The 207731-nt window shown below is 39.3% G+C and overlaps 11 protein-coding genes across 30 annotated transcripts; 6 read left to right on the plus strand and 5 right to left on the minus strand.

The window, feature by feature from the left end:
- Positions 1-7705: 7705 nt before the first annotated feature.
- Positions 7706-16131, plus strand: jam3a (junctional adhesion molecule 3a). The gene is made up of 9 exons (XM_034113225.1): positions 7706-7883; positions 12637-12708; positions 12786-12899; positions 13090-13242; positions 13607-13809; positions 14362-14461; positions 14654-14780; positions 14892-14943; positions 15022-16131. The coding sequence occupies exons 1-9, from the start codon at positions 7820-7822 to the stop codon at positions 15055-15057; spliced, it is 921 nt and encodes a 306-aa protein (XP_033969116.1). The 5' UTR covers positions 7706-7819; the 3' UTR covers positions 15058-16131.
- Positions 16132-16983: 852 nt separating this feature from the next.
- vps26b (VPS26, retromer complex component B) lies at positions 16984-22000 on the plus strand. 2 transcript variants are annotated; one of them, XM_034113046.1, is made up of 6 exons: positions 16984-17647; positions 18662-18818; positions 18987-19151; positions 19644-19822; positions 19911-20053; positions 20985-22000. In XM_034113046.1, the coding sequence occupies exons 1-6, from the start codon at positions 17425-17427 to the stop codon at positions 21120-21122; spliced, it is 1005 nt and encodes a 334-aa protein (XP_033968937.1). In that variant the 5' UTR covers positions 16984-17424; the 3' UTR covers positions 21123-22000. The 2 variants fall into 2 exon arrangements, with proteins under 2 accessions (XP_033968937.1, XP_033968938.1); XM_034113047.1 differs by having other exon boundaries at positions 19647-19822.
- Positions 22001-22016: 16 nt separating this feature from the next.
- On the minus strand, positions 22017-25174 carry thyn1 (thymocyte nuclear protein 1). The gene is made up of 8 exons (XM_034113049.1): positions 24874-25174; positions 23552-23610; positions 23308-23471; positions 23155-23223; positions 22931-23023; positions 22747-22842; positions 22511-22661; positions 22017-22442 (listed from the first exon to the last, which is right to left on the minus strand). Exons 2-8 carry the CDS (start codon positions 23598-23600, stop codon positions 22396-22398), a joined length of 669 nt encoding a protein of 222 aa, XP_033968940.1. The 5' UTR covers positions 23601-23610; positions 24874-25174; the 3' UTR covers positions 22017-22395.
- Positions 25175-25261: 87 nt separating this feature from the next.
- On the plus strand, positions 25262-30157 carry acad8 (acyl-CoA dehydrogenase family, member 8). Of its 2 annotated transcripts, XR_004554516.1 has the most exons (12): positions 25262-25417; positions 25884-25984; positions 26358-26527; positions 26826-26935; positions 27032-27108; positions 27217-27354; positions 27467-27602; positions 27955-28052; positions 28159-28311; positions 28380-28482; positions 28616-29008; positions 29042-30157. XR_004554516.1 is itself a non-coding variant. In XM_034113045.1 (11 exons), exons 1-11 carry the CDS (start codon positions 25300-25302, stop codon positions 28669-28671), a joined length of 1260 nt encoding a protein of 419 aa, XP_033968936.1. In that variant the 5' UTR covers positions 25262-25299; the 3' UTR covers positions 28672-30157. The 2 variants fall into 2 exon arrangements, 1 of the variants encoding a protein (XP_033968936.1); XM_034113045.1 differs by having other exon boundaries at positions 28616-30157.
- Positions 30158-30275: 118 nt separating this feature from the next.
- On the minus strand, positions 30276-70271 carry esamb (endothelial cell adhesion molecule b). 2 transcript variants are annotated; one of them, XM_034113043.1, is made up of 7 exons: positions 69914-70271; positions 39305-39450; positions 37945-38146; positions 37390-37545; positions 33204-33326; positions 32992-33121; positions 30276-31649 (listed from the first exon to the last, which is right to left on the minus strand). In XM_034113043.1, exons 1-7 carry the CDS (start codon positions 69966-69968, stop codon positions 31187-31189), a joined length of 1275 nt encoding a protein of 424 aa, XP_033968934.1. In that variant the 5' UTR covers positions 69969-70271; the 3' UTR covers positions 30276-31186. The 2 variants fall into 2 exon arrangements, with proteins under 2 accessions (XP_033968934.1, XP_033968935.1); XM_034113044.1 differs by lacking the exon at positions 69914-70271 and adding an exon at positions 41010-41220.
- A 10231-nt stretch (positions 70272-80502) lies between these two features.
- zgc:77784 (uncharacterized protein LOC402947 homolog) lies at positions 80503-129276 on the plus strand. The gene is given in 27 exon segments (XM_034113160.1): positions 80503-80787; positions 90142-90468; positions 99830-99987; positions 102069-102189; positions 102855-102940; positions 102942-102994; positions 104297-104424; positions 107520-107644; positions 109564-109735; positions 110161-110366; positions 112706-112787; positions 113011-113179; positions 115513-115679; positions 115995-116116; positions 116326-116542; positions 117091-117209; positions 119119-119296; positions 120285-120503; positions 121290-121329; positions 121412-121545; positions 121641-121931; positions 124067-124205; positions 125571-125896; positions 126096-126212; positions 126979-127158; positions 127483-127604; positions 128720-129276. Coding segments are annotated over 27 exon segments (4065 nt in total). The 5' UTR covers positions 80503-80732; the 3' UTR covers positions 128732-129276.
- A 9286-nt stretch (positions 129277-138562) lies between these two features.
- lim2.3 (lens intrinsic membrane protein 2.3) lies at positions 138563-139744 on the plus strand. The gene is made up of 4 exons (XM_034113337.1): positions 138563-138737; positions 139216-139365; positions 139456-139590; positions 139683-139744. Exons 1-4 carry the CDS (start codon positions 138563-138565, stop codon positions 139742-139744), a joined length of 522 nt encoding a protein of 173 aa, XP_033969228.1.
- Positions 139745-140578: 834 nt separating this feature from the next.
- hspa8b (heat shock protein family A (Hsp70) member 8b) lies at positions 140579-145648 on the minus strand. The gene is made up of 9 exons (XM_034113026.1): positions 145539-145648; positions 143411-143620; positions 143118-143323; positions 142824-142976; positions 142059-142614; positions 141755-141957; positions 141453-141651; positions 141129-141361; positions 140579-141033 (listed from the first exon to the last, which is right to left on the minus strand). Exons 2-9 carry the CDS (start codon positions 143613-143615, stop codon positions 140824-140826), a joined length of 1965 nt encoding a protein of 654 aa, XP_033968917.1. The 5' UTR covers positions 143616-143620; positions 145539-145648; the 3' UTR covers positions 140579-140823.
- Positions 145649-154997: 9349 nt separating this feature from the next.
- LOC117468956 (zona pellucida-like domain-containing protein 1) lies at positions 154998-157948 on the plus strand. Its single transcript, XM_034113343.1, has 10 exons — positions 154998-155108; positions 155210-155436; positions 155584-155768; positions 155861-155933; positions 156027-156124; positions 156207-156287; positions 156410-156581; positions 156698-156794; positions 157357-157386; positions 157508-157948. The coding sequence occupies exons 1-10, from the start codon at positions 155009-155011 to the stop codon at positions 157642-157644; spliced, it is 1200 nt and encodes a 399-aa protein (XP_033969234.1). The 5' UTR covers positions 154998-155008; the 3' UTR covers positions 157645-157948.
- A 1536-nt stretch (positions 157949-159484) lies between these two features.
- Positions 159485-176302, minus strand: sytl2b (synaptotagmin-like 2b). Of its 5 annotated transcripts, XM_034113149.1 has the most exons (21): positions 176154-176302; positions 173329-173360; positions 173062-173246; positions 171573-171730; positions 170961-171072; positions 169895-169943; positions 169295-169412; positions 168786-169188; positions 168487-168698; positions 165131-167461; positions 163913-164026; positions 163775-163825; positions 163588-163682; positions 163399-163515; positions 162379-162542; positions 162068-162170; positions 161782-161943; positions 161559-161643; positions 161338-161440; positions 160629-160834; positions 159485-159765 (listed from the first exon to the last, which is right to left on the minus strand). In XM_034113149.1, the coding sequence occupies exons 3-21, from the start codon at positions 173160-173162 to the stop codon at positions 159617-159619; spliced, it is 4833 nt and encodes a 1610-aa protein (XP_033969040.1). In that variant the 5' UTR covers positions 173163-173246; positions 173329-173360; positions 176154-176302; the 3' UTR covers positions 159485-159616. The 5 variants fall into 5 exon arrangements, with proteins under 5 accessions (XP_033969040.1, XP_033969042.1, XP_033969041.1 ...); XM_034113151.1 differs by lacking the exon at positions 173329-173360 and having other exon boundaries at positions 169295-169397; XM_034113150.1 differs by lacking the exon at positions 173329-173360 and having other exon boundaries at positions 161338-161434.
- Positions 176303-177343: 1041 nt separating this feature from the next.
- Positions 177344-194067, minus strand: picalmb (phosphatidylinositol binding clathrin assembly protein b). 13 transcript variants are annotated; one of them, XM_034113080.1, is made up of 23 exons: positions 193193-194067; positions 188660-188802; positions 188483-188558; positions 188277-188379; positions 187777-187870; positions 187503-187614; positions 187312-187418; positions 187134-187175; positions 185941-186026; positions 185512-185635; positions 185288-185421; positions 184523-184620; positions 184200-184352; positions 183768-183851; positions 183093-183182; positions 182491-182601; positions 181920-182036; positions 181783-181813; positions 181511-181610; positions 181318-181377; positions 180419-180571; positions 179969-180074; positions 177344-178740 (listed from the first exon to the last, which is right to left on the minus strand). In XM_034113080.1, the coding sequence occupies exons 1-22, from the start codon at positions 193320-193322 to the stop codon at positions 179982-179984; spliced, it is 2241 nt and encodes a 746-aa protein (XP_033968971.1). In that variant the 5' UTR covers positions 193323-194067; the 3' UTR covers positions 177344-178740; positions 179969-179981. The 13 variants fall into 13 exon arrangements, with proteins under 13 accessions (XP_033968971.1, XP_033968960.1, XP_033968961.1 ...); XM_034113069.1 differs by lacking the exon at positions 183768-183851 and having other exon boundaries at positions 193193-194066; XM_034113070.1 differs by lacking the exon at positions 183768-183851 and having other exon boundaries at positions 185288-185415; positions 193193-194065.
- Between the last annotated feature and the right edge of the window lie 13664 nt (positions 194068-207731).

The raw sequence follows: 207731 nt of genomic DNA on the forward strand, positions 1-207731 counted from the left end.
TGTCACTCAGGTTAAGAGTGTAGTTCAGGGGATAGGGATGTGTGAAAGTAAAGTTGTAAAGTTCTGTTTTTCCAGTCCAGAGTGTAGTGTGTGGGTGTAGAGTGCAAGAGGAGGGGAAATGATATTGGTGTAGTGAGAATAACTTATCTGAGGGTGACAGGCCAGAGTAGATAACCGGATTGCAGGTTTTAACTGGGAAGGGGAAAGTTAAATGTTTCCCCAACAGCTCCTGGGTTCAGTGGCAAAACTCCCAAAAATAGCCTGATTTCTCTGATGAAGTCCATAAGAATCCACTTTCTTCCTTGTTAGATCTGACTTCCTCTTGGTTCTTTCTCTTCTCTTTTTGAATGACATGCTGTCCTCCTTTTAACAGCAAAGGTGTTTACTGTCATTAGTAGAACTGCAATCATGTGTTGATTAAAGGCCATGGTTTGAAAGGAAATTCATATTTTTCCAAACAAAAATGATTTTCATTTTGTGGTTCCAATTTCTCAAATAAAAAGATGACATGCTGGCTGTTTTGTCATTTACTGTGTGAAAACAAACTTAATATTGTCAAGATTTAGATTTTTCTTTTTGACTATATGACATTTTAAAACCTTTTTGGTACATTTTCTGACATTTAATAATTAATAATTGATAATAGTTAACCGTAGCTCATTATGCAAGCTAAAAACAACTAAGATAGTAAATACTTCTTTGATGTGGGAATTGTAAATTGCCTGTATTGTGAGAATCCAGTATGCTGTCTGCTGAAACTTATAATTAATAGATAACAGTATCCAATTTGGCTGATTTTAAAAGACTTGAGATAGGAACTTACAACTGAGGGCAGTATAAAGGACCGGTGAAGAATAAAGAGAAAAAAGTCTACACTGAATTATGCAGTTTGTTATTCAACACCTTCTTTAATGTGCAGTGTTTGGTTATAAGAAAAATGTGATTTGAATTGAAGTATCAGGACTGAAACAACTCAACTGCTCTGCTTTTACAGTTTATTTTTGTCTCTATAAGTCTATGGAGCAGCCCATGTGAATGACACATGCGTTGTGTTGCGTTGGCAGCAGGGTTTAGGGCCTCAAAGTCACTTTCATTCTCTGCACTGCTCCTCACATCAGAATCACTTGTCATGTTCAGTGTGGAGTCTGTGAACAGCCCACTTAAATGGGGGATCTGTGAGTAAAATACGGGAGGAGTGAAGCGCCACCGTTCGTCTTGTTAGGTGTACTGAACCCCGTCAGTAGCTGCTGTTTCACTGCAGAAAATGAAATAATGCAATGATATGTTTTCTAAGGTCCAAGTTACATTCTGGCAAATTTTACATTTTTTTCCTGCACTACCATTCAAAGACACTTAACTGTGATTGTCACGATTAAACATCATGTTGTTGAACCTTATTCAGATGGAGGTAACCTGTATGGTTGCCATGGTTTCTTATCACTCTCTACAGTTGAACTGCCAGGAATAGAGCTACGTATTGGTTAGTCTAATTAAAATACAATCAGTTAATTTATATTCCAAACAAAATGTCAGTGTTAAAGAAAGGTGAACATCTTATTTAAAGCTGCCAGCCAACACTCATCACACTGAAATCTTTAAGTTTCTAAACTTTTTTTCCCCCAAGTGCATCTTTCAGCACACTTGTGAAAGCTATTTTTACCACAGTGATAATTGAGCTGTAGATGCAGTGTTGATCATTTCTGATTCTTGTTCTGTATAGCATCACAGCGCCATTTAGCCTCTCTCAATGTGATGAAATGTGCGAAACTCTTTTGACCGCATCCCTTTAGCAAGAACGAACAAGCATTTCAATTACTGTGGCCGAGGGGAGAATCGGTTTGTGATTGAAAAAGAAAGAGGGCATAATAATCCCATTGCGACCAATCTAAAAAACGTTCTAAGTGCTTGGCAACACAAACTGATTCAGCTTGCTAGTAAATCAGTATAGTCTCTTCCCAAATGATTAATATAACTATAGCTATTGAAGTTTGACTGTTCTTTAGAGAGAGCTGAAATAAAACTACCAACAATTACATGCTGACATTTGTAATCAGTGATTACATTTATTAATTTAGTCAAAAATAGATACGCTATCATAATCACATTTAAATGTATTTCAGTAAACACAAATGATGGCCAATGTGAACTATGGGCCGATGCAAAAAGTGACATTTAAATATCAGTGATATTCTCTTTTTTTGACCAACTGTTGAGACTTTACACAATGCACCTTTAATAATCCACAAACGTATGACTACATTTATTCAATGCACATTATCATTCCTACAGGATTGTCGAGGTTAGTATCTGTAGCGTTAATGATTTAGCAAACGGAAAGCAAAAGGCGTACTACTACCGCCGTATGGCTTACATGACAGATGTAGTATAGTGAGCAAATGATATTTGAACAATGTTTTGAGGAAGAGTCCAGCTATAATCCAAATTACGTAATTATGACTAAGATTTCACCTAAACCATTATAAAATCTAATAAACTTTTGTCCAACACTAGATAGAGAACTTTACATTTTTCATATTGACCACGTAGTTAAACATACAAATGGATTCATCAATCATGATCCAATATAATATAACACATACAGGTTCCATTCTGCATAACCAGTACTTTTACTTTGATACTTGAGTACAAGTTGTTGCCAATAATTCAGTACTTTTAGGTGTACTTTTGAATGAATTACTTGTAATGGCGTATCTTAGTGCCAAATTGTTATAATGTAGTAGTATTTGATTTGAATAATTCTTCCACAACTGAATGCAGGTCATGACATTATAACTTAGGTAATAATTTAGCTCTCCTGTTCTCTGAAATATTGATACTGCTTCATACTGAGCATAATACAACACAGAGTTAAGTTGAACACAGGCCGCATCTTATAAATAAATAAAATGAACGAGACGGTTTCAGTAGATATTTAATTATCGTGGTGTGTCTGGGAACTTGGCTCTTGCCAAAGCTTGACCTATTCATTTAAAAAAAGACAAGACAGCATTTAAAATGAGGTTATTGCAGGGTGAGCTTTTTCTTAGGGGACACTTGCAATGGATGTGCCAACCAGAAGGCAATAATCTCTGTAGAATACTTAATACAAAAATTGCGTTAATGGAAATAGTCCGGTCCTATACTAAAAGGTAAAAATAGAACAATTAAAAAAAATACTCTGTTGCAACTTGCAAGTAAAATCCCACATTTAAATATAGGACAGCTTTTATGATTATTTTTAGGGATCATCGGTTTTCTTTGTATGGAAAATATTACAAATGTGTTTTTAGTGGAAATATTTGTATGGGATAATTGGAAAATAATACCTCAAATGCAAAATGAGTCATGCATTAAATGTATAGAAACTGTAAGCACCAGTAAAGAAGAAACCCCCAGAATCCAACATTTAAAAGTCACTCCTGCCCCCTTCACTCAGCCACCATGATGTGAGACCTTGTCCTCTCCTGCTCTGTTCGAGCCTTTCCCTTCTGATTGTCATTTCTGGCAGATTTAAACCGCCTTCCTATCTGAACCTCGAGCTGCCTTTTAGAAGTCCCACTCCTGCTTCAGGGAGACACTTTCTGGCTGGAGCTTTTTAATGAAAGCTTTAGCCGAATGTGTGTCAGATGCAATCTTCGATATGGAAAATCCAACTGAAAAGAGCAGAGACCAAAAATAGCACTCACATATCCCAGGGATTCTTAACAGTTTGCCGACTACAGATTAAAGAGTTATTAAATTAGAGAGTTAGTGTAACAAAAACAATAAGCAGCAGAAATATCAGCAGGATAGGAAATGTCTTGCTTTACATGCACAGTAATAACGGTAGCAAGAATGGGGTTGGGAGCTCTATGGTAACCTTCAAAGAGCAGGGATTTGACACTCACAGGAGGTTACTTAGAGATAGGAATATCCATCAAGGAAATGGACACTAATGACCAGTATACAGCCATATGTAGTATACATTAGCGTTTCTTTGAATCACTTAAGACTAGGAGTTCCATTATCAATGCCACCAGTCATTGACTCATTTATCTTAAAGCATAGGGAACATGTACTACAATGAAACACATTAACATGCCCCAATATGAGCCTATACTATTGCTTTTTTTGTAGCACTTTACCTTTGAACAGAGATTAAAAATGTCAAGAAAAGTTAACATTTGGCTGTCTTTTAAGTGTTAGCATTAGGCTGTAGTTTTGGAATTTGCGGTTCTTTTATTCTCTGAATGGGTTTCTAATTGATCAGTTTAGCACTATACTTTTATGTCTTACAGGTCTAACATATGTCCTAATGTTTTAATTGAGTTACACTTTAAATACTTTGTGGTGGTGCATTTCAGAACCCCGCAATAAAACAAACAAAAGTACTTTTTCCAATAACCTCAATTTTGCACAACAAAAGTTAGTGTCGGCATCAGAGCATGACTGAGGCCTGGGCTAAGCATAAGAGGCCTGTCGTTTAACTTGATTGTTTTCACAACATTAAACATTTAAGAAATATATTTAACAACTTTTCAAAGGAAGCAAATTTAAAAGCATTTACAATCAGGGGGGCGGTTGTGCGGCAAGTCCAAGCAGAGGTGACTCAGAGTCAGAGGAGAGAGAGACGGAATGACGCAGGAGCAGGTTGCAGCTACAGGCCAAGACAGAGGCTGCATGCTACATACAAGCTACAGAGGGTTATAAGGTACAGGCTACATACAGAAGGCTACAAACTACAGGCTAAAGGCTGAACTTATTATTAAAGGGTTACAAGGTAGGCTACCCAGGGGGGCTACCCAGGGTATGGCCTATAAAAGCAAAAGAGACAATCTGGTATATATATGCTGAGTAATTGAGATATGAGACACAGGTGAGCAGGATGATGTGGGAGTCAAGTGACCAGGATGAGGAAGCTGTGAGGGCATCTAGTGGACATGGTGGAGAATGAAAAAGCCCAATAGGGGTTTGGGGAAGTGGGAATGTGGCTGGAAGGAGGGACACAGAGGCAGAATGGGCAAAATTAAACAAAATTGAGAAAGTTGTTGTGGCATTTACGTCTTGAAATTCAAAATGTAAAACAGACAGGCATTGGTATATGTAAAATATAAAGATCTATGAAAATCGGAAGTGTTGAATACTGTAACGCAGTGGCAATTGTTATATTGTGTTCCTTAGTATGTAGTACATGTCAATGCTTATTGGAAAGAATGTAAAATATAAACGTATTTTATTCATACAGCACCTGAGTGTTATAAAATGTGCAGGTTCATTTCACAGTAGATTTTTGCATAATAATGCAGGCTGATATGCTTTCATATTGTGTACTTATTTCAACACAGTGCACACCTTAAATAGCTTGGTTAGTGTTAGACCTGTCTGTGAAGCTTAAATAAACAGGGCTCACAGGTTTGAGAACGGATAGAAAAGTGAAAATTAAATCCCAAACAAACAGGGTTGCATTATCATTAAAGATATCTGCAGTGCTAAATGCGACACTGAAGTACAACAAAAAGCATACTGCAGGAAACTAAGGAATCTATAAGCAACAACTGCAATATTGTTTTTTAGTTGGCTGAGAATGAGATTCACCTTAATTTACTAAAGTACACACAAGTCGAACATTACCATTTCCTCCTCAGAATTTCCCCAGTTTGATACAAATGTTACATTGAAATTACAGTATAATTAAGGCCCTTGAGTCTGTTCTATGAGATGCAATAAAGGGCAGCCAGTAGGGGCAACGGAGGATGGATTGCTTAGCAACATACATTACCAACACTGCACAGTGGACGGTGGACACCAGGATGGTTTGGAGGTGCAGGAAGATTCAAATGGTGCAGCAAGATTTGTTTTATATTGTTTTAGTAGGAGGACTAGAGTTGGTTTCAAAGGGAACAAATATCTTGTTTACTGTAACTTGTTTTATTATTTTGGCTTGTGTTTTTAATAAGAAAGAATAGCCATTTATTATATTTCCTTTAACATAACAGTTTTTTTAAAGAACCATATAATGAAAAAAATGAATATGAATGTTTTTATTGTTCAAATGCTCAAATAAGGTGCAATTAAGTGAATTTGACTGAAGTACAGTGCTGACAGCTGCAATAATGTCTGGTTTTACACTGCCACCTGCTGTTTGCAGGTATCTAAGCAGCTGCTTTGTCTAAAGGCAATAGAAATACATATATTTACATTATTTGAATATTAAATGATCAACAGTATATAATTACTAACAGGGGATAGGCTACTTCTAGATCAGGGGTGTCAAACTCAATTGAATCGCGGGCCACATCAGCATTATGGCTGCACTCAAAGGGCCGGTTGTAACTTATATATAAATATATATATAAAATAATGTATTATATTACATTATTAACTCTGCATTGGATTATTATCTGATAGGGTAATAACTTCATAATTAACAACGTCTGAAAGCAGAAGTTTGGGGCAAATAATTGCAAGTCTCTTCAGTGAGAATGTCCCAAAATGATTTAAAAAGAAAAGCTGGAAAAAAAGTCAAAATCAAAAAACAGAAGTGACATTAAAAAAAAAAGGAAGTGACATTTAAAAAAAAGGAAGTGACATTTAAAAAAAAGAGTCAAATTCTGAGAAAAGGGCACATTCTAAGAAAAAAGGCATATTTAGAAGAAAAAAAGTCAAATTCTGAGAAAAAATGTCTAATTTGAGATGCATTGTGGGACATGTAGTTTATGGGCAACGTGCTTCTGTAAATCATCATGTAACCGTATAATAAACATATTATATTCTTTGCAAGCTCTTGTGGGGCCACAGAAAATGAAGTCACGGGCCGGATTTGGCCCCCGGGCCTTGAGTTTGACACCCCTGTTCTAGATGCTTATGAACATTCTGCTATCACAACACTATTCTGCTCATCTTTCAAATTACATTTAATATTTTGCATAAACACTGATTTTGGTCGTATTTGTTTTGTTTAATGATTGCACATGAGTACTGGTCGAAATGAGTAAATGGTGTTGACTCTAGAGATCAGTGCCTGGCACTTTCTGTCTGCGAACCCTCCATCTTCCGCCCTGATGCCCTTGTACTGAGTGTTATTGCTGTTGAACCCCTCAATATAGTCTTACAGGCAACAACACTTTGACACTGATAGATAGTGCTTTGTACATGTACTTGACTACTTTCAGGAAATTGTATTTAAGTCATTGAATCTCTTATTCCTCGTATACTTCTACTCCACAACATTTCAGAGGAAAAATACTGTATTTTCAACTCCACTTGAGTTGAAAATACAATATTTACAAATACTCCTTTGTTTTGTCAGTTGTTGTTACTAACCCCAGAAACCAAGATGTTTTTGAACACACACTATCAGCAAATCTAACAATAGAGCTAAGGCTGACATGATTAGTCGATCATCACCAACTGTTTGATAATCATTTAACCATTTTTCCTGGGAAATATTTTACGGTGCAAGCTTCTCAAATTTGATAACTTGCTCTTTTGCCCAAAGTGAGACCTTTTCAATGCTCTGTTTTGTCCAAACAAATGACCAAACCTCAACATTATACAATTTTTTTTAATACATGAATAATAATTATTATCATAAAGGTTGAAGCATTGACTGATAGAGAAATGTGTCATTTATCTATATTTAACTTTAACAGAAAAGAGGAGAGTACATTTTTGGCTCCACCTACCGCCTGTAAGGCATCGTTGAGGGCTCTTTCCCCTCTACGCTTGTAGCTATGGAAACTCGTCGATGGCAACATCCACCAGTCTGTTCTGCCCCCCATCCTCATAACGTGAACATCACCTCTCAGAGGTGCTGACTGTGTGCTACTGTCACCGACAAATGAGACTCTGCAAGATGGCGATTCCGCGACTCATCGCTTGTTTTGTTGTTTACACCAGCTTAGGTAAGTTATTCTTCTTTCCCCACAATGCTATCATGATAACGTTGTTGCGCTGTACGAGGTGCGGCGACGCTGTAACGGAGTTGTCAATGCTAACGATCCGACACATACGTTAGCTTGACAAAAACATATTGCATTGTAAGGAAGATGTATCGGTATGCATTGCTTTCTTTTACGTTTACATATTCATTGGGGTATTTTTCCGTTTACGGTATCGGTACGTTGTTGTAATGCAAGTGAAACGGAAAAAATACGTAGTTGTAAGAGCATCTGTCATGTTTTAACGGTTGAATTTATGTGACTGTTGGCTGACCAGAGCCGTTGGAAAGCAGCGTTGTAGGAGCGAGTTATTCTCAGGACATTTCCAGGACAAAAAAGGAAAGCAAAACGTTAACTTACGGTCGGAAAAAATAAAAATAAAAATACATGGTGACATACAGTATAAGGAGACCTGTCGTGTCAGCCCCTAGGCTAACATAAATCACATCATCTGCAAGAGCGTTTCAAATAAAATACATCTACTGTACTCTGTGCATTGTGCACAGACAGTGCTTAATAACAGACAATCACATGTATGCAAGTTCATATTGTTAAATCCACTTGTCCAAGGCCATCTCTCTATCCAGATTGAATCCCACCCCAGAGTGTGTGTATGACCTTTAGTGGTCACTGGTCACATGCTGATTGATGATGGTGAGTGTGGTGTTATTAGTGTGCTGAAAATGAAGAATCAGACATGTAGGAGGTTGGAGAGTATGACATGCCTCCTCATCATCATCCCTGCCCAACAACAACAGCTGGAGCTGTGGAGCTGATCAATGCAGCTGATGCTGGCCTGGGTGATGTGTTGCATCTACCCCTGGTGTTTGCTGCTGGTGCGAGGTCACCCAGCTGCAGGGTAAAAATTGGGCCATTTCGTCAGTTAGTGGTGAACCTTTGACCCAGCTCCTCTGCATGCGTAAATCAAATGACAACGCAGGTGACAAGGCAAGGCTTCATTTATTATGTTCTTGTCAGTATGTTTTGGTTCTGGAACTGAGTCTGCAAATGTAGCTCACTGAATCTTTTATACTGCTGCTACGGTGGTGACTCTCTACAAAATAATTAAAGTATTTAGATTAATGTTAACAGTCTAAAATTCTGCCCTCCAGTTTTAGACTGCCCTTAGGTTTAGATAATTAATTAATATATATTTTTTAAATGTATGCTTCATTTAACTTGCACACATTGGTGCATAGTTTAAACTTTTTAGAGAAAGATATGTTAATCTTTTCACATCCAGTTGATTTTAACTCTAATCCTGGATAAATCATTCCACCTTAACAAATTACTATTGTTGTGATTTTGTCCAAAAAAAATGTGAAAAGTGCAAGGAATCTCTATATCTATTTTTTTAGATACCAAACCCCAAATATTTTCAGGTTACATAACCTTAAATTAATTAATTAGCAAAATAGTGTTAATTTCCTTTCATTAAAATGTGTTCTTGATGGAAACAGCAGTCCATCAAATGAAAAAAATCTAACGGTAAATTAACATCTCCCACTAATTCATCCTTAAAAATGTGGTATCTTGTAAAATGTGGGATCTGCACTGGATGTAGTATTAAGATTAGTTAATGAAGCGTGGCACATACAATGCTAAGATGAAACCTACTGGAGCAGTCCTCTGGGTTAGTGTCAGTACTTATTCCTAATCAGTGTCATCTATGTTGCCTACAATGTATTCAGATGACAAAACAACAGTTTTCAAGTCCCTCTTACATTTTCCTCATGTTCTTAGGACAACATGGATGCCTCATAGTTTTCTAATGGAGTGATTAGTTTTTTTGAAACAGTCCCTCCAATAATTTGTGCATCCCAATGGTCCTTGGCCCCTACACCTCTCCGTGCTGCTTGCAGCTATCTCCGCCCTCAGCATACTTGCAGTGATTTCACTGGAATGTCTTGGGGAAAAGCTTTTTATAGATGCATGGTTCAACTATTTTTGTCTTGTTTCAGTAATAGGCATGTTGTTTTCATCTATAGTGCATAAGAGGATTTCCGAATGTGGCCATTTAATAGCGCATTTCTCTCAGAACAGACTGCAGACCTACTTTGTCTATTCATTACAAAAAAACAGGGATTAAAATTGAGCCTGTGTTTGCTTTCCAGCAAGCGCTGAGATTATTTTCGTAATTCAAAAATATTGTTTTCTCTTAAACCTACATTGTGTCACTGGGGGACCAACCATTGTTGTGCGAATGCTTTTATTCTAAGCTCGTATTAGTAATTAGCTCGCCATTGTCATGTTAATTAACGGTGGTTATACTTTCCCACGGCCTACTTTTTTAAGAAAAAGAATTATGTCTACAACGTGCCTGATTGTGCAGTTGGTGCACACATTTAGTTTTGTAACTCTAGTTTGCATGCACCATACTCCAACTTCTCAGTATCAGTTATTTTGGACTGTAAAAATGAAGGATTTCTATGGAACATTTTGTTGTTAGTTTTGGTAATGTTTGGCCAAAGAGAGAAGAGATTACGATGACATTCAACAAACCTCTAAGGAGGTTTTGTTACACAGTGCTTCAGCAGAACAGCATTATTAAAAACGAATTTCCTGTGAACTTAGAATAACACATTACACACCTCAATGTTGTAATCATTGAAATGATCACTGTTTGTTGTTTTAATGTAATGATTCTGCAGTGTGCTCGTAGCAGCTTCTATCAAACGATTGAGTTTACAAAAGCGCTGAGGTTTTGTTTTCGTCTCCTTTTTTTTGGTCATGTAAACTTGCAGTATGAGGACAGCTTCTGTCGCCATTGTAGATTCAGCCCACAACTCTTCTGTCTGTCTCACATATGCCAAGGGAGCATTTGTTGGACGAGCTCTCCGTGTCTCCCGGGATGTCCAGTCACAGCTGGGCTAAATATAGCTTCTTGATGTACAGGGTGGGAAAGTCAGCAACAGAGACGGAAGCTGAGACCTGGGAGTCACATCTCCTCAGTCAGTGTCCGCAGCTGTGCTATATGAGCGGATGCTTTGGCAGGACACACATTTTCATCAATTTCATCGTCTAACATGCTAACTATACATCACAGGATCACTGGTGCGGTAATGGGGCTGATCTGAATAAATAGATAGTTAGTCAGAATGTACAGTGCCTTGGGCAAACAGGAGGGGATGTCTGTACAAGGCCTGCATGGATAATTATTGTTATCTAATTCCAGCCATCGTTTAAAACCCCTTACTCCACTGGGAGCCATAATGCTTTCATTACTCAGCATGGTTGCTGTTAGTCGCATGTGTACCCAGTAATTATTGCTTTAGGAAGTGGCATCGACACACTAGGTTGAGTATGGGGTACCAGTTGAATGCGGAAACCTGCTTTTTTATCATCAGCATTTAAAATCAGACACGTGGAATTATGTGTACACTATAAATTGTAATTTTCACATTTTCTTAATTCGTTGTTGCACACTCTTTGATCCGCTCTCGTTCATTTTCCCCTTAAATCGGCATTCGGCTGGCCCATGTTTGACACAACTTGTGAATAATGCCCCTTGCCATTAAACTGGCATTTAGAAAATAACACTGATTGCTCAAAGCAGTGCACTCAAGCATTGACCTTAAAATAAGTATATCTCATGTGTTGTTTGTGCCGGGGGGAAACACGACGGTTGATTAAATATGCTTCCAATTTAAGCACTTTCCCGCTGACAAGTTATGTTCATGCTCCTGATTTGTTTTGTTCAGGGATTTTGATACATTATTTATCCTGTAAACCTCAGTGTAAATGAGTGTCACCATTTAGGGAAGAAGTGCTTTCACTAAACCTGAAATTAAATTAAATAAAACCAATATCTTTCAATGTTTCACAATGTTCTAATCTAATGAGTGGCTCATCATTGACCAATTACAGCTATTCCTCAGAGGCACATAGTCATCCAAATACTAGTGATATTGAACTAGCATTGCACATGCTCATACGCTTCAATTCAGATTTGAATCAGACAACCATATCCACTTAGTTTCTGAGAGAAATGTCTCTATTTTACTTCAATTGACTAATACGCAGATCCATTTTGAGACTTGACTTGTGTTTTCAGGAGCTTTTTGCCTTTGATATTCAGTCATTGAAACAAATGCTCAGTTAGACTGGGTCAGATGATTTACTTCAGCATTTAAAAACTCTTGGTTTGACTTCTGAATGATGGTGCTTATTCTCCTGCTGCATTGTTCCCAAACTGTAGAGACTGTGTCTAACATTCCTCCCACACTAGCTCTCCAGAGTGCGTCAAAGAGCGTAAAAGCTGAGAGTCAGCACTTTGACTTTAGCCATGGTTTCATTCAATATGAATTGCATAAGAGTAAAGCAAAAAAAGAAGAAAAAACAACAACATATTTGTATTGCGTTGATTTATCAGGTAAAACTTGCTCTCTGCTTCCAGGTTTCATCACCAGCCAAATTGTTATCCAATTTAGCCCTATAAAAGGGCCGAAATAAATAAATCTGAGTCAGTTTATGCCTTAAATCTTAATTTTTTTTTAAATCTTAGTCATTTTGGCCCCAGGTGTTTTTCTTGTTAACCAGAAATACGAAGTGATTATTAAGAAATGTTTACTCCAGCTCTCTGAGAGGTTCTATATTTATCACTCTAATCCACTGGTTATTAGGCAACATGCCCAGTTGATAATGTCTGCTAATGAAAACTCATGTGTGTGCCATCAGGGTTACTCAGCATTAAGTGTCTTCTTTTTTTATTTTGCAGGTCTCATCCCATCATCACTCGGGGTAATCCTCCGAACCATGGACAAGATTGTGTGGGCGAATGAGTTTGAGCGTGAGTTGCTAAAAAAACACTAACCTATTTAGCGAAAATAGCTTTTCTTTTCCTGATGCATTCTGTTTTCCCCACAGCAATCGAGCTGACCTGTTTAATAGAGTCCATCTCAACAAACAACCCGAGGATTGAATGGAAAAAGATTAAGAACGGTGTCCCCAGCTACGTATACTTTCAAAACAGGATAGCAGGTAAACCGCTTGAAAGAAAACCCATCCACCATTCGACCGCAGCATTTCAAAGTAATGTCTCAGGACTCAAGCTAAGCTGAATGAATGGCACCTTGAAAGAACTTGGCATTGAATTCTGTTTTCCCAACTGTGAAGTCAGGCTGTGTATATGAATGAGCAATTGTAAAGTGTTTTTTCCCTCTTTTAAAAGGGGACTTGGACCAGAGAGCTCAGCTCAGAGAGCCGGCCAACATCCTGATCTTCAACGCCACCCGCTCTGACACTGCAGAGTACCGCTGCGAGGTGGCCGCCATCGAAGATCAGAGAGACTTTGATGAGATACTGATTAGTCTCGCAGTGAGAGGTATTGGGAGCGGGAACCATACATCACTGAAAGGGCTATGATTGACTTACAATACATCTAAATGTACCTTGTTGCACGTTAATACATTTACAGAAAATTATAATTGCATTTCAGTGTTTATATTAAAACCGTATCATCTCATTTTATGGTTTTTTAAAGGAACAGTTTGACCGATTATTTGCTTCCTTGTCAACTGTAGATGAAAACTTGTAAATATGAAACTTCAGCCAGCAGTTCCACTAATTCAGTCGATCAGTGCTTGTGCTTTATCAGTAAGGATTATTCGACATACTTAATGCTTCAAGTGATTGTTTTAATACATGTGTGTGTGTGTGTGTGCGTGTGCGTGTGCGTGTGCGTGCAGTGAAACCTGTTGTTCCGCGCTGCAGCGTGCCTGAGGCGGTCACAGTTGGAACATCCACCGAGCTGCGATGCCTGGAGAACGAGGGCTTCCCCGCTCCTCTGTACCGCTGGTTCCACAACAACGAGGAGCTCGCTCAGGACCCCAAAAACACCCCCAAGCCGGTCAACACTTCCTACAGCATCAACCCTGACACTGGAGGCCTGGTGAGAAACACAGGGATTAGGATTAGCAATATTTAACATTACGTTCACTACAATATTTGAAATGAACTATCTCTAATAGCATCTATGTCAATTAAATGTTGAACAAGTAGTTTCAATTTTTATATTCTATTTGTGGATGGGACTCTTTAGTATCAGGGATAAATTAAATCTTATCTAATGTAAATGTGAAAAGCTTAATCTGAATAAAACCTTACCCATCGTATGACTAATAGCAGGATTACTCCATGCATGAAAAGAAAGCCAGAGAGGAAGCTAAACCTAAAACTGGCAAATGAAAGAAAGATAATATTGCATCCCAAGCTGCGGTTATGTGTTTACTTCAAAGACATCATAAAATAACAAGCATGTAACTGAACATCATAAAATGTACAAACATGTATAAAAATGTAATGTAAGAACCCGATATATAAGACTAGCAAGTGTTTACAAAATGTCATAAAAATGTATCCTCAGCCAAATGAACAGTAGAAATGTGTTGACAATGCAGCTGTCTGTCATTGCGCTGAAAAAATGCTGAAATTGTCTTTTTAGAAATTTCGAATAGTGAAAAAGGAGGACGCAGGGGAGTACTACTGCCAGGCGAAGAATGATGCCGGATATGCACAGTGTCCCTCACAAATGATGGAAGTCTGTGAGTGTCTAAACGTCACTATTTTCAATCCAACACAAGATATCAGAGTTTATTTTAAGTTTTTCTAGGGATCAGCAGCAAAGGTCTGATAGCTTTCAGCACCATGTTAAATACATGTAAACAACATTTACAGGAACACAGATCATAATAGTTGACACATCTTCGGCAACTTAACTCTGTGTCCTCTTTCAGATGACGTCGACATCCTGGGGATTTTCCTCAAGTCCTTTGGTGGAGTGGTTGTTTTCTTCGGTTTGGCTGGCACCATTTGTCATTCCCTTAAGCGTGGATGCTTCTCTAAAAAAGGGCATAACGAAAAGTGAGTGTAAACTTTGAAGAAGGAAAGAGGCAATATGTTATTCTGTCTTTAATGCCACAATACGTTAAGGATGTGCTATTTTATTATGTGTTTTTATCCTCTTTATTTTAGCTACAACTGGCCAGCACAGAATGAGGGTGTTGAATATGGCAATGCAGATGAGGTAAACAGAACAAACACAGCAAATGATACTCTCAGGATCAGTTGTGCATACTCAATTTATAATTACTGTTCTTCACAGGGCCATTTTCGCCACAAGTCTTCATTCATAATTTGACGGCTGAGACGGAGGACAACATGGAAGCAGGACTTAATTACAACTGTCGAGGTTAACTTGCTACAATGATGCTCCAGATGGTGAAGTTTGAGGTGTGAAATGGCACATTATTCTCTAATGCACATCAAATCCAAGTCAACTGATTGCCAAAGTATTATAATATCATTTTGTTGCCCTACTTCTTGTTTTTTATAACTGGGTAGCATTTTTTATTTTCGTCTCTGTCTGATTTAAAAGCTTAGTTTTTTACTAGTTTCGTTTATTTTGACACATTTGCAACTTTGTGGAGTTTGATAATTGGCCCACGGTGTCATCGCAGAAGATGCTGGGAGCTACATTCCTTCACAGTTTTTGGAACAAATCCTATTTTATAATTCTTAAACTTTTTACTGAGGACATAGAAATTGTTTTACAATAAACACAATGAACTCCTTTACATTATCTTTGTTCTTAAGATAAATCTGTTGCGTTTGTTTCACGTTGGGAAGAGTTGAAACCTTTTTTGTATATACTGTCGTTATACAGGCAATAGGCAGCAGACTGTAAAAGGCTCATAAGCTCAAATTCAGAAGGCACAATTTATCAGCCTTTCTTATATTCACAGATGATAACAAGTTAAACAAGTACATAGTAACCCGTGAGTTTGAATACCATATATCCCAGTATGCTGCAAAGTCAATATGTACTATAAAGGTGGTGAAGTATGATTTATGGAGTGCTGTTTCTGTGTATAAGTGACCTTCTGTGCTTTACTAATTATTTGGTTGAGTATTGGACATATTGTCCAGTTTTGACTCAGTATTTAATGTAAATAAATGCATACATTTTCTTTTGATTTTAATACATTGCACTCCATACCTTATTGTAAATACTGCATCAAAACTGTTTGTTGGAAATACATTTACAGTATTTACTGTTCAGTGTGTTAACAGTGTTGAGCCTGTCATTTCAAACATTAGTGTCAATGATTTGTGTAACAACTCAGGAAATGTTGTATAATGTCCACTGTTTTTTGTTGTTATTAATGCTTTATTTTCATGTTATTTTGGTACTATTAAATACGTTTGAACCATACATGTTGTGAAGACTCAAATGTTTCATGCATATTGTCAAATTGATTTTGAGAAAGCTAAGAAACATTCATACATTGGCGGGTGTCAAGAAAAACATAGGGGAACATATTAACAACATCCAACTATTTGAAAAAGGCTAATGAAAGAATAAAGTAGTTTGTCAACTGTAAAGAGATAGAAATATGTTTGTTGCCAAGCAGGTTTCTGTTTTATTCACATAAAAATAATTTGCTTTGCTGTGTTAGTGCATGATTTAAACATAGAATGAGAAAATGAAATACAAAATGAAGCAATCACAATAATCAAGAAACATAGAAGAAAATTGCGGCACTATAAAAATATATACAATATATCTGAATTAAAATGAAAGAGCTATGCAGTTTTTTGAGTTGCAATTGGCAGAGAAATGTACACATTGTCCAAGGATAGTGTTAAGGTAAACAGTATGGCTTAAACAAATATGCAATGTAATAGATGAGAAGATATTAATGTAACATGTAATGTTCATGGTAGAGGATATAGGTCCATGGCTTTATATACATAGTCTCCATATAGCAATTTGAAAACATGTATTCACAATAAATGAATGCACAGAAACGTTGTTATTACAGTGTGTCTTATTAGAGGTAAACATATGTACTCAAAAAAGTTAAAGTTAAACAATATGAATTTATGACTGTGATTTCAGTGTGGGACTGCTACTTGTATTAACAAAAACGGGGCTGAATACTTATTTTTTCACCACTAACAATACATTTTTAATAAATATAATAATATAAAGAAGGCCTTATTTCCGGTTTCAGAAACCATCATTAGGTTTTATTTTGAAAAACATCCACCCGGAAGTAGTTAACCTAATGCAGGTGGCGTACATCCTGATCATTTGACAACATTCAACGTCTTTTCTTACAGAAAACAAACATGTAATATAACATTCACACAGCGAAACTTGCCATCACTACGGAGCAGACTAGTGTGTGGCCTGTGTGGACCGTTCAAGATATTCAGGTCAACAGAAGAAAAAGGGAAGCTGCTAATTTGCTGATGGACGTGTTATTGTGCGTTTTCCTTGTGCCGTCGTATTGCTATTTTGCTTCGTCGGTATGGACATGTAGCTAATGTTGAGTTTTCTGTCAAATATCGTCGACTTTTTCCATGTTGAATAGTGTGTGTTGTGCTCCGATAGGGAACTGAGGTCGCACACAGGCCTTATTGTGTGTTTGGTGTTTTTCTAGTTCAAAACATTGCAAGGGTTTTTGTATTAGTTTGCTAACAAGGCGTTACGATAAGCAAGATGAGTTTCTTTAGTTTTGGGCAAAGTGCAGAAATAGATGTTGTCCTGAATGACGCTGAAACGCGGAAGAAAGCTGAACACAAAAGTGAAGATGGAAAGAAAGATAAATACTTTCTTTTCTATGATGGCGAGACTGTCAGTGGAAAGGTGAATGTGACACTGAAGAACCCCGGAAAGAGGCTGGAGCACCAGGGCATCAAAATTGAATTTGTTGGCCAAATAGGTAGGTTAAAAAAAACTAAGATATTTGTATACATATTTTTACCAATGATTTCATACAGTTCATGTAAACAACACAGTCAATCCTGTGGCAACACCCATGTTATGGAATATAAATATAAAAAGCATTTAGATTAGGAAGTAGGGAGAGTACACATTGTTATGGGGAGTGGAAACTGAACAGCATTTAAAATAAATATGAATACACATTGCTTATCTCTTTATGCATATGTAGTTATAAAAATGAACTGTTTCTGTGTAATAGGGTTAGCTAACTTTAAGATGTTGTTAAGAGGTGTGTTTATCAAGTTGTCAATCATCATAACATTAGAGTCACAGAGCTTAGCATCCGAATCTCCCCCAAAAAGATAAAGGCTAACACAAAGTTAAAACATGGGGAACGTATTTTAATTACAACTACCACTTTACTGAAAATATTTCCAGAAGACTGTTCTAACCACATTTTTTTGTTAAACGCAAGCCATATGTATATGCTACCAACTTGTGTAAACTCTTATTGTATTGTTCAGATAACAGAATAGCTAGAAAAATCAATGGGTTATGTTTAAAAACCGTGTTACAAATGTTGCACGCGTATTCTTAAGACTGGAGACTGGTATGAGAGGCAGAAGCTGGGGCCAGGCCCTCTCTGGCATCATCAATATATTATCCTTGGACCTTTGCCATGACTGTGACAGAAATATAGCAACACCCTCCCAACAATATCTCCAAGCAATAGAACATTATAGATAGGGGCCAATAAATAACTTAAAGTGCAACAAAAAATGAAGGTGATATTGAAGTTTAATCTCAAACTGTTGATGGATGCAAGGATCACAGCAAACATAACATTAAGATAGAAAGACAAAATGGCCCATTATATTATATTATATCATATCTGCCCAAAACTCTTATTACAACATCTGAGCCTTTTGAAAGTTTCCAATGTAAGGGGTAAATGAATCTTAAAGTTTGTTTATCTTATATTGTGTTTGTTGATAACTTCTTTCTGTTCTAGAGCTGTATTACGACAGAGGAAACCATCATGAGTTTGTTTCCCTGGTGAAAGATCTTGCAAGACCGGGTGAAATAACTCAATCGCAAACCTTCGACTTTGAGTTCACTCATGTGGAAAAACCGTACGAGTCCTACACAGGCCAGAACGTCAAACTAAGGTGTGTTTGATGATTGACTCTGGTTTATAGGCTGTGTAATAGATTATTGTAAGTGTCACTCTCTAACCTTTCATATGCAAACAGAGCATTTTAACTAACACCTGGTGTTAAATGATTGGTTATATGTGGAACAGTATTGTTTAAAGGCTCTGTGTTTTCCATTTTCAGATATTTTCTTCGTGCCACGGTGACCAGACGACTAAATGACATCAGTAAAGAGATGGACATTGTGGTCCACACACTGAGCACCTACCCTGAACTCAACTCCTCCATTAAAATGGAAGTTGGCATTGAGGACTGTCTGCACATTGAGTTTGAGTACAACAAATCCAAGTAAGAATTATAGGGATGAAACACACCATTACTGAATAATCTGTTGCCATTTATTTACATGAACCGACTTTTAAGTTTTAACATTTTTGTTTATGTTAAGTGTCTTTTCTAGAAAGAACATTTTTAAACCCAAAGTTTGAAATCATTGCAAATTCAGTTCAGAAAATAATCCCACACTCGGAAGACAAAATAAACACAGTGTTCCTAAATGGCTTTCAGCAAACACAAGTGTAAGAGTGTACAATAGTGGTTTAGTGTGTTTCAGAGAGTGTATAACCACATCAGTCATGGAGTTTAGGGCTGCAACTAACTATTATTTTCATTATTCCTAATATATTTAATTAACTATTCGCTTTGTCTATAAACTTTTAGCAGATTGCAAGTTCCAGAGGCCAAGTGTTTAAAGCAAACATTAGTACGCAGTTACTAAACAACTTGTTATTAAGCGCCCTCATTTTAATTTCTGCTTGTGTCTTCTTTTGACCCCTACTGTAGGTACCATCTGAAAGATGTAATTGTGGGGAAGATCTATTTCCTGCTGGTGAGGATTAAGATTAAGCACATGGAGATTGACATCATCAAGCGTGAGACAACAGGCACTGGCCCCAGTGTGTACCACGAGAACGACACCATCGCCAAATACGAGATCATGGACGGTGCTCCGGTCAGGGGTAAACGGCAGTTATTAGTAATTTGAGTTATTTTACTAAAGTGAATATTCATATTATCCAACCTCTAACAATGTATTTCATATTTCAGGAGAGTCCATTCCCATCCGGTTATTTCTGGCTGGTTATGATCTGACTCCCACGATGCGAGACATCAACAAGAAGTTCTCTGTGCGCTACTACCTGAACCTGGTGCTGATCGACGAGGAGGAGAGACGCTACTTCAAACAGCAGGTAGGTTTCTGATGTTTCATAATAATCTCACTAATGCCTATACTTCTAAAGAATATAAAAAACATTCTTGGAAAATACTAGCTGTGTCCCAATTATACTGCTGTACATACTACTTGTAAGAAGCTGAGTATGTAGTCTGAGTATTAGGTTGTTTGGAAAAACATTTAGGATTAGATCTCAGCTACATAAAGAGGACACATTGAATCTTGAGAACAGCTTCTCTTTATGAAGTTTGATTAATGTCTGTCAGCACATTAAATGTATCACGTTCTGTCTGCATAAAATAGCACAACAGGTAGATGTTTGTATACTTACTGCAAAAACAGTAATAGTTGCGAAAACCGTAAATTGATTGTCAAACATGTGTCATTTGGGTTGTTTGTCAAGCCAAAGAGAAACATTTCTAGTTCCTGCTGCTGTTCTGTTTTATTTTGTTTTAAATGAAATATGTTAGTTTTGGTCTGTTGCTTGGAGTAAAGTAGCAATTTTAAAGAATTCATTTTAGCTGTGAAGAAGTGCTACTTATTTGTTTTGCTTTAAAATTGTTATCTTATTTTTTGTTTACACACAATCGTAGTCAGTATAGCATTTCATTTAGCTATACATTAAATGTATTATTTATTTCATGTATTTGTATAGCAAATCACAAAAAGTTTAATAGATCAATTAAATTGTTTTAAATATACAACACTGACTAGACAACAGATAACAGTAATCCACTCTAGTTAATAATGGCATGTGTGTTGACAGTAGATAGACAAATATAAATAATATGATGATAAAATAAAGTGACATCACTGATGAGAGCAACACGAAGATTACTGACATGGTTTTTACCTTTCTATGGATAAGGAGTCAGTAAACATTGAAATAAATTAATATTAACTGAAAAACATCTCTCTCTCCCCCCCCCCCTCCCTTACCTATGCAGGAAATCACACTGTGGAGGAAGGGTGACGTGGTGAGGAAGAGCATGTCCCATCAGGCAGCCATCGCCTCTCAGAGGTTCGAGGGCTCGGCCGCCTCGGAGAGCGCTCTGGAGCAGGCTGCGAGGGAGGAGAGCGGGTAGGTGGCCGCAGACCTCCAGTCTTCGTCCACTAGACTCGGAGGTTACCGTCAACTATACTACACCTGGTGAAGCAGCCGTTTTATTAGTAGCCGCTGCTGGTGAAGGGAGGAAGAAGGGAGACCGACATGCAGTAATACATGCAGTATGTGAACAATGAAACAGTTTGCATGAGGCATTTGAAGCAGCTTCAGGCTGCTGGTCTTGTCCTTCAATAATGCATTTTCTTTTCTTTAATGGGAATCAAACTAATCATCTGTTGCAATATCCACTGTGTTAAAACCTTTCACGTGATATTATGGAATTTTTAAGCTGTCCGTTTCTTTAAATAATGCTTTTTTGGAGTAAACTAATTTCTAATCTCTTAATCAATGCAACTGAATTTTTCATGCATTTTCTGAAATGTATCTCCAACATTCCACCTTTAATAAATGCATTCCTAACACTGTTATAAGGTCAAGAAATCTGAGATAACTTTGCACTGCTTTATCTTGCTGAACACATTTGTCTTGTTTTGATTTGTAAATATGACTAGCTAAAACCTTTTATCCTGTTCCAGCTTGTGTACTTTGATTATACATTACAGGATGCCACAGAGTGACCATTCATGTTCATGTGCTTTGCATCAGCATTCCAGTGGTGTTAGGAAAGAGTGTTTGTATTAAGGTCTGATAGTATGAAATCCTCTGTAACATCTTCATTAGACTTGAAAGTTGTGCCTAAGTGTACCAAGCAAATGAAATCCTCCTGCCTCTTTAACATACGTTTAGTCTTTTAACCAGAGAAAGAGTTACAGTAGAACTATCTATCTTTTGCTAAATGCTAATCAAGTATTCCTTGTCCCTGAAGTGAAATAAACTGATGCCAAATGGAAGAAAAAACAGATCTCAGACTTTGTTGTTTTCCAGGAATTTAAGTGTTGGCGACATGATAAACCTTAACAGACAGGGTGCAAAATGATGGACCATAGTGCAGACTGTGAAATAAAACGTTGCTTCTATACACAAATTGAATAATGGCAATAAAAGAAGGCTCGGACCCCTTCTGTGAGCAAAGGGCAACCCTAAAAAACATTACAAGCTTATATACTGCAGTTGTTTTCTATCAATTCTAAGGCTTTGTATGCTGTGTCTAAGCAAGTATCACCCAGAGGTATAGGTACAATCTGGATAATAGCCATCATTTGACAACACATTTATTACTTCAGAACAAAAGAGATGTATGTTTATGCTGCTTCATGATTTCACTGCATCCTCACATCATCTGGTTCAAATCCTCACAAAGGCTCCTTATCCTCCAAAGTCAGGATAAACTCAAACTCCTCTGCAGAGAAAAAGCAGAATGAGGGTTCATAAGCAGCCCAATGCACACTGAAAGATGCGTTCACTTACCAGTGGTTAGGGGCTGCACAGAGAGCCTGGCTCTGGTGAAAAGTCCCATGTCCTTCAGAGGCCCACCTTTGGCTCGGTGCTGCAGGTGGTACTTCTTCAGCTCAGACAGAGGAATATAACGCTTTACCATTCTTTGATATTGGACGTCTACCTAAAAGAGAAGAAAACAAGGTTAACCTTTATGTTCAATTATTTTATGAATGTATATATTTTTTTCTTCTTAAATGGGGGTTTACCATGCTCCATTTGGGGTTGTCTGCTTTACTGTTAGCATCAAAATGGATATCTTTCTTGTCAAACTGAGTGTGGTCCACATAAGCTTCCTTTACAATCTAGAAAAAATAAATCCAGCTAAATATCATGTTTGTAGGTTTGATTAAATCATTATAATATAATCAGCAGGGGGAGAGAGTGACTTACTTTCATGATTCCTGCTATCCCCGGCTCCTTGCAGTTGCTGTGATAAAAGAAAGCCAACTGCCCGTCTTTCATCTGCCTCATAAAGTTGCGTGCCTGCAGATGACGGAAAAGTCCATGAACAGAGAGAAGAATATATAAAAAAAAAAATCAAAAATACTTTATAGATTGGTGTGTTATTTCAGGTAAACAGCTTTTCATAGCAGTAGCCAGTTGTGTGGATTTACCTGATAATTGCGCACTCCGTCCCAGCAGCCAGTCTGATCAGGCAAAGCCTTCAGTTCCTCGATCCCAAACTGAAGGATGAAACAACAAGCATCAAACGAGTGCAGCCCACTCACATTTTTAGGAAAACAGGCTGTGCTGATGAGGCTCTGTACCTTCAGGTCAATCTCCTTCTCAAAGCGGCTCTCGGGCTCAGATTTCATCAGCCAGCGACAGTACTGCGGAGGTTCTGAGCTCTCTTTAGTTTTTAACGGCTCAACAGAAGCTGCAGCTTTCTTCTTGCCTCCAACCATTTCGTCAGCGTCATCATTGACTTTGCCTATTGTTGCAGCAATAATTGTCAATCATTAGAAAAGAATGTACCAGAAAATACGTTTTACTCCCATTTCCTTTGCTTACCTGAATCTGCTGTTCTTTTACTCACTCTGGACCTCGTCTTTGGTGGCATCTCTCAATGTCTATAAAGACACATGTTTCAAACATAGAGCAGCGTCCATAACAGGGTTGATATGACAATATACAATATGCCTTAACAATAACATCACGTTTTCTAACATTCTTACAATTTGTATACCATAGCTGTGCATAGCGTTTTGTATGAATGTAAGGAATCTGTGGTAAAGTTTGATTGAGTTTGGATATTTAAAGACAGTTATAAAAAATACTCTGATCTTTGTATTCAGTTTCACAGTGACAGCATTCAAAGTATGGTTGGCTCACAACTAAACCCCTTGCTTAGGGATGATGAATAAAATACCATTAGAATTACACAAAACCAATATTTTTTTTCTGTTCCTCCATGATAACTTGCCCATATTAGTTACATTATATTTTCCAATACCTTTGGACACAACTCTTTTTTTTTTTTTTTTTTAATATATTGGATTTTGGTCCCTTTTGTATTTAATAGGAACATTGTTGAAATAAATTACATTTTTACAGTCTTATAAAACAACTGCTAAGTTTTTGAACCACTAATTATTTAAAGTAGAAAACACACAACGATCCTGTAAACAGAGGTTGATCCTAATCTTCAAGTGTTGTTCAATCTTCAATTTAGTCAATCACATGATATCGAAGCTGATATCCAAGAGTTTTCCATTTAAAAAACTTCGGATATGATAAAAGATGCACTAAAACCTAATAAAAAGAGGTTTGTATTACTTGTGCACTGCATTTGCATAAGCATGCATTGGTCTGGAGTCGCACTACATGGAAAGTATTGAAAACAAACTCTCCTAAAAAAAATAAACTTATATAATATAATAGAAGAAGCATTAAGTTCAACGTTTTCTGTCCAATGTGGTAATAATATGTGGGTTTCATGGAAGCTATTGGTAGGTAATGGAAAAACGGTGTGCCATATTAGACACATTTACTATATTTGTATTACCATAATGTTCACTAATATAAGCAAGTTGGAACGGAAGCATTGAACATAATATTGGTTTTGTGTCATTGAAACTGTACTTTAATGGTGGACTGGACCCTAATATAAGGGAATACCTGCAGTAAACAAAGAGGGCTCGGAATGTAGAATACATAGTGAATTCCAATGTAAAACTAACTTCACCCGTACATGGATGGCAGATACTAGCTAGCTTCAAGAACTCTTGGCAACACGTGTAAACTAAACGCGCCAGGCATTTGAAAGTAATACAGATTATAATGCAGCTCTGTCAGTAGTGCAACATCTCTGATTAAACACTGATAAATCATACCTGTAGCTGAGCAATGTTCCAGGTAAGCAGTCAACCATCAAAACCCGCGGTGAAAGCAGCAGCACGTGACGTCAACAAACGTATTGGTGCACTTGATTTATTGCCAGCTTCTCCCGTTTGTGTTGTAAGAGATAGATGTCCTTTGGAGTCCTTACCCTCCAAAGTTCCTCAAAGGGAGCAACTAATGACCACTTTCACGAGCGACAGGAAACTATATTTCTCAGCAGATGTGAGCATCAGTATAATTGCATGTGATTTTATCAGAGAAAAACAGGAATAATATGTTAAATGAATATGTTACCCGCACCACAAAGATGGCGGTATTGCGCTTTATACGCTGAATGCCTTCCGCCTTTAAAGCCCCAGAAGAAGAAGCGGCAGCGGCAGAGTGACATAACGAACACATCCCACATTGTGGAGGTAAACATGGCGACCGTCGGACCTCTAGCAAGGATTGCCAGACTGGGCTCCAGCATCTGCAGGAACCATCGTTTATATTTTAACAGAAGCACACAGAGACGAGGAATAGCTTCTTGTGTCGACCGTAAGTCCCAGACAAGTAAAACTTTGAGCATTAGTTTAACGTCATAGGACAGCTGTGTGTTATTGTGAAAGAAAGCCTGAATGGCACTGAACTTTGTTAGCTACCAGACCGGTGTTGGTGTTTATTATTGACTGTGAATAAAACACAATAAAGTAAAATCACACATCCCATTCAGGGCTTTAATGTTACAGTTACCGGTACCTAGCTGTCATTGGTTAGTTTTACACCGCCCCACTCCTAGACAGGTCTTGTCAGGGAATTTGCTAGTTTCCAATGCTTACTTATTGCTGCATCCTATGCTGCTTGAAGATATACACGACAGTTGAAGTGTAAAATACACATGTTACCTTTATCATGTAATACAAAAAGCCCACACATAATACTCCCGTATCTGTGCATGATGGAATATTTTCCCTTCCATATTGACCACCATGGTATATATATGCTCTCTGCTCTTTGTTGACAGCTTCTCATGGACTCACAGATGAACAGAAGGAATTTCAAAAAATGGCCTTTGACTTTGCGGCCAATGAAATGGCTCCACACATGTCAGAGTGGGACCAAAAGGTATGTTTGAGAAAGCCATACAGTCTATTATATATATACTATACAGTCAGCTGATGTCAAGGCATAACACTTCACCATCCCACAGGAAACTCTTGGTGAAATGTCCCATATTGAGCACCTGTAAACTATCTGGTTTATATATGGAGACAAAATTGAGCTCTCATTACTGTCTTTCTGGAATTTTTCACCTGTTAAAAGTTACTTCAGCTCATACCTGACTGTGGAGAACCTGCATGTCTCAGCAGCTTTTCTTTTACTGCCAACAATAGTTTAATCCGATGCAAATACATGATGTAACAGATAATTATTTTTCCAATGTGCACAGTTATAATTTAACATAAACATTTATGGGTGTTATTTTTTTTCCCCCCAGGAAATCTTTCCAGTAGAGACGATGCGAAAGGCAGCCCAGTTGGGGTTTGGTGGGATCTACGTCCAGCCGGAAGTCGGAGGATCGGGTCTCTCTCGGCTGGACACATCGATCATCTTTGAGGCCTTGTCCACAGGATGTGTCAGCACTACAGCTTACATCAGCATCCACAAGTAAAAACCCCCTCTTATGTCATAAATTACTTGGACCTGTAATTAAGAAAACGTTGACTTATTTGTCTGTGTATAATGTAAGGAGGACAAAGGTTGACTTGAGGCTGGTTGTGTTGGGTCCAAATAACCAAATGTACTGACTCAATAGAAAGTTTTGTAATTTAAAGGACACTTTTGTTTGGCAAATTATCAGAACTGAGAATCATTACATAATCTCAAAACAAATCAATTAGACTTTTTTCCCAGATTAATTTCATGTATTTGCCTCCCAATTCAATCTAAGCTGTTTTCTTTGCAGCATGTGTGCTTGGATGATAGACACTTTTGGCAATAATGAGCAGAGGGAGAGGTTCTGTCCTGATCTCTGTTTGATGGACAAGTTTGCTTCGTATTGTCTCACTGAACCAGGTCAGTCCATTGTATATGTAAAAAAACAAAGTATAACATAGTTATTTAGAAACGTGTCAGTCATCATCACAATAAACCTGTGATCTTTGACTTCAGGCAGCGGCAGTGATGCTGCTTCACTTCTGACCACTGCTCAGCTGAAAGGGGACCATTACATCGTCAATGGTTCGAAGGTAATTCCACACCTGCCTATTCCCTATCTGGTGTTTGGGCCTTCATAATGGTTACATGTTTTCTAAAAAAAAAAATCAGTAAGCTAGAAACATGTCTGTGACTTTCAGGCCTTCATCAGTGGTGGGGGAGACACAGACGTCTATATTGTGATGTGCAGAACAGGAGGTAAAGGACCTAAAGGCATCTCTTGTCTGGTGGTAGAGAAAGGAACCCCAGGCCTCAGTTTTGGCAAAAAGGAAAAAAAGGTAAAGTCCTTTGATTGCTGACTTTAATGATTTTGCTCTGGAGCTAGTGTTTGCTGGTAGCCACTAGAGGGCAGGAGTAAGTCACAGTAACCGTTCTACTCTCTGCTCTCAGGTGGGTTGGAACTCCCAGCCGACCCGGGCGGTGATATTTGAGGATTGTGCCGTTCCAGTTATCAATCGGCTGGGTGAAGAAGGACAAGGATTCAACATGGCCATGAGAGGCCTGAATGGAGGAAGAATTAATATTGGTGAGGAGGAGAACACTATCAAAGTACAGTAGTAGTTACCAGTGTGTAGTGATGCCCAAATATGTAATTTATACCCATAGCTAGATAACATGACATCATCTTGATATTTGAAATGCAAAGGTCCAAAAACAAATGTTCTGCATAAGGTTTAAAAAAAAAGTGGAGATTCTAGGTGGTTGGCTTTAATTCAAGATTATTACACTTTAACAAGAGGAAATAACACCGTATTCCTTTAAAAAAAAAAATCAATAGTCAAATGGAAGCAAACTCTAAAAACGTTTTTTTTCTGTTATCTTAACATGACCATCAGCAGCTTCTTAATCTACAGTTTCTATATAAACTCTTCCAACAGCCTCCTGTTCTCTTGGGGCGGCACATGCCTCGGTTCAGCTCGCGAGGGATCATCTGTTAGTACGCAAGCAGTTTGGAGAGACACTCTCCAACAACCAGGTTAGAAGATCCCTCATCCACAATTAGGTCACATTTCCTGCCAGTGATAACACGTTTTTCTTGAATTTGCCACTGTGTTTCACCCTGTGTTTGTTCATTTGTGCAGTATCTTCAATTCAAACTGGCAGAAATGGCCACCAAGCTGGTTGCGTCCCGCCTCATGGTGCGTGAAGCTGCCACAGCGCTGCAGGAGAACCGGTCTGATGCCGTTTCTCTCTGCTCTATGGCCAAACTCTTCGCCACAGACGAGTGCTTTAATGTAAGTAACACTCAGTAATACTAGAGGAATTGTTCAATAAAAAACTCATTTTTTAATTCATTTCACAGATCTGCAACGATGCTCTCCAAATGCACGGTGGGTACGGTTACCTGAAAGACTACGCAGTGCAGCAGTTTGTCCGAGACATCAGAGTGCATCAGATCCTCGAGGGTGAGCCTTTTTAAGAGTCGCCTTAGTCTGGTTTTTCATGTGTATCAGATTATAATCTCACAGATTTCCTCTTATAGTTGATGTGCTTGTTTTGTTTGTGTGACTCATACCCTTTGTTTTTTTTCTCCTAAAGGCACAAATGAAGTGATGAGGATGATCATTTCCCGTAATCTGCTGGCAGAATCATGATAAACCTTTTCCCTGGATATTTGTGTGAATTGAACAGTGACCATATTGTTATGGTCTTTCTTCCTGTTGCTGTGTGACTGGTTTCCTAAAGTGTAAAAGGTCATTTAAGGACGTGTGGTAAGCCAGTCAGTAAGGCATAGGTTTTTCTAGTATGATATTAGTTATTATCTTCAAATGTTTAACTACTCTGTTGCAGCAAGGCTCAAGGGATGACCATTTAACAATGTACACAGATTTCCAATAACAGCTGTCATTCAAAGAGGACGAATCCCAATGACATTGGCAATCCCTAGCTTACTTTACATGTAGTGCCACCTGCAGGTCAACATTTCCTCAGGTCAACATTTCCTCAGGTCCAACACTTCCTCAGGTCCAACACTTCCTCTAAAAGCAATAAATAAATTACAGGCTATCATTTTAAAGAAATGCTTATACTGTACAGCATATACAAAATGCTGAATAATGGCACATTACACTAACATACAAACCTTAGCATTCAACTCAAAACAAAGCTGAAGTTATGTACAATTTAAAAAGACAAAGCATATTTTATTTAAGTACAGACCGCAACTAATGAACAATAACAATGTTTGACAGAAAGAACACCAAGGATGTGCAGCCATGCTAGCTCTGCAGTGATGCTGATGTTTTGCAGGTTTGTAGTTTACCCCGTTCACCATCTTAGCTTAGCCTGTTAGCATGCTAACATGTGTTACTTATAGGAATCCCACACGAACTGCAAGTATTTGGTCCTAGAAAAAAGTAAAAACTTGACCTGATGGTGGTGCTGGGTGAAAATGTAAGGGATCACAAGTTGTTTCAGACCTGAAGGGACCATGACATACTTTACCAAACATTTCAACCTGATGGCAGTGCTAGAGAAATCATTGGATCACCAAATTCAGTAGCATTAATCCTGTTTGCGTCATGTATAAAATATCCTGTGAATCCCTTTAATAGTTGGTGGATTGATATTGGAATCACCTTGCTGCCAACGTGCTGGTAACTACACCACATGGTCACAGACACCACCTCTAATAGATGTAATGTTCTAAGAATAGTTAAAAAAATTGTTTTGTTTTGATTTTTAACCGAAATATGTTCTGCAAAGCTGCTAGTGTGGATATATTGTAATCTTGTTTTTCTTTAATAAAAAAAAAGAAAGCTGCTCCTTACTACAGATTCACACAATTTGTGACAAGTTTGGATTTTTTTCCTATTTTTAAAAGGATTTAACAAACAGTGATAAAATTGTGTTTTTTTGCACTGGATATCACAGATGTATATTACTTGCAGTCTCAGCATCTCTGTGCCTTAAGTGGCCTTTTAGATCTCCTTTATAGTCAAGGTTACTGAATTGTTACCCATCCATGACGTTTGAAATGCCACAGTGGGTTGGGTATTATGGGCTATGTATTGTCATATTTCAAATTATGTCTGCTGATTACACTCCAAATAAAATAATCTCAGTTTACAGAAAAAGGAATCAGCCTTTTTATTGGCAAACTTAACTAGGTATTATTTACATTTCATGTCATTAAACGTGATTTATTTTGCATTAGTAAAAGTATATTTATAGGTAAAGTGATTATGGTGAGTCATACTAAAATCAAACACTCCAGAACACTTTATTGAAAAAAATGACCAACAATCAAAACTGCAGTAAAAGTGCTACATGTAACCCTCAGCATAGCTTAGTGCCACATCTTTTTTCAGAGCTACATTATACTTACAAGAAAACAAACAAGACCAACAGCCGGAAGTTTGGTCATATTATCTCACTGACTGGTGGCCTTGTGTGTTTACAGTAATTATATCAAGTTAAAACAAGCACCTTTGAACAGAATAGTAAGAAACCATCAACTTCAACATGTTGTACTCACTATTTTGGTTACATTCCAACTACCATAACAGGCAAATAATGAAAAATGTCCTCCCAGCAGACATCAGTGTCATTGAACCATACTGATATTGCAGTAGGTTAAATAAAACGACACTTACGTGAACACATAACACGTACATGTGGTTCAAAGAAAGCAAGAATGATACATTTGAAATACCTGAATTGTGATTTTGACATAGTGCCTTTAGCCTGAGAGAAGGGACTGAAAATGCATCTTTACACAGCTGTAGAAATGAAATCATACACTTGTATGGCTACAGTTATTACACAAATTTGGCCAGCATATATTTAGCAAGAACTGCAAAACTCTAAGCAAACTGCCAAATGAACTGAAACATGGTTTACAGTATCCATAAACTGTAGTAAGTCAACAACTCTCTTGAAAACATTGGCCTTTTATGTACACTGCCTACAAATCCTAATGCTACTGGGTATCATTAAAGATCTCTTAAGAGTAAATAAAAAATATATTTCTTACAAAAAGAAATGAACAACCAAAGGGACCTGCGGGACGTTTTCTTCTCTCACATCCTTATAAGTCTTCACAGAGAAAGTGCTTTTGAGTTTCAAGGCATACTTTCTCTCCCCCCTAACCCCTGTCCTCCGGCCGGCCTACACCAGCGACCCGGCCTGGCTCTGCGCGGGCACCATGATGGCTACAGAGCCCAGGCGTGTCAGAGTGGAGCAGCTCATTTGTGGGGACACAGCGAGGGGAGGGGGCACCTGAGGCTGAGCCCCCTCAGTCCTGTTGGCGACCGCAGGGCTCCTCAGAAGCTGCGCAGGGTCCCCATTTGTGCTGCGGGGTCTCTTATGTTTGCGTGGGGTTCCTCCGCTGTTGTACCCCGGGAGACCCTGCAGTGTGTTGGCTTCTCCAGGTCGCAGCTGGTAGGCGTGGATAACTGAGCCGGTGTCTGATGTGGACGCCGGGGAGTATGGGTAGTTGTAGTTAGGATGGCGGGGGTCTCGGGGTCGAGGACTGGTGGCTATGGAGGACAGCGTGCCGTTCTTGGATATGATGTCAGAGCCGGTGTTACTCTTCGCCCATGATACTCTCTTTGGTGCCTGAGCATCCTCCCTGTAACAGGAAGAAAGAAGAGAGGTTGAGAGGAACGCAGAGAAAGCAAAAACTCATAATTATTAGAATTACTAATATAAAAAATTACAGGTAGGAAATAGGGCAACACACATTCAGCTTCACTGTTTTCTGAGTACTGGCAAAACTGTGTGTATTGCGAAAATATAGATGACCTATATCTTCTGAGACAGCATGTATTGCAAATACAAACATTGTGTGAAATTTCACTTTTAATAATATTAAAGTAACAAAATGTACATTTAATTGTAAATGCATTGATATCAAAATGAGCTATTAGAAGCAAAGTACTTATTAGGAGGCTTTAGTGTAATAATATTATAAACCTATATAGTGTAAAAATTATTAACATGGTATTTTATGTTTAGCTGGTCATGGTGGAGCAACTTATACAAGCACTTTTTGTACATTAAATCTTATTTGATGATATAGGACTATAGCTTCCAGATTAGAATAGACGTGTAAAACATTTGATCATATCCTTTTGAAACACAGTGCAATAGAAATTCAAGTGGCATTGAATCCAGAATAAAGTATTGCATTGCATTTACTCGCACTAACTCAATGTCATAATTATTAAATGCAGAGGCATAGACTGTTGCTTTTGGAAAAATGCAAGGAAAAACTGAGTGAGTGCTCGCCCTACTTAATTATTTAGTGGTTATATGTTAAAGGGGACCTATCATGAAAAATGCACTTTTGTACGTCTTTTATACATGAATATGTGTCCCCGGTGTTCCAGGGAACTCACCAAGTGTCAGAAAACACAACCCTCTCTCTTTTCCTCCATACCCAAATCTCTAAAAACGGGGCTGCAACGGATCTGATACAGACTGATACAGATTTGAACATTTCTCTGACGTCAGGACGGAGGAGCTCCGCCTATATGGCCAACTCTCCACCTATCAGGGGAATGAGAGGTTGCCGTGGCATGGTAACAGCATGGTAACATGACGCTCGTAACTCGGCCCCTCCTTTGCAGGGGGGCGTGGTCAGCTGCAGCGCATGCAAAGACAGGGGTGGAGGAGAGCAAAATAGAGCGAAATGAGGCATGGCTAAAATGTATGATCTGTTTGGTATTTTGAAAAAGAAAACTGATAAATATACCTTATATAGGTATGGCCCTACAATATATTATTCAAATATAGCATGATAGGTCCACTTTAAATGAATAAAAAGATTGAATATGAGTACAGCCTCTTCCTTCCTTATTGCATGTAAAAAAGTATAGTACAAAGCATATACACTTTCTGTATGTGGAATGTATAAAGGGGGTGTTGTAATGGATAGCTTCAGCTTGTACATGCTGTATTAAATGTCTCACTTGATCTCGTTGGCCATCTCCTCCTCAGTGTCCTTTCTCCTTTTCAGTATGAATATGAGGAAGAGCACCATGGCCACCAGTCCCACTATGGACCCCAGTGTAGCAGCTGCAATCATTCCTGCATTGGAAGCTGGGAAACAGATGACAGATCAGTGTTCAGACACACAGTGCCTGGTGTGTGGTGTAGTAGGCATACTGTGTTCTGTACGTACAGGTGATAACCTCCAGGTTAATGGAGCAGCTGTCGGAGCCCGCCGTGTTGATGGCTCTGCAGATGTATTTCCCTGACATGCTTTTAGTGAGGTTGCTCAGCCTGAGGGTGCCGTGTCTCTCATCTGCAAAGAAAACCACAGGGTTACATACACGTAGCGATCATATATTTATGTGATCCGTGCAAGTAGGCTTGGTACAACTAGAAAACGATACAGGTCGACATGAAATTGTTATACCACAGTATCACACACTAGGGAACTACAATTATAGAGTAACAAACACAACTTTACTGCGAGAACGAACTGTATAGGGACATGTCCTTATTAAAATATATCATAGATCATGTACATAAGGGACATAAACCTTCCATCATTGACCATAAATATGGATAAATGGATAACGTGATATAAATGTGGCTGTGAACTGTGTTTTACAATGCATGAAATACATACACTGATTCCGGATTCACTTATTGAAAAAGTGTTATATTTTCCTCTTCATTTACGACCGAATGATGTATTGTTTAACACAGAGATATGCTGACAATGTGTGATACCCTCTCTGTGCAACAACATATCAAGGTGGTGTTGAATCATTATTTACTGATTTCATTCACAACGCAAAATGTAATCCACTATTGGCCCACTTCCAGTCCCTACAGCATATGGTTTATTTATGTTGTATCCCTCAGCAGAGAGCTCTGCAGAGGATAATACAGTGTTGCTACATAATGATGTTTTCTTCAGCAGATTTTTAGTTCTAGTAGGTTCTCACACTGAGGTTATCACACAGCTGTAAGCGTGTGTGTATCCCTCTCAGTGCTTTCATAACTGGGTATTTCCTTTCAACACAATCTGTTCTTCTTCACACATCTGGCTTAAAGCGCCGTGTTGTAGCAAACATGGACTGTAAGAAAATAAACACGCTTTATGGAGGGACTTATCACATAAAATCCTCTGAAATCCAATCTTATACGTCACATTGCAGCATGTCTTTATCTGATGCTTTTTTGCTTTCGTGTGGAACGTGAGGAAATGACAGTGGGTGTTAGTCCTAAAGTGTTGTTCCGGTGGGTGTTTTATAAGTGTTCCGGTGCGCCTGTCAATCCCCACAGAGAGAAAGCAATGCAACACAGGGACTCATCCAAATCATCCCGGGCTGAACGTCAAGGTTCCGCATTATGCCAGCAAGCAGCATTTTAATGTGAGAGACCAGAAAATCCTTAATTTTCAGTCGTCGTCATCAATCTAAACAGCTGCCTTCCTCCCAAAGTTTGGGTGTCCTGAATGAGCTTTGTGTTATTTTTGCACCATCTGCCACTGCACCACCAGGAGGTGAATGCAGGCAGGTGCACACAAACCACTGCCAACAGTAGAAGCACAGAAAATCCCTCCCCAAGTGTAACTGAATGAAAAAGACAGACATTTTGTACCATCATTTGCTGCTGCTTGTAAGTAGTTTGCTGAATTGTGAGTTCCCTGAAATCACACAACATAGCTTTATTGGTAACTTTATTAAGTGTGATATGCACTTATCCCTCTCTGATTATTGAATCCGCTGGCTTGGAAACCAGCTGCGGAGAACCAGACCCAATTATGACAGATAAGCAGGACACCAGCTGACCTGGAGCTTGGATCGAGTTCAAGCCTGCAGCGTGATCACATCCCAGCGGCAGATCTGAGAGGTGCTGCCTCATATCAAGACAGGGGCATTACTCATATTACACAGCCGTCACTGCAAGGTCACCGGGCCGCATTTGTCAAAGCCCCGACACATGACAAGTGATTAATGTATAATGAGGCTCATCATGGTACAGTACAGCCGGCCACTACACATGACAAGCTGCAGAGGATTAGTTCACAATTGATGTGAGAGACCATACACAAAAATCTAAATAAATCATAAAGCTAATGCACAACCAATTATTGTAATGTACTCTCTGCTATTTATTAAGCTAGCTGCATATTTACTGTACAAACATGACGTGATATTCTCAACCCAGTTCACCCTCAGCAAGAAATTATCCTATTTTTCAAAATGTCATACCACTCCTTGAAAATCTTATTATTTTCCTCCTTCTTTGGACTCAGGGATATGTTCATAAAACATGGTAAAGAATCTCAATGAATGCAACAGGATGACAGCTAAATCTTAAACATCATACACGCTGCAAAGATTTAAAGAACAAATTCAACCCTTATTTTACAAATAAGTAAATAGATAACAATGGAAATATATGCAAAAAGTCTCATGAAAACCCTCATCATGGATATATTCAGGAACATATTCCAATATGAAACAGCTGCTTATATCACAACAAGCGTATTCACTGACATCCAAATATTTAGATGATTTAATCATGAATGTTTAGGGAAAATTCGATTTCTTAAAGGTTAAGTGGGATTATTACTGGCTAGACACCTACATGAATGCTAAGCCTTTTCCTTTTTGATGGTTTCCATTTACTACAATTAATCATATAAGCATTTATACAAACTGGGTTGATTTGTTTGACTTTAAAGCTTCTCCTACAGCTTAAGGGCTGGGATTTGAGGAGAGACATGTTGACACGGTTTGCAGGTGAGGAGGTGGGATGGGAGCTCGGGAAATAAATGGAAAATGTATGAGTGATAACCCTTACCAATGAACCCAAGGACAAATATGGGCTGGGGACAGGCTCTCCATTCTGTTTTTTGTGTGTTTTTTTTTGTTTTTTTGCAGAAAGAAAGATGGCAGAAAGAGAGAGTGAGCAATGAGAGGTCGGGAGGGAACGGTACAAACTGATGGGGAGGGAACGGGAGTGCAGTCCCAAATCCAACTTATGCCTCTTAGAGGGGTGGATCAAGTAATGACATGGGGCTTGTTAGATTAGGCACCAAGGTTAACAGGAAATGAGGAGGATCAGCAGAGAGAGAAAACACAGACAGAGAGAGAGAGAAAGAGATTGCTGAAAGAGATAAGCAGTGATAGCAGAGTTCAAGAGTCATGGAGAGTCATAGAGAGAGCATACATCAGCGCAGATACAAAGATGGGTTTCTGTGTTGATGTAAGAGGGTGCGGACACACATGTGATGCCGGCACACAGATCTACAAAACCATTAGTCTATGCACAATCAGACCGAGTAGTTTTTCATTTTTCCAGTCTGAGGACCTTTGTTCTATAAAGAGATGAGGGCTGAAGATCAAAGCAGTTAAGTCAATACTCAATCAATCAGTCTAAGTCAGAAACAGATGGTGCTCTTTCTGTAGCATCATCGGGAAACACATCTACAAATGCATTTTTCTTTCATCCTTGCATGGACAGAGCTGCGAGAGGAATATGTTTATATCTGTTAAGAGGATTCATGCTGCATGTTATTGTGCGATTGAAAGATCTTAGTTACATCTTTAGCACCTACGCGTTATCCTGCAATCTGCACCTGGACTTATGATGCTGTGACCTGCTGCATGTAAGGTGCTAGGGGCAGCAGGAGGGGGATTCAGATTTGTACTTCAATGATTCCTTTACCATTTTTGCATCTGTGTGACACAAGCACATAAATTATATATATATATATATATATATATATATATATATATATATATATATGGAGGGAATATTTTGTATTCCCTCCAAAATAACAGGTACTGTACAGGTGGGTTTTTTACAAGGATGTCTGTATATGACGTGATAAGCGAGTGTAAGATTTGTCTCAGTTGTGTGAAAGCTTTTCTTTAACCAAAAAATAAATGATAAAAATGTGTATCTTCATACTTTTTCTTGTTAGACATCAGATATGTTATCATTGCTTAATGCTCAACTCTAGCATTTTCCAAATAAAATCTAAATGAAATATTAGCTTAAATGAACTGAGTTCCTGTTCCTGTGTTCTTCAACTAAATATAACCCCAAATCCTTCACCGAAAAGAAAAGGTAGCCTCTTCTTTTTACTCGTTTAGCTTAATTGCTGTTGAAGTCTGGTAATATTGCGATTGAGGCGAGACATTTTTGTGTTTCTATCATAGAACCCATAAGAAAGTTGTTCAATTACCTTTTTCAAAGCTGCAATCAGCACAAAATAAAACTATCTGTCAAAAGATACTACATGAGGTACAGTACAGTTTGTAAATGTGTTTTCTTTCAAATGAACTGACAGTTAAAGTATAGTCATTAAAATCCTTGTTATGCGCTGAGAGAATACTCACTCTGCATGGGGGAGAAAAACACCTCAGACGTGGGTGCAGCTTTGGTCCATTTGTACTGAGGGACAGGTTTTCCCTGACTGGACTGACAGCTCAGAGTCACGTTGCCCTTCATCACTGGGTTCCCCGTCAGGGTGCACAGCGGGGGGGAAGGAGGGACTGCAGACAGACACACAGATGTAGTGCAAGAGGTTAAGCTAGGAATACGTTAACAATGACCTTTTATTGAACTTGTACGTTAGGCTTTAATCCACAGCCAACAAAGTGGAGATTTCACAGGGAGTAGCATTATTGCATACATGAAGTAAATGTTTTAATCCCTGTTGTTTCAATCTGCTGCTGGAGGATGACATCATGACCTCAGAGGCAAGTGGCAGATGATTTCCATTTGGACAGTGCTTTCACATAAATATAGGACTTATTAGACACCAGTCAGATCTGAAATCCTTCAAAACGTGTTCAGCATTTGATTTCCAAATCCGAGGAAATGTGTGAGCTGTGTGGCAGAGCGATTAAATCTAACCTTTGATATTCTCCTGTGATGCTGCGGTTCATTACCTTTGACATTAAGGCGCACCTTTCCCAAAATGACAGCACTTCCAGGGATGATGACAGTGCAGGCGTAGGACCCGGAGTCAGTCTCCTGGGTGTTGTTGATGTAGATGGAGAGGTTGGCGGAGGGCATGGGCGCACTGAAGCCCACTCTCTTGGTGAACTCGTTCTGACCGTGCCCTATCTCGCCTGAGCTAAAGGTTATTACCTTAACCGGAAGAAAAACAAAGCAACACTGAACACTGCAGCATAGCACTATTGCACTGTTATTAATAATCATTGTACATTCTTAGAATACATTTCTGAGTCTGCTACTTTTTCCTGAAATGCAATCCTTTTTTGAAAATGAGTTACTATGGTCACTTTTATATCTGGTCATCGGGGTGAAACTTTATAATTGTATTGGCTCTGGCCATATATATATATATATATATATGTGTGCAGATTAACTATATAACACAAATCAACGTCCTTCATAAAGATAATCCTGACATGTACAGATGGTTGGTGTCAAATTTTAGGGAGATTTTCTGTTAAGAGATAAGCTTGCAGGCACCGGACACTGTTTAGATTATATTAATCATGCAAAGATCGTGCACACTGACACATACACACAGAGGACGTGCAGCTATGAGCAGTTTGAAATGCGGTTCGTGCCATATATAGGAGGTGCAGCAAAAAAGTATAGATAAAATGTCATTAGTGGCATCCTTTCGTAATAACGGCCATCTTTCCTTCCACTACACATCCGCAGTGGTGTTGGCAATAATCCTAATCTCTATAGATCATATTACATATTACTGGATGGATTTCCCAACATATAATATAAATGTCATGCAGTACAAAACAGGCAATTTTCCTCTCACATAATATTCTGAAGTGACAGAAGCCAAGTACTGACAATGCCAGATATTCATTTTGTATTTGTATAATAATAACATGAACAAAAAACGTAATTACATTTGACGTCTTCATGTTTTATCTAAACTGTTAATATTTCAAAAATAAATGTATAGGAAACATGTCTAGCTATTGATAACATATACAGCTGCTAGCATAATAGTAAAATAAGAAGGCGTAGAAAAAATCTGAAATTTCACAAATTGGAAAATCTGGAACCAGAGAGCTAATGCAATTTGCTGGAATAAAAAAAGAAATAAAATATCTACAGATTGTTGGAATATTTTAAACTCAACATTTTGGTTTGTAGATATATCAATTGAGTAGTAGTAGTAGTGAGCTAGTTGTAAGAGGAGGAGCATCGGCAATCACACTGAATTTAATTGAATCCCTTTTAAGAAGTTCTACTTTGTATACACAAGGAGAGGTCGTCAGATCATTGCGGATTGCATTTTGACCTTCTCACCGGCTTTGATTCTTTCCCCTCTAAGAGCCACACGACAGAGTTTTTGTTGATGTCTGAGAGGGGGCTGTACCAGGCCTCTAACATCACCATCTGGCCCCTGACCACCTCCAGGTCTCTTCTGGGGATCTCCACATCCTTGGTGTCACCTGGAACAACAACACAGGAAACACTTTGTCACTTGTGACATTTAGCAGAGGCTCAGCAGATGATGTTGTTTTTATGATTTGGGGCAGCTAGCAAATCTGAAATAGGTGTTAATATCTTAGTATTTTCATCTTGTTTCATGCTTCAATTCCATGAATAAAAAGGCTTCTTTGTGTTATGTGATATTTATAGTTTGTTTTATTTCATCCTTTTTGTTTCCTGTCTTTGCATGCCTAGCGTTACAGTATTTGGATTATTAAATAATCTGATGATATTTTTCTCAGTGTAAAATCCCTGAAAATATCAAGATAGAAAAGGCCTATAACAATTTCCTAAGCCTGATTTGATGTTTTCAAACATCTGGTTTTGTCCAAAAAATACATTAAGTTTGAAATGATATAAAACAGAGAAAGGCAACAAATTCTCACGGTTGAGAAATTAGAACGACAGGATGTTTTCGGTTATTTTGCTGGGAAAACAATGAATTCAATTAGATTTTTCACATTACAAATTGCATAATACATTTTGATAACCTTGCAGATATTTATTCACTTAGCCAGCTAACTTTGCTGCTGGGATTTAACAATTAAAAAAAAAAAGTGTTTCTGAAAAACAATAAAATAATTAGTCATCAAATTGAATTTCATAACTGTGACCTCAGCAGATATAATCTTTTAGGCTCCTTTATAATCAGCAACAACCTTGGGTTCACTCAATCCCAAACTTGCTTTTACATCTTGGTGTGTGTGTGTGTGTGTGTGTGTGTGTGTGTGTGTGTGTGTGTGTGTGTGTGTGTGTGTGTGTGTGTGTGTGTGTGTGTGTGTGTGTGTGAGAGAGAGTGTGTCTGTGTGTGTGTGCTTTCCTTGTAGATTCTGTACATCAAGCTACCTGAACTAAGACAAGGCAAACTTATCACATATGGAATCAGACAAAAGCAGAGTGAAGACATTTTCTTCAGAATTAAAGGTAAATATTATCATATTATATGATTCTCCTCCTGATCCCCCAGTTTAAAAAACAGCACTATTTCCAGCTGTATGCCCATGCATTAGAAGTTTAAGTTTCTTAACTGCATCCTTCTGAGAAGTTGAAATTCACCAATAAGGAGATAAAGTACTTATTAGCAGGTTTCATCAGGCATCATTGCACATGTTGTACTGTATCTTATAATACTCCTATGATGACTTTATACAAAGTTCAACCACTAAAAATTACAATATTGCTTTTCCATAATACATTACCGGTCTGCATTAAACATGGATTAAATTATGTTTCTCCAGACACAAGTTCAGCACAAGGCATCCATTTTCATTTTCTGAATCCATTTGAGGAAGGGGAATTCAAAATCTAAAGCCAAAATCCAAATGTAAAGTAAGAGCAGTTTAGGTGCATGGATTATCAGAATGATAACAACAATTATATGTGATTTAAAGAATCCTGCGCACACAAGTACAACAAAACTAATAATACAACAATTGTTTTCACATAGACTAGATGGGCAAAAAGAGAGGGTTGATAAAATAACATATTAAAGAAAACAAAATGATGATGTCCAACTCACAGGGTGCCCAGTCACCCGAACCCGACAGCTGAAGCTGGATCACCTGATCCCAGCAGTCGGTGTCTACTTGTGTCTCCAGTTTGAAGCTTGGTTTAAAAAAAACTCATAAGAAAAAAAGAAAATTCTTTCCAATAAAATCCTCCTATGGTAGAGAAAACCATGAAAAGTGTCCCTCATGTGCTCCAATGATACACAGAGTGGATGTTTGGATAGAGGGGAATACACCGAGAGAGGGAGAGTTGTGATCCATAAACAGGCAGCTGAAATCTCCACATCTGCTCCGCCAGACACGCCTTCCTTCTTTTCCTGACTGAAAGCGTGCAGAGGCAGCAGAATTAAGTGATTTGCTGTGCCGGTGGGGCAGGCGAACAGATGAAGAGAAAAGTGCATGTGTAGGAGATATTAAGCCAGAGAGATGAACATACACTTCTTTTTTTACTTTTAGAATTGCTGCAGTGTTTTCTTATTTCTTCTTGGAACTAAATGACCCTGCAGCTGTGAGACTCCTGTCCCTTAGATTCTGAATCTCTAAATCTAAGTCCTGCTGACTAATCCCCGTACAATCCCAGGCTCAATCCTCTCACCTCACGTGAGCAAAAAAGCTCAGCTGGACATGGATATGATCTAACACATGGTCACTACCCCAACCACGGCTTCTGGTGATACCATCATCATCATGGTAACAGCATTTACATTCTCTGAATTTCAATTAGCAAATCACTTTGCTTGATATTTAATCATTTGTGTCATGCGACGTCTGTGGGGTCCACATGTTGTGAGGCATCCAGCATGTGAGCAAAACATCCGGCCAGGAACATTTGTATGGCTCAAAAGTAACCAACAGTTACATTTACAAATTCTACAGAAGATACAGAATGATAGACTTGAGTTCTATTAATATTAAAAGTTTATTGCAGTTAATCTTTCCGCAAAATATACTCCATCACAAGCGAAAGTGATGTTACAGTTTAACTGTGTGTAATAACGACACGTTCACAGAGCCTAAAAACACTGTATTTGTAGTCTATTTCTGTTATATTGCACAAATCAAGGTGATGACAAACCAAGTAGGCTACCAAACATTTACATAGCACAACAGAAACAAGACACACATTTTTGAATTGCTACAGTAAGTTGTTAGTCTCCGAATATGCATGAATAAATATATAAGTAATGATTATTCACACAGAGTGCTCATGCTACTCTTAAAGGTGGGGTATGTACATTTGGAGAAACCAGCTCGAGTGCGCTAGCATTTGAAAGTACACAACCGGAAAACATCTGCCTCTTCCTTCAGACTTCCTTATAGAGCCCCTCCTCCAACACACACGAACGTGCACATGACCAATGAGGGCACAAGATAAGTTTGTGCACAGATGGAAGGCTGACAGGCAGGTAGGCCATCCAGTTATTTTAGCCGGGCCGGCTAAAATAATTGGTCGTGCTTTTTACAGTACTACGGCTTCCACAGATGAACATTTTTTAATGGATTTATTGTCAAAGCATTTAATATATTCATTGCTATCGGGATGTTGAGAGCATTCCATGGAATATAACAAAAAGTGTTTCTGAAATAAATGACATACCCCACCTTTAAGTGTTTAATAAATAGCAAATGTTTACATATCAGTCTTTACTTACGCCTTCTTATTTTACTATTATGCTAGCAGCTGTATATGTTATCAATAGCTAGACATGCTAATATGACATATTTCTGGATGGCGATGGACCGTCATTGATAATTATAGAGTAGGACATCCACCCACAGAAGAATCCAGGGCATAGCTTTAATCAGCAACACATACAAGATGTGTGTATTGTGCGACATACATGCACAAATCTCTAATCATAAAGCATGTCAGCATATCCAGCATTACCTCATGTCAGTGTCGAGCAGTAAAGCCATCTATTGGACATGCATGCAGTAGATTAATATCTTTATCATCACCATCGTTCCTACAGACGTCAACCTATCAGCCTGTTTTTGATCAGAATGTATAGCAGCCCCATCTCTTATTTTTACCCCCACAAATTCTGTTGCCCTGATTTCATTTTCAGCAGCCATTGTGTTAGCTGTGACCGACATGTGTGCCCTGTAACAATATTGTAAGAACACTGAGAAAAAGGCCGTGTCTGAGTTAAATCCGAGATCGAAATGAAATCTCTCTCTCCTGTATAATACCGTGAAGTGCGTTTACACGTAGATTAATATATATATATATGGTGGGCTGGAGACACAATCAGAAGGGATCAGGTTCTCTGTTGTTAGATGAGACTCCTTCATGTTTATCCTCAAAACTGTGTCATTCAATTGTTTATTAAATGAAGGAAAATCTTCCCTAATCCAAGGCTGTCTCCATCTGGGATGTGTGTGCGTTTGGCTGCAGAAACATACAGATAGAGGGGGTTAAGATGAGGATATGGGTATGATGTCAATCTAAGTCCTAAAAGAAAAAAAATGAAAAGCTGCCAATAAAGGGGATAAAATAATGATACTATGAAGTCTCTGTAAACTTTGTCCTAATTACATTTGGCTAAGGGCAATCGCTCAGCCTAGCCACGCTTTATATCTGCTAATTGGATTCTTTCTTTTAGAATAAACTGTGTTTTTTTGTTTTTGTTTTCTTACTCTGCAGGGCATTTTGGCTATGAGACATTGGCGGAGTCAACAGCAATTAAAAAGGCAGGGACGCCTGAATGCAAACCTGCAGATACTAATCAAAGAAGAGTCCGCCCCGTCATGCATGTCTGAGCAGGGGCACAATTAACAGATTAAATGTGACTATGTTGTGGGACCATGACTCATCCATAGAGGGCAGCACACGCACAGTATAAAAGAGATCCTCTGATTGTAGAAAAAACCACAGAGGAAATCTTGATTTCACTAAAATCTCTGAATGTTAGACTCAACAAATACATAAATGACAAGTAATCATAAGCAATATAGGTAAACTGTGTGTACGTATGGATGAACAGGTGTTCAGTTTGTTACTGAAATACATGGGATTTGCATGTCTAACAAGGCAACCTAATTCTGCTGTGATGTTGTGATCAAATGAAGGATAAAAAGTCAGTTCCTCTCCCAAAGCCCTCAGGGTGCCACGGAGAGGCCTGTGTGAAGATTAACTGATCCTCTTTAACCAGCCCCACTCTATCTCCCCCAGTAATCTCTGCTTCCACCCATGTCTTTCTCCCATGTGAGTCCCTCTCCACTGCTAAAGCTTTAGCTCAGGCTCAGATTTACCCTCCATCTACACCTCTAGACATCGATTGAACGGGGTGGCCCTTCCGCCTTAAAAATATGTCCTGATAATCTGAAGCAGCAACATGGTTTGAAGGTCAAAGGTCCTGGACATGATTTTTCAGATTTTCAAGTGGTGCTGTAAACAACGTTGAAGTAACAGAAAATGTTTCAAGTTTTTAATACCTCTTTATACATTTATTTCAGATTTGTTTTGATTAACATGTCAGTCACCCATCAGCTCGGCACAGCAGGGAGTCTTCTCCACTACGGAGAGGTCGACTCGGAGCCTTCTGCTGGATGCTCGGGGGGGCTTTTTAAAATACTATTTGGACAGAATCAGCAGCAGCTACACACGTGCCAGTATCAGCATAGCTTTCAGGTGAGCTGTGTAGCAACAGGCATGCAGCAGGTGTGCACACAGTACTGAAGGCCCAAGTAAATTGTCATGATTAAAAAAGTGTGTTGCATATATGCTGCAGTGAGTGGAGTTCTCCATGGGGGTGGAGTAGCTGCCTTGAGTTGACTGCCTTCACTAGATCGCTTAACCTCTTTTTCACAACTGATCTCCTTTATTTGGAAGGAAAGTAAAGAGAAAGACATAACTAGAAACAAACGTGTAACTGTTAAGACTTTTAATTGCCGAACAATGCCTCATCCTTTACCCTATGCTACATTAAAGGTGAAGTGTGTGAGTCTATAATGTGATGAAGCCTTGCCAGACCACAAAATGATGTTTTGTGAACACATGAATTGGTACTGTGACTGGACTTAAAGAAGCCCTATTATGTTTTTGGGGTTTTCCCTTTCCTGGAGTGTGTTATATATTGGTGTATGTAAATGTTCTAAAAAGTCTAAAATCCCAAAGTTCACGCCAGAGGGAGTTTCTCTCCCACACACTCCCCCCTGCCTGAAACGCCTCCATTTCTCTTCTTTGTTTACTTCCATAACATAGAGACATCAATATATAACTCTTGTGCTTCGATCGGTTATCGCTCCAACACATTGTACTTGACAGTCTAAGTGGCGGTTGACGGATCACAACAGAGCCGGCCAGCTAACCAATCAGAGCAGACTGGGCTCTGGTTTAAGACAGAGGGGGAAAATAGGTGCTGCAGCACAGGATGTATGAGACAAATACATAACTTTTTAAACATAAAAGCATGGAAACATGTCACAGTAGAGGCACAAAATATAAATATAAACCTGAAAGTTCATCAGGATTAATAAGTGTTATAAAAAACATAATGTAAATTGTACTCAATTAACATAAGGACACAACCATTAAAAAAAGGAAAATTATAGTCAATTATTTCCATTAGTCAATAGAAATAATTGTTAATATCAGCATGCAACATCTCTGTAAATCCAATACTGGCATTAAGCAGTTCTGTGCAATGACTCACTTGCTGCAACTTGAACCAGAAATATTTTTCGAAAGATGTACCTTGTTATCAACAGGGTAGAAATGACGGAACAATGTCTTTATTCTCATGGAATAAATTGCGGTTTAGTCCAACTTTGTGCTACATTATTAATTGAGGGTTGTTTTTTTTTATCTCTACAGCATGTTTTGTCTGTGCTGAGCGGAAATCTGTGTCAGAGCAGTGATAACAAAGTCTTAAAATGAACCCTTAAACGCCTAGCCATGCAAGAACAGACAACATAATAATACATTATGTAAGCGTCAGATTTTTTCCCCTCATTATAATCGTTCATTATTCTTGACGAAATCTGGATGACCTTCAGTTTTACTTTTATAAAGGCATTTGACAAGTGAGGAACAGAATTGCACATTGTTAAAGATTAGTTGATGGCAAATGAGGACAAACATGAACAAAGATTAGGACTGAGCCAAAAAAAAAAGGGGGTTATTCCCTGACTTATTGACAGACAGCAAAGAGAGGAATGTAGGACAACAAAATAGCTTTGTTGGTGTAAAACCGCCTTTTGTACTGACCCTACAGGCTTTGAACAGATGGTGCTTTAATAATAAATATTAGGAAAGGCTCCTTTAAATTGGATTACATTAGTGTAATCTCTGCAGCTATTTTAAACCATTTTGAGTGTGCTATCTCATCAAAGTAGCTTTAATCCCTTTTAACTTTTGATTGTGTTTAAATTGATTCTCCCCGCGCACATGGTTCCAAACTCCCACAACATCCCTCTGGTTCTCACTGCCACCTCAGTCCCTTTAACTCTTACACGCACACTTAATATTAAGGCACATATTGTTGTTTACAATATCTCCACTTCCAGCACTCGGCAGATGTACAAGCCCACTCACGACAAAATTGAAATTATTTCACTGAACTGAGTGGAAGAATTACCATGCTTTGTGTTTGGGGTTAATTTGTCATCCGTCAGTCTTTCCCCAATTTTTTTAAAGGTTAAAAACAGACAAAAGACTTCCCTTGCCCTTTCCTTTGTTAACAAATATTGTTTTATTACTGCCAATGGGTTACTATAAGTGTTTAATATGCATCATTGTATCTTTATGTACAGTATGTTATGTATTGTTGCGTTATTCGTGTGGTCTTGCAGTCCAGCACCAAAGAAATACTTAATTTTAATGCAAATCGAAAGGGCAATCTGAGTATAAAAATAACATTGTGAGTGAAAGAAAGAGATTGTCATATAATGCATGGTTCAGCAGCCCTCTGTTTAAACACAGCCACATACTCAGAGAATGTCTTCATTGCCAGCAGCACAGAACAAAAAACAGTGCATTGAAAAAACAAAAGCGTTAACAATCTATAATATTTATTTTACTGTCAACAAACATAGTGTTGATATATTCTTTATATTACACTTGACATTTTATCAATATTATTGCTTGATGACATCGACAAAGTTGGTGATTATTGACATTGGTGTTATAATCGTGTTGTCTTAGTCATGGAAAAAAAAATATATTTAGTCAAAGTGTTCATTAAAGAAATAGCACAGTAACACACACTTGTAAAATAAGAGAAATGGGACCTATCAAAGCTCTTGCAGCCTTCAATTTACTTGACATATGAGCCCAAATACCACCAACAAAATAATGCCATCGTACTTCAGATGGCTTCCGAGTTGCTGCCCCTAATCCACATTTTGAAAGGAGGTTATTAACATAACTAATCATAGCCACTTAAAAATAAAGCCTTATTACACTGCCTACATAAAAGACCTGAGCAGACCCTTGGGTAAAAGCAAATATAAATGAAAGAAATCCACGCAAACCAAACCATGGAAAACAATTAAATAAAATCCAAAAAGATTATTAATTTCCTCACAGCCAGACACTTAGATCTTGTCTGCCAACACTAAAGTGGAAGGATGAGACTCCGGAGAACTATAAAGGATTGAGGCATTTCTCATTGCAGAAACTATTAATAACCTTAATTTCCTGAACATTAAATCATCCAAATACGATTACTACCGTGCCAAGCTCGAATAATAATAGGACATTTACTGATCACTTAATCACTGAAAAACAAAGCACATGTATTCACTGCATAATTGTGTGTATGCATGTCATTTTTTGCTTTCCCTCTGGTCTTACGAGCCAACTAAATTTCCATGACCTTTTGAACCTTTTCACACACTTGCCGTTTGTTCTCACGTTACAATGTTTTCCTTCGTGCATGATTATGTAGTAAAAGTGTCAGAGCATGCATGCTTGTGTTTATGCCGAATGCCTTACATGTCTTCTTAGAGCTCTGACATCCAACACATTTAACCGCAATGCCCTCTGAGCTACCAGAGAAACAGGAAATGGAGAAACAGCTTTATAAAGTCAGCCAAGGAAGGAGGGCGCGGGGGGGCTTTGATCACATCCAAATACCACACGTACACACGGGGTATACAGAAGGTGTTTATGGGAGAACTAAGGCTCTTATTGTGGAGCAATGTTGTGGATCACGTACATTACATTACATGTTACTTGTTAGACGCTTTTATCCAAAGCGACTTACATACTCAATGCTGTGGGCAATCCCCACAGGAGCAATTTGGGGTGAAGTGTCTTGCCCAGGGACACAACGACATGCTGACTGCAGTGGGGTTTGAACCTGTGCTCCCCAGATCCGGACACCAACGTACTAGTCCACTACGCCACAACCTCCGTACGTTGGGTGAAAGGTTTACATCTGTAAATGTAGCCTCACCACACGTAGCCGATAGAGTTGTGTTGGTCAGTCTGACTCAAACTGCTGGATGCTAGTGGCCTTTTCATCCCAGCTGTCCATCACGAGTCCCACAATGCCCCTTCCTTACACCCTCCCCTCCTTTTCCAACCCGCTCTTGGGTCCTGGTGGCAGGGAATGAAAGGCAAACTGAGAGCTTAAATGGGTCTGCAATGTTGCGCCATAACAGAGCCCATAACAACCCTGCCACCCCTCACTTGGGTCTTTGAAGAAGATATTTATAAACCATTAGTGTGGCAGCGGGGGCGAGTGTTGGCTGTTTTATCTCCCAGATCTGTCATGTGTTACCATGCACGAGGCGAGCTGTGCTGACAGAGTGACAGAGTGAGGGCCGATATGGCCGCCGCGGCACGTGTCCAGGGTCAAGCTTGGCGGCTGAGGGCCCGACTGCATCGCCACTTCACCGCCGGTGGGAGCCAGGGAGGGCTCAATGCAGAGAGACTGTAATTAAGAAGCCGAGTGATCTGATTTCAGATTTCCACTGAGCTCTCATCAGAGAGGAGGCTTATAATCTGTATACAATATCAGATACTCAAATGCTTCTCAAGTTCATCATGGGAGAAGTGTAGGGGACGGTGGTTTAGCATCATCATCAACATCTGGAGAGTGAAACAGTTCCCTCTCTTATGAAACTGGAAACAGGGGGAAATACCTAGAACTGGACTTTAAAACGACAGTACCAAGAAAGATATTTGGAAATGTAGAAAGTATTATATTCATAGATGTCTTGTCACTTGTCTCTGCTCTTTGTTGGAGTCACTATAAAACCCTTTCTAACTAACCTTAAATATAATACATGATCTTAAAACACAAAAAAGAAATGGCCCAGCATACAGTATGACCCAATATATATATGTCGTTTTTAACCTTTGGTTTTGTCATATAAATCAAACCATACACAACATATAAGTTGGGGGTGTTTTTAGGCAGATTTAGTTACTTTTTGATGGAGCTAGGCTAGCTGTTTTAATAAGTCTTAATGCTAAGCTATGCTAACCATCTATGGCTGTAGCATTCTATTCACCATACATAGAGTATATGATACTGGTTTCAATCTGCTCATCCAACAGAACACAAATAAACGTATTTCCAATATCGTTAAACTTTTAATTGAATGAAGTCTGAATTTAGCTTTCACCAGACACTCAAAGGTTAAGTCTTGGTCCATGTGCCCCCCCATGTAAAAATCAAAGCAGAGAATATCATCGGTTTCCACAGGCAGAGCTACTCCCACAGCCAAGGTATAGATTTTATAAAGTGAAATCCAATCCATATAACTGACTTTGAGGTAGCTAGTCAATATGTTCATCAGGGGTCTTTTTAATTGATTGAGCTTTTGTTTTGCTGGGAAAAACATTTTGCTGTATGATGTCCTTTTGTTGTTCTGTTGTTTATGTTTTTATGTCTTCATGTGGAACCTACTGCTGCAGGTCTCCCTTGAAAAAAAGATCAATGATCTCAATGGGATTTCATCTGGATAAATAAAGGTTTTTAATTTAATTGAATTGATTTAGCTAAACCTACATGGGCTATTTTACTGTTTCAGAAAATGTTCCCAAACATTTTTTAACTTAAATTAGATTTTCTGATTGTGCAGCTGAAAACGGCTGATGAGAGCGGTGGGTATGAACTAGGGCTGCTCAATTAATCGTATTTTAAATCGCAATTACGATTTTGGCTTGCAACGATTATGAAAACAACATAATCAAAATAAAACGATTATTATTATTTATTTTTAATTTTTTTTCTCTTATTTTTATTTTATTGGTTTTTCAGTTGAATTATACTTAAAGTTCAGGGTAATCAACTGTTAAAAACATACTGTTCACATTTTTTTTTTTCAATAAATGGATGTTTTCAAAGTAAATGGATAATCACCACATTTTTTGTAATAAATGCCCTTTAGAAGTTCACTGCGATGCCTCAGATGGTGTTTAAATTTAAATTAAAGTGAGCGACATACTCACCGGAACCTACATCTTTACTTTAAGCACAGAAATGAGGTGATTAATATTTCACATCACCTGGTGCAGGAACCATTACATAGGCAAAATCAATATTTAAAAAAAATCCTAATTATAGCATGCCATTTAAACATTTAGAACATGGTAGCCAGCAGATATCCAAATAGCTCAGAAAAAAGGAGCCTTCAGGGTATGTTACATCGTTATAGAGACAAAAGCCTAAAACCTTTTGAAAGTAAAAAAATGCTATGATTTATCGCTCTCAAATGGTTAATGGTGATAGTGTTGCCTTCTTTTGTACTGGAAAGTCGGTAGAACCTCACGAACCCTGCACCAAAAATCCTGACACACAGGAGAGTCAGGGCCCAGATGGTCAGTAGAGACCGGCTGGCCCCCATCTCCCCTGAATATAATATCTCCACATCTGAAACACATCTGATGAACCAGCATGTCCACCTACAGTGCAGCTGGCCAAAGGTGAGAGCTGTAGCTCAGAGCCAATAAAAGGAGCAGAAGAAAAACTTAGCCGATGTAGCTCCACCTGAGCCCAGATCACATCCTGCTGCTCGTTCTCCTCCAACGTGTTAAAAGGGGTCAGTGCACCCAAATCCGTCGGTGAGAAAATGAAATATAATCCAGGAAGTCTATTTTGACTGAGAGATTCATGACACTAAATTACATAATAGTATGATACTGGATACTGCTCTGGAAATTTAAATTATTTTATGTTTTGACTGAATCAGTCTAAGGTAGTAAAGTAGCCTTTACCCTAATGCAGTGTTTCTCAAACTTTTTCATACCAAGGACCAGTTAACCAATAAAAAAACACTCGTGGACCACCTAACTCCACAAATATCCAAAATCACATCGTTTTTCTAGAACAGATTACAAATCGCCTGAAAATGGTACAAACAAGTGGCAACATGTGTGATGAAGGTGTTGCGCTGGGCTATATCATGCAATCGAAAGTGAAACTTAAGCTCGCTCCATTGCGGAGATATTCCCGCGAGAGTGCGGAACACTTACATTTATTTATTTATTTAAAATGTGACATTTTACCAATATACTCACGGACCACTAGGGGGCGCTCACGGACCACCAGGTCCGCGGACCACACTTTGAGAAGCACTGCCCTAATGATATCCAGCAATAGTTTGCGTTTACCTCACAAAACATCTGCTGTAAAATGTGCCATTGATACAATGCAGGTGTATCAATGGCACATTTTACAGCAGATGTTTTGTGAAAAATGACTGCAGATCTACTTCACCACAATAAGCTACACACTGTACAGTATTGAAAACTGCAGCTGCATGCTTACATATTGAAGATGTGACATGAACAGATATTATTAGTTTATCCCTGAAATGTTTAGTCTTGGCTGTCACAAACATCTCATTCTGCAGCTGAAGATGTCGTAGGAGGCTCTAAGAGCGATGGTTTGTTTAAACTAACATTAAGTGTATGTATTACAACATATGTATAAAATGAGTTGGTCCATCAGCCCTGCAGGTCCAAGCAGCAGTTACTACTGTACAGTGCAGCAGTTCTGTAGCACCCAGCAGTGTTCATGTGACATTTTACCGCTGAGCCAAGTAGCTTGAAGTCTTCCGTTTGGCACACTCGCAAATCACAGACATGATTAATGTGGCGCAGTGATTTGTACAGGTAATTTCGCTCTTGCTCTACTTCCCTGCTGTGCATTACCGTGCTAATGTGACACTTTATTGATCCCTGTGGGGAAATTTTCTTTTCACAGCAAGGTCTAAGTGCAGGGTCAGTTACAGGAGAACAACCCTCAGCTGGTAAAGATTCAGTGTCCTGTTGAAGGATGTTTGCAGACATGGTGGCTTAAACTGGAGGCTTGTGGTTGAAGGACGGTCCGTAAATTCAATGAGTGGCCAAACGCTGCCTGAGGTCTATTGTTTCCATTTCAGCATGTTTAAAGTAAGAGCATGTTGCTATTTTGACTGCTGGATTTATGCCTTTGCCCATCATTCTTGTTAGTTATGATCATATTTTATTTACCACCTTAGTTGTTAAAGTAAAAGTACAATTGTGAAAAAGGTCTACATGGCTACAAGCAGCCCTTTTTGATTTTGCAAACAGATTCCTGATTTAGGTAAAGGTTAGGCTTCAATTACAAGGAGGTGCCTTAGATCAGGGGATTCGAAACCAAAAAGTGTGTATATTATGTTAATCAAATGTCATCTTCCCTTGCATCTCCTGAATGAACTCTCAAACTGTCTTTCTGACAGGTTAACTATAGCAAGCTATACCTAATCGAGCAAACACGACTTAAAGTGGATGAAAATGGACCTTTCCTATTAATTACTTTCTTGTCATGCGTAAAGATACTGTATAGCACTGACAGATTGCACCTCATCTTAAGGTAAAACTGCGAGCTGGATATCCTGTGCAGACAAACAATTCAGTGTTCTCACAGCTCATGGCTCACGGATTATATCTAAAGCAAAGAAAATAAGAGTAAAGATGTAAAAAAAACAACATTTCCTTTAAATTGACAGCAGACTGAAGAGCAGATTGCTCTGACAGAGAGATTAGCAGAGAGTGAGAAAGAGGCCGATTGCGTGATTAACTTGATTTTTCTTTTACAACCACTGACAGATTCCCAATAAACACCAAATGGATTCCTAAACACACAATCGAGATGAATTGCTGCAACGTGATGGTCCCTATAATTTGTTTGTATAGACTTTAATCTTTCTCACATTCTTTTTCCAAGAAGTTAAATATAAATGATCCCTGATATACATATGTACACACAGTTAAAGAGAAATAGACATGACACACAACAGAGAAAACAAGTTAATTTGCAGTCAACACATTAAGCAGCTGTAACTCAGGAGAGGTGAGAGGATTGTAGTCAACATGGATTATATCAAAGTGTAAAAAGGATTTGTTGTCTTCCCCCCCCCCCCCTCCAACCGACATGATGGATTAAGCAGGAGAGGTTATTAAGGCCTCTCGAGGGTCTGCCTGCGAACGCATTATAAACCGTGCGTTTGTAAAAGTGCTCCCTTCAGTGTTTAGAGGGAGAACAGTTGCTCCCCTGAGACTTAAGAAAGAGATTTATTTTGTGCAATCCTCTTGAGCTACTTTACTTTTCTCCACATTAAGAAAAAAAGCTGGTGTCTTAATGACCTTAGGTTTATGCTCAAGATTTAAATCGGAGAAATGCAGGAAATTAGTGTACTTCAGTTTGATTATCGTTAATGAAAGGGAAAATCTGATGTAGCATTTACCATACAGATGCGAATCAAACCTTTAACGTGTAAGTACCACAGAGTATGAAATACTGGTGGAAAGTAATGATCTTAAACTAATGATCATTTCCATATCAATTCATTGGCTAATTATTTTCTCCTTCAATTAATTTATTATTATGTCTTTTAAAAAAGTCTCCTATTTTCTTGAGCCCTGATGATGTTGAAATTGGTCTTTTTTATTTTGTCCAAACTTCTATGATATTCAGTTTACAAACAAAAAGAAAACCATCACATTAACCAAAAGCATGAACTAGGGACCTCTGGCAAGGCCCAATTAATGCTAACAAAAACAAAAAAATAACTAATGTATCTGCCACTTGATTTGTAATTTAATTAGCTCTTTCTTGACAACCTTAAACCAAATCTTCGGAGAATCGGGCCAGTAGTTATTCCATAATCCTGCTCACAAACAAACCGGACCGAAGACATAACATAATGAAGTGCAGCAACATCTTGGGGCTATTTTGGGTATTATCTTATCTTATTAATCCTGATATGTTATTAAAAAAAAATGGAAAACTCATGAATCAGATAAGCTTTTTATGAAACATGACAGAGTCATAGTCTAAACCCCAGAGGCTCAATGATCCCAGTGTTTTAATGCTGCCGAGTGTGGCTGATGCACCACAAAACACGTTGAATCTCGGTTTCTGTCAAGATCCGTGCGGACAGTTGGTAATAAGGGGTTAAGCCTATAAGTCGGCCACAGTTCAACAGAGCATTGATTAGCTTGGATGGATGAGTCCACTGATGGCTGTGAAAGTTGGGTTTGTGGTAGAGGAGGTGATTATGGATGGACAGGTAAACAAATGCTTTTTGTGTGAAAAAACACTTTGTGCATCTTATGTTATGTGCATTTGTGTGCTGTGATGATTAATATCATCATGAGTGTTTTCTGTAGAGGCAATTAGAGCGAGGCACACAGGGAATTTACAGGCACATTTGTGCTGAGACTAAATGGCGCCTGCCGCCCTTTCACCTCAGCAGCCTCACACCCACTCTTCGCTCTGAAACTCGTTTCCTCTGTCATGTCGTTCTGCAGCAGCCTCGCAGATAACCGAACACTGTTTCTTAGGTCAGGTGGCTGAGCTGCCTCTCTGCACTCTAATCTCATTATCAGCCCAAGCTGGCTTTGGCAGGAAGGAAGACAGAATATAAAGAAGTCGCACACAACAACACATCATGACCACTGTCCTTTGAGTCCGGAGACTTTCGCATTATAGAACAGAGACAAACCTGGTAGTAATAAGAGTGGTGAGTCTGTGACTAAAGAAGAGGAAAACAATCTGTACTGTATTAAATCACAGCGTTCCCCTGTATAATTATTGCTCTGCAAACACAAATCAATACATTTCTGTATAAATCGATTGTTTTTCTTTCAAATTGACAGTTTTATATTTTTTACATAAAGGTTGTAGGTGTGGCTTTATTTCCATTGGAATACATTTGCTACATAATGTATAATTTATTTCTGCTTTTTACATTTTCCAAATTACAAAAAAAATAATAAGTTATTGAAATGAGTGTGAAGAATATAAGAATTCATGAGATTGTTTTATTGTATAACTATTCTTTTAGATTTCCATTTCAGTTGAGTTTAGGTTACGTATCTTTATCTGTACACAAAAGCATGATGAGCATAAATGGTAAGAAACTTTTGGAACGACTCTAGTATATAAAGTTGCTAATGGTTAATTTGAAGAGGAATCAAAAAGTACAAAGAAACTACATCTCCCAGTAAAAAAACCAAAATGATTTCAGTCCCTGCATGCAAACAGCTAACAACCCATTAATTCTCAAGTCAATTATGTTTTACTGACAACCAACACGTCCCTTTAAGGCCCTGACACACCAAACTGACACCAAAGAACACGTCCCGACGGACCCGATTGTTGTGTCGCCTCACGTCTCCTGCGTCTTGGCCAAACAGTCGCACTGGAACACACCGCAAAGACTTCAGCCGACGGCCAAGCAGCATGTACGCACTGCGCATGCGTGAGTGGCAATAACTCTCCTTACCAGCAAGCGGCGGTAGTGTGTATTCGTCATTCAAAAGAGGCAACCGGAAGACAGACTGCGTGATAACCGAGAGAAGAAGAACAGACCGCGTGATATAAACAAACAACAAATAGTGTGTGCGTTCCATTTTCACTCTACAACGAGAAGCTCATGGGGCTTTCCCGAACCTGTGTCGAGAGCTGGAGTTAAATTAAATCTCAGATTTGCCTTCTTAATAGTTTGTTTGGGTCCCTCACTTCCGTTTCGCTTATCATGCACTGATTCGCTAGCTGAACAGCCAACCAGAGTGATTTATTTTGCCGACTGCCTTTGGCCGACTGCCCGAAAAGGCGTCGGCCCGGCTGAAAAGACCCGACGGTGCGGGACACACCAATCTGAGTAGGGCGTGTTGACGCTCATCGTCGGCCTGACGCCCACCGACGACGATAATCGGCCTGGTGTGTCCGTGCCTTAAGATGTGAAACATAAAGCGGCCACCCGACTCTGGCTTTGTGCCAGAAAACACTAACCTGGTGGAAATTGCCCATCTAACCTTTGTTTTAAAGCCATTTCAAAGAAAACAGTCTTCTGGGAAGAGAGGCAGGATCCTGAGGGCACAAACCATTGTCTTGGCCTTCAGCTAAACCAATTAAGCCTGAGTGTTGTTAAACTGCTGCTGTTCCAAAATCACAACCGACTCCCTCAGGAAACACATGCCTGAAACTGGGTAGAAGCATTAATTGTTATGTATACATTTTAAAACGTATGTGTAAAGTACAAATATTAATATTATTTCTTAATATTATTTTTAAATGGACAGTCTTCTATTCAGATTATACAACAACTGCATCAGGTTTCTTACTCTAAATGAACAAAACCATACACTGCTCTCTATAAGATAAACGTGTTTTCTTGTGGTTGAAGGAACGTCACCATGCGTTTGCCATGTTAGTAAGAACATGCTTTACCATTGCAGATTCATACTGTCTGTGACTCAGCAGTTACAGTAATTATCTCATTTGAAATCAGTGAAGAAATATGAATTATCTGATTAGCAGATATTAATGCACAACAGTCATCTCCACTCAAGGATTTCACAGAAATCTCCAGCACAATATATGTCCAGACTTTGAAACCAACTAATTACACAAAAAGAAGGACAGTTAGGAGAACAGGAATAATGAGGTGCGGTCTTAAATGCTACGTTTTGGGCTGAATCAATAATTAATCATCAACTGACTTGCTACATAAAAATGAAGCATTGGTAAATTTAAGGGCATAAAGAGCTATGTTTTGCCTTAGCGATGAATAATAATATATCTCAGTAGTTATTTGTAGCAACTTTATTCTTTAAAAGCACTTTAAAAGCAGCGTTTAACCTCTGCTTTGTTGTAGGTCAATATTTTAGATGTGACACTCATTTTTAAACAGAGGGTGTGAAAAATGTTTCACTCTTATCTTCTCTCGTCTGCAGGCCTTTTTATATTAACTGTTAGAACGACAAGCATGCAATCTATATTTACAACAATATTGAGGCTTATATCTATAGTTCCATATTTCACACCGTACCATCAGAAATCACTATATTATGAGCTAATCATACAATAAACAGGATACCACTCACAACAACTAAGGTCTAACAAAAAAAACAATAGACTGTGAAAACAGGGGTACATAATCAGATTGAACAAAACATCACTTTTAATCAATTACATTGAAAGCAGGGCTTAGAACATTTCTGAAATATCTAATTTGCCACCTTTTATGTGGATGTCTAATCAGTGTGGATGGTAAATGTACTCGATTGAAGTAATACAATTCTCAGTGTGTGCCATTGACCCAGAAAGCAATGCAAATAGAAAAGCAATCATTCTGCTGCATTTCAGCGTGGGCAGTTTTTGCTCACAGAAGTCTGCTAGAGACCGACTTAGGGGTCCACAAGATGAACTGTAAGAGACAACCAAGACCAGCAAGGATGAGAGGGCTGTTGAACACAAGAGAAGGTTATTGTCATGCTCCGTGAAACCATGTATGGCCGACAAAGTAAACGCCACAGCTTGGGTGGCTATACACGGCGATGTTGGACTAGTGGTATTGTACTCATTGAATGGCAACCTTTTCTTAACTATACATTCTATTTTCGAAGTCACACTTAAATTTGAATGATACTGGCCAAAAGTGACCACCCTGACGTTATTTGTTGTGTTCACTGACGTACGACTATGAGTGGGACTGCACTTAGACTATACAAGCTTGATTTGATTTCCTGTTCCTTGGAGCAGCAAACCTCACGTGTGTGAGTTGAACCATATTCCTGTATGTGAGTTAACTCTGCTCCTTCTTGCAAAAATTAGTACCCGACTATTGATTCTCAAACCGGTGTCGAGTGACATTTTTCTAACAAAATAAAACATTGGTAGTTTTCATGACACTGATGCAATTCCCCCGTCTCTCACAGAGTTTAACCAATAGTAGCAGCGACAGGAAGCTGATTGGTCAGGTCTCTGGTTGTCCCGACGCAAACGCATCACTTGAGCACCAATGTATCCTGGCCTGGCTCTGCGAGAGGAGAATGAAGGAAATAAAGCAGCTTGCGGAATTGATGACTGAAGTTCCCATCAATACTAGGGCTGAACGATTAATCGATTTTAAATCGAAATCGCGATTTTAAATGATGCAATTATCAAATCGCAAAGCCTGCGATTTATTTTTATTTTTTTCTTCTTTTGTGTCAGTCATCCACACCAATCAGAAGTGCTGTGCTCCACATGTACCAGTCATTATTAACCAATCAGAAGTGGCCCATGATAGTAGGTGATAGACAGATTGATCCAATCACCTGCCAAGAATTTTTTAAATACTTTTCCAAATGGCTTCCAATGGAGCTTTCCTAGATGGTTTGGTGAAACAAACCATCTGAGTCAGATTAGTAATGCTCCATCACATGTTTTACATCTATTACAGGGTGAATCTTAAAGGGCCCATGTCATGCTTTTCCGGTTATTACCCGTCCCCTTGTGTGTTATGAAGGTTTTTATGCATGTAAACGGTCTGCAGAGTCAAAAACCCTCAAAGTACACCCTGTAGGGAGTAAAACTCTAACACAGAAAAGACCTCCCCAAAACGCCTCGTTGGAGATTTCTCTTTTTCTTCCTGGGTACTCTGACGTTTTACCCAGAGGCCACACCCTCTGCCAGCCTTTCACGAAACAAAGCTTCCCAAACCTTTCGGCGATTCATGCCGGATATGTACAGCGTAGGGCACTGAAGAACGATGCTGTTCCTACTTTGTTTGGACCAGCGGGAGATTCGGTTACACAACCTGTAAGTATTCATTGTTGTTTGTGTATTTATGATGTTTAAAACAAACAAGGTATCTACCACGACTGTTTAAATGGGTAAACGTTTTTCGGGCTACTAAGTTGGGATCGCGGAGAAATGCTCTCCGCAGACCCATTCTCACAGCGTTATAAACCTTTTTCTTACTCAATATCAAGCCACACTTATTGTTTTTACTTCGGCTGTGAGTGTTTGTGTGTGCTCAGGATGAATTTCGCTTGTTCTCGCTGTATTGCTGTGAGGCTTGTTGCTGCGATCTGCTGCGCTCCTCGCAGCAACGAGCCTCTCAACGTCCCGGCCAATCAGAGCACACTGGGCTCACAGGGAGGGGGGGGCAGGAGCTCCAACAAGCCGTTTAGGACAGAGAGTGAATACCGGTGAATACACATACTTTACAGAGATGCTGTATGAGAAACCAATGTGAGTTTGGAAAATTGCACAGTATAAATCTATTTTAGTATACCTCAACAATGGAATTATGATCAGTAGAAATGGCCATGACATGGGACCTTTAAACTGAAGCTTGACTTTAAAGCAACCCAACGGAAGTTTCATGTAAGTTTAGTTCAGGAGAGACGTTGATGTATGAAATACATATTTATTACCGGGACACATAATATGAATGTAATAATGATTGCCACAATTATAACAGGAGAATGGAATGGTGTTTAGGCCCCAGTTTGCAGGATAATCATTCAGGAGGGGGAAGAACCGCTCCGATGAAACCCGCCGGGGTCTAGACACTGGTGGTGGTGATAAGTAGGTGGGAACGGACTGAAGGGAGAAGGTTTAGCTTGGTACTGTAGGAGACGGGAGGCGAAAGGAGTGGAGGAGGGTTGCGTTTTGTCACCTGAAATGACAGCTGACAAGAGGGAAGAGCAGATATAAAAAGGGATTAGCGGGTGCTATGATAGGCTTGTGAGAATGGAGAGAGGAGAGATTGGTTAGCTGGGGAGTGACGCCCCCGATCACTTAATGAGGGAGGAGAGTGTAATGAAGTGACGTGTAATCTGAATGAAGAGCTTGGTCTTCCTGATTGAACTTGCGCTAAGCTTCATTTCTTTCACTCGTAGCTCGGGCTGCGGGGGTGCTAGAGACGGGAGCACGTTGATACGACCTTCCTAGCCGGAGATATGGCCGCATTTTACAATAAACTTCCGTTGGGTCGCTTAAAAACAAATATCACAAATCAAATCTCAATCGCAATATCTGTCGCAATTAGATTATTTCCCCAAATCGTGCAGCCCTAATCAATACTGATCTGACATCCAGATCAAAAGGTGCAAAATTAGATTCTGATCTTGTTGAGTTACATCTTATACAAACGTTACATGCATAGCGTTTGCAGGTTCATTTCAAGCCATCAAAGTCTGTGGTTTTCCACAAGAATCAAACATTTGTTGGAGTAGATTTTATCAAGAATGGCTGAGGGCGCTTAGCAAACATCTAGTACATGGTCAGAATATAACTTGGTACACATAATGAGTAAACCATCTAGGTCTATTTCACCTTGAAAACCTCAGTAGCTCTGCCATGTAATAAAGTCTGTGAGAGAACTTGTTTTTTAAAGTTTGTTTTAGAGACTTTCTCATTCACCTCATTCACTCATCACCTGAAAATATCCTTACATGGAGTGTACTTTACCTTTATAATTTGAAACAGGAAAGACGTTGTGGAGACGGACACTTTGCCTAGTAATGCTTATTTTCCCTTTTAACTGTAAGGTAATGTCTATACATATATATATATATATATTCAGAGTAAAGAAAGGCTGAATTAAATATATTATGTTCATGCCGTTTTCAGGGCTGAATCAGTTCTCATACTATATTCTGCAGACTTGATGCAAGAGAAACTTTATGACTTCCACCTGAAATGAAGCATATTTGATGTCTAAGCCATGCAGGTAAAGGTGCCATGGTTACTGGGCTTATCAGGGGTGAGCAGGTTTCTTAGAAGCAGCTGTGTTCGCCAGATCAATTTAGAGGACCAACCAACCTCTGGGCTTGAAATAGAAATAGCAAATTCCCCTCCTGAAAAAAACTATGTGAAGGTAATTCTCGCTCTATAGATCGTAATTTGACCAAATGCATGACTGGCTGCTGGCATGTAGCTGACAGAGATACAGGAGAGTGCTTCAAAAGCAGTTGATGTTTTTTGGCTAATTACATTTCAGGATATCTATATGTGTTTCTTAAAAAGCAATTTGTCAGCACTCGCGTGGTTTATAAAATGACAGCTTTGCCATCCAGTGACTGTGTAAGAAAATCTGTCTGTTAATACACTTTCTTTACATTATTCTTTACTTTCAAATGATTCTTTGTGAGTTTAAAATGGAGCCGTGCTTGTTAAACCTAAATATTGATGTTCTTATACACAATGGTACAGATCTTTATGTAAGACTAGACATTATGAAATACAAAAAGACTTTAGAAAAAGCATTGTCAAACAACAATATCTATAGTATTTATGCTGATTGTAGATATATTAGCCTGCATATATGTTAAACTATTTGAATAAATCTCATTAATGGTTAATCAAGTCAATGACTTGAAAAAAAACATTTCTCTCTAACAGTTGTTGCAGAAAGTAGGAAAGCTGCTGGACTCATCTTTGTAAATGCCACACCACAAACAACTAAGAAATAACAGATAATTTCAGCAGAAATAAATACTGTCCTTAAGAGGAGCCTGCTTTGAACAAAGCAGTTCTTGAGCTGAATATTATGGTTTATGTTAAAATTACAAGAAACATGTTTTACCAAACCTGTAATTACTAATCCTATTAAAATGTTTGCATCTTGACCTATGCATTTCTGGGCAATTACTAAATGGAAGTAAGCCCCAGACTGAGTAATATTTCAGAGTCCGTGTCAATATGAGTAACAGTTGCAGGATAATAATGAAATATATTTCATTGAACTTCTACATAATCTGTAAACTGGAGTTTCATTTAGAAAAACTGCAAATCCTCTTTTATTTGATCTAAATAGTTCTCATTTCAACTCTTGGAGAGCAGCCTCTTTTTTGATTTGTGTGTTTTGATCTAATTTCTGCTTGAAAATATTCGTGTGTGGTATAGTTCTGTTCCTCACCAACTGGGGAATCATTATACAGTAAATGTATGGGGAGGTTGTTGGTTTGCAGAGTCAAAATAATAATAAGAATCTCAAGACTAAAGTCATTGCTCGAAGGCTAACATTGGGGGGGGATGCTGAGGAGCAATTCCTCTTAACAAACCCTGCATGGCCGTACTAATGACATCTAAAGAGGCTTACCGACACCTCAAGTGAGTAAGGTCATTACTCTGCCCGGCTTCAATTCAGTCATCCCAAAGAGCCAATTATTACAGGATTTGACAGATCACTGAGATTATAAAATACTGTTGGGCCATATATTCTGCTTGGTATGTTGTTTCTATTTTGAGCGTCAACACTCCCAGAGGTATTAGTTCTAATGGCCATTGCCTTACCACCAGCAGGGCCAAACAGCGTTAGAATTTGATCCACAAAGTAAATTGATGTTACAGCTGCAATAAACACTTGAGGGCTGGAGAATGAAGTAAGGGGATTTAGGGAAACCACAAAGGGCTCTGGAGCTTTTACAGTAACATACATGGTGAGCAGAAAGATAGAGCAGAGACAATTGTGACCTTAAATTATAATCTGACCGTTTATATCTTAAATTAAAAAGAGCAATAATTGTTTAGACAGTAATATATGCCAACACCCTTTGCACTCTGCAACATTACTACAAATCTTATTGTTTATTTTCCATATGTTTAATTCTGTGTATGTACATTGTTTGTCTGAACCAATTAACTAATGGACATTGCCATAGATACCAATGTTTAGTATATAGATATTTTGTACTAAGGATGTACTCTATGCAATCCACTAAAAAAGAACTATCCTATGAAAGATGTGTTAACCTTAATATCTCAAAAACCTCTCATTGATACAGCCTTATAGTAACAATGTCAAGAATCAATTAGTTATGTTTTTAGCTAAAGTCAATTAAAAGCCAAGATTTGTATTAATAGTGCAATAAATAAGAGGGAGTAACATTCCAGAGCTACAGTGAAACACAGTTTAATCTGTAGTGATGAATCACTGCAGCCTGTGTGGGTGAGTTACCACCATAGGATTGACCTGAGGGACCTTCTTTAGCTTCGCATACCCAGGCCTGAAGATTGTAAGGCTAGGTTACACCTCAAACCAGATGACAGGATTAATCTGGCCTCAGCAACCCTCCCCTCCATCTGGCGCGACAGTCGAGCAACAGCAGAAAGGAGCAAGGATGCCTCTCACTCCTCAATGAATACTAATCTCTCATTCCAACCCATTTCTGTCCTTTTACACGTTAAAATAAAAATAATAATAATCACCTGTATCCCAGGGCTATCACCTACCATTTTAGAACTAACCTATCACCAATAAGGCATGGAAGAAAACCCATCCAACTGGATGACATTACAGAGAAAAAGCCATCTTCTCCTATTGCTTCACCATAACAGGACCATAATCTTCTAGCGTCTTAGTGCAAAACTCATCTGCCGCCACCAGACAGCTCGGTTTCTACCTGCACTCAAAAAAAAAAAACATACATTTTATACAGACTAGCAGTTTTCACACATTTTAGACTGAAAATCAATCTTCTTTTTTGGATAAAAGCAAACATTTTAAAATGCCAATGAAACAGTGTTTTGCATTCATAGTGCTTTAAAAAAATAAAAATAAAAAGCCTCCGTAAGAGTAGCATCCTCTTGCAATTACATTTTTAATGCCGAAGAACAGCACAAATGTCTGAAATATATTCAAGCATTAATAGCATTTATTTGTCTCAAACCTTAAGATAAATTCCTCGTAAATCGTTTGTTGCTGGAGACAATAGTATGCCCATTGCAGAGCGTGTGAGTGTGAGCGTGTGTGTGTGTGCCTTGTCTCTGAAGTTCACACACTGGTTTCTACCCACAGCTATGGTCTCATTTAAAGAGCGAATGTACCTCATTACCGTGTGCCATTTCCCTGGGTGCACCTGGTCTAAATCATCAAGACCCTCGCCCACGCCTGGGGTGTCAATGACACATTGCTCGTGGATGCCTCGTTTACATACCACAATCAACGGGGATATCTGCCTACGGGTAGTACAAACGTAAACACATTTGATTTTAATGCTTTTTCCTTTCTTATTTTTCAGACACAGCTAAAATGAGGCTAAACTGCAACATGACAATCTAATTGGGCGAGTGGGAAGATTTTTTTAATGTGTCTGGATATTCTCATCTCCCCAGTGAACAAACCGGACTGGTCACCAGTAGCCACATCATTAGCTACATGAAGATGGAACGTAGGTGGAGAGGTGAAAATGGGTCACAAGGTGTCACAAAGTCTGCTTGATATTCATACATGCATACCACCAATGAAGTACATTGTGGTTGCAGCTTTAGGTTTACTAATCAGTATTTCCCCTAGGTTTACTGCTTCGGGGGGGTGCTGCCTGAGCGGGGGGGGGGGGCATTGGGATATCTTTTTTTTTAAATCCTCTGGAGCAGAGAGAGGAGCTGTGGATTATTGTTATTGATTAATGCATCAGTGTTAATAAAAGAGCACATGTTCAATGTGAAAAGTGACAGTAGATATAGATTAGTTGCAATTTGGTGCTATATATATATATATATATATATATATCTATATATATATATCTATATATATATATATATATATATATATATATATATATATATATATATAATAGATATATATATATATATATATATATATATATATATATATATATATATATATATATATATATTTTAAAAAAAAATTATAAAAAAAAAGAAAATTATTATTATTTTTTTTTTTTTAACACCTTGAATTTCAGGGGGGGCGCGGGGCTCCATTGGCGGGGTGCAGCGCCCCTCCAAGACAATGGTAGGGGAAACACTGCTAATGATTCATGTTGAGATTATCTGTCTCTTGTGTTTCTGTGAATATATTTTCATAATAATCAATAATAACACTTCTAATATAAACTACATACACTGTACGTCTGATCAACTTGCATGTCTCAACACAGTATTTCAAAAAGGTGTTTGTTTTGGCAAACAATATATTTTTTACAACCTGTCAAGATCTTCATACATTTGAAGAGACATGGCAATCTTCATGTTACAGCTGAATAAAGACAGGGAAATTCATCCTCTAAGTGTATACGTATTATCAAGACTGTACGTTTTCTTTAATTGGAGTAGAGGTGATTGGAATTTTTTCTTCTGCTAATAGAAATAATACAAGAAAAGGTCAGTTCTAAACATCACTATACTGCTCAAAGACAGAAATATAACTGCTACTATAGAACATTTCTGTAGTTTTCTGTGGGGTTTGAAATTGTTCTCCTTGTCCCCGCGTTGGTTTCCTCTAGTTATCTCCCACAAAGACACAAAGGATAGGTTAATAGGTGCCTCTAAATTGCCTGTAGGTGTGAATAATTGTCGAAGTGTTTGGTCAGCCCTATAATTGACTGGCAACCTGTCCAGGGTGTACTCCGCTGATTGCCCAATGTCAGCTGATATTGGCTCCATCCCCCACTATGACCCCCTGAGGCAGGGGTATCTAACACCATGCCCTCGATCACCTGGTCACCCGCAGGGAGGCAATGAGTCGCCCGCAGGGCACGTTCTAAAAATAGCACTAGTCACACTTAAACTTCTCTCCTGAGGCCAACATCTTTTGTGCAATTGGAGTGCGTCACTGTTACGTGCCGTAGTGTGTGTGTGGGTGTGTGTGTGTCTTTCTCTCTCTCCCTCTGATTCTCCAGGTGCAGCCTGATTGTCTCCAGGTGCAGCCTCTCTCCCAGGTGCTCCCAATCCCCAATCAGGGCCTCCATATAGGACCTGAGGAAGGCTGCAGTCGCTCTCCCTTTCTCCTCTGGCTGCATGGGTGCAGCACGTCGTCTTGGGTCTCTGTGTGGGACCTGGTTGTCCATTATTGTTGGATTAAATCTCATGTGTGAACAAAGAGATCAGTTTCCTCTCTTTTTTCTCGCGCTGGTCGTTCTGTGTTTTGTTACTCCCCTTCGTACCCCTAGATTTTGGAGGGAACGTAACAGTCACATATTGTTAAGTGAGGGGCTGAGTTCGGCACATCTGGCTATTTATCTGGCTGCTGAAAGATGTTTAGGTAACACACTGTCCTCATCATTGTCTCTTATTTCCTTTCACTTTATAAAGATGAAAAAGGACACTAGACATTCATGGTGAAGGCCTATTCTTTTGAATGTGCATCATGCTCATAGTCAGAATTGTAGTTAATGCTGTAAAGTTTCCTTACTGAAAAAGCATGAGGATGAGTGTTGCTGCACTGTGTGCTGCAGAAAGCAAATCACTAATGCAGTACAGAGGCAAACATCAAAGAGAGCAATTCAGAAAGCAAAATGCTGATGAGTTGTGTGAACACAACGGTTAACATTGTGTGCCATAGTTTTCTGTTTGATGTGAGCGGAACATGGACGGTTATTTTAATGTGCATCAGCTAAAACGTGCAAAATAATATTACCTGCATAAGAGCAAAGAAAACACAATCTGCTGACTGTAACAAGACCAAGGGAAAACAATGATAGCACACATTATATAAACTCATAATTGTGTTCACTGCTAGAATTGTGATGGGAAATGTAGGCAAAATACTTTCCCCTCCATTGCTGCTTAATACTGTAAACTCTTAGGAGTTTATATAACTGACAGTAAAAATATGTACCGTGTCAGTACTGATATGATTGCAGTCACACATCTATCAAAGTTGGCACATTCAGATTGTTTTGATCACCTGCCTTAGAGTCACATTAGCTCAATGAGCCGGCACCCAAAGCTCCGATCAACACCTGACAACCTCAACTACTCTGTCACTGGTTATTGAGTTAAACATGCAGCAGCAGTTGTGTGTGGAAACACAAATATCTGAGCACCGCCGCCCTCATTATTGTATGGCGAGCATGAGCCAATTAAATTGACCCACTTTTACATGAGAGAACCCTTTAGGTAGCACGGTTCTTTCTGCCTCTGTACCCTCTGCAGGGGTCTTTCTGCGTGTTTGTGGCAAACAGAGTGGACCGGATCAATTAGGCTCCCACACATTATAGGTATCCGTCAGCCTAACAAATTAAACCGTTCAGAAAACTGGGGGCAATTCACCAGTTTGAGTCAGAGAAGATACATTCAGGCTCAGAAGATGAACAGCGCTGGGAGGTTTCTCAGCACCAGAGTTCTGGTGACGCGGAAGAACGACGGCTAACATTTTTACTTTGAATATTATGTAGCCTTTTTTAGCCTGCAGGAGGAAATAAAACGTTGTCACTTATAAATCAATAAAAATGTGGATTATAACTTTCTTTACAACTGTGTGTGAAAACAGCCTTTTTTTAGTTCTCCGAGTGTCATTCAGTTGATGACAACCTATTTTTCTAAAAACAAATAAAAAAACAATATAAGAAAAGCTCCTTCAAAACAACTCTATTAACACACAACTTTGCTATTGAGAAATACGTCAAAGGCACTGGATTGATGGTTTAAGTCTTTGACTTTGACTTGTGCTCTTCCAGATATCTCACAGATCTCTAGATGGCGGAGACTCTTTAGCATCTGCTGAATCTTTGCACTAATAGTTAATTCTCATGCAGCTCTCTGCCTTAAATGCTGTTTGCTCCAAAGCTGGACGACGACAAGCAATTTCTTGTTATGTTAATCGGGCGGCACATAATCAGAATTACACTAAGCTCTGTGAGTTATTCTGTGAAAAGGGATACAGCTGACTCACAAACATCAGCTTACACCAGAGTCAAGTGGCCTCCGTCTCATTACAAACCAGCCGTCACTGAACACTATCAGCTGAGGACATGGCAATATTTTAATAGCCTAGCCAAAGAGAAAGGCATGCCAACAAGAGGGGAATGCAGTCGGTGCTAACCAACATCTGACTGCAGGGAGTCAAGTCACCTTGTTGCTCAGTGTCCTCAGGCCAGTTTGAGCTATCTGATGAGCAGCGGTAATGCCTTTTCAACTAAAATGTGATTTATTGCTTTCAGTGGTTATAAATTGTACATCTGTGTCAGTGTTATCAATATTTAAGAGATTCTGCACAGTGTTAAGTATTAACAGATCTATTTTAGCGTTCAGCAGCAAATAAGACACAGATCTTCACATGTAAAGCCAATGAGCTGATGTGCTTTATTAATACCAGATGGGTTTACTTTGCACATGTGGAGTCGAACAGACTAGCGATACGGTTTTGTGCTGCAGTTTCTTTATAGTCACTTATAATGACATTTCTGACGGGTAGGATTGTTGTTGTTTTTTAACAGGCTTAGCTGCTGTCAGAAATGTGAAAATCTATCAAGTTGCTCGTCAGTGAGATGCAAACTGAATTCCTTCATTTGTTTCATTCCATTAAGCAGTGGCATCCAATCAAAGGACGGCAGATGTAATCTCACAGCAGAGTGGTTTCTGTCCAGAAGTCTATGAAAACAGCACCTATTTTAAGGCAGATGTCCTCTGCATTGTTCAAGGACAGCATACATCCTTTCTAAGTAATTTCAGCACTCAAAAGTAAGTTGGAGTTGGATATAAAATCCCATTTCCTGTCTTCTCCAATGTTGTTCCTTAGCGAAACCTCAGTTTGAACCAAACAAATCCTGACATAAAATACACAAGCTGTACCAATCTCTGGTTTCCACAATGGATGAAAGCCAACATCTGGTAAGAAATGATGCAGAAGCACAGTTGACAGAAACAAGGTAGGCTAAGTCAGAAAATACCTTAAGGGCTTCTTTCACTTCTAAATAAAGATTAGTGATGTTAAAAAGGAGGAAAACTTAATGAATCTTGTAAATATGTATATGTTTTGGGGATTATGTAAAGTAATAGCCTCTGGCTGGCTCTAATTTTGGCTCCAAATAAAATGTTTACACTTTACACAAAAAAAACCCTGTCTTATTATCCAACAACTGTCACTTGATGAGCCATTATTTGATTTGTTTTTGGTTGACCAATGCATTAATTGCCATTGAGAGGCACATACAAGCTATACAAGTAAATGACCAACAATGGGTGAAGATGTTGAAACCATATGAGCCATAAGTGACCCTAAATGTGACAGCAGAGATGTCTCCTCCAGAATTGTTTTAAATGACATCCTTCTGCTTCAGGTTGACTGATGCTTTAATGTTATTTCCAACCTCACAAGGGACAATTGCCATCAAATAAGCAAAAGCACTTCCTTAAAATTTATTTCAGAGCATTCAACCATGCAACAACAACAGTATTCCCTTTTAAGATGAGGAGTACTCGGTTGTGTGCTCAAAGGGGACCTCTGGTAAAACAGCAAGTCACAACAATAAAAATTACATATTTCATGAGTTGTCCGCATGCTTGTTCCTGCACTTGAATATAAAATTTGACTGCAGAAATAATGGAGAAGGAGAAAGTGAAGCTTTTATTAGCCATTTCAGATGCCAATGTGTCAATCTGAAAAGGCTAATACATTTTCACTTTCCAATTTAAATCTGGTGTCAATGTGTTAAAGGTCATACCGCTACAGTACACAGTACTTTGTCTTGTATTGTAATGCTGACTTAATTGATAACAATTATCCCTAAAAATGACAGCCAGTGAAATAAGCTTCAATTTTAGACTTGATGATGTTTTTTGACTTACTAATTGGTTCAAAAGTTTGATAACAGGAAAAAGCTTAAAATAGGTAAAAAAACGCTTTGTCATTTGAAATATACCTGTTTCACTTTATGTGAAAGGCTACTTACTGTCACTCACAGGCAGCCACTTTAAGCAGCACGTGGCTTAATATCCTTCGAGAGAATTAATTAGCTTACCTTGAAATATCCATATTAACATCAGCGTAGCTCGAAGTCTTGTCTTTATCTCCATGGCACAACATCCACCGGCTGCTCCAGCACACAGGAGCTTCTTCAAAGTTGGTACCAAACACTGCTTTCGCTCTGAAACTGCTGCTTAATTTCTGTTCAGGTTACAATTAAGCGCCCGCTGCAAGAACCAGCGAGGTAACGTGTGCAAGTGAAGCTTCGTCTCCTTACAATCCCGCCTGCAAACTGCGTCTGACATCGCGGGGGGAACCGGTGGCCCCTGTCGCCTTCACTTTACAAACCACTGGAACATTTTAGAGGTTTCTTTCTCTTTCCCTGTTGAATCCAACCTGCCCCACTTTCTCAGATTGAGAGCGTTTCGCTTGTGCCGCTCACTCAGTAAACTGTAGGGGCTTATCCACCTGCCAGTCTCCAGCCGCTCGGTGACGCCCCCTGGTAAAAAAAACTCAACTGCAGCTCATCAATGGACAAATGTGTGTCCTTTGGGAAAGAGTTAACATGTTGAATTGTTTTTTTTTTTTACTAGACAGAGTTAAACAATTATAGCAGTTAACATTGGCAGTGTGAGTGTTTGTGCTAAGAAACTTTCTGCAAAGTGCATTGGGCTTAGAGTACACTATTAATGACAAATATATGAAGAATAATGCATAGTTTTTCACATCAGTCAAACAGTCACATCAGTCAAATAGGAAAAGTTTAACATTGAAAAGCTGCTCTCATTCTGACCATGTTGTTTTGTATGTTTTTATTGTCTTGGCAATAATCCAGTTTGCTCTTGCCTTATAGCTGTGTGCTAAACACTCATATGGTACTTTTCCTGAAGCTGAGAGTGCTTTAGTATAACTGAAATTATATAATTTATAGTGGAAAACGCAGAAAACCCACCATAAAGGGATATACAAAAAAAAAAATACACTGTTGAGTTGCATCTTTTAACAAATTGATTTACATATTTAAAGTAAGCTTTACAATGTAAAACACTTTTAACTTAAACTAAACACATTTACTGAAATAAATCACTTGATTTATTGGTGAATACAAAAATATACCCAATCGACCAATCAAATGACTCCAAAGGGCTTTAATTTGATGTCTTACACCAGCTCTGCTAGAGAAGTGGAGCAATATCCTTCATATTATTTGAGTCAGCAACAGCTCAATATGTGTAATTGGATAAGATTTATTAGAGTATTTAACGGGCAAATGTTGCATTCTATTTTATCTGCAAACATTAATACAATACAAACTCCCTTTAAAATGTGCCTATACTTAGGTCCAGATGTAATGTCAACTCAATTATCCTGCATTGCCTGATCTAAGTCTAATTTAGAGCATAATGAAGAGTCAGGTATAAGTCTCCCAGGAACACTCCGTGCAGCCACTTAAACAAGAGCTGCCATGGGATTTTAAATTGTAATGTAAGGCTGAGGTCCCTGCCAGGCTCACAATAAATGGGATGTCAGGTGAAATATTAATGCAGGTGGGTTGATGTGTTGTATTTTTAATGGAATATAATGGATTTATTATGCGATATTAAAGCTTAACATGTTTCTAAAAAGCACAGGCTGCACCTCTGCGTGCATTGGAGTTTGCAACTAAACACGTATGAAGCCACAAACCTTCATTCAAACACACAAGAGAAGATCCTGTGTTGTTCTTTGTAACTGTTAGTCTTTGACAGGAAGTTATACTCATAACTTATGTATGTTGCTCTCATATTATGGAACCTGCCGTCTTCTTCTATTGTCTACTGTATGATTTGAAACTGTGTACATTGTTTAAATCAAATATGACAGTATTTCTCAGTCTAATGACCAGTTTAACCTTGTATAAACTATACTGCACCAGAAAGCTGTAAACATACTTGTAATGTGAAGTCAAACATTGCTTTGGTGACTTTAGAAACAGCAAATTAGATTGTCATTATTTAGCAAATAGGGATATTCATAACATGTACTGGGTTTCTATACTTTAACAAGGAATTACATTGTGCTATACGTTTTTTAAACGTTTTTGATTACCTATTTAACAGTTATGGAGTGAATTAATATTACATCTGGCAACCAAGATGGGGAAAGTAGGGAAAAGGACATCTCCAGTGTTGATGTTGAAATTACATTTTCTAACAGTATTCTGTCATTTTGAATTAGTAAGTGTTTTAAAAAACAATCCTTTGGGATATTACAATTTAAAAAGCTTACATTCATGTTGTGTGACGTTGTTATTTGCAGTCATATGCATGGAAATAATATTGAAAATTAAGACCTGTATACTATTGTATGTCTGGTGGAAGTACTTCCAAGCTGTGAGTAAAACTATATCATTCTTTAGTCCCTTTATCTTGAATGTTTTTAGAGCAGTATTTGTGTGTAGTAAAAAAACTAAAACATATGTTACCGTCAAAAGCTTAAGGTGTTTTTCTGTGAAGAGGTTTAGATCTTGGACACTTGTACATAAAAAAATGTGATGTCACTGCTACAGTATGTGTGAATAATTGATTGCTTAAGTGTAAAGGAAGCAGGGTTATGAAACTGCAAAGCTTGCATGTTCTGGCTTTTCCAACCATATTTCACATTCAATAAACTACAGTTTCAGTAGGTCAGAGATTGCAAAAGGAATTCAGCAAAAAGGTTATAGACTCCTTCACCGTCTGTCCTTTCATGCAATTGTGCCCATGATTCAACACTGGACAAAGAGATGAGAAATGACTCTGTGGTCAATTTCTTCAGTATCTCTCCTATTTGTGTCACTTTCAGGTGCTATCTTTATGAGGAGAAACACTCCCAGAAGTCTTCCTGAATACATTCATTGTTAAAGTTGGCGGAGATGCTGTTATCTCGCTGCCAGCCGGAAGATGAGCTTAGCCTTGACAGTCTACTCTATGTTACATGACTGGACGTCTTTGTAGAGACCATTTCTCCCTCATTGCACTTTGCTCCACTATATTTGCCAGTGTCTGAAGACAACACAATAACAGATTACCGGAATTCAAATGCTAAGATTTATTAAACTCTTTTGTGCCATCTAGTGGTGCACAAGTGAAGCACTGGTTCCCTACCTGCTTTTTGATTTGTAGTTGTTGTTGGGCTGCAGGTAAGAAGACTATAAACAGGTCAGCAGTCCCTCGCAGGGCTGATTCAGATTGACAGGCACTCATTCACACTCATGCTTGTGAACCTGATGGCAGCGCTTCAGTCTTCATGTTTGACCTGCGTGGGTCTGGACAGACAGAGGAAACATCCAGAGGAAATCCATGTTAGAACATAGGAACATGATGTCCTCTTAGCAGGGAATCAAACCTGTGTCACTGCTGTTAATTGATTTACAGCATTTTACCAGGGGGTATTAATTTTTTCAAAATGAAAGGTTTGTATGGTCTAAATCACAAAAAATGATCCTAAAATGTAAACACATGTAAATGTTATTCTACTACTAATGATCTCTCTAAATAAACCCTGTCTTGTGTTTTCAAAGAAAGCACAGTTTAATGTCACCTACAGTATAGATGTATTTTCTGTAAACATCTGTTGTTTCTGTAAGGCATTATATTCTGTTCTTCATCTTCTGTTATTCTTTATTTACTTGCATATCATGTCCTTGCCAAATAAAATGATGGCAACACTTGTATTTTAAGATGTTTTTTTCAAGATGAAAGAATGAGAAGATGCATTTTCCTTGTACATTTTTGTGAAAAAGCATTAGGTATATGCAGATTTGAAAATAGTTTTTCATTAATACGTGTTTTCTAACCAAAGCCCCCTTCATCACACTTTCACTGGAACTGTAGAAGCATGAACAAAGGTAATGATGACATTACTTTTTCTTGAAGAATGTGAAATGCTGTGAAGGTTGAAATTAGCATGAATGACATTTAAAATCCTCTCCAAGTCTGAGTAAACGTAGATCGTAGTTACTTCAGTGACCACCTTAGTAAATCATGTCTCGAGGTGAATACAGCAGCCAGGCCTGACATTTGTCCTCCACGTGAGACATTTGATGAGTGCTCACATTTCACTTGCTTGGACCCCAGCCGTCTTCAATGCCTTCATTTCGATCTCAACTACACCTTAGGTTTTTGCACCAGTGGCATGAGAGTAACACTTACATTATTCACAAAGTTACGAACTATCAGAACACTTTAGTTCAGATTTTGAAATGCAATAAATATTAAAGCATACATCATTTATTTCCTCAGTAAATGACATTGGAATTAAATCCCAATGGTATCTTTTCTTACAAATAATGTGCTGGGAATATTAATGTGTAAAGGTGTCAACATTTTTGAAGTGTTCTCACTGGGAATCGGAACTATTAGTCTGCTGTGGACATTTACTGCTTCCTTCCTACGTTTCCATTACAAATGGAGTCACACTGACATGCTCATATTGGAACCGGAAAACTTGCAGCAGAGCGCTGTGACAGCCGGTCTGGTAAATAATCCGAGAGGCTGCTTGTGTGAGAGGCTGGATGTCTGCCACGGGTTCAATATGAGCCCTATGTGAGATGGCCTTTTTGTCATTCATCATCTGTCATTACACAGGAAATTAGATTTGGATAAGCATAATGAATGTGAAGACGACCTTGCCGTTTTTATTTTTCAAGAAAAGATAATACAATTCTGGATGTGCAGCATAATAACAGTGATTCTAAAGTACTCTCCATGAGTTTGAATCTGCATTTTGGATGTTATTTTTAGCTGGAAGTGCTGTGACTCAGCAAGATCATCAGTTGTAACCATCTTTAACCCTGTGTCTTTGAGAGGAATAACTCTGATTGAATTGTTAATTGCCAATTTGCTTCACGCCAGCATTGCATCTGTTTTGTGCACTCCACATGGTTCTGCAGACAAACACTGTTTTATGGCTCAGCACAACAGACAGCCTTAAACAGAGCAGCTGTTTTCTGAGAAGTTTTATTTTCATACATCTGAGTCTCACCTTCCCAAAACTGAACCGAGATCTCTGTGCGAACAAAATGTTTTCTTCTGCAGACAGTCAACCTGGATTAGGATTCACAGACAACAAAACGAGCATGAAAAGAGGTTCAAAATATGAGAAATCACAGCTGAGCATCATCTCAGACGACACTCTTTTTTTAAATAACAAACCTGGAGACCTACCCTCTCCTCATGAACTTCATTCAAAAGAAGGTGACAGCAAGCTGAGAGAGATAATGAAAAAAAATCGTATACATATGGACAAAAGGATGTTTGCTGTTTATGATGATATAAATCCTGGATGATATGACACAATGATGCAACACACTGCTCCAGCAACAGGAGAGCACACCCATGAAGACTTTTTGTTTAGTGAAAATACAGCAGAGATCCTTTTCTAAAGATGTATCTATTCAATCGTTACACTATCTGATAGTGTAGAGATACATGGAAGAGGAAATACTGAGTAATACATCTCCTTATCACCAGTACTTGCCACTTCTATTTCATTGTACTATCATTTTCTGATGTCTCCCAGGAAAGATGTGCAGTTATGACTGCAAACCAGCAGAGGACTCCCCTGAGCCTCGAATGCAATCTGCCGCTGCTCTGAAAACTGAGTTCAATCTAAAAAGGGTATATTTTCCTCATTAGTCATTCACTCTTTTCAACACTCCTTTTAAAAGCATTGTTAGATAATGTCATTGCAATAGTCCACACATGAAACCAGCAGAAAACACAATAAACGTACAAAACATGAGGACAGAGTGTATCTTGCAGCCACATAACCTCAGCACATGACCTCTGGTTAAACTTAATTTTAATGCAAATCATGTCCTATTTTTTCCTGATAGGATCATGGAGGAGATGCCTGTAAGGTTTCATGCTGCAGGAGAGATAAATGGGCTCTCAAGCTCAAGTGGCAATTATATGAGAGATCTATTTGTACTGAGCACTCAGTGGCTGAAGATGTGGAAACACAAGGGTTTTTTCTACATTTCTACAAGGTATGATCTGTTGGGATTAATATTGTTGCTGCTGCTAGCTGGATTAAAAAGGGAAACATTTAAAAAAAAAAGCTTGACATTAAGTATGGAAGTTATCCTATTTTCTTTCATTATAGTCATTGGAAAACACAATTATGAATTGGTGTCAGAATTGTAAGGCAAGAAGTCAAACATTTTACCTATCACAAAACTTAATTTCAACGACAAGTATATTCTTTTGGTTGAACAGGATTTTATGTTCAACAAATATTGATTATGATAAACTACAACATTTTACTTTTCATGGACTTTTTACGAGTAGAAATGATAGAAGAAAAACTTTAAACCAAAGCAGCACCTGATACTTATTTCCTTCTACAGTAAAAACTGTCTTCAGAACATGAAAAGGAAAAGAAAGTGAAATGAGTTGAGAGGAACTGTAATATTTATCACCCAGCGTGCTGAGCTGTAAGCAGGCTCATTATATTGGTTTATCAGATGCGGCAGCAGGATCCTCCAGGGCTCTTCCAGCTCTCTGCTCAGCTCAGTACAAACTACTCTCAGACAATGTGACACCGCCATTTAAGAGAATGACAAAAAGGGAGCAGTGATGCCCTGTCTGTGCTCCCTCTGATGGCAAGGGTCCCAAAAGATAAATAAGCTGAGCCTTTCCGCCAAATGTTGCAGCTTTAGTTGCTGCTTACCTTGGCACTCTGGTGCATTGGATGTAAATGACTTGCTGCTGTTAGCCCTGCACCGCTGTGACTAGGCCTATAAATAAACTCCATGGTCCTCCTGGCTATCTGAAGGTCCTTTGCACATGCTCACCCACACGTACATATGCACACACACCCAAGGGAAACAAAAGCCATGCTCCTGGCTGTGACTAATGAAATGTGCTGACAAGGTATGTTAGCAGGTCAACAGCGAAGACCCTCGACCATGTAAAGAGAGATAACAGGACCTCAATTAGTGACAGCAGACAAGTAAAAGCTGTAATCACTGCTACGAGTGCCTTTTTGGAGAAAATTGGGAGTTTTTTGTTTCGTAATTGTCATGGCTGGTACTGTGAGAGTGTAGCAATGTGGAGTTTGTCGTACTGAGATGGAGCCAGACGGCGATCAGAGACACATAAGGTCAGAGCCGGGGGGCGAGAGGCCGGCAGCTGAATCTCACATTCTTCACCGCAGCCAGACAGACTGCCACATCCCACCATCTGTACCTCCCTGTACTGCTGTCAACACACACACACACACACGCACGCACACACACACACACACACACACACACACACACACACATGCGCGCACACACACACACACACACACACACACACACACACACACACACACACACACACACACACACACACACACACACACACACACACACACACACACACACACACACACACACACACACACACACACCTTCCTACAAATAGGAGATAGCAAGTCTCACCTTGACAAATCTGCTCCAATGAATAGTTTGGCTTTTTGGAGAATATTTGCTTATTGTCAGTTGACTCCAGAAAGTCACGGCACCCGACCAAGAAACAGCCTTGCCCCTTATCCTAATGTAACTATTGTCAATGTTACAACTTGTTCTTTTTACAAATGTACACTCAAGCTGTAATGTCTATACATTCATATGTGTTTTGCTGGTAGATGCATTCTTTACCACTGGATAAAGCCAGGCAAGCTGATTCCATCCCTTTCCAGTCAAGCTAAGCTAAGTGTTCCCTGGCAGATATTCACTCTTATCATCTAGGTCTTTGAAAGAAAGTCAATTCAGAGACCGTCCTCCTGAGAAGAACAAAAGCCTCAGCAGTTTGAAGTGGCCTGAAACAACATCTGTTATGAACATTGTTTGAATACGTTTCACAAAATGTCAAACTAATCCTATAACATAAAATGTTTGCTGCATGAATAAAGAGACTGGAGCCTTCTTTGCATAATAGGCACAACAGTATCGATTCTGATTGACCGACAACATCTGCTCCTTTAATTCCAGTGTTGCAAACTCTCAATTGTGGAGATTTATTGATTTTGTATTCAGTTGTGATGCATGGACTTTAGTTTCAGTTAATACAGTATAACACTGCAACATCTTCTTTTTAAAGTTTAGACAAATAGGAAACTGGAGCTCTCAAAAACAATGCTGATGCCTTCGTTAAAAGGCATAAAAGAACAAAGATGCACCTGAATCTTCCTACATCACAACAGAGAAGCTGAGCTACATAAAGCGATACCAGCACATCTACTGATGACTTCTCTGAAGCTATTTTAGTTGACAAAGAGACCACCAATCCCATCTGACACCTCGAAGACTCCAGGCACTCTTCTGTTAAGATGTCCAGCTATTTTATGCTCGTTTAGCTTTTGTGGCCCTTAATAAGCTACACACTTCCACCAAAGCTGAGATTGAAGCCATTGAGGGGCCCCTCTTTGTGTCACGCCTTGCAACAGACATCTGGACTCCTCTTCTGTTCCCTAATTTCCAGTCCCATTCAGGGGGGACAAAGGAGAGCAGGCGCCTGGCCGTCCAAAAGTCACTCTCCATCATGTTGGGCGCTCGCAGCCTGACATGGACACAATGAGGTGGAGAGAGAAGAAGAAATGGCACAGAGGAACCGGTCTGGTGTGTGCTGGACGAGGGGGAGACATTGAAACAGAGATCTCACCCCCATGGGAGCCATGTTTGTCCAAAGGAGGAGGACAGAGGCCGGGCACCAGAGGCTCCACAGGGGCCCGATTGTGGTGGGTGTGAAACAACAGCTGTTTAGTCAATCAGAGAGGGGATGCTAAACAGCAGCACTGCAACGATCTGAAGTGCATGCATGCTCTCCATCGTCATCATCATCATCATCATCATCATCATCATCATCATCAACACCAACAGAAGATGTTGAAACTGATAAGGCCTGATGATGGCATTTTTCTGTATATTAAATGCTATATATTTCTTCAGCTTATTTGCCTTACAGCATACATTTTAATATGGGTAACTGTTTCCAATGCATGATGTATAAACCTTTGTCATGTATATTTTCATTATTTTTGTGTTAAATGTTATTGGCCCTGACGAAGACCTACAAGGGTTGACACTATTGGAGTTTTTATGATTTAGCTACTATAATAAATTCTTTTTTTTAAATATTTGTTTTTTCCTGTGGTTACTAGTTCTAACTTTTGACTCTAAGAAGTGCCTGGATTACATTCCTGTTCATTGAAATTACGGTTGTGTAGAGGTGTTGATTATTGATAAACAATGGTTCCCGTCAAAATGTTAGAGTGTCAAATCAAGTTTATTTATAGAGATTGAAAATACGGCGATCTCACAGGAAAGTGGGTGGAATAATCATCCTGTAATTTATTGCTAATTCTACAGTCTAAATGTTCTGTAACGCGACACTCATGCTTAAAAAGCAAGAACACAGATTACACTAAAGTACTGTGGAAGTGACAGGGAAAAGGGAACATTTTTGGATTGTGTGTGAGCACTGTGGCTAGGAAATAAACACTGTCTTGTGCTATAAAGATACAAACTTATACAACATAAGTAACTATATATGATTGAAGCAGATACCAAGAAAGCAATCACGTGGAAATATCTTGATATAAATACATATGCCATGTATAGAAGCTATAGCTGCCATTAGTGTAAGTGCTTTGGATAAAAGAAATGCCTACATTAGTGCAGTCCATTTACTGTGATGGCTGTACATTCAGGTGTTCCAGGACTATACAATACCCTTTTTTTTATCTTTGAATGTTGTGTGTGTGTTTCCTTAAAAATGAAGATGTTAGACTTGAAACCCTGACTATACTTTTGTAATTTATTTAATTCTAAATAACCTAACCCAAAAATGATAGCCTTTTTTTAATGTGTTGGCTTGTGGCCAGTTAAAATGAACTATGGAAGAACCATGGCTCAAAGGCAAACAAGCTATCATAATTTAACCTATTTCTGTAAAGTTGAAGGAAAAAATATTGGAAATTCTTAATAAAATATATTTGTGATAATCATTTTATGACCACCACCTCCTAAACCCAAGGTCAGTGTAGCATATGACTTAAACAATAACACCGTTTTAAATGTCTATCTTGTAAAATATTTGACTTTTTTGGGGGGATTTTATGCTCTTATCCAATATCCCAACCCTTAATTTAAGAATATGTTTAAATTCTGACCTAAAAATGACGCTTTAATCCAAAACCAAAGGATCATTTTAACTGAAACTTGAAACCCTAACCCAGAAATAACTCTTCTTTTATTAGTCTGATGTCATCCCACCATGTAGAGTGGACTGTTTGGTCCTCATATAGTTAAACACACACCCTCTGGGCACAGATGTGGTCTCTGTCTCTTTAAAACCCTGGCTCCTGGAGGAGAGGATTTGTTGAGGAGTGTGTGCAGCGCTTTATTTTCGCTCAAACTGACGCTGCAACCTGCCACTGAGCAGACACACACACGGAGGGAATAATTGTTTTATGACCGGGATAAACATTGTTAAACCTGATAATGTTCTGCTTTCAGTAGCGGCAGGACATGTTGGAAAGAAGAAGTGTGTGTGACCATGCGGGGATGAAGAAGTGCTGCTGCTGACTTTTGTTATTGGGTTTCTCGGGGCGCTGCTGCTAATACTGCTGCTGCTGCTGTCATGGCTTTGTGGGAGTGACGCGAAAGTTTTTTTTTTCTTGGGGAGGTTTTTACTCGCTTGAAATAGTCCAGCTGAGGCTCAGACTCCTTAGACGGTTCAGTTGCATCTAGATTTAGTATGAGAAAAAAAACCCATGTGATTTCCCTGCTGGAGGTTTGATTTAATTGATCATTTGAGTGGACTGTCGAGAGACTGCAGACTCGGGAGAGTCAGAGTGTGGAGATGAACTTTGGAAATCTACTTCTTGTGACTGTCTCATTCATCACCACCGCATCAGGTATGATATTATATATTCAAAGCACAAATTAAATATGCCCACCCCTCTCCCTCTGTCTCCTCTCACGCACTCTCCTACTAAGCCCATATGGCGTGACAGCCTCACGGTGTACTCGTCTTATCTTGTTTTCTGTCCCTTCAGATGGATGTAAATGTTGTGTTTAGCTGGAACACGTTCACAGACGGCTGTGGCATGACCCTCCTAACAAACAAATAATTAGAAGAGGCACATGCATTGATTTGTACTATTTGAATACCACTAGGTGAAAAGCCAGGAAGATGCACATTTTCCCCAGAGGCCCCCCCCCCCCCCCCCATCACTGAGGTGGTCACACAGGGAGTCCATTAGGCAGCAGGAGAGGTCAGAACTCACTATGGACAAAGTGAAACCATTTAGTGTCCCTTTTACTTCAGCTATGAGCACATAAACTCAGTGGCCTATCAAGCCTCCATCTGCCCCAACTCTGTTTTAGAGGATGCAGACATAATTATTATAAAATGCTTTTAAAAGCTCATTTTGATTACCTTTGAGAAAGGGATTATATTTGTTTAACCCTTGCTTTAATAACAGATTATATTTTTGAGCCCTAATCCAAACTCCCCCAAAAAGCATGGCCCAGAAAAATAATTCATGAGAGTGCAGATGTTTTTTTTATTTCATTTGATTGTGAATGTAAAGATTGAATGGCGTGTTTCAGTTTTAAACTCTTATTAATCAAACGCAGCTTTAGCTAGTGGATATGAAAGTAAAGTTAAACATATTCACTGCTATCATTTAATTCCCACTCATGCTGTGTTTTTTAAAACAAAAACATAAAACCTAAACTTAAAAATCTGAAAACAAAATATCAGCAGCTATTTACACAAACTCATGCACAACATTTTAGATTGGGTTTTATTTTACCACTAGAAGTGCTATTGAGCAATTGTTTTGTGGGTCCCTGTTTTGTTGTGAATTTGAACAAGTAAGCTACATGGTGTCACTGTTTACATCCTGCCAATGGTTTAATTCATTGCTGATTGGGATTTGGTAGCCATAACAGGCCAAAAACAGTTAAGAAGAAGGTTTGAAAATCAGCACGTTTGTTAGGCCTCAAAAAATACCTAAAATGGGATCTTGTGAGAAACACTGAATGTCAAACATATTATTTTTGTTTACAATAAAACTGCACATATATTTTCAAACCTAACTGAATTGATATTAACAGGGGAAAACAAATCACTGACATTATGAACTGTTAGCATTGCTACTATCTACAGATATATTAGCAACATTAGCATTCATTTGGAGTTGTGTTTCTCACCAGGTGGCATTTGTAAGTCCAATATTCATTTTCTTTGGGCTCTGTTTTTGGTGTACAGCAATTCATGACTAAGATATCTAGCTCTCTCGCTGCTCCATTATGTTCACCAGCTGGTGGCTTACATTGTTTGTCTGCTATTTGGTGCAGCAAATATAGCATGAAACAAGATGAAGTTGAGAGTTTATTCATGGAAACATCTGCAAAGTAGCATTGTAAAAGCAAGCACTGATAAAAGCAGGTTCTGTAAACCCAAAACAGAATTAGGACATAAAGCCAAAGGTTTTCGTAGAGCTGAGAGAATCTGCAAAGCTGGGCGATAAATATTTGTTTCCATATGCGTCCCTTACACATGTATGAAGTCATGTGATCCATTACTTGTGAAGAAGAAATAAGGCTGCACCTACAAATTGTCATTACTATTTTCTACATTATTTGTTTGGTCCACAAAATGTTAAAAAATGTGTGACAAAATTGAAAATCCAGTTTCTTAAAGTCTGAGGTTATGTCTTAAAGGTCCCATGTCATGGCCATTTCTACTGATCATATTTCCATTGTTGAGGTATACTAGAATAGATTTATATTGTGCAATTTTCCAAAATCACATTGGTTTCTCATACAGCATCTCTGTATAGTATGTGTATTCACCAGGTATTCACTCTCTGTCCTAAACGGCTTGTTGGAGCTCCTGCCCCCCCCTCCCTGTGAGCCCAGTGTGCTCTGATTGGTCGGGACGTTGCGAGGAGGCTCGCTGCTGCTCGCTACTGCGAGGAGCGGACAGGTTTCCGGGTCGGCGATACAGAGAGACACAGCGAAACTCATCCTGAGCACACACAAACACTCACAGCCGAAGTAAAAACAATAAGTGTGGCTTGATATTGAGTAAGAAAAAGGTTTATAACGCTGTGAGAATGGGTCTGCGGAGAGCATTTCTCCGTGATCCCAACTCGTCTATTACCAGCGTTCAGGGAGCTCTATGCAAGTCAATGGGGACTCCCTGTTAGTTAGCCAAGGGATCCTGGTGTGTGAGGTGCTCCGTGGATTGGTCCATTTGGGTGTTCACACGTCACAGAACCCAGGAAGAAAACAATGGAAAATGAGAAATCTCCAACGAGGCGTTCTGGGGCAGCATAGACAGGTCTTTGCTGTGTTAGAGTTTTACTCGCTACAGGGTGTACTTTGAGGGTTTTTGACTCTGCAGACCCTTTACATGCAGAAAAACCTTCATAACACACAAGGGGACGGGTAACAACCGGAAAAGCATGACATGGGCCCTTTAAATGTCTTCAGACTAAAGCCGAGCAGAGTCAGGTGTGTAATATACAGTATATACATACAGTATATATTGTGTACAATTTGTGGTGTTTGTTTATGTAACCTCCAAACACAGACCTCTATGTGCATCTATAGGCCTCTGCTTTTTTTCAGTACTGCAATGTATTGTCATTCATTGGCTGACATAAACAATAATACCAATATCTGAAATGAGATAATAACAGCTGATAAATCAACGTGGCCAAAAATGTATCAGTCAGTTCAATTTAACGTCTTCTTCACTGATGACTATAATCTGACTATAAATCCTGAGCTCTGTGACTCCTCTTGCCACTCGCTCTGCTTCATTATAATAAACTGATGCCACCTCTCAACATTAAAGGCACTTTTCAACACCCACAACATCTGCCTACGTCCATTGTGGAGTGTATATCTCCTCTCATTCCCGCCTCTATTATACTGCACGTACCCTTAGGGTGATGTGTGTTTTAATAAAAATACGGAAGAGTATTCAAACAGGCATCATGACCTCTGCAGGAGCTGCTTTTTAAACAAATAGCCTATTTGTCGTCTTTATTCAAAAGAAAAAAAGAATGTTAAAATGATAGCGGGGTATGTTTTCTTTGTGTCTTTGTGTCCCGCCTGTTTTTCTCTGTTTGTCTGAAGATGCATGGTGGGGTTTAGTATATGTTTTCTAAATCCGCTGTGTGATTGTGAGCTAAAACAACAGCCTCCTTCACAAACTGAGCTTGATTCCCAGCAGCTCTTTCTCTTACACAAACACTGATCCTTAATTAAGACGGCATCAGTGTCTGTCAGCCCTAATGCATCTCATTGAAATGTCCGTTATCTTGAGTTGTATTCAGACTCAGCTTGTTGACATGCTCGACGTGGAACTAATCGATGCTAAACAAGCCTTAGCTGGTGATTTGTGTCCACTCTGTCCTCCTGCTCATTACTTGGTGACAAATATGGCTGAAGGCTGACTAAAGCCTCTCACAGTCCCTCTTGATGAAACAGTCATGGATTATGAAACCACTATGTGCCTCATGCTTGAGTCATGTTGCCGGATGTTGATGATGCCCCACTTCTGGTACAGTCGCTGATGACATCATGTAGAGATTAGATTACGGCAAAAGACAACAGTTAACAAACAAAGGCTCAAAAAGAAAAGACTGATAGAAGATAATAAAACCTGACTGCTTTGAAATTGAGTTTTCTGTGAGACCTTATCGCCCTCCTTCAGAGATTACCTGGCAATGCTAGCACAACTCCTTGAATGTTTTTGCCTTTTCAAGTATGTAAATGAATTGAAATTGGAAAAGACAAGTAAATCTCAGCAGACAGCCACCAACCCCACAGACGAGCTGCCAGCCTTCTGCTCCTGTCTCACTTTAACTTAGAAAGTTGGCCTGTGAGCAGTCTGCCTCAGCCTGTAGACACTTGTGTTTTTGACCAGATTTCAAGCACTGAGGCAGATCTAGCTGCTTGTATGTGTTTCGCTCCAACCCCAGGTGTCGTTTAAAGGCACTAAGAACCAAATGAAAACACACATGCCCTGCGCTTCGTTGTTTTCAATCATTAGGGTGACAGCAGTACACTTCTTTCTCTTGGGAGAATGAAAGGTTAATATTTTGAAATACCAATTTTATGAAAGCGCCTCTTGTTATGTAATTCCAAAGCCCTGAATCAACAAGGTTTTCAAGACGTGATCTTGATCAGCCTCCAAGCACATTAACAATGTGTGTTAGATGAGGCAGAAATGTAGGAGACGCCGTGAGCAAACATGTGGGCGTGTGTCTGCGTTTGCAATTAGTACAAATGCTATAGCTTGTCTATCAGAGCCTCATGCGGCACTAATGGGCATCATTTGACTGTGGTTGCCTGCTTATTCTGGACTTTTATTTGTTTTTGAATGAATAAATTACCACAGATCAAAAGCAATCATGTCAATTAGGACATCTAACCATCCTTACTCACAGATCACAGAGATAGGTCATATAGATGAATGTAGACAAACAGCACCATACATACAGTTCTGTATATAGGCTATACTGTAGGCTCTCCCAGAGTGAAATGGCTGCCAGTCGGTGAAAGCCAGATTCCTGAACATTGTACACAAAGCCATCTTCTACTCCAAGGTCGATACCTTCAGAGAGAGATGAGGCTGAGCCTCGCCTATTAAATAAAGGCCATTTATCAGTACTATTTATTTTGTTTCCAGGAAACAGGAAAATATATCAGTTTGGTGTCCAACAAGTATCAAATGAGAAGAGCTGTTCAATCCGATGTTCTGCCTTTCTTTCTGAAAAAGCCTCATGGCCTTGAGAGCGCAAAAAGGAGCGATTACCTTGCATGAGACCCTGCACACTGTCATTCACAAAGCCCCCTTCATACTTGACGACAGCTGAAGGTTGAATGCTTTTTACTCCTACTGTATGGATTATCTTGATTGTCTTTTGCAGCTCTCGCTGAATGTGTAAGAGGTTCATAGTTAAGATGTGTTTTAGAGGGTTTAATTGATTTGTCCTCTCCGATAGAGCTCTAGCACAAAGATGGTGCTTGTCTTACAGGGAATTAGTTTTGACTTATAATATTCAATACAAGCCTGTTGAATTAATGTTGAATAGGGCATGTTTTTGTACCTTCTGTTAAGGCAAGCCTGTTGTTGAGCTGATATCTCCTATTGTTAAGGAGAACAACACTAAGCTTTGATTATTAAACCACTGCTTTTTATTTTATTTACTGCTGAGAAACCACGTAAAGCAGTCAGAACTAAATCCAATCTTTAATTCTAAAGTCTCCAAAAAATACTGATGAATCTTAATGTACAGTAAATGGAAAATAATATCTTGTTGTTGTTCGATCAAAGCTGTGAGTTTCACCAAATGTAGCCTAAATTAACTGAAGCAGCCGTTTATTTTCAGTGGTAATCTAATTTTTTGTGAAATTCTACAACATCAGAAGCCAATATCCTTCCACTTCTTGTTTGTTCCCTGTAAATCATTTCACGCCAGAACGCTCCAGATTAATATTTTCAGACAAATCCAGTCTCACTCCTACTTCCCATAGTGTCTTTGGCCCCACTGCCGGCTCTAATGGGCTATGTTTATGATCTGACTAAAACATACCTTCACAGAGATCCCCATTAGCGCCCGTAACGTTATATTATTTTGTGTCACAAACAGGGCTGACAGAGTTTCCTTTTGCTGAAATGTGCTTTCAACCACTGCACTGCAATCTTCCTGTCATAAAGAAAAGGCAACTGTGAAAATATTCTTTCTTCCAAAGAAAATGTTTTGCTGTCGTATCAAGGTGGTGTAGACTTTTCACTGATTACACACTTGTCACAGGCACAAGTTGTTGCTTGTCAACCTGAAGCTGTTTGCTATTATTTGTTGCCACTTTGTCCATAATAATTGGTGTTGCATTGATACAGTTGACTGATAGCTGTAGCTATTTGTCTGTACCCAATAACCCTCAATAATAATCCCCACTCCTAAAATACTGAAAAACGTTCTGATACACTTTTCATTCTTAACTGGACTGTGTCTGCATAGTTAAGCTTGTTAAAATGTGTGTCTACATTTTCTGCAGGCGTTTCAAGCCCTATTAAAATATAAACCCAGCAAATCAAATGAATACACAAGGATTTGTCATGGTGCCATGTGTGCCTTTCAAACAACTAAAGCAACTACAAATTCCGGTATGTGCTGATACACGCAGCACAAGGACAGTTGGATCTCAGTAAGCAGGAACGAAAACATCCCAAAACAGAAAGTCTCGACTACAGTCAGTACAGGTGGCAATATTGTCACCTGCCTGCGCTCATCTCTGAAACCAGACCATGTACACAGGCTGGTGTTTCTCGCAAAAAAAATTTAAGAGATGACATGAGCAGCCCTACCAGCATTTGCCATGATGGCCAAAACATTTTTATTTGGTCTTAAATTGTAGTTCAACATTTATTTCCTGTTACTTCTGGACCATGACGGTAGGCCAGCCTTTAATGTTTAACTGAGTGGAATATGTTGAATATGTTTTACCAAAATGTTGGCTATATGGTAAGGAGTTTTCAGGTTGTGACAGTGCACTGCAACATGTTTGTTGATCTTGTTTATTGGTATTTATTATTTTGATATTATTTATTTAAATGTAGACATGAATGTATAATTTATTTTATTTTATTTTGTATTGGTTTTTCAGTTGATTACCCTGAACGTATAATTCAACAGTTAAAAAGTTCAAATTATTATTTGTATTTGTTTTTAAAGTACAATAAATGGATGTTTTTAAAGTCAATGAATAATCACATTTAATAATTGATCTACAGTATGACTAAAGAAGACAAATAACTATTTAAAACAATGAAGATTATGGGTTAAATTATTTTCAGTTAAAACGAAAGCAGTCGTTTTAAGAGAGAGCAAATTTGAGTGTTTTAAATGATTATACAGTGAAACGTAAATATAAAAGATCCTAAAACAAAGGGGTGAACACTACATTAGGTTACTAATTCAACTTTAATTATTCAGGAAATATCACTGAGCTCAAACACACTAATTAAAACAAATATTCTTTCAAATAAGAGCTAACACATTAAAGTCCCCCTGAGAAATGAGTGTTCCCTTTTACATTCAATTAAAGATTCACTGATCATTTCTTCAGGTAAACAATGGATGTGCCGTCAAAGGGGACGGTCGCTCATAGTGACAGATCCACAGAGGGTGTTCTCTCTGCAGGACCTTCAATTCACTCAGATTCTCAGAGATTTATATTTTGTGTCAGCTTATTGTTTTTGGTTTAGACCATACAGTATAACTACTAACTTTTAAATATTGGTTTTACAGTTTTGTTTATCTACTTCCAAACTGCATACAAAACAGCTTCAAAAGGAAGATCTGTCTTTATATTGAAAAGTCATGTACAAAAAAATCCTGTTTAAGATCAGCAATAATTTGTTAGCCGACCAGCTTAAAGTTAAAGGGTCATTCCAATAATTTGACACATGCACATCAATGTACCTGCTGTGAGAAAGGCTATTCAGCCTGACAACAGCTGTAAACTGTCAAGGCTTGTGTGGCATTCAACAGACAGTAATATAAACGAAGCTATGAAGTTGCATTATCGGAAGTTTAGGATGCAGGGTTTGTTCTTCAACATCATTGCCCTTTTCAGTGTCAGAAAAATCATTTCTGCTGGAAGTAATCTTTTCAACTCTTTCGCAGTATTTCTGTTCTAGTTCTGATTGAGAGTAAGAGTTCAGAGTGATGTAACTGTAGTATATGAGCTGGGATTTGAACTACCTTTGCGTGCTTTAAAAACACGGTTCAACGCCAGGACATCACTCAGCCGGAGAGACGCTTCTTCAAAACACATTTTCTGTGGACAAACACAGTCAGATGTGGCAATATGTCCAGGTCACAGATATCATGCAGATGTGCAACATAATCTAAAGTAAAGTGCATTATAATATCTTAAAGGATTAGCTTACAGGCCATGAAATGCTTCACACTTGTTCTCTTTTTATAAACAAAGTGTGTGTTTTTGTTGGGACTGACTGGAGGTGCCATGGCACATTTTAATGGTGCGATTAGTATTCATCCACATCCTGCATTAGTGTTTTGAGCTGTCCTGCTTTGTGACCTCGGGGTGTTTTCGCTGAGAGAGCTCACATCGCTCTTTAGATGTTTACTTCAGGTTTATGCCATGATGGCAACTCCTGCCCCGCGTGGATCAAATCATTTCATGAAAAGACGTAAATCTGCTTCCAGCTGAAAAGTGAGGGCTTATCTTGATACCTCAGATTTAAATATAATGTAGCAGATGCATGTGCGACAACATGTGTGTCATTAGGTTATTCCTGACTGCTCCTCTTCAATGATGGATGAAGATTTGTATGCAGTTCAGATTATGTGCTGAAAATAATGCCTCAGCCCGAGCGGCACAATTACTAGTGGCACAGTGACCATTTCATTTTCTTTCTTTTTTTCTTTTTCCAGAGTGAGAGACCATCTGTTCGTAAAAGCAGTAGCATTTTGAATTATTCATCTCTCTAACTGTAACACACTGTTGGAGACGTTTGGTCTTCCTCTAAAAGCTTACCTTAGGATTTTAAGCAGTGTGCCTCACAGTCAAGGAAAGATAGTAATGGATCCCTAGAGAGAAGAATATGGGATTTATCTATATCTCTCTGACTTGCTCTTTTTTTCAACACTTTCAATTCTTAAATGCATAGATCTGCTTGTCCTGCTCCCAGCTTTCCACCAACCATTCCTACCTCTGCAACAGTCCTGATTGACAGAGAGATCATTACCATATCACATGGACGATTGAATCCTTTGCACAGGAGTTGTCTTCTGTGAAAATACTCCCTATACATACTGTATGTATATACTCTGTATGCTCTCTTACAGCGATATGGGGCTTCTGTGTTCTTCTATTTACAGAATATTGCAGAAACAAATAGTATCAATTTTAGTGACGTGAAAGGCACAGGTTGTTGGTGGAAAGCGTGATTCAAACGGTTAAAATGTCAAAACGTCTTCCCTTGAATGAGAGTTGACCTTCAAAGAGAGATTACCCATGATTTGCTTCTTCGCTACACACATATTTATCCAACACACAACCACTGTCTCTGTCGAACAACCTCCAAAGGAGAATATTGTTGTTTTTCAAATGCCTCTGCTGCTGTCTGTCCTGTTACTTACAGATGAGTGTTTTCATTAATGGTAGTATAGTCAGATAGATAACCTCTGCCCTGATCTCCTCCTCCACAGGGTCCCGGGCTCGGTTTGAAGACAGCGCACCTCGGATTGTGGAGGACCCCTCGGATTTGATCGTGTCCAAGGGGGAGCCTGCCACCCTCAACTGCAAGGCAGAGGGCAGACCCCCTCCCAGCATAGAATGGTATAAGGATGGCGAGCGTGTGGAAACGGACAAAGATGACCCCCGATCTCACCGCATGCTCCTGCCCAGCGGCTCCCTCTTCTTCCTGCGCATTGTGCACGGACGCCGGAGCAAACCAGACGAGGGCGTCTACACCTGTGTGGCCCGCAACTACCTGGGAGAAGCCATTAGTCACAATGCTTCGCTAGACGTTGCCAGTAAGGGTCTACATAATTGATCACAGTCCTACAAATGTGTGTGTGTGTGTGTGTGTGTGTGTGTGCACGTTTCTAGCGTGTGGGCTCTGCAGATGCTTTGTGCAGTTGTGTCCCAGATCTTTTTGCAGCCGTCTGGCAGCTTTATGGAGGTCCACTGGAGGGTTTGCCGTGCCTAAGAAAAATGATATGAAACTACCAGACTGCAGGAAGAAACACCGTAAACATGCTGGTGTGTTTGGAGATACATTTTGTGATGAGTTATAGTCTGTTGGTCTGTTCCTTATTTAATGTTACTGCTACATTGTACTTTTTATTTAGCCCTAAGGTGTGTATATCTGGCTCGAGAGGGGTCAGCACAGTGAATTTAAACATGTTTTATTGTGTTTAACTAGCATGCCTATTGGAGAGAGTGAACCTCAGCCTAGGGCCATGGTGTATCGGAAAGTCGTTTGGTTCCACCTTTGCTGTGTTCATGTGAAATGTTTAAAACAAATCGTTATAATTATTGTGACACCACATGAATGCAGCAAAAAAAGTCCAAGGACGCAATGCTACAAAAATGCTACAAAAACTAGAAAATGATTTGCTTTATGTTTTAGATCTGCTCCTACATGTAGTGGGTTCTTCCACTGCCGATGCTATGCTTTGTCTGACAAACAAACAAACAAACAAACAAACAAACAAACAAACAAACAAACAAACAAACAAAGTAATCCTTTCCAAATGACCTTGTTGGCAAGGTAACTACTAATCTAGCAAATCATTAACATGTATAGGCAATACTATGACAGCTTTAGTTTATTGAGATTTTGTCTGACTTTGATTATATTCTGGTTTTAGAATATATACCGTTGTTGTAAATTACACTATATAAGTGAGGTTTTACTTTACACTTTAAAGGAAATGTCACATCATGTTTTGTCATTGTGTCCATAATAAGAATTGAACATGATGACATTTACCTTAGGAACCAATGAGAAACACTGGATAGGAATGGATGTGATACTGTTTCTTCTACCAGTAGTAGTCAGGAAAGGACTACTAATTGTCTAGGTATTGATGTTTGAATCAATGATTGATTAACCACTGAATTAATTTGCCACCTCTGGCTCTAACTCTGGCAAGATCAACATTAGTCAGTTACAAGTGGGAGTTTATATAAAAACTAAGAACACTTCAGGTTATCAGAAAAAACATTACCTGAAAACGCTTGTCTTTATGTCATCTGTTATGCAGCTCGCTCCAACAGCTGCGGGGGACCTTTTTTCTGAGTTTTCTGTCGCTCCGTCACAATGACAAGTGTTTCAGATGATTCTATTAAACTCAAGTATTTTGGAAAGCTGTAGGAGGCTTGTTTTCTGGCTGATTCTGATCAGCATATTTCTTGTCAGAGTCTGAGTTCTCCAAATATTCACAATAACAACATGTTAGAGGATAACACCTGAGTAATATCCAATGTTCCCCTTAAATTGTTCCTATCTGTCCAGGCTACATTTTGCATGTCTGGGTAATATATTTATGTATCCTAGTTAACTCTACAAATAAATAAATAAATTGCTTTGCCATATTTCTATAAAATACAATTATAAAAATAATATTAAATGTTTAAAAAAATGTAATAGGTAGTGCCTTCAAATGTCTTATTTTGTCTGATCAACAGTGCAAAACCCAGGGCTGGTCAATAAACTGTCCTGTATGTCAAATAACAGCAGCAAATCATCACATTTGGGGAATTTGTGTTGTTTTTGCTTTACTGTGTCTACAGAAAATAAACAGTCAGTTTTAAGAGAAATGTAACACAACTGTTGTTGCTGACACGTGGCGACCTTTTCTAAGGCAAGCTAGATTATAATCACATCACCTGCAAGCCCTCTCTGTGGGCACCAACAACATCATGTGTGTGAGCATGCATTTAAAGCTGGGTTTTCTTTGTGTTGTCTGCTGCTGCTGAGTACAGCAGGGGAGTGTGAGCTTTCTCCTATCTTGCTGAAAGTGCACTGAAGTGAAGTGCTCTCTGTGTCTATTATTTTCCCTCCTCGGTTGAGGACACGTGCTATTGTCTTCCCTCCTAATTGTGCCAGTGTGGCTGGGCCCTGGGCTGAACTGCAGCTTCTCTTTGGCATGAGGAAATGGATTAGTCACCGGGTTGATTAGTGGATGGAGCCTTACAGATTAGCAAGGTCGTACTGTCCTCGTTAAAAAAAAAAAAAAACAGCAATTTGAGCACAGTCTTATCTTCCCTCTTATTTAGGCTTCCTTACTAGTGTGTGTGTAAGAGCTCATGGCTGGCTGACCTCATCTGTAGCTCGCATCCAAAAATAGTATATATACTACTATATATTTGGATTGATGAGCAGCTGCATCTAATGCAAATATCAAAGCTGGAATAATATGTGATGCATGTATCATATTATCGTTGATAATGAAATGAGGCGTGTGCAGCTGGAGATAACGGCACAGTCATATTGGTAAAGGGCCGATTCACCTGCAGGCACTAAGTGACTAACAGTATTAACAAGTGCCTGCTTTTGCTCCTAATTTTGCAGCCTCCAGGCTAGAGAGGGCATATGCCAAAACAGCATGGTGGTGGTCTCAGACTCCCCCTCCCCTCTGTGTGAAGTTGTGCTGACTGTGGGGTAAATAGTGACCCAATTAGCTTTGGCAGGGAGGCGGGGGGAGTGCACAGTGGTAATTAGAGGCCATATTTTAGGCTGGTGGTCTTGCAGAAATGTGTGTGTTGGTGCTGGCTGTGTGTGGGGCAGCAGTCTGAGGGACAACAGGTGGGAGGGAGATAGCTTGAATCTCCCACTGAGCAGTAATTATTACCGATGCATCTGTCCGGTAGTCTGAGTGTGGAGCAGGATCACTGACACTAACCTGGTTTTAACCACATTAATTACACATTAATTGTCATTGAATGATACATAATGCATTGTGCCACATGACTAAGACTTTCTCTGCACTGCTCTCCTCTCGCTCCAGCCATTTAGGTCTTAGCCCCAGGATAACTTTTCTCTGAGCTGGCGTCTGCGAGTGTTGGCTGGAATTGCTTCCACAGAGATACATGGCTTTGCAAAGCTATGCAGAAAAGGGTGTTATGGGTAATCTCCCAAATCTCAACAACGCATAATGTGGGCTTGCATTTCAAGCAAGCTTCGAGATTGGGTGATCCGACGTCAGGTTGAGATTTTTTTATTTACTTATTCTTGCAGGGTTTGAGCACATGTTTTAGCATAGCACTCACACAAATAATATTGTGGCAGAGCAAAGACAACTAAATTCCTTTTTAAGTAACTTGATATCATTGTCCATCTTGTCATCACCTTACTGATGCTGTGTTTTTTTTTACACTATAGCTTTGGTACATTTGATTCCCTGATTTCTTCTATATTCTCTTTACATTGTGGTTTACTTAACATGACTCTGCTACTCAGCACACAATACTGCTCAACAACCTGTCCAAACGTGTGTATTTGCTCACATGCAGACTCGAGAAGCATAATTCCAGCTTTAGCTGTTTGCTGCAGGTATATTTATTTTTCATATAATTTAAAAACAAATACAAACTGTACCCCCTTAATTGTAATAATGATCATTGGCTCTGTTGCTGCAGACAGTGAATTAAAGAACAATGTGAAAAACTCTGAAGCTGTACCTCCAAACGCTTTGTGTTGAAGGAGGTCAAACTCAACCTTGTTTAACTTACAATGGTTTATTGGTTTAGTTGCTGACAAAAACAACACATTTAAAAAAAAATGTAACCTCTCTTTTTGATCAACTCCACATAAATAAACCTTGGTCACACAGATGCTGAAAGTTCATAAAACAGCTACAGTGCTGTAACTTACCTTTTAGAAGACCACAGTGTAGCTTCACTTGATTGTTGGTGAGGCTGAGAACTTGGAAACTCATCCCTGGGCTCTGTAACAGCATTTTTGCTCACTCAAGTTCATGCTCCTGTCCCTCTGTATTAGAAAGCAGTTATATGATCCTATTACCTATTCAAGGTGTGAGACGTTTAGTTCACAGAATCATTTATTTGCCACAAATTCTGAGAAAAGGGGAACACCGTATAATGCTAACTCTCGCACCCACCATTTTGGTAAAATAAATAATTAGAAGGTGGAATAATAGATTTGCATATCATTGAATGAAAAAGCTGAGACAAACGCTGACTTCAAAACATTAAAAGGATTCAAAAACGAGAACGGATGTATTTGTTCTGTACAGTCAGTCCCTTTTTCTTCACAGTTGAGTTGATGCTTTTTATGCTCAAATGCACTTGCGCACCCAGAGGTCCACAAGTGATGTTTTTTGTATATCTGCTGTTGCTCCCTTTTTAGAGTACCTTGTAGCGAGGAGTTCGCTTAACTCTGAAATGCCAGCAGCCGTCAGTATTCTCTTTTTTTCTTCCATGTTAAGAGTGAGTTTACAGTGCTCGGCTGACTTGCATGGCTGTTTTGAAAAAAGCCAGAATAACTAAGCAGTGGGAAGGAGCGAAATCCAGTCCTTCATTCTCCACAACTGTGTTTTTTGGCTTTAAAATTAAACTAGAAGGCGGTAAAAACACTATGGTGTCTATTTCTAAATCATGCATTTGAATGTCTGCGTGTTTCAGCAAGTAGACAGTCACATGGTGCGGCAGGATTAGAACAAAGTAGGACAAATACAAAATAAAACTTGCTTAAAAGGCTTTAGAGCCAGATGTTCCTGCTACTCTTGATGAGGGATTATGAACGAATCAAAGTTGTGGTTGCAGCTTGTTTCTTGGCTTCTCCGGCTCTTCGTTCTCTTTTCACTGGGGATATATATCAGATACATATCATCCCTTATGGATATGGTTTATGTGTGTAGCTTAGAATTAATTTGTACTTCCATACAAGAAACATTTTCACATCACCTTTGCTTTGGTTTATAGGAGCGACACAACGCTTCACAATCAATGCAAAGAGGAAGAATTGATAGCCTTGAGTTTCATAAAGATTATTTTCCGAGGAGTCTCTTTTCATCCTCCATCAACACAGTGAGACAATGGATGGATTAAAGCAATCTCTCTTCTCTGTAGGCAAAGCCTCCATTAGCTGTGACAGGGCAGTATCATGGCAATGGGATTAGTCCACCTCCCTAACGGGTTTATTGCTCTCTGAAATAAAAGAACAATAGGAGCCAGGCAGCGGGTCCTCTCAGGTTGTCGGTAATCTGTACCTCCGCTGTCCTTTAACCTCCCTGTCCACCCTCCTACCTGTCAGCCGTGAAAACACAGAGCTCTGGAGCCGCTCTTCTCTCCGGCCCACGCCTGCTGCCATGCCTGCGACTCACACTCACTGTCACCTCGTGTTTAGTACAAAAGCATTTTTTCCCCCTTGTCCTGTCCGTCACACTCATCCATCATGTGTCTCTTGCTTGGTACGTAAATGTTTTCTGAACTTTTAAGTCATTTGCTCGTTGCTGCTTGATTTGAACTGAAATGCAATAATATACAGTACATTAATAAGTGGATGCAATACAAATCACAACTGACATACATCATTTTTTATTGTGATTAATCTATCTTTATCCTTTGTTCATTTTTCCAAAACAACTAGCAGATGGCCTTTCTGCAGTCCGACAGCTCCTCTCTGCTGAACCCTACATTATACGGATCACTATAGATATAGATGACACTTAAAATCAAGCGATGAATATTCTCGTGCAGATTAAATCTCCTAATCTGTATATCCCTGAAATATTAAAGTTATGAAAATGGATAGGCACTCTCGTAATAGCGCCTGGAGAAATAATGATGAAATCGCTGGGAGTCAGTTAGTCCTGCTTTGCCTTTATTAAAGCTCAGGGGACGTGCTGTGTGGAGTGAGGATTTGCCTCTGAAGGGTCAACCCTCAGCTGCCCTGCAGTATCCGACTGAGCCCAGCGTGGACCGAGGGAAGCGAGAACGCAGGGCCTAGTTTAGGAGATTATTCGGAAGACCTATTCGTATTATGTCCGATAGAGTTAAGTTAGGGACAGTAGCCCCTCAGGAGCTGGAGGGAGGGTTCATCTTTGTGTTTCTGTGATGATCATCATCACACAAACATCCGTGAGGAAATGTTTGCCGTGGCAGGCTTTTAAGATGAAGCAAGGAAGGATCACATTAACTTGAACACAGCTTCAAAGAACATTTTGGAGCACAGTGTTTGGGGGGGCGTGTGATGTTAGGAATATATTCTGGTCTCTGGCATGTGTTTCAAACCGTCAAAAGTCCCACTTTCTCATGTCGGTTCCCGCAGACTCTGGGTTTCAAATTCTAAAGATGTGTGCGAGCATCTGCGTTCCTGTCTGTGAGTGTGCAGTTCAGGGATTAGCTCCCTACCCACAACTTTTTCACTTCAGTCACCATGGCAGTGAAACAAAGGTCTCTGTGCACACATTTCACCAGACCTTACAGACGGAGGTCTAAAAATAATGCAGTGCTTTCAATTAGCCCCTCAGCTCTGCACAGCATTTGAAACAGGCAGCCAAGTGAACAGGGTCATGCTTATTTGGTGAAAAGACATATGGGAGGAGAGTCAGTGACTTTACTGGTTTTAGTGCACCCATGCTTTTGTTATAACTCTGCAAAGGCTCCACCGTCCATGTTTGTGAGGGTCTTTTGGGTGTGTTACTTCTCCCTGCAGATGTCCATGATAGTATCCCTGTTGAGATAAAGTGTCTCTTCTGTCGTCACCTGCATAGCGCTGTACTTGTACCAGTGTTTGACTATGAATAATAATTAACACATCACTGCAGTGTGATAAGACATTTAATATAAGAGGTTAGAAGTTCACAGCTAGTTTTTCTTTTGTGAAGACTTCTCACTGTCCTTATCCTAAATGTCATGGCATTAAAAGTCCCACTTGGTGAAGAAAGTAAACTTTCACTAATTTCCATAAAGTTCAGTTTAAGAAGGCAGGTACGTGTAATTGATTAATTCATGCCACGTATCAAGTTGAAGAAAAGGGCATATAGTGTAGCTATGGGTTGACTTATGCCCACTAAATACCTGACAGAAAACTGTCAGACGCTTCACTTAGTTTTGAGAAGTCATAGAAGTTTATTCCTAACAATTAAGGTCGTCAAACAATAGAGGGAGGAATGATTTCCTCTCTTTGAACAGCTGTGAGTCCTTTTAAATTAGATATCCTTCAAACGCAGTGCATCTGAATATTGATGCTATGTTAAAAGCCATGGCTGCCATGTTGACACAGACCTGTCGGGCGTACTGATGGATAATTAATGTGGCATGGATTTAATGATGTACTTAGAATGATCTAAGTGCTTGGTTTAGGTGATTTAGAGGAGATTACAGTTATGTCACTAAAAATCCTCCTGACTAAAGACTGAGATTACACCAATGTATTGTTCACTAGTTCCAGTTGATAAGCCTGTTTTTGTTCTGACATGGCTGACACGGCATGCGTGTATATATAAAATATGTACATGGTTATTGTGTACATAATTTAATGCTAGAAATGTGCCGCGGTCTCAAGTCCCACTGGATTTTGTTGGCTCTTGGGTTTAAAGGTAGGGTATGTAATTTATTTCAGAAACACTTTTTGTTACAGTATATTCCATGGAATGCTCTTAACATCCCGATAACAATGAATATCTTAAATGCTTTGACAATAAATACATTAAAAAAATTCATCTGTGGAAGCCGTAGCGCTGTAAAAAGCACGACCAATCATTTTAACCGGCCCGGCTAAAATAACTGGATGGCCTACCTGCCTGTCAGCCTTCCATCTGTGCACAAACTTATCTCGTGCCCTCATTGGTCATGTGCGCGTTTGTGTGTGTTGGAGGAGGGGCTCTGTAAGGTAGTGGCAGATTTTTTCCGGTTGTGTATTTTCAAATTCTAGCACACTCAAGCTGGTTTCTCCAAAATTACCTACCCCATCTTTAATCTCTGGATTTTATTAATGTATGTGAAGAAAAGTGTAAGAGTTTTTTTTAAACAGTTGGTTTATTTAAGATATCTTTTTTTTCAAATCTTCCCTCTCCATGCCAAACGCCCTCAACATGTCTTCTGACTCCTAACTTCATGCACATCCCAACAGCATCACAATGGTCAGATTTATGCATTAGTGTCTACTTCAGTGACACAAGAGAAAATATTTTGGGGAAAAATAATATTAGATGCGTTTAACAAACATATGTCAAGTTTGGCTAATATTAACTTCTCCAAACCAAATGCAGACCCACTATCATTACTTTAAACTGTGACATTGTAGCACCCTAGTTACCTTGTCTTTTGTAGATAATGCCATGTTTAGGTAGTGAACTATCTTTGCAGTGTGTGAAGGTTACACACTTGTTACCACCCCACAAACTCCTGACTTGACAGGCTGATGCCTGATTACTGTTGGTGAGCTATGATTGGTTAATTGCTTTCTGGGGTGGGGTTTTAGTGATCGATGAATAGAAGATCAATGGGTTGTAGATTGACAGAAGAGCAGATATCTTTCATCTTTGAATCTGTGAAGGGTTGCTAAAATATTCATGAAGGTGTAAAAGGAGATTGCATTGATTGATTATGCAGGAATAATACTCTTTGGTTAGGAAAAAGCCTATAGGCTGTAGATACAGGATGTGGTCCAACGTGAAGAGTGTGTGTGTTTGAAATATGTGAGCCTGTCAGCATTCGAGTATGAGTCTCCATTGTACTGGAGGTCTCATGAGAAGGATCCAGTTCACAGTTCACTCTGAGGCTTTCATCTGTCAGTCACCGCAGAAGATTAGAAGATATCAAAGGTTGCCGTGTCAAAGTCTTCTCATCCTGTCATTATCCACGGCGGTGGCAAGAGAGCAAAGTTGAGGGGTGACGTGAGGATAGATTTACAGTTCAGGGCTGAGTGTTTCAGATTTGTAAGATAGTGTTTGGAATCAGAGACACAATCCCTTCATTAATGCAGAGGCCATTTTTTTCTCCCTCACACATGGGCTAAATTATGAATGCACTGTTATTTGTTTACTCCATGTTGGACTGAGAGATGTGCATTATTCATCTGCTCTGACAGGGGAGACAGCAGAGTAGGACACAGAAAACATTAAAACAGCGCAGCCTAACAAGGACGTTGACAGGGATTTGAGCAGTCATGCAAATGCCAACACAATAATTGACTTTCCCTCAATAAGCTTCTTTTCACCCTCTGCAAGAATATGGTTCACTCAGGAGAACAAGTAGAAAAGATTTCCAAGCCGAAATGGTGTTTCTTTTGAGGATAGTGGTCCTGTGTCTGTGCTGCAGCTCACCGACCTGTGGGTTTGATTTACAGTCTTTGTTTTCAGTACATCAGAGGACCAGGGCTTCAGAAGCTAATTAGATTTCTTTGTGTTTTCTTCTCAGTCCTGAGAGATGATTTCCGGCAGGCCCCGAGCGATGTGGTGGTGGCTGCTGGAGAGCCTGCAGTGTTGGAGTGTGTGCCTCCACGTGGTCACCCCGAGCCCACTGTGGCTTGGAAACGCAACAACGTCCGAGTCAGCCCCAAGGATGACCGCATCTCGGTGAGTTTAACATATACAATGAGGAAAGGAAAAGCTCCCATTTCAAAATACACAGTGTTAACTCCCCATGTTGTTCAGCCAAGCATCAGTCACATTTCAATACAAACATTGCACACATTTTAACCATATTTCCAGAATACCTGAAACAGAGTCTCACTAGAGAAAATGTGTATAAATCCACAGCTGAAAATTAATGATGAACTGATTTACAGTGCTGTAAAGTAACTAAGAACCTTTACTCAAGCACTGTACTTAAGTACAATTTTGAGATACATGTACTGTACTTTACTTGAGTATTTCAATTGTTTCTTCTACTCCACTACAATTCAGTGGTAAATCATGTGATTTTACTCCACTACATTTATTTCACATCTTTAGATGTATATAATCAAATAAGACTCACAAGCTACCCTTCAGTAACTAGCTGCACCTTTACCAGCTTTGATAACACTTTAAAGGTGGGGTAGGTAAGTTTGAGAAACCGGCTCGAGATACACTTTTTGTTATATTCCATGGAATGCTCTTAACATCCCGATAGCAATGAATATCTTAAGTGCTTTGACAAAAAATCCATTAAAAAATGTCATCTGTGAAAGCCGTAGTACTGTAAAAAGCACGACCAATCATTTTAGCCGGCCCGGCTAAAATAACTGGATGGCCTACCTGCCTGTCAGCCTTCCATCTGTGCACAAACTTATCTCGTGCCCTCATTGGTCATGTGCGCGTTCGTGTGTGTTGGAGGAGGGGCTCTGTAAGGAAGTAGCAGATTTCTTCCGGCTGTGTATTTTCAAATTCTAGCGCACTCGAGCTGGTTTCTCCAAAATTACCTACCCCACCTTTACTGCATCAATAATTATAATACATTTAATATTCTGAAATAGACCGATCTGCATAATACTTTTGTACCTTTACTTGAGTAACATTTTGAATGCAGAACTTTTACTTGTAAGTATTCCTGCTCTCTGGTAGGCTACTTCTACTTTTACTTAAGTACAAGATATGAGTACTTCTCCCACCCCTGCCGATTTACTTTTTAATTCTGTTAAAGTAAACTTCTTCACATGCACGTGTTAGATTTACCTTTCAACGTGTCTAGGAGCTAATGGCCTTGACATAGACACAATAGACCAGATTATTTGGTTCTTATGTAATAGGAAACCTATAGAATATCACTATCCTTATCTTTAGGGGGGGGGTCAGGAGTGTACATGGCCATACATAGATAGGAGCATAAAGATGCAGCAAATGAAAGGCGTTGCCCAGCGCTTCTTTACAAACCCACCATCATTCTGCATTCATGGAGAAAGGCAGAGATACTCATTTACACTGACTTGAATACTTTCTATAGAACATTATGCAATGCAGACACCTTGGTTTTCTATTCACTGGAAAGTATCTCGGGTTTTGTTGTCACTTTTGTTCTCTCTCCTCATGTGTGGAATCAACAGCTGGACACCATCTCCTGGGGATTTGAAAGGCTTTTATAATGTCTTGATGAAGCTGATGAAGGACAGTGCTTGCTTTAGTAAAAGAATGGTGTTTTATTCGGGCTCTTCACTTTAGTAAAAGTCACAATACTGCACCACAATATAGAATGTCTTAATTAAAAGCAAAAGTCCAGCATCGAAAATGTCATTCAAGAGAAAGTATGTATGTCTTACATCAATGTGTTGTTAAAGAATCAAAAGTAAAAGACAAATGGCCTCTGTGAGTGTGACAGTATTAAACAATATAAGCAAAAGGTTATTATTGTTAGTGATTTTCTTCAAGTGATGAGTGTAAATACTTTGTTTCATCAGATACTATACAGAAGTATACCAGAATGACTGAATTATTGTTTTTTCCATTGAAGGCTGTTTAAAGGTGGGGTAGGTAATTTTGGAGAAACCAGCTCGAGTGCGCTAGAATTTGATATTCATTGCTATCGGGATGTTAAGAGCATTCCATGGAATATAACAAAAAGTGTATCTCGAGCCGGTTTCTCAAACTTACCTACCCCACCTTTAATGGATGTAATGGATGTCTTTACTCAGGACACTTTCCAGACTAATCTCTGAAACTGTCACTGTGCTCTTTTCCAGATGCGTGGGGGCAAACTGATGATCTCTCACACCAGGAAGAGCGATGCTGGCATGTACGTCTGCGTGGGCACCAACATGGTGGGAGAGAGGGACAGCGATCCTGCGGAGCTGGTGGTGTATGGTGAGCAATTGTTTGTGAAGCAGCATAAAGTCCTTTAACCTGTGTGCATCATTGGTTTTACAAAGTTGCTCCAATGTTTATAAATGTCTACGTCAAAAACTGCCATGAAAGAGGTTATATTCATATTTTCTCCCACTTTTAGAGTCCAATCTCCATATTCAGTCATGATCACAAGAAAAAAAGATTCATTTATTTTCTAAATGTTAACCCTTTTAATGACAGTTTGTTCACATAATGCCACTTTTTTAAATGTCCATGATAATCAAAAAGTTCATTTTTTAGTGCAGGAAATCAGGAAAATAGAATGCATTTGCCCCATACTGCAATCATAAGCAAAATGGCTCAATCTGGCGGAAAATAGTGAAAGAAATTAAAAGGGCTCTAGATTTGAAGCCAGATAAAATAGAAAGTATGATTGAAAGCTTTAATGGCTCTGGGATCGAAAGTGTTGTTTTTAATGGGTTTCAAAGTGTCAAACAGTTCATACTGTTTATAATAGATGTTTTCATTTATAATAGGAACTGAGGTTGGAATACTAACATTTGAATGAAAACAAGCCCAGTAGCTTGCCACAATGATGAAAATGAAAACACAGAAATGTTCCCTATAGTGAGGCACAGTGTGTAAGAAATAGGCACATTTTGTACACTTCATGTCTCCTGCAGAGCGTCCTGTGTTGGTCCGGAGGCCGGTGAACCAGGTGGTCATGGAGGAAGAGACGGTCGACTTCCTGTGTGAGGTGCATGGGGATCCCCCCCCCCACTGTCCGATGGCGGCGAGAGGAAGGAGAGCTTCCCCGCGGGAGGTGAGAGTGACTGACATGAGCACGGACCAGACGACTCTCCATTGGTCATGGATGGACCAATGGAGAGTCAGACTGCTGATGATCATCTGTACAGCTTCTTTTGAGGCTGAATAAGAAATACAGTTCATCAGAGGCGCGTCGGGCACTGGATTACTAACTCATGTGACCCAGAAATCATAATAACTCTTCATTAATTTACGTCTTCCCATAAGCTTGCTAATATAAATTCATAAATGGAAGGGACCAAAGAGGGTTCATTAGTTGAGGGAATCATCCTGTGACCAGTTTCACCCTTTTTTCCATTTAAACTCAAATGAATGTTTATTTAGCTAAGCCTATTAAATAATTACATTTTATACTCATATAATGAAACTGAAATAATACATACATTTAACAAATAACCTATAAAGTTCAACCAACACTATGTTGAGCGGAGGTTATACAATACAGGTTTTCTATATTTTATTTCATTTATGAATACAAATTATGTTTATATATGTCCTCCCTGCAGCGCTGCTCTGCAACAGCTGTTGAGTGGATTGTCCCATTATGGTGCTGACATTGATGTGGGAGTTAATGCCATAAAGAATAATGAAATGATAATTAAACGTCAAGAAGGTTAAAATGCTGAGATAACTGCCTCATGTGCAGACATTAGGGTTAATTGGTCTACTTTGAAAATAGGTAATTGTGATGCTAACATATTCATTGAATGGTTGTTTCTCATGTTTATAAAAAGCTATATTATAATCAGTCTCACACCTAATTTGTTATCTTGTATCTTGTATTTATTTTTTTCTGCTTCTATATTTTATAAGTAATTCATATTGTTTTGTTCTACATACCCCTTTCAATGACTACCACAACTGAATAAGCTTTCTTTACTGTGGATGTATTTGGTGTTTTGAATAACTCTCCTTTTCAAAATCCATCGAAACGTTATAACTAATGTACTGTTAAGAAATGATATGCTGTTTTTCCTAGAATCTATTGAAAATCCGTCAATGGGTTAAACCAATCTTACTTGTTTCTAATTGATTTTCAACTGTTCCAAGAATTTTCCAGGAACCTGTGACAATATCTGAGGCAGATAAGGCGTATTGTTCCAGTTCCTTTCAAGATAATACAACTTGATTTTGAATAAAAACCCTAGCAACATGTTGATTGACACGAAATAAATGACACTATCTCATGCTACTGGCATATATTTTCTTCGCTTTTTTTGAAGATTAGCATGGTAATTTTCTTTGTGCAATGTTTCTCTGTTAGATCTTTCATTATCTCTCATTTTCTCATTCCCAGGTTTGAAATCCGCAACGGCAACAGTCTCCGTTTGTTCCGCGTGAAAGAGGAGGATGAAGGGACGTATACCTGCACATCTGAGAACAGTGTGGGGAAGACGGAGGCCTCGGCCATGTTGCAGGTCCACGGTAAGCAACACATCATGCATATTGTATATGTGCGCACATACGCATGCATGCATGGTAAAAAAGCTCATGTTCAGGCTTACAGGCACACAGCAAAAGCATCATAAAAAAACAGGTTACCATTTCCTGTTCAATGCCCTCTGTTTTTATATCACTGTATCTTTGAGTCCCTGTCCAGCGGTGATGCCATGAGCTTATGCTAAACCGTATGGATTACGCCATTTGACAGATGTTTGGTAGATGTGTGCTTTAACTCACTGCCAGAGAGCAGTCCCTGTATTAATAAGACATGACTCCCTCCCTCTCTCCCTTCCTGTCTCTTTATCTCCCTCCTCTCGCTTCCTCGCCCTCTACGTATCCCTTTTCTTTTTCTCTGTGTCTCCTGGTTTCTCAATAGTCTCAGTCGACTTCCTCCACTAATGCTTTTATCAGTGAAAATGAAATCCAAACCGGGCAGTTTTCCATTCCCTCTTTTATGTTTGTTTACTCTTTCTATGCTACCACCGGTTTTGTTTTGTCGCTCAGTGTTTCATCCATCTCATTATTTTTCCATCTCTCTCCATCATGTTTCAAACCCTATCATCATTCCAGTCGGCCCACTCTGTAAGTTCACTTTCCATTGAATTCTTCTCTAACGAAAGGCATTTGTTTTATGCTAATTCGTGTTTTTCACAAAGTGCTCTCCTCTGTATGATGTTTTTAATGGTTTTTAAATCAAGAATCAATGTGTAATGGTGTAAATAAGTTCCTCCATTAGGCATTGAATTGTGAACAACATGCCTGTTGCTGCAGTCAGGCATTAAGTAAGCCCGTGACTTCATGTACAACAGATTAAGGACTGAGACAAACATCTGCTGTGTGGAGAGGAGTGTCAGAGAAAGTGAGACGCTGTATAAATTCTCTCTCAATTGCAGCTTCAGAAGTTCAAAATACAACTGAAAGGTTTTTAATTACAACTAAGTTCTTACTTATAAATGAGGACATGATTTGAATTGAGGTTTTTTTTCAGACCAAAATATAACTGTTGTTGCTTTATTACTATTAATCATTCTGGGTGGATCCATACTCGTCATTTCACAATCTCAATGATAAGACAGAGTTATTATTAAATGGGACCTCCAGCTCTTCCATAACATCAGGGGACTCATAAGAGAATACAAATATGATAAGAAATAATGATCAAAATTAATTGCATCAAATGAAGAGATATCCTAATCTTTAGTCTCTTATGTAACTCTGTAGGATTTCTTTTTGTAACATCCTTGTCTGTGTCTCAAATGTCTGATACACATTTGTAGACGCAAGCTTGACCCAAAACAACCTGATGAAATCTCTTTGACAACATCAGAGTTTTTTTTTTCTCCGACTTGACAGAAGTTGCTCCAGGGCTGCAGAAGAAATGTATATTCCTCATAGCTATACTAACTATGATATATAGAATTAGTGATGTGTCCCTTTTTAAGTAGTATTACTATTATTAGTATTATTGCTTTTATCAGTATTAGTAATTATCTTAGCATCTCTTGTGCTGATTTTGTATTATGTTATGTACTCCTCAAACTAATAACCATGAGGTTCATGACTCATGTTTGAGGAAAGGTTTCTTCAATGAAAACCTCAAGACATTTTATAATCAGGGTAAATCCAAGCTAACCTACAAAACAAAAGTGGTGAACAAAAATACAAAAACTAAGTCTGTAACTGTTGTGTTAAAGAGAACACACTGGAAAAAAAAAAGTATTTCTTGTCTAATGGAAAGACTTGATACTCTGCACTGATATTGAAAAAAACATGTGCCTACAATATAATGATGTAGGCATCGACAAAAAAAGAAGTCGGAAAAAATGAGGCAAAGATCCAATATTGTGCATCCCCCCATGTTACCATAAGTGTATGAAACTAACACGTTAGATTTGTTTAAAGACATTAGAGCATCTCAAGAATAAAATCAGCAAGATGTAATCAAACACGTTGATAAAAGTGTGAAATGATTTCTGTGTTTGTGAACATGCTCTCTGTGAGAACATTATGAGACAGCACAGATGACTCAGATACCCTGGGTATCGTGCCAAATATGTGTTTGCCTGCTCTCTTACGTGTGAGTGCCTTGGCATATGCGCTGTGCAGAGATGTGTAGAAAGGATGAATCCAGACTGGAGAAGCTTCTCATCTGACAGGAAGCGTGAGCCAATTATTCAGCCGGGAGGTAGAAGGCAGTGGTCAGTGTAAATCCACAGAGGATCTGATGATGTGGCGAACCCAATGATCCGACCCAAACTATAAAATGGCAGCTCTGCCCAGACCTTTCCAAAAATAACTGAGCAAATGTCATCTGAACACCTCTGCCGAGCGCTGCGATGATTTGTTATTTTCAGAGGACACCAAGGTGATGTCTCTCATTAAAGATGAGAGGGCGATGACAGTGCAGTGATAGATCAAAACGCTCAGAAGGTTAAAGAGGCAACTCTCTGCTTGTTTAGAGCGATAGTGCCTTATCGATACTAGCTTTCCTCCACTGCAATTATTTCACAGCTATTGTCAGCCATATTATAATTGTTATATTATTATTTTACATAAAAACATAAATCAAGAGTTTTAAAATCCAATGCTTGTTTATAGATTTGACCAGTAATTCCCAACGGTTGGTCATGAGTCATAATCCCCTACATAAAAGCAGCGTTTGATTCTTGATCATTGTCACATGATTTAAAAAAACTTTACATTTCCAAAAGAAGCAAAACTGTTACATAATTCACCAAGATTAGTGAAATGTCCAGAAATGATTGCTGGTTGTTGATTTCTTTAATCATCTCACAATCAATCAGATTTATCTTGTTACCCTTTAGAGCTACCTGACCAATAGGTTGGGAACCACTACTGCATATAAATGTGTCAAATCCACCTTATCCAGCTACAACGGTAAAATGCTATTGGCTCACTCATTATTCAGTATTATGAATGTGAAATGAATACTTCTTCCACCAGTTGTTAACATCAAGTGTAGATTCCCAAATGGAAATAGAGACCAGGGCAGCAGTTTGAGACGTTTTCATGCTGAAATAAGGCGTTTGGTGGTCACACCTCTCTCTCTCCTCCAGTACCACCTCAGATTGCGTCAAAGCCAAGAGACCAGATTGCCAGCCAGGGCCGGAGCGTCACCTTCGAATGCGGCACAACAGGAAACCCCCCACCTGCAATCTTCTGGCAGAAAGAGGGCAGCCAGGTAAGAGAAGGGAACAGAGGATCCTTTGAATATTGCAGATATTCACACTCAGTACATTCATTTCCTGTTGACAAATCAATGAAGGACTACACACACCAACCAGCGTCAGGTTGTTACAGTCGTTTGGGGATTTTTGTAAAACTGACTCATACTGAATTGTTTAACATAAATTCACACCTTCTTTTTTTTAAAAGCGAGAAAGACTCACCGATTTAATCATAGTTTTTCTGACACTTTTTTTAGGTTGTTCACACTTTTTTCTAAGAGAAACAGGCGATATACAAACAGGAGATTGCTTCACATTTGCATTTGGCTCAGAGATATGACTAGAGACAAAGTGTTGGAAGGCATTGTGCTATCGCGTTGGCGAGACATTTTTTTCTCTCGCTAGTAACCGAAGTTTGAGAGAGTAATGAGGAGGAGTTGATGAAGTAGAAATGAAGGAGGAATAGGTGGCAGGAAGTACACCAGGTGCGTTTAGCGAAGCGCTTCTTGAGGGCAAACACTGTCCTCCCTCTAGATTGTACCCAACTATAAATACCCTGTTGCTCAACAGCAGCTGAGATCAGAGGCTTTGTGAAGCAGCTTCAGGTGTTTTCAGAAGCTTGTCAGAGAGCAAACAGGAAGTTCAGTTTCAGATTTGAAGTATACCCAGTACCACCCGTCTGCAGGAAGGCCGAGGAATGGTTTTGCTGATTGTAGATAGTTTTGCTGCATTTGGGGGGGGATTATCTTTAGCCCTATAACCTTAGTCCCTCCACCAAAGTCTAAGCCTCTTAGAGGAATGAAATGGATGGCTGACTGGATTGAAGTGCATCCCTCCCCCTTGTTCTCATACGTCTCACTTAAAAGAAAACACAGAATGGGACAGCGTTTAATTCTCTGTTAGTGGGCATCATCCCCAAAACACCAAAATAACCATCTCTTACAGTTTTAGCCCATGCTAGCTGGGATGTTGGTCTGTCACCCCAGCATTTTGGTGCAGACTGAAATATCCGTCAAACTATTGGATCAATTTGCACTAGTTTTAGAAATATGGGTCCTAATGACTTTGGGGATCTCCTGAGTTTTTTTCTAGCACCACCAAGGGTAACTTTCCCACTTTGGAGGGAAGTGCCTCTGCTTGATAGATTGCCAAGACATTTTGTACACTTTTCATTAAGGGCCCACATCAGGTCACATTTGTATTTGTCACATGTTTTAAAGATGTGAACTTGGGCTCTGAAACATTATGATTTTAAAAAAAAATATATCCGTCAAACTATTGGATCAATTTGCACTAGTTTTAGAAATATGGGTCCTAATGACTTTGGGGATCTCCTGAGTTTTTTTCTAGCACCACCAAGGGTAACTTTCCCGCTTTGGAGGGAAGTGCCTCTGCTTGATAGATTGCCAAGACATTTTGTACATTTTTCATTAAGGGCCCACATCAGGTCACATTTGTATTTGTCACATGTTTTAAAGATGTGAACTTGGGCTCTGAAACATTATGATTTAAAAAAATATATATTTTCTGACATTTTAGGGAAATTAATAAAGGAAAGGAAATCTTGACAGTGAAAATTACAGACCAATTACAGAGAAAATGATATGCAGATTAATGTTGATGAGGATAATTGTTAGTTTCAATACTAAAACAATTAGCCCAGTCCAACAAAAAAATGATGTTCCAATAGTAGTTTTGATACTACTAATTCATCAACAATGCCAAAAAGATGTTCCTCTGATCTTATCAAATATGTTTTTGATGTTTAATAGGACAGAATGCAGATGTCACTTCACGCCATGGGGAATTATGATTGGAGTAATTCACAATGTCATACCATTTTATATATTAGATAATTAATACATAAATTGAAGAACAGACACAACATAGCCTTAATTATATGTTCTGTTCTGTTGTGTCTTTATGTGTTTAGATGTTGCTGTTCCCCGGCCAGCCCCCATCACAGTCTGGCCGTTACTCTGTCTCCATGAGCGGAGAGCTGACCATCGCTGACGTGCACCCCGAGGACTCTGGTTTCTACATCTGCCAGGCCATCAGTGTAGCAGGAAGTGTGTTGACCAAGGCACTGCTGGAGGTAGAGGGAGGTGAGAATTCAGTACGCACACTCACGTTTGAACCTGGTGGAGGATTATTCTTCATCAGCTAACGAGGTTAAAACTAATTAATTACTACTGCTGGGAGATGCATAACAATAAGACTCATAAAGAGCAAGAAAGAAAACACTTACCTCATGCTGAATGAGCAATGAATCTGAGGCTTAATGTTCTTCTTTCAACTGTTTGCAAGCACCTGATTTTATTTTTGTTGTGTCTTATGAGGCCTATTTTGTTCTGCCTACTAAGCATCTAATTAATGTTCCCCTTTGCACTGTTAGCGGCGGGCAACTTTATAATCTTTTTTCTATCTGCATTTTGTTTGCTTTCCAAATTTGTTTCACCACTTTTCTCCACTGTATATCTGATTGGAGGACAAACATAATATTCTGCGTCCTCTCCCATCAAACTGGTAGGTCCTTCAGGTCGTGTCCCGCCTATCATTCGCCAAGGACCAGCCAATCAGACGGTATCTCGCGGTGCAACGGCGCAGCTGCATTGCCGTGTAATCGGAGGGTCCTCAGTCAAGATTGCATGGGAGAAGGATGGAGAGAGACTTCTGGGAAATAAACCCCGACTGACCTTGATGGATAATGGCACTTTGCAAATCACAGACATAAAGGTGTGTGTGTGTGTGTGTGTGTGTGTGTGTGTGTGTGTGTGTGTGTGTGTGTGTGTGTGTGTGTGTGTGTGTGTGTGTGTGTGTGTGTGTGTGTGTGTGTGTGTGTGTGTGTGTGTGTGTGTGTGTGTGTGTGTGTGTGTGTGTGTGTGTGGTGTGTGTGTGTGTGTGTGTGTGTGTGTGTGTGTGTGTGTGTGTGTGTGTGTGTGTGTGTGTGTGTGTGTGTGTGTGTGTGTGTGTGTGTGTGTGTGTGTGTGTGTGTGTGTGTGTGTGTGTGTGTGTGTGTGTGTGTGTGTGTGTGTGTGTGTGTGTGTGTGTCATTTATTGGAAAGGGCGTGAAAAGGATGAGTTTCGCTGTCAAACGGAAGGAAAAACTGACTGTGTGACTGATGTAAATTACAAAAAAGCAGCTCAGGGTACTGTAAACCTTCCTGTCTGACCTTCTTTCACTGTCTCTGCATCCCATGTGGCAACATGTTTTTTTTCCCTATTCCATTATAAATTCCGTTTTAGTTTGTGAAATTAAGGTGAGACTGAGTTTCAAAGAACAATCTCTCTAAGGCAGAGCATATCTCTCCAGCGTAATTATGTGCTCATGCGGTGTGTAATTGTAATGTTAATGAAGGTGCTTGTTTGTAAATGCTAATGTGCTCTGCTTTGATGGAGGAGCAATTGGCATCCCCTTTATGCTATAACCCCACCTGGAGGTCAGCCGGTGCACGCTGGACGGAGCAAAAGCAGCATTGTTTGCGTTAATTTAATGGCGATAGACGATTAATCATCTGACCGGGTTTTAATTAAATCTCCAAATATGCTTCCTCACTTCCTCTCTCGTCCGCTTTACTCCGGGTGTGGTGCTCAGCAACTTGAAGCATTAAGGTTTGGTCCAATGCACCAGTGAGGCGGGGTAAATCTGCCATGCCAATGTGCTCAATGGAACAGAAGAGATGCATTAGTGTGGCATCAAGGGGATGACAAGGGGAAAAACAGCAGAGTGGAGTTGACGAGTGAGGGACTACAAATATTTTACCTGATGGTGCCCCCACAAGCCATCAATATTTTAGCAGCAGTTGAAGTCATCTAAAGAAGTTCATCTGCGCACACGCTGTGCAGTCTGTCAGCCAGAGGTCAACACTGCGGCGGATGATCTCATACGGTCTCATGATGGTTCCAGCACACTGGCTCTCAGCCAGGACAGAGCTGTGTCAGTGAAGCATGAAGGCACATACAAGTCATAATATAAACTCTCATGGTTTGTAGCAACGGAGCTTTGAGAGCTGCTGAGGTGAAGAATACTGAGTGAGTTTAGATATGCATGGATTATATGTGAATTTTAAGATGATGGCAAACCAGGCAGCGGTCAAAGAAGTGTTGGGATCCTTTACCTAAAGCTGGTTTATCACCCGACTCTGCAGTTCTGCTCAGGCTCTAGGCAGCTTTTTGGTGTCTGTCGGCTCATTGTGTAGGTTTTATGGCCCAAACATTTCCCGTTTTGTTCACTCTTGCTGCTCCCATCAGTATTGGGAAGCTGTTTTTAGTCTAAAAGCAGCAACTACCTGGTGAACACACTGGAGCATTTAGAGTCACTTATTTCCCTGAGGAGTAAGAGACCAAAACCTGAGCTAAAAGAGCATGAATATTTGATTTGCATCATTACGTGGACTCAAACCCAACTCTAAATGGATGCATGTGTTTTGTAACTGCTAGATGTGTCAATGAGTCACTTTTTGCTAACAGGTTTGCCAACTATTTCAAGTGATAATTAAACAGGGTTGTTTACAGTACACCTTGTTTTTCCAAGGGCCAATTAACACATACTGCTGGTTTAAAGAAAACTCTTTAGTTCTCTTTAAGATCAAAAATAATGATTTACTGTGGATCTACATTGGGACTATTACTACGTAAAAATAAGTAGTTGGTACATCAAATGGTATTTCCAGTAAGCACACACTGAAAAAACTGAACCGTTGACTTTAAAATAAATGTATTATGTCAACAGATTGCACATAACTGTTTTAGATTAGTTGAAAGAAATAATATTAAGTTTAAAAATATTAGGTTCAACGTATTACTATTGTTTCAACTAAGATAATACAGTTATGTGAAATTTTTTGACCTAATACATTTAGTTTAAAGTCAACATTTTCAATGTTTTCATTGCAATATGTATGTATACTCTACTACTTCCATACAGCTTGAGAATATATTGATTTAGCTTTAGACATTCTTTAAGTCATGTAAATGGATCCAAAACCTCCTACAAATATAAAAAACTGCTTGCAGCATTTGTTCTCTTCCCATTTTCGGGGTGTCTGTCTAAAATGTTAACTGCTGTTCAACAGGAAACAGACTCTGGGATGTACACATGCGCAGTATCCAGCGCCACAGGGGAGTCGAGCTGGAGTGGGATGCTGACTGTCAGAGGTACTCGCTCCACAACTCTCCACACGCTGTCTCTCTGTTACACTTCACACTCCGTCACTCCCACACTACACCTCGCTTAAGGAACTACACACTCTGCCTATATTCTTCTTATGAACACAGTCTGCAGCCAGGCCAGGACAAAACTTCAGTTTCAGTGAAAACCTGTATCAGAATGAACCTATTGGTTTGTTGAAACTGTGCTTTTTTCCTGTTTTTGAAACAGAGGAGGGAGTTTTCTCTTTATCCAGAGCTTCTGAGTTCATCCAGCTTCCGGGGCCTCCGCAGAAGCCTGTAGTGACGGACGTGACCAAAAACACCGTCACACTCACCTGGCAGTCCAACCCTCACGAAGGCGGGGCCGCTGTCACCTCCTACATCATCGAGGCCTTCAGGTACACAAAAATATTTTTCCATTATTTAAGACCAGTTGAAGGAATACTTTGACACGTTGGGAAAAGCGTAGATGAGAACGAGGTTGTACATTTTAGTTTTGACACTGGAGGGATCGATACCGTGCGATGCACAGACATTGTTTTTAAAGTTTCATGTAGGTTTGTTTGTATGTATGGCTGACACCTACATGTATAGATAGACAAGATTGATATTGCTGTCTGTTGAAGACTGGGAACAGGGTAAAATAGCTAGCCTGGCTTTCTACAGATACAAAAATATTCTCCTACCAGTATCTCTTAAAAATAATTTACTAACAAATAATTTAATGTTTATATAATGTCCCAAAATATGTGGTTTTTTAACATTGAGAGATATGTGCTCGTATCTGTAGCTATTTCAACTGTACACAAAGTGTTCTCCGTTTCTGTTTCATTTTCTCTGACTATTCCAACATTATGAAGTCTTCTTTATTTAGAGTCATTAGGAGTTGGGAAATATATCTCAGGCTCTGCCTGAGGGAGACACAGTGCTGTTAAGTGACGTACTGAAGTGGAACCGTGACACTCACTGCATCAGTATTTAGCCGTGGCAATCCCGAGGAGAGCTATAGCAGCTCTAACAACCAACCAGAGGCTTTAGTGAGACGGACAGTGAGTGAAAGAAGAGACGATTACTGCAGTGGTCAGCTCGGCAGCTCTGTCCTGTCCTGGGGCAAAGGAAGGGGGGGTGCTGGCCCTGTTGAAGAGCTTACTCATTACAGACGAAAGGGTACAGGCCGGGTGTACAGACACAAACACACACAAAAGTCCAGTTAGCGCTGTCTGTAAGGAAAGCTTAGTGTGGCATACTTGCACGCAGAGCTAATAATGAAGATCCTAATAATGTTGCATGCTCCAATACCAGCACATTGTTTAGAAGTGTTTCCTTTCAGGCAAAATATTTGGCTCTTCGTTTACAGTACAGTAAACGTTTCTGTATAATTTATAAGTAAAGAAATCTTCGAGGAGTATTTACGTAAAAGCAGCGGCTCCAAACCCATTTACAGATGCAGTTTCTGATGACTCTGAAAGCTGGATGACCCTATTTAAATGTCAAAACTGTTTCTCTGGAGAACATTTGGTGAGAAGGGTGGCAGAGGAAACATTGAGGAGGAAAGCGGCATGTCGTAATTACCTCGCCATTTTCCCCTCCATGGAGTTGAAGAAAATTTTAAATTGCACTCTCGCTGTGTGATTGTGCCTGACTTTGCACAGAACCATGTCATCGTATCCTCCCAGGACCCATTCAGATTCTGTCGTTACGACCTTCTGCAATAAAAAGAAGGAATTCAACTTTGTAGAGTCTCATGGACCCAAGATTCAGCTGATAGAAGTATATTTATACAATAATGGCCGGAAAAAGGTTTCAGATGCTGACGTGGTTATATAAAGATATTGTTTGTAATGTTCTGTTCCCTTTCTTGCGTTCATTTGGTTAGCGGTCATACATTCTATCTGGAGAATTGTGTAAGCTTTACAGGTCTAAGATGATTTTGGTGAAACTGGATCATATAGTATGAATGTCAACCTATTTCCTTTAAGTCACTGCGATTAGTCATCTGTCCGTTGGCGATAATTAAAGCAGCATTATCTTTTAGCAATTTAATTAGCTGTCATTTATCAGGTCAACATGGCTATTTACAGTTTATGGTAGTGTCTTATGTCATTTAACTGACTTTTACTGTCACCAAGTGCTCTGGGAAACCGTGATTGGAATTTTATGACCAAACAATGAATCAAGTCAAAGATGAACTGATTTTGAAAACAATCTTTAGCTACAGCACTCATCCCAATTAATTTGTCATTACCTTCCGAAAACACATTTTGTTTACTCATAATCACAAGAGAGCAACACATGTTTTTATAACAATAAATAAAACAAATAAAGTATATGTCATATTTTATATCATTAAATCAAATTAGATGTCTTTTCCGCCGGTGATTGCCTGTTCCACTTTAATCGGTGGAATCAGTTTATCAGCAAAGGGCCTAGAGTTGTGATCATTATCTCGAGATAACACGATAAGGAATTTTCGCACTTGAGATACTGTAACAGGATTGGAAAAGTGTTAACAGAGTGGGTGGCACATTTTACTTTTTTAAACCTTATGTTCTAACATCCTCCAGATAAAGATCTTGACCTTCATCTTACACTTCCCAAAACACTTAAAAAGGTAATCATGGTGAAATTCTGTCTTTTTGTGACACAACATGGGTTTAGTTAAATGATCATGAGAAGGAGATTAAGAAACTTTTTTGGCCATATTTTTATAGTCTTGTTTCTTTTCCTGTAGCCAATCAGTGGGCAGCACGTGGCAAACGGTGGCGGACCACGTGAAGCAGGAGAGGCACACAGTCATCGGACTCTTCCCCAACACTGTTTATCTCTTTATCGTCCGAGCAGTCAACTCTTACGGCCTCAGTGACCCCAGCCCCATCTCAGAGCCTGTCAGGACGCAGGGTGAGTTACATAAGCAAACAAATCCTCTTTTTCTGGGTATACTCTTGCATAATATGTGTCCTACTGTAGAATCCAGATTTCATTTTATATTTTCAAAATTCAAGGTTCTGAAGCTGGGAGCAAGATAATGAGCTACATGATTAGGAAAAAAATTGCTTTTCATGTGCAATCTCAAAACTAATTGCTTTCCCAGTGTGATGCTCTTTTGCCTTGAGCAATGTTGAATTCATCAAACAGCTTTCCTTTTTTTGCTGAATAGTCTCTAGTTAGCTGTTTAATTGTGCCTGGGCTGGATGGATGTCTTTGTTGTTTCAGATGGGAGCCCTACAGAGCAGGGTGTGGACCACAGACAGGTGCAGAGAGAGTTAGGGGAAGTGTCTGTCTACCTGCAGAAGCCTGCGGTTCTGTCTCCTACCAGCGCCAGGATTTCTTGGACTGTGAGTTGAATACTTGGCAGGAGGGAAAAGTCTACTTTTCAAAGTCGGCTAGGACACGCTAATCTCCAAACATTAACTTCAAAAACTCCTCCGAACATTACGTGACAAAAACAGATTAACCAGAAGCACAAGCACAGCTGCGTTTCATACAAATGTCAAACTCTGTTTCTGTTTTTTTATTTTTTATTTTTCTCACCAACATTTTGCAGGTTGCCTTCCAGTCTCGCTACGTTCAGGGTTATCGTATATTTTACCGAACAATCGGCAGCCCCTGGTTGGTTCAGGATGTGGAGGCCACGTCTGACCACAGCACCATCTTAGTAGATCTGTACAGCAGCACGGAGTATGAGGTCAAGATACGGCCGTACTTCAATGAGTTACAGGGACACGACAGCCTCATGATCCTGCTGCGAACGCCTGAGGAGGGTAAGAAATGATTATTCGTAATTTTGTCGAAAGCATATAATTGTACGTAAAGCTGAAGAACTATGGGTAAGTTGATATTAGTTGATAATATAATTGTCCTTATAGGAATAATACACAGTAGGTAACTCTTTTAGTTTATATTCAATAACTTTCCAATAAATTCTTACAAACATTTCCCTTAAAATAACTATGTGATTTGAGTTGACAGTGTTAAATTGGCTTACTTTGAATATTTCATTTGCAAGTGTAATTAGGAGAGCCAGTGCGTAGCAGTTCAGCTGAACGTGTCAAATGTGACATATCGAGAATAACATTTCCCAAATTAAATAAATAAATAATGAATATTTAATAGGATTTAAACTGAGCCTTTCTTTCAAGGGCATTCCTATTTTCCAGAACAAAAGCACCAGATTACATAGTTCTTTGAAGGAAACCTCTCGGTCATTATTATCTGGAAAATACGGACCTGTAAAATTGAGCACTACCGTAACACTGATATCAGTTAATTATAGTAGAAATGTCATTTTCCTTCTTATCTCTGTCTGCAGTTTTAAGTGCACCTCCACAGGCTGTATCAGTGGTTCAGCTTACTGACAGCTCCAGTATCAGTGTGTCCTGGGATCCTCCGCCTCATAATACTCAGAGCGACATCATTCGAGAGTACCAGGTGAGACGGCAGCCTTCTTCCTGAGCTTTCCATCATTTCCCCCCTATTAGACAGGGTTTTTGGGGGATATTTTAATTTTAATTTATGGTCAAAGGACAGAGGATGTCTCGAGCTGTACAGAATGCAAAGCACATTGAGGCAAATTTGTAATTTGTTGTATTGGACAGTTAAATTAACTTGACCTGTCCGTCTTATTCTCTGATTTGTATTTCTGCTTTATAAAGTGGAGATATTATGCTCATTTGCAGGTTCACACTTGTATTTCAACGTTCAAGGTTCAAGGCTTTTGTTAGTCATACGTACATAGCTACAGTGTAGTTATGACGATGAAAATCTTAGGTCACAGGCTCCACCAACAGTGCAACACAATAAAACAGAAAAACAGAAAAAATGTTGGGTTCATACTAAAACATGTTTACTTGCTTTAATGCTAAAAAATACATATTCTTTTCATACTGTCCGTTCAAATATCCCAGTATTAATCTTCTGTCTGAACAGTTTGTCTATTGAGCCTGTTTCTTTAAGGCCCGCTCCTAAACACATGTATGCCTGCTCTGATTGGCTTGCAGAGACATTGCAAAGCTAGATCTCAGGCATAGGTGGAGATAGTCAGATGGATGGCGGTATATTAAAATGAGCCTTTATTTGACATAGCAAAAGAAAACAAATCTGAATAGCCTTTTTAATCCTATGTTTTCTGACTCCGGCAACCCACAAACTGACTGGGAGGTCTTATTTCCCAGTTTATGGGCAAGCACTCCAGATACCCAAATGTATAAATAAATAAACTGGAAAAGATTGTTCTGTAATCCATGCTGTTTCACTCATTATTCAATGGTGTCCAACTTTGTTGTTTGGATACTTTGATGGAAAACACTGATTATAATTAACAATTAGTAATTACTCATGCATCTTATGTGCTGCCAGTACATGCATTGCTGGCGCAGAATAAGACAATTTTGTCATCAGATTGAACACGGACTGTCCCTGTCATCTGTTTGCTGCGTGAGCTCTGATTATCTGTCTCTTAGTATGAGCACAACACTGATTACTAATCATCAGGCTGCTATATCAGGGGGAAAAATAGGAACACTCAGTTTTATTGTTTTGATTTATTCTGCCCATCTGCGTCTACATGTAGAAAGTTAGTGAGAAGACCTCACAAGTCTGATCATGAAGTTCCGGAGCCTTTTGTGGGCTCATCAGCCCAAGGCAAGGATCATGCTTAATCCCTTTTAAACATTCAATTAGCTGAGAACGGCACACAAGGTTTTTGTTCAAGCCTCACTGTGGCTTTAATGCTAAATATTAATTGATTATTGATTTGGCAGTATGCTGTTATAGGATTCCTTCAATACAAAAACTTAGCTGTGAGGCACTAAGGCAATTATTATACTTTTTACTCCACTGCATTTATACAACTAAAAGATAGTATTTGCAGATAAAGATTTGAGCTTTTAATCAAACGGTATTCTGTATGCTATTACTACAGTTATTTCAAAAATATTCTGGGAACTTTTTATGAACTTCTGTTGTTATTTTTGACTTCCTATTTATTGTTAGTGGTACTGTTACTTAAGAATTCAAAATAGTTTCTCCCACTGCAGGATTTTAAAAGACATAAATCCAACATGCATTAACTTCAATGGAAAAGCAACGCACCCAATAAATAAAGTGAATGCCTAAAGGCACGAACATTTGCAACATCAGGCTTTCAACTGTCATTGCATTGAAATATCTGTCATCTCTGCTGAATCTTTGTCGTCAATCCCCACCGTGTACTAGCAGATAAAGCTTCAGTGCCTGTCTTGCTATAATAACATCTCAGCACAGGGTTTGCAGATAAATGAGCGTCTTTATCTGGTTTACATGATTCAAACGTTAAGCCTCTTTGTGTGCCGTGGATCAGGTGTGGTGTCTGGGCAGCAGCATGGAGCAGGAGCACCAGATAAACCGGACAGTAGACGGAGAGGTGCTGTCCATCCTGCTGACCGACCTGGTGCCTGACGTCCCCTACACCGTGGTGCTGGCTGCTGTCACCAGCCTGGGAGTGGGGGCCCACAGCCCACCTGTCAGCCTGCTTATTAGTGAGTCACTCAAACTGCTACACTACACTAACGATAGAGAAAATATTGCAAGGTATGCTCACCGCAAATTAATGATCTGTATGTGGAATGTTGAATATGCTGTGTGAGTGACTTTACAACAGAGGCATGCTTACTGTAAGTTGTGGAAAATCTTGACTTTACTAATTGATTTCTCCACATCGATTTTTACATTCAAAATGTCCATCTTCCTTTGTTCTTTTGCTAATTAACAACAAAGAGAGCCTTCATCTCTCTAACTATAGGGACCCTATGAAAACAGGGATGACCCACATAAAGCCTCAAAACAGCCTGCCTGGCTCTATTCAGATGTAACAAAATCCACAATCCAAAATCCAGCTCAACTCACTAATTACCATGTGGCATCCTGTTTGTTTAACCCATGTGATCACAAAACTTCATAAAAAAATCAGAGGTCTATGTGTGTCACACATAACTTGTTATCAGGTACCAAAAACTTCTCTTTTAGTTACATTTGGACACAGTTAGGCTATGCTATTTGCCCGTTTCAAGGCTTAAGGCATAAGCTAAGCTTCTTCACAAGAGGATAATCAGATTTCAAAATCAAGAATAGAAAGACATTAAGTTATGATGTATAATCAACTTAAAGGACTATTTGGCAATTTGGGAAATACGCTTATTTGCTCAAATAAGAAAATCTATGCCACTTTCAAAAGTGTGTGCTAATACTGCAGCTTTCATACCTTGAGATAAGGATGAACTTTAGATGTTCCACATTGGAAGTGTTAACCCATTTTTCCAAGAGGGTAACCTTTGCTGCTAGCCTCATAAACAAACTGTTTAAATAGTCTAATTACTTTTGCTGTTTGGAATTGTTCATTAAAGTAAAATAAAACTGGATTGTTGACACTTCATTTTGTTCTTAGTGATACGTTTGTTTTTACCACCAAGATGCATAGATAAAGAACAACACTCCACTTTGTCTTAAACTTTACTGCTTTTGTTTCAGCTCTTCCTCTGGACAGGTCTTCTACGTCTGTGAAGAAAGATGGTAGCCTCAGCATATCGGAGCAGATCACCAGCGTAGTCCGGCAGCCGGCCTTTATCGCGGGGCTGGGTGTGGCTGCGTGGCTGGTGCTGACGGGCTTCAGCGGCTGGCTGTACTGCCGCCATCGCCGGAGGAAGCAGCTGGGACACTACACCACATCCTTTGCATACACACCGGCAGGTAATTGGGAGAACTCTTCAAATTATCTTAAGGATGGTTTCAGAACTCCTTCAGTGGCACTCTGTCACATGCTGTCATATCTTATATATTATAAATCTCTTGTCCATGAAAAGGATAAGAAAGAAAAAAACGTAAACAGACTTTAAGTGACAAGTTCTTAATATACCGCTGGGGATATTTCCAGCGGTGATGAATATTCTCCATTTCAGTTTGAACGCACTTGTGCTGCATATCCAGTTAATTAAAATGCATTTATCCCCACTAGGCAGTTTTGTGGAAGAAATAAAGGAAAACACTAATGCAAAAGTAAACAGTAAGCACTGTATGCTGTTTATTTGAGATTGTGTTTGCCTTTTGGCGCAGTAGCACATAAACACATCAGTTATTTTCTGACTTTGATATATTTGTACATGTTCATAAATACTCAATGAACTGCCAAAAGCACAAAGAGAAAGCGTATGCAATTTGATTTTCCCATAAATATTTAAAAATTAGTTTTAGTTCCATACTTATCAATAAAGATTGTATTGTTTGGGTACAGTATATCTTGTTTATTCAGATGCCATCGACTCTAGTGACTGTACAAGCAAGCTTCATTGATCAAATACGATTTGCATGTTTACGTATTGCAGGCATAATGAAGCAGATGTGTTTACAGTATGTAGGTCAAAAGTATATGTTTATAAAATATTGATTTAAAAACGTTTATGTGTCTTTTTTTCATTCTTTAGACAACAACATTATCTGATTTGGATTAAATAAATAATTGAGAGCTTTCTTTTCCAGTTGGCTTCGCTCACAGTGAAGGATCTGGACTCAATGGAGGGTAAAATAAAAACTATGATTCGACACAGATGTTTATGTATTTGATGTACAAAGCATTGATATAATCTCACTTCTATGTCCAGGCCTGGCTTGTTAGGATCTAACATGGGCAACTACCCCTGGCTGGCTGACTCTTGGCCCAATCCCAACCTCACTCACAGCAAAGACTCTGTCAACTGCTGCTCTGGAAAACTGGACTCAGACAGATATTATAACGGTAAGAGCTCTCTGAATTTGAGTGTATGGAGAAATATCTAATTTCACAGTACTGAGTGTATATTTGTCCTTGTTAAAACAACCGTTGCTGTTTAGAAATCGGCATCATGAACTACCCAAACCATACAGCGAAACGCAGCACGGGGTCCAACGACAGTCCCATCTACAGCACCATCAACCCCACCGCTGAGGACGACCTGCTGGCGTACTACGACACCTACTCTAGCGCGTCCTACAACAAGGGCCCGGACCCCTACAGCAGCAACCCCATCCTGTCAAACAATGCAGGCCTCGTGGGTCTGGAGCTGGACCTGGACCAGTGGACCATCCAGTCCGGCCAGTCTGGGTCTGAATATGCCAAGCTTCAGTATTCAAAGAAAAACACAGGTGAGGGTTTTTCTGTCCCTTTATACCAGGGGTGTCAAACTCAAGGCCGACAGTCCAAATCCAGCCCGCGACTTCATTTTATTTGGCCCGCAAGAGCTTGCAAAGAACGTTATACGTTTATTATACGGTTAAATGCCATTTTACAGAAGCATGTTCCCAATAATATGTCCCACAATGCATCTCATTTTGTGACATGCGCACTGAAGAGACTTACAATTATTTGCAATTATTTGCCCTAGACTTCTGCTTTCAGACGTAGTTAATTATGAACGTATTACCCTATCCGATAATAATCCAATGCAGAGGCAATAATGTAATATAATACATTATTTTATATATATTATATATTTATATATGTATTTATACAGTCTTAAAGTTACAACCCTTTGAGTGCAACCTTAATGCTAATATGGCCCGCGATGAAATTGAGTTTGACACCCTTGCTTTATATCATTTAAAGTTAATAAAACTGTGAAGAAATATCTCACCTGATTTGACACAGCTGGAATGTGTAAATGCATTGCTTTCATTTTGCAATTTAACAAAGGAAAATCAACTTTTATTCATATTTTTACTTTTAAGCCAAGTTTGTTTCATCCGAGAATTACTGTGTATTGCGACATGAACCTTGAGTATTGTTTCCATGGTTACCAGTAGATAAGCGCAGCGTGCACAATGATTTCAAACTACTGCTGACCCAAACCGTGTTTGATGCATGTTGATACACATTATTATGCCAAACATTAATATTGATGATGATGTAAGTTCAAATGCCTTACTCAAATAATGTGCAAGTCATTGTGCACTAATTGTAAAGAGGTAAACTTGATTTTCATAAATATACAGAACATGTATGACTTCATGTTTCTGTATGTAATATACTGTAGACTTCACACTAGACACCAAAAAAACAAAAAAACAAAGAAATCTAAACTAGAAAATGCATTTCCTGCAGAAAATGCGTAACAAAATCATAACAAATAATCATAACACCTGTGTGAGCCCAGAGATCAAAGGTTTCAATCTGCCCAGCAACACCATGGTTACCAGCTGCAGCACTGAGTCCCATTAAGAATGCATTGAGGATTATATCTGACAATTTTGCCACCTGTTCAAAAACTATGGCTCCTATCAAAAAATGAACAGACCGTGAGCATCAGGGAACCCCAATGAACTGATATATGTTGTTTTTTTGGGTTTTGTGTGTAAAATGTGGAGATGGGAGCAGTTTGTTTAAAGTTTACTTCTCTCTGTTCTGAAGAAAGATCCGGAAATTGTTTACATGGGAGTCTATTGCGAGCTAGGTGGAATATTTGACACATTTTTGTCTCTTCATGCCCTCAAGAGGCATTTTGTTTAATATTTTTTCTTAATTATTTTTTATTTCCCAACCTAGGAGAGGTTTTCCTACATTTTTCATGGAAAATTATGTCTCAGGAGTGTAGGGTTTGGGAATTATGGCAGGTTTAAAACATTTCTTTCGGCGAATTTCAAACTGTCCTCCACTCTGTTTTGAGATCAAAGCATATTTTAAAAAAGTTGAAAGTTTCCCATCGATTGCTGAAAAGGCTGAATAGTTTGATATTTGAATGGTTTCTGTAGCTGAAAGTATGCTGAGGTTATTGAGAGCTAAAGTATTGGTTGATTCGAAGATTCGAAGAACTATAGTGGAATGCTGTAAACAGCATTCGCACTAATAATGAATGTGAAAATGGTGCCTGAGATTTGATTAAGGCCCATTTGCACAATTAACTGAGACATCGCATAACTTGAAGTTGCCGGTGCTTTTTCCTTTTGAAAAGCAGCATTACCTTCCTCTGACACTAATTGCAACAATCCTATGCTATAGAAATACAAAGAACATGCATCTTTTTTAAATGTTGAAGCATATACATGTACATGTGTTTGAAACACAAGTCAATAATCAAATTAATGTAACATGCCATAAAAAACAGTCAACGAATATAAATGTCCTTCAGGCAATTATAGGCAAAGCATGGACAAACAATAGTTTAAAAGCTGCATTATCTTAAAGCATATTTATCTTTAATACAGCCACAGGCTTCAACCACAGGGTGGAGATATGAAATACACATCTTGCAAACAATATGACCTTTTGTGTTTTGTCTTTACAGATAAACTGGTAAAGCAGAGGTCGGCGGGGTCTTCGTCAAAGTCAGCTCCTCTCACCTGGGTGGATGTGTTGTCGCTGCCTCTTCCTGCCCACAAAGAGAGAGGTCTCGCCAAGACAGACAGAGAGGAGATGCCACACAGGTGAGACTTATTTAGACTCACTTAAATTGTACATCAAGGCCCTTTTATCCTCCTCTAAGAACACAATTGCTTTTGTACCACCATCTAATGTTACATTTATTTATAGAATCAAGGCTTCACCTTCATGACAGAGAGAGTTAAGGCAGATGGATATAAAACCTGCCCTGTAACTCTGCCAAGGCTGTCAAACTAAACTTCAGTGAAGTTTGGAGTCTGGGGAGTTTTCAAATTAACTACAGTAGTGTCTGCAGGCAGTGAGTAGATTGAGCTGCGGGGCTTCAGAGGGGAGCGGGCGGCTCCTCTAACTGCTTCTGACAGAATAGATTGCGGACATATAACGGGGTGGGATCGGAGGGCTGTTCTGACTGTGTTGTGTCTTTTTTAATGACATTAGCCACGATCTGACAGTTTGGATTAGTACTTTCCATTTTGAATGACACGTCCATCATTAAAATAGCCCTGACAGCACTAAAGTGACAGCACAAATCAGGGAGGGGGTTCTCTCTCACACTAAACACATTTTCCTTTACATATAACCGTGCAAAGAAATTATTTAACTAACTATCCTCTCACTCATATACTGTCTCGTCTTTTCCATAATCTGCTTTTTTTTTGGCAATGTCACTGGGGTATGTCTTTATGGATGCCATTCTTGGTTTGTCTGTCCACTGCTTGGGTCCAGATTAAAATATTTAGTGGCTTGCCTTGTTATTTATGTACGGATATTCATGGCCCACAGAAGATTGTTTACCTATGAGATGTGTGATCCCCTGGATTCTTCTCAAATGTCACCAGCAGGTTGATATTTGTGTGCCTCAACAGCTTTTGAATTGATTGCAATTCATTTTGGTAAAGACGTGTGTGTCTGAAACCGGTCTTGTTATAAATTGTGATAACTTCTGATCTTTTTCATTTCTCCTATATCTTGGTTTATTACCAAAAATCTGAAAACTAATGATATTCTCAATCAGCTGTTCTTTTGTGTTTAGAGCTAGTTAAGAAATGTCAGCATTTGTTCCTCTACATTTCTGTTATAAACATTGGGTAAACCCAGGATAAAAATCATTGTTTGATTTTGGTGAAATTTTAAATATGCAAATTAGGCTTCTAATGTTAACCCTTTGTTTATTTGGGAGAAATCTAGACAATAGTGTAGAAAAATAAACATTTAAATGTGTATCTTGGATGTTTTAGTTTACATTTCTAAGCAGACTAGCTTCAAACTAAGATGATGAACAGGGCCCACATGGCGTTGTGGCAGGTCTTGTTTAATTCACATTCATTACATGTAATTCAAATTCATGTTCAGTGTTATCCTTCTGAAACACTAACTTATGCTGCCAACCCTTGCTGTCTGTCCTCTAGCTCTGAGGAGGAAGACGAGAACTGGTGTCCTCCGCTGCCTGCCAGAACCTACCTGATGGACAGTTCCAGGGAGGAGCTGTCCAGCCTGCCCTCCAAACCAGACGAGCCTTTCCTCTCAGAAACACTGATGTCTTCCCCGCAGCGAGACACACTCCAGCCCAGCGACATCGCACGGCTGCAGTACTTTGACCTCTTGGCCCGTCAGCACTCCGAGGTCTCCCAGTCCAACCCAAATCTGTTTACCAACACCAAGGCCCATGTTCCCGGGAAGGTGTACCACACCAGCCAATGGGCGGAAGACTTCAAGGGGGAAAGCCTCGGAAAAGGTTAGTTCATATTCAGTTCACATCTTTGAAAGTGACTCCCCAAGAGGCAGCGCACAACCACACAGTGTCGTGTATAATTTAGTTTATGATGTTACCCAGCAGTAAGTAGTGGTACGTGAAAAATCATGTCCTATTTATTTAAAGTGCAGCTCAGTGTTCTAAGTTTCCTGAGGATAACATCAGTGTGCTGTCTTGTCAGGACAATTTCCTGCTCCAGCTGCCGAGTTGAGCCCCCCAGCCCCAGCACACAGATCCAGGGGTAAGAAGAAAACATCCAAGGATGGACAACTCAGGCGAGAGCTAAATAGCCAAGCAGGTATGATCTAACTTCTGTTTTAGTTTGCATAAAAAGATACAATGATACTAATTATAAGACTCTTACGTAATCATTTTATTCCACACCAGCAGCTTAGTTCTATGGATGGTAATGTTGCTCTGCTAGTCCACCACTGCATGTCCCCCTCAACCTAAGCTATAATAACTTTGGTGATCAATTCATGTTTCCAGTTTATCCAATAATTTATCAAAACAGTAGGCTACATTCTCACAGAAATGGGGCTGTAAAAATGCAGCCAGCATTAATTGCTGTCTAAATATTGTAGTAAGTTGTAGTGTTGCAAATGTTAAATACAATTTGACATGTTGCTAAATGCTTTTATTTGCATCTTATAGAGTTTTGAGAAGCAGTTACATCCTCTACTTGTTGCCTGGCAACTGCCAAGAACAAGTTTGGCAGCTAACCCCCAAGAAACAACCAATTGACACGTTTTATTCAACAAACAAGATAAAAATAAGAGGCAATGTTAGTAAACTAAGTGATATGTTGAGTATTGCCAGGCTGCCTGTTTCCATTCTTTATGCTAAGCTAAGCCAACTGACTGCTGGCTTTTTTACTTGAAACTCCCAAGAAAGCTCTTGGTCGAATGCACTTATTGTAAGTCGCTTTGGATAAAAGCGTCAGCTAAATGCAATGTAATGTAATGTAAAAAACAAATACCTTTTTTTTGGTGTTAAATAAGCTATTTCTTTAAGCAGCATTTCTCTTTGTAGTTTAATAATCTTCAATGATCAATCATATGCAGAACTTCCCGCTCCACCAGCCCCTCCCCCTACAGATGACTCCTTGCAGCTCTTTGCTGATGTTTTGGGCCGCAGTCGAACAGATGCTGAAAAAGAAGAGGGGAGCGACTCGCCTACTCTACAGAGGAAGGGAGAACATTTCTCACCCCAGAGGAGAGGAGCTACAAAGTGGTCACCACAGGGTAAGTGCAGTATGTGATACTCACCTCTGTAGCATCACTCTGTATCTGTCAGCCAGAGATGATAAAAGAACAATTTCTGTCACAAGAGCGATCTCGTGTCAACAGCTGGCACCCAAATAGATGTGTATTCATATTATTGTGATGCTTACATACAAATCCCTTGGAGCTTAGAAAGAACGGGCTCCCGTGTATGCACACTTATTATCCCATAGTAGTAGTGCTGCTTTTAGTAGCAGGGGGTCTATGTTCAGTCTGCTCCATCACTTAGGGTTTAACCTATATAAATACAGCTGTAACTTACAGTGATTTGTTTGTCCTCCACAGAGGAGAATGTAATCCCATACGGACAGTCCGGCTTCATGCCCCAGGTCCAGATGTCAGGCTACGGTTCCCTGGGTGGAGGAGTCCTTTCGCGACCCTACACCGCAGGCCGGAAGAGAGATGAGGTATGTCTAGACTTACAGGTGCTTAACAAACATTATGTCTGTGTAGTGTACCAGTAAACTGACTAAAGTAGTCAGCTAACTAAGTGACAAAAAAAAACTCTCTAAGGCTTAGTCCATATGTTCACAGGTAGTTATTAGGTGTCACATCTCATACAAAAGGTGTTTTTAGGTCACTGGAAGTTATTTTGTAAAACTCATTCTAGAGTGAACATTTTCATTAATCCTGTAGACCGGGAAAATTGAGTTTTTGCGATGCGTCACTAATGAGGTCACATTTCTTCATTTTTATTAGAAAAGCATATATGCCTCAAAAGATAAGGATTAAATAAATCATTAAAGTGATACCATACTCCACCTGAAATGTGTCTTCTGAGAGTGAAATCACTTTCTTTAGGCTTGAAAGAGGGCAGTAAAACCTGTGTAGAACGAATGAATGACTGGAAACTGCAGTGAGGTCGTTTTGAAAGCTTCTGTAGACATTGAATGCTTTGTCCACACATACACAGGTACTTTAGGAAATAACAGACCTCGCCAACACTCTGATGTTACAACATTGCCAGTTTTGATGAGACCTGTGTGAGTTAGTTCCAATCCGCACACGGACTTTGACAATTTGTGTTTTCATCTGCAAAAAGGTTTTGTTTTTTTAAACCGTGCTAATGTGGGTGGGATTTCTTTTTTAGACAGAAGAGAACAAAACCCTGTTTTCCAAAATACCTGTGTACATGTGGACTAAGAATAAATCATGCCTCATGAATTTCATGATTTATTACGTCTTTTTGGATTACACTGTTGCCCTTTTTTTATTAATCGATGCATAAAGTTTTCTACCTCAGCCAAGACCATAAACTTTTTTTTCTCAATATTCATATTCCACCTTTTGTGAAATAATTGTATAGTAAATGTTTATTATAAACCAGGTTTAAAGTCACTGGTAGTTTGTCCATTAGAGAGCATTGACAATTAAATGTCCTCGTCTGTGTGTGTTAATTTTGTTTTATGAATTAAAATTCAGAAAAGAATATCCCAAAGATATTGATTCGGTATTAGCCTATACAAATTCTGTGTCTGTATTTAACCTGTATCTAAACGTTGCTCTCTGTGTTTGTTTCCAGAACCTCATGTAGACAGACTCCAGCTTCATGACCACACATCCTCCTCTTTTCTCCCTGATTTCCTGTCTTTGTGCACCATCAATCTGTTGCCATGGCAACTTATGAGAAACTGAAGACTAAAGGGAAAGCATCAAGGCATGCCATCTGCCTTTTCATGAACTATTTTTGTTTTATCTTGATGATATCATCATTAGCTCTTGTGATTTCTTCACCCTCTCTCCGTGTATAAAGATATCTTTACAATTTTTTTAAATGTGATCAGATGTATAACTTAAGATGGATTTTGGGTTTAAAAAATATTGTATTTTTAAGTAATGGGAAGTTGAAGAAAATATAACATTATTGTCCAGCAAATTAATGAATGTATCTGTTTACCCCTGACCATGAAACCATGATAATGCACGTGTTTGATAAAAGACTGGAGGTCTTCTCTAGTCTTTTATCAAACACGCGCATGAGGCAGAAAATGTGTTAATGAACCATCACCAGTGTGTGTGTGTGTGTGTGTGTGCTGTGTTGTCTGTGTGTGTGTGCTGTGTTGTGTGTGTGTGTGTATGTGTGTGTGTGTGTGTGTGTGTGTGTGTGTGTGTGTGTGTGTGTGTGTGTGTGTGTGTGTGTGTGTGTGTGTGTGTGTGTGTGTGTGTGTGTGTGTGTGTGTGTGTGTGTGTGTGTGTGTGTGTGTGTGTGTGTGTGTGTGTGTGTGTGTGTGTGTGTGTGTGTGTGTGTGTGTGTGTGTGTGTGTGTGTGTGTGTGTGTGTGTGTGTGTGTGTGTGTGTGTGTGGGGTGTAGTGTTTGTGTGTGTAACTGTTTTGTATCTCTCATTTCAGTGTGACTGTGTATTGTGTTGTCCCTGTAGATCTCCAGTGTGTTAGTTCTGTCAAGATTTTTAAACTGACCAATAAAACATTTATTAGAAAATGCTTCTGTCCATGTGTGAATCGTACTGAATATTACATGAATATAGCTGAAGCATTTTATGCCTGGTCATGTAGATCAGTCCTGTGGTCTGATGTCCCCCTGAAAATATAACTTTGGGGATCAAATTAATGTTCATTTTTGGTCAAAAACTAAATCTGTTTTGACCTATGGAGCCCTGGACATGCAAATAATGTTAACATTTGGACTCTGAAATTAACAATATGTGTGGTAAAATAGATCATTTGTGATACTATAAATGCAGCCTACTCCTCAAGAATTTAATGAAGAACAAAAAGACATGAACAGAAATGCCTCGTAAATCTTGAGGCATAGCTTTTATGAGGACCATATCTGCAGTACTGTCAAAATGTTATGTCAAAACATCAAAAATCTACTAACACACATTTTGAATGTTTCCTGGGATATTTCAAGTAAAAACCATTTAAGCAGTGAACAAAATATCTTAATTTTGACATGAAACCACCTGTATGTGTGTTGGATAATCCATGACTTGCAGGAGAATAAAAACAGGACAGAGAGAAAGAGGGGAAAATGAAGTGAGCTGGAATTTTTCCATCAGAGCCAAATGTCTCTGAGGAGTTGGTTATCTCGTGTTCCAGTAAAATGGCTCTTCTGATACGAGATAGTGAATTATTTGATGCCTTCTTCAGATTGCATTGTGAAAAGACCTGTTTGTGAATATGGCCTAATGAAAGGACGGAGGTAACCTTTATCTCACTGTGCGACTCCTGAAATAGGACAGCAATTGGGATATAAAAAGGCTTTCTCCACATCTGCACCTTCATCTGCTGCATGAGCCTCTTGTGTGCAGATCTCATTGGTTTACAGTCTGTTGGCAGAGAGGCAGTCGGATGGTGAGGAAGTGAGTTGGACTCCACTGCCTCTGGCAAATACTCACTGTGTCCCACCAGGCTAGGAGGATAATGGTAATCCGATGCAATTTAAAAGGGTTCTACAATTGCATGGCCTGTAGCATGGATTAGGGCCTCTGTGGTCCCCCCCCGCACAGACACACACATACACAGTCATCTCTTGCTGAGGCCACTTCACATGAGTAGACAAATGTACTCAACTGGATCAACAGTAGGATGTGTTACTAGTGCTATAGATCTTTTTCTATGCATATATTTGAACTGCATTTTGGAAATTGTCTATATCCAACTGCTTTAAGCCTATTCCAGACATGTTTTCAGACATAAACCATAATAGGGATTGCAATACTTTAAATTAAAGTTTAATTATCAAACTGTAGGTTAGATTTCGACCACAATTGGCTTCCAAACAGGTTATGATGTTTGAGCAAATCAGCCCTAAAGTAAACATCTTGTAAACATCAGAGGAGATCAAACTTCTTTTGCACATCACAGCAGATGTTCTTACTTTCTACATATTTTCAGGTTCTTAATCTCAGCACGAGTTGACAAAGTGTTACAAGCTAATTATCATGTAATGTAGTTTTTGATTATTTATGCATTTTTTCCATTTTTCATATGCCAGGGACCCTTTTGAAATGGAAGTACACCCTTTGGTACACAAACTCCTGATTGAGACTCACTATTATAATGTGGATGATTATTTTCCCACATTAACCATCCTATAATTTACTTTTCAAGTCTTCCTCCATTCAAAATGTGTTTTACTATGTGTTACTTCAGTAAAATGAACTTCACTGTGCACAATGATGTGTTGGCAGAGTTTGACACAAAAAGGCTGTTTTCACATTCATCTGCTGAATAGAGAACGTTTCTCTGGCTCACCTTAAATCTCGTCTTTAATAAGTAATTTTTTATTACAGTTGATTCAATCTCCAGCTTTAAATATACAGTACTGGCCTTGTAGCCTGACATTCTGACAATCACTTTGAATGAACAAAAAAAGGTTATGGATCAGTCTGGCTTCAACAACAAGTTGTGTTTTAATATTGAGACACTGGAAATGATGTGGCTTTGAGGAATGTTTTGAGCTGCTGACTACATTTGATTAAGTTACATACAGAGTCATGGGAGGATATTTTTGAAGAAATCATGGGCTTTGTTCTGGTGATTTGTTTTCCTACTGGAGTGTTTTTGGGTTGTCTACGATTGTGTCTCATGTTGAAACTGTATTGTATGGCTGTGTGCAGTCTGGATTTATTCAACAGGAGAAAGATTTATGTTTGTGGGTTTAGGCCTATTTGTTTTGTTTTGACAGGATGTTGTCTTTGATTTCAGTCAAACAAATTGGAGGGGGTAGTGAGCTTGTATTTTGAATGTAATGAAGTATAACAACTGTTTTGTTCTGTTGTCCTTGACAAAAAAATAAAGTCAGCAAAGAAATCAAAATGAAAAGGTTAAACTATTGAATAAAACATTAGTGGAAGAAAAACAACTTGATTTTTAATTAAAGAAAGCAAGCCTAAATGTCATCAACACTTCCAAGAAATAAGTTATATCTGAAGCCCACATGCCAGCAGGACATTATCCAGTGTTGTACCCCTATACCGACTCTACAGATGATAATCTGTATCGGACCATGTATTTGAAGAAAAATGACCAGTTGGTCATAAAAAAAACTCCCCAGGAGGTGCTGGTGTCATTATCCTTATGGAAAGACAAGGCATTTGTTAATCCCCCTTGACAACAACAAGGAAATCCAACTCAGGATTTAATTTTTGCTGCAAGACTGGATAAATAGCCCCATCTGTTGGTCATAACGGAGACACGCAGGGTGACTGTGATCAGGGACACCATGTGATGTATTTTGCTGGTCATCAGTAAATCCTCTAGTGGAGGGGTTTTAAAAGTCTGGACCTCTGGGCCTCCCCTCCCATGAAGCTTTGAAAAGGTGCAACCCCTCTTTACTATATTTACTTCGTTTTGTTTAATTTATTCATTCCCATGGGATCCTGATTATGTTATTTGATCACAAAGGCACTCATAAATAGGCAAACCTAATATTGCTGTGTGGCATTACTTCAGATAACACCTAATGTCTTTACAAAATGATATATCTTGTGCTCTATCTCTGATCTTATTTTAACTAACAACTAAAATCCAATCACTGGGCCTCCCCTGAAACATTGGAGCCCCATGGGAGGCTACTTTGAATACATCTGCTCCAGAACTTAAAGTTGTAGCATTTAGAGTGGCAGTGAATTGAACTAACCAGGACATCCACTATCAACAGCTACTGTTGGATTTTATAAGGTTATGTTTTTTTTAAAGCATCATCAGGAGCGGGTAGGTGTCACACATCAATACATAACATCAGGTATAACAAGGAGACATTTGCACTTGTCTTAGCAGGAAAAACACATGTTTTATATATTCAAGTAGAACATCCTTAATTTGCCATTGGCAGATATACTCTTTTTCAACAGTGGTCTAAAAACTTCCAACATAAACTATGTATAATGGGGAGCATTGTGCTATCCTAAGTGTTTAGGCCTCTGACATAATATCCTTTAGTTAACATGCACCAGTCTTAGCAGATATACAGTATATCAATATACATATTTACGTGCATTCTTGAACGCACCAAAACCCTATACATATTGTTGTAACACTATGATCTGTATAAATTGTAGAATGTTTTTTAAGGCTATATAAGTGTGTTTATATCTATCTATTTAGCTATCTTTGTATATAATATGTCGTTTTTCATATTGTCCTGTACATTTAAGGTAGCCATAGGGTTCTGGGAAATGGGATCAAATCCCTTGTGTGTCGACATAAATGTCCATTAAAAATGAATCTGATTGACGCAATGGGCAAAGAGCCACCTGCTGGCAGTAAAAAGCAGATCGTTTTGCTAAGGAATTAAGAAATGGATATCCGAGTCAAATGAATGTCATGAAACATCCTCGATTGCTGCTGTTGTTAATCACTAATTGACAATTTTAGCTCAATAGCTCAATAGTTGTATTTTGTTTTATGAAAAAAAAAAAACTTTTCCTCAGTAAATATGCGCACGCATCAAAAGTCAAGTGTCCCGAATGTGGGCAGCCATCACTCCGCATCCGCATGCGTACAGCGGATCGATATCATTGATATCGGGATGGCCCATGGATCATGGATGTATAATAAGAAAACATGGATGTATAACTAGAAAATGCGTGCGAATGCTGTAAATTGCGCAAATTTGTTGCTGAATTTAGCTAAAAATGCAGAAAATCTGAATATTTTAATAGTTGAATGGTGACTGTGTAGATGCTTTTAGCAGCAGAAACCAAGTAGGCCTAAGTGTGTTGCTGAATTTAGCGGAAAAATGCAGAAAAGTGAAATGATTTGTTAACAGCTCAAATGCATTGCACTGCCTCAAAGTCCTGAAATAGCTGAAACATGTTATAGTTGAATGGTGTTCCGAGCTGAAAGTGGGCTGAAGGAGTTAGATATAAAATGTACGTAGTAGTATACTGTAAGTAAAAGTAGTAGTAGTAGTAGTAATAGTAGTAGTAGTATATTACCTGTAGTTCTCACAGGACCCACAACCCTGCAAGGTACACAGGAAACACACACACACACACACACACACACACACACACACACACACACACACACACACACACACACACACACACACACAGAGACATTATTTCCTTTTTTTAACCAATTTCTTTAAACCAATTCAGAGTGTTTTGAAGTGGAGACAGGGGCTTTCCATAGGGCACATTTGTGTTCCCTCTTCCTCCCTCTTCAGGTTTTCTCTGACAGAAGAGGGTCTGGCTTTAGGGTAGCGCTTAAGTCTTTAGAGGGAACCAAAGGTCCAGGAGGAGACAGAGAGGAGGCCAGGACAGGAGTGAAGGAAACGAGGAGGAATATGAAGAGGAAAGTGGCCTGGGGCTTGTTGACCTCACTGCTAGTGATGATGATGAAGAGGAGAAGGAAGAGGAGATAATACAGTGAGTGTGCTTCAACACCTAGAAGTCTTTACCTTCTTCTGGGACATTATCATTATCTCAAAAAGTACTAGTTTCTACTCTGAAATGCATTTAATTCGTACCATTATTTTCCCCTTTGTCATATGTTTGTCTTTCTCCTATCAATATATTTTTAACTTATGCTTGGACTGATCAAATAAATGTGTTGGGACCATTTAAACATTCAAGATTCAAAATAACCTAGGTCTTGGTCATGACAATCCTAAATCCCAGCCTCTTCCAACAACTAACGACATTAAAAGGAATACATATAGTCCAAAAAGAAACAGAATGGTGCAAGTAAAATGCAAAAGTAGATATAAAATAACTATATTCATGTAAAAAGTAAATACAGAAAAATACGGTGCATTCTACTTACATACATGCCAACCTTTCCAAATCCAAAAGAGGTAGGTTTGCGCGCGGCAAATGTACACGCCCAAATTAGGTAATCAGAAGAAATGGAACCCCAGTAATTACATGTATAAGCCATGTATTTAACATATATTGCATCATTTTATGCATTTTTCAGAAAAAGTGGTAGTTTGGTAAACAGTGACATCAACAACATGTTTGGTCTGTAAAATGCCCGAAAAGTAAAAGAATGGGAGATAAATATCCCAAAGTCTCCACATTTTATTATATTTGTAATGTGTTTCTGGTCCTCTTTCAGTTGAGACAGTGTAGATGAAGGATGTGTCAGGATGTAGAACTCTTGTGTGAACATTGGATAAAGCCAGGTTCATATTCTTGTTTCATGTTGTTGACATATTAGAGTCAAAGGTTTGCACAGAGCGAAATATCTTTGTGTTGCGCCATAAATCAGAAAATACTGCATTAAAAAAGTCATTTCCTGCATGTTCTATTGATAAAGTGTGATATAAATAATGTACAGGCTTTCAGATTGCTGTAGTTGACTAAACAGAGACATTAACGACATGTTTGGTGTTGAAAATGTCAGAAAAGTGAAAGAATGGGAGATAAATATCCCCAAATCTCAAAATTGTATTATATTTGTTGTGTGTTTGTTGTCCTCTTTCAGTTGAGATACTGTAGGTGAAGGATGCTTCAGGAAAAGACCAAACACTGGATGTCTTTCAGTCGCCAACATGTGTTTTCGAGACACTGATATTAACGGGAAAACCCTGCAGGACTCAAATGCCTCGTCTCTGTTCCCTTAAACTCATTTGGGAGTGATTACCCCCGGTCGTTGTTTCTCTTTCAGAAACACATAGGACTGTTTGTATGATGGGATCGCAGACACGCTGCAAACGGTGTCCGCCAAAAGTCGAGTCCAGTGTCTATGTAGTGTCATTTTTATTTGTTATAGTTTGGGAAGATTGAAAATCAGTAGGGAAAGTCAGCTAAGTCGGTAGGCGGTAGAAACATGTCAAAAGCGGTAGACTACCGCCCAAATCAGTAGAGTTGGCAGGTATGCTACTATACAAAAATATGTAGACTTTACTTGACTTTACTTTGTGTGTTTTAGCTTGTAATGTTTCTGTTTAATACATGAACTCTCTCCAATTATGGATGTGTGCTAGTAATATATATTTAAGACAGAAATATCTCCATTATGTCTTATGATTGCACTTGTATTGTTGAACTGATTGTAAATACATTTAAATTAATTGAACTTTCTTTTTCCAGACCTACAGAGAGCCCGACCTCTGCTTCCCAGCCGAGGATTGTCGTTCCTGGGATGTTCTTTTCAGGAAAACCCCAAAATGTACCGGCAACGAGCAGAAACCCAAATTCATGGAGTCTTCTTCTTGGCTCCTACGAGATCAACCTCTGTGTTGACTTCATGGAGACAACTGGTTAAGACAGCTGTGTGTTTTATCTGTGTGAATCAAACGTGTATGAGGTCAAGATACGGCCGTACTTCAATGAGTTACAGGGACACGACAGCCTCATGATCCTGCTGCGAACGCCTGAGGAGGGCAAGAAATGATTATTCGTAATTTTGTCGAGAGCATATAATTGTACGTAAAGCTGAAGAACTATGGGTAAGTTGATATTAGTTGATAATATAATTGTCCTTATAGGAATAATACACAGTAGGTAACTACTTGTGGTAAAATGAGTTTGCTCAGCAGACGTTAATTTAGGCCTACGGCTGTACCCACCCAGCAGGAAAATAGGATTGAGCGGCAACAGCACATTGAGCAGAGAAGGTATGTACCCAGTCGGATAAAACCGTTTAACTTTGAGGGAAATGTGAAATGGCACAAGTGTGAAATTGTAACTTGGGGATGTTGTACTTGTTTCCCCACCACTGTTTCTATCTTAAAAGTACAATGTCCTGATGTATCATCTGTGACCCACTCCTCTATTTAAAACGCTACTGAACACCATGAAAGGAGTAAATGATTTATCAGCAATAATAACTATTTTCCAACTCTTACTCTACATGATGCTATGAAAAACCAATCTTTTAGCAGCAGATTTACTGATTACAAAGCAGATGTAAACACAAATGTTATCAGAAGTCCACCATCCAGATCATCATACTCTTTGCTGCTAAAAGTTATCTGTACGCATTTTTTCTCCTGTGGATTTATGCAGCTGTGTTTGAGTCCACTGACACATGTATGTTTTTTATGAATGTCTGAGCAGTTTTCCATCTACAATATAATATAAACTGACCCTGGTCTGGCCTTGCCAACTAAGTGCTGGGGAACCACTAAGTATGAGTCTAAATATTAATGAATAAAACCTTAAGTGTGTATTTCAACCTTTATTATGAAAGATGAAAAGACATTACAAGCACACACAGTGAGTGTTGTTGCTTTAGTATCTTCATTATTTATATTTCATGCCTTTAAAAAAGTATTGATTTTATATAAATGAGCACACTACTTGAATTACAATAATTTGGAACTGTATTTAAAGGCAGAAAGGACTTGAATATTTAATGATAATTACATCACCATTATAGACAATGATTTTCCCTAAACATATAAGCTGAAACATAATTTAAAATGAGTTTAGTTTTTACATTTCAAAACTGTTAAATAAGATTGTCCAGCAATGGCTACTGGTTAAGCCTATTGCAGGCCATGAGTTTACTGTGTGGTTGTGCAGCATTTTGAATTAAAAGCTCTGTGTCATCAGTATTACTCAGATGTGCACAGCGCTTTAACAGTTTTGTATTTTCAGCAAATTCCCTAAAACACAAAACTCATCCTCTGTGATTGGTTGTGGCTCAGCATGCTCCATTGTTCCATCACCCGTTTGTTCGCTTGGTTTCCTACGCACAAACACAACTTTCCTGCCTGCCCTGCGCAATATTGGGCTCCTCTGTGCTTTGACAACACGAAATATTGGAATCTCTGACTTTTTCTGAGGGAAGAAGATAAAGGTAGGCCATCAATATCAAAATATATTGTGTGAAATAGAGTTTATGTTCATGTTTCAAAAGATTAATTCTCTGTCTTATCTTTCTTTATCCTACAATTGTTAGTTAACCTTTTGAACTCTTCATTTATCTCACATGATTACCCATTTCAGGAGCTTTACATTGTGGGGCATGCACCCCTATTTTTATGAACTATTGAAATCCAAGATGCCATGATATTATAAATGCCTAACAGTCAGATTATAAAGAAAGTATTCTTTATGTGGTGGCCATCATTTTATTCAACTCACCTTCGTAGTTCAAACTGATATGTAAAGTATCTTTAGAAACTAGTGGAAATTATGTTTTTTTTTAAATTGGACCCACCTCTCAGCCTGGCGGTGTTGGAGGTTAATGAATTGTCAGGGTGAGTTGGCCGCCTGTCCACTGTGTAGATTCCCTCTCAGTGTCATTAAGTACTGTTACTATATTCAGATACCTCAAGATCCAGCACATTTTTCTGTATCACCCTACTGAATTTGTATTAGATATTGTTTTATACATTTTGAGTGTATCCCCATGCTCTGTAACAGGACATGCCTGCTCTAATTGGGATAGTCTGACCTGCTCTGCTGTTCTCTGTGTGTCAGTCAGTGTTTTTGGCAGGATGTACAGCTTCATGGGAGGTGGGTTGTTCTGTGCCGGAATCGGGAACATACTCCTCATCGTCTCCACGGCAACTGACTACTGGATGCAGTATCGTCACTCCAGCAATTACATGCACCAGGGTCTGTGGCGGTACTGTGTGCCCGGGAAATGCATGGCTCACACAGACAGCATTGGTAAGACTCGCTGCATGTGCAGGGGCACATCCTCATTTATATTTATTAGTTTGCTGACAACCAGTCTGTCAACTCTCAATTCTACACTTACCCTGATCCACGTGGAAACTACCTTTTTTTAGCCTTGTTGGGTTGTTGGCTAAAATATGGCGATTGTTAAGCCTAAAAATGCAAAGTAGTATATGTCATGTGAGATTGCTAGTTAAGTAAATTGTTTTTGTGACTTTTAAGAAATAGTTTGTACCTTGATATATTTAATATATGCAAGGGAAATAAATCATTTTCAGTCATCTGTCATAAACGTTATTGGATAAAAAGCTAGTTAAGAAAAACATTTAAATGAATGACTGAAAATGAAGCATTCCTTCACTATAAATGACATGGGTTATGTGAATAAAATATTAAAACAAATCTGAAATCCTCATTTAGCACAAGACAGACTTTGAAATCTGATGTGTCACTCATCTCTCACCCACAGCGTACTGGGACGCCACCCGTGCCTTCATGATTCTTTCCCTGCTGGCTTGTTTCATTGGCATTGTGATCGGCGTCATGGCCTTCATCCACTACTCCTCCTTTGATGGGTTTGACAAGACATTTGCAGCCGGCATTCTCTTCTTCATCTCCTGTAAGCTCCTCCACCAGAGCTACATCCACGCCTCTCTTTTGTAAGGAAGACCTTTGTCAGTTAAGCCTAATGATTGTATCTATTGTGCAGGCTTCTTTGTGTTGCTGGCCATGGCTGTCTACACAGGAGTGACGGTGAACTTCTATGGTAAACGCTATGGCAGCTGGCGGTTCTCCTGGTCCTATATAATGGGCTGGGTGGCAGTGGTGCTCACTTTCTTCTCAGGTATGCATCGTACCACATCAACTCAGATAAAACACATGTGTGCATCATGGATATATATGATGATGTCTAATTATCTGGTTATTCTCTTCTAGGTATCTTCTACATGTGTGCCTACCGGATGCACGAATGCCCAAGAAACTCTAACTCGCGCTAACCTGCCAATGACTTCCACACACAAAAGCACTGGTCTATAATGTATGGCCAAGAGGAACCAAAACTCACATGAACTCAACTTCTTCCTGAATAAGCAAAATAAAATTAGGGAAGAAAAAGGCATTTGTTGGATGTATTGTCTCTCTAAATTAATAAAACTTTAAGCAGAGGTACACAATGGTATACCAGCATTTGAGGTGATGCAGCTAAATGTATTTCAGCTAATGTTTAAAACCGAAGCAGTGACCATTTTAGTGTTAAACGTCTTCCAAAAGTGTGTAGTTAAATCATTCATATCACAGTCTTATTCAATCAAAAATGAGACTTCTTAATGTTCTCCTGAATTCACTGCATTTTCTCCCTTTAACTTTTAAACAATTTTCAACTGCAGTCAAAACATTCAGTTTCTAAATGCTGCCACAGCAAAGTGATGACTCTTCAAAAGTGAAGCCAGAACATCTCGATCGCCCCCTGCTGGCTGGCTGTTAGTTTGGGAATCACTTGATATATTCATTTGAGTTTTCTATGAGCAGGTGAATTCATTTGACAATATCGCTCTTAATGTTCATTGTATTGTGGGAAGTTAAAATCATGATCAGAATATTTATATATTTGATCAACTGCAGCCCTGGATTGTATGATGTAGAGTTCAGGTATAAACTACTTTAAAATGACTTGTACCTGAACTCCACATCATACAATTCACTTAATGAATAGCTTTATATATAATAATATAATTTCTGAAAAATATTGTGTTAAGCATATATATACTATGACACACAAAATCAGTCACGGTATCTTATTAATTTATTTTATGAATGAGATGCACTATTACTTCAAGTTCAAAAAAGTATTTTATTTAGTCTTATTTTGCAATGCACTGAAACCGTACAACAAACTCCATTAAAAAAAGAAAAACCTGCGGCGATACAAATAACTGGTTTAACTGGATGAAGAGCTCTGCTATAAAAGAACCTAGAACAAACAGTAGAAGTGTTTACTTAAGCCAAAGAGGAACAAAACAAACCCAAAGTTGCCTGGTACATTTTTCTGAATATAACAATTTTGTGAAGCTCTACTTTAGTCGACCTCCTCAATGGTGGGGCCGGATGATGCCCCCCCTCCCGGAGCACCACCAGCGCCGGGGAAGCCACCTGGCATCCCCCCTGGCATCCCCCCTGGCATCCCTCCGGGCACACCCCCCGCATTCTGGTACAGCTTGGTCATGATGGGGTTGCACAGCTTCTCCAGCTCCTTCTGCTGATGCTCAAACTCTTCTTTTTCTGCAGTCTGAGAAAGGGAAAGGAAGTTAATAATCTGATGCTAACACATTTTCTTTAGCACCTATGCTGCCAAAGCTGACCACCAAACATGTTGTTTCATACCTGGTTTCTATCCAGCCAGCTGATGACCTCGTTACACTTGTCCACAATCTTCTTTTTGTCCTCGTCGCTGATCTTGTCCTTCAGCTTCTCGTCCTCCACAGTGGACTTCATATTGAAGGAGTAAGACTCCAGACCATTCTTAGCAATCACCTTCTCTCTCTGCACGTCGTCCTCAGCCCTGTAACTCTCTGCTTCCTGGACCATACGCTCAATGTCGTCCTTGCTCAAGCGACCTGATAATATTTTTTGTAAATTTAAACAACATGTAATATCGTATCAAATTTCACAATGGAGATACAGCGTCAACATTCTTCTTCAGGTTACCTTTGTCGTTGGTGATGGTGATCTTGTTTTCCTTCCCGGTGCTCTTGTCAGCCGCGGACACATTCATGATGCCGTTGGCGTCGATATCGAAGGTCACCTCAATCTGAGGAACCCCTCGTGGTGCAGGGGGGATTCCAATCAGCTCAAATTTCCCCAAGAGGTTGTTGTCTTTGGTCATGGCCCTTTCCCCTTCAAACACCTGTTAATGCAATGGTTTAAAACATCAATTATGATTTCTTTGAAATGTAATTCATTCTCTTATATAATGACCTTCTCTTTTTGTCTAATTACTGTGGTCACACCTGAATGAGCACACCAGGCTGGTTGTCTGAATAGGTGGTAAAAGTCTGGGTCTGCTTGGTGGGGATAGTGGTGTTCCTTTTGATGAGAACAGTCATGACCCCTCCAGCAGTCTCGATGCCCAGAGACAGGGGGGTCACATCCAGCAGCAGCAGGTCCTGCACATTCTCCGATTTGTCCCCTGACAGGATGGCTGCCTGCACAGCTGCAATAGAAAATAATGGATTTAGATTTTTACATTTGCACCTAATTTCTTGTTGAATCTCTTTGTTTACAATTTGATTTATGGACATGAAGGGGTCATACCTGCACCATAAGCCACTGCTTCGTCAGGGTTGATACTCTTATTGAGTTCCTTGCCGTTGAAAAGATCCTGCAGCAGCTTTTGGATCTTGGGAATGCGAGTGGAACCTCCCACCAGGACAATGTCGTGGACTTGAGCTTTGTCCATCTTGGCGTCACGGAGAGCCTTTTCCACAGGCTCAAGGGTTCCTCGGAACAGGTCTGCGTTCAGCTCCTCAAACCGGGCCCGGGTGATCGAGGTGTAGAAATCAACTCCCTCGTACAGAGAATCGATTTCAATGCTGGCCTGAGTGCTGGAGGACAGAGTGCGCTTGGCCCTCTCACACGCAGTGCGCAGACGACGCACCGCCCTCTTGTTGTCGCTGATGTCTTTCTTGTACTTGCGTTTGAACTCAGCGATGAAGTGGTTGACCATGCGGTTATCAAAGTCTTCCCCACCCAAATGGGTGTCACCTGCTGTGGACTTCACCTCAAAGATGCCATCTTCAATAGTCAAGATGGAGACGTCAAATGTGCCACCACCCAGGTCAAAGATGAGGACGTTTCTCTCGGCTCCGACCTGTAGTTTGACATTATTTTATTGTAATTAGCAGTTTCTTTTTGGAATTGGATACATATTTCAAAACCTTGTAATCAAAGTGTATATTACTTTGACATATTTCAATTATTGATGTGAACTCTACAATTTACTTAAAAAAGCCATATTTAGTGCTGTCTATCACATGAAATGTCTGGATTTACATAAGCTTAGCCTTATGATTATTTCACCTTTTTGTCCAGGCCATAAGCAATAGCGGCAGCAGTCGGCTCGTTGATGATACGCAGGACATTAAGCCCGGAAATGGTCCCTGCATCTTTGGTGGCCTGGCGCTGAGAGTCATTGAAGTAGGCAGGCACAGTTACTACTGCATTTGTTACAGTCTGCAAGAAGGAGAAGTTAGAGTAATTATTAAGACAAGTAAATTACATTCTCAGCATTAAAAGTAGATTTAATATCATGTTAACTTTGATTAGAGGTTGCAGATCCCTTGTATAGTTTTTCTTGTTGTAATCAAATTGTACCTTCCCGAGGTACGCTTCTGCAATCTCCTTCATTTTAATGAGCACCATGGAGGAGATCTCTTCTGGGTAGAAGCTTTTGGTCTCGCCCTTGTAATCCACCTGTAATTTGGGGCGTGTAGCATCATCAATGACAGTAAAAGGCCAATGTTTCATGTCTGACTGGACCACGTCGTCATCAAATCGACGTCCAATAAGACGCTTTGCATCTGTTGAACAATTTAAGAAAAATGCAACAAATTAGAGAAAACTGAAAATTGAACGTATCATAATAACTTAAAGAAAATGTTTCATACCGAACACTGTGTTGGTTGGGTTCAGGGCCACCTGATTCTTGGCTGCATCCCCAATCAGCCTCTCAGTGTCAGTGAAGGCAACATAACTGGGTGTGGTCCTGTTTCCCTGGTCATTGGCAATGATCTCTACTTTGCCATGCTGAAACACTCCCACGCAGGAGTAGGTAGTGCCCAGATCAATGCCGACTGCTGGTCCCTTGGACATGGTTCCTGAAAGGTATTAGCTACAAATCAGATATTGGCACAAAACTGCAAATCTGTGTATATGACAAATGGTGTTGCTGCGGCTTGCCATCATGATGAACCTTTGTATGGTGTAATGAGGCTATTTTTAGAGGGTGAGCAGCTCAAACAGAAGTGGAAACACTCTTTCAGAGAGGCAAATGCCCACAACACCTGTTTTTTTAAGCCTACTACATTTGACAGCCTGACAACAGCTTATTCTGTTATGGCAACAACAGACAACAGACAGGACAGGGGTCCACGTCTGTGGAATCAGCTTCCAGAGAACATACGGACCTCGGCATCACCCTCAGTTTTTAGAAAATACCTCAAGACCCACCTGTTCCACACCGCATTTTACTGACTGTCCTTTACTTTATTTATTTATTTTTAAACCTTTTATGCTCTTAACCTTTTATTTTTTATATTGCCATATTTGATCCAATATGCTCCTTTAGATATATTTTTACTTATTTTTCCTTATAGCTTTGTGAAGCACCTTGAGATGACGTTGTCTTTAAAGTGTGCTATATAAATCAAATGTATTATTATTATTATTAGTTCATCCTTAGGCTAAAATGTTACTCGTTCAAGAGACATTATGCACCCACTATTTTGATCATCAATTCAATGTTCATGTCAAGAAAATAATGCAAAACTTTGCCTATGCAGGAGAGCCAACATGAGTGAAGAATTTGTTATAATAGATTAGCTGTTCATAAAATAAATATGCTATACTGTACATCAGTTACAGGGTTTGGTACTTTATCGATCTATTGTTTAAATATTCTGATTTTATTTGGGTCATTGCAGTACCGAAAATATAGCAAGAGAGTCTTCTACAGTAAGCAAAATCTTGCATATTTTATTTGCAAAACTAAACTAATGACTAAAATGCAAGCTTATGTTCAAGGTAAGGCAATTGTGACATGACTCCTGTTGCAACTACAGTAGTTTAGTTTCCCCAAATATTGTTAATGGTACATTTCATATTTGGGTAAGTGGGTTATGAAAGAAAGATTGTGACATAACCAGAGCAAGTGCGGGGTAAGAGTAGGATATACTGTAGGCATACTCATAGACTATAAAATCGGCTGTGCTGCACCCATGGATGTATAATAAGAACTGGATACCGCGTGGGAGGCGGAGTCTCGTTCTTTCCTATGAGAGCTGCTCATTGGCGCATGAGGACAAAATGGCCCAACTTTTGAGAGAGCGAAACGTCACAGATGACCCGGCCGTCATGCCTGGATTTCAGAGCAGAAGTACCCGTATGTGCGCTCACAGAGCATGCGCCCCTTAAGCCCCGCCCCCCGAGCTCCCACTCTCACATGCGCGTTCATAATGCAAGGAAAATAACTCTCAGAATAACGTTATTAGCACATTTTACAACTTGAGGACCGAATGTTTTTAATAACGGCTATACAAATTTTAAATTTAAAAAAAAATTATCCAACGATTTACAAACCACGTGTAAGTCAATGGGAAAAAGTGTTTCCGGGCCCAGCAACCCATACGGAAGTGTAGTACCGCCGTTTGGCCACAACGAATATTTTCCTCAGAGTCCGGCGCACTTCCTGGGGGCTTGGGCTGCACCATTAGCTTAGCTATCAACAGCAGTACTGTAGGGCGTGACACTCCACATTTCGCTTCCTCATAACTTACAAACAAGTCCAGACATTACCCGTTCTGCAAGTGACGTGCATTTCTTCATCGCATATTAACAACTTTCCTAACCAAATTGCAAAAGAGTGTGTTAGCTACATGGAAATACCTGTTGTCAGCCATATTTTGCATGTCCATGTGATAATACCATGCACAACAAAAGTTGGCGCAACCATCAGTCGTAGTCGATTTTTTTATGTAACGTCTCTGTCCAGAAAAGTTACAGTATATTATTACTCACCTCCGTTAAATTCAGTCCGCCGTTTTATTGGGTTATTTTTCGAAGCTTCGCCCTGAGAGAGTCGGTGTGTCGGTGTGTTTCTCCGTTTCTCCCCTCTGTGAATGAGTGTGAGAGGCCGCGCCTCCTCACTGCACTCCCTCTAAGAACTCTCTAGAACACGGGAGGAGCGATGCTGGCCAATCATCCTGCATCAAATCACTGCGTCTGAAATTGGTCCAAATATTGTTTGCACATTTCGACAGTTTAGTTATCGAGATTGTAGACTATGATACATGTTAGTGCCTTCTAGAGTAGACTATCTGGCTGAGAACAGTAGCCTACTGGAAGAATATGATCCTTTACTCGATTAAAATGTAAGCAATAACACGGAAGAAAAACTCAGTTACAAAGAATAGTCATGCCTTGAAAGTCTTACTAAAGGAATAGTATGTCGTGTATTAGATTCAAATTAACCTACTTAAATCACTTTAAGTAAATGCAGGCAATATTGTTAGCAGGGCCGTATCCACCATAATTTTTTCCGAGCTGTGTATATAACTAAACGTGAAATAACTGCACTAAAAGGGATTCTTTGTAGTACTTCCATTTACTGACGATGGGGGCGCTGCATAACTACGTAGCCTCGATGAAAGCAAACAGAAGAAGACGACATAATCAACAAACCACCGCAGCCCGGACTTGTATCGGAACAGCGGAGAAGTGATGAGGTATCGAGAGATCTGAGTCCAGTGGGCTGCTTGTGTTTCTGTTCATCAGGACATCATATGACCAGCAGATCCTGTGTGAACGCACTACGTTAGTCAGTGGACGTCCGACAACATGCACACTAACTTATATTGCAGCTAGGCTATACTTTGGTTTAAATTGCGTGAATAAACTAGCTAGAGAGCTAAAGTTAATTACATTCATCCAATGTCAGAAGGATTACCTTTTAACAAACGTTGTAATGCTTTTCTTTCATTTCAATTTGAGTAAAACATTGAAGATATAACATTGTATTGTTTTCTTTTTACACTGACTCAGATATAATGAAAATACTACGTCAGTCGAAGCTCAGCGTTGGTAAGGAAGAGACAGGACAGGCAGAGAGAAAGTGATGGAAATCAGGGAGGAACTGCAGGTACAGTCACACAAAAGAATGTAGGCTTAATAACCCCATCTATCTATCTATCTATCTATCTATCTATCTATCTATCTATCTATAACTTAGTCTTCATTTACAATATAGACAATAGGCATACTTTTTAAACAACATACATCTATTGCAGTTATGATGTCATAATAACATACAATTGCATAAAACACAATTTGCTTACATCTTTGTTCTCTTTTGAGAATCAAACAAAACAGTTTAAAAAAAAAATGCAAACAAACAAGTGAAATGAACTAAATTGCTGAATTGCTTTTAATTCACTAGCAGGAGCGACAAGTGAGGAGGAGCAAAAAGTGAACAACGAGGGAGAGATTGAACAAAGAGAAAGAGTAGAGGGCAGAGAGAGTAATGAACAGGAAGAAGACAGAGAGACTAAAGAAGATGGAAGAGAGGGTGCAGGTTATGGAAAGGAGAGAGACATGGAAAATGAATGTTGACAATGTTTTGTGATCATTTTAGCCTCTTCTGCATGTCCAGGGGCCTCATTTATAACGCCTTGCGTAGGATTGATGTGGGAATGTTGCTTACGTAGTACAAAGCAAAAAAATAGGTACAAAAATGTTCCGACATTTTCCGATTCACAAAACATTGCGTACCGGCGAGGGAAGTCCATACTGCACTTCCTACGCCTGTTTCCCTTTATAAATCACAATCGACTCGTAACGCCCATATTTGCCTATAAATAGTCAAAGAAACGCCCATTCATTCATTCATTTTGACTGACTGCATGAAGAAGATCACAGGAAATAACGACAGAACAGCTAAAAAAGACATCTCACACCGTGTCAGATTTTGGTTATTTTGGGGAGGTCGAGATAAATCCTATTGTTTGGTGGATGCAGTTTGAACCAGAGTAGCAGCATGGAGGTCGGATCGTCACCAAAATAAATAAATAAGTGGTCCGAAAAAAGTGAATGACAAAAAAAATACACATAACCTTCCTCAGGCAGTGTGTTTGTACCGGGGACAGGAGACACTCTAAGAAATGATCGGGGAATCCCTCCGGAGTGGAGTCATGACGACTGGATCTGAATTATTTTGTTGTATTTGGTAGTTTGTGTTCCAGCTGTCGATCAGCAACTATATATCCATAATCCACCAATTAAAGGAAATACAACTAATGTGTTGTGTTATATTAGCTGTACAATTTACCACATATGGTGTTCTTAGTTTCCATACCTCCTGTGTTTTACGAGCGACTTATCAAGTCTTGGCAAACGGCATAAAACACGATTAAACATGATAGTATATAAAACCATGCTCGTATCTACAACCTATAGAAATGCAAAACGGCGTCAGTTTAGACGTAATTCTGTCCTCCTGCTTACCGCATCATTTATGAGAAAACATTTCATAACATTAACACAACATATTCGAGGTGGTTTTAAATAACATCCGTATTTATTTATTTCTCCAAGTTATGTTTTTGTGTGCACTAAGGAGTCTCAAACAGGCGTTTGTTTAATCATTTTAAGATTGGCTTTAATCAATGTTTGAAAATGAATTCTTCATATTTGATAAATGAGAGGTAACATTTTATTTATGGTATTATTTCCACATATTTCTCTCCATTCTTCCTTCTGCCAACGGTGTCGCAGTTTCTCGTCTCTCCCGTTTGTGTGCTTAGTGCGTACGCATGGGTTAGAGTTTGCGTGGAGGACAGCACATTTTCCCGTCAAGTTAGAATTTGATAAATCGCAAACATTGCGTAGAAACTGGCGTACGCCATTTTTTGAGCGTATATCCCTTTATAAATGAGGCCCCAGATCATTAATAGTAACAATTAACTGATTCAAAATAATTTATGCTGCAGCCCACTGACATGGTTTGAAATCGATATATTATCCAATTTGTGACCCCCCACAGGACTTAAAAAGCACCTAACTAGATCATGAAAATCCCAGAAATCTCGGGGGGGTATACCCCCGAACCCCCATAGCATGTTTGGACCTCGGTATTTAGGAAATCCTGGATACGGCCCTGATTGTTAGTACACCTATACCTGTATATTCTTCATAATATAACATATTAATATGCAAACAGGCTACAGTAGGCTAGGCCTCGTGCAATTTATAAGTAGGCTGTAGTAACGTACTTGATTAAGATTTTGAGGTACTTCACTTAATCTGGCAGCTAGAAGTTAGTCCTACTTTGCAGAATATTTTCATATGACACATTTGATGATGTTATAACGTTTTATTATCTCACAGAACCCAACTGCTTCTCATTTAGTTACGATCAGTATCACCAGCAGCAACCACAGGATTAAATTGCTGCTGAAATACTAATCAGTAAAAGTAATCATAAATAACTTCATATACAAAGTGGTCTGACAGGGGTTGTTCTTCTGTATTATGAGAAATCCTTCTAAATAATTAAGTACTCAAGCTTTTGAATGCATTAGGTGTTATGGATCAAAGCATCCACCATTGAAATGGAGAGTTGAAGAACGGAAACGCTCAACCGCACCTTTAAGTGCCAGGTTACATCTCATAAAGTCCCTTAGAAACATCCAGGACACTGAAATGAAGTCTAATACCACTACATCTGCAGTGCAACACCAAGTATTCATGTGAGATTAGATACTGAGATGAGGGTGGATCCCCTATAAATACCTGGAAATGGGTCGCAGATTATGAAACCCAGGGATTGGTTTTGCATTAATAGTACAGTACATAAAGAGTTGTCAGGGTGTGACTTTAAATAAAAAGGGCTCCTCCTATGTTAACGTCATAACAAGTTATGATACTGCTCAGGTTTTGCGTGTGTTTAATGGTGTGACTCAGTGTACAGCATGTACACAAAAGCTGCTGTTGAAAGTTAACCTATTGTAAGGTTAAACAAACAATACAATACTTTCTGGGTAATTTTGACCCTGTTTGCAATTTAAAAAAAGGAAAGGAAGGAAAAGATATGTTATGATAAGATAGATTTACATATATTATACAAATGATACATGGTGGTACAAATGAAACAAAAAGCTTGCCACGGGATTATTTGAAGCTTTCTAAATTTCCAAAGTCAGGGAGCTCAGACAAACAGTATTTTATATCAGTGTTTTGTCCTGTTACTAAAGACTAATGTTTATAGTTTGAACTCTAAAACCGTTATAGACAGTTTGATAGACTGCATGCACCAAGATCCCCTTTTTTACTTGGATTATCCAGGAAAAGCAGTAAGTGAAGACACAATCAGGGTTCGGTGAAAAAAACCTTACACGTACAATTATGTGATTCATTTTTTATAAAGACATATTGATTATAGGCCTTTAAGACTTTACAAACAGCCATTTGAGTTTCAGAGATCCATGCAACAGCTGTCTTTTTCTTAATTGTCCTCTGACATATTTTTCTATGTGGCCTTTTTTTCTACGGTGGCCCTGAAGTGCAAGACACCACAGCATTTTACAAAACACTACAGCATTTCAGAAAACACAACAGCATTTCAGAAAACACCACAGCATTTCAGAAAACACCACAGCATTTCAGAAAACACCACAGCATTTCAGAAAACACCACCACATTTCACATTGGACGGAAAGGGTATTCCTTTAGGGAGAACACTTCTTGTTTGTGATTGGACAGAGCCAGCCAGAGAAGCACTGCTGTGATTGGTTGTTTTTGCTGCCAGTCAAGAAATGACGCTTCGTGATTGGTCAGCACCCGACAGCGCAACATGTCCCAACACATCGGCCGTTAGCTGTTAGCACACACTCAGAGCTCACAGCTCCTCATATCTGTTCAGAAACTGGACAAAAGTTAAACAAGTACAAACCACAGACTATCTATGTCATGGTGAATACAGTCGCTGCTTTATTTATGTCTGTATGACGTTGTTGTGAGTGTGGACGGAGCAGCTACAGGTTAGTTTAGCCTGATCGACCCGATCTCCATTAAAAAAACACGCATTTTAAAAGTTTTTTTGCCTGCCTTCTTGTCTGCACACTTGTCAAAGCATTAATTATTATTATAAATATGATCTCCATGTAAATACTATGGTAGACTACCCAATATTCGCATCGCTCTAATCTCTCGAGTTTCACCGCGGCTGTCAGCTGTGTTTACGGCCCGTCCACGCGGCGACATGCGTTGAATTTTCAACGCTTCTGCCCATTCACTTTGAATGGGGTGACGTCACGCTTTGCCGAACTGCATTGTGGTTCCGTCGCTTCGCTTTGTTCGCGTTGCTCGAGCTTCGACGGAAGCGTCAGCCAATCCGGTCCGGCAGTGGCTCAGTCAGTAGGGGCCGTGTGGACGCTGCGTTACTCCTGTCATTCAAACAAGACGCGCTGGAGAGGGGGCGGGTGTATCTCCATGTAAATCCTATGGGAGATACCAACTACAACAAAATGAACATATTTGACCGTGATTTAATTGTAATACACGTTTCAAAATGATGCCGAAGTAACAACATACTGATACCGGTTAGTAAAAACCATGAATTAATGCTTTGACAAGTGTGCAGACAAGACGGCAGGCGAAAAATCTTTTGAAATGCGTGTTTTCTGAATGGAGATCGGATCGATCAGGCTAAACTAACCTGTAGCTGCTCCGTCCACACTCACAACAGCGTCATACAGACATAAATAAAGCAGCGACTATATTCGCCATGACATAGACAGTCTGTGGTTTGTACATGTTTAACTTTTGTCCAGCTTCTGAACAGATATGAGGGGCTGTGAGCTCTGAGTGTGTGCTAACAGCTAACGGCTGATGTTTCGGGACATGTTGCGCTGTCGGGTGCTGACCAATCACGAAGCGTCATTTCTAGACTGGCAGCAAAAACAACCAAGATAGCAGTGCTTCTCTGGCTGGCTCTGTCCAATCACAAACAAGAAGTGCTCTCTTCTCCCTAAAGGAATACCCTTTCCGTCCAATGTGAAATGTGGTGGTGTTTTCTGAAATGCTGTGGTGTTTTGTGAAATGCTGTGGTGTTTTGTGAAATGCTGTGGTGTTTTGTGAAATGCTGTAGTGCTTTTTTAAATGCTGTAGTGTTTCCTGAAATGCTGTGGTGTTTTCTGAAATACTGTAGTGTTTTCTGAAATGCTGTTATGTTTTCTGAAATGCTGTAGTGTTTTCTGAAATGCTGTAGTGTTTTCTGAAATACTGTAGTGTTTTCTGAAATGCTGTAGTGTTTTCTGAAATACTGTAGTGTTTTCTGAAATACTGTAGTGTTTTCTGAAATGCTGTAGTGTTTTCTGAAATGCTGTTATGTTTTCTGAAATGCTGTAGTGTTTTCTGAAATGCTGTGGCATTTTCTGAAATGCTGTAGCGTTTTGTGAAAGGCTGTAGTGTTTTTTAAAATGCTGTAGTGTTTTCTGAAATGCTGTAGTGTTTTCTGAAATGCTGTAGTGTTTTTTTTAGGGCTGTCAGTCGATTAAAATGATTGTCCATAGTTAATCGCGATTAATCGCGAATTAATCGCAAATTTGTTATCTTTTCTAAATGTACCTTAGGGATATTTTTCAAGTTTTTAATACTCTTATCAACATATGAGTGGACAAATATGCTTTATATGTTTGTTTATTATCATTTGAACAATGACAAATATTCTCATGAATATTAAACACAACAACCTCTGAACATTACAATATTCGCCTCAATTCAACCTGGAACCTCTCTCATACAATAATACAATACAAAGTGTGTGTGTGTGTGTGTGTGTGTGTGTGTGTGTGTGTGTGTGTGTGTGTGTGTGTGTGTGTGTGTGTGTGTGTGTGTGTGTGTGTGTGTGTGTGTGTGTGTGTGTGTGTGTGTGTGTGTGTGTGTGTGTGTGTGTGTGTGTGTGTGTGTGTGTGTGCGCGTTAACTTGACAGCCCTAGTTTTTTTTAAATGCTGTAGTGTTTTCTAAAATGCTGTAGTGTTTTCTAAAATGCTGTAGTGTTTTCTAAAATGCTGTAGTGTTTTCTCAAATGCTGTTGTGTTTCCTGAAATGCTGTAGCGTTTTCTGAAATGCTGTGGTGTCTTGCACTTCAGGGCCACCGTACTTGTCAGCTGTTTACAGTGGATACTGAATTTCTGAGGCCAATATTATTTTCAGTATGGCTATAAGAGAGTTGGAAACATTTGATATTCAACACAAAGACATGGCATAAGCAAGCAAGTATGTTTGATAAGAATTTCTTAAAGATTCAGATTTGTAAACACAACATTGATATACTGTATATCTGTTAAGTTAGTATTGCATACATGTGGGCAAACAGTTGCTTATTGATACATCCTGCGTTTAGTAACTCCTGTTGGAAAACTCTGCCTTTTAAGCTCCTAAATTCTCCACTATGTTCTCCAGCCAGTCAATAACTCTGTCTGTTGCAAGTATTGTACACTTTTAAAAACAAACTCAGTCAAGAGTCATCATTTGGACTCTTTAAAGAACTACATTTGTGAGACCTTTACATTCAAACAAACCTTGAGTGCACTTTATCCGCTTCCTTTTTTTACGAAACATTTTGGTTTTTGAAAATTACTCCGACCTATATTCCCCACAGCCTTGTACCAGGTTAATTTCTTTATTCCCCAAGTGTGACCACAATTGATGCTTATGGGCCCAAGTTTGAAAGAAATGTGCCCCCAGTCACACTGATGGCATGTCTTGCAGACAAAGACGTATTTGGACAACAAAGGGGAGATTAAAACTGGCATTTGACATTGGATACGTGTAAAGTAATATAACAAGCACCTTTTTCAGGCTGTATCGTCATGGTGTATTGTGGTGCTGTTCTTTGGGGACCCGAGTTACTCAGGAGTCTCTTTGGTGTTGTGATGCACAAAAGACTTTGGATTTCTCTCAGATAGGTGTGTCTTTTATTGGCTGACTGTACAAAACAGCACTGAAGTTTTCTATATACAGTTTACAGCCTGAGGCCATAACAAAAACTGATCCATTACAAAGATTATACGGTAGAACAATAATGAGACTTGTATCACATCATAAGATCTCTGAAGAGAACACCTTGTTATGATCACTGACCCTGCTCTTTCATAAACCTACGAAAAATAAAACACTGCTGTTATGTATATGTTATGGTTTCTTAAGGTTTATGCAAAGCTCTCCCTGCCCATACCCAACACAGCAACAAAAGGTTTTTCTATCGTACAGCATATTTATCTACCTAGAATTAACATCAAGTTGCATCTTATGCCAGACCAGATGAGATGATTGCCATTGCATTACTGGGTATATAAAGCTCATTCTGTTAATGTGGCATTAAGGGGAAACAATTCAGAATCAATCTGGCGCCCTGCTGTTAAACACAAAACACATGATTAAAAGCAAACTATTGATAAAACAATGTTGTCTTGTAACTTATCAGAGAACTCCTTCACATCTCAAAGAAAAGCACACAATTCTCAAATGTCTCTATTGGTCTATCTGAGCTCTCTGAGGATGGGACAAGCTTAATTACATTTTCGCTGTGAGATTCATATCGTCACATTAATAATTCCAACCAAACTGCTGATTAATAAATCCTCATAACAAAACAGTATTCTAAAACACCAGTAAACTGTGACAGAGAGCTGGATGTGGGATTAAAAGTGGCTTAAAAGCTGCATGTTACAATCAATAGAAGGTGAATCTTCAACTCTCTTAATTTTAGATTTATTGTTATTCAAATTCAAAATGATGTTAAAAGCTCCACTCATGTTACACTATTGTGTGAGATGTTCCCGCACACGCCCCTGTGGAGGCGACAGTATAAATGCAGAGCTCTGGTAGCTGATATCAAGACAGAAAATGAAGACTTACTGGTGAGTCCCTGCGATAACATTATAACATATATTTCTGCTGGTGTCATACTGTAGGTTTTATGGCTTTATAATGCTTTGCATCAAATAGACCTCTTTCATTAATATATTATGTACATTTTTTTAATAATTTGTCTATCAACAACACAGAAAAATCTGCAATTATTCTTTCATGCATTCATTTAGGTTGTTAAATCAAACCTGACATATGCAATTTAATCTGAGAGGTCACCATGTGATCAATAATGGAAGTTTATTTCTAATTTGAATAAAATGCAAAATGCATGATAGTATGTTGTGTCGAGATATAGTGGTTTTAAATGTAACCGAATTGAAGGATACTAGTTATTTTATGTCCAGCTACTTTTTTCTAAAACACTACATAAATCCTGATAGCGCTGGTTGAATGATTCATTTTTCTTCTTTAGAGTGATTGTATGTTGCCTAATGGCCTGAAGTAATTATATTACCTTTGTAGGGATTTCCCTAGTGTACACTAAGGTTGAAAGAAGATGGTGAATTCCTCAGTTCCCATTGTTTTGCTGTTTTCTTACAGGTCCACATTCAGAACAATGAGGCTGGTCATCCTTGTGTGCCAGCTTAGCCTCTTTATGAGGACTGAGGCCCAGACACCAGATGCTTGCGCTCTAAGCGAAACAAACAGAGCTCCAGGTTTGTGGCGTTTATTACACATAGTCTTAAATGACTGATATTCAAATTTCTCCATTGCAGTTTGATTTATATCCACCTTCTTTTTTTTTTAAATCCCTCAGAAAACTCGGACATCACTGTGGACTGCGGCACTCAGTTTATGGACCTGAGCATCTACATTTGTCCAGTGTACCAAGCACTTTACAATGAGTCTCTGATGGTCCTCAATAATCAGATAAACACACCTGAGTGTTATGGGACTGCCGACTGGACCACGACCCCACCAGTCTTAAAATTCAGATTCCCAATGAATGAAAGTTCTGTTTCATCCTGCAACAATGACTTTAAGGTATTCTTTACTATACCTTTAAAAAAATAATTAGGGCCATATGGTAAAAGTTTTCATTTTGTATATAAAACTCAAGGATTATTTAGTCACTCAAAGAATGAATCAGACACTGATTTCTGTGAAATAAATGCTGTTTTATTTCTACAGATATCCGATCAGGTTGGAACTGGAGACTTTGCTGACTTCTCCAAAGTCCAGTATGTCAACATCTCCGGCACTATAAACTCAGTAGACCCCTCTTCAGGTATGATCACTTATCTCCCGCAGATCTTATACAAGTTCTCCTGCTTCTACCCGATGCAGTATCTCGTGAACAACACCCAACTGAGCGTGTGAGTATGTCATGAATAGCACTGAACACGGCATGGGAAATAGGCACTGAGTGAAATGTTTATTAATTTAAGTTTATTTTCATTCGATACAGATCAGGTTCGAGTCTTGCCATAAGAGACAACAATGGTAGTTTCATCAGCACACTGAGTATTCTGCTCTTCAAAGTAAGTTCTACTCTATCTTTAGGAATTGGACAGAGAATATGTTTCAAAATGTTATGATGTTATGCATTTTGTATTCATTTTTCTGTGGAACAGGATGAACTGTACCAAGAAAGGTTGATTATACCAGAAACAGGACTAAATCTGAAGACCAAGATTTATGTTGCAGTTAAAGCAAACAATCTAACAGACAGGTATTTATGATGTTGCAGTTAACAGCAAACGTCATGTTACATCAAGAAAAGATACTTAAAAAACACCTGTCTGTCCTCACAGGTTCAACGTGATGCTAGACAGATGCTACGTAACAACAAATCCAGATCCCATTCAGTTAACCTATTATGACCTTTTTGTTGGGTGAGTCTCAATACAAGTTTACAAGTTACCACAGTATGAAACCTCCTCCTTTTACACTCCAATCCAATCCAGCTATGGTACTTCCCGACTTGCAGTCACATTGCCAGATTTTTTCATTCAAGGTGTACCCGTGACGCACAAACTAAGGTGGATCTTAATGGAGAGAAGCAGGAGGCACACTTCTCCTTTGAGGCCTTCAGATTTGTGCAGCACAAAAACAAGACAGTTTCCACCTTCTTCCTGCACTGTGTCACCAGGCTCTGTGAGCCGTTGACGTGTAGCAGATTGTTCCCTGTGAGTAGACACCAGATTTCCTTTAAAAGGACCTTCTTTAAAGATATCACAAATAGTTACTTACAATAGTTCATTTATACACCGTAGTTTTGATTATCTTTATTAATGTTGAACAGGACTGTACATCAGCTCGGAGAAAGAGAGCGGTCGTGGATGTGTTGCCCAATGCTACCGTCACCTCGCCTGCCATTCTGGTGGGAAGACAAACCAGTGGTGAGTCTTTTGGGCACATTTGAACTGATATATCCCCTCATCTGATAACAATAACAATTTCCTTTGTGAAAAAAAGATATAAATGGTTAGGTATAGTACCATAACATGTGCAAATTGTACTGGGTAAACTTTTTTAAACAAAGAGTGTCCTCTGAATGTATCAATAGAAAAACATAGTTTGTTGGTGCCTAAAACCACACATAGAAGCACTTTCTGAACATCCACTATTAGCAGGTAAACACATTATCTTTATGCTTTCAAATAACGTGAAAAAAACAAAAACAGGTTTCATTAATTTCATTATGATCAAGATTTTGTAAAGTTAGGGCACAAAAACAACTTGTGCACGAAATATTATGATTTTATTTGCAAATAACTTGTTATGCTAACAGGCAACTGGCACTAGCTTCATATTTAGGATGCATACATCGTAGTGGTTTCAGTTCCACCAGGTCACAAGAAAACATATAATCACATTTCCATAAAAATCATATTAATTTCATCAACTTATTTTTTCAAGTGAACCCTGTCAATTATTAATTGAGTTTGGTTTCATTTTCAGGAAAAGCTCAAACTTTCTCAGCTTCTTACGGTAAGAATCGTGTTTATTGATGTTACTTTCTCAGTCAGTAATTAGCAACATGAACTAATATTACCATGAGGTGTAGTACTGTGTGATGCAATCATGCCTTATTTCTTCCCCGCTCACATAGGTACACCAGTTGAGAGCAACTACAGCAGCCCTGTGGTGGCTATTATTGTCTGCATTGTCGTCCTGACTATTCTCATCATTGCCATGGCTGTTTACTTTGCATTGCACAGCAGACAGAGAAAACCAATCATCCAGTAACAAACCCTGACAGCTGAGTCCTTCCCCAATCTGAGTGCCAGCTTAGTACGTCATGATCTACAAAGCAATGTTATACATAGATATTAATTGAGACGTTAGTCAGAAATGTCATACTGTCATATTACCATTTCACACACATTATAACATCAGTAGTAATCTAGGCTTGCTTGATAATCATAATTAGTCACATCGTTTATTAATATGGGGATGGAGAATCTTTACTATGATTATATGTTAGTTTAATCATGTTGTCACAGTCATATTGAAGTATTTAAAGAATGGTGGTTAATTAAGATTTTTATTATCATTTAGAAATGTTGTACTTTTGAATTGTTCTCAATGAGATAGATAAACAATTCTGCTTAGTCAAACATTAAAATGTTCACTGTCTCACTGTATGGCTGAAAAGACTGAATAAAGAAAATTGCAGATACAAGTCGGGTTGCCTATGAACAAATATAAATAATAGTTTTTACTGTCCTCACATGCAGGCTTTGAATAACATTAAATAATCACTCTGATATACTGCACTGTATAGACCGCAGTGTGTGCCAAAATTAGTCTCAATAGCTCACTTGATTAATAACATATGTTTGGTAATATGCAACACTAAAATGCAAATTAAGCTAAAATGATAAAAGCCCTGGTTTATACATTTTTACCTAGACTGTATATATAACGATTTTAACCAAATCTTACAGCCCATTTCATAGTGAAGCATTGCTTTATAATCTATATTAAAATGTTTAAGCCTTTATTATTTCAGTTACTATTAGTAAATATTAGTAACTTTACATGGTGCATGTCTTTTAATATGCAATAACTGATCTTTTTGGAGCAGTGGAAAATAGTTATGAACATCGATATATCATCACCTTTTGAGTTGATATGGTTGACGTCTTAGCAAACAGTTACTTATTTACACGTACGACAGTGTGGAAGTGACATCATTATTCATAGCGAGTTGGGTTTCTGGCCAGCATATGTGTTATCTGTGGCATTGAGTATATGGACCTGAGCATACCTTTGCACAGTGTCACAAGTCTTCTAACAATGAGTCTCTGATTGGTTTTGAGATTTGCACTGACATCCCAATAATACAATGGTCACTTAGATGTAGCTGAAGTGGATGAAAATAAGGCAGTAAGCAGTCATGGTGGCAACCTTTTGCAACAGCTTGTGTAACTTTGTGTGTATTTTGGGGTTTTTGTTGTATCAAATTGCCCTTTTATATATGCAACAGTTCATCACATCACAAATGCTGTTACATTAGATTCATAATAGTGACAAAATAAAAGTACGTTTGAGAGCAAGGTTTTGATAAGATACAGCGCTTACGATTACAAAAATATTTAAATGTACATTGTTTATCGTTACCACTGTGCCAGCCTATTTTCATTCATATTAGCCTTACAAAACGCCTACTAAATATATGAGATATTAAAGGAGTAAACAGGTGAGTTGCACTTTGGAAGCAACTAACAAAAAAGTGGAGCTTAGAAATACTGTGTTATATTATATAAATCTGGATCTATGGGTAAAAGAAGTCTATCAATCGGTGTTATGCCAGACTTTTTAATGGTCTGTTTTTAAATGTATTTATTATTTTGTCCGGTGACATTCTTGTTAGAACACCCTTTAAAAGGCAAAGCCAACACATTGTCCAGCAGGTGTCTTAAATTTCTCCTTTTGTTCCCAAACAGAAGCTCACAGTTTTGCCAGTGTCTGTTTTCATACACAACGTACTCTCCTGAGAGTTTGTTACCACCGTTTCTCTTTCTATTATTTCCGAGAGTACCTGAAGAGGTTAAAAAAAAATACACACAGTAGACAATTGTACCACACATTGTCTTCACTTTATTTTTTCATCAGCTTTTCTGGGCAGAATATAAATCTTTAAAACAGTTAACTTATTGCATTTATACTGCTCAAAAATATAATGTCTTTGCAATATGGCGTTATATATTTAGACCTATTTGAAACCAGTTTTTGCAGAGTTCAGTACCCTTAATGGGAGAATGTCCTCCACCCATTCATTTGGGGTGACCATCATGCGCTCCCACAGGGCGGCCTCAAAGGGAGTGGAGTCCATCCAGTCCACCAGGGCTCCATAACTTCTGCCTGCAGGGAGACCGAGACAAATAAAGTCTTAAAAAGGACAAGCATTACACTTCTCATATAGCTTCATGTAAGTAAGTGTTTGAGGCCCAAAGAGTTAACATTTTCAAATGTTTCACAAATAAAGGAGAGTAAAGAAAAAATACATATTTCTTTGTATCATCATTTTGTATTTTACTTATTTTCTCCCTCACAAATCATCTCAACCCCCTCAGATTTATTTTGTAATGTTATATATAATTCTATATATCACTGACAGGGGATATTGTAGTGCCTAATGTTATTTCTACTTTAGATACTTTGACTACATTTTGTTGAGAATAATTCTGATTGCATGACTTGGACTATAACAGAATATGTTTACTCTGTTTTATTGATATATCAATTGAGTTTTGAGTATTTCCTGACATTCTGCTGGCCAACCAGTAATTCAAGAATGTAATGGCTGGATAAATCACAATGGAAAATGTGCAGGTTGTAAACCTAAATTCATGTGACTGTGGGATTAATATTGTGCCAAGACATTTAGATGTTGACATCTGCCAGGCAATAGTCCTGTTAGTTGAAATCAAAGTGAATATAAGTATTGATTAATAAATAATTGAACACTTTGGTGGCTTGGTGATTACCTGTGATACCTCACAATGCGACCCCAGGTTTTACATATAAATGACAACAATTTGACATCTAACTGAAACATGCACTTTACTACACTGTGCTGCGAACTGTATTTGATCAATACGTTTTTTAAGGAAATTTCTTAGACTTTTAACCTTTCTATGCTCCAGCTGATGATGAATACCTTAGCATTAGTCAGATTTCTTATCAGTTTGTGTTTTTAGAAAAAACATGACCTCTCCCTCTACCTGTTCCAGCTCCAATCCTCAGGCCCCCCAGCAGGTTGCTGGCTAGTCTGTCCCTGTCCCACACAGTGAGCTCCACGCAGGCCTCTGATAGGTCAGCGTGTCTGATGCCGTCGTACACCATGGTGTGGTTAAACGCTGGGTCTACTGTCCTCCGCAGCACGCGCGTCTTCTGGCGACTCTTCCTGCTTGTGTCCGGCAGAACGAAGCTTGAGATGAGGGGAAAGAGGGACATTTGTTGAGTGATTGATTTGAACTGGAATACCACTCATGTTAATTCATTTAATATGAGGCTAAGGTTTTAGCTAGGAAAAGGTTAGTTTAGCTTAGCATGATACTACAAACATGGGTCTATGGTTGGTTTAATAAAATCCACTTCCATGCACCTTTAATGTGCAGTAATTAACCATAATACGTCACAAAATGTATGTGATAATTAAAATGAGCTGTTTCACACAAAGTTAAATCTCCAGGAAATCACTGTGGTTGACAAGAAGTAGGCCAGAAGATTTCCCCCTGTTAAACCATAGAGTGTTTTTACACTTCTGTTTTTATTATAATCACAATGTTAAATTATGCTGATTGTCTGCTGGCTATACATTTATTTTTAATATAAAAGAAGTTGACAACATTCTCATCTAACTCTCAAAAGAGAGTATTTCCCTAAATGCCTGGGGTATTTCTCTAAGATGGATATTTATTTCATTCTTACCACTTAACATATGGGTCGATGGTTGCCCTGATTAGAGGCAGGTTTTTGCATTCTTTCACCCAAATTTGAATCTCTCCAGTGCTTGGACCCTCCTTCACTAATCCTTCAAATAAGAAATTCAAATAAATAAACAATAAGAACCTTGTCTTTAGAATGGGTGAGATTTTGGATAACAAAAGATAACGACAAATTTAAAAAGCAGATTAAGACTGTGTGTTGACCTTCACTGTGGATGATCTCTGGCAGGAAGCGCAGGGCTAGCCTAATTTCTCCTCGACCATGTGATGGCGCTAGAGTGGGTAGAGTCTGAAAAGTTTGAGTATAAATTACAAAAACAATACTTCCTTAATCTATCTTGTAGTGCCACTGCCAACATTCCTTTGTGCACAGGTAATACAAAACAATACAGCTGCATATAAAGTAAGCCTGTGGTTTTCTTCTTACCCTTGCTTTCAGTGCCAAGTCGTTCATCTGGGTGTGGTCAAAGTCCCATTTGGAGAGGTCGACGTCTACCTCGCCCAGGAAACTGTTCCTGCCAAACGTGTCGTGATGCCAAATAGAGAGAATGAGCGTCTGGGTTCTCAGGTACTCCATGCGAACACGATACTGTGGGGTCAAATAAAAGGGAGATGCTTTTGTTTGTTCATTATCATGCAGGTTTAAGCATTACAGAGTGGAATAGTGTACGTGCTTGCTTAGTACTACTTGAAATATATTTGTGGATTCTTACTCTTAGGATTTCGTTGAAAGTAGGACTCAGTGTTTTCTTTTTAACAGATGTTTTCCTCTTTCCAAGATTAGCTTTGTCAGGGACCAGGTAGCTTTTGACATACCTTAAAAAGAACAAAAAAGATACACCTTCAGTATAATGTTTATTTGCTTTGTCAGTCGAGGTACATTTCTGTTTTAAAAGTACTGAAAGGACACATTTATAATAATAAAAGGAGTATACTTTCTGACTTGCATGCACAAATGAATAACCTTAAATTAATTACACAGTATAGCAATGTTATTCTAGCATTTGTCAGGTACAGTACGCACGGATCTGAGCGGCCCCTCTTTGGGTCGACTGCAGCCAGGTCTTGGCACTGAGCCACAAAGATGTGAAACTCTCTGAGCTTCTGGATGTAGTTGATGGAGAACTGGATGTTTCCCTGAACCTCCACAAAGTCCCCGCTGTACATGGTCATCACGCTGCCGCTCAGCTAGGAGCACAGACAAACAAGTAGGTCACATTTTATATCATAAATCATATCGGTTAGATAATTGTTTTATTGGATAACTTGTTGTTTTGGTTTTCTTTAAATCAAATCAAATCTCGAGGTCTGGACCAAGCTAATTAGTCACATTTAAGGGGAACTCCACCCATCATGTATTTCAAATATGTTTCCAGGCGTTTTCAGGTTTCATAAGGAGAACTACTGCATACAAATGAAAAACATTGTATAAAGCCGGCTTCAAATTGTATATATTGCCTCAAATGATGTCACTTGTTGGTTGGGTCTAAATAATAAATTTAATTTTAAAATTAAAAACAAACTGGGGATGTATAGTTAACAATTGTATCTTCACAGACCTCTCCAGCCCTCATTGCTGTTTGAGACTAGCAGCTTTTGGCTACATTAGCAGTTACTACCAGCGTAATGCAACTGAATCTTTGACCAAGCTCCACTTACAAAGTAAGTGCATGAATTTGGAGATACTACTTCATGATAACAATGTATCTCTGATTCTGCATTAATTGTTATCCTTTCTTTTCAAACCATCTTCTCAACATTGCGATGCTAAATCGATGGAGTTCTTATTGTTGGTGTATTTGAAGATTTGGTCCCTACCATCAGTCTGATGTTGATAGGTAGCCCATTGTTTATACTTAAAAACTGGGCCTTACATGTGTCTTGTTGATTGAGACAGTGATCCAACTCCTAGCAACATAATGATTGTTTAATGTCTATCACAACTTAAGTGTAAAGGCAAATGAGCACCGCAGTTTAAGAAAGCAGTGTCCGAGAGTTAATTATGCAACAAGTAAGCAATGCATGCTACTGTGTTTGAACATACAGAGGACAGAGACGCCATGCCAGAGGAGCCGGTGAGGTTATTCAAGGAGCTGCCCTTCATTAGTCTCTCTGGGTGGTCACTGTCCTCGCAGGTGGAGTCAGTGTCTCTGCCAGTGTCCTGAAACACAAAGAGCAGGGATGCAGAGCAGGCTTTGACCGACAGGTCTAAAAGATGCAGGGGTCGTTTTACCTCCTTCTGTAGGAACGAAGGAACCGATTTGCTCATGTTCTTCAGGTGCTCCGGATCTGAAAATAAGGACGAGGTGGGCGATGGGATGGATGAAACTAAACAGTGGTGGATTGGGAAGCAGAAGATAAGATCTTGACTCATTTGCTTGCAAACATCCATAATAATGAAAAGCATCATGCTTTTTTACCATTACTAATGCGTCTCATGTCAGCAGTTGGGTCTTGCCTTCTTTCTTGCCCTGTGAAAACAATCAAAAGATAACACGGTCTCTATAAATGATCTGTGCTTATGGCCAGCCTGACTCAGGAGTTGAGGTTATGCTCACGTGGGGATAAGGATGATGTGATGTCCTCCATACTTTTAGCCAGAGTTTTAGGCCGTGCCTCTGCTCGCCTCAACGCTTTTGTTACAAGGTTTTGGGTTTCAACATCATTCTTACCTACAGAGGAAAAGCAACAGGTTAGAAAACAGGGCGTGTTTTCATGCTCCTATTGGTCTATGCAAATATTTAGGACAGCAGTTTACATTGAAATTGGACAGAGAACAAGAGTCCTAATCTTCATTAATCATTTGATTTATAAAACAATGACACAATTGTCAATCACAATATCCCAAGCACAAGGTAGAGCCATGTCATAGCTTATTTTGCAAGGAGAAACTGAAAGATAATGCAAAGAGTGCATGATGGTGAATTATTTAATTCCTCTGGTTTTCATTTAGGATTTTGTCACTGACATTTGCTAAGATAAAGCGCTTTGAATAATAACCGAAGAACAATTCAGTGACCTTTGTAAATGTTAAATATTTGTACAGCCCTTGCTTCAAATCTATTAAACCTACTGTTAAAGAAAGCTAACATGAAGCTGCTTTAAAAGGTTTTTATAACTGTGTGGTGTCAGTGAAGTAAGAGCAAAGTATCGCCAAGCCCAAAAACTAAACATCGGCAGCTGAAGGCAGGTACACACAGGGTTTAAAGAGATTTGCTTCTACCAACACAGATAACCCAATGCGGATATGATATCAAGGATACTGCTGGATACAACCCAGAGATAATAATCAACCATGAGTTTGCAAACAGACAGCAGGAGTTGGACTCCTTTAATACAGCTTTATTTATTTGTATTTTATTAAACTGAAAAAATGAAATCCTATTTATTGCAAGGAATTTATTTTTCAATATATTTTAAAGTGTTTTCTTGAATTCTTATGCATATTTCAAATTCACGACCCCCTCTGTCCTTAGACTCATGCATCGGACAAGAAAAACGTATATAGAAAAAGATGGATCCAGTTTGATTTGTCAACAATCCTCCAGGTGCTGCCAAAAAACAATAAAATGGGCGTTAGCAAGGACCACGCGACTTCTGACTGAAAGTTTAGATCAAGCATTTGGTGTGAGGGATATAAGTGTATAGTTGTTTCGATCTTTTACTATTTTAATCTATAAACTAAAAAGTTGCATTTCTGCTTTGACTCACATTAAAAAAACAGCTTCATATATTAATAATATTATTTTTGTTTAAAGAGTGAAGTAAGTGCTCACGGTTTGAACTGTTCCTGGAGCTGGACCAGGTTTCTGACGTGCTGCTCACAGACGACTCCGGACCTGCTTCTGAACTGCTGTAGTTCGCCCACAGGGGGCGCTGAGTCGTCTTGCTGCCCCTCCTGCTGTAACGCTCCTCTGAGCTCGCTGGAGTGCTGGCCCTTACCGGCCCTACTAGGTCGAACTCATACCCAGACTTCTCTTCAGAGCCCTCACCCTTGACAGCTGGAGAGGTGTGGACGCTGCTCTTGTCTGTCATGCCCAGGTAATGCCGAAAGTCTGTGGGAACACAGGCCCGTGCACGTGGAATCTGAGTCTCAGTATCCTCTGATGATCTCCTTGATGAGGCACCTTTGTCGGCATTCTGCCTCTGTTTTCTGCTCTGGGAGTGGACTGGACTAACATCCATTTTAAGTCCTTTATCATCAGGAACACTCAGAGCGACCATGCTAATAGCACGACGCATGGAATTTCCACGACTGCTCGAATTGCTAAAACTGTCTTTTCTGCTCTTTGTAGGACGAGTCTCTTTTCCTGAACTGCTTGTGGATTTCGTGGAGTCTTTTGAATTCCTTCTGGAGTCAGCTGTCGAATAATTAGCCAAGTTGTTTGTGCCATCATTTGCTGCTTTTGATCCTGCCTGTCTATCATGGGGTGACTTTGACCGATTCTGAAGAGATGATTTCATGGCGGGTGGTCTTGTTTTCTCAAAAGCAGCGTCACTACACTTTAACTCCTGAGATGAAAGCTGGGCACTTATTGGCTCTTTCCTTTTAGAGCTTTTGGGTTTCTCGATGGGAAATGATACCTTGGTGTCTGATGAGGACTCGCCCCAGAACTCACGCAGAGTGTGAAATTGTGATCGGTTCGCTCCTAGGCTAGGGGACAACTTGTCTATTCTCTGATTCGAAGACTCTTCCTCATCGCTGTCTGAATCCTTTCCAATTGAAGTCAGATCATACTCCGACTTGGTATATCTTTTATTCAGTTTTGCTTGATTTGCACCGCGAGGGACCTTACCATCCCCAAGAGCTTTAGGTTTGCCAGTATAAAATGGAGACTTGTTTCTCTCCTGCTCCCAGAAAGATTTCAGCTGTTTTATCTTCTCTGCAGTACTTTCTTGATGTGGTAAACCTTTTTGGTTTGAGCGAGGACTTCTATCTTTATTAGCATCCTCCTTTCGTTTAGGAGGCCCGCTTTTATCCTCACTCTCTGTTCTTTCACTTGAACCTCTACGCATTTGTGTTTTAGGGGTGGTTTGAATTTCATCTAGCTTGTAGTCCATACATGGGCTGTTTCTAGACATAAAGAGTTTCTCAGAGTCCGGATTTGTATCCAATTGAGAAACAGGAATAGTCTCCGACAGTTCCTCTTGCAGGAGGGTTTCTCTGGACTGGAAAATATTGTTCGGTTTTGCACTGGACTGGATGTTTGTCCTTGGCTGTTGAATGAGTTTGGTTACACATGAAATCTCAGGGTCTGAACCTCTTCTGTCAGCTTCTTGGAGGTTGGCTGTAAACTTTACATAATCAGAGTTGTCATTGTTTTGACTTTGTGTTGAAGCATTCATCACTGGATTGTCTACATCCTGTTTTGTATTTGAGTTAACATTGTCTCCAGTCTCTTTCTGTCTTTCCTCCCCATGTTTCAAAGCAGAGTTATCATAAATCCCCTTCCCGTTATATACAACAGGCACAGACGGCATATCAGGTGCTCTGTAGGGTTCGTTCACTTTCTCCTCGTCTTTCTCTGCTGAGAGGCGAACAGGTTTGTGTCCTTTGTCGTGGGGCGTAATAGATTTGCTGATAAGTATTTTGGGACCTGCGTTGCTTTTCTCCCAGAATGACTTCAGATGAGAGACTTGCGGCACTTGGCTTTCATCGTTATTATCTGTACCTTCCTGACCTTGCATTTTTTCTTTGGTATCCTTCTTCACCTCCTCTCGTGTTTTAGTAACTTCCTTCTTACCTATTCTGTCTGTTGCTCTTAACTCTTCGGGCTCATTGGACTGTCTTTGTAATTGAGTTTCTACAGTTTCATTATTTGTATTGCTTATAATATCCCCGGTATCTTTTCGTGATGAGTCTTTACCCCTAGACTTGCTGATTCCTACATGTTCGGCCTTTGGACTATCTTCTGTCTTTAACCAATCGAGACTATCTGTGCTGCGGCTGAACCAGTCCAGTACCTTCGCGATGGAGTCCCCCTCATCACCAGTGGGACTGCTGGTCTGAGTGGACAATTGAAACGCATTTTTCTGATTTGATTTATTTTGCGTTGTCTCAGACTTATCAATGAAGTTGAGATCGTAAGACACAGGAGGGTCTGCATCTGAAAAAGACCATTTGAAAACAGAATAAGATACTAGTTGTATTATAATGAGAAAGCTAGTACTGTCAGAGCTTCTGTTATTGGCTTTGCGGCTATTTGCGCCTCCACCCTGCCTTAAATGACACAATCAGACTCCTTTGTTTACTTCTGTGACATGTTTACATTATAATCAACACTCAAACTTCTATTGGCTAGCGCTCCAACACATTGTACGTGATAGGCTAGGGGGGGGGGGGGTACATCTCCAATGGGTTTACCAAAACCGGCCAGCAGACCAATCAGAGCAGACTGAGCTCTGGTACCAGACACATGGTGATAAGAGGTGCTGCAGCACAGGCAGTATGATAAAAATAACCTTTTTGAACATTAAGAATAACAAAAAATAAAATAAACTTGAAAATTAGCATCAAAGGGCCCCTTTAAGTGGTAACTTTCCATCCACTCCCTATATTATTTATAACTTTCATATTACTGGTGTTTCCCACCTGTGAAGATGGCATTTGTATTTTTTTTATGATTACATTTGTCTGTGTTGCTCCAGCTGCACCCTGTGGTGTTTTCATCAGCTGCTATGGTGATAGGGAGGGGGTGATGTGCAACAAAGCCCCCTGATGTTGCTTTTTTGTCATTTTTAGGGGTATGCGCTGAAGTAACAGAGAGGAGCAGATATTGCTGCTTTATCTATAGTAGAGAAAACATTAGCAGGTACTATTAAGCTGTACATAAAAGTCTGAAATGTGTTCTTTTATTGTTTATTTTCTGACTTATGTCCGTTTTTTCTTTTTCTTATGAAATATGGCAAAGAATGTTGTCCTTTGTAGACCTCCTGAATCCTGAAGAATAAAAACAACCAGAAAAATTTGCTCTGAAATGTCACGTCAAACTGCTCACTACTCTTTTCCCAATTACTTGCTTCATTTTATTGGTCTAAAGTTTAGGAACAAAACTCTCAGTTAACATTGGATGACCAGTTCAAACAGACTTTTATCACAGTAAGCCGAGGTATTTCTTGTCACTGAACTCACCCACAGTGCTTTGGGGCAGGCTCAGCTCTCCCTGCCTCATTGATGTTCCCACACTGCTGTTGTTTCCTATGGCTGAATCCTGAATGCTGCCGCTGTGCAGCTTGAAAGTGTTTAACCCTGCATGTTCTCTTTGTTTCCGATCATCTCGTTCATCACTTTTCTGTGGGATCTCTCGGTCAGTGGATGCATCACTCCTGGTGAATGTGGCTGGTCTGAAATGATAAAGGCTGTGAGTTTTAGTCATAGGATAATTTATTAATATTTTGGATTCAGAGTTGTGTAAAGAATCGCCCACTGACCTGTCTCTAGTTATAGAAGGTGTGTATCTTTCTCTCTCCAGACTGGAGTTAGAGGAAACCTGAGATGGCTGCTGCGAGTTGTTATGTTTGGATGGCTGAGATACTTCATTAGAAACAACACTTTTCTGTGGTACTTCATCCTGTCCCTTCACATAGGACTGGTTAGAGTTCTCACTGGACCCCCGTTGGAGGCTCAGTCTTGGGGCAGGTACAATCCCCGCTGACCCACCCTGAGTGTCTAGTGCCTGGCTGTTGCTTTCCGACTGACTGGAGCTACGTCTTGAGAGAAATGTCCTCTTCTTTGGCACTGGCTTGAAACCTCCAGAGGAGGCATCCGATGTGAGGGAGCCTCCTGAAGTCTGACTGGTCCCTGCTGCGTGGCTCTTCAGAGGAGATATGGGCTCTAAGGGAATAGCAGAAGTCTAGTTTAAAATACTGGGCTGAAATCTATTTGCCGTTCATATTGTGTGATGATTCTCAATTTCAAAAATGTTAGTTTAAATTCTAACCTGTCTCAGATGACTCCTGGTCCCGCCTGGTTGACCTGTCATCATTAGTTTCAGGTGGCTCAACAACTATCAGGGAAGCACGGTTGAAAGGGTTGTGCCTCGGCTTGAAGGAAAAGGACTATAATTACTTTTGGCATTGCAATAGCTGCATCAAAATATGACCGCAACTTTCCCGGAGCAAAGGAAATATTCAGTTAAAGGTGGGGTAGGTACTTTTGGAGAAACCAGCTCGAGTGCGCTAGAATTTGAAAATACACAACCGGACAAAATCTGCCACTTCCTTACAGAGCCCCTCCTCCAACACACACGAAAGCGCACATGACCAATGAGGGCACGAGATAAGTTTGTGCACAGATGGAAGGCTGACAGGCAGGTAGGCCATCCAGTTACTTTAGCCGGGCCGGCTAAAATGATTGGTCGTGCTTTTTACAGCGCTACGGCTTCCACAGATGAATTTTTTTAATGTATTTATTGTCAAAGCATTTAATATATTCATTGCTATCGGGATGTTAAGAGCATTCCATGGAATATAACAAAAAGTGTTTCTGAAATAAATTACATACCCCACCTTTAAGGCTGTTTTGTAACACATATGCCTACCATTCTTGGAGATCGGACTGTTGAATTTAGAAGTTCTTTTTCTGCATTGCTGTGGAAAAAAACTTTTAAATATTAAATAAGCAAAGATGAATTTAAAGTAAAAACAAGCCCTACATGACATCAGGTGAAGTGCAGTTTCACATAATGTGCCTGCTGCAAAACATCTAGGCAGCGATGCTTTTCTTTCTCTAAAGTACACTGCAGTGTGCATGACTGGGGCTTACTGACTCGTAAAAGAACACACTGGTATCAAAGAGAAAGATGTCTACCCAACCAAAAGATCCAAAGAAAGTAGGAAAGCACACAATAATATCCAGCAGTCTGTGGCTGAATAACAGAAATCATTTTTCAGAAAAGGACATCTCTAACTCATGTATTTATTTAATTTAAAATGCATGTGATGGAACTACACTGTCAAACCCTACAGTAGCATAACAGGCTACAACACTAATTTAAGCAATTATATTCTACAGTCTACTGTGTGTTTAAGAAAGGTACAGAAGCTTGGCCAAATCAAATATTGACCCAACTTGTAAAATAAACATGTAGAATGTGACTAAGTGGTGGCAAAACTACATAAAAACACTGGTAGACAAAGTAAAAAAAGTATTTGTCATAATTCTCTGGTCTCTAAATAACAACCCCCCTCTATATATAATATATAAATAACAACATTATTATTTATAATTAGGTGGAAACGTTTACTCTCATTGAGAACCATTATTCTGAGAGCTCTACACTTTGCTAAACTCTTGATCTGTCAATCCCTTAATATTAGTCAAACCACATCCTGTAGTGTTGTGAGCAGAAGCTGCTGCTGGGCAATAAAACAGATAGGTTCCCAGTGAGCACCACCTATGTTTACACAGACTGAGTCACAAGACAGCACACACACATACAGAGGTACTGTTAATATTGATAGAGTGAGAATCAGAGAATAGCAGACAACTCAAACGCTAGCACACCATTTCAATCCAACACTAGTTTGGTTGAATACCATTTTTTTTAAAGAAAGGAGATGAAATCTAAAATAATTGTGGATCTGAAAAAATAAAGGTGTGTGTACTTCATCTCCTGCAGCTGTAGTGCTTCCAAACATCTGGCAGGTTTTGGTGGAGCGACGATGTCCAAACCTCGACTGCTGGGTGTTTTGGATCTTTCAATCCTGAGGGAGCCATCTGTTACAGAGAATTAACGGGAGTTTATGAATTACAACACTGTGTGATTAAAATGTCAAGTTTTATATGTTTTCATTGCTGCACTATTTTGATGTTTTTCCAGCCTCTGATGTAAAGTGTATATTTATATTTGTATCTGTTTTCCTGCAGCTGGTTTTATCTCCCAAAGTATTTCTGTTAGCTGACAGTTGGCAACAACGTCCTGAAGGACACGCTTTTGCTTCGATGAAAACCAATGATACAAAATCCAATATTTTCACATATTGTTTAATCTGATCTTCGTCTCTTCTGTAATATATAAAAAATCTACTGTGTAAGGTTATTTATTTTTTCCTTCCAGTAAGCCAGTAGACATCTGAAGGATCATGAAAGTACCTCTGAAGATGAAAACTGCTGCTGGATAAATGGTAAAAAGATATGCAAAGAATGCTGGGCCACAAATGGAGCTAAAGCATGTGCTTTATAACAAGCCCTTTGTCAACAGTGTAGCACGAACACACCTAAACCAGCTTTCCTCGGTTTCATGGAGGCCAGGATGATCTCCGAGCCATGGATATTGTCCATGTGTCTGAGAGACTTGGCCTCGTAAAACCACTCTCCAGTCTGATACTTCAGCTGAGTGTTCGGCTGTGAGCCGTCCAGTAATTTCTCCATTTTACTGAAGGGGAAACACAAAAGAGACATGTACAAATGAATAAGTCAAGAGGTCATCATTGTATCTTATTCCCATGTGACATATTTACAATGCTTACTTGAATGGCCCTGAGTCGTTTTAATTTAGTTTAAGTAGCACTAATCTCTAAATACGGAGTAGGCTTCGGGCAGAAAGAAAAGCGAGAAAAAGTGCTGGTTTGTCTCCACATCTTTAATCTTGCAATCTTTTAATGTTTCAGTGACTTTCTGAACTCGGCCTAATAAAATAAAATTCTAATTATTTAATAATATTTTCATTACACCATGTATATTTGTTCTGCTCTACTACCTCCAATGTGTACTCCACCAGCTCTACATACCAGTTGCACATGATCGATCTAAAAGGATTACGGAAAACATTCCCATCAAGTTCAAATTGAATCAAAGAGAAATGAGCAACTCTTTCCTCTTGACAGAGAAACAGTGGTCATGTGAAAAAAGGGTAGCACATTATTACAGGCTGTTGGCCTAATCCTTTTACTCAGAGACACAGCGAGCATTCAGTCAACCACTGATAAAAAAAAGTCCACCTGCCAATTCCATTTAACTCAAAATGAAAAGCACATGGTGTCATGACATTCCCGACTCTTAATGAAATGAAACGCATCTTCTACAAGGTTTTTGTTTGTAGGTTATCCTCCATGACTGCATTTTTATTGGGAAAGAAGTTCCTCCTTTTGTTTTTGGACATTAAAAGGAATACAAATGGGCCTTTTGTTTGCCTTAACAAGTCTTATATACACACACAGAGTGATTTTTGTCCCCGTCTAAATGAAGAGTTTAACAGCGATTTTAGATTTTTATTCAACATTTGTCTTTTAGGGACAGGAGACAGTATCATTCTCTTCCCTGGTGAGGTGTCCCTTATTGAGGCATTTAAGGGTTTCTATTCTTATCCGTCAGAGCAGCATGATCATCTCTCATGTGTGGACATCATCTTGGCTGTAATCTAATTGGACATCTCACATTAAGGCTTCTCAGCGAGGGAGGCGACGTCTGTTCCGGCCAAGCTGTTATTGTGTTATTCCATTATGGCCAGACAAGTACTATTTTGAATGTCCCACCAAATACCTTTTCTCACAGGCAATGGACAGATTTAAGTGTACTTATTCAATCATTAAAATGTCATTAGCTGAATACCCATGACATTAGCTGGAATGTCAGCCAAACATTTCTGCTCCTGTAAAGTAAGCTGAATGCTGTTGACATTTGAAACTTCTACCCTTAAAAAAAAGGGTCAAAGGACGTCAGATGCTGATTTATTTGAGCTAATGTATGCCTGACGCATGTTTCTACCTGATTCTCTGCTCCTCAGCCTTCTTCAGGTCTGTGTCCCTCCTCAGCACCGTCATTATCATCCCCTGCTCCTCCTCCGTCAGGTGGCTCAGGTCGATCATGGTTCCTCCTCCTCCAAGTGTGTTTCTCAGCGGGCAAGTGTGAAAAAAGCTTAGCAAGCGGGAAGCAACCAGCTGGGTCTGTCACTGTTGGACAGATTTACATTGTCACATCCTAAGTAGTTTAAAATATATATATTTTACAACCTTGACGATGATTGGTACATACCTAAAATCAAATAGACAGTCTTTAACAGTTATCTAGGGAGTAGAAAAACCACAACATGGCATTTTTAAACAGCCATTAAACTACAGTGACTTATGTACAACAGACTGTTGACTCCCCTTAGCTCAACTTAAATCAAAGACTTTTGCAATACCTGAAGCTCTTCCCAGTTCCCCCAAATGAATTCAGTAACATCATGAAAGGTAACCAAGTAGATTTTCTCAATAACAGTAACTTTGAGGTACTTTACTCGAGTATACCCATTTCATGACTTTATCCTACTCGTCTACATTCACAACAAATATTAATATTTTTCTCCCCTAAATTAATTATCAGCTGTAGGTACTACTTTACATACAAATCTATGATGTGAGGGCTACAAGCCTCACAAACGAACACACATCCTAAAGGTTATGCTTTTGTTTACATCAGACATACATAGACACATTTATTTGAAACAGCTTCATTTTGCTAGATTGAGTGCACGCAATGTTGTTTAAAATATCTATTGTTAATTGTGTTGTGTGTAATCCTATTGTCAGTGTCTTACAGCTCACCTTGCTCCTGGCACAAGGCTGAGCTGATGAAAAACACCTGCCTTTATAGATGTGTCAGCTAATTGGACTACGCCATTCCTCTCAAACCCTGAGGGGTGTTTAAAGAGGCCACCCCTTTTTAGAGCCTCTTCCCCCTGCACGCAACAATGGACTGGCCAGTAGTGCTATACATTCCTGCAGTGTGGAGATGAGGGGGGGTATGTGAGTTTCTCTTGGGCAGAAGAGCACACAGGATGTCACCCATTTTTGTGACGTTTTGTTTATGCGTTAAATGCTAGATTGTGTCTGTTTATATCTACACCTTTTTGTTTAAACCTAATTGATTTTATTACCCATCTTAAGACTGTACATATATTGGGCAAATAAAATCCTTATTTTTGCACTTCAACCTGCATTCCTGATTTTTGCGTACCCTGGTCCTTCACATATGATAAACTTATAACATTCAAAGCATTTACAGTTTATCTTGTGTCCCTTTAAAGGGGCCCAGTCCTCTTGTTTGGTACCACTGGACAAAACCACAACATATTTAAATGAGCCCATCTCAATTTACCACAAAACTACAAATTATGCTTACACAATAATGCATTAACGTTAAAAGTCGAATCATCTTATGAATTATAATAATGATTACCTGCACACTGGTACTTTTAATACTTAAAGTAGATTAATCCCAGTATAGGTTTGTACTTTTAGATAAGAAAATAATCGAAGTACTTCTTCCACCCCTGTTTCTTAAAAAAAGTACTTAAAAAAAAACAGTTAAGCCAACATCTTGCAAGAAAACAGCATCTGAGGGCTTCTTAACATTTAAAAACCTATTAATGTGTCATACCCACTTAATGCGAAGAAACTCAGCTAACTGACAGAACCATTTTTACCGAAACAAAACACAAGTCTCACAAGAAGTGTCTAAATGAGCCCTTAGCGAAAGAATGCTAACACACTTAGCACAGAACTCTAGGTATAAATACCCTTATTACATATCGGATCTGCACAAACAAGATATTCTCTCCACAGATTCTAGGGGTATAAGTATCATCACTGAGCGATCAGAACTCGCGACAGGGGAAACAAACACAGACATCACGACACGGAGCTTTACGGAGCAAAAACGGGACATTGTCTTACCTATGCTGTTGTTCTGATCAAAAGTTGTGTTCAATGGCATTAAAACGATAAAAACGCTGCTGAAGGTTAATCCATAGGTTAATCCAATGTGTCTGTGTCACTTTGAAATGATGGATTTTAGGAACTTCCCCTTGATTATATTGGCTCTAATGGTTAAAAAGAGGTGTCAATCATCAAAATCGACCGAGGGGGGCCAGAGTTATGGAAAATGCACCCAAATGACCACAGAATTGTTTGTTTTTCTCTAAATCTCTCTAAAAATGTAAAATGTCACTTATTTTGCATCAATCTTGATACAGGGTACTTATATGTTATAGTTTGGATTCCTAAAGCTTTTAGTCTACTATCCCATCATTCAAGGGTGGTTTTCACTATAAGTATTGTTTTTTTTTTGGACGGACACTATAATCTACAGATTTTTCAGATTCAATCTGAAAACATCTAGATTCAGATTGAATCTACATGTTCAATCTGAATTTACTTTAAAATAAAAAAAATCTATATTGATTCTGACTCTTCTACATCCAACTCACAGGTTTATCATTGCTTTGAGAAAAAAGATTATTAAGTTACCCCTTTTTAGAAGGGAAGATATAGTCAATTGTTCTGGGAATGTCATTTTCGAGCCTGAGGCCTGAAAAACAGGCTCGGGGCTCAACTGGTTAAGTGTATTTTGTGAGCTCCTTTTGAATGTTTATTTAGGAAACTGGCTGTTTACATAACAGGTAAGAAGTCAAATGCCCAAAGTACCGACTTTGTGAGCATTTATACTTACTACATTTATACTAAAAACAACACATTTTTCATCACATAAGACCAAAAGAAAGTAAAATGATACATGTCTTTGTGTAGCTGCAGATTCTGAGATAAAAGTGAATAAGCTGTAGGACACTGTCATTGTTTTTCTCTCGGTTAGGCAAACTTAATTTAATTTGATGCATTAGGTTAACTTTGGCTTTGACTGTTTCAAATAAAAGTAGTTTGACTTGTTTTACACAGGTTCTAGCAATGGATATTTTCAGAAATAGTTAAATCATGCTACTGATTGCATCCTTTTGTTATCCACTTTTAGCAAACACCTATTTATGAATAAGTAATGATGCAAGTTGACCTTTATTGATGTCAGAGTGTGTCTCCTACCTTACAGGACGCATGCAGGCTGGTTACAAATGGCTACTGTAAATCCCATCCTGATGTGTCTGTCGGTTAACAAAAGCAAACAGGTGAAGAAGGTGTAGCGGTGTTTGACTCCTCCACTGCTCTGATGCTGCTGGATGTGCTGCTGCTGTGAGCTGAGGAGAGGGTGGAGTGTGTGTGTGTGTGTGTGTGTGTGTGTGTGTGTGTGTGTGTGTGTGTGTGTGTGTGGGGAGGACCTGTCATGTGCAGCAAGTACAAGCAGCCAGCAGAGCAGTTAAACTCTTTTTTTCCTCTGAGGTGTCTTTTGTGCTGTAATGGCAGGTGAGGTCCAGCAGGTGTCCTCAGTTGATATCATTATGTTTGACAAAAGGGTGTGGACATCCTGAGGTATTTAAAAACGCAATCACATGTTCACAATACAAATATGTTTGAAGGCCTGTGTTGGGAGTACACACGCTGCAGACATTATTCCAACTGTAACCTGATGTAACTCCATGACTTTTAGGAACACCTTTATGTTCAAACTACTGGTTAGTTGTTGATCAGTCCAGAAAGAAGAGATAAACAAAAACATCTGGAAACCAGACCTTGACAGAAGCTGGGAAGTCTCTGAGGCTTTATAACTGCGGAAGATGAATAAACTATGAGTTATGCTGCTGGCTGATTGTGTAATTTGGTTAAAAACACGAGAACTTTATCAAAAATGTTTGGCTTATGTCCGCAAAATGGTGTGATAAGTGCCTACCATGGCATGACTTTGTTGGCGTGTTTGATTTTTGTTAAGTTGTTATTGTTTTATATTGTTATTTCAAGTATCCTAAACTCTAGAGGCATTTTGTGAATAACATTTACTTAAATACTTACTAGTTGCTGGTTATTTTACATTCAAGTTAAATATCCAAACACTCTTGATTGAGCTGCCTTGTCTTTGAACAAGTTGACTTTATGGTTGTGCTTGTTGGTCAGACTAAACAAATTGAGATTTAATGACAACATTCGGAACTACAGTAGATAAATATGATTGGGATTTGATAAACAATAACCATATTACTTCTTTGATAAATCAATAAAATAATAATCAGCTGCAGGTTAACAACCCAGTAAAAACTGGCTGCTGTATGCCAGTGATTCACATTTCTGTATGACAGATTTCACATTTACATTAAATTAAAAAAACATATTCGGCACAACAGTTTGTGGAAGCTGCTCTTTATTTGTAAAAGAAAGAAAAGACTTCAGTCATTGTCTGCTACACGTTCTAATTACATAAAGAAAATATCTGCGGAGACAAACGCAGAGAATATCCTGAATCAAACTTAGGTAGAGTCAAATTTGATTGAATTGCTTTCATATTTCATACATCTTTCACTTTTGAACTCAAAGAACAGTCAGTTTTTATATACACACAGAGCGCCGATCAACAGTGCTCCTCCGCTCCACCCTGGTCCTCTGGATCTTTTATACAATTAATTTACATCAAATCTGTGACCCTTTTTCCCCGTTAGCGTAGCGATGGCTAACCAACAAGCAGACACACTCCATCCTGTCACCCCGCCCCCACCCACTTCCACTGAGGAACGATAATGTGGAAAGATGTGTGCAACATGAAGACAACTCGTTCACATTCAGAGTAAAGGCAGCCTTGAATACGGTCAGTGAGTCAATGGCATGCCAAGCTTAAAGCAAATGGAGCCCAGTGTGACGTTCAGATTCGTGGATTACGTGTTTTTCAACTAGACAGGAAACGATCCATTGCAAAAAACCCTAGGCACAGAATCGAATATATACTGCTGACTGACTCATACTCTAACCCCTGCACTTTGAGTACAATGGAGATTGTGAAATCTTTCATCTAGTAAAAAGGTTTCTTAACACAAAACTCATAGAATATTTAGTGCTCTATCATTCCGCTTAATAGGTGTAATTTATATAATAGTTTTTTTTTTTTTTAACTCTACCTCTCAATGATAGTCTGAGATCCTTGTTTAATGCTGAAGCACTCCCACAGCTGTTCAATGATAGATTTTACATTATTTTTTCACCCCATTCTTAAACCAATAATCATAAATAAATACAAACAACACACGAGGAATGTCTACTGTAAACACGGTAAAAAAGACAAAAACTAAACAGGTGTAAACGCCATTAGCATCACTACTTAGTGACAGTTAAATAACTGTAGGGAGTGGATGACTGATGATCGGACCCCCTCCGCGCTGAACATCAAGCCTTTACATCCAACCACAGTATTTCCAAATACATAACATCAAAGTTTCTCAGCACCCATATCTATCTTTACAGAATACACTGTAAAATGGATAAGGAATCCTCTTTAAGGGGGTTTAGACAGCAGCATCACTCCACGTCTCGGACAAGTTACAGAATAATGGGTGTGAGCTACCGCCAAACGTCACTGGGACATGGTTACCATGGTTTCTGACAGTCGTTGCACCATTGTGTTCTTGACATGTCTGTATTTGGGGAGTGTGTGAATGTTTCGCTGTAGAGTTAGACTGCAACGAGGACAAAGCTTTGCTGCTAAGTGCTTCATCTTCCGAGAGACACTTTTTCTTCATTACATGAACTGCATCTGCAAGAAAGGTAACAAACATTCTTAGTAAATTGCTTAAATGAGAATAGAAATAATCAATTAGGTAATTGACTGTTTGCAAAACCCTTCCCCAGAACAGCAATAGCTTATATGTATAATATAATAGCAGTTGTGGTAAGCTCTGGATTTGTGTTGAGGTGCTGTTTATCTGGCTGTTCCTTGGCAGGTCTCTCCTTGGCTTCTTAAAACCAAAAATATGAGAACATGTGTCGCTCTCTGAGAGAATTAAAGAGCAGAAAAATGTGTATTAAAAATGTAGAATCAATGCATCATCTAATTGGCTCTTCTGATGGGCCTACAGTATATACCACCAAGGACCTTATAAAAAAATATAAGACAATTACAACACTTTTTAAACCAAAAACTTCAGCCCATCTTGGGGCATATAGCTCTTCAAAATGTCAATGAAAATATAAACTTAAAAGAAAGCGCCTCTTGTATTTAATGTTATTTAGCCCTTTTTTCTATAAAATCAACCTGTTAGTAACGAGTTAGAGTTACCCTACAATTGTTGTAGGGCTACAGAAAGCAAAGTTATTCAAACCTGACAACCCTTATTAGAATGTTCATGAAATTGGGAGGATGCTGACTTCATGTTTGGGATCTGTGAGCGTAAGCCCATGGCCTTTAACATGATATCATGCAGCCATTATTGTGCTAATTTAAGAACATGTTTTCCCTTGTTTTAAAAGGAGTCAGCTGAAAATATTAAAAGTCAGCCAGAGAGACCACATTTTCAACCAACACAGAGATAATGTCAACTTAATTACCACTATTGAAGCAATAGCGGCTCAACATTAATCTACAACAATTTTCTTCTGACGACATTTATGTTTCATGGTTTTTAAAAATAATTTTTGTAGACAACACTGCCTAATGATAACTTGAAGGACAGAGCTAAGCAAACAGTCAACTGGTTAAACTCAGCAGTGGCTGCAAGGTTCAGTTGACACAGGTTGGAGCAATACGTGATGACAGTGCAGGGACAAAGGGTTAGAATGAGTCTAGCTATGTTTAAGACGCATTACATCCATTAAAACAGCAAGAAATCCAAGCAACAAGGGTCAAAATAAAACAGAAAAAAAGAAAAGTAAACATGTAGCATCTAATCGGATGAGGGAGACATCAAGTATGTTGAAAGAAAGGGGAGTTAGCAGTGAGCGTGCAACACATGCAGGAGCAACCGCTAGCAAAGACCATGCTGTACCTAAAGAGACGCTCTACAAGAAATCCTTGAGAGAGAGGTGTGCAAACGGGTCCTGTCCAGGGGCTCGGAGGGGGCTCTGGCTGGAAGGACTAGAGGCAGCGGAGGGCTATTTCAGGACCAAATACAGGAAGTAGGAGGACCAGAGGAGAAGTCAGAGTCAGTACAGAGACTGAAGCAGGGATGAGATTAGTTTGGAGAGGCTGTCACGTATGAAAGAAGGGTTAATAAAAAGGAGTACTTTTGGGGGGGGGGGGGGGGGGGGGTCAAGACTGAGATGATTCACAGTTTTGCTCATCATTAGAGTGATGGGTCCATTGTTAAAACTGTCATCATCTTCAGCGGTATTCACACCGACAACAAGGCTTACATGGTGACTAATTACGATACACGTCACGGCACAATGGATACACCTATTTACTCAACCTGATAACTGTGCAAACAGATACTGACTTCATTGTGCATCAGCTCGGGGGCGTGGTCAGACTGCTGATCACCCACCTGAGCGCTGGACACAGAGCCGAAGGGGTTGGGAGGCCTCATCACCGGCTGGGAGTACATCATGGTGGGGGGGTTCATCATCCCCATAGAGCCCATCTGTTGAGGCTGCGCAGAGATGAGAGGTGTCATGTCAGTGGCTTTAAAAAAAAAAATGAAGACGCTATGTGTAAAGTTTATAACTGTAAACGTAAAACACTTTTTGGTGTATTATTTGGTCTGTAGTCTGTCATACAATAGTGACAATTTATTCAAGACCAAGAATATATATTTAAAGGATGTGTTATATGAATAATGACTAAGATAACACAAGCACATTTGATGAGTAAACTTTGACTTCCTTGTTATAAAATACAGATTAATTTAAGCTTTATCTTTGAATTCATAATGTTTCATACAACCTCTAGAGGGCGCTAAACCCAAACATTTCAAACTCTACACATAATGGATTCTCATTCAACAAAACGTAAGCATCATAGGTGACTACGTATACAGTGTTACTGTATAATATTTGAAACTGTTAATCATTAAGAAGAATAATCATATCATGCAACGAAAAGTGCCGTCTGTGTGCATTCCATACATTACCCCTCAAAAGTCAAATAAATTAAAAAAAGACAACCCTGTGTCAGTGAAAGTAGAATAATAATAAACTGAATGTGCTTTAAATAAAATAAAAAAACGTTCAAAAGAGAAAAGTCTCTTGATCCAGTTAAACTCAATCAATTTCAATTCATTCTCGAAACATAAGGAACAGGTCAATTCATCTGATTCAGCGGCATTTCGGATATTATATTATATCAGAGTTCCTAAATGCTACTAGATCTACACTGTACATTTCCCAGAATACTGACCATGCCGTATCCCATCATGCCTGTGGGTGTGGTGGCAGGGAAGGCCATGACTGACGATGGCTGAGGTAAAAACAAACAGGGTAGTGAGAACACAAACTAGCAGCATAACAATACATCATCCGCCATTATTGGGCAATAAACTGACAAGAGCAGCAGAAATCAGGAGCACTACAGTTAGAAATCTGTGCGTCACCATGGAAACGGGGTTCCAGGTCGTGGACGGCGCCGCTTTGGGCTGCCAGCCGGTGCCGCCGGTCATCCTCTTCTCCCCCGGCTGAACCCAGTGCATGTCGCTGCAGATTAAGACGACAGTGGATGTTAGCAACAGCTTGTATCTGCCCTAAAAGCACAAAGCTGCTGCTGTGTGTGATGCAGAGAGTGTGTGATGCAGAGTGTGTGATGCAGAGAGTGTGTGTCTAATTATGTGTGTCTGTTAAAGCCACCGAGCGCTCATCCATTTCTTACTTTTTCATCGTGCCGTTTCCAATCCCGAGGTCTGAGAAAAGAAAAAAAGACAGTTCAATGGGAAGGTCTTAGACGTCAATGCCTTAATGAACATGCACTTTAATTAGAGGAGCTGGAAGCCACAGCATCACACTCACTGCCCACAAGGTTAGCCAGGGAGGAGTCAAGGTCATCTGACACCAGCTTGTCCGGCAGCAGACCGCACGCCTGGCCGGAGCCGGCATGGGTCGGTTTCAGGATGCCGCCAGAAATATCTGACAAGACACAGAGACAATAAACCCATGTATACTTGTTGGGTTACACATGGATATCTTTAAAGTATTTTGTCAGTAGTAGTTTAACAATTAAAAAGGATAGAGATAAGTCCAGGACTATATCACTCTATTCTTGTATTATTTTGTACTTGTCAAGATCAGTGATGAGTGTGAGTAAATTGTTCTCATTTGACTTTTTCAAGAATATATAAAAAAAAAGAAAAACATGAAAAATGCAGAGAATGTTTTGGACCTTTTAGAGTTTTTTCTTTAAAAAAAAATTATCTGTAAATGTTAAGGACAGAAAAGGCAGACTGCTATATAAACTAAAGGAGCTTTAGTGTTTTGGAAAAGTAGTATAACTTTCACCTTACTGCCTAGCGATTTTAATTTTAGATGAATGTTTACTTGACTTAAAACCATCATATTGCAGTTATTGAATGTAAATCCTCACCATCACAATCAAGGCTGTTGTTGCCTGCGGCTTTGGCTCCAAAAACGGACTCAAAGTCCACTTGGAGTCCTCCAGCCGACTGCTGAGCAGCGGCCTGCGGCGTCGAGTATCCTTCACAAGAGATGGAGACAGCTGCAGTTACAGAGATAAAAAAGTGAAAACTGAAAATGTGGACTTTGTTTTCTGCACTGGCCCGTGTAGAACAGTGTCCATAGATGCAACGGTAGAAACTGGTTTACCCTCAGGAGTTTGTAATACTGTTTTCACAGCGTCAGAAATACTGTATGATTTATCTGATTCTCGCATGATTTTTTTTATTTCACTCAGGCCGTTATTTACTAGCACCTTAAAATCTGTAAAAGTGAAATCCTTGTCCTCAAAAAACATTAAAGCTTCCATTTAAAAAAAAATATTGTTTTAACTCAAATGTTGTCTGAATGGAAGTTCCAAATGTAAGATGAAGTTTGAATGTAGTGTGGTTATTTTAAACCATTTCTAAACAATTTGTACAGAACAATTGAACAGAGAGCTGAGTGCTACCACTTTCTCCACAGAATAGCAAAATAAATCTGTGGCTGAGTGCGCCGCAGAGCCTTCAGTACCTCTGAATAGACCTGCTACAGAGGGCTCAGTGGGGAAGGGAGCCTGGTGTGGGAGGTGCTGAGCAATGGACACTGGACCACAGAAGGAGTCTGACACGCCACAGGAAGCAGGACGAGATAGACAAAGAAGAAAGAGAGGAGAAGAAAAAGAGCAAAAGGAAAAAGCATTTCAAGACCAGGCCAAAGAGACAGGTGGGAAATGACAGCAGTACAGGCAGAGAGAAGACGGATAACATGATTGTAGTTGTTCAGTTCTGAGTGTTTTAAGTACAGTTTAAGATTAATAGAAGGATAAAATAGTGTAGAAAACTGTTGTAGCTACCAAAAGGGGGGGATTAAAGGAATAGTCTGACATTTTGGGCAACTTCCTGCTGAGAGTTGGATAAGAAGATCAGTGAAAAACAATACAATTAAAATAAAAACCTCTCCTTTTGGTTTCAGAGCAGAAATAAAAGGTGTGTAGTAGCAGACAAACACACATATACGAAGGTTATCAATCTTCTCCAGGCAAGAGGACAAATCATTGTATTTCCCAAAATGTCAAACTTTTTCTTTAGTTTATGACCACATTTCTACTGTTTATATCTAAATAGGAGCCCTGAGGGTTAGGGTATGGGACCCTATGTTTGCCAGGGCTCAGGAAACATAGGCTGGGATGGAGAGCCATCATAGTACCTGAGATTGAGTGTTCTATCCGAACTGTGCGTTTGTAATTGGTTGAAACGGATGAGTTTGTGTCAATAAAGGGATTGTAACGATCTGGAGAATCAAAAATAGGGTTGGTAAAAGAAGAACAGGTTTTAACTTAAAAGCTCTAAGGCATGATTGTATAACAATGCAACACCAAACTTAATTTGAATAGAGGATGGAAGGTAAAGCGAAATGGGTGTATGGCCTCTACACTGGCTATAATAAAACATAGCTGGAGCTTGGTATGAACTGCAATGAGGATTGTTTTGAAGACAGATAAAAGAAGATCAATTAAGAGACAGAAAATCAACAGTCAGCACAGTAAACATGCAGGCTCGTCATGCTTTATAAGTGGCAACAGACAAATGAACAAGAGCGACAAGAAGACTTTTGAGGAGAAACAAAATGAGTCATTACCACCAAACATTTCATGACCAGATGTCCTAGAGGGAAAGCTAACACCGTCTGAAGACACGACAGGCAAGTGAGTGGCTTCGACAACGATTTTTGAGAGGAAAGGGTTAAGGTTTGGCATTGATTCATCTCCAGCTTCTGCAGAGGTGAAAGGATCTAGGCAGGCAGAGGAAAGAGAGACAGAGAAAAAAGACAAAGACAGACAAAAAGAGTGGAGAGGAAGAGGGGGGAATCAGAGTCAGACAACAAGAGAAGGACAGCATGCAGAAAAGACCCAGAATGTTGAGAAACACAGATGTTGGAGGTGCTGAGAGGCCGCTGTGTACCTGCCCACGCTGTAGCCACTGGAAGCCCTGAGGAGCCCGACTGCATGGAGGCCTGGAAGGCCTGCAGGTCAAAGAGGTCGCTCTCCATCTTCACTGCACTGCAGAGGGGAAAGAAAACCAATGTTTAACTACTTTAAAAAGAGACCCCTTTTCTCATGTGCAAAACAACTAAAAAGGTAGCCAAAATAAAAATGTTAAAGTCCTGATTCAAAGGTTGGAGTCAAAAATACCCTTTTCGTCTTAAAATACACTTCTCTATATTTATAGATGCGAACACGGTGTATGTGGTGTTTTTTTCTGCCTATTTGTTTAAGATTTTACTCTTTATTGATATATAGTATTTCGTAACTGTTGTGTTCCACATGCACTGCCATGAAGATTGATTATTTTTGGGTTTTGTGATTGGACGGAAAATATTGGTAGTTTTTTGGAAAATAAGGGAAAATTGCATGAACTAAAAGTGTTAGTTCAGTGAAAGAGAGAACATTGAATTCTGAAGGTGGAGTTTGTATTTGTTGTTACATAAATGACATAGGTGTTGTTATTTGTTTATTTATTAGACTAAAAAAAGTTTAAGGTTTTTGAAATGACCTTCCATGAAGAGTATGAACAGACAATACACATCTCTATAGAGACCTTTTCTAAGTTATCTAAAGTGGATGAATGTTAAGGGACTAGATGATTGCAGCATTGATATAAAATAGTGGGAAAAAAACGAAATAAACCTATCCATAACTAAAATATATCCTGTCGATGTATGCGTACCCGTTGGAGCAGCTGGGCGTGGAGAAGAGGTCGATGGCTGGTGCTGTGCTGATGGTGCCCCCGGTGGTGGAGACGGGCGATGTGTCGGTGGTGGCGAAGGAGGGCCTCTTGGAGAGCTCTTTGAGCCTCTGTTCCTGAGTGAAGAGAAACTTTCATTCAAACATACAGGCAACAACTGGGAATATTAAAGTGTACAGGTGTTGTTTTTAAAACAGAAAGTCCACCTTCAGAGCTTTGAGTCGAGCCTGTTCCTCTTCCAGAGCCGCCTGCTTCTCCCGCTCGTCCACTTTAGTGAAAGACATGCCTGTGCTGGCCAGCGATGACACTGCGTTTGACAGAGTGCTGGCCCTGGAGGAAAGAGACACAAATGTACTCTGCATTATTTGGTTTATTCTTTTTATAGTTTTTTTCCTATTATACATTTGTAGCTGTGCACTTTTCTCAAATTGCTTTACTTTTTACATACCGTCATATTTTCAGCTCGTGCGAATGCTTGCTATACAAATCATAGTCAAAATAAAACTTGACTAAAAGACTGACTTGATTCAGCACAATCTAATTAAACGTTATATCTCTGAGCAATATAAATTGGAAGACAGATTTGAGGAAGAGGAGAGAGGAGTTCAGTAATATTGAGGGGAGCTTTAATGTACCTGCTGGCAGCCGTGGAGTCTTTGACCTTCTTGCCCTCTAAAGAGGCCAAATGCTGCTCCAGAGCTTCCAGAAGGCTACTGGGAGCCTGCCGTGACAGAAAACACACAATCAGCAAGTTCCTAAGATGTAGAAGATGTAGTCTACGTGGACATCCAGACCATAAAGGACAGTGGTGGGCAACCACGATAGAGCAAAAACATCCCACACCATGAAATACACCAAACAGCCAATTTATGTCTTTGATTAGGAGGTTGAATTTGGGCCACAAAAACTAGCTTTGGGCTAACAGTTACCCACCACTGATAGATGACTGCATTCCAGCCAAAAAGCTACTTTGGATGAGAGTCACATCTATGTGGGATGACGTACTGCAGCACGACTCTTCAACAGCCGGGGCGTTGTTGAATCGGCCGTGTCTAAGTACAACGGGGCAGCCACTCTACAGGAGATGAGCTACACTGGTTTACACCTCAACAACGTGACCAAAGTGAACAGAAATTTACCACAGCGAGTGTTTTTTCCTTCAACTTTTTTTCACCACGATGTAGGAGACAGAGTCAGAGCAGAGGCATGCGGAAAGACAACACTGAAGCAAGTCACGGACATAGAAGAAGAGTGAAATGATAGTACTTACACAAACTGTGAACTAAAGTGGAAAGATAAGGGGGAGAATACAGAATATAAAGGTGGTGACAGTCAGAGGGGGAATGCATTTTGGCTGCAGTTCTCCGGGGTAACATGTTTCTGTTAAATTGGTTCCCCATAGCACAACACAACAGTATGTGCACTTCATCTAACTGTCACTGTGCAGATTTACTGAGTGGACTGCAATTACAGTGATTACTTTAAAACACTTAGTGGAACAACACCTTTATTTACTGTAGAAAGAAGGAGAAGAAGAAGGATAGGGCAAGAAGAAAAGGAGAAGGAGAAGAAGAAGAAAAAGGACAAGAAACAGGAGAAGAAGAGCACCTCCTTTGGCAAACATGCGCTTGAGAAGGAAATCATGCAAAGTGTCTTATTTTAATAACTTTCTGTGTCTTGTGTACTAAACTCTAGTTCAATAAAAACAACGCCGGTGATAATAACAGAGCAGTTAGAGCTCAAAATAAGAGTAAGAGAGCAAGGAAAGACTTCCTATTAAGAGCGAAAAAGCTATCTTCTCAGATTTTTCTCAAGGCTCGGTGCTTACCTGTGAAAGGTCTGGGATATCTCCTCGATCAATGCCCACCTGCTGTTAGACAAGAAAAACAAAAAGAATTACAATCACGTCCCTGCAGCATTAAGGCATTTCACTGAACAAAAAACATCTTAAATAAGAGCAGAAAGGCGTTTCTGTAAAAAAAAAAAAAACATTAAGTTCTTGTTACCTCTGCTACTTTGAGGAACTCTGATATCCGGGTCATTCGGGTGAGAAACTTCTTGTAAATGTCCAAACCTTCTTTACATTGAGTCTTCTTCATGTCAAAGTATTTCTCTATTTAGTGAAAAGAATAATTTTGTATGAGCCACCACAAAGAATTGGGCAGAAAATGAAGACAAAAGGTGAAAGTGGTCTTACCGAGCAGGTTGATGATGCCTTCATTGTAAGCAGCGAAGAGCCTGATGGAGTCTTTGAAGAGCAGCATGAAGGCTGCATTGATGACTCCATTAGTCAGCTCGTTGGCATTGACCTGAGGGAAAGCAGTCGTTTATCTTAGAGCTCCCCCACAGCGATGTGTTGACGTGGATAAACAAACTACAGTAATGCATCTGCCTCAGTTTGCAGCAGCCTCTTCCAGCTGCTTTTTACTACACGAGCTGCAGCGCTGCGGGGGGCTTCACCTCAAACTCACATTGAAATCGAGGAGGGCATCCATCTGGTTCTGAATAATTGGGATGGTCTTCAGCAGCTTCTCTGTGTTCATGGTCCTCATTACGCCGTCCACTCTGTGCGGACAAAGCAAGGGTCGGAGCAGGAGAGGGAAGAGAGGGGGAAGGTGGGGGGGAGACCGAGAGAGAGATGAGCAAACAGCTCCTAAAAAACAGACTGAATGTATTTCATTTTTATGACAGATGTCATGCTTAAACCCAAAAGATATTCAGTGTACAATCATACTTATAGGTAATAATAATTAAAAAAAAACAGTTTTGAAGATATCTGGAATATTGTAATTGGTTTATTTCTGAAATGTTTTAGACTACATAAAATACTTGAGATGTTTAACAATAAAGAATATGATAGTTTGTTGCAGACTAAATACCATTCTTCTTTCAGATATATTACAAAAGTAAATATTTCGACAGTTTAATATTGTAGAATAGAAAATAAATATTAAAAATAATAGGTCCTTACCCGCGTTTAACTTTTGTGAAGTCAAAGGCGACCTGTCTGTATGAAACAGCTTTCTCGTTCAGATATCGACTATACCTCCTGATAAATGTGGACATGTCATAACCTGCAATGAAAAACAACAGAAGGAAAATGTACTTTAAGAAACAGAGCATCATTTCAGAATAACTTAGAACTACAATCAACAACAGCCAGAATCAAATTGTTACCTTGTAGCCCACTTTTGTCCAGAAAGTTACTGAGGTTGAATAATGTATTCCTTGAGGCCAAGTACTGGACAAACCGCTGTGAGGAAGGGGAGACAGGTTAACAAAACAACACCACACTCCTAATAGGTAACACATTAATGGTGAAATGGTCTGCCTGTGCATGCTGAGGAGCGTCACCTCGTTGCCATAGACCATGAGGTGCTGTGTGGTGATGAGAGACTTAAACACCACCACCCAGCTGGTGTTGGTGGTCCGCTCAAACAGAGAGTCCGCCAGCTGGGGGATGTTCACATTCATCTCATTGGTGCAGTGGATCAAATCTAAAACAAAACACAAGTTTCCGTTAAACATAATATGTGTAACTATCAAAAATAAACGTTTTATTTTCCAAGGCTGAAGAAAAAAAAAAGTCCATCAAAAGAAAATGTCAAACTGCTCTTCTCCAATATACTGTGCTTCATCCTTCCATTATTTTGAATATAACTGCAGCAATACATATTTTATTATGATAAGACAATTGTTGTAGTCCATTATTGCGCAAATATTTGGATAATCGTTAAGTCTTGATAATAGTAAAATTACAATTTGTGTAAAAAACACCCGCTTAAATATAATCCGTTATTGTGTAAAAAAAACTGTGAAAATATCATTGCACAATCGATAGTGTGTCGAGTTAGGGATATTTGATATTTAGTTCTATATATAGATATTTGATATTTGATCAAATACCCTTGTATTAATATCATTATATTGGGTGGAGGTGACAGAAGGAGAAGAGGTATCTGATTTTCCAAGGCTAAATATATAATGATATATATACACACACACACACACACACACACTCATATAAACCAGCATATTCTGAGTGAATTGTCAAAAGGCCTAACGATGAGTTAGTGAACAGACAACCTGCTGCCTACGATGAAAAGTAAAAAGCGACCACAGATGCACCATTTCATTTTTGGATGTCTGAGACAAAAACAGTCTCCGATGTGACTCACACTTAACTCCTCCACAACAGGTCATTATGTGCAGTTTGGTCACCTGTTAGCAGCGTTCGCAAAATACCAAAAGTTGCAAAACACACTGCTGCTAATTCCTATATTTAAGTGGATACTTTTCAAAGAGAGGTTTGGTCAAGTTAAAACTGAAAATAGATTACAAATTGATCTCCAAATAAAATATTAACATAAAATCTTGACACAATAACTTAGATATTCAATTGATTGTTTAAGTTATGTCTCAAGCATTCTCTGGGCTTTGCCGATGTTCTCCACCTAATACCATTCTAAAGGAAGTATCAAATGTTCATATCTTATTTATTCAGTTGTATTCCCTCTACTGTATATACCCCCCTGAAAACCTCTGTAGAATGTATAATTGAAGTTGGTTATTCATTTACATTTTAAATTACCCAAAATAGCAAAGATATTACTGCTGACTTTTTGCTGGCATGTTATATTCTAGAATAGATGCTTGATTGCCAAATCTATTCGTCAATTATTAACTGTTAATACATCTCATTGTTAGTGACAATAATTACCCTGTAGACCCGAGTTACAATTACAGAATAATTCTACTCAAAATACCCTAAAATAACAGTATGTTAAGCAAGAAGTTTTCTACATAAAATTAGCATAATAAACATAGAACCATCACCGATGCAATCAGGGACCCCTGAAGCAGAAGCAGACACTGATAGCATTCATTTCAATTGTTAATGGCATGAAAACATCCTTTTAACAGAGCAAGGTAAAGTGCAGGACATTAAGATGTAAATCATACATTTTCTGCCCCACTTCCTCTCCAAACATGTTTACCCTACATCCATGTGCTGCTTGAATGATGTTAGTCAAAGTGAGAATAACCCTGCCATTCACAGCAGCGATCAGACTGACGGGGTAATTGGGCCTCCTTTTCTGTCCTATATTTGACTTTTCAAAGGCGGGGGACTTTAAGTAGGACAGGATAACCTTCCAGAGAAGCAGCAGCAGTTAGCATGGGTGGCTGAGCTGCCCACAGAAGAAGATGATGAAGAGGAGATGAGTACGAGTAAGGAGGAGGAATATGGGGGAGGAGGATAAACTGACAGCACTGTCATGTAACAATCAGCCACTAAATATTCACTGTGGTTAACATTAATGATTCTAATTCATTAATGTAACAATCATGAAGGAGCATGACGCTGCTGAACAGTGTTAATCACCATTAGGGTGGGATATATGTTGGGAGTTAATATATAATCACTAAAAACTAACTCAGGATAACCTTGCAAATGTGTTAATTTGCCCATTACTTTTACAGATTTCTGATGTAGTAATGTTTCAGTATTGGCAGCAAGATAGTTTAGGCAGGTATCGTAATTGTATCAATCCTAATTTTCTAAATAATGACTCTATAAACTTATTTTTTTGCCCAGAAGCACTAAATAACTATGTGGAGGACGAGGTATCCAACCCTAATACTGTCTGTTATAGTACAATAAATGTTTGTAGCATTGATTTTCAAAAGTTGCCAATAATCAAAAAAACTAAAATCCTAAAATAGATCCAGTCACTGTTTTACTTGTGCAAAGTCAAAACACGGTCAAAACAACAGAGGAGAACAAGCAATATGTAGAGACAATCACACACATCTCTGATGATTGTGATCTGCATGATTGCGAGTGAATTAAGTGTTGTTACAGAGAGGAACAAAGTAAGAGATCAGGCCAGAACAGAATAAAAAAAACTGCCATCAAATGTCAGATTAATAATCTGGTTTATTTAAAAGGTTCCCTGTATAGTTTTTGACACAACTCCACAAATCAACAGGTGGGGATAACGCTCCAATAGACTCATGAAATAAATATAATTTAAACGCTATTTTCTTATCGGACTGCTTATGATGACATATATTTGACTATTGATAACTTTGGCTTCTGGTTAGGTAAAACAAAGAGTTGTAGGAAATTGTAAAAAGTATAATACCCAAAGTCCCAAAAACTCATGTATCCTAGTTGAACTAAAATCAAAAAGCCAAAGTCTTCCATCAAGCAAAAAGGACAAATATTACCTTGTTCCAACTTCTCAAATCTAAAGAGTTTTTGCTTTTCTTTGCATTATGTTATCGTAAACTCAATATCTTTAACTCAATATCTTTAGGTTTTAGACCTTTGGTCAGACAGAATCAATCATTTTAATGCATTAGCTTGACCATCGTCTCAAAACCTTCCTGCAAAACTGCTTAGGATAGGACAACATTTAAGACTACGATACAACCATATTCATATCCAGCCATAATTGTGCATACTGCAAGTATGATCTCTAAATTTAGGCTTTTCCCGATCTCTTTCTCCCCTCATTTAAAGTATTGATAACTCTCTAATAAAAAAGGCATGCAATTGCCATATACAATACTTACATATTAGGGAAAACTTAGGGAAAACTCTACTATCATGTCAGAAGGGACATAAAGTAATCCATCTTAATGTATACACTATAAATCAAATAATCCAGACACCTTCATGTTTCAACATTAAACAAGATGATACTGTGTTCATACTGTATCTAAACAGATTATACACTGTTCTGTATACTGAGACACGTCAGTCACATTGGATATTTGAGTCTCACTCTGCCAACTTTTGCTCATCTCACCTCAGGGGAGTGAGCCCGAGCAGCACAACAGGTGTGGAACCTGCAACTTTTAACATTGAGCCAAAATATTCAGCAAGTAACCATTACTTATGACCAGTTAACTCATATTATCTTCGATTCCTCTCCACAGATCATGACAATGAGCCTGGATTCAGCACACACTTTTTCCTGAACTCTTATGATGACGCAGGACATTTTATCAAAAAACTCTTTCATTGCTGCCATCATGCATTTGCAAGTGCAGATCAATATGCAGAAAATCTACCCACTGCCTGCTTAAGTACAGAAGAACAGTGACTCCTCTTTCTGGGAGTGCATCACACTAATGGTCACACGAGGATTTAAGCTATTGTGCTTACGTCAGGGTACAAGCAGAAGTGTTTGACTTCCTGAGTAAAGGAGGAAGGAAAGTCACAAACCTCAGCCACAAACTCAGATTTATAGTGTCTTACACATCATGATAACTCCATGAGAAACACCAGGTTTTTACTCAATCACTTCACCCTGTAGCCTGCAAGAGACACTTGTCCAGCTGCAGGTGCACCAAGATGGGAGATGAAATTGGACTCCAGTAAATGTTCATATCAGGGCCTGTGAGAGTCAGGGGCCCACTAGTTTACACCGATTTACCTGTTTCCTTTAAGATTCAGCTCAATAAATATTCATCCAATGTATCTGCAACGCAGGCTAAACATTTAAGATACAAATCAATGAGTAGACATGGGAATGACACGAGAAAAGGGGTGAACAAAACCAGACAGCCAGATAAGCTAGTCTGACAGCTATTTGTGACAAAAAATGAAAAGAAACCCATTTGTAAGGCTTAATAAAGGGACACTACGTCTTTCAACCCGTTTTAATTATGTAGAGCACTATGTCAACAAGGCCTGTGCGCGATGTTATAACAATATAATCTCCCTGACATGAGCAATTTAGCATGTAGCATCGCTTAGGCTTTGAGGCCTGGTAGCTCCTCCACCGCCATAACTCAGACAGCTGAAGCGGCGTTTCCGCTCAGCCTGCGGTGATTTAACACTTGTGTGCTGTAAAGTTGAAAAAAAAGGATACTCACAATCCAAATGTTTCTTTTTCGGGCCCATTACTTCGTGAGTGGTTGCCTTGCATACTGTTTTTGACACGGCGGATCCCGTTACACTGTGCTGGGCTGCAGTTATCCTGTCCGTAATGCTCTGCCCCGACATCTTCACTCACTCAATGCAACAAAAGACTTTAGAATTGTTGTTTGAATTTTTATCTTCGGGTGTGAGCTTTTAAGGGGAAAAAAATAAAATAAAACCTCCACCTCCTCCGCAACCTTGCCGGACCCCCTTTCCCACCTAGGTGGAATAAAAAAAATCAAAACTAGGCTATGGCAGACGCGGACCAGGGGAGGGCGGAATAAAGAGAAGCGGAATCCGACAACAACAACAATCAGAAATTGTTAAATTGTTTCTTCTTTCTGGCGCTCCGTCAGTCAGATTTCAGGGATGCCGTGATTGCAGGGTCCACTCGCTGACTCATCCGACCCGGGTCTCTGTGTCGCTCTCATCCCGATGTGGCACGCCGGATCCCTGCGTCTCTCCTCCTGCCTGCCTCCGCCGCTCCGCCAGTCGTCGCCGCCGCTTCTCCTCCTCCTGCCGCTGCTCCGCCGTAAAGCGCTGAGAAATAAAAAAGACTACCGAGGAGGAGGCGAAATGGCGGGCCTGCTTTGCTCTGTCTGCCGAGCTCTGAGGGTGAAAACCTGCCTGAACACACGACACACGCCGCCCCTGCAGAGCCTGAATCAGATGTTACGCTGCTGAGCTCCCATAATGTCTGCTGTGGTGCAGGTGTACAGCAACTGACCGCAGGCCAGCTGGGGAGGAGGGAGGGGGCACAAATGCTCAGTCAGAGGCCTGGAGGAGAGGGTGAAGCCTGCATGGATCAGTGGGGAATGGACATGACAAAGTAAGGCTGCAACAGGCGTGTCACAGTGAACACATGACAGTTTTGGGATGTTTCAAACTATATTTATAGACATTATTTGTATCTTGTCATAGCTCACGTAAAATCACTAATATAATATCGCAATAAAGAGTTGTGATATTGTGGCATTCAAATGTAAACAGCCATTTAAAATGACCACACCTGATATAGTTCTCACCATAAATTAATTGACTTATACATTTCTATTTACCAGACATGTGACATGTTTACAGCATTTTGTTATAGAAGCTACTTTTACATCCTGCTGTGACAATAGTTCAGAAATAAATAAACCCTGCACAAAAAAACAATGTAGTGCTAGTGGAAACTGTGGGGTTGAACAACTACATCAAAACTCTTCTGACGATATTGCACATGTTCTTCTCTAGGCTAATGATCAAAAAGTGAGTTATCTGGCTTTGAATGAACTAGAACGTTCATTAATATTATATATTGACACTTCTTATGCTCATCGATGAGCATAAGAAGTGTCAATATATAATATTAATTAATTGTATTATTGTCTATGTATATATCTTAAAGATCTATAAGATATATACATAGACATAGGCCTACCTTTGACATAATACAGTGATCTTCCAAAATGCAATGCAAGAGATATCAGGCATTTGTTCATTTGTTGCTTTTTTTAGTCAATTAAGAATAACTACGGTGGCCCTGAAGTGCAAGTCGAAACAGCATTTCAGGAAACACCACAGCATTTCAGAAAACGCTACAGCATTTCAGGAAACACCACAGCATTTCACAAAACACTACAGCATTTTAGAAAACACCACAGCATTTCACAAAACACTACAGCATTTCAGGAAACACCACAGCATTTCCCAAAACACTACAGCATTTTAGAAAACGCTACAGCATTTCAGAAAACATCACAGCATTTCAGAAAACGATACAGCATTTCACAAAACGCTACAGCATTTCACAAAACACCACAGCATTTCACAAAACACTACAGCATTTCACAAAACACCACAGCATTTCACAAAACACCACAGCATTTCACAAAACACTAGAGCATTTCACAAAACACCACAGCATTTCACAAAACACCACAGCATTTGAGAAAACACCACAGCATTTCACAAAACGCCACAGCATTTCACAAAATACCACAGCATTTCAACTGATACGGAAAGGGTATTCCTTTAGTGAGAACACTTCTTGTTTGTGATTGGACAGAGCAAGCCAGAGATGCACTGCTGTGATTGGTTGTTTTTGCTGCCAGTCAAGAAGTTACGCTTCGTGATTGGTCAGCACCCGACAGCGCAACATGTCCCGAAACAGCTGTTAGCACAGCTAACGGCACACTCATATCTGTTCAGAAACTGGACAAAAGTTAAACATGAACAAAGTCTATGTCATGGTGAATACAGTCACTGCTTTATTTATGTCTGTATGCCGTTGTTGTGAGTTTGGACAGAGCAGCCGCTACAGGTTGGTTTATCCTGATCGATCCGATCTCCATTCAGAAAACACGCATTTTAAAAGGTTTTTTGCCTGCCGTCTTGTCTGCACACTTGTCACAGCATTAATTCATGGTTTTTACTAACCGGTATCAGTATGTTGTTACTTCGGCATCACTTTTTAAACGTGTATTACAATTAAATCACGGTAAAATATGTTCATTTTGTTGTAGTTGGTATCTACCAAAGTATTTGCATGGATATAAGCCCCGCCCCCTCTCCAGCGTGTCTTGTTTGAATGACAGGAGTAAACCCAGCTGACAGCCGGGGTGAAACCTGAAACTCGAGCGATTAGAGCGAGGCGGGGCTTATAGAGAGGCGAAGTCCCTCCCTTTCCGGGGGAGCTTCATGGGACCTTATTTCGGAAAAAGTATGTATTGAAGTCAATGGAGAGAGAAAGATTATCTTTCGATCCCATTTGAATTGTGCCACGAATTACACATATGATGTTTGTCAATTTAAAAGATAATTTTTCAAGTCAAAAAAATAAAAATGTGTCGTAAAACTGTGAAGTAACACTTTTTTTGTGTGAAACCGCTCAATTTTTTCATTTAATTTCAAACCTTTATTTAACCAGATTGGTCCCATTGAGATCATAGATCTCTTTTTCAAGGGAGACCTGCAGCATATAGGTTCCACATGAAACATAAAACAATAAAGGACACCATACATTATATTTACAGGATACATTTACATACAGTAGTTATAGACATTTACCCATAGTATCAACGAGCATTTCATTTAGCCTAGCTTTAAAAACATGCAGAGGAATGAGATTGCTCAGTTTCAATTCTTGCTGAAGATTGTTCCAAGCAAGTGGAGCTGCGCACATAAAAGCTGTCTTACCTAAGACAGTCCTTGCTCTTGGCACATCTAACAATACTACATCATGCGATCTCAGACAATAGCTGCTTGCAACTCTCTGTGTTATCAGAGAGCAGATATAATACGGGAGTTTACCCAACAAAGCTTTATAAATAAACGTATACCAATTACTGAGTCAATGAACTACATCTCCTCTCCAGTCCACATACCAAGATGGCCGTCACGTTAGCACATTACACTTCTTTCTTTCAGAATGAGGCGAAAAGTATTAAAAAGAGGTGAAAATCACTACAAGTCTGGGCATGTTTAGAGCTGTACATACAAAAAAGGGGAGTTAGTCGGTTCCGTAAGAACCAGCATGCGGGACCGGGATTCTGGGATTTGTAGTCTTTCTAGTTGCGTATTTTTCATAGTCTTATATTTCAACAGTTTTACGACAAACTCTGACTTTTTTGACATGGAAATAATTTTTTAAGATTGACAAACATCATATGTGTGGCACAATTCAAACGGGCTCGAAAGATAATCTTTCTCTCTCCATTGACTTCAATACATAATCTTTCCGAAATAAGGTCCCATGGGGCGGAAGTAGAAGGGCGGGACTTCGCCTCTCTATAACCATGTAAATACTATGGTAGACTACAACAAAACAACCTATTTTACCGTGATTTAATTGTAATACACGTTTCAAAAATGATGCCGAAGTAACAACATACTTTTTACCAGTTAGTAAAAACCATGAATTAATGCTGTGACAAGTCTGCAGACAAGACGGCAGGCGAAAAACCTTTTAAAATGCATATTTTCTGAATGGAGATCGGATCGACCCGGATAAACTAATCCGTCCAAACTCACAACAACGGCATACAGACATAAATAAAGCAGCGACTGTATTCACCATGATAGACAGTCTGTGGTTTGTTCATGTTTTTTTGTCCAGTTTCTGAACAGATATGAGGAGCTTTGAGCTCTGTGTGCTAACAGCTAACGGCTGATGTTTCGGGACATGTTGCGCTGTCGGGTGCTGACCAATCGCGAAGCGTAATTTCTTGACTGGCAGCAAAAACAACCAATCACAGCAGTGCTTCTCTGGCTGGCTCTGTCCAATCACAAACAAGAAGTGATCTCCCTAAAGGAATACCCTTTCCGTATAAGTTGAAATGCTGTGGCGTTTTCTGAAATGCTGTGGTGTTTTGTGAAATGCTGTGGTGTTTTCTCAAATGCTGTGGTGTTTTGTGAAATGCTGTGGCGTTTTCTGAAATGCTGTGGTGTTTTGTGAAATGCTGTGGTGTTTTCTCAAATGCTGTGGTGTTTTGTGAAATGCTCAGGGCCGGCCCTAGACTTTTGGGGGCCCTAAGCGAGCTTTGGCTTGGGGGCCCCCCTCACTCTAGTGCATTCTCACTACACACAACACGGAACCAACTTTTGTCTTATGATGTTAGCATAAGCACACATATTGTATAAATAAGTATGTAAACACCGTGGACCTAACCTCCTCTAGGGGGGTCCGGGGACATGCTCCCCCGGGAAGATTTTTTTTTAAATATTGAAGTTAAAAGCATCAATCTGGTGCACTTTGAGAGCAAAATTAAGAGATCTATGGATACATCTCTCAACACCCATATGAAACAGAACTGTAAACAGATTTCTCTTTATGGATATTTTACAAATCACTTAAACTGTATTCTTGTTTTGTCATATAGTATTTCATAACTGTTTTTCATTTATTCTCTCTGGCTGTCCACCTCATAATGTTCACATAGACACTAGTTGTCAATAGGAATATCATTCAGAAGAATTATAATTTCATGCAAAAATCTGTCACAAAAAGAGGTTGCACATTTAAATTCAGGTGTTGTTATGGCAACGTCAGTGGCCAAACAGCCACATTTACTGCTGCAAATACATTCAAACATGCTGTAAAGCAGTGGCAACTATGCCACCACTTCAGCTGACTTTTTCTCAGAAATACTGTCACATAACATCCATATACTTCAGTGCTAGGTTGATGCTTAGCTAAGCTAACTATGAAACACTTTAACTGACAGGACTCAGGATCAACTGTGTACTGTAAGGTAGCTTCTAGCTTCATGTCGAACAGTAAGTCAAAATTTCCCAGAGAGCTTTCTTTGAAATCACCAGGTAACGCTAAAAACATAACATTTAGATTGTATGACAAAGTGTTTATTTAATATATCTGGCTAGCTATAGCTACTTGCTAACGGTTTAGCTTACCCCCACGATTCAAAGTAACGTCAACGTAGCTGTAATTTATGCTTTGCTTACATGTTCGCATAACTTGGAAGTTTACTGACATTTACATACCTTGTTTACCTGGCTCAAGTGGTGGCTCTGGGGTTGTTGTGTGAGCCACCACTTGAGAATTGTGGTATTTCTTAAGAAAAAAATGTCTTATGTCCATCTTCAAAAACTCTGAGTCCGACTGACAGTTTATTTTAAACATTGTCACAGCTCACAGGATAGGTACCTGTCATCCAATAAGACAGATGTTTATTTCCATTCAACTCTCTGGTTGGTCTGGTGTCTTGCCTCTGTTGCATTCACTGAACACGGGAAATTACAATCCTGCCGTCCTCTCTAGTGTCATGATGAGGTTCAGCTAAAGCACGGTTAATGTATTATATTATTGACTCAATAAATATCAAAACAATAACAAAATATATCCGTCGTAAACTAAACCGGAAACAGCAGTATATTTTATTTTGTTAACACTGTAAACTTGACAGCTTTTTAACCCAAACCACCTACTGGTTAAAGCACGTTATTACACGTTTAGAGTAATTGCAATGCAGGTAGATTGTGTTGCTTAATGTCTTTCATTTTTGTAAAGCACTTTTGAATGTGTTATATTTTACGAAAACATTTAAATATTAAGAGTATATACAAAATAGGAGGAAAGTAGAAGGTCAATGATAGAAATATAGAATAGAAAATATCAAGAAGATACTGTAAATGGTATCTAGAATAAAACAGTTTAGTGCCGGATGTACAAAGATATTAATAGGAGGATGTGCAAAACAGACAAACTAATTAGGCTTTATTTAAACATTAAATAATACTTTAGGTTAAGGTCTTCTTTTAAATACATGTAAGCAAAAAGCTTTGGGGGTATCTATATTAAGCCTGACAAAGTACTTAACGTTTAATATATTGCATGGTTTGTTTTGGGACTTGACAATCAACTTTCCTGCAATGTTAACTATGTTGAAGCACTTATTTTAACCGATATTATACATATTTATTATACTCTTATAAGATGTATGTAGATAGAATAAGAAATGTGCAGAATATGACAGTTTAATGGTGGAGATACACACATATTGATAGATCTCTTGTTGAGGAACCTGTGACCCAAGTTTGTCATCATTGCATAACTACACCGTAGTTGTGTATATGATATTTCAATAAACCTTTGATAATCTTGAAATCTTGAAAGGGATGTGCAAAATAGCCATTATATACAGTTTTTGATGAACAATTAGAGAATAACGAGTAATGAATATGCTTTATAGGGATCTGCAGATACATTTTTTGTCTTCTCAAGCACCAACTATCAAATATCTCGCCTGATTGTTTGCACTTGACAATCACCTTCACTGAATTTTACTCAGGTGTAACTAAAGTCTGATTTAAGGGTTGTTTATATTTCACATCATTAATCCAAATCTGTAAAGTAACTAAAATAAATGTAGTAAAAATACCAGATTAACCTTAAAGAAAGCCCTCAGGATTATAAAAGACCCCCATCACCCCAGCCACAAACTGTTCTGTCTGCTGCCGTCTGGCAGGCGGTACCGCAGCATCCGGACTAAAACCACCAGACTCAGGGACAGAAGAATATTAAACACCTGAACTTTGAAACAACATCCATAACATTCATCTGGCTGCTACTTAGAAATTATTTGTCTAATCAGTGGCGAGCCGTCAGGGCCCTCTAGGCCCTCTGTGAGGGCCTAAAATATTCCTAAAAATAATATTTAAAAACATTAAAAAAATATATATATTTTTAAAATATATATTTTTTTAATATTATTTTTGTTATATTTTTCATTAGTTTTACCGAAAAAAAACTTGATTTAATAAAATAACATTTCCAAAGAAATAAATCCTTCGAATCTGCCTGTTCAGTCTCTGTTTGAATGTGAAGGGTTACATGAAAGAAGCTCGTCTGGCCCTCTCTGCGATTCACAGAGGGCCCGCTATAGTAACTGAACGAGAGAGTAATGTCAAATGACAGTACAATTGACCAATCATATCTTCCCTCTAAATGGGTGGGTTTTATTATCGCGGACTTTATGACAAGTTCCGCCCGCTGTGAAACTTTTCTTGTTTCCATAGCAACCATAACTTCCTGTCAACAGCGTGAACTCGCCTTCAAAATAAAAGCATGCCAAATTACACTTAAGACATACAACTGCAACGAAAGTAACAAACACAATGCAATATCATTTTCAATGTCAAAGAACACAAATTGGGTTCACAGGTGTTGTTTTGTGTGGTAGAGGGTCGCTGTCATTGATGCGTTTTGCACCCTGGGCCGTTGGTTTGATATTCCGCTGAAGTATACTCTGTGACGTAATAACTCTTTTTTTTTTTTTTTTCGAGGGAAGGGGTGGGGGTCAGAGGGCCTAGGTATAAAGCTCACGGCTCGCCACTGTGTCTAATATATCATATTCCAATCACTTGTAGGCTATATAGACTCTTATTGCACTATTTGACTATTTTTCTTTTTGTATTTACTTGCACTATTTTTTCTGTGTATCTGTTTTATTGTGTTGCACTGTTGGAGGAGCCTGTGACATAAGGGAGGGGGGGGGTGTAGGACACGTTCGAGTCTTGATTTGGATAGTGTGCCGTCGATGGGTTTCATTCCATTTCAAAGTGCTGTTTGACGCGGTGTAAACTTTGCGCACTGCCACTCCAACATCCAATCACAGAGCTTGAGAACTAATCACGGGGTTTGTCAAACAGAGCACATGGTGTAGTCCCAAACGATAGCTGAGGATTCTGGGTAGTGTAGTGTCTTCTGCCATCCTAAACTCAGAAAAAATATTTGTTTCTCCGAATCGAAGGGGAAAAACACAAAAGCATTGCACACAATTTAAACCAATCAATGTTGTGTAATTAACAAGGATAATCTGGTGTTTTTGAGTTGATGAGTAGTGCAGATATCACTGTAAAATTAATCGACAGTAAGGAGAATAGTTACTTCCGGGTGTAAAATCCTCCGTTATCCAATGGGAATGGACGCTCACATTGCCTTTAAATGCCGCCGACATGGACCGATGCGGTGCTTCCCTGAGAGTTAAATACCGCCGCCAATGGGAATACATTGCAATCAGTTGAAAGCTCTTTGCGTCCGTTTATGAAACTGAAGGAGCCTCGGCACGTCCCAACTGCACGCCACGGGACCCTGACCAAGCGTCGCTCCTGGACGTTTAGGGAGTGAGAGTGTGTTGCGCTTAATGGGTCGGGCCGGCTCTGGAAATGCTGTGTGTTTATCTGCAGCTTTCCACAGAGTGTGAATCTGTGTGTGTACTTTCACATCTAAAGCAGCGTGTGTATGTTTTTTCTGGGTGTTAAGTGATTGTCTTTTGTTTTTCTTGCGCGCGTACCTTAACAGTGGCTTGTTCAGTCATTGTGTGTGTGTGATAAGGCATAGGCATGCTAACTCAAAGCTAGTTAGCAGCTACAAGGATTCCAAGGAACAGGAGGGCTGTGTACCGGGTAATAAATCTACAAGTGGTAGTCCTCCCTCGAACTCTCTGGGTGCAAGGCCGAAGAGTAAATCATTTCCATGGGATTTGGGAGGACGAACAACAGGCAGAGCCCAGCGCTCTGAAATCTGTGAAGCGATCGGCTGGCCTGCATTGTTATCACCCAGGAAGAGCGCCTCTTCAACCCCTATTCCTACTAGGAAACAGCCGTGGACAGCTGCTAAAGGGAGAACTACAAACAATCCTCCTAAACCACCGAGTATGCCAATCCAGAACAGATACGATCCACTGACCCAGAACCGGAGATCTCTTTCTGATGAGCTGGATAACCTGTCCTCTTCACACAGCAGGGTAAGAACCAATAGCTACTCCAAAAGTAAAAGGCTAGAGGGAAAGCTAACGACTGGGCCTGAAACTGTGATTGTGGGTGACTCTGCTGTAAGAGATGTAAAAAGTCTGTGTAGTAAGAACAACACCAAAGTACTCTGTTTTCCCAAGGATATGGTCTCTGACTTGGCTGAGAATATCCTGCATATTGGGGCTGAACATCCGACTGTGAAGAATGTGGTACTGCACATTGGAACAAATTATGTTGTGAAACAACAGTCAGAAGTGCTGAAAAAAGACTTTAAATGTTTGTTGGAAACTGTCAGCTCTCTAAATGCAGAGGTGTTCATCAGTGGCCCTCTACCGCCAGTCAGAAGAGGAGTGGAGAGATTCAGCAGATTGTTTGCACTGAACACCTGGCTTTCAACTGTCTGTACTGACCATTCTGTCAATTTTATTGACAACTTTAACTTTTTCTGGGACCGCAGACATCTTTTTAAGGCAAATGGAGTTTGCCTGAACAAGTCAGGAGTGAAATTGTTTATCTCTAACGTATTCAACTGCCTATGTCATCAATCTGTTCCCTCTGCCAAGGACAAGCAACAAGAGGAATCAAAACAAGAGAAAGACACAACACATCGCGCAGAAAACCTTGAAAATCTATCACTGCACCCGCCTGAGGAATGTCTTGATTATGGGAGACAAATGGAGAAGTCTCCACCGCCCTTCACCCCCCCCTATCACCTCTGAGGATACTCTTCCTTCACCCCACAGCTCTCTCTACTCTCTGTTCACCCTTTCACCCTCGCCCACCCTCCTGGAGATCGCTGAACACATGAAGGAGATACAGAGGGTTGGTACCAATTCCTTCCTGGAGTTCAAAGACCAAACTAAGGCGATACGCAGGGTTGGCAGCATGTCCTTTACCCCCGCTCCTCAACGACGCACACCAAAATCACCGAAGCAGAGACGCGCACCATCTCCCCCGTCTCCATCACCGTGCCTACGTCAACCACCTCCCCTCCCTTCAAGAAAGCATCTGCAGTCTCCGAAGCCTGATAAGGATGTGTGTGTACAAAACGCAACAAACTCTTACTGATATGTGCTGGGTCCAGGCTCAAGGGCGTATGGCACTCTCAACTCTTTCCAGGACATGCCGGGGCCCTGCCTGCCTGTAGCTTTGCCGATATCTGTGTTGATAGGTCAGTGTTTCCCCTATATACAAATAGCGGCGGCTATTTTTGTATTAAAATAATAATAATTTTAATTTTTGATTGTTTGTTATGTGGATTTGTAATATTTGTGTTACTGTATGTTCAATAAAGGTGTATTTTTGCTAAATCTTGAGACATTGCCACTGTATGTACTAGGCAGGGCCGATTTTTGGCATAGGCGGTCGCCTAGGGCGCCAGATCTGGGGGGCGCTGCACTGGTAGCTCTGGGAGGGGAAAAAACCTTTTTGACCGTTGGCGCTCATCCTAATTTTCGGCCTTGATGTAACAACATTCATAATTAAGTAAATGTAACACCCTTTTCACCCCGGTTACACTTTTCATTTGCCCTGTACGATGGGCGCTGTAAGTGATGAAAGTGGGGGATGTTGGCTTATCAGGTGCCCGCAGCTCACAGCCAAAGTGCGAGCATGGGAGCGAGAGAGCGAGCGAGGGAGAGAGAGAGAGGGCGCACCGGTACCGGCGCTGTTGTTATTAGAATCTGGTGCTAGCTGCGCTAACGGATATAAGAAGTAGATGTTTCTACAACCAGGGTGGAGGAGAGCTCTCCTGTCAGACTGAGAGGCTCAGTGAGGTAAAGGACTCTCTGAGTGTTTAGATAGTTCATTTTATGGCGCATTTCCACTACACGGCCTCGCTCGGTATGGCTAGGCCTCGTTAGGACTGGCTCACTTTATGGCGCATTTCCATTACAGTTTAGGAACTGGGGTAGTATCTATAGTAACGCAGTGTAGGCGGAGCCGTGACGTCATCTTCAATGAGAACCCCAGAAAAACAACACAGCCGTTAGCTGTTAGCACTCAGAGCTCACAGCTCCTCATATATGTTCAGAAACTAGACAAACGTTAAACAAGTACAAACCACAGACTGCCTGTGTCATGGCGAATACAGTCGCTGCTTTATTTATGTCTGTATAGGCCGTTGTTGTGAGTGTGGACGGTCGGAGCATATACTGCGTTAGCTTAGCCAATCTCCATTTAGAAAACATGCATTTTAAAAGGTTTTTCGCCTGCCGTCTGTCTGCAGACTTGTCAAAGCATTAATTCATGGTTTTTACTAACCGGTATCAGTATGTTGTTACTTCTGCATCATTTTGAAACGTGTATTACAATTAAATCACGGTCAAATATGTCCATCTTGTTGTAGTTGTAGCCCCCTTGCCAGCGATTCTCTCTCTAGTTTAGCATACTCAGCCCGACTCAGCCTCGTTGTCTCTGGCCCTAGACCCACGATTTTATGAGGCCAGAAAAACTGTGAATTAGGACCCACTAGCCGGTACTAGGCCAAGTGGAAACGCAACTAAAAACGGGCCGCTGACGTCACAGCCCTCTTAAACCGTGCTCCGCGCTGTAGTGGAAACGCGCCATTAGTCTAAGTTATCTCAGTGGGTCTCAAACGTTTTGACCACAAATTATGTAAACACATATTTCCAAGGCACTCCTTTATAATTATTAGGATAAATAAAAACAGGTTTGAAATCATTCCAATGTATACTATAGGACAGTAAACCAAAAATATTGTTTAAAGTTGGAGAGATACAAAAATATGCATAAATAAATAAATGTTAACTAGGTAAAATAAGATATAAATGAACAACAAAAATAAAATAAGTTACATTTATTTGTTATTGGCTATGGTAGGTTATTGGTTATGTTCACATACTTATTTTATTATTAAAATGTAAACCGATCTTTTTCATATGGGTGTTTTAGAGTTGTACCCCCTAGATCAGGTCTCTAGTAATTGTGTGCTCAAAGTGCACCAGATTGAAGCATTTTACTTAAAAATGTTAAAAAAATCTTCCCGGGGGGCCATACCCCCGGACCCCCCTAGAGGATGTGATGTCCACCCCCCAATTCAAACATGTTCATACAATACTGAATACATTTGAAGCCATTTTGACTATGTCAATAAGTTTCTGTTTTTGTAGTGTATTTGTCTTTTGTAGAGATTTTTCATTTATTCTTTATATATAAAATCTCGCCTAGGGCAGCAAATTGGCTAGAACCGGCCCTGGTACTAGGCCTCAAGAGCCTTTCTTGTGCTGGCAGAGACATAGAAACAAATTGGTGGGGCGCACTTCGCACGTGCACACACTAAAAAATTCCACGCGCTCCGCGCTCACATTATACTGGGCCCACGTGCCTTAGCACCGCTGCTATGACTCCATCCTAGGGGAAACACTGTAGGTAATAGATTAAGAGCGGTGAATCAGCTTAGACACAGGAAGTGCTCAAACGTTTGTGTGAGTTTATCAAATGTAGCAGTGATTCCATGTCAGCCACAGCTTGTCACAAAAAATCTTACTAATAGTGTATTTAACTAACTTAAACTAGCTTTATTAAATGTCAGGTCTTTGGCAGGAAAAACATTTTTAATCAATGATTTTATCACTGAGCACAATCTCGATTTTATGTTTTTAACGGAAACTTGGATTGAACAAAATAACAGTGCAGCTGTTCTTATCGAATCAACCCCTCCCAACTTTAGTTTTATGAGTCAGGAAAGAATGCATAAGAAAGGGGGTGGAGTTGCTATTTTGTTCAATGATTCCATTCAATGCAGGAAGACATCTTATGGGAACTTTGCTTCTTTTGAATATGTGGCCCTTCAGCTGAAATGCTCCTCTCGAGCTCTGTTCCTAAATATCTATAGACCACCCAAATACTGTGCAAGCTTTTTTGATGACTTTACTGAACTGCTGTCTATAGTGTGTATTGACTTTGACCGTCTAGTCATCGTTGGTGATTTTAACATCCATGTTGACAACCCCCAGGACAGAGGGGCTAAAGAACTGTTTTGTGTTCTTGATAACTATGGACTGACTCAGCATGTGACGGAGCCCACGCACAATAAGGGGCACACTCTGGACTTAATGATCTCAAAGGGTCTGAATATCTCTGAGGTTGTGGTGACTGATGTTGCACTCTCTGATCATTCCTGTGTTTTCTTTGAGAGCTCTATTTCTGTTCACAAAAAGGTTCAAAAAGAGGTAACCACAAAGCGATATTTAACTGAAAATACTAGGGAAATGTTTACTCAGAATCTTTCTTCCACACTTCCCCCTGCTAACATCTCAGTAAATGAGCTAGTAGATCATTTTAATTCAAAAATTTAAAATTGTATAGATGCCATTGCTCCAACTAAGGTAAAGGAAGTGATTGGCAAGAAAATATCTCCATGGAGAAAGGCCATGACCGTGAGAACAGAAAAAAGAGAGTGTCGAAAAGCTGAACGTATGGTGGCGAAAAACAAATCTCCATGTTCACTTTGAAATCTATAAAGAGAGACTTGGCCTTTATAATTTGGAATTGAAAAAATGCACGACAGTCTTTCTTCTCTGACATCATTACCAAAAACAAAAACAACGCACGTGCCTTGTTTGCTACCGTCGACAGACTAACTAACCCCCCAGTGTCAGTAGCCTCTGAATTTCTATCCACCAGGGCATGCAATGATTTTGCCTCCTTCTTCACTGACAAAATTCAGAAAATCAGACAAGCAGTCAGTGTCTCTGCATCAGGTACAGCGAATGTGTTGTCCCTATGTCCACCTAATATCAATTCAAACACCATGACACAATTCCATCAGATTAATGATAAAAACCTAGAGGACATTATTCAACTTCTGAAATCCTCCTCCTGCTGCCTTGATATTATTCCAACAGGATTTTTCAAAGATGTTTTTCATTGCATGGCCTCAGATCTACTTCATAGTAAACAAATCTCTTCACTCAGGTATTTTTCCACAGGCCCTGAAAACTGCAGTCATTAAACCGCTCTTAAAAAATAATAATCTAGATGCTTCAGTAAGGAACAATTACAGGCCCATATCAAACCTGCCATTTCTAGGTAAATCATTGAAAAAGTTGTTTTTCAACAGTTGAGTAACTTCTTGCATTTAAATAACTGTTTGGATGTGTTCCAGTCAGGCTTTCGTCCAAACCACAGCACTGAGACTGCTCTTGTAAAGGTCTTCAATGACATCCATTTAAACACAGACAGTGGCAGAACTTCAGTGTTAGTATTATTAGATCT

Source organism: Trematomus bernacchii, unplaced genomic scaffold, assembly GCF_902827165.1.
Source record: "Trematomus bernacchii unplaced genomic scaffold, fTreBer1.1, whole genome shotgun sequence".
Classification (NCBI taxonomy): domain Eukaryota; kingdom Metazoa; phylum Chordata; class Actinopteri; order Perciformes; family Nototheniidae; genus Trematomus; species Trematomus bernacchii.

What these genes read in the sequence shown, in the direction of transcription:
- picalmb (XM_034113080.1), bottom strand. Translation starts at nt 193,322, where the DNA reads ATGTCGGGGCAGAGCATTACGGACAGGATAACTGCAGCCCAGCACAGT. An exon ending in TCATGGTCTATGGCAACGAG is followed by an intron (nt 188,559 to 188,659) that starts GTGACGCTCCTC and finishes CCTTCCTCACAG; the next exon opens with CGGTTTGTCCAGTACTTGGC. An exon ending in AGTTCCTCAAAGTAGCAGAG is followed by an intron (nt 187,176 to 187,311) that starts GTAACAAGAACT and finishes CTTGTCTAACAG; the next exon opens with CAGGTGGGCATTGATCGAGG.
- sytl2b (XM_034113148.1), bottom strand. Translation starts at nt 173,162, where the DNA reads ATGATCGACCTGAGCCACCTGACGGAGGAGGAGCAGGGGATGATAATG. An exon ending in ATCGACCCATATGTTAAGTG is followed by an intron (nt 160,835 to 161,337) that starts GTAAGAATGAAA and finishes CCTCATCTCAAG; the next exon opens with CTTCGTTCTGCCGGACACAA. An exon ending in GAGGATTGGAGCTGGAACAG is followed by an intron (nt 159,766 to 160,628) that starts GTAGAGGGAGAG and finishes GTCTCCCTGCAG; the next exon opens with GCAGAAGTTATGGAGCCCTG.
- hspa8b (XM_034113026.1), bottom strand. Translation starts at nt 143,615, where the DNA reads ATGTCCAAGGGACCAGCAGTCGGCATTGATCTGGGCACTACCTACTCC. An exon ending in CCCAACCAACACAGTGTTCG is followed by an intron (nt 143,324 to 143,410) that starts GTATGAAACATT and finishes ATTGTTCAACAG; the next exon opens with ATGCAAAGCGTCTTATTGGA. An exon ending in CAGAAGCGTACCTCGGGAAG is followed by an intron (nt 142,977 to 143,117) that starts GTACAATTTGAT and finishes TCCTTCTTGCAG; the next exon opens with ACTGTAACAAATGCAGTAGT.
- LOC117468956 (XM_034113343.1), top strand. Translation starts at nt 155,009, where the DNA reads ATGAGGCTGGTCATCCTTGTGTGCCAGCTTAGCCTCTTTATGAGGACT. An exon ending in TGAGTATTCTGCTCTTCAAA is followed by an intron (nt 155,934 to 156,026) that starts GTAAGTTCTACT and finishes TCTGTGGAACAG; the next exon opens with GATGAACTGTACCAAGAAAG. An exon ending in GGTGGGAAGACAAACCAGTG is followed by an intron (nt 156,795 to 157,356) that starts GTGAGTCTTTTG and finishes TTTCATTTTCAG; the next exon opens with GAAAAGCTCAAACTTTCTCA.
- jam3a (XM_034113225.1), top strand. Translation starts at nt 7,820, where the DNA reads ATGAGACTCTGCAAGATGGCGATTCCGCGACTCATCGCTTGTTTTGTT. An exon ending in GATTAGTCTCGCAGTGAGAG is followed by an intron (nt 13,243 to 13,606) that starts GTATTGGGAGCG and finishes GTGTGCGTGCAG; the next exon opens with TGAAACCTGTTGTTCCGCGC. An exon ending in AAAAAAGGGCATAACGAAAA is followed by an intron (nt 14,781 to 14,891) that starts GTGAGTGTAAAC and finishes TCTTTATTTTAG; the next exon opens with CTACAACTGGCCAGCACAGA.
- lim2.3 (XM_034113337.1), top strand. Translation starts at nt 138,563, where the DNA reads ATGTACAGCTTCATGGGAGGTGGGTTGTTCTGTGCCGGAATCGGGAAC. An exon ending in GGCTCACACAGACAGCATTG is followed by an intron (nt 138,738 to 139,215) that starts GTAAGACTCGCT and finishes TCTCACCCACAG; the next exon opens with CGTACTGGGACGCCACCCGT. An exon ending in GGTGCTCACTTTCTTCTCAG is followed by an intron (nt 139,591 to 139,682) that starts GTATGCATCGTA and finishes ATTCTCTTCTAG; the next exon opens with GTATCTTCTACATGTGTGCC.
- esamb (XM_034113043.1), bottom strand. Translation starts at nt 69,968, where the DNA reads ATGGAGATAAAGACAAGACTTCGAGCTACGCTGATGTTAATATGGATA. An exon ending in GTTAATATGGATATTTCAAG is followed by an intron (nt 39,451 to 69,913) that starts GTAAGCTAATTA and finishes TTGTTGTTCCAG; the next exon opens with GTGACACCAAGGATGTGGAG. An exon ending in TAACCTGGAGGTTATCACCT is followed by an intron (nt 33,122 to 33,203) that starts GTACGTACAGAA and finishes TCTGTTTCCCAG; the next exon opens with CTTCCAATGCAGGAATGATT.
- vps26b (XM_034113046.1), top strand. Translation starts at nt 17,425, where the DNA reads ATGAGTTTCTTTAGTTTTGGGCAAAGTGCAGAAATAGATGTTGTCCTG. An exon ending in TGAATTTGTTGGCCAAATAG is followed by an intron (nt 17,648 to 18,661) that starts GTAGGTTAAAAA and finishes TTTCTGTTCTAG; the next exon opens with AGCTGTATTACGACAGAGGA. An exon ending in GGCCAGAACGTCAAACTAAG is followed by an intron (nt 18,819 to 18,986) that starts GTGTGTTTGATG and finishes TTCCATTTTCAG; the next exon opens with ATATTTTCTTCGTGCCACGG.
- thyn1 (XM_034113049.1), bottom strand. Translation starts at nt 23,600, where the DNA reads ATGCCACCAAAGACGAGGTCCAGAGTGAGTAAAAGAACAGCAGATTCA. An exon ending in AGAAGGAGATTGACCTGAAG is followed by an intron (nt 23,224 to 23,307) that starts GTACAGAGCCTC and finishes TTCATCCTTCAG; the next exon opens with TTTGGGATCGAGGAACTGAA. An exon ending in ACAACCCCAAATGGAGCATG is followed by an intron (nt 22,662 to 22,746) that starts GTAAACCCCCAT and finishes CTTCTCTTTTAG; the next exon opens with GTAGACGTCCAATATCAAAG.
- acad8 (XM_034113045.1), top strand. Translation starts at nt 25,300, where the DNA reads ATGGCGACCGTCGGACCTCTAGCAAGGATTGCCAGACTGGGCTCCAGC. An exon ending in TGTCAGAGTGGGACCAAAAG is followed by an intron (nt 25,985 to 26,357) that starts GTATGTTTGAGA and finishes TTTTCCCCCCAG; the next exon opens with GAAATCTTTCCAGTAGAGAC. An exon ending in ACATCGTCAATGGTTCGAAG is followed by an intron (nt 27,109 to 27,216) that starts GTAATTCCACAC and finishes TGTGACTTTCAG; the next exon opens with GCCTTCATCAGTGGTGGGGG.